Consider the following 241254-nt stretch of genomic DNA (forward strand, 5'->3'; position numbering starts at 1 on the left):
ACGTGTCTCATATTTAATGGTAAATCCCCGTCTGCCGGCGGTGCAGCACAATCGCTCCCCGTCATCTTTCAACTGTCATCTGCTGCAGTTTGTCACAATCCAGAGCGTCCCGCCGACTCTCCGGCTGACAGCTCTGAGGCCCCACTGAGGGGAATCAAGTGCATTGTGGGCTCAAGCTATGTGTGCCAACTGAACACCACGCACACGCAGACACACCGTTCACTGTGAAATATACATTTTCAAATAAAAATTGACAAAAGAAATGTAATCTCAGGGAGCCGCTGAGGCTTTTGTCGCTGGAGAAAATTAATTGTTACCCGCTCGGCGACGTGCATGTGTGACAGTTGTTGAATAGGCGAGATAATGGCTTTATCATCTCGCCATGAAACAGCCATATTGAAATAAGTGACAAGCGGTGCAACAGGAAGGGCACACGAGCTGCAGATAACAGACGGAGAGGAATCGATGGAATCGTGTTTAAAACAGCGCGAACATCATCTGACAAGACATCAATTTTCAGCGTGTTGACAAGTCTCAGAAGTAAAGAGGATTTCAGAGCAGTCAGAGACAAAAGACTCCAGTGAATTTAGCCCAGTTTATGGCCTAGTTGATGGTGGATTGGTGGAGGGAGGATGGCTGGGAGTATTGGTTTTCTCTGCCACACGACTCTAATGCATCTCATTACAGAACCAGTCCAGATGGATTTGGTTTAGAGTGAGTATCGGGTCAGAAAGAAATGCATTAGATGGACTCGGCAGCAGCCAGAGAGTCTGACTTAATTCAAAATAAACTACAACAGCTTCATTCGAGCACTTTATTTCAAGTAGTTATTGGAATTAAATTGAAATGTTTTACTAATTCTGAAAGGCTTAAACAAAGAGTATAATCAATGCATTAATATGTTGTAATCACTTCATGCATTTCAGCAACAAGGAAGTACTCTGACCCCATTATTTAGCATTTTAACTTGCACATAGTCGTTAAAGATGGAGTGTTAAAAACGGTTTAGGGGGTTTTAAGAGGTGAAAGACAAAAATTTAGTTAAAAAAACATTTAAAAAATATAAATAAAGGAATGTTTTTATGTTTTTGGTCAATTTAAACCTTCAGCTGTGCACATGATTTATTTAAAATACCGTAAAATATTACAATCTGTATATTCCTCCAATAAATCCAATTAGAACCTTAATTCCATCATGATTAATAGGTCAATTAAAGGAAAACAATAAGGACTTCAGTTACACAGTGAAGGACTTTAATGGATTTAATATTCAGACATTTATGCCTCGAATTGCAATAGATTAAGTTATTTTAAATGGACTATATGCACAGTTGGAGAGGTTTTTAAAGGGCTAATGGATTAAAATTTGAAATGGGACTTTAAAAGCACAAAATTAAAGGTTTTGGTTTCACCGTGATCGTTTGAGATGTTGGGTATTTATTGTGTATCAACTAACGATCCTGTATCTTACGACATTTTTGTGTCTCATTATACCATCGCTGTCTGTACTTTGATGGTTATTAAAGCGAACAAAGACTAAATTTAAAGACAAAGAAAAAAGGACCATGTCCTGAATAATGTGAGAACGTCAAACGTCTGCTAAGCATCATTAAAGAAAAAGGTGATTTTACTGATCTTTTCTTTGTGTTTTGCTTGATAAAATCTGAACAAAAGGCAAAGAATGTGAGCAAATAAAGAAATATAATGTGAATGGTTCATGGTTGTTATCAGGCTTTAAGAGAATAGAAGGAGCTCGCCCCGTATGAGCCGACTCACTGTGACTTGTCAGTCAAACCGTCCCAATAACACATCCGCAGCATGTCAAGGTATCAGCTCAAAGGTGTACTCTTGATGTCGGCAACATCAAACCATGACCTGGAAACACACGAGCGTCTCCGCCTCGCTGCGATTCCCCTGGAGTTCGTCTCTCCTGGGCCAAAAGATTTGACTCAGGCGTCTCAGAATCCGCCCGTGACAACATAATGAGCAAACAAGGAGATAATAGACGATGGATTTGGGGAGGATTCGGTGCTGCACACAGTCCCACCGCGCACTTCAAAGTAAAAGCACCCTATCCCTGGAGGAGTGTCTCGCTCCTTAAACACTACCTCCCCCCCTCTGGCCCTCTTCTTCCTCTCTGTTTCTGCCCCTCCAATTAAAGGTCTCTGGCCTAGTTCTTCACAATCACTCTAATGCTCTGCAGCTTCCCAGCTTATTGGGAGCCTGAATACAGATCTCCTGTATTAATTCTAAATGATCTAATTTCACATTCGATTGACCTACGCAGTTACACAAGGACATTGTTTAGCTTAGCGCGATAGCCCAGATATTTTATGCATAAAAGAATAGTGCGCGAGGTTAACGACAAGCATAACTTTTTCTTTTTTTTTTTTCATTAAATGACCTCAAGAGGAGAGAAACGATAACTCTAACTGCCAATGAAACCCTGGGGGGATGTTGCAGCTCCACTGAACAGGACTAAGGGCCCCATCGTTGCCAGAAACCATTACCCGGCGAGGACGCTCCACCGCCACGGCCTCCGCCGTGGAAATGAAATCAGTAAAATGGACGGTAACTCGATTGCCCCCTTTGTCCTCACACAGAGCGCCGCTCAGACCTTTCAGGATCTTCAGATTTTGGCGGTGATTATTAATTAGCGGCCATTACGGTGCACAACGCAACGGAGGACACGTGTTTGTACGGAGTCAACAATGCTGACACAGCAGACGTCCCACAGACAGTCAGCAGTGGAGGAAGTATTCAGATCCTTTACTTGATGCCACACTGTGAGAAAATACTCCTGCATTCAAAACCTCATTCAAGGAAAGAACGTGCTTAAAGGATGAATAGTATTGATTGTGCAGTAAAATGTTCCCAGTCAGTGTTTTATCATTTTATCTGATGTGTCTTGATTCATATTCCTGCTGCTTTATATGTACCTCTGAGGTGTAGTAGAGTAAATATGGAAGGACACGTCATCACTAGATGGCACATCCTCACATTTTCTCCACTGAGAGAGAGCCGTAGAGGGCACTTCATCACGTTTTCTCCATTATTTGGCCACCCTAGATGGGATTTGATCATGTTTTCTCCACTAGAAAGGGAATCTTAGAGGGACCTTCATCACGGTTTCTTCGCAGGAAGGGCACTTCATCACGTTGTCTCCCTTATTTGGGCACTTCCTCACATTTTCTCCCCTGGAATAGCACCCCAGAGGGCCCTCCATCATGTTTTTTTCCATTTTTACAGCGGCTTTTCGAACACGGGGGGCGCCCAAGTTCACCAGCGCTGCGTTTAGATGATAAAACCTGTCAGATATTCTACAAAACGTGGGCGCAAGGTGATAGCGAGTACTCTCTTGTTTTTCAGAGTCAGAGCGCTTCCTCTACATAAGGTCAAGACTTCTGATCATAACCTGCATACTAGTGCGTGCGTGTAAACACCCTCAGACGCACCCCTCTGACTCTGTCGGTTAGAGCTGTCAATACCGCTCATGTCGTTACATGTCTGAGTGAAACTACAGCAGAATGTTGAATGACAGGTGAGTCATATCACATACTGTAAGAATCCACATGCACTGGAAACGGAAGAAGCACGGCCTTTACGAACGCGAAGGCAAGTTGGAAGAAAGGGGGAATTTCTCCCCTTAGCCCCAAACCGCCTTCAAAAGGATTTCCATATGCAGTGTCTGTGCGGATCATGAATTAACCATGATTGCAAAATAGATCCCTTGCAGTAGCTGCGCTACATGGAATATTGGTATGTAAAATAATGCGAATGATCCCCAGAAATATGTACGCATGAATAGTTGATCTGGAGTCGGTCTGTGTTTTCTACCAGACGAATTAGCTTCAAATGTCATGAGTGGTTTGGTTAAATGAAACCCTTTCATACAAAACAAAATCCATCGTTACATTTTCATCAAATGACATTCTTCAGTGTACCCGTCCCCCCCCCCCCCCCTCTATTCCTTCACACACCGAGACACAAAACCGGCACAATAACATGTGTCCATTAATCTTGTTGAAACCAAAGCAAACAGGAATGAGCACTCTCTCAGGTCTGACAGAGGGGGGGGAGACAGAGAGACAGTGATGGCCGACACCTCGGGGACCGGATGGACTGATGGGTGAGGCGATGTGTGAGTGTTTGTGTCTGTCTGTGTGTGAATGTGTGTTGTTAATGAAAGAGTGTGGATAACTTCTTCAGTCATCTTAGTGGATGGATGGGGTGACAGCTACAGCTCTGGGAAAGGCGTGTGTGTGTGTGTGTGTGTGTGTGTGTGTGTGTGTGTGTGTGTGTGTGTGTGTGTGTGTGTGTGTGTGTGTGTGTGTGTGTGTGTGTGTGTGTGGTGTTTGACAGATATTTGCTGTGGGTGCATCTCAATACGCTCAAGTTCCTCCCTCCTTGTGTCACTGTTTCTGTTTTCTGTGAGGTAAAACAAACTTAAGATGAAGAAGAAGAAGTCTGGTGACGTCAAAAACAAAAGACCCGATCACAGAATACATTGATCGTACTTACACTACTACTAACTACCTGTGTACATGAAGCTTGATGCGTCTTATTTATCTTATTGACATCCGGAGAGTGATGATATGAAACGTCCAGCCCAGTCGCCGAAATAAAATGGTAGGTTTTCTGAAAATCAGACATGTAGAATCGTTCTGAATTAAAAATAGTTTCATATCAACTCTTTGCTCTCCGTCACAGTCTGTGCTGTTCCTCTAAACAGGCCTCTACTGCCATCTGGTGTTCAATGAGGAGTTACAGCCCATTAGCTCACATGTATTCTGTATTATTATACACAGTGTGTGTACATACACGTAGACACATGACGGAATATTAATCAGCAAATATTCTGATAATCGTTTGCATTATTTTTAAGGAAAGGTTTTTTTTCCAGCTTCTCAAATGTGAAGATTTACTGTTTTTCCTTGTAATTATTTTACTAATTCAAATGATCAGCAGATGAATACACCGTGAAAATAATCATTAGATAATAATTCAAAAGAAGCTCTGACTCAACCAAATACAACAGCAGAATCCTGCTTTTACATCAATGCATGATTGATAATAATGTAATATATACTTTTAACAGTCACAGGGTATCTTTTCTGCTTTAAATACTTTAAATGTATTTTCTTGATTATACTCACATACTGTCACATTTTCAATGCAGTACTTTGACTTGTGATGTAATATTTCCACAGTGTAGTATTAGTAAAGGAGTATAAGTACAATCAGTGATGGGATGAAACTAAGTTTATTTGCTCAAGTACTGTGTTTAACTACAATTTTGAGGTATAAATAAACTAATACATGAAGATGTCCAGCAGTAAAGTAATTAAAGCTCCACCTTTACCAGCTGCAACATTAAAGTGATGAACACATAAAAGCATTCATTATTATAATATATTTGTCTGCATAATGAGTACTTTGGGTACTTCAAGTACTTATATTTTGAAAGCTAATACTTGTGTATTTTTTGCTAAATTAACATTTTGAACGCAGGGCTATATTTGTAATCCAGTATTGTTTTTACAGTGTGGTATTAGTACTTCTACTTGAGTAAAAAGATCTGAGTACTGCTACAGAAGATGCTGCTGACTTCACCACTCGCGCATGCGCAGCGGCTCCCTCTCTCCTCTCCTCTCCTCTCCTATGACTGACCGACAGTGACCTCAGTTTCTGCAGCAGCGCACAACTTAAAAGACAGCACACGCGCCAAATAATACACCGCACGAGGAGGAGAGAGATGGCCGGTATATTCGGGAAGATCTTCGTGGGTATTTACGTGGAGATAAAACGCAGCGACGGTACGTAGACAGACACACTAACACCGCTCTCTCCATCCGGCGGGTCCGGGTGAGAGAAGCTAACGTCAACGCTCACTGCAGAGGGCTGTTTCTGCAAAGCTAACAAGCCGCTACATGCTCTTTTTTTCACCGGGTTGTCGTGCGAGTGAAGCCGTTACAACCAGCAGAGATTATATTTGTAATATCGTGTTAATGTCGACTGTCAGTCAGGTAGACTCTCGCCGGCTTTCCGGCCCCGAGGAGCGCGCTTTGGTTTGGACGGGCGGGTCCGTCCACCTGCGCGGCTGTCCGGCCAAATAAAAAAATACAAATAAAAAAATGCCACCTGCTTTTTTTTCTGGTTCCTCAGCAATCTGTCCTCCGCATCGTGGCTTAAAAAACGGATGAGATGCATGTGATCACCTGCACTGCATCATCCAGCAGTGGCCTGTGAATCATGGGCTGGCGGATGGGCTGCATGCACGGGGCCTCTCGCTTTAAAAACAGCTTTGTGCACATCAGTATTATTATTAGTAACGACACAAATGTGTGGACCAGGGCGGCCATGAGTCTAATTAACTGCCATTAAATGCAGCTCTTGAAGGTGTGAATGACAGGAGGGGAGAAGTCTTCATCATCCATCCATCACGAGCCACACCCATTAGCATCTCAGTGTTCTGATACTAGAGGAATCCTAAATGTTGTATTTCGGGCATGATGCTATGATCTGAAAATGAGACATGTTCTGGTTCATGGCTGTCTGCCTCCTGTGGAGGCTAAAGCAGCATTTATATATTTATATGTGTATATATATATATATATATATATATGTATATCTTACAACTCTACGGTCCTGTGCAGCACTTGAGCCGGTACGAGCATCTCTTTACGTCCTCTCACCTTGCAGGACGAATACACCAGGCCATGGTCACGTCACTGCACGAGGACAACGACAGCGTGACGGTGGAGTGGATCGAGAACGGAGACACCAAAGGGAAGGAGGTATGAGCTGCCTCTTAACTTCCTGTCCTGTGCACCGGGACGTCCTCTCAGCTTGGGTTTGAATAGGAACAACTTCCTGTCTCGGTGTCGAGTGTATCGTGATAAAGCAGCCCAGAACGAGCTGGAATTAACAGGAAACGTGTCGCTTTAGGCCTTTAAGGAAAGAAGTAAATAAACATCAATGTAACAGCTGATTACAAACTTGTGTACGGCAGCGTACAATATATTAAATACTGTGTACTACATGGAAAAAGTAGGCAGGTAAACACTAACAAGAAGAGAACTACACACTCTTATTTTTAGTTATGAATGTCTATAAAACTACAGTTCATCAGGAGTAAATACTGAACCTACTTTGCACCATATAAACAGACATTTTGAACATTTGTAGATGCTTGTGTGTCTCATCTGTGTTCCGTTTCTTCTTCTATAAAGAGCCGAAGTCGTGACATCACTTCCTGTCTTCTCCTCTGTTTACACTCGCTTCTTGAACTCAATGCAAAATCTCATTCAGCATTTCTTTCATCGTGTCTTTCTGAGCTTAACTTTCTCACATTCTAAGACAAACGTTTACGAGCACAGGCATAAAACTACAACTCCCATGAGAAAAACTACAAACGCAGCATCTTGGGTACTTTTGTCCATGAGACTCAAACTCTCTCTATGTCTGGAGTCCTCTCTGCTCGGACCTCTTCTGTAGCGCCGTGACATTTAGTCCACAAAGCTCTCGGGCTTCTGGGAAATGGTGTTCGTTAAAGGCAACAAGAACACTGTCCTCATCCAAACCTGATGAAGAGAGCGACTCAACGTAGTCTTTCGTTACGAATGTCGATGGGATCTTGAACGAGGTTTCCTAACTTCTGGAGCAGAACTTTGGAAGTTCTCGTTTCACTTCTTGAGAATTGCCTGATTTGTGTCTTTTGTTTCTGCCTCAGATCGATCTGGAGAGCGTCTTCGCTCTGAATGCAGATGTTGCTCCAGATGAGGAGATACCTCAGAGTCCCGAAGCTCCTCTTCCTCCCTCCAGTGTTGCCAAAACCAGCAAACTGCCCAAGGTCTGCTCCTCTCCATTATCTATCCCTCTGTCTGCATCGTTTTACTCTGCTGGGTCTAAGCTAAAGCGTGGTATTATAATCTGTTATTATTATTATTATTAATCAGCAAGTTCCTTTCTGTAAAATAATGAGTTAAAAGTTTTCTGACACATTTACGCGATGACAGATTATTAAAGAGATTAATAGATAACTGTGGTTTCAAACCTAGTGTGACGCTATTAGAGCTGCAACATGATGACAGATTTATATTTGTTGTATATTTGCTCCGGTATTTAAATGAAGGTTGAAGGTTGAAGGATACCCACTGGTGTCGGTGAACACCTCTTTACTCGAGCGGTGTTCTTGAACGTCTCTTTCTGACTCTGTTGTGGTTTCTGGTTCCGTCTCTTTGTTCCGTTTCTATTTTCAGACCAAACGGGTCACAGCGATACCTAAACCTGAGAATCCTCCACGAGAGAACAGAGGTACGTTTGATTCACATCACTCACTCTGAAGATGCTCTAAAACACTTAGTGCCCGACTGCCACAGTCTGCGTCTTAACTCACAGACGTGATGCTCGTGCTTTGTGCTCCTCAGCTGCAGCGGTGGGAACCACCCGGGCCCGTCCCAGCCAGCAGAGCCAGGCTGCAGAGCCGCCCCCCCCGGCCATCGCGCCCCAGTCTGCACTCAACCAGTCGCTGCTGCAGCAGCAGAACGGTAACACAAGAGTCCCTCCATCTGATCACACATGTCAGAGGTTCACTCCGGCCCTCCAGGCTCTGGCTTTATCATGTCTGAGGTGCATTCAGGGTGCTGGTGTGCTGTTGTTTTTCTGAGAGGACACAACCGGTGATGTCATGCTCCCGCACAGCTGCGAGGGCGTCAAAGGCTCTTTCACAGTCGCTCACTGGGTTCGGCTGCCGGACTTTGACTCAGACCACAGCGCCTGTTTGAGCTCATTAGCATACATGTACACTACTGTGGAAATAAAACACATCTACTGATTTATTACTCACAACTCTACTGTCTAAAAACCAACAGTGACTGTTTCCCTCTTGGTGTTATGAATGTAACCAAAGCCTGATGTATTTCATCTCATTCAGTCTGTGCCATAGAGCTGCATTGTTGTCCAAAACTATTAGAAACCAGCACCGTAATAAAGGTCCTGCATTCAAACTGCACGTAAAAGTATCATCAGAATGTACTACAAGTGTCAGAGTTTCACGTCACTAGATTTGCATTTTTTCGGCGTTGTGTTGGATGTTTGCTTATGGTCTGGCGCCTCGTTGCTACGTTTTTTATAGAGGTGGAGGCACAGAAACCACTCACACTTTTAGTGGTCGTGAGTGATGACGAGGGGGATCATTTTTGTGCCGCCTTTAGATGATTTAGTTGGTTAGTTGTGATCGTTTTTGCTCCTCTTTCTGTTCCAGCACGGAAAAAATCCAACTGTGTGAAGGAGGTTGAGAAACTGCAGGAGAAACGAGAGAAGAGACGACTTCAGCAACAAGAGCTCAGAGAGAAGAGGGCGCAAGTGAGGAGCACGCGCACACACACACACACGCACACACACACACACACACACACACACACACACACACACACACACACACACACACACACACACACACACACACACACACACACACACACACACACACACACACACAACGTTCACTGTGTTTTTTGGGAGTGCGTTTCATTTGACACTTTTGTTTGTTTTTGTTCCGTTTCAGGAGGTGGACGTCCAATTGCCAAACTATGAGATCATGTGTATGATCAGAGACTTCAGAGCCAGTCTGGACTACCGGCCGTTAACCAGTAACGATCTGGATCTGGTGAGTCTGGCGTGAGAATGAGATATTAATGAGAAATGAGTTCGCTGTCATCAACTAACACAAGCTTAGTCTTTAACCCCACTATGCAGTCAAACATATTCTAACTTTAAAAGCTACTCGAGAGGAAATAAAAGTGTTTAAATGTCTGAACGTACAACTTATCTTCACCGTTTGATGTTTCAGATCGATGAGTACAGGATATGTGTGTGTGTGCGTGCACGTCCACTCAATAAAAAAGGTAAAAGCAGCTTTAAACAAACAGAGTAAAGCTCCACGTTCTGTCTGAACTAACTGCAGTCGTCTTAGTAATAAATTGTTTCTGTAAATGAGGAACTGAAATCTCTCTTTAGAGCTGACGATGAAGGATTTGGACGTGATCACGATTCCCAGTAAGGACGTGGTGATGGTCCACGAGCCCAAGCAGAAGGTGGACCTGACCCGCTACCTGGAGAACCAGACCTTTAGGTTCGACTACACCTTCGACGAGAACTCCACCAACGAGATGGTCTACAGGTAACGTGTGTCGTTATTATGTAATAAATTGTGTTTTCGGGACATTAAAATGTCTCAAAACAACAGGACATTGGCTTACAATGTAACAAATGTTTACAACAAATTCAGTCATTTTAAAGGAGATAACTGTGATTCATTTAGTCGCCTGTCAGAATAACCTGTTTGTGCAGCGTCAGCGTTGTGGTTGTCGAGTCATGAATTGATTTTTGTATCCAGTCCAAGCCACATCTTTACGACGCACTTCATAGATCTCAAGTTATCAGAGAAACAAGCTGAGCAAACGTTAGCGGCTCGCAGCTCCTCCGGGACGTCCTGCAATGAAGACTACAACTCCCATGATCCCACGCTTCCTTCACAACGTCACCAATGTCTTTTGTTGTTGTTTTGATAAAAGAGAAAATGACTCGTTTGCTCTTCCTCTCTCAGGTTCACCGCTCAGCCGCTGGTTGAGACCATTTTTGAGCGAGGGATGGCGACCTGCTTCGCTTACGGACAAACAGGAAGTGGAAAAACACACGTGAGCGCCTTTTAACTTAAGAGGACTTTAGTGGTTTTAATGTTTTTCTCCTCTTCTAACTAACTCGTTTCTCCTTTCAGACGATGGGAGGCGACTTTTCAGGGAAGAACCAGGACTGCTCTAAAGGGATCTATGCACTCTCTGGTTGGTTTCTCCCATTACGTTCCTCTCTGTCGTCACTGCTGCTTAATGCATCTGACTGAATTTAAGTCTCTCTTTTTATTTCTTTCCTTGTGCAGCCAGAGATGTTTTTCTCATGATAAAGAAGCCAAATTACAAGAAGTTGGATCTTCAAATCTATGCCACATTTTTTGAGATTTACAGCGGGAAGGCAAGTGTGTTTTAAACGTGATTAGTGTTGATTTTATTTCATATGAGGACTGAGTTTGTGTTGCCTCTGAACCTTTTAATGCAAAGGTTGTGAGCCGGTATTTATGAAGAGGTTTTGAAGCCTTGAGTTCGGCATTTTGGCCGTCGCCAGCTTGTTTTTTTTTTTGCAACCAGTAAACAGGAAGTGACCATATCTGGACTGAGGAGGAGCGACGTAGAGACGTCTCTGGTAGAGACCTGTCAATCACTGTGTAGCCCCGCCCCTAAAGCATCCCCTGCTTTATGGTCTGTTTGACTCTAAATGGACCATCATTTACTAAATGAACATCATGCTGTATTGAAGAAGACTTGAAACTAGAGATTGAGACAATAAACTCATGTTTACAATGTTTACTGAGGTAATAAATCAAGAGAGAAGTAGAGTCATTTTCTCATAGATTTCTATACAACCAGAGGAGTCGCCCCCTGGTGGACACTAGAGAGAATGCAGTTACCGTTTTACAGGACACAAGTTAAATATATAGTCATTTTGTCTTGTATAGTTCCTCTTTTTATTTCTATTCTTGTTTTAGTTTTCTTCTGTGCTTATCTTCTCCTCTGGGGATCAACAAAGGCTAATCTTATATTGTTATCTTATATAAAAAGGTGTTCGATCTGCTGAACCGCAAAACCAAGTTACGGGTGCTGGAGGACGGGAAGCAGCAGGTGCAGGTGGTGGGTCTGCAGGAGAAGGAGGTGAAGTGCACCGAGGACGTCCTCAAACTCATCGAAGTGGGAAACGGCTGCAGGTTCGGACGCCATCGTTTAAATAAAACGGACACCAGGAGCAGAAGTTCCCGGTCCTCGGTGATAAGCTTTGTGTCTCTTCGTCTCCTTCAGGACCTCCGGTCAGACCTCGGCGAACGCTCACTCTTCTCGGAGCCACGCCGTCTTCCAGATCATCCTCCGCCGGCGGGGGAAGATGCACGGAAAGTTCTCCCTGATCGACCTGGCGGGCAACGAGAGAGGAGCCGACACGTCCAGCGCCGACCGCCAGACCCGCCTCGAAGGAGCCGAGATCAACAAGAGCCTGCTGGCACTAAAGGTCTCCTCAGCAGCGAAAGACATCCGGTGCATTAGTCGCTTTACTGGAACACAGCAGTCAGCTGGGCTGTGAAAGGCTGTTCAGCCTCTAAACATACTGGAGACGGAGGTTTTTAAACATCTTAACGTCTGACCGGAAATCAGATTAAATACATCATTTAATAAATATCTGAAAAAGTGGAAATTCATCCAGGAAATGAGTAAGAGTAGCGTGAACTGTTCCTCGTGTCTTTGGGTCGCGGTTCAGTGAGAACAAAGAAATGCAGAAAATGATTTTAACGTTCAACAGTTGCTCTTTGGCCATAATTCTTACTTTTCTGAGTTAAGGGTCTCAAATACTGGCATCAACCCAAATATATTAATTTAAAATGATATAAAACAGCTGAAACGAGACTATTTTCAAGTTTCTTTTGATAATTTTGATAAATATTTTACACAGTTAGTCGACTAAATGTTCCAATAATAATGTGCTGAACGTTTAGACATTGTTCCTCTACACAACCACTCATGATGTTCCTGTCTGACTCTCTCTCTCTCTCTCTCTCTCTGCCTGTCTCTCTCTCTCTGCCTGTCTGTCTCTCTGTCTCTCTCTCTCTCTGTCTCTCTCTCTCTCTCTGTCTCTCTCTCTGTCTGTCTGTCTCTCTCTCTCTCTCTCTCTCTCTGTCTCTCTCTCTCTGCCTGTCTGTCTCTCTCTCTGTCTCTCTCTGTCTCTCTCTGTCTGTCTCTCTCTCTCTCTGCCTGTCTGTCTCTCTCTCTGTCTGTCTCTCTCTCTGTCTCTCTCTCTCTCTCTCTCTCTGCCTGTCTCTCTCTCTCTGCCTGTCTGTCTCTCTCTGTCTCTCTCTGTCTCTCTCTCTCTGTCTGTCTGTCTGTCTCTCTCTCTCTGTCTCTCTCTCTCTGCCTGTCTGTCTCTCTCTCTGTCTCTCTCTGTCTCTCTCTCTCTCTCTCTCTCTCTCTCTCTCTGTCTCTCTCTCTCTCTCTCTCTCTCTCTCTCTCTGTCTGTCTGTCTGTCTCTCTCTCTCTGTCTCTCTCTCTCTGCCTGTCTGTCTCTCTCTCTGTCTCTGTCTCTCTCTGTCTCTCTCTCTCTCTCTCTCTCTCTCTCTCTCTGTCTCTCTCTCTCTCTCTCTCTCTCTCTCTCTGTCTGTCTGTCTGTCTCTCTCTCTCTGTCTCTCTCTCTCTGCCTGTCTGTCTCTCTCTCTGTCTCTCTCTCTCTCTGTCTCTCTCTCTCTCTCTCTCTCTCTCTGTCTCTCTCCCTCTCTCTCTCTCTCTGCCTGTCTGTCTGCAGGAGTGTATCCGGGCTCTGGGCAGAAACAAACCTCACACTCCGTTCAGAGCCAGCAAGTTAACTCAAGTGCTGCGAGACTCCTTCATCGGAGAAAACTCCAGAACGTGCATGGTGAGAGCAGAGCAGAGCCGTGTGCATATTATTACGAGCTCCAGTAGACGCATGAATTATTGAAAATGTGATGAATATTTCTCTCAACGTCTCCCTGCACAGATTGCAACCATCTCTCCTGGAATGGCGTCATGTGAGAACACTTTGAACACGCTGCGATACGCCAACAGGTACAACAGGTTCTCTTTTCAAAAAGATTTAAAGTACAATGAATGTCTGAACAACATGACACGATGCTCTCTCGTCTCCTCGTCTCGGTTCCTAGAGTGAAGGAGTTTGGGATCAGTCCTTCAGACATTCCCTTCTCCCAGAGCGGAGGAGGAGGGAGTCGCTCTGAGCTCTCCCCGTCTTACGAGTAAGATCGATTTTATACTACATTTCTCATCGCTTCTCTCCACAAACAGCTCACCACCATTCTGCCGTATGACATTAACCATTAACTACCACTTTCTGTTGCTCCCTGTCCACTCAGAAGTTACCTCAAGTCACTTAGAGCTATAGAAATATATTTAATATCGTCTTATTGTCAGTAAATACAATGAAAAGACCAAAACTAACATTGAATGCATCCACTAACAAGTGTTCTGAAAGCCTCTTCTTCCTCTTGACCTCTTCATCACTAGAGGAGCAAATGTGGATTCATCCGCCACTGAAAATAGTCCCCAACAAAATGCCCCATTTCCTCCAGTTTGAGACGAACACGTTGATAGTTTTGGAACCATTTCGCACCGAGATGTCTCTCTGTGAGCGGGTCAAGTGAAACATACAGAAATAAGACACTTATAATAACAATCTGAGCCCGTCAGTGGCAGAAACGAGCTCTTTTACTGGACGTACCGCTCCATTAGCGCGCAGCGTTCTCCCTAAATACTGGAGGAATTGTCACTTTTTATTCTCGTTTCTTCACTCGGATGTCTGGGACTATTTAATACATTCATACAGACACGTCACACCCTTCTAGTGGGTCGTAGGTGGTGATTGAGAGCAGTTATTGTTGCACAAGTTAATGTATTTTATATTGTTTTAGGAAAATGCTGCACCCAGTACCTTTAAAAGATAACTGTTAGTGTTCTAAGTCTTGAACGATGTCTGTGTTTGATGATGGTTAGTAGTTAGTAGAAGGGATGCCTGTTTTTTGTTTATTTTGCATCAACAGTTTTCTCCACCGTTCAGTATTTGTTGATGTTGAACTGCTTTTATTGTTCCAGGCTTTATTGCTCCTCACCCTGCATGCAGTCAGTCTGTATTGTTTGTTCCTCCCGGCACGAGTTAAGCATTTTCACCCTTCAACGCGTCTGCACACTGCACGCAGCTCCCGACCATTCTGCTAGACGAGACACCTCAGCGGTAGTTGCAACGGTCCTATTGTTGTTTTAAGGGTGAAGGAACTCACGGCGGACCCCGAAGCGGAGATGGACATCCGTCAGGGAGGACACGTCAACCAGCTGGAGGTGCTGGAGGCTCAGTGGGGAGTCGGGAGTTCTCCACAGAGAGACGACCTGAAGCTGCTCTGTGAACAGAACGTAAGACTAGAGAGACGTGATGATACTCTGACTGCTGAACCTTTAATGTGCAAACAGAAGGTTCCAGTTCATTCTTACGGGGCGTCTGAACTGCAGACCGTCTTGTCACAGTGTCTCTGACGTTAAACTGAACTCGGTCGTGTTCTCTGCAGGAGGAGGAGGTTTCCCCGCAGCTCTTCACCTTCCATGAAGCCGTCTCCCAGCTGGTGGAGATGGAGGAGCAGGTTCTGGAGGACCACCGGGCCGTTTTCCAGGTACAGCTCACGTCTAATGTCCATTTTAGTTTCAATTATGGCAGATTCTCATCCTCTTCATCAGTCTCACATTATAAAGTTCAAGCAGTACTGGAAGTGTCTAAACTGTCCTTACAGGAGTCGATCCGCTGGCTGGAGGACGAGAAGGTGTTGTTGGAGATGACGGAGGAGGTGGACTACGACGTCGAGTCGTTTGCAACTCAACTAGAACAAATCCTGGACCAGAAGATCGACATCCTCACTGAGCTGAGAGGTAAATGTTGAAGCTTCTTTCTTAGCCTGAAGCCTTAAAGTTACTGTGAGGAACTTTTATCTGGTTCTGAACAGTCTGGTCCTCAGAGACACTACCACTTTAGTCCACAGGGGGCGACAGAATCAACACTAAATGAAAGTTCCTTGTAGTAACTTTAAGTGCAGTACTTGAGTAAATGTACTTCGTTACATTCCACCTCTGCTAACCTGTGCTGTGATATCATTCTCTCTTCTTTCAGATAAAGTCAAATCTTTCCGTTCTACACTCCAGGAAGAGGAGCAAGCTAGCAAACAGATTACCCCGAAGAGGCCTCGCGCACTATAGACGCACATAAATTATATATTTCACTGTAATATTGACTCGAGGAAGATGAAGGAGGTCGAGAGCGGGTTTGGCTCAGCTGTGATTTTACGACTTTACTGTCTTCTGTGCGTTTGGTCTCTCCACCTCTTTGCTGTACAGGCTGCCGTCGCTTCCCATCATGCATCTGTCCATCTGTAACACCAGGGAGCAGACCGTCTCTGCTCACCCATCCTCCCGTGAAGTGTGTTTACAAGGTTTTTTTATGTGTGATGTGTCACAAGTGCTTCATTATAAAAAGAAAAAAGGTGAATAATTATGTTTTGAATACATTTTTATAGAGTCAAATCATAGCTTATCCTCACTTTGGCCAATTTTATAAAACAACTTTTGCCATTTTGTGCAATATTTGGAGGATTTTATTCCCGTTCGCTCCCCTTGTTTCAGCTCAGGGGTGAACGGGGCACGTTGTTTGTGTGTAAAATGAGCCACTGTGTGTTTGTGTTGATACTGTATGTAATATATGTTTGATTGAGAGAACGCTAAAAACACTAAACTAACCCTGCATCACATTAATTGACCTGATGGAGGCACTATAATCAAAGATTCCAGAGTGTCCCATAAAACAATTACTGAAACAGTAATTTTTCATTTGCCAAAATAAAGAAAGTCTACTTCTTGTTGCTGTACTTGTTTTATTCATTATTAATTTTCTGTTTCAATGGTTTGTCTGTGTTCTACAATTTAGTTGTTGCCAACAAATCCAGTTAAAAGACCAAAAGTCAGTCAATTAATTATTTCTAACTTCTACCCAGTCTGTGGCTCTCAGCCTAAATATGTTTGACGTAAAGTCTCTAAAGTATAGTGATTTCCTAGAACTACTGCACTAGTTTTTAGCAATGTTTAGGGGGAATTAGGCATTTGTTGGGGACTATTTTCAGCTGCTGATGAATACACCTGTGGTGCTCTGGCGCATTGATTCCAAAGGAGGAGCACTTTTAATTCAAGGAAAAAGATTGCAGAATAGCTCAAATAATGTCTTTCTTATTTTAATATAATTTACAAAATATATATATAATTTTATTACAAAAAATATGTCCACATACTGTGTATAAAAGGGAAATTAATATTAATACAAATTGGTAGTCCTAGTTGTAGGGTCAATATGGTCAAACATCCGGTCTGTAAGGCTCCTCCCTCTTTCTCATGATCAACCTGTAGCATCTAAGCTAGCTGTGGCTACAACCAAACCCTGCAGTACATTAAAATACTTAAAATAAATATCATCTTATTTAGAAATACTCGACATCACTTAACATTACGATCACCTGCGCAGCCATTAAACGGCCGTCTGGGTTTTGAAAACATGGCGGATGTCTAGAGGGTTTTCCCGCCTCTGCTCAAGTAGCCGTTAAGAGAGAAAACTCACCAGAAGAAGAGGTTCAGTACGTCAAACAGTGAGCATGCCGGGTAATTTACCCGCTCTGAGCCGAATTATTCGTTTTCCACTCCGTAAAGGTGTTTCCGCCGGAGACTCACCAAGCTGGTTTAGTCCGAAGAGGGGTCACTTGGTTTTGTTTTTGTTGGCCTTATTGAATACTTATTTCCAAGAAACTTATGAGCACATCTCTGGTAACCACAAGATTTTAAGTGGTGCTTTTGCATGATTCTTTGTGGAGAAACTCGGTTTTATAATCTATTAGTCGATAAAAATGCTATGAGTGTTAGTCGACTAAGTATATTAGAATATATCTACATTTTGACAGCATCAGAAGAAAAGGGACGGCCATAAAAGTGTAATAGCTATAAAGATATTTCACTCTAAACCACAAATGTCGACCAGCTGGTGGCACTGGAGGACTCCATCCCAGTATTCTTTGATGTATTTAAGTGAAAACCAAAGTGAAATCACACGAACACATGTTGAGATACCGTCCAATTGTATTTATTCCACAGAACAGACAATGGTAGGGAGAGCCGGGCAGAGGTCAGAGGTCGGCCCAATCTGCCCGGAAACATATGACACAGGAGACATGAGAAGCTTATCCTCTGTCTGAAATCATGGAGGTGTTAATCAAATACACAAGGTGCTTTTATCAGTGGTTGTCAATGTCACAAATTAAAGCTAAACATTTTCCGAATCATGTAAAAATAATTGACAGCCATCTGTATACCTGTGCTAACAAAATAATAAAAACACTGTATTTTAAAGACCCCTGTTTAGCATTTAGAAGGAGTATATTGTAACTTAATTAATGGTTTATAACACTTGATGTTTTGGAAGTTGTAAACAGTTACACATATATGACTATAGCCCATCCTATGAAGCATGTATATCAAGGAGAAATGCTTAGAAACAAAAAAACTGAACATAAAAGTTGTAATCATTGGTGAATAAATCCTGTTGTAAAGCATTTAATAACTGTTTATGTACATGTACTCATCATTTACAGGCAGGTTTATTACTGTTTATGAATGTATTTAAAAACCCATGGAGACATATACGATTATAACTATGTTATGTTATTCTATTAAGTATTGATTATTATCCAATGATGGATGCTTTATACCGTCGGTAGAGTTCATGTTGTATTAAATTAATATAGTTTCCTTATAATTGCTTTTAATAAACAGTTATTAAGTGTTTGTGATGCTTATAAATGCTAAATAACAGGGTTAAAATTGAAATACTTTTGAGCATGTCAAACCCAAATCTAAAACTGCATATATCCAAAATATATCTGAATTATTGCCACCATGTATTTTTACATTTTACTATACTGTATGTATGTCACAGACCTACACTTCCATAGTGATTTATTTCAGTGTATTTAAAATATGACAACCTGTGTGGATTTATAAATAATTATAAATCATATAGATCTTTGTACAACTTATTAATAAGGCACCCGTTATACGAGATTCATAGGTTGTGAGTAATGGCTTTATTAATGGTGTTTAAATCATTTTAGATCAGTTGAATCAAAATCCCTTTGGTGTTTAGAATGTTTGTAATTAATTAATAAATACCCATGTGGTTTCTCATATCTTCTAATGAAAGATAATCCTTCACGGCTTTTATTAATGTTAAAATGCGATCAATAAAGCGTTTTAATCATCAAGTCTGCAGTTGTAAGTCAGATGTAAATAAATAGATTTAACAAAAAGGAGTTTCACAACCTGACAGACATTTATTTTTGGCTCTTAACTTAACTATAAAGCAATACCAAATAATTTAGCTTAGCTTAAAGCATGGAAACAGGGGGAAACAGCTAGCATGTCTCCGTTCGAAAGCAACATAATCCTCGTACCAGCCCCTCTGAAGCTCATTAATGAATCTCGTTTCTTTAAATCAGTATAAAAGCTGAAGTTATCTGCAAAACTACATCTTATCCGGGACTTTGCTAGACACCCAGGCTAGCTGTTTGCCCCTGCTCCCAGTCTTTGTGCTAAGCTAAGCTAAGCTAACAGGCCATATGGAACAGACATACGAGAGTGGTGTCGATTTTCCTTTAACCATTAATAAAGCTATTCGTTCAAACATATTACCTCTTTATAAGAAGGTGCTTTACTAGAAAGTGGTAACACAAAAAAAACCTCAGTAGTAAAACTAACTGGAATGTGTATTTTAAAACTATGCTAGATAAACCTCTTTAAAACGTGGCAATAATTGTAATATTCTCAAATATAATCAGCAGCATCTTTAGATATATATTTCTTCAAACAGTGACGACATAGCGGACAACATAACTTGGTTTATTACTGTTAAGCATGAAGGTTACGCGGTTCCAGTCGGACTGGATGACATGCAACAGCTCGTTTAAGTAGAGACGCTTCGGTTTGTTACTTTTTCATGCACCCACGGCTGACTGAGAACAACCAGCCTCCAGTTATACTTCAAAGGTTCTGTAAAACACTCGAAAAACAGGTACGGCGAGTCCTATAAAACGCTCAGCGGTTGACTGTTGTAAAGAGAGACAGCAGCGTAGCTCAGATACAAATAGTTTGCACGAGGTGTGAAACACGACTGCAGGTGTGTGTGTGTGTGTGTGTGTGTGTGTGTAGCTTTGTACTGTGGATTGTGCCCCTGCTGTGATAGTGGTTTTGCCTGGCTGTGACTGGAACAATAATATTGCACTGGTAAAAAATAAGTAAAACCTTCCTGTGTTGGTCCGTAGCCTTAATGACCACCAAAGTGACAAATAAAATGCTACATATTTTATTTTTTTCAAATATATTTCACCTGAAGTTTCCAGAGTAACATCATGTTCTTTAGGTAAATAAATAATTCTCAACCATATAAGTCCTACATATACATCTGTACAGTATGTACACTGACACATCCAACAGGCTCCCGGAGAGCCTCACAATCCAGACGGACAGACATTCAACTCAGCAGCCAAACGGCTGAAAAGGGGGGAAACAATGTGTGTTTGTAGCCAAAAAACCTGGCAACCCGCTGCACAACAGAAACTTGAGTTCCATAAAATAGCTTATTTTCAACGGACTACAGCAACACGCTCGACCTCTGCTCTAAAATCATCTTTCTGTTAAAGACACTCTTCTTCCTCAGACATGGATAACATCAGAATAAAACCAAAAAATCATCAATATTCAGGTAAAGTAAGTAACGCTCACAACACTTCGCCCCTTCTTGCTAACATAAATGGTTGGGTACAGACTAAATCGGGGGTTTTCAAACCTTTTTTTTTAAAGTTACTTTAAAATATTAAGTTTCCAATTACCATCATAACACAGTCAAATCTTACCACCCAGACATTATGCACATTTTAGATTCAATGTGACTTGCACATCTAAAGGGAATCATTGATGGCCATCGCGAAAAACACATCCACAAATCTGCTTAAAAAAAAAAAAGACATTTCTTATAACTGCAGAACTTGCCAGAGAAACATCACGTGTTTGAGTTTTCTTCAGTACCGAAGTGATCCGGTGACGGTTGTCTGTACATTTCGTGGGTACAACACAGACAGGAAGTGCTAACAGCTTAGTCGGCACACTTTTAAATCGCCAAAATGTAAACATAAGAAAAATGGGGGCTCAAGTCGTAGCCTACGGCGTAACTCACTTAATCCACAGCAACGTTTTCACTTCCTGTTTACATCTTGATTCTCTTCCAAATAGAAGTAAGACAAAGAATAACAACACTCTGAAAAACCCCGGGTCTAAATATTCTCCTCTAGAACTGTTGACTGTTTGGCACATTTAACCTACACTTATTTTCATATCCTGACAAAAATGTACAGACGTGTGCGTACCTGCACATACAGCAAACCCTGAAATCAATAAACAGTGTCATGCACTACAGAGGTGTCCAGATGTAGCGACATGAGATGGTAACTACAGTATATTTCCACCGTAAACTAGTGCAAAAAACAATGAGGTTACACAGTTGATTAACTACAGTATTTAGAGAATGATTTTGGCTTTTTGTTGGTGGGTTGAAGACGTCGCCGATCACACACAGAGTGGAGACGGAGCCTCTGGTGTGGTGTGGAAGCTGGGCTTAAAAACAACAGCATAGTAACAGGAAGTGAGGCGCAACCGCTCCGCACATCCAAAAGCTTTCGTGGGTTTAAAGGAGAGGTTCACGCGTTTTCAAGTCCGTCTCAAAACTATAGATGCACGTGAGATTATTGAAACCTTTCTCCTGTTCATACTGGAAAGGAATGGGTCAAAATCCTCTATCCTGACTACGATAAATATCATAACTTAGCATGTTTTCTGGTAATTCAATAAATAATCTATTTGAACCTGTTTTTGTATAGTACTGTGTGAATACAATATTTGACAAACTGGCTATTCAAGGATCTCTTCTTATTGTGCTTCCAGTGAAAGTGATGGAGGACAAAAGCCAAAAAAAAGGATATTTGAAGTCAACGTGAGGTTAAAACAGTAAGAAAAACCAAGTGAACATCTTCTAAAGTAAGTCGTTTTAGCATGAAATCCTCTCCAAGAGAAAGGTTTTATTTTTGCTATCAACCTAATGTAAAAAAGCTAGAAGACGATAGAGGCCCAAGAGAATGGACTCAATGCAAGTCTAAACTCCCAGAAGACATTTGGCTTGAAAGAGACTGTACCGTTACTGTCTATCTTCAGCCGTACTATAATACAGGCAAAAGAGAATGAATCATTACGTTTCTACGCTGGGTTTCAAGGAGGAAGTCCAGCTAGTGTAACAATAATAAGGGATGTTGAGGTTACGAAACACAGAAGCCAGTGGAAGTATATATAATGAAAATAACATGGGGCCAAGGAGGGAGCCTTGGGGGACACCAGAGGAGACAGCAGCAGCAACAAGTGATCGTAAGTGATCCTGATTTGTGTTGTAGATGCGGTTTAAACCCAGTATTAGGCCTTACATGAACCCCTACAACACGTTGGAGTCAGAGATTATCAAAAATGTAAATGGAATGTCTTCTGGAGTCTAAAGAGTCTTTCATTACCCTTAATAGAGCCGACTCAGTACTCTGATACACCCTGAAACCTGACTGGAATTTGTCCAATATGTTGTTTTGGTCTGATTTCATGTACACTTATTTGACTAACAGCTTTGTTCTCAGTCACCAGTATGCACAGGAGGAACGACGGCAGCCAGAAACAGCTGTTTCCCTCTTCGTTCGGGCTCTTGACTTTTGTTTTTAGACAGACTTTGAACAAGAGTGAACCCATCCTTCAAAGAGCGAGGGTGGCATCAGCACTGCTCAACTATTCTGTGCACGTTTGTGTTTTTTGGATTGGAGATGTGAGGTGGCTTCTTCTTCTTCTTCTATACGAAAATATACAGTTCAGTAGACAGAAGCAGCAACGTGATGTTTTGCTCTCATGAGGGTAAACCAGTGGTTTTCTCCACGTCCACCAGTGAAAGGATCCATCCAGTCTTTTCAACATTTAACACTGAATCCCTTCCGGTCCATTCTTCAGTCCGTTTTGGTAAAAATACTGAAAAATGTACAGGTCTCTGTGAGTGAAAGCTTTGTGGAAATACTTCCTCCGTCCCTCCCAGAGTTCAGCCCGACAGGAAACGGGCTACTCAGCAGAAACACCACGTTTATCCTCCATCCGTCCAAAAGAGCAAAAAGCCGGGGGGACGCCACACAAAGTGCGTCCCAGCAGCAGCAGCACATGTGGGGAACAGAACACCACCGAGAGGCGGATCGGAGGTATTGCAAGCGGATGAATATATAAAGGGATTGTTGCTGTGGACTGTACAGAGTCTCGGTTGTTGCTTTAATGCTGCATGCCCTGTTGGTCTGCTGACTGTATCGTCTGTGGAACGCGTGTGTTGTTGGATATTAAGGCCTTGGATGGCCCCAGAGAGCCACACTGAAAGGGAAAATACTACAGAGTCTCACACAAACTGTGGAATGAAAACTAGCCTTGTGTATTTAAATACATGTAGCATATCAGTGAGAAACGAAGAAGTACCGTCACCTCTGACACCATGTATGTTTCATGAGGTCTAATCCGTCTCTCAGATGTTTAAAAGGATCAGTTAATAACCCAAACTACAAAAAAAGACACATTTTCTCAGATTTCTGTCTCAGCCTCAATGGAGGCGCATTTAAATAAGACGAAGATTCTGCTTCACGGGGCTGTACTCGAGCTAACATTAGCATGCTAACATGTATTCAGTGACAATGTTAACAGGCAGGTATAATGTTTACCATGTTTACTATCTAGGTTTAGCTTAATAACATGTGTTAATTAACAGTTGAGACTGATGGTTACGTCATTAGTTTAGCAGAAGTTTAAATTTATATTTTGAAACCACAATCGTCAACCTCATTGTGGCGCTAAAGGAACCGTCTGGTGCATCACCAAAGTCAGTACGGTTCATCACCTGGGAATCATGAATGTCTGTGTCAAATTTTAAGGCAATCCACCCAAAAGTTGAAGAGATATCTCCGTCTGGGCCAAAGTGACCACAAGAGGTAAGTGAGAAAATATGTCGTTTTGTGTGATTTGGATGAAGTGACTCTGTGTTGAGAGTCTCTGGGGAGAGTTGCTTGTGTGAGGAACTTGTTGTCGCTCGGCCGACAGCGGCACTGAAACAGAAGTGGAAGTCATCGGCCGGTGAACCCGGCCACGAAGACGATGTCTGGCTCTGCAGTTTGTCCTGAGCTCATGAGAGGGTGAATGCTTGGACAGTGTGTTTACGTGTGTTTTCAGAGAGAGGGGGGGGGGGGGGGGGGGGGGTCCCGTTGCACGAGATTAGTTTAAGGCTTTCAATATGTCATTTAATCCTTCCTTGTCATTTTTCTTTAATTAGTTAATGATGTATCCTATAAAAGTATTACTTTAAAAGAGTCATGCTACAGAATTGTCTTTTGTTCGCTGGATCCCACTTGCCCTGATTAGTCCACTCCTCCTGGAAGAGATCCCTCTCCATCCCATCAAAGAGGGTTCAACCCCGACCTCCTCCCTTTAATCTCTACAATACAAACCCTCCGTTCACTTCCTCCTCTTCTCCCAACCCTCCTCTCTGTGTCCAGTCCAGAGATCATGGTGGCTCAGGCCGGTGTCCTTTTAACGCCACAGCTCCACTTTGAACCTTATTTCGGGCCGAGTAGCCCTCCGCTGCCCTCCTTGGTGCTCCCGCTGCGACCCCAGCAGCCTGCGGCTATACTCATGCTCCTCTGGGTCGCCGCCGGCCCGACCGCCCGATCCGCTCGCTCCACCTCGCACTGGCTCTGGGTCCGCTCGGTGCGCCCCGGCTGGCTGGGGGAGACCGACCCGGCCCCTCCGGCCTGCTGAGCGGAGATGGTGCGGAAGATGTGATTGCGCTTGCGGAGGAATTCTCCTCCGGCCGCGCCAAGCCCGAAGCTGCTCTTGCGGAGGACCATGCGGGTGCTGGCGGACTTGGCGGGCCGAGACCTCTGGTTGTACTCCAGCTGGGACAGGTGGGAGGCGTAGCCGTCCGGGATGAACTGGAGGAGACATTAAGTCAGTCAGATTCGGTTTACTAACCTGTACGGGCTGCTCGCAGTGACTGAGCTCAAACACACGATCATTTATCAAACCTTTTGTTAGCCTACTGACTGATAGATTAAGTGTAATGCATTAAATATCTCAGGATTTACTCCGTACCTGACACTGCTGCTGCATCTTCTTCGTAGGCCTTCCCACGATGTAGATGTGTGAGGGAGGCAGGCCGATGGACGAGTACACGGAGATGTCCTTGGTGGAGCCGTAGGCTGCAAAGATCCTCATCTGGGCCTAATCAAAGGAGGTCGGATGTTAAAGAGACTTCAAGGATCTTTATCGGAGACGCTCGCCTCATAACTGGCCCCCGACTTACCTCGTTAATGAGGCTTTTGAGGAAGTTGGCTTTGTGCCGGAGCGGGTCGTGAACCAGCCCGTCGCAGAAGGAGACGATGCCGTGAGGGAAGTTATGCTGAGAGAGCCAGGCCACCACGCGCTGCTTCTGCATGTCAGGACGACCCGTTACGTAAACTATCAAGTAGCCCAAGTCCTGCCAGTACCTGCAAAAATAAACAACAACAACAACAACATGAATGATGCACAGCGAGTGAGTTCAGGCAGAGCGGAGCTAGAGAGGAAACACTCTAGCTGCTATGAGCGACACCTCTTACCGTATTAATCCTAATTTAATCCATTGTTCATATAGAAATGTGGGTTAGTGCAGCTTTGAAGCGATTGTTTTGTAAAGTGCACAGACGTTAACTGGGTTTGTTTCATTTTGCAACAGATTTCTGCATATGGCGGCTTTAAATGAGAAACTGGTAGCATCTTATGTTCAAGGTTTAGCTTTATTGTTATTATACACAACAGGATTGCACAATTAAATATGTATGAACACATATTCAAACACTTTAAACTAGAATAAAATATGCAACAATATAGAGCATCAAAGTAGCACTAAAGGAAACAAATAAAGAAGGAAAACATTATATTTAAAATGAAGAAACAAACATAAACACACTGTATAAGTACGTTATGAATGATTTAAAGGATGTGAAGAGCTTTATAATGTGGGTGTCTTGTAGTCCCCTCGTGACCCGAGCCAGATGTTTCACATTACACTAAACTATATGTTTATATACACACACAAATATGTACAATATCGTGTAATATGCAAGTGAAACGTGCTTCGATATTTACAACAACCAACATGCAGCGACGTTTGAGAGTTGACTGCATAATAAACGCTCCTCGATAACGTGCGTTTCTACATATTGCTGCAGAATTAAATGTGCACGACTCTCACCTCACCACGTCCACGGCTCCGGCCCGAACCTTCGGATCGCTGCCCATTATGGACACGCTGGCAGCAAAAGACCCGTCAATGCTGAACACGACAAACTCCGTTCCTCGCGGTACGATGGAGATGTAGCTGTCTGCCACCGTGTGGTCGCCCCTGAGACAGACGGATGGACGTCATTATGAAAGGAGGAGATTTAGAAGTACTTTTTCTTTACATGAAATAAAAAAATGGCTTTGCATACCTGACCACCATTTTGACAGGATAGACCCCGATACCCAGCTTCTTGCTCTCGGGGAGTAGAAAAGAGACCCGGCCGCTGCTGTTGGTGAGCTCCGTGTTGAAGAACACCCACTCTCCAGAGGGAGGCTGCGTCATGATGTGGATGTCGATCTGCAAGGAAATAACACAAAGATCTTTTCTACACTGTTTGACATCAATGATTATACAACCCATCGTTGTTGTTGTTGTTGTTGTTGTTATTGTCGTACGTACCTTCTCCCCGGTGAGGGTGACCATGTCCAGGGGGCCGTACATGAAACGTCCCATCACCATCTGAGCTCCGTCCTCCGTGAACACGGCGTCGTTCACTCGGTGGTTCGCCGTCACGTTCTGACACACAGAAGAAGACGCAGCAGGAAATCAGAACACCAGCCTCCTCCTTTATGTTGTCAGGTAACATTTACTGAGATTAGTTTAAAGGCGTCATCTCCATTTCTACAGCACAGTTTGACTCGTTCTCTTTTCTTCTTACCTCTGATTTAGCTGCCAAAATCCAAATGAGAGAAGCTCTAAATTGATCAAAACTGACACAAAAGGCCGATGCTACGCTATGATTGGCCGGTCTGCGTTTAGGGCGGGACTTAACAAAAGGTCAATAAAGTTAGTGAAGTAAAATGTACAATGTTTTCCTCTGAGTAGAAGTATAAAGTAGCATCAAATGGAAATAGTTAAGTAAAGTACAAGTACATCAATATTGTACTTAAGTATCCACCAGTGGCTGTATGAAACACTGGAGACATTACTTCTTTAAATTATGCAGTAATGGTTTTGTCTTTAAAGTAAAGATGGAAATAAAACATAATTTATTGAGTTTAAAGATTCATTGTCGACTCTGTAACTCAGATCTCCCTCTATGAAGTAATAACAGCTGATAAGGTAAAGTGTGGTGACTCCTACATCTGTGTAAGGAAAGTGTAGTTGATGTTGACTGAATCATTATGAGTAAAGAAAGAAATGATTCATCTATATTGAAGCGTTTCTGTCGGACGTGCACTTGAAGACAAAGAGGTCTCACCCTGATTTTCACGTGAGTCCTCTTGCGGAGCCACTTCTCTCGAGGTTTGGACGGAGTGAATTCAGACACTTCTTTACCGTCCAGCTCCAGAATACTGGAGTTCTCATGTCTCATCACCTGGGGGAGGATTAGTCATTTTTCCTTTAAAAAGCCCAGAACATTTCTAGCCTCTCTTTGCTTCACACTGATCTTCATACAGCTTCTGCTCTATTCAGCACTCAAGAGTTCAACCAAAGCTGATATGATGCTGCAGCGTTCTGCTACTGCTCAGTAGTTAAAGTTTCAGCTTTCATGTTGGAGCTAAAGTAGGAACTTTCTCTGCTTTCTTGGCATCTTCACCTGTATATAAAAAAAATATATTCTTTTTAAAAATAAGCATTTAAATTGCTGTTTCATCATGTCCTTATAATATTTATTGCTTTGTCCTTTTCACAAAACTCTGGATTGTAGCTGCAGCTGAATGTTCAGTATGAAGAAAAGGATGAAGAACTTTGACAAAGAGACGCATTTATAAACTACAGATGTTGGTCGAATACAATGCCTATAGAACAAAGAAATGATGTAACAAAGCAGATGTGAAGAAGAACAGCTGTGCTTTGGGATTCAAGCTAACATCAGTGTGCTAACGTGCTCACAATGACAATGCTAAGATGCTGGTATAATGTCATCCATGCATAGTTTAGCTGAGGCTGATGGGAAAGTATCTGAAAAACTACATTTTGACCTGATAACGGTGCTACATGAAAAGGTCAAAGGACCTCCAGAGTCAGCAGGGTTCATCCTCTGGAGAACATGAATGTCACTAAAGCCATCCAATAATTGTTGAGATGTTTCAGTCTGGACCACATTGGTGGATCCGCATCGGAAAAAAAAATACACTTTCAATTTGAAGATGAGATAATAACGGAAAGAACCTGTCTGAGTAAGAAGGAGACGACGTCTGTGGACTCCCAGTAGGAGGCGTGGAAGAGATGAGGCAGAGCCACCGTGGGAAACGCCGTGAGGGCATCAGGGCAGTACAAGGCGTAGTCCATCCTCTTACTGCCCCACCACCGAGAAGCAACTGCAGCCGGGAGACACGGAACAAACACAGACAAGAGTTCAGGGATCGGTGCATCCGGTGCGTCGATCTTTGTTCGCGGTGGTCCACCACTCCAGATCTACAGTCTGCTCACCCAGAGGGGAACAGTTGTTATCACAAACTGGAGGAAGTTAGAAGATTTAAAGGGTTTGCACTAGGAGGCACTAGACTCCAAACTATGAAAACAAAACGCACACAGTGAAGAGTTGTGAAGAGGTTTGGAAACGCACACTCGCAGCTCAGACTCTGTGAGAACCTTGTCACGGTTTATATCCGGTGGGTTTTGCGAAAGAAAACGTACAAGTGGTTCTCATGAAACTGAGCTTGAGAGAAGATTGCGGGTCTCGTTTTTTTGGAAACAGGACTACTGAGGAAGACTATCTGAGGGAGGAAGACGCCAGAGGAGGAAGGAAAAGAGCACAGGGAACGAGGACGGAGTTTAGCGTCCTTCCCTCACGTCCTCTCACTACAGCTCCCAGGGTACCTTTCTCTATGTTCTTCAGCAGCCCGGGCGACGGGGGGGCCGAGCTGAAGTCTGTGACGTCGGACGTGACGTCGGTGAGGTCAGAGGTCATGTCAGAGCTAACGTCCGAGCCCTGCTCAGGCTCCACGCCGTTGGGTTTGGGGAACACCCGACGGATTGTCTTTCGTGAGCGCAGGGACGAGCTCCGAGAGGCGAACCTATTGTAGGGCAGAGCCAGCTGGGACAGCAGGCCGGGCCTTTTAGAGCGGCCGCCTTCACGCTCGTGTGCTGAGTGGGCGTTTTGGAGGGGAGGAAACGAGAACGTCAACACGTAGAACTGTCAGCTCGTGGACCAAAACGTGGGTTAAGAGGTCAACTCACTCGTGGCGATGTTGGAGGCGGTGTAAGAGTCGGCCATGCCCGACACCTGGCTGGCGAGGCTGGCCTCGCTGGCCCTGCGGTTGCAGCGGAGGTGAGGGACCCCCGGTGAGGTGGGCGACGGGTACTGACCGTCCACAAGAATGTGTGAGTGGACAGAATCCGCTGCAGAGACAGAAGAGAAGAGTCAAGAGTCTTTCAAGTGCTTTACAATAAAAACATAACAGTAAGATCCAGAACTCAAGACGTTATTAAAACTGTACGATGACTTTGCAAACACACACACACACACACACACACTGTGATTTCTGCCTATTAATCAGCACCTTTATCATAACGACACACTCCTGAGTCTCAGGCTGATGAGCAGCGCACTTCGCTAATGTAATGAGGTCAAACTTCTTCATGAGAGCAGTTAACAGAACGGCGAGGCAGCCAAGTATTTTGGCAGAAGCTACAACAAGGTCCGACCGAAACGCCGGTCAGGTTGTAAACAAGTCGGCGGTTTATTTGGAAGTAAAACCGAAAGTAAGTGCATCTGAAATGTCACCAATTATCCCTTATAGCACAGAGAAATAGTGTTAGCACACGTGTGGTCCACTGTCAGATGAGCCACACAGTTAAAAATAAAGTAATTGGATTATTTTTACCGTTTGTTTTCTCTTTTAAATAAGTCTGGCTAACGTGAGGATTTGTTTTTTGACCCGTCAGACTTTTGTTTGTTCGAAGATCTCAGCAGTTAAATGAATAGATTGATATTTGGGAAAGACACTACTTTGATTACTAGTTATCTTAGCTTAGCATAACAAGGGTAAGAAAATGGAATCAGGGACTTCCTGGAGCCAAATTGTCTAAGCTGTTCCTTAAACTCGGTAAGTTATCAAAACGGATAAAACAATGGTCAAAACCAGAATAATTTATTCAGAATAATTAATTGTAATAAACACGAATTTCCCTTTAAATACCTCAAAGACTGCAGCAAAACAAACAAACACAAAAGGGAGACAAGAGGTGAAAAAGCAACAGGACTGGTAGACAAAGCTAACAGATACACACTGTCTGTGTGGAGCTGCCAGTTGAGGACGGGGACGGGGATGGAGGTCTCGTTGACGGCGCTGTCCTGGTAGCGGTGGGAAATTGCACCGACAGACTCATTCAGCAGCTGAGGGTTACTCTGCACGGTCTCCACTAGGAAGACAGAAGAAGGGAGTAAAAAAAAGAGGCACAAAAGACTCGTCTACATGTAGAATATTAAGGCGGGAAATGTCTCACCCAAGAGAGCCGAGTGTCCGTCGCCCAGAGGGAAGCGCTGGTAACGAGGGACACTGAAGGGGGGCAGCAGGTGGAACCGCTTGTCCAGGAGAGGCTCGAGGCGCGAGGCCGACGGGTCGGCCGGATGAAACAGGTTGTAAACCTGCTGGCAGGCCGGACGCAGAGCGGACACTGGAGAGGAGTAAGAAACACGAGTTAAAGAGGTTCACAAGGAGATTTAAAGAAGAGAAAACTGTGGGGTGACACATGAAACCAGTTATCAAGTTAACCCACTTTTATTCATCTCTGGTTTAAAGTTTCAAGTCTGTTGCACCTGTAGCCACACCCAGCCGTGATGTCACGGTGTACCGACACGCCCGGAGTACACTTCTACCTCACTAGAGCCAGGTGAGAAGTTAAACCACCGGAGGTCAGCAAACACAAGATGTTCAGCTGCTGTTGACTCTGGGTTTTGCTTTATTCCCGATAATTAGACAAGAAGATCGATAATCACTCTCACATCTGTACGTTAAATATGAAACAACAGCCAAAAGCCGCGCAGCTTAGCTTAGCATAAAGACAGGAAACAAGGGGAAACAGCCAGCCCGGCTTGGTCAAAAAGTTAAGAAAATCTGCCAAACAGCACCTCAAACTCTCATTAAGAAAAAACAAGTTCCAGCTGTAAACCTCTGTTAAATCACAACTCCTGCAAAGAATATTATAACTTTATTTGATCACTTTTGATGCCAAACTAACGAAGATTAGCTGTAATAATCTGCAGCTTCAGATTTCTGTTGTTTTGTTTCATTGTAGTAATTGTCTTTTTATTGTTTGGCAAATTTAGTGATTATTTATGGACCAAAATGAACCTCAAAAAAATCAAAACCGTGAGAAAACTAAGAAACAAAAAGAGAAACAAAGCACAACTATAATCCTATCTGAACGTAAATTAGTCCAGATGTTCACCCGCCAGCTGCAGGTCAGTAACCTCTCTCCTTTAAACCCCCGAAGGACACAGACTACAGTCTGATTCGTAGCCAGAAATGTTCCAGTCTTTGAGATCAGACACATGACTTCTGACCCCCGACACCTGCTGCTGGAGACGAGTCTCTCACACAGGAAGCTACAAATAACCACTTCCTGCTCATCTGGAACAAAGACAAATATTGGAAGAGACATGTTTTTAAACCTACAGCATGCTCTTAATCACGAGGAACGTCGTAATGAACCAAACTCAGACTAAAAGCTGCACAGAAAGAGGAGAAGACCTTCCTCACCATCTAACGAGGGCACCACGGTCTTCCTCAGCGCGAGCACCAGCCCCAGAGGAGAGCCGAACATGAAGAAGTCCGTCACCTCGAAGTCAAACTTTCCCAAAGAGCCTCCTTCCAGCATCGTGCTGCCGCTGGAGCGCCGCGACCCGGGCTCCCCGAGGAGCGCGCTGGAGTGAAGGCTGCAGACATTCAGACAATCACAGTCAGTGAGCTTTGAAAACAAGGACTTTAAAGAAATGAGTTGAATTGACTTGTTGATGTTTGACTTGTTTCACGACAGTTAATATGAAGGATCGCTCTGTTATATTTCTTCAAGTCATTATTTCTGACAATTTATGGACTAAATTCATCCACAATCCTCTGAAAATAAGACAAACTGTCAAGAAGAAACATACATTCATCACAGATAATACCGACTACCTTGTCATCATTAAACTTCCTTATTCTGTATATATCTACCTTATACTTCCATTTCATATTGTTGCTGTATCTTTGAACGTTACATTAGACGTGCATTCGATGAGTTGTGTGAATGTGTATTCCTCTTTTGTCGACACGTTAACTGTGTGGATGCAAGAGCTCACTGGGATCTTAACAGACAATAAACTTTGTGTTGCTACTAAAAGAAACGAGTTCAACGTTTAACTTCGACAGTCGAGCATCTTAATCTTCCTCTAGATCAGGGGTGGCCAACCCGCGGCTCTTTGCCCGGTTTCATGCGGCTCTTACGTTCATATCGAAGTTTGTATTTGTGTTTTTTTAATGTTCGTGTTCGCTTCGCTTGAGTTAAATACGGTATTTTCGTCAAACGCGCATGTGCGGCCACAGATTACGTTCCTCGTCGACCCATTTAACGCCGAGACGGACTGTTTGAAAGCCCCGCTTTAAGTAAAAATGTAAAAGTCGGACAATTTACAAATATCCGTTGTATCGCGCAAGGCGGAGCTCCTCCCCGATCCGCACGCGCACACCTCCACCAGCGTATGTGACAGCAGCAGCAGCAGCCACCCTCCCCGCCGACGAAGAAGGAGCAGCAGCACCCCTGATATAGATGTTCGCTAAAGAAAATATCCCTACGCTCTCTGAAGCTAACCGCAGACAGTGGACAGTACTTCAGTGGACAAGTGGCCGGATGCAGCTTCTGAATGAGCTGTGATAATACTAACGCGAGGTGAGCAGAGTTTAGAGAGTCAGTACGTTGCCTCAAAATGCTTATAAGACAATTTGATCAAAAACTAGACTAAAACTGTGAAGTCTGTGGGAGAGTTTTGCGTCGTCTCACCTGGACAGGAAGGCCTGGTGGTGTTTGATGGTGTCCAGCTCGTAGGTGGACGAGTCGCTGCGCTTGCGTAGGAGTTGTCTCTTGGGGTCGTCGGGCCCCGAGCAGCGGGGGATGTCGATGTTGCTGCGGCTGAGATGGCGGCTTCCTTCGAGGGACGGCGAGACGCTGTTTATGATGATACCCGGCGAGAGAAGGTCCGTGTCCTGAGAGACGGACACGGAAATGTCTCAACAACTATCGACCGGTTTGCCATGACATTTGGTACAGATATATATATATATATATATATATGTGTGTGTGTGTCCCTCAGGATGAATTGTCAGAGGGCTGAGACTGTTACCTGTACACTGATGGCGCTGCCCCGTCTGCTGCTGTTTTGGCTTTCTGACACCGTCACCGAGCTGCTGCACAGAGCATCAAACCCCAGGATTCCTCCAACACAGTCCCCGATAACACACACCTGCATTAAAGCACAACACACACATGAATCTGCTTCATCCGTACATGAATTGAGGAGAAAATATGAACCATCCAGGTTTACACACTGACCTGGCCGTTAAAAGACGCTCCCTCGAGAGACTTGACGAAGTCGCCGTACACCTGATTGGCTCGTAAGATGACCGTTGCAACGGCGTCCTGGTACTGCGGTGCGGCGGTAGCCAGCAGAGGCAGAGCAGCCAGCGGGATGTGGTCCTGACTGCTGGACAGGCAGCCCTCGTCGTAGCTGTAGGGGCTGAGACTGCAGAGCAGAGAGGAGGAGGAGGAGGAGGAGGAGGAGGAGGAGGAGGAGGAGGAGGAGGAGGAGGAGGAGGTGTTGTTATCTGTGTTTGACATCTGTGCACGCACTACAGCAGGTTATTTAAAAACAATGTTGTAATACTAAAGAGCAGCAGCTCACTTGGAGACTAGTGCGAACGCGTCGACACACACGGCGGGACAGGGGACCATCCGGATGGCGATGCGGCCCATCGCTGCCGGGTAATGAACCCCCATCACCGTCTCAAAGGCTCCACTCAGCGTGTTCAGGTCTCCCTGCTTGCTGTTCTGTTCACCTGCAAAGAACAAAGTGGCAATGCTCAACAAACTGCAGGCACATGTGAAGTCAGGTGAAGAGTTAAAAGTATCTAAGTCTGTGTTTTAGTCTCCACCACCTCCCGAGGGAAATATCCGTCTCTTTAGCTGCTAAATGCTGCTCTATGTTCACCAGCTTGTCTCTAACCTGCCGTTATGCAGCTGGAAACGACGCTACAAAAACCTGTGACTGAAGCGAAAACAGTAACGTAAACCAAAACAATGAGCTGAAAGATGCTTTGACGCTCCGTCGAGCTGAAGAAAACTGCAGATTCAGGTGACAGTTCAACCCATTTCCCATTACATAGTCACCCACGGAGCTGGAACCTAGAATTGATGTTAGCAAGTGTGACTATTATAGTGAAGTTGCAGGATTTGGTTGCAGCTGTACCAGAGCCGGTGTCCAGGATGTTGCCTCCGTGCAGGACCAGAACGAGGACGTGAGTTTTGGCCGACTGGAGACACTGCTGAGACGAACAATCCTGCAGGTAAGAGGACAGAAGGAAGGAAGGAAGGAAACCGTGTTAACAGGGAGGAAGGACAGAGCAGATTAAAGAAACAAAAGGGGAAAAGATGCTAAAAGAAGCTTATGTGATTAGTCAAGTGACAGAAAAGTAATTTAAAAAAACGATTTTCTCTATTTTAAATCATTGTAAACTAAATCTCTTTGGGTTTATAAGTGTTGGTCAAACAAAATAAAGCAATCTGAAGACAAGCTTTTCTGACATTTTAATAAAATGAAGCAATAATGAAACTATTCATTCACGGAGCGAACAAGTGTCGGCGGTAACGCTCCGTCCGGTTGCAATTCACCGAGAAGAAGACGATGTTTGATGTTGCGATCATTATTTCCAATAAGTGCTCAACAGCCGTGTTTGATTTGAGATCACACGACCCCGAAGAAACGCAGGCAAGTACACAGAGTACACAGTGTACTGATACAAGTATCTGAATTGAGACACAGCATTTGTTTTTGTAGTATTTCCTGCTGAAATTATGAATATTTAAGAGAGAGGATTGACACCGCTCTTCTGCCTGTGCGCTAAATGTGAAGCTACATCCAGCAGCCAGCTAGCTTAGCTTAGCATAAAGACAGTGTGAAAGCATGAGGGCCCTACGTTAATGGTTCAAGTGGTCCGTCTGATCTTTACTCTGGCAGCAGAAAGTGGATCCTGATTTCACTGCACTGGCAGGATGACTGAAAGCTAATGTAGGAGGAGGAGCGTTATCTAAGCTATTTAATTAAGGGAGAGAGAGAGAGAGAGAGAGAGAGAGAGAGAGAGAGAGAGAGAGACATATGAATGAAATTAGATAAAAGTGAGTAAACTGTACCTCCATCTGCCTCTCCTCATTACTCATCGCAGCGTACTCCCCGCCCGACTCCTGATACATCATTTCTGTGAAAAAGAAAAGACGATTTATTTGATCTTATTTCTCTCGGATGTGACCGTAAAAGCGTCCGGATCTAGAAACGATCACTGACCTTGTGCTTCGTCCACCTCCATCGTTCCTATCTTGTCCATCAGGTCGTTGGAGTTCCACTTGGTGATCTCTTTGGAAAACATCTCCTCGTTGTCAGAAAAGTCCTCTGTGAGAAACGCAGGTAATACAATTAATACAATTAATACAATTAATACAATTACTACAGGACACTTCTCCAGATCAACACAGTTTCTCATCCTGATGCTTCTCGTGGTTGTAAATATAGAACTTTCCTTCATTGTGTCAAACATTGGACAGAAGGTAACCGACGAGGAGGACAAACAGCTGCTGTGTGCAGCAGAGAACAGCTGTTTCTACGCGCCTCCTCCAGCTGACTTTAGAGAAAAACGTGATAAATTCAAAATATTTCCAGCCTCTTGATAGCGCTACGTTGTTATGTGAGTGCTCTGTTTATCTGGGTTTGAAACAGCCATGTTGTTATTTATGAACGATGAATGATCCTTCATTTCATAACACGTTCTCCCATCACTGCGACGATTCGTTCAGGGAGATTGCCGGTGGAATCAGCCTCCTTAGATTGAATATTAGACCTCTATAAATCACCTCACCTCTATAAACGTGATGCTCCGATACGTCCACTCTTTATCGTTTCAATGCATTAACTTAACTAAAAGAAAAGCAGCTGAACTACGGCGTTTAAATGAGAACATAAAGCAGGAACATCAGGGTAACCTTGAGGTGCTGAGAGATATAATAAGAGTAAATGATCTAATCATGTCTGCAGGCCGTAAAGCCATAACGAAGCAGGAGGCACGACCGAAATATCATTTATAGCTCGATAACAACAATAGTGCATGTTTCAAACGCTGAACAAAGCCGGTGGCTAATGTGTCGTATATTATGCGTCACGCAGAGAGCGATGATTTTTACCGTGAGCGTCAAAGAACTCGTCGTCTGTGCTGTCCTCCGAGTCTCGGGCGATGCTCTGCATCCTCCACTCTGAGATGTTCTGGTGAGAAGGACTCCCTGTGGACACACGACACACAACAGGAGGTCGTGACGTTAAAAACACAGTTTGGATGTTTAGAAGTGTGGTTGTATAGATACACAACTCCACGCTATATTTAGCATGTTTTCACCTCTTTAACTTGACGTCAAACAGACGTTTCTGAGGGAACTGAAGCTGTTATCTATGATCTCCACAAAGACACCGGACTCCTTTGACAAAAGCAGTGATTCTACCTCTCAGGAGCTGCTGCTCTACTGCTGACTCGACCGGTTTGTCTGTATTTGTTATTGTGTGACTTTGGTGAATCTGAAAGGGTTAGTTTAAGATTCACCAGAGTCACACAACAACACGAACAAACCGAGCAGCAGCTCCTGTGTCCTGAGAGGTAGAATCAGTGAGTCTGGTGTCTCTGTAGAGATCATAGAGAACAGCTTCAGTGTCTGACATCAAGGTAAAGACGTGAAAACATTCTGAATATCGCGTTCACTTAAAGTGAAACACTGACTGTGGAGAAGAACCTCATACAAACATCACGACTGTCACTTTAATCTTAAAGAAATGACGAGCGGTTTTCCCAAAGCACGAAGCGGTCCTCACCGCCTCTCTTAGACGACCTGTTGGAGGACCTAGAGGACGTTGACCACTGCTTGGTGAGCTCCCCTCGTGTCTCCAGTGAATCTCCCAGATTTCCTCCTCCTCCTCCTCCGCCTCCTTCCGCCTCCGCGGCCGACCTCGCGGCCTCCGCTCCCTGCCCCTGGTCCTGGCCGACGGAGGAGCCGTTGTTCTCGGTTCCCCCGTGGGCCATCTTCTTCGCCAGAGCCAGCTGGGTCTCCAGCTCCAGCAGCCGGATGTCCTCGATGGTCAGGCCGTACCACTCGTCCTGCCAGCACCACGCCTGCCGGTGGGCTCGCACCATCACTTTACGCAGGCCTGCAAAGGACAGCGACGAGGGATTTATTGGCATTCTAGTGAGGAACAAATCGTACTTCTGCGACATAAATCAACTTAAGTGGATTAACCTTAAGAATATATCGTTAAAACAGAATGTCTCCACAGGTAGAAATGTCAGACAAAAGGTCCTGAGCAAAGGTGTGGGTTCAGTTTCAGACGTGAAGAGAGGCTGAAGTCTGAGCTCTTCAACCACACAAACAAAGGGAACGTCGTGGCAAATAATATTCATTATTAATGATGAGTGAGTGAGAAATGTGGCCCAGACGTCTGCTTTCTAACACAGAACACTTAGACCGAGATAATGCTTCAGCAGATCTACATCTCTACCCAGACCTGCAAGAATAAACAACACAGGAAGTAAAGAAAGCGTGCAGAAGAAAGTTTAGATTAGTTTTATAAATAGAGTATTTACTAAAATCTAGTTTAATGTTTCACAAGTTTACTGCATCAATCTGCTTATTTTGTTCTTTCTTAAAGAAAGATTTATAGATAATGATTACTTTTAGTTTTGAGTACATTTAGCTCATAATACTTCTACTTACATCACATTATTTCGTCTTATAGTGTGGTTTTATTACTGTTTCTACTTTATGATGAACCACAGATGAATGAAAGCGCTCCGGTGTGGAGCACAGACGAGCAGACCGAGGAAGGTGAGTGTGAGGAATAGTAAGAGGACAGGTAAGAGCTCAGAGAAGGAGTCTGGCTCCGTGAGATAACCGGATTAATTTCCTGTTTCCCTGCTGTGATTTAAGACTGTTTACACTGAGCTCGCTCCCTCACAGCGTTTACTTCCAGGCTAATGAAGCAGCAGCTGCTCCGTCTTCTGTGGTCTAATCAACAGATCTTCACCTCCACACACACATGCTTCAACACGGCTCCTCCTGTGTTGCATCAGCTCTACTCTGATGTATTAATCTCATCTGCATTAAACCTGATAATCACATTCAAGTTCTGACAAATTGTCTTTATTGTAGAGTGCGCTGGGAGGGTCTCTCCAGCTTTATTAACGTGTCAGCGGTTATTTCCACTGGATATTAATCTAATAACCTTTCTCTGTTTGCTAAGTTTGTCTTTTATTGCCGGGTTATCCGCTTTAATAAAGACCCGCGTGGGTTCATGAGCAGCCGGTGCTCGTTGGGTTCATCAAAAGGAAAGACGACGTTTCAAATCAAATCTTCTTTGACGGATTCTTTCAACCTTTCCGTCTCGTTTAGAGGATCCAGAGATTCCTCCGGTCCTCTGCTGTTTATTGGGAAAGTATTTTTAGATATTTAATCAGGTTACGTCGTTAAGATCAAGATCAAGAATTACGCTGTAGAGAGAATATCAAATCTGTTTGAGTCATTGTTTACTTTCATTTCCATTAAAGCGATACTCCGGACCGGTGGAGGAAGGATTCACATTGATCCTTCTGTCTCTTTATGCTTATTATTATTACATTTTAGTATTGGTTTAATGGTTTTAAAACCAATACTTTTATGTTTTTTTGGGGTTATCACTCACTTTCTGACACAATCCTGACTTTTCCAACGTCTTCATTCTTTATTTATTCACTTTAATTAGATTTTAATTACTTTTTTAAATGTATTACTTATTTTCTGGAGACAAATCACGCAAAGGAAAGAAAGAACACTCTTAAGGACACACACACTCTCTCTCACACACACTCACACACACACACACACCATGCGTCATACCTACCCACGTCGTGTATGAAGCGCTCGATCTTGGACTGCATGCCCCAGTATCTGAACTCCACTTTGCAGAGCTTGTAGGCGCACATGACGGGACATTCACCGGGATCCTGGTTGATCTCCTCGATCCAGTCGTCTGACAGCGGGCCCCGCTTGGTCTTCAGCGACTGATAGAGTTTGGGGTCTTCTTCCACCAGGTACTCGTGAGGAGTGATGTAGTCCTTCACGATGTCTATGGGGTCTGCGAGGGAGCGAGCACACAAAACCATCATTAATCACATCAGACCGATGCAGGTGTGAGCAGCGGGCGTTAGCAGCCCAGATGTCACAACACCTGTCTGGGAAAAGGTGTGTGAGAGTTTTATGTAATCACTCCCTGCGGGGAATGTGTCTGCACATTTCTGCTGCACCCCCGGTGAATTTTAAGTATTCAGAGGCTCAACACGAGGACTGCCTCATTCTGCCTCGTTCTGCATCACACCGTCTGCATTTTCACCGCACATCACGCCGAGACGATGCGACTCCCGACGCTGCTTACGGCTAAACGTGCGAGTCTTTACAACGGCAGCGGCGGCGGCGGGCGTGACTTACCCACAGTCCTCTGTCTCTTTTCAGCAGAAGACATGTTGAAGACGTCCACTTGGTTTCCAGTGTCTGGTTTATAATACGTCTCGATGTCGATGGAGAACTTCTCCACAAAGGGACAGGTATACCTGAGGAACAACGCAGAAACACATGCTTAGAAGCAGCGATACGTCTTTTGGATTTTATTATTATTTCTTCTATTTTATTCCATTTGTCTCTTTTGTGTCTCTTTGTTAGTTCCTGTCACTTGTCGCTGCTTGTTTGTTGTCCCCATAATTGTGTTTTTGCTTTCTATCACATAATAAAGAAAGAGAGAAGTGGATTCTACTGTTAATATAACGGAGTCAGATAAAGTTAAATGTATCGGGGGGAAAAGAAGAAGTCTGGATTTGTGTCCCTGAAGCACCTTCCTCCATCACTTTGGCAGTTTATGGGTGAAAATAATGAAACACCTGAAGGAATACACCAAGCTGTGAACATTTGGTCTATTAATCCACACAGTAGGTCATCTGCAGGACATAAAGAGATGATTATTCAGCTGAAATTGTTCCAAATAAAGAAAAGGCTCCATCAGCAATATCAAGTGAGTGTTATTTCATCAATTCATGAATCTAGAAGTCATAAAATAAAAAACATTAACAATGTTTTACTACCAAGAGTTTAGTGTTTCTACTTTAAATAAGGCAGGCTGCCTAAAGTCACTTCATGTAATGTGTCTTTAAGTGTTTTCAGTGTCTGTTTGTTAGTGTGTGTGTGTGTGATGACTCCTCCTCCTCCTCCTCCTCCTCCTCCTCCTCCTCCTTCCTCACCGGGTCCGGGTGTAGGGGTAGGCGTTCCAGGACTCCTCCTCCACGCGGAGGGCGGCTTGAGGCAGAATGGCACAGAACCAGGACGGGATGTGTTTGCCGATGTGGTAGACCTTGTGTGTGTACTGACCCGATCCTCCGGGTCCGTCCTCGTAAGGCTTGTTCTCCAGGATCTCCACCCCGCTGCCCTCGCCACAGCTCTCCTCTCGGCTCTTTTTCTGCAAACAGACAGAAGGGAGGAGACGGAGGAGCCGCTTAGATTAACAATACAAAACAAAAGTACCGTGTTGTCTTGTTTGGTTTGGTTTCATTCTATGAATTAGAGGTTCAACCCGCCTCCAAAAAACAAAGCAAATCCCTGAATTTACATGAAATCTGTTCTTGTGCTTCTCAAGAGAAATATAAATGCTTTTCACTTAAAATCACATTTGTTTTCCTCAGACCTGAAACTTTATGATGATTAATGTTGTGAACAAGAAGGAGCTGCAAACATTAATGCAGTAAGACTTTAAACGACAAATATATAAATGACTTTTTGTTTCGGAGGTTTTCTGGAAATAATATTGTACTTTTCTGCTGCATCTTTGATTCCAGTGTTTGAGTAAAATAAATAAAAACAATCATAACGTAGTAACTGCAGCTGGGATCAGCAGATCTGTCAAACGGTAAAGATGTTGAGAATCAGCTTTATTGTGCACATACAAAGAATCTGACTTCTTTCTTAATGTACTTACACATAAAACATGGGACAAAAAGAGCTGAACAGAGAAAAGTTCAAAAAGTGTGTGTCAGTTCAAAAAGTGTGTGTGTCAGTATAAACCTCCACGCTGCATATACAGTATATAGACATCTTTATATATATATATAAAGATGTCAGCAACAGATGATATATTAAAAAACACATCTAGCTTTTATGGCAGCGGCATCAGAGGGTTGATGTGCATATTCAGATATTTGGAACCTTTCCAGTGTAAAGTGCTACATCGGCCACCATTTGCATTTTAACCTCCACGAGTGAAGCTTGACACCGACAGGTGTAGGAGCACAGCAGCATTTCTATTTGTACTGCTTAGAGAGATTCTAGTGAGTAAATCGAGATGACACTGCAAAAGTGAGCCAATGCTAGAAAAACCCAACTCATCCAGCTCTGGTTGCCCGACAAACATCCTCCCATCCTCCTCTTATCCTTCAACTTCAAATCAACCCCCCCGAGACCCTCTCGCAGCGCTGCTGTCTCTCCTCCGACTCTAGTCCGGCCATGTGGATCCCTCACGGAGCTGGATGGATGATGCAGCAGAGGCAAAGTGATGAGCTGGAGAGAAGAATAAAATGCTTCCGCACGGGGAAAAAAAAAGCAGAAGAAAGTGCTTTTCTTTTCATTCTTTCAGTCACATCCTCTTTATTCCTCCACGGCTCACTTTGCCTCGTAGTCGTCTCTCCTTCTAAACAATCAGGACTCTGTTCACTGGTTTAACGTCTGCTGATGAGTTCAGGACTCTTAGAACAGACTAACTGCGTAAAGAAGGTAAAATGTTGCTTTCCTTCTCTGATAAAAGGCAGCAGACGGTTTCAACCCAACCGATCCGGTCACACTGAGCTGAGTCTGAAGCCCGATGCTCCACAGAGGCAGACTTGGATTACAGCATCAGTTGATAAAACACACAACGTCTCCTTCAGAGGCTCTCTCTCTCAGACTGTGACCGCTAATGCTCCGTAGTTTAAAATCATCTCATTAAATCTTGAATCTGTGTTTGCAGAGGCCGCTGAGCTTTAATCTCACCGCTGAGGCGGTGGGACGACCGCGCGGTGGGATGTACTGTACGCCGCTGTCAGACGGGATGATTGAAAAGCTGTTTTATTCCTTCCATTGTAATGCGCTGCGGGTCGAGGAACAGCGCGATGCGAATGCAAATCGCGGCGATCATTATTAACAGCAAGAGTGGGGAGCTCGGGGTCAAGAATGAGAGCTCAGATTGAACACGGAGCTGTCTCTCCTGAAGACTTCAGGGAGGTGATATCAGTAATGAAGGTCAGAGGAGGCAAACAGCTGGAAAATTGCTGTAATCTAGCAGGTAATGTAATTTATGTGAGGAGCTAAGGGCCTTAAATTACCCTCCTCGTGCCGGCTGCAGCGCAGGAGAGAGGATCTGAGTAGACCGCAGTCCTCCAGGGACTTTAAGCTTTATGAATCATGAAAACAACAGATATTCCAGCTCTTTGTTGTGTAGATGGTGTGATATATATCCTCTTGTATAATATTCCAACAGTCAGAGACGAGCAAGACTGAAGATGGAGAGCCAAAGATGCAGTCGGCAGTTTTATTATATGTGGTAGTAAAACCTTCACTCAAAAACAACCGTCACGTGCAAACCACAGCGGGAGCTTTTCTAAAGCGGAGGATGCTGCGTCCGCTGCTGAAGGTTGTGTTTTCTGGTGTTTGGCTGTCATCAAAATCAGACGAACACACACACACACACACACACACACTTGTTGAGGAATGAAAGAAGCCAGCAAGACTAAAGAGTGTACAGCAGCTCTGTCAGGCTGGACCTTGGAGCTAATTGCTAACGTTAGCATGCAAACATGCACACAATGACAAATAAATCAAAGAACCAACGGACATGAATGTCAGCAACCTCCGGTTCTGAAGAGTGAAGACAAAGCTTCATGTGTTAAAGCTGCATTCTCTCTAATGTCCACCAGGGGGCGACTCCTCTGGTTGTATAGAAGTCTATGAGAAAATGACTCTACTTCTCTCTTGATTTATTACCTCAGTAAACATTGTAAACATGAGTTTATGGTCTCAATCTCTAGTTTCAAGTCTTCTTCAATACAGCATGATGTTCATTTAGTACATGATGGTCCATTTAGAGACAGACCATAAAGCAGAGGATGCTTTAGGGGCGGGGCTACACAGTGATTGACAGGCCTCATGACTTCTCACTGAGTCTACGCTCTGTGGCGGTATTTAGTGCTGACTGAGCAAAATTCGAAGGGGCAGCTTTTCATCTGAAATGAGGAGTTGAAGCTTCTATTTAGCGACAAATAGCCTAAACTGTACACACACACACACACACACACACTGCACACAACCTACTATTACTGCTTAAAGGAGTTCACTTTATGTGACAAACCCGTGGAGCTGTCCGTGGTGCTGAAGTAGCAGACGGATTTGTAATTGTGAGGTTTTCTGCCCCTCTGTAAGTTTCATCTTGGATCAATCATATTCTCTGTCCCGCCTGTTGTTAAAATGCTGAATGCTAAAGACATCTTCTACCGCTGACAGTTGTTGAGAACAGGAACTGCAGCTTCATGGTAAACATGCAGGAGAGGAAAGACTGAATATAAAGTTTACAGGTCTGTGTTTCAGAATAATCTCCTGAAACATTTAAGTTTCCTGGAAAGACTTGTGTGATTGGGTAATTATAGGGAAGAAGGAGAGTTTAATAATTTAATCAACTGTAATTCATTGTTGGGGGACCCTAGAGCGTCGATAGGCAAACATATAATTCAACTTATATAAAGAACAACATTATCAATAATAAATGTGTTATTAATTTGTACCATACAACATTAGTGATACGAGGCAATCATTGAGATGTTCTTAAATGAAAAAGACTTGAATGTAATAAAAATCAGCGACGTGACGAACAAAGATCCACACGAGGAAAGATTCAAACGAGAACTCCGACTGTTCAAGAGAAAGACGTGTGAGCTTGGTCTTCAGAAAGGCAGAAGAAGTTAAGAACAGCTGACAGGGAGAGAAAGAAAGCAGACTCATGTGACGAGCTGTGTGCAGAGACTCTGTGGAGTCATAACGGGGTCCGGCTCTGCTGAGGGTCTCGCTTCTGAGCGGCTCCTGAATTATTCATGTGACACCGCAAGGTCAGCATAAACCCGGGTTCACCCCCCTCAGGCCCACAGTCCTACCGGAGCACCAGCAGAACCGCATGCAGCCGACGTTATCACCGGCTGTTGACGCGCACGCGCACGCGCACACGCACACGCACGCGCACACGCACACGCACACGCACACGCACACGCACACGCACACGCACACGCACACACACACACACACACACACACACACACACACACACACACAAACGCTGTGCTTGCCTTTCACCTCATGCATCAAACCATCAGTTCAGTGGTTGAATAGAACAGAAATGCAACGAGGATCCACACATAGTGAGACGTTACGCTGATAAAATAATAGAAAGAATAAAGTAGGAAAGTCTCACATACATCCCATAAAGAATCAACCATCATGTGTCATGTGTTGTGTTTAAACCATGAACACAGTGATGGAGACAGCGTGGCTCACTGGTTTCTAGAGATTCTTTAAAAGTAAAAAGATCTTCAGCAACACAGGTTCACGTTATTGTGTCCACCCCGTGTGCTGAGCATGTGGTGATAACTTAAAAGTGTTGTCAAGGTAACGCCGACTGCACCATCATGTCTGTCCATCCCCCCCTCTCTCTCTCTCTCTCTCTCTCTCTCTCTCTCTCTATATATCACAAACAAATGATGCCATGCTGCAGCTGATGTCACCAGTTACCATGGTAACCAGCACTCAGCTGTGACGCTGAGGGGGGGGGGGGCTCCAGTAGTGTGTGTGTGTGTGTGTGTGTGTGTGTGTGTGTGTGATAATGTGCTTTATCAAAGCTGATATTCAGGAGGTTTTTTCTGCATACTGTTGGTCCTGTAGGTTTGTTTTCATATGATCTATATACTGTACGTTCACATTATATAAATAATAATACATCACACGTCTGTAGTTGATCCTGATTCTTTGTTCTGTTATTGTGTCACATCTGTTCTGAGCACACGACATCTGCTGCGTGTCCGTTTGCCTCCTCTGTTGTTTCTTTCCTGCTCACTGGGACTCTTTCAAAGGACGGAGGATTATGAACCGCAGCGTATTAGGACTGTTGTAGTAAAAGCTTTGTGTGTTTATGGTGTTTACACTGAATTTACGAGGAAAACAGTCCAACATTCTCTGAGATTATAAAGTCACACATCTGCGAGAAAATTGTGCAAAATCACGGCACTGAACTGAATGTTGTTGCGCCGTAAGTAGCGTTTTCTTTCATGTTCTTTGCGTTATTTTATGAACATAATGATAAAAGCAGGGAAAATATCTGTTCTCGTTCTTTGATGTTTGACTCGTTGTACGTCGTTGTACAGTACGTTATAATTACTGCACATGAAGCCAAACAACTCCTTATTGTGGGTTTATTTCCACGAACAACAAACTGAATAATCACAAGGCTTGAATCAGTCTGAGGTGACACGTACTTACTTCATCACACACAGCTAAACGCTTTCTTGTCTTTGCTTTATGGCTAAAAAGCTAATTTGAATAAAACATGTTTTTGTGTCTTCCTCGTCTTTTTTTTCCAGTGGGTGTTTTTTGGGATATGTATGTAAATGTGTGTGTGTGTGTGTGTGTGGATTTGCACAAAGTTATGAAATGAAACACGATCCACAGGCATATGGTGGCACCATCTGGTCTGCAGAGCATCGCTGGTCCCTGTGACCCGTTGACCGTGTTCTTCACTGCTACGACACGACGACACTTTAAACTCCTCACCTCCACCTTTTCCTCCCCAACATTCACGCACAAACCACAGAAAACACTTCCACTCCCCCCTGTACCTCGTTAGCAAACCCCCCCCCCCCCCCCTCACCTGGATCATGTAGAGCTGAGCGATGCGGTACTCCTCCACGCTCATCGGCATGGGGATGCGATACTCCTTGATCAGCATGGTTGTGCTTGAATTGGGGCCCCGGCTCCGTGCGTTTGTGTGTCCGGAGTGTAAAGCGGGGTCGACGCTCCTCTCGGTTTCGGCTTTGCTACCCGAGCAGCATGTTCAAACAGCCGGGACGGGAGTCATTGTTATTCACGCCTGAGAGAGGAGACAAGAAAACAGACTTTCAGCGGGACGCACGCACGAGAAACAGGTTTAAGAATATGTGGATTTCAGCTTCTAGCATTACTTACAAAGCAGAGGAGGAGTTAGCATGTTTGTCTCAAGGATTAAATCCCCCCCTCCTCGCACACAGGCCAACACTTCCTGTGTGTGTGTTTGTGTGTGTGTGTGTCCTCCAGCCCTCCTACAGATCTATTACAAGGTAATCCACTGACCTAGCACCATCCATGAAATCCCCCAGCAACCTAAATCCCAACTGTGTTTGCACACGCTGAAGAGTCAACTTCTGGTCAATGTTGCTTTCAAATGCAGCAAACGTGTTTAACTTTCCTGTTACGAGTTATTTTACAGATTATAAAACACGTTTGGAGGCAGCAGAAACACTGACTTTTCACCTTTTAGGTCAATTTGCTGAACTTGTTAGTCAAAAAGTTTCTCATTTCTACATTCAGGAGTAACAGAGCAGCATAAATATTCATCAGGAGTCTTTGTGGTTGTGTCACCTGATGAATGTGAATCTAACATTCTCTCTCTTTTAGCTCAACACTGTCAGTTCAGCCGACATCCGACCAAACGGCAGTGAAAGTGTGATCCGTCACCAGCAGACCGACAGACAGACGAGGTCAGGAGAGTCACATGACGACGGATCCTTAATCTCAGACTTAATAAGAAGGACCGTCAGTCACTCTGATGCTGTTCACACGAGAGAGAAAAGAGGAGGAGCTGACATGTCAACTGGAAAGTGTGTGTGTGTGTGTGTGTGTGTGTGTGTGTGCAGGTTGTGTCCCGCCGTCTGTCCATCTGTGCATGATTAGGTTATGCATGTTTGGTCAAGCTGCTGCAGCAGACGAGCCGTAGAGGTCAGGAGGTACAGTGTGAGGGTGAAAGTAGCCGACAACGTGCTTCATGAGCGTTTAGATTGATAAGAACATTTGGTTCACACATTCATGTTCCCCTGAGGATGAACTGTAAGAGCTTTTACGTTTTATCTGGCACCTTCAGGTCAGATATGTTCCAACCAAACACCTGCAAAAATAAGTCAAGAGGGTTTATTCATTATCGTAATAATATTGAACAATATTCAGAATATCAGAGTGATGCATTATTTGATTAAAATACGTCTATTTCTTTATTAGTCCGGTTTAAAACACAGTAAAAAACACAGAATTATAATTCTTATGAATTTAAAATTGACCACCGCTTGTTGTTTGTTAAGATGGCGTTTAGGAGTCTGTCTCCGGCTGAAACTGTTCATAAAATTACAAATTGTGAAGAAAAACACCACCGGGCCAGTTTTCCTGAATATATATAAAAAGCTTAAAAACTGAACTAGAAAGAAGGAGGATGTTGAAGATGCTGATATAAATATGTAAATTAAGTCACACTTAGAATAGTAGAGTTTCTAAATGTAAAATGTCTCAATAGCATCGTTAAAAATGTTATAACGTAAAAGGCTTTAGGTTGAAGATAGAATCTAACATCCAGAATCATCCTCTAGACCTCCTCATCAGTCTCTTTAATTCATGATGCAGTTCATAAACAACAGCTACAGCTAGTGGAACTGCAGCGCTTTGTCTCACCCACGAATTAAGATTCAGATCCAGAGGCTGCAGCGTGCGACCTTATTTACTGAGCTGTGCTCTGATATAATTACAGCGAGGAAACGGAGCGGCGTTTCTCTCTGAACCCCGTGAAGAACGAGTCCTTGACCGACAGAAGAGCTGCTATTTATAGACACACAGTAATCCCCACGAAGCAGAATGTGAGACGGAGACCGATGAGAACTGACACACAAACAGATAGACGGAGCCACGCGTGAAGACCCGGCCCGCTTCGTCTCCGTCAGCCGGGTTGAGCCGTGAGTCAGCACATCAGATACGGCAGCCGGCGTTCTCTAAACAAAGCTGCAGAATAACGAGGAGGAGGTTCTGAGCACGTACGGCCGACTCTGTTTAAGATCATTGTTTGGGTTCTGCTGGTGGGACAAAACAAGACATCTGAAAACATCTTGGACTGTTGTGAGTGGAGGAATAATTGGCAAATTAATCAATAGTGACAACAATTGTTAGTTGCAGGCACTAGATACCACATAGCGGGGAGAGGTCCGGCCAAAGAGGCGACTTTAGCCGCTTTACGGCTCACTGTTTTGGGTTTTACGGCCCTCGACATTACTGCTTTGGCTCAACTCTCACGTTTACAGAGAAGAAGCTGTAAAAAAATCCACTGTTCTCTACCTGCTCAGCAGCAAACAGCAGACAGAGACATCCAGAGACCAGCTTTTAGCAGCTAAAGAGACAGATATCTACTGTAGATATCTCCTGTAGATATCTCCCTCAGGAGGAGGTGGAGACCAAACACGGAGCTAAAAGAGAGAATATTGGACAAACACTCCAAATAAAAGTTATATGGTTTTATTTTGACTTTTCATTTTCGTTCGTTTTCAGAGTGTTTGCTAGTTTTAGTTTAGTTTCACTTTTTCAGAAAGGTTTAGTTTAAGTGTTTATATATTTATTTAGTTTTAGTTTGACGTATGTAGCTATATATATATATATACAAAATACTAAAGAAAGTCCCGAATTCCTTGTTTTGTTAAACCAACATCACATTTACTGTAGCGTCGTGTGGGCGTGGCCACATTCATCCTATTCAATATTTTAAAATACAGAACCTTGATTATAGAACAGCACAACTTTTCCACTTGGTCAAAGACTTCAAAACAAGCTTTTAATGTTCTCCAGTGTAACATGAGTGTGTGTGTGTGTGTGTGTTCCAGTACATATTGATATTAGATACCCGGTAACAACATGAGCCACAATCAGCTTTCCTTCAGTTCTCACTCTAATAAACTGAGCACTTAGCTCTGGAAGAAGAACATTAAAATACTGGCAGACAACCACATTCTTCAATTATGTGTTTCAGAACAACAATAGCACCTTTATCAACACGTGATGTAATGCTTTCCATCTCCTCTAATAACTTTGAACATGGCTCCGTTCCCTCTGGTTACTTTGGGAATGACCAGCGATGCTTCAAACCTAAACAAAGCTCTCTTGGGCTTATGGCCAATTTCCCACAAAGCAAGCAAACCACAGCATGTGGGAAATTGGCTTCCTGCCTTCCCCCGTGCACCTCTCTCCACTCTAATCCATTTAACTGATGAAGTTTGCACCTCACACTACGGCATTAGCAAGAACACACGCAGCCAATCATGCGGGAAGATTGGCCTCTATAGGAGACGGGCGGCTCAAATTGCCGCGACGCTGTGAAAACATTTTTCGTTGAAACCCAAACGGGAGATTGTCTTCATGCTGCCGCTGGGACATTTCAAACAGCCCCGTAGTCCGCTGGTTAAATTTAAAAGGCCCTCCTAATTGAGCTCACAGTGGAAAATCACAGTCAGAGAAAGTGAGCGTCTCATCCGCCCCACTCAGAGGGAGACTGGCTGCCAGCTTCGCGATGGCAGGACTGAGAAAGCCCTCTGCTAAATTGCACCGAATTTGACATCGAAGCATTCAACTCGGATGACAACAGCTCCGCTCCGTTAACCACGGCACCGCCTGCCAGCAGCTTGTTCCCGGAGGGCGACTTGCTGCTCAACCGATCCCCTTAAACTAAAAAAAAAACCCCAGCCTGCCGTCCAGCCTTTCAGACTGAACTCAACCCCTCGTGTCTTACCGGAGACACAGACTGAGGATGTCTCCGACTGAATGTCTCGTCTCTCTGGAGCTTCGATATTTACGCACATCTGTGTTCTTTGCCAGCTTGTTCTGCAGCTACCACTGCTCTAAAGAGATCATACTCGGCAGAGACGCAAACGTTGTTAATACTCATTTTACAGCAGTGGTTTAGGTGCCCTCTTAAACCTGCGATGGCAGATTTCTTTTCCACATGAGGGCAGTGGAAACAAGCTCAACACTGACTTATTGTCACTTTATAAATGAATACGGCCACATTCAGCAGATACGGAGCATGAGCATTCATACGGGGTCGTGTTTGTGTCTACTAGATGAATTTAACGCCGATGTTCTCTCTCTTTTAGTCTCTACCTGTCTGCTGATGGATCGTGTGCAGAAAGTAGATTCATCAGAGATTTGTTTTTATCGCTGCTCCCAGAAGCTATACAGAGAGCAGTGAGAGGGAACCACAGCATGAAGTTATGGGCCGTAAACAACAACAACAACAACAACAACAAGCCAAAAGAAGCAACAATGTAGACGCAGGGTTGAGGGGAAAAGCAGATTATTAAGGAACTTACTGGGAAACAGTCAAATGACTTCTTAGAGGACATTTTGTATCGTTGCATTTCAGAAACGTCTTTACTTCACACAGAAACATCGGTTTGACTCGAGCTAGTGAGCACGACGGATGGCAGCTAGCAGCTGTAACGCTAGAAAGTTAGCATGAAGAACAGCGATGCTACTATGATAAGAAGCAGCCTACGCATGAAAAAGCAGCGTGAGACGTGAGCATGAAAACACGCGCAAGCATCGAGCGATCGCGTTACGTGGAAACCCCGACGTGAGGTTTTGAAACTTCTTGTTCAATGTGTGTTGGTCATGTTTCATTTATGAGAAGCTATCAATTCCTCAGGACATATTGTCAGAATGCAGATCCAATGAGTGATCAATATCCAGAGGACCCAGCGGAGAATGTGAATATATACAGTATGAGAAACATGTAACTGAGCAGATCTAAAGAGAGAGAAGCCGACGCATCTGATCCGACGCTGACAAGGTCCCCCGACAGGATTCATCTCTGCTCTTAATACTAACACACACACACACACACACACATATAGATCTAAAACACACCACACACGGGATGAAACACGCCGGCTTGCTGAATGAACTAAGTGACGTGTTGCACACACTCGGGCGAGCCCAGAATGACAAACACACCCGAGTACATTCCTCCAGGTTTGGTGAATTCCCACGAGTCGAGTACTGTCCTGAACGTTCTGGTTCTTTATAATAATAATAATAACGAGATACTCTGATCAGCAGCAGCTGTGGTTAAACTGCACTTATCACCCTAAAACATATCTACAGGCAGAAACCTGCAAAGGATCCTGAGATTCAGACGTTATCATCGTCTCCTCTGATTGATTTAGCTTCCTGCCATCAGCCTCCACTACCCAGAGAACGTGCAGCCCATCACAACCAGCCAACATGAGCATTAAACATGTGTTCCTTCACTGCAACAACACCTTTCATCGCTCTGATCCTCACTGATCCCACACATTAAATCCACCGCTTGTCTCATTCACGTATAGTTTTCCCACCTCACTCTGCAGCCACCTGCAGATCCTCAACCTCCTCTCCTCCACCATCTAGTCTGGACCCGAGCGATCCACAATCCAACAGGCAGGCGTCCATGTTGCCGTCCTCTCTAACGTACCCGTGTTTCCGCGACAGCAGAGCCGCTGCGGTGTGTTCGGTGTGCCGGTGACAGAGAGCGGTTTACCTCGCAGCAGCAAACAGCGAAGCGCAGCCAGTCGGACCGTCCGCCGAGCGCAGGTTTCAGGGGCCATCGCAGATCCTGGTCCCACAGAGACCAGCAGCCCAGACATCCTTCCACCCCATCCCTCCTCTGCACGCCGCTCCTTGCTCTGCCGTCTGCTGTCAGCCAATCCACCGCCGGCTCCCCCCCCGCCCCCCCCCAACACCTCCTTCTGATCGGGAAGGAGCTTTTTTAAACCCTCACTGTGAAATAAGAGAACGTATCGATTCTCTCTCTTCCTCCTCTTCTTCTCTTCTTCTTCTTCCCCCGTCCACCTCTGCACTGTTTACCCCCCCCCCCCCTCTCTCGCTGTCTGCACCTCCTCAGCACTGAGGAAGCTCTGTTACCATGGAGACGCATGAGGCTGAAGCCCGATTGGTGGAGGTTGTTTGTGACGCAGCGAGTCGGATTGATCGCCTCCTCGGTGCACATCACTCTGAGTCGGCTTCTCCGCCGATGATTTTCTCCTCAATCAAGTTAGTTTTGGACAAATATACAGAGATCAGTTTCCAATGAGGAGGAGGAGAGCGCCGTCACATCCTCGTGTGCTGCTGTAAATGTCATTCTCTTGATGGGCAGAGCGACGTTCACCATTAATATAAATCTGTTTTTAATAGAATTTAACTCCTTAAGAACATCAAACCTAAATAGTGTACATTATATGAAGAATTGTTTGGTTTTCCTTTTACTTAATGATTTTACTTTGATTGATACGATCTTCATTTATTAGTTTATTTAGCCTATATTCAATAAAAAGCAAAAATAAAGATTTATCACAATTTCTTTCTTGCTGTTTGCACAAACCTTTTATAAACAGTTAAAGTCTGCTACTAGTGGGCATAACGGTTTATTAAATGTCTTCAAAGGGACGTTTTCAAATTGTTTCGTACGACAGTTAAATAAAACATAAACAGCAAATCTTCACACTGGAACCAGAGTAAATGTGGCTTTTTTGCAATAAAAAATGAGTTTGAAGGTGAAGGAACGAACATGAATCCCGTTGGTGTCCCCAGAGACGGATCCCCCGCTCTGATTGGTTATGCATCTGTCTGCATGGCGTCGTGATCATTCCCACCTTTCCTGCTGTGTATTCGGCTCACCTGCGTCGCTCGTGGAATATAAATGAGTCCACATGTGGACACCGCAGCAGCTGTTCTTCACTTAAACGACTTAAATGTAATGCTTAAGATTTTTGCATCAAGACAACAACTCTTGTACTTTACTCCATGTTGCTGTCTCAACTCGAGCCTTTATTCGTGGTGCGAAAGCTCAGAAACATCCACCTCGTTCCTCGCTGTCTTGGCATGTGATATATACGTTCTGTCGGTCCCTTTAGCAGACAGATATGAGAGTGCTATTCATCTCGTCTGACTCCAAGTGCATTCCTCAACATGTCAAAACAGTACGGAGAAACCTTCAGGACGACCATGAGTGAAGAACCGGATTCTTAGCTCTGGAGCTGTGAATCTGGAGCCGTTTCTTTTGAATGAGACCTGATGTGGAGCGAGTGAGCCCTGCGAGCGTCGGGTGAACTCTGTGACTCACACGTCTGCTTTATAAACGTCTCTTTAATTACAACCAGCCGACGCGTCTCAGCGGGTTTGAGGTTATAAATATATCCCACCTGCAGCCAGGCGGGTTCTCCGGGGGATCGAGTCGCCGCCGCTTCGTCTTCTTCGGGACATTTCAAACACATTCTCCAGCGGGAGAACTGAGCGTCCGTGTGAGGCTCAGAGGATGAAACCCCGAAAGATAGTTTTACTACGACGGATCACAAAAGGTGAACCTGCACCGAGATTAAACGCACCGACACACCGACAGACGGGGAAGTGAGGCCGAGCAGCAGAATGAGCTCTGTGCAGCAGCATCCTCAGTTTCTCTGGTTTTTATCTGCGAGCTGCAGGGACGTTCATCCTCAGAATGAAATGACTCGCTGATTGGTACTCCGCCCAACACACACACACACACACACACACACACACACACACACACACACACACACACACACACACACTTTATCTGAGCATCAGCAGAACACACCTTAACAGAATCAACCTCTGCACAACGTGAACATCTGCTACTATTACAGCTGTTGATTTGTGATCTTGTCGAGCGCATCTTTCCACACCAGAGCCTCCTGTTACTCATCCTGTTGGTATTAAACAGAGGCTACTGGTTACAGGTTACCGTGCGTCGACTCCTGTGATGTTAATGATGGGATGTCAGCGTGTGTTTTTGTTTGTATTCTCAGAGGATTTCTACAGATTTAATTTCAACGTGGTGAGATTTCAATAGTTCAAAAATAATCTCAGCTGCAGTGGTGGGAAGTTTAAGTGCATTTATGTACTTAAATACAATGTTGAGGTACTTGTATTGAGGTACTTGCATCGAGGTTGAGTGTGTCCATCTTATGCTATTTTAGTGGGAAATATTGTACTTTTTACTACATTTATCTGACAGCTGTAGCTACTCGTTACCTTTCAGTTTAAGATTTTACATTTAAAAAATCTACCGGTAAGTTTATACAATACAACATATATTACAACATAACATTTGTACAGATTTGTCTTTCCTACGTCATTAAATCTTTAAATTTAAAAAGGCACCAGCCTGGAATCATTTGGGTGCCTTGTGACCCTCTAGAGGGGCCTGACTCCCGGGTCTAGAACCTCTGGCACCACTGACTGTTTCTGAAAACACGAGATGTTGTCACTGACCTGCAGTCCATCTCCAGCGACAGTTTCCTTCCACTCCTCCTTCCTGTGAATGAGAAACAGCCGAGATGAGACTCAGTGATATCCTGCTAATGTCAAATTAACGAGGCGCGCGCAGTAACACGAGTTCAGAGCTTAACGGCGAACGCTCGGCTCTATGAAAACAGAGTGTTGCCAAAAAAAAATCTCTCACTCATGTTCCATAAAAAGCAGAAAGTTTCCTTCCTCCGTCCAGTTTGAGACGGACCGGAATAAAAGACATTGGGAAGGAACTACACCTTGCTCAGAAACCTCTTTTCCCTAATGGACGCTAAAACATGTTCAACCCACAGCTGATGTCAGAAACATCACAACAGAAAAAGAGGCAGCAAATGAGAGTGAAGGCGGCCGTGACGTGACGAGAGAGGACGAGCTATTTTTAGCTCAGGGCGGCGGTGGAGGTGGAGGGCGGGGGGGCAGAGAGCAGCGTGATGTGGTGGTGGGGCTGCTAGCAGGGGTTAGTTATGATGCTTCTCAAATTGCTCTGCTTTCCTGCGTTCGGGTAAATGGCGGCCATGCATCACTGTCTGAGGGGGGGGGGGGGGGGGGGGGGGGGCTCGGCTAATCGCCTCTCACACCGTTCATCTGGGCCTCTGGTTACTCTGGTTACTCTGCATCTATTATGGAGCTCACTGCACTTACAAACTAACATTTGAGGAATGAAGAAACTGATTTATTTCGACAGTTTCCTGCTTCTTGTTTTTATTTTATTTTTTTAAAAAAGACCGAACTTTTCTTTTTCAGTGGAAGGTTTAAAGTCACCAGCAGCTGTTTAAATAATTCCACATTTCAATCTATGATTTATACGTTTGCTCACTCGAAGGTAGCAGAACACACTGTAAACACAACATCACACAGACATATATATATATATATATATATATAACATACAAAGAACACAGGCAGACGTTAATGAATAGATCTGAAGTTAAAAGTTTAAAATCGACCAATGAGATGAAGCATTCACAGCAGTCATGATCTGCTGAACAGTGGGTTTGAATGTGAGAAGTGATGCGCTGAAGATAAATAAGAACATCGTTCTCTTCTTGTTGCTGTTCTTTCCTTTAGTACACAGAGACGAGGACGGCGTTTACCTCCTGCAGTGAAACAACCATGCGTTGCGTCGCGTCGTCTACAGACCTGACGGTCGACTCTACGATCGTTTTCCTGTCTTCAACACACAAACGTGCTTTATTCAGATATTATCTTTAGTTTATGAGACCGTCCCCAGTTATTTAACAAGATTTCACAAATGAAGTACTATTATTAAGCGTATGGACGGCAGGGAGACGTACAGCTGGAATTATGGATCCTTGATAAGTAGATAAATGCTTTTATTTTAGTCTTGACAGATTGTAATCTTGAAAAAGAATAAAATGAAGATTGTGTCATCTGTGCATTTTGACAAGCAATAGTGGTTTGTATTCCCAAATGAATGAGCAATGAATCAACTACATGTCACGATGTTTAACGACTGTTAAACGACAACGAATCAGCAGGTAAAGCACCTGTGTGTGTTCACTTCACTGTTGTACGAAACACAAAGTCACGCCCCGAAAGATGAAGCAGCTTCCTGAGGAGCTGGCCAGTAACAGGCCGACTGTCTGCAGCGTTTAACACATTTAACAGACACTCGATCGCCTCGTCTGACTCTCTGCAGGATAAACTAATTAAAGAGCATTTCCCAAAATACCAAAACTGTTCCTTCAAATGAGAGGAAAGCAGCAGAACGTGGAGATCAGAGAAGCAGCCTCGGCATCTCCTGACTGACGCCTCTTTCAACAACTCCCAATTAACTTTTACCAACATGTCGTTTCCTCCACCAGAGGGTCAGCAGGTGTTGGTAGACAGAAGCGAGGTGGGGGGGGGGGGGGGGGGGGGCTGCTGTTAATGAGATACAGACTAGGAAACAGTAGGACTGCAGAGGAAGACAGCTGGGAAGATTGAAGGCCCAATATTAATAAAAGGAAGGGGCAATTCCATTACTGCTTGGCCCGGCTCCAGGCCTCCGAGGCCGGCTAACATGCAGCCGGTGTGGCTCTGGAGACTCGGGACACACTCTCAGGCTGCAGTGACACCCGGTCCACTTTCATTTGTCCCAGAGATTAAGCATCTGTTGAGACGACGGACGCATCGCTGGATTACTCCCGTTCATGACGTCATATATAGCAGAGTCTCTGTTGAGGGGAGATGAACCGCTCGCTCACACAATCACTACAGCGATGTTACAGCTTTAAGAACATGCCGGTGCCTCAGTCCTCCTCTTTGGTCCAGCCTGAAATACGTGACATTCATTGTAGAGGATGAATCCTACTGACTTTATTTATTGATAATTGAATAATTGTTAAAGTAATTCTTCATGCAATCCTTCAGCCTCTCAAATACAGAGATGTCCTGCTTCTCTCTGTTTTATATCATATTAAGGTGAATATTTGGGTTTTGGACTGAAAAATAAAGACATTTCAAGGCTTCACCTTGGACTTTGAGGGACTATGATGGCCGTTTTTCACAATAAGGAAAATAATCATCAGCTGCAGCCGAAGGATCTCTGAGGGAAACAGACGCTCAGAGATAACTTTTAACTACCGGAGTGACGCTCTGAGTCTGAGGTAAGCGGGCTGCTCCTCCTCATCCACACCACTCAACACGTGTGTGCGTCTGAATATTTGATGAGGACACAACGCCTCGCTGGACCTGAACAAAGCCCACGGATTGTTAATTAGAGTGAGTGCTGGAGCGCCGCCAACGTGGCCAAAACGTGAAGGCTTTAGGTTCTCAGAACAATCCACGCCGGAGCAACCGGGGACATCGTGTCGGTATGGATCCACATGTAAATGTTCTAGCATGGGCACCGTGACAGACGCTGACAAAGTGAGTCTGTATACAGCTTGTTCTGTACGCAAGAAATATAAAAATACAAGTGGAAGTAAGTAGAAGTATTTCTAACCTCTTTGACGGTGTTTTAATTACATAAATTAGTGCCTGAAGCTTAAAACAATACAAAATAAATTGCTGCACGAGAATTATGAAAAATGAAACAAATTTGCAAATTTGAGGAATTGGCAAATTGTCAAAAAACAGATTCATTTCTCATTTAATTAAAAGCTTTAGTGCAAAATAATGAGATTTTGTGATTAATCTGAGTGAGTTTGTGCTTGTTATTATCCATTTAGACGACATAAATGTGTATCACCAGATCTGATTTCATTGAAAAGATGATAAATCATCATATGTAATCATCGCCCAGACTATTTACAATAAAACATGTGTAAAATACATGTTTAAAAGAATGAAAAGAGCTGTACAGTGTTGAAACTGACGAGGATCAAATGTGCAAAATATGGACTCAGGAGTGTGCAAAGGTTCACAGTATTTGGAATATGTGCACAAAGATTTGCATTCATGTAACGCATCAAGACTGAACATGTAGTGTGTATTATTATTTGATCATTTATCTAAAGTCACCATTCCCACCATGGGTCACGGTTCCTCCACTGGTGCTTCAACGAGAGACGCGGTGCATATGTGCCCGCGTGTGAAGCAGAGTGAGGAGGAGAAAGCGACAGACGGTCTATTTGTGGCGCAGTGTTTCTCCCCGACAGGCAGACAGTCGGGACTAAATACGAGCCGCGGTTCATTCACATCCCAGCGCGACACCACGGAGCGTCTTCTCCAGCCTCCCACCACACGGGCCTGGCTGTGAAGCCATGATCAGTGGGCTGGAATCCCTCTGTTTACGCTGCTAAAAATAGATTCCACACACACTGCGATGACGTGGCATCTCGTGACAAGACCCCCTCCTCTCCTCTACAGCTACCCACCACCACCACCACCCTCCCCCTCCCTCTCCCCCCCCTCCTCCCTCTTATATCCAGACTGTACCGCCGAGCGAGTCATGCCGTTATTGGTATTCAACGCTCACCCCGGCTGCATGCAACAAAATCCTTTCTGACGTATCTTTGCAGAAAGAATCCTGACATGTCTCATGAGCCGGGAGAAGACGAATTGTAAAAGGGTGAGGTGAAAGAAAAGAGAAGGAAGGGTGGATGGGTAAAAAGGGAGCAAGGGAGGAGGGTAAGGAAGAAGGAGCAACTGAAGGAGGGGGCGGCAATCAATACCATGACTCATTCTTTCTGCGGTGGCCACTTCCTAACAGCATTCATTAAAGCAAACCTAATCATTTTGGCCCGATAATCAGATTCTGCGAGGCTCCATCTTCCTTCACTCCAAACCGCACACGCACATTAAAATCATGCACACCGAGCCTGAAACAGGACCAGTACATTACGCACTGGACCTGATGGCTGTGGTGATAGCGGAGCTGCTGATATGAGACACTTAACTTCAAACAGCAGGTGGAGTCTTCGGATAACCTGCAGATTTTTAGCCACGATAGCCGCTCGGCTCTGCTGGTCGTCCACCGCTTTGGTCCAGACTGAAATATCTCAACAACTGCTGGTTGGATTATCATGAAATGTTGTACAGACATTCATGGTGCCCAAAGGTAGAACCCTAATGATTCTGACAGGAGGCTGTATGGTTGTATAGAAGTCTATGAGAAAATGACTCTACTTCTCTCTTGATTTATTACCTCAGTAAACATTGTAAACATGAGTTTATGGTCTCAATCTCTAGTTTCAAGTCTTCTTCAATACAGCATGATGTTCATTTAGTAGATGATGGTCCATTTAGAGTCAAACAGACCATAAAGCAGGGGATGATTTAGGGGCGGGGCTACACGGTGATTGACAGGTCTCTACCAGAGACGGCGTCTCTCTGTCACTTCTCCTCAGTCCAGATATGGTCACTTCCTGTTCACTGGTTGCAAAAAAGCCAAGATGGCCGTCTGTCGTTTAGGTATGAGAACACGTTGGCTACGAATGTCCATCACGTCCCAAAACTCACGGTGATTCTTTATGACTACTTATCGCACCTTAAAATACCAAAGATATTGATCATGCAAAGATATGCAACCAAGACAAAAGCTTGAGGCACCATGATCCACATATTCAATGGGCTGTCATGGAATTCGGTGCAGACATTCATAATCCCCAGATGCTGAACCCTCACGACTTTGTTTATCCCCAAAAACAAACGTTATACAAAAGTTAGCATGCTAATGTCGGCTTTTATCTTAAATGTAGTCTTGTTTTATACATGCAGCGTTAAAAAACAGCATTTGATTTGTCTACAGTTTAGATTAATAGACGTGTTTTACTTTACGTTAGCACGTCCAGGTGCTGACACCGATTATCTTTGAGGCCGAGAAACACTTTCAAGCTTTAAAGTGTTCTTTCTAAAAAGTTTTGGCTCCACTGCAGCATCCGTCTGAGTCTGAGTTACAGGCTCGGTGTGAATCCCACGTGCAGCAGCTTCAGCTCTTCAGTGTTTTCACCTTCAGCGTCTAAGAATAGCTCTGTGGACGGCTGCATGTTAGCGGTACGCACATGTGTAGCAAGGACAGGTCAACGTTTACACACAGAGAGCAAAACGGAAATAAATGAACCGTGTAAAGGTTGTGATCTAAAAGAAGAGGACCAGAAACAAATATTACTTCAGGAAATTATAATATTAAAAAGGCTTTAATTCATTTTATCCGGTGATTTCTTTCAACATTAAACACTGCTTTTTAACGCCGCATGTATAAAACAAGACTACAGCTTAAAGCTAACGTTAGCATGCTAACTTGAGTATGTAAGTATGGCTGAGTCTGATGGGAATTACTTTAGTTTTATACTTTTTATAGTTTTATCTCACTTTTAGAGCTGAAACAAATATTAATTGATTAGTCAATCGACAGATAATTAATCTGAAACTATCTTTTAAAACCCAAATGCCATTATTCTTTGTTTATTCTTGCTTCCAGCTTCTATTTGCTGCTGCTGAATTAAATATATTCACATTTTGTAACGTTGATTCGACAAAACAAGCAGTCTGCAGATGTCATGTGGGGTTTTGCGATGCTGTGACGGACACTTTGTCATTATTTACTAAACAATTGATCAAAAACAAACAAATCAATAGATTAATCGTTAGCTGCTGCCCTGCTCATTATTGCAAATGTAAGGCATGCCCAGTGTTCGGTCTAGTTCAGTGGTTTGATTACTTAGAAATGTATATAAATAAAGAATATAAATCAGGTGGGTGCTGTAGGAATCCAGTGTCGAAATCTAAATGTGAATCATTGCACGTTCTGTTACGACTTGATGGTGCACAGGGTACATAAACAGGTTAATCCAGCCATGCATTACTGAATTACAGACATTTAACGCACATGCATACTGCACTGTGCAGTATATTGGGTGTGTTACACGCAGAGAGATCACAATACATGATTGTTTTTTAAAATAGGAGAAAATGTAAATAGGATTCTGTGATTTCACTCCCAGAGGGATATGTGAGACTCTGCACAGCACACAAACAATATTATTATTCTCTTCTAACAACCGGAATCAGATGTAGAGTTAATATTGATCAGCTACAATGACGGACGCCACGAGACCACTGCAGCTCATTCAACCACTGCCACAAATAATAACGGTGGGAATAAACTAACATTTGCATCGTGTAAATTAATGAGAAATAGGAGTTAATTAGTGGCGACACCGTGTAATAAAAGGTACACAACGACGACTCACCTGCAGCTCTGAGTTTATGATCTGCAGTCCCGGTTCTTCAGCTGGATCTCCTCATGAAGGCTGAACGCAACATCGCTGTCAGTTAAAGGTGCATTATATTCTGCAGCTCACACCAGATCGTAGTGAAGACGAGCCCGATGGTGGCGTCGGTGATGGATGTTTATATTCTACAGTCCCACTGCTTGTGGCCGGATCTCATCGCTCCTCCTCCATCATCATCCACAGAACACGGCTGTCCTGTCCGTTGTGTGTATGTCTATATATCCAGGTTACCGGTTAGTTACATCAGAAGACAGGACACATCCCTATCCAGGACAACGCAGGAGAGAAGCGCCGCCCAGCGGTGCACAGGCGAACTGCAGGCGTAAAATAAAAATGTGAATCACTCTTTTGTTTAAATCTTTGTTTAAATCTTTTGCACTATTGTTTATTGTTAGTTCATTTAATATTATTATATTTCATTGTATATATTGTACATTTGATATTTGATATTTTTTACTCTGTTATTTTATTTAAAAAAATGACTTTAAATCAGTGGTGGAAGAAATACTCACATCTTTTACTTACTTACCATAATGTAGAAATAGTCTTTCACAAGTGAAAGTTCTGCATTTAAAACTTGACTTAAAAGAAAATATATTTAAAGTACCAAAAGTAAATTATTATAATAATTCCAGTTTGCTACTTTATAAATCTACTCCACCATTAGCTGTAAGCTAGCTGGCTATAGACGTTAGCTGTAAGCTAGCTAGCTAGAGCAGTTGGCTGTAAGCTAGCTAGCAGCGGACGTTAGCTAGTAAGGTTAACCGTTGGACCATTTCTGTCTGTCTGTGTTCATGTTCAGCAGCTCGGTCACTAACTGAACTCATATCTCACAAAAACTACATTTATTACCGTTATCTCTCCAGTCTATATGCTTTTTTAGTTTAGTCTTCGTTCTTGAAATTAGTCGATTCATTAGGCTGAAAAATAAAATACCACTATTTTCGGCTCTGATGCTGATTCCTCTTCGAGTCATTTCGCGCCACTTCGGTGAAACTCACTTGACTTTAGTGCAATGAATCACAGCACTATGTTTCACCATAGGAATAATAAACTAGTCAGTCATATTAATAAGAGGAAGAATACTTCTAATTATATATATTTAAAAAAGCTTCATTTTATTGTGCAACAATAACATTTTAGTTCCAGTGAAGTTCATGTCAGATAGAAAATGAAATGCATGGCAAAAGGAAGCAGTGCAAGATATTCCATGCACAAGCATCGCAAGAGGATAAAGTGTGTGTGTGTGTGTGTGTGTGTGGACTGAAAGTTTGTGCTGGTTTGGATATTACAAGTGGTTCTATTCCTGTTTATGAAACACAAAGAAAAGAAAGTGACAGGTAGGAATGAAAAGTAAACAAAAGAAAAGGCGATCAATTCAAGTAAACATAACATTTCCTTCAAGTTTGATCAATTTGGCCCATAACAAATAGAAAAAAACCCACACAATAAAAAGAAATAAACATGTAAAATATGTACAGAAACTTAAAATAAATATTTGATCTCAACAATGTCCATAAACACATGAACAAAAATGGCAGTGATATTTCCCAAGTGGATGAAATGTCTTTTTGAATCATTCACATAGCAGATTCTAAAAAATCTACACCTGAATATGGCAAGTAAAACATATCGTATTAATTATTTCTGTGACTAAAAAAGTAAACGACTTTTACAAATCTGTGCATTACTAAAAAATATACTCCCAAAAATTGCAATATCTTTCAGACATATCAAAAATATCCCAGAGTAATACGTATAAAAAAAGATGGCGTGGAGGAGTTACTGTACATAATGGTACTCATGGCACACGGAGACAATCGGTGTCATCAGCGTCTAAAACCAGGACGCTGATGTGATGGAGAAAGAGACGGACGTCGCTATGTGTTGGCGGAGGAGCGGAGGACGTGGAACCTCTTCAGAGTCATGCGGATGGATCCCAGCTCACGGTTCAGTCTCTCCAGACGGTTCTCTAAGGCCACCTGAGGAGGAACGAGGAGCGGGACATTTAAGCGGCAGCTCATTTTATTTATTTAAGAAATAAGAGAACAACGGGTGCTGCTGTGCGCAACTGTGGTTTGTTTTCAAATTAAAGCTGAATGCTGACGTCAGCATGCTGAAGATGAAAAGTCAGAGGATCAGGATTCATCCTCTGGGGAACACGAATGTCTGCACAATATTTCATGTCAATTCATCCGAAAGTTTTTGAGATATTTTAAGTGATGGATTGACTGATTGATATTATATCTATAGATCCACGCTGCTAGCATAGCTAACATTATTACATTATATATATATATAACATTTAAACATTTATTAGTTTAACAGGATTAATTTTATGTAAATCTACTAATCGGTTAATCAGCTAATCGATAAAGCTGTGTAGTGGAAATTAATTTAATAACACTATTTAAAAACAAGAAAGGAATTTGTAAATAATTATACTCGTTTGGTGTTTAAAATGTTTAAAAAATAAAAGAAAGTGAAAAGTGTCAGTAAAATAAAAATTAGTCAATTTGCAATGATTTAAAAGAAAGAAAAGCAGCAAACCCTCAAGTTTGAGAAGCTGGAACAACAATGACTTAAATAATTAATCTACGAACCATTCAGCTCCAGTTACAACACAAGGAAACGATATGAAGATAATCAATATGTGGAGTCTTACCTCGTCTAACCTGGTCTGAAGAGACACTCTCCCTCCTGATCCAGGCAGCCGGCTCAGAGCGGCCTCAATCTGAGAAAGAGAGAGAGAGAGAGAGAGAGAGAGAGAGAGAGAGAGAGAGAAGAGAAGAGAAGAGAAGAGAGAGAGAGAGAGAGAGAGATCCATATTTAATGTGGTGAATTATTGTGAAGAAGAACTACGCTGCAGATAGATATTAACATCTAAAACGAGTCTATTCCTGACTGATCACAACTTTTGTAATTCTTTTTTTAATCACCACAATAATGTTTAATGATTTGTTTGAATAGAAACTTAAACGTGATGAGCTCAGCTCGTCTTTCACACACATAATAATGAATAAAATTAAAAAACACTCACCTGCAGCTTCTCCTGCGTCAGCTCGTCGAACAGCTTCTCGGCCTCAGCCAGCGAGTGGAGTCCCGAGTCCTCACGGGAGTCCTGCGGGTCGGATCCGGCACAGACTCCCCGATCCTCCTCGTCCCAGCCCAGCTGGGGGTTCCCCTCCGGTGGGTTCACGCTGCGGGACGACTCGGTGTGCTGGAGGTCTGAAGGGAGAGAGAAGACGAGAGAGATGTAAGAGCAGACATATAAAGCACTCCAGCACAACCTCCATAGTACAGATATGAGGTTTATTTTGGATTTGCACCTCCACCGGTTCATATTCCTGGGTTTGCAGGAATGAGTCCTAAAACCCAGCAATGACTCAGCAGTTTCGCATTTTCCAGTTCCCTCGTCTCAAAGTCGATGTTTTATTTGTTTTTAATGTGTTTCTGCTCAGCCATAAGGTCCGTGGTTAACGTTTTAAAGGTTTTAATCTACGTTCCTCTTGTGAATTATAAACCTTCAGGGGCACGAATCATTCCCTCACCACTGAGGGAATCACAGCCACAAAACTGTTCAGAAATGTCATTCTGCGTCTTTTTAATTTGCTTGAATATTGTTTAACTGCTGCAGCGTTTTGCTTCGTCTGAACGTTTCAGACACATCGCCGTGTCTCTCTCTCTCTCCCTTCATGTGTGCACCCGATGAAACATGGACTTCTCCCAGACAGCTTCCTCTGCCTCAGGGATAAATCACAGGATAACCTGAAACATACACATCGCTTCAGATCGAACGGGCAATTATCAGCGCTTCCATTACACAAAACATCAGAGCGGCCATTTTGTAAATAAGAAGAAGCACAACTTGGCCGCCTGAAGAAAAAAAGAACAAAACATGTAAAAATAAATCAAATGGTTAAACCAGAAGAGAAGATCAGAGCCTCAAAGCTCCACCTTGTGACCTCCGTTGCTGTAAACATCTGTTAGATATTCTCTGGAACATCTTACCGTCCTCTCTGTCTGACGGGAAGTGGAGTCTCTTCCTGGGACTGCTGCTGTGGAATGAATGGCGTCTCTGGTCAACCTGTTCATCAGTCCTGCAGACGGAACACAATGTGATGCTGTTATTACTTCATCCAGTGTAACGTAGATAGAAGTCTTGTTTAGGAAGCTGCTGTTCTGTCTCTCTAATAAGCTTTTTAGAGCGTTTTCAAAACACAGAAAAGCCAGAAATAAAGAGGCGACTATAGTGAACAGTTAGAATGTTACGGTGGTTTCTTCTTCTTTATATCTGTTACTTCTGTCTCTCGGTGATTGTTGGAACAGTGGAATAAAGACAGTTTTTTTATATTGTTTCTGTCGGGAAAATAAATCATATTAATTGTACAAACTGTGTTGCACATTGTCTGTTACCAGGGCGTCACCCGTCCCCTGTGTACTAGAGGTAGAAGCTGTGCGTCGCTCACCTGTTGTGCATGTGTTCCTGTCTCGGCATCAGGTGACCAAAGGCAGTGGAGTAGTTCTCAGTGGGGCAGCGTTTAGGACTGGACTTAGCAGACATGGGCATGAGTAAAGTTCCTCTCTTTGCTGGAGGAGAGAGAGAGAGAGAATAGCACAGCATGAATTAAATAGTTATTATAGAAATGTTTCAGGGAGACGTTGAACTGGGAGGACGTACTGGGCGTAGTTTGGGGTTTGTTTCGATGTTCTGGAGGAGGCAGTGACGAGGACCTGTGGCCATCTGGAGACAGACTCCTCTGAGCTCTCAGCAGAGCTGCAGCTCTTTTCGCTGCTGCTCCTCTTCCTCCTCCTCCTCTTCCTCCTCTTCCTCCTCCTCTGAGCTCAGCTCTGGCCGGGACTCCTCCAGGTTTCACCGCCTCCCAGTCCGCCTGAAGCCCCGCTCGCTCCTGAATCACCTCTTTGTGTCTCCGCTCCACAAACCCGACGGTGGTTCTCTGATTGCCGACCCCTGTGGAGAGAAACCGCACCGACGTGATGAGGTCCAATTCAAAAAACTTTCAGCAAGAGGACGGAGGACAAAAATCACACACAGACGTTAGTAATCAGGGAGTCTGATCGGCCTAATTAGAATCAATCAACTTACTTTTATTATAAGAAAAGATAAGATTAACAACAAGAGGCGTCAGTAAAAAAAAGCCCAAATCAGAACTGTAAAGACACAATAAATAAGTAAACTGTAAAAATAACAAAAACTAAAATAAGATACATTCGGACTACTGAGGAAAGTGTGACGAGCATTATTATAATTAACCAAATACAATGAAACTGTCTCTGCTTTAAAGGGAACCGCTTCCTCATTTAAACGATGAAACATGTCGGGCGTGGCTGTGATTAACTGTGAGCCTCTAGAATAGTGTCCTGATTGGACGCCAGTCGCTTCACATCACAGTCGCATACTTTAAAACTGATTGCAGCCATTGTTCCCTTCTGCAGGGAGCAGCCGGCCACGTGCTCTTCATCTTCATCTGCTGTTTCACTTGCCTCAAAAAAAAGTTATATCTCAAAATCTTTGCAAATAAAACTGAATAGCTTACAAGTAGAGAAGTGTTCTTAAACTATGGGTCCTCTTTTCAACCCCCGTCGTCTCCGTTTGTGCCGTTCTAATAGAGTAGTGCGGACGCTAAACATAGCTAAACGTTTGCGTTTTGAAGTCGATCAGTGTGGATGTATTGGTAGTGTGTGAGTCATACTGAGGGTGGTGGAGCTGTTCTTACAGGGGGCCCGGCTCTCCGTGGCTCTGGTCTCCTCCAGCTGGATCAGGGCCCTCATCATGGGCGTCAGGGAGCAGGAGCTCTCCCTGCGAGCGGCCTCCCGCTGGCCCTGCTGAGGAGGCGGAGCTTGTTCACACTCCGGGGGAGACGCACACCTGCAGAACAGGGAGGTCAGTTAAATCCCCGAAAATCTCCACCAAGTTTAGTTGAGAAACATATAAATCTCACAAACATTACATCCACAACGTACCTCCAGCTCCCACCAGCTGAGGAGGAGCCCACAGAGCTTCCAGGTCCCGACGACTGCTCACTGATTGGATACTGTGACTTCCTGTGGACACTCGATTGGTTCGTTTGAGGGAACGGGGATTTTCTGCCGCCGCCGCCGCCGCCGCCGCCGTTCGGCTGCTCGGAGGGGGACTTCCTGCGGGTGACGTCTGGCTCCGCTGTGCATTTACTGGGTGACATCAGCAGGTCGGGATGGTGGAAGAGACTGTGGACGCGTGAAGAGGAAATGTAAACGTAGACGTCCGTGTCTGCAGTAAAACAGCAGCAGCTCTACAGCTCGCTCTGTCGGTCAGAGGACTAAACATGTCACACTTTTAGAGGACACAGTTTATGCCCTAGGAGGCTGAAATAAACAGCACCGACTGTAGATGCATAAGAGAGACAGATCATCAGAACATGGAGGTGCTCACCCAGCCCCGGACGGTTGTGTGTTGCTGTGGGAAGAATAACGAGCCCTGGCCTGGTTCTCGTGCTCCAGCTGCTTCACCTGAGACTCCAGTTTGGAGATTACTCTGTGTGTGGGGGGGGGGGGCAGACAATACATGGTCACAAGACTTAGAGGTACAGACAGACTCTCTGTTGACTTCTTTATGACTAATTCAACATAGTTTAAGATCCATAGATAGACGGAGAGACCGTGTTTCTATTATTTTTGTCCACCAACATTTACATCCAAATACGGAGCGCTGAGAAAAGACGACGCTGTGTGAAGTCTCCAAACACAGAAGCACTATAACCCACAGCTGACCCTTATCTCTCCCTCTGCTGTCATGATCTCCTGCAGCTTCTCTCACTCCACCATCAGACCCTGAAGCTGGAATGTTGCTGCAGATCTTTCTGCTCTGAGGTCGACTCTGTGTTCTGTTCCTCTCGACTGATGCGATGCCTGGAAGGATCCTCGCGTCACAATTAAATGAATGCATCTTTTCTTTTTTAGAGTCGGTTAAATGTAATAAATTCTCTTTTTCATCTGTTCTTAGGAATCACTGCTTTTTCTAGTTTGCTTGTGCATCGTATTCACTTCTTTCCTTGTCTCCTACTCCCTCTTTATTAAAAGGCCACTCGCAGGTCCTCTGAACCTCTCCGTCTTTTCTTTTTTCTCGTGCCGCTCCCTCCAGTTGATCTGTTTCCGTGCTGAAGCGCTCCTATGACAGACATATTGATGTTCTGCGAGCTGCAGTCCGTTATCTGTCCGTGACTCCGCTGAATCGACTGGACGCTTCATCAATGCGGAGTTCACGGAGCTGCAATCGGTGCCGATTTGCAGGCGGAGCTGAAAACCGCAGAGGAAAGTTGCTGCGTAGCGTCAGCCGATGAACGCTGTTATCTATTTCTTTGGACAGCGCAGAGAGCATCAATAGGCCTGTATTGATTAATCCTCTCCATCTGCCCGCTGTCACCCAGACTCCACTGCAGCTCTTTTACAACAAAAAGCTGTAAAGTCACATCTCAGTTATGAGACATAAACGCAGAGTTTCCTGTCGTGTGTTCAGAGTGAATCTGCGTCCAATGTTATTTAAAAACAACACCATGGTCCCTTTGTTTTACTCTCTTCGTTATAAAGATCGGCATCAAATCAAATCAAATGTTTAATTGTTAAACGTTTTTAAGAATTTAGTGATGGGATTTCATGAATCTACACACATTTAATTTACTGTTACTGTCACATAAGACTGGGAAAGTTTGCATGGCTTTGGTTTCTGTATGTTTTAAACAAACCAGATATAACGTGTCCGTTAGAGAGCTTTAGAGGTGCTGGAAGGCGTATTATCTTAACTTCTGCACCGGGGTTATTATCGTAACCTAAAGCGTAAATAAGCTGTTAACATATGAACCTAAATAAACACCATAGCATTTAAAAATGAATAAAACTAGACTGAAACATTAATTCCTGGTTGAAAAAAACGAAATAAAATTGCACATAAATTATTTTTAGTTTAAGTTTTTTATGTGTAACATATCATTACCAAATAAAGGAGAAAGTGTGAATTTATGTCAACTCTCGTGACGTTCCAGGAGATCATTGCTTCACATGATTTAAATATTGTAGTAATTACATTTCAGGTGACAAGTTTTCTTATGAGTTAATAAAGAACTCAAGCTGATTCACCAAATCAAAAGATTTAAACATGACGTCTATTACTAAGCAGTTTCCCCCTGCTTCCAGTCTTTATGCTAAGCTAAGCTAACCATCACATTACAGGCGTGGTGTTAATCCTCTCACTTAAATCTCTGCAGCTAAAGCGAATAGGAGTATTTCTCATAATGTTGAACTATAACATTTTATTAAGTGTCACAGAATGCTAACCGAGGCTAACAGTTGATTGAGCCTCTTTATATTTATAGATGTGCAGTCGTCGGATACCAGAAAAAGTATTAAACAGATTGCATAACTATCGTAACTTGATATTTTCTAGAGTAACTAGAACTGGAAATGAGAGTTAGAGCATGAAGCCGCTCACCTCTTCAGCTCTGATATCTGATCCGTGGCATCGACCAGCTTGTTCTGTGTTGACACCAGGTTGTTCTGTGGATACACAACGATGAAGGAAGACATGGTTGTCACTGCTGACATGTTTAAAATGATGATATATATATATATATATATATATATCAGTTCCAGTTAGAGATCCTTTACCTTCATTCCCTCGTGCTCCTTCACCAGAGAGTCATATTGTCCGAGCAGCTGAGGACACAAAACAAACAGACGTCCGTTATAAAGATCATCAGTTATAAAGATCATCAGTTATAAAGAACATCAGTTATAAAGATCATCAGTTATAAAGATCATCAGTTATAAAGAACATCAGTCATAAAGATCATCAGTGTTGATGACAGAGAGTTGTTCACCGATCTGACACCAGTGCTCCTTTTTCCCAACCTTAACGTCTGCATGACGTCCATCGCTGCACCTGAACCTTTGGGATCGATCTCATGTATTTGGGATGTTTTACTACAGTAGATGAGTTTGAGTTTAGGAGTCTGAAATACGTCCACAGCAGAACATTACTTTGCTCCCGTGCTGGTTCTCCTCTCCGTTTCTCTAAACTCCATCTACTGTCGGTGAGAAACCAAAACCATCCAGAATGTGTCTGTACTCTAGCTGTTGTTAATTAGATGTATGAGGCATTCTTCTATATCTGGCTTTATAAATTGGTAAAAGGCGTCCAGAGTTTAAAACCGTTCTCTGAGAAAAGCTACGTTGAGTTGATGTGAGCTAAATTCAAACACACTTCTGGTTTCACAGAACATAAACGGTAAAGTTACGTCCCGTCTGGCCAGATACTCGGTCTGAGCAGCTGCTGATCCAACTGATCTGATTGGTGCATCCTTTAATGGAAGACTCCAGAGTGGGGGGATGTTAATCTCAGACTCACATCCTGCAGCATCTTGTACTCTCTCTCCCTCCTCGCCTCCCTCTCGTCGGCCTCCCTGCAGGTTTTCTGCAGCGCCTCCTCCAGCTGACGAACGTGGGCCTTCAACCGTGCTGCCAGGGCGTCCTTCTCTTTGCCCGAGCTCTTGCTGTCTTCCAGTCGCTGCTGCAAGGACTTCACAGCAGCTCCCGCTACGGCGTACCGGTCCGGCCACTCCGCCTGACGAGGCAAAGTCAGGTCAGAAATAGGGAATATTATATAGGAGATACTGATGTACTGATTGCAGAACAGAAAATATATCAGGTCATCCGCTGCAGGTAGAACACACGGCAAGCTGCGCTGTGATAAAGTTGAGCCAACCTTGCAAAGTGAAGCGATTTGGTTCCTTTTCTGGCAGATTTATGACTTTAATCTCAGAGAATATCAAAGTTTATTCTTGTAAATTTATGACTTTAATCTCTGGGTTTCCCTCTGATTATTCCTCCTCCTCCTTTACCTACAACGGCCTTAATAAAAGGTCGCAGTAAGGGTTCCTTTGACGAGCGTCATGCGTTATATGCAGGGTTTGTTTATTGGGGTCAAACTTAAAACATCCTCAAAATCCAAAGTTTGTGTGCACTTTAAAGCCCAATAACAAGAAGCTGAAGGTCTGAAGAAATCATGACTTAATAATAGATTCAAATCTATTCATCACTTTTAAGACCATTATGAATTTAATTTAAGTCATTTATATCTCTGAATGAACGTGACGTGCCTCTAGGTTTTAGTCATTGTGTATTTTTAGATTTCCTTGCTGAAGAGCAGTACATTTAAAACAACAACAGAATACGTTTATCTCTACACACACACATAAACGTAACAGATGCTGTTTGCTATAATAAAAGAAAACACTTGTGACCAATAATGTAAACAGGAATCGGAGGACTGATACCAGTTTTTTCTCCAAAAAGCAGTTTGTTGCCTCGAGTTCTTGAATGTGACCGGTGGCCTCAGCCAGAGCTTCCTCCAGATGTTTGCACCTGTAAACAAACAGAAATCACAACAACACAGAGTTAGGAAACTAAGTGTGGCGTCTCTGAACTTTGAATATGAATCATTTGTATTCTCAAAGACGAGTCAATTGTTTAATGTGGCGATAGGTCCGTTTCTTTGTTGCTTTAACTTATCATTCATGATGTAAATGTTGATTTCACAGCGTAATGGTGATAGAAATATAACACCTGTAATCCTGGCTTTCACTTTGCAATTCTGCCTGACGACGGCTACGATCTCCTGGCGAAATTAAGTCTCAATTTACTCAAAGGCTTAGTGCTGTAACCAAAACAGGAAGTGGATAATAGCGCCGGGTCTCTAGTTACCGAAGACAATCAATGTAGGTTCTTCAGTTACTACACAGAGCAGAGGAAGTGGAAAACTATTCTGTTGTCTTTGTGACAGCGGAGCCAACAACAACACTTATAAACACTAGGAGTTCCCCTTGTTTCCTCTTTAAATTCACATTATTAAAATCAGGAATCTGCATGAATGCTTCGTGTTAAATGGCTCGACTTCTTTGTTCCTGTAACGTGTGTTACATCTGTTCATGCACGGATTCATATGTAAACATACGGAGCGGATAAGTTCAATCTAGACCGTGGAAACTCTATCAGCTGAGGAAGGCTGTGAGATGCGGCGGAAAGCTCCAGAAAGTTAGTAAGGAGCCCTTTTTCTTCTTCTTTTCTTTCCTCTAAAAACCCCGTATATCATATCGATACAAACATGGTGAAAACAAATCACGAAGGGACCATCTCGTATCTCCCCCGTCCCATATTGTCCAGAAATAATGTCGTGCACGAGTGAGTTGTAGAGCAGGAAGAGAAGCTTCTCCGTGCAGTTAAAGAAAGAAGAAGTGAAGAGATACCTCTCTGTGAGGGCCTGGTTGCTCTTCTCTAAACCACGGGGCAGATCTCGGAGTTTCAGTTTGTCTCGCAGCGTCTGAATCTCAGACTCGTAATATGCTTTCAGATCAGCAACGTGTCGAGAGTGCTTCTCTCTCAGGTTCTGCCTCAGTCTGAGGAGACAAACAGCAGAAGAAGAATGAAACGGTTGAACGTGGACGACTTCTGTGGGAGTAAACAACACAGAGTGATTGAAGTGCAAACTACTTCTTCTGATTAAAAACAGCTTTCTAAGGCTTTGCTCGGGCGGACTCCTGCTTCTATCGGTCTATAAATTACTAAGATTCTACAAAAATTCTACAAAAATTGGAAAACAAAAGGAGTCTATTTGTCCAACATGTTTCCAAGTGTCACCAATGTTCTCCGTGCTTTGTAGGAGAACAGATTTCATGTGTTTTACAGAATCAGGTCACTAAAAAAGGTTTATGTGGGACGAGATTTTAAATGAAACATGTTTTTGTTGAGATTTCACAATTTGAAGCTTTGTTTTGGCTGCTTTTACTGACGGTAACGTTCGTTCAAGGAGCGTCGGAAAGATAAAAGTCTGACGATACCGACGGTTTTTACAGCTCCTGGTTGTGATCAACGGTGTCGTTTTGGCGATTGTTTAAAGAAAACATGCTTTTCAATCCCGCCGGCGGGTTTTGGGGTCATTTTATCGTAAAGAACTTTGTAAATATGTTGAAGAAAAGTGCTGAATAAATAACACTAATATATTTAACATCAAGCAGTGTGAACAAACAGAGCAACCTGTGCATGTTACACTCACAGAGAAAGAACGACGGGATCCTCCAGTGATGACGCTCTCTCCATGTGTGGACTGGCTGCAGGACTCGGAGACGCGCCAAAGGCCGGACGAGGCTTCAGGGTGCTGGTGTGGGTGCGACTGCCCTCCTCCTCGCTGGGTAAGAGGGCGCCGGCGCCGCGTTGCTGGCTGGACGTGTGGGAGCCGGGCTGGGTCCTACCATGCAGGATAAACGGGGCGACCTGGGACGCGTTTCCCCACAAGCTCTGCACGTTAGAAGGGGAAGGCCCGGCCGCCGAAGCGCTGGAGGTGTCGGAGATGCAGTCCGTGTCTCCGGGGTTGGGACTGTCGGGGGTGACGGGGGTCCCCATTCTGGGGTAGTGGGGGGGCTGGGCGGCGAACGACGGGCTGCTGAAGTGAGAGGGAGAAGTGAAGCCGGAGGTTCGATCCGACTGCCGCTGGTTTGCTGCTGGGTCCAAAGTCAACACCTAAGAAAGCAACAACGTGGGTTAGAGCAGTGTGGGGGACCCACTTCTATTAACTATGGTGACCCAATACAGGAACGGACCATAATCTACTAAATGAACATCATGCTGTATTGAAGAAGACTTGAAACTAGAGATTGAGACCATAAACTCATGTTTACAATGTTTACTGAGGTAATAAATCAAGAGAGAAGTAGAGTCATTTTCTCATAGACTTCTATACAACCAGAGGAGTCGCCCCCTGGTGGACATTAGAGAGAATGCAGCTTTAACACATGGAGGTTGCTCTCTGAGAATAACTGGGTTAGAGGCTCAGCCCCGGAATAAACTGATCACTAATGAGAAGCGTGACGTACCTGTGGAGACGAAGGACTGGATGTGACGGAGCTTTCCCAGTCGGAGCGTTTACAATCAGATCTCTGCTTGTTGTGATAGATGTCTCTGAGAGACGGACGAGGCTCCTGAGACGGAGTCTACAAGAGACGGAGATGAGACACTCAGGACGGGAGGTTCCTCAAACAGAAGTGTGTCCAGGTACCCGTGTCCTACAGGTGTGTTTTTAGTTGTTACTCACGAGACTCAAGGACGCCTCTTGCAGGAGGAGGTAGGCGCCGCTGTCGAAGCTGTCCGGTAGAGGGTGATACAGTTCACTCTCAGTCAGATGCCAATACGTGAGGCCTACGACAGAGTGGAGAGGGAGGGGCATTTAATCTACTTAAAAATATATATATTTAAATATATCTTGTGAGAAAACATTAAGAACTTGGAGACTCTTTATCTGAGTCATGTTTAGTTTTTGAAACAGAGGAGGGATACGAAGCTGTTGCAGGAAAGTAAAAAAAAAAAAAATGTATACTAGAAAGTGGAAAAGTGAAACATTCAAAATGTTAAAATCACAAATTTGGGATTAATTCTATCGATTTAAAACCCCAATGGCAGCAGATTTGGTATGATTCCTGTAATGTTAATGTTTCATGCTCCTTTAAATATATATAAAGATTTAAAGATTTAAGATTGCAGTAGGAACCAATGTGCTGAGAGTCAGGAAGTCTGAGACACGATCTAATACATGTTGGTTGAGGTCTTTTCATGGGATGTAAAGAAACATATAAAACATTACCAGACTCATCCTTTAAATGAAAAGAGTACTTCAGATAATAAAGTGTGTCAAAGTGTGTGAGGTGATTATTGTTCCTCATGAGAAAGCCCTCAGAGATACCACAGTGCCATCTTCCTGTCACCTGTGGCAGTTGCAACATAACATGTAACGTCTTGTGTTGTGCATTCTGTCACCGCGTCAGAGTGATTTCCTCCTCGCTGTGTTCTCGTCTGAGTCGGTGAGTTGTTACCTGAGGCCTCAGACATCAGGCTGTCACTCCTCCTCAGGGGGAACGAGCTGGACGGCGGCCCGGCCGGTTGCTGCTGAAGCCGGATAGAGAAGAACAGATGAGACTCAGCAGAGCGGGAATGTCATCGGGACTAGGGCTGCAACTAACGATTATTTTAATAATCGATTAATCTGTCGATTATTTGTTCGATTAATCGATGAATCGGATAAAAAAAAAAAAACCATTAATTTCCAACCCTGAACTGACAGTGCACATTCACAGAGCAACACATCTTCACAAAGTGCACAAACAGGTTGCTTGAACATCCCTGAGCTGTTAAAGTAATTATTTAAAAAAATAAATGGACTAATATCAGGAGTGGGGTTCAGCGGGTTTACCCACGCCTCTCAGTGAAGGGTAGACACGCGCTGATCCACTCAGTGAACAGCTTTCAGGCCGATAAGCCACGCCCCCTCTCCGGCGCGATGCACGCGAATGAACACAAATACTCCCCCCGCGTTCATCGCGTTTGGTGGTCACACCAAGGTGTGTGAACACCAAACGCGGTGAAGATCGTGCAATCGTGACCAAACGCGAGGTCCCCGGCGGCGGCGGCGGCGCGAATGACGCGAATATAATACAAATCGCGTAAATCAACTTCCGGTGTTGTCATGGCAACGTTTATACGCCGGTCAGCGTCAGCTACAGAACCGGAGTCCTATTCCATTATTCCAGCTGCTGTGAACACTCAAACATCTCCGCCACTTATTGAGTGGCGTAATAATCGCCAACACAACGAATCGATAATGAAATTCGTTGCCAACTCTTTTAATAATCGATTTTTATCGATTTTATCGATTCGTTGTTGCAGCCCAAATCGGGACCACCAGAGACATTTACATCAAAACAAAACATCTCTGCAATCTGTTACCACGTGCTGAGCCGTACCTGGTCTGGAAGGTCTGAGCTCTCCGGGGGGTTCTGCTTGTGGGATTCTCTGATGCCGAGCGGCGGCTGCTCCTCGTACTCGGGGATTTGGGATGAAGCCGGTCCTGCTTTGCTCTTCTTGGACCTGAGTTTCTGCCTCTGGGCCCAGGAGGTGAAGAGCTGGCTGGTGCTGCCAACAGAGAGGAAGGTTATCGTCTTCCCACCGAGGACTCGTTCCTGCTAACCGTCGCTTAAGTCCCTTCTGAACTGAGATAAAGGGTGTTTCAGTACGCCGCTCTCATTTGATGAATTTATTTACCCATGACTTCACTGACATTTAGCAGCTAAAGAGCAGCTATATTTCACTCAGGAGTCGGTGGAGACCAAACCAGAGCTAAGAGAGAGAATATTAAACTTACATTCATCACGCGACACAAACACAAAGACTCCAAATCATTGATAACGTTCCTCTGTATGCTAGTTGTGTAAATAAGTTACTTTTTGCATCATATCAACGTAAAAGGTGATGATACTTGTTTCCCCCAAAGTGGCCCAAAAAGAAACAGTTATTGCAGATTTAATAACTCATCAAACAGAACCGTTAGCCCGATATAAAGCAGAAACTACGTGGATGGATTAACCAATTAAACAAGAACTGCACAGGGAGCTAGTCAGTCTGTGTGTCGGCCTTACCCAGAGGTTCTCTGCTGGTAGTCTAACGGGTGAGTTTCATCCACTCCCTGAGTCCTCACATGTGAAACATCCTGCTGGCCGCCAATCACATGTGTCTCTGTGTCTTCCTGGAGGTCAGGGGACCAGTGGTGCTTCTCCCTCCCATGAAAACCGTCCTCGTCCTCCCCCGGAGACCCGGCAGGTTCCAGACCCGTTTCCCAAGCGGACAGAGTGCCGTACCCGCTGCTGAGCACCGTGGTCGCCCGCTCTCCCTCCTGGTCGGTGGTCTCCGGTCTCTGGGGCGGAGGAGGATAAGAGGAGCTGAAAGGGAGAAGAAGGGCCGGGGCTGCCGGGCCGTCATTGTCACTGGCCACGTTTTTGGGGAGCCTGTAGTCGCCGGAGACGAGGGGGAACATATAGTCCTTTGAGTTTGGGGGAGTTTTGGTCACCGAAGTCGGAGAGAAATCTGTGTGTGGCTGGCGGTTCTGGAGCTGAACCAGGGCCTTAATTTCATCCTGAATCAACTGGAAAAATTAAAAAACAACGTTGTTTTACCGGATAAACAGTTATTTTATCATGATAAGACATAACTAAATGCAGTCCTACCTGTATTTGGCACTGGTATTGTTCTTGCTGAGCGAGTATTTGCCCTTGGTATTGCTTCTCAACCAGCTGAAACAGATGCAACCATCGGCCCTGTTGCAGAAATAAATGTACGTGTAATTACTCAAAGCACGACGTTAACCTACAGTAGAACAGCTGGGGCAGAGCCACGGTGAATCTTAATCACACTGACACTCCTTATCTGCCTTTGACTTGTCTTCTCATCTTCATACTGCAGAGCAAAACTGGAAACACAACATCTGGTGATCCTAAATTGAAGCATGAGCTCCCATACAGCTCACCTAATGAGCCAGCACAGTTACACACACACACACACACACACAAGACACCAGGTTACTCTGAGAAGGAGGAGACGCAGCCTTTAAACCAGGTATATTAACTTGTTAAAAATGATTATTCCAAGCAGAGTCTGGAGGAGATGTTTTACTGTTGTAGCGATTCAATGTGCTGCATTGTCCACACGTGAAGCTCTTCATCTGCCCACCGCCATGTGTGTCCACACGGACCATCTGTGTGCAGCCCGACATGTGTGAATGTATGCAGCAGAGACAGAACCATGTGCCTGGCCTACATCCTCCTCATTACACATGTACATGGAACAGAAACCTGCTTCCTCCAGAGGGGAACATATCTAATCCCCATGTCTGATTACTACTTTACCAAATCAGAAAATAACCTTTTATTCCCCTGATTCACGCTTTGTTCTCACTAACGACGGTCCTGCTCTGGAAAGAGCACCTCTCTCTCTCTCTCTCTCTCTCTCTCTCTCTCTGTTCTCTCTCTCTCTGTGCTCTCTCTCTCTGTGCTCTCTCTCTCTTTAAATGCATGTAAATACTCTGAGTGAAGAGTGTTTGTATTTCTGAGGGGAAGCAGCTGTGCACCACTGTGATTGTGACACAAACAACAATAATTCTTTAGTCATTCAATAACCTACCAAAGACTTGTTAATGATCAGAAGCGTCTTTGCTCAGGTATGTAAATTAAAAGGCAGTAATCCTGATGAACTATGCAGTGAAGTGTCTTTGGTGTTGTAGCACATCACAGTTGTCTGTTCCATGCAAATCACATCCTGTGTCTGAAAAGATCAGCTGCAGCGAGGTGCTCTGTGTGTGTGTGTGTGTGTGTGTGTGTGTGTGTGTGTGTCTTACTGTCAGGTGTGATCCACACACAAAATAAAAGTGACAGCTCAGACTTGAGGCCGCCAGCTGCAGAGCACAAGAACAACTGCCACAGCAGCTAACCTCCAACTTCACTTTCCACGTCATCAGTATTTACACTCTCACTTCCACGTTCTACAGTAACTGTCGTCTTTCTTGCTCTGTGGTGTTTTTCTCACCTCACAATCCTTCCAGATCTCCGGGTCGGTCTCTCCGCTGCTCTGGATCTCCTGCACCAAAGCTCTGAGGGTCTCCAGGGAGCTGGGGTTGATGAATGGGAGGCTCTTCCCTTGTTCAAACGCTTCATCTGTGCTCAGACACCTGCAAGAAAAGCACATCATATTAATTCAACCAGGATTAAATATCAGACTAGGACCTAGATACACTGGACTCTGGATGCCACAAAATGAAAACAATGACCAAATTAAAGCTCCAAAAGTTTTAAATTCAAATACATTTTCTGTGAAGTTCAAGGAAATTCAGAAAACCACAACACTGTTCTTTCACAGGAAATAGATTGATATTTTTAGCATTAAATTTATCACAAAGTGGGAGGACGTTTATATTGCCCTCTAGTCTACTGGTGGCCACGGTTTCATATCTTATCTCTGCACACAGAAATGACAGTTTTCCATAAACAGCAGCGTGTTTCCAGTTGCTGCACCTGATCGTGTTGCGTGCTGGTGTGATGTCCATGGGCCTGCTCTCCACAGTGCATCCTGCTGTTTGGGAGGCCGCGTGTCTGTCCTCTGAGACGGCCAGCCCCGAGGCCGATGTCCCCTCGGAGGACACCAAGGAGGTCTCACTCTCCTTACCCCCATCCCCGTCAGGACTGACATGGCCGTGGCTCAGAGCCCCCGAGCTGGACACATCCTCAGAGATACTGTCATCTGTGGACATGTTTATGGGCCCATGCAGAGGGGGTCAGTCTGACAGCTAGGAACCAAGAGAAGGAGGAAACAAGACATGTGATGAGGACTAACTACTGCACACACACGTACTGATATGCACTTCCTACACTCTCCATACACACACATCAATACTACTACTGTATTACTCGCCTATAGAGTATTCATATACTACTGTCTACACAGAACATATCAGATTTATAGCGTATGGAACATATTCATCATACCTCCAGATATTTATTCTGTATAGAACGACAAGCATTACTTGTAATCACACTCTGCACTTTATATTGTTTACTATACCTGCACTGCCTGCTATGTTCATACTGTACATATCTCAGCTTATTCATACACAGCGATAACACTGTATACACCTGGTTATATTCTAAACTGTATTTTGTTGTCTCAGAACCAGAATGACAATAAAGTTGAATACAATCTAAACTAACTGTCAAAATAAGCTTATTACACAGCTGTTATAGCTCAGAATAAGCACCCAGTCCATGCTATATTTCTGACCTTATATCTGCAGTCAACATGCAACAGTTAACAAAACATAAACAGCAATATTTAAGCTAATGTGTCATTAGCATCTACCACCCTTCCTTGTCTGTCAAGACCTGCGTTTCCTGTGTGACAGCTCGTCTGAACAGGCCATGTTTTTACTGCTAATAGCTCATTTTACCGCCACAGACAATCATCACATTCAACAAGACAGCTGTAATTAGCCATGTAGCTACATTAGCTTCTTTAGCTATGGTGTCAGACAGCCAAATAGCCACAACTGATAAGCAATTGGTTAGCTAGCTAGCTAAGTTGAGCTAAGTTGTGTTTATTACAGCTTTGTAAACACAGCTAAACAGCGCGCGGGAAATTACAACACACATGAACAGAAAAGGTAAACAATGGCGCAGATACATAAAATACATAGTTAACGTACCCGTTGACTTGTATCTTCGTTTCCTCCATATTTCTGTATGAGTAGACGAGTAACTACTGTTAGCTGGTTGCTGGTTGGCTGCTGCACTGCAGTGATCGCTGTGCTGCTGTAACGTTCACGGTCCTCGCGTCGCTATTGGTCGGGCTCTAATCAAAAATACAGCGCGGTGATTGGTCGTCACTTTCACTCTGTGTTTCTATTGGCTGTTCATGGGGGGAAAGGGGCGTACACGTCTCTTGGGACAAAAAGTGACAGAAGAAAACCTGCTGACAGTTTACATTGTTCTACCTTCTTTCTGTATTTTCCACACTGTAGTACGGATACTTTTACTTGAGTAATATATCAGAGTACTTGTTCCTCCACTGCATCTGAATAAACAAATTATTCTTGTATTCATATATTATACAAACAGTAAATTCAACGTGCAGCTAATTATGTAAAACAATTAATGACATTATGCACTTTACTGTACAGCTTTTAGCATTATCTAATGTACATCCTGTATTAAAGTATATTACTAGTATTGCACTGTGTATATTCAGTAAGAGTCCTAGTTTTCTTTTTAAAATTTGATTAATTTTTATATCTTTTTAAAGTCTATTTAAGTTATTCATATAATCTGGCCTTTTATTTGTACCTTTTAGTCACCTTCCTCAATAGTTTTTGTGATTTAAAGACTTTTATGTCCGCCATTTGATTACAATTCTCCTCTTTTTGTTAACTTAATTATGTAAAGCACCTTTAGTTGCCTGTGTATGAAATGTGTTTTATAAATAAACCTGCTTTGCAACACTGCAATTTATTTGTAACCATAAAGTACGATGCACACAGCAAACTAGAGCTGAAATGTCTGAAATGGTCTCACCTTTGACGGTTATAATATGTTTACGGTTCACAGCTTTCTTTTCTTCACACATACAGTATTTTAACTTCTGTTTCATGATGTAAAGATCATAATTCTTAAATGAGATTTTTGATGTTTTGCGTCACCACTGACCGTTTCTTTTCACTAGATAGTTTTACCATTAAATCAAATTCACATTTTATTCAAAAGGCTTTACGAAACCCATTTACACACACACACACACACACACACACACACACACACACACACACACACACACACACACACACACACACACACACACACACACACACACACACACACACACACACACACACACACAACCATGCAAGGTGCTGAACATCTGGAGCAGTCTGGAGTTCAGTATTTGTCTCAAAGAGCAGATCACATGAACCACGTCTGCAGAGAGAAGAGAACAATCCCTGCAGCATTCTTACTTCTTATTTTCACTTACAAGCAGAGTTATTCTAACACTTTGGATAAACTTATCCAAACTGGATGACGAATGTCTACAATGCACTGAACCAAACGATGACAACTGTATTGAAAATACAATTTATTACACGGAGTAATAAATACATACAAAGATGCAAGTAACAGCATTTTCCTTTTTTCTTATACCAAAACCACCCCGAACACGAATGAACCGATGCATTTGGCACATCTCTGCCCTCCCTCACTCAGCCACGTGTGTTATAAGGGTCCGAAAAACAGACCGACGTACTATCAAAAACAAGTCGTTTCCATCTACCCCTGTACAAGCCATGCACTGTCTACAATTTAACCCCCGGGCCCGTTCGCATGCATAAACCAAATGTTTTAAATATGAAGTCAAAACTAAGATCCCAAAAGTGGGGCATAAAAACACATGATACCTTTTCAGATGAACTCCAGGAACCCAAAACATGATTTAAATGAATCCTGCAGAAACCTCAGGACTCATGAATTGTGTTATCGTTTCTTTTTTTCTCTCTCTCTCTAGGAGCTTGCTTTTTCCATCCTTTGTTCTTTTACTTCCTCTTCTCAAAGGAACTGCCATGCAAGTTTTTTTTTTTTTTTTTTCATGAGACGCACACTGTTAGTTTTTTCTTGCAGGGAGGAATGTTGGTGTTCGTAGCTAAGACCTCGCGTTTCTCTCCGTCTCAGCCAAGCATTCACGCACCAACCCTCTGGCATGGATTATTCCTGTGAAGAGACACAAATACAGTTTAGAGTAACACACTTTACACAAATTCATCTGTAAATGCAGTGTGTGTTCAGATCGTTTACTTCAGTAAAAACTAAAGCCGTCAGACAAATGTAGTGTAGACAAGTGTAGTAAAAAGTACAATATGTACCTCTGAGATGTAGTACAGTAAAAAGTACAATATGTACCTCTGAGATGTAGTACAGTAAAAAGTACAATATGTACCTCTGAGATGTAGTACAGTAAAAAGTACAATATGTACCTCTGAGATGTAGTGGAGTAGAGGTATAAAGTTGAATAAAATGGAAATACTTAAGTACAAACGTGATGTACTTGTGCTTAACTTAAGTACAGTACTTGCGTAAATGTACTCAGTTGTATTTACCTCTTTTCAGTCTCTCCATTGCACTCTTACTTCCAGCATACGTGGGCCTGATCTCCTTCCCCAGCTCTTCGATGATGGCCAGCAGCTCTGCATATTTGTTCTGAGGCACTTGGCTGCCACTGGAGCCCTGATGGTACACACACAGAACACCATCAGAAGATTATACATTCTGTATATTGTTGTTTCAATGCTTATTTCCATGGATATAAATTAACTATAAAAGTATTTTGTGTACATTTACAGGTACAAAGTTCAGTAAATATCCTTACAATAAACCAGTGAGTATCCTTATAATAAACCAGTGAGTATCCTTATAATAAACCAGTGAGTATCCTTATAATAAACCAGTGAGTATCCTTATAATGAACCAGTGAATATCCTTACAATAAACCAGTGAATATCCTTATAATAAACCAGTGAATATCTTTATAATAAACCAGTGAATAACCTTATAATAAACCAGTGAATATCCTTATAATAAACCAGTGAATATCCTTATAATAAACCAGTGAATATCCTTATACTAATACAACTAATTATATCAGTGTGATGTCAGTTACCTGTGAGAATCCCAGAGATGGAGGTCCATAGTCGCTCAGAAGGGGCCTGTAGGACTGCAACGTGGCCAGGTTAGCTGCTGAGGGAGACTGGAGGCTTCCAACTGTTCACAAAATACAAGATGACACCAGTGAAGACTTACAGCACAGACACCTGCAGGATGTCGGTGCAGAAACTCGGAAAATACATGAAAAAAAACGTACAAAAGCCAAAGATTTAGCATTTTGCTGAATCAACGACCAGTCGATTAATTGTTGCAGCTATCATTTATCTATTTACTTTGTTGGCCTAAACATATTGAAAACATCCAAAAGAAAACTTTTAACTGTAGATGAAACAAATTGAATTCATTAAAAATACTGTTTTTCGAGGCAGTGGTGGAAAGTAACTAAGTACATCTACTCAAGTACTGTACATAAGTACAAGTCTGAGTAACTTCTGTTCTACTTGAGTTTCTTAAATTGTATTCTACTTTCTACTTCTACTCCACTACAAATTACTTTTTACTCTATATTAATGTGTACCTATAGCTACTTTGCAGATGAAGCCTTTAAAAACCGATAATAAAATATTCAGATTGTGAAGTAAAAGTAGCAATACTACATTGTAAAAATACTTTGTTACAAGTAAAAGTCATGGGTTTAAAAATGCAAAAGTATAAGTACAAAATATAAGTACTCACTATGTAGAATGACCCATTTCAGAATAAAATATAATATATTTTTAGATTATAAACTAGTAACGTGTTCATCACTTTAATGTTACAGCTGGTAAAGGTGGAGCTCATGTGTTGAGTAGCTTAATTCATAATAATACATCATAATTTATTTAGTTTTTGGATTATTAATCTGAATCTGTGTAGTAACTGCAGCTGTCAGATAAATGTAGTAGGATAAAAAAGTACAATATTTACCTCCAAAATACACTGAAGTATAAAAGTACCTAAAAATAGAAATACTTGGGTAAAGTACCTATACATTGTACAGTACAGTACTTAGTGAATGTACCCTACTTCCTAACGTTTCTTAAAGTAATATTTAGAAGTAAGAAGTTTTACTCGTAACAGAGTATTTTTTTTAAATAGTGGTACTGTTATTTATACTTTAATGTTTTACTTGTAACAGAGTATTTTTAAAATACTTTTTAAATAGACGTTGATACTTATTTCCACCACTGACTCGAGGCATCTTTTTGTCCTCCACCTCGCCGCTCCCCTGCTGCTTTGTTCGGCTGTAATATTCAACCTCCGACGCGAGATGTCCTCAAAGAGCCATAAAAAAATTCAGAGGCAGATCAATCAGCAGCTCCGACCGAAGGAGCATCATGGAGGAGGAAACGGAACAAGGGCTGGCTCAAGAAGACACAAAGTGATACATTTTTGTCACCGTGTAACGGCGACCGACCGTCGGGACCCGGGACCGCGGACGACCGTTGGTCGCGTGTTAAGAACCAACCGTCGTCCCAACCGTCGTCCTCCGCCGACGGTTACCGCGGACGGCGCTCTTTTCTACATTAGTAATAATGGCGGATATGAATTAGCCTAGCTCCCAGGATCTGACCCTATATATATAACTGGACAAAAAAAAAACTACAGACACGGTCTTTCTCCAGGTATTCTCCGAGACCCCGAATTTAACACTCGATTTAACGGACGGATACTTTGATTTTCCGCCATTTTTTCTCCTTACCCTGGTTCCCAGAAGTTCCCGGAATGTGCTGATGGACATTGGGTTTATAAGACATTCCCAGAGACATTGTAAATTAAAGAAATAAAAATGACCCGAAATTCAGTGAAGCGTCTGTCTCTCACTTTTTGTTTACAACAGCGGCACCGGCAAATATGGCCGTCACTTTATATTGACACCCACTGTGCTTTCTAACACTGCTACTATCCATTGCGGGGCTATCAAGAACACACAAAAAAACGGTTAAAACGTGATTTAGACGGTGAAAAACGAAGGAATTCACACGCGGTTTTCACCCGGTTTAACGCGTTTGACACGTTTTACTCCGCTTTCACCGGGAAGTCTACTTAAAAAAAAAAAAAGTAATTGTTTTAAAAGACGTTAAAAAGTAAACATGTGAAGTGTGTTTAGACTTATTTCTTCACATTTTAAAGTCTTTTACTTTTTTTTTTTTTTTTACACCACAATAACAAAAGTAATGTTTCAGAAAGTCAGATAATGAACTTTGTGTGTGTATATTTAATTTAATATTAAATCAGAATTGGTTTCGTTTTAGTTAAATATGAACGCTTTCGCTCTCGGAAGACAAAATAAGAGCCGGTTTGTAGATACCTGTCTTTGTCTGTGGGGGCGCGTCCATTGTTCCGTCTGTATATATAAATATATATAAAACTGTAGAGGTTTATTAATAACACATTAATAAAGGATCCACTCTTATTTTGGAGGCACGTGGCTGTGTTTCTGCTCTTCTTCCATTCAAATAAGCAGACAGTTAAACCTCCCAGAATGTCCCATCAGGCTCTCTTTGACCACATGGACTTGGTTTGGCCCAATCCTAGCCCGGTGTCATGACCTCTGACCCCCCGTGAGGCGGTGGGATGGCCCCTGATAGTGAGTGGATGTTAATGAGTTAACAGGCTCTGACTTTAGGACGTGTTTGGCGACAATGTGCTGCTTGTTTTCAAAGAATGTTGATGTGAAAATACAAAGTAATTAGATTAATTAAGGTATTGGCAAAACATGTTAGTAGTGGGAGAAGTACTTAGATCATTTACTGAAGTAATAGTATCAATGCAACATACAAACAATACACAGGACTCAGAACCAAGATGTACATAAAGGGATATATTAGTATATTACATATATGTATTGTAAGATTTTACTTTAAAAACATAAAATAGCATATAGTTGTTTCTTTCTATACGTTGTAGTTTTTAAATGCTTTTATTCTGAAGCATCATTTCAAAGTTAAAACTCTTTCATATAAACAAATGTGTCAAAAGAGATTAGAGAAAACACTTAAAAAAATATGTAGATTATATAAATATAACAATTTTACAATGTAGAACTTTTACTTGTAATTGAGTATTTGTGTTTTTTGCTACTTTTTCTAACAAAAGATGTGAATGTTGCTGAAGAACACTAAATTAAAAATGTTAGATGTCAAAGCGACTTGTATTTCCTAAACCTTTGGTTTTGTAAATATAGTGACTAAAGAGTTTGGTAATCTTTGGCAATAAATCAGAAGTGTTGATTTAAGAGGAATAAACCCAAATTAAAAAGACCTAATTGATGCAAGTGAGTGTTATTATTAAACATTGTCATAATTAAAATGATGCTAAGCTTCGTTATCAGCCAGTGGGACCACGTGTCTCTGTAGTACAATTAAGAGTACTACGAGGTAGAAGTATACCAAGCTTTATTGAGCATCACACTCATTCATGTACAGGTGAATATTTGTACAACTCGGTCAGTAGTGCAACTCGTGCAAAGATGGAAGAAAAAAAAAAAAAAAAAAGTCCTTCAAGTGTTTCAGCTTCAGGAGGAGCCGACGACGTGTTCGACATCTCAAAAAGACAAAATAAAGAGTTTCTATACGGCGGACATTCAAGTTAAGAGTCGATCAGGGAAAGTCTGTCACACAGCACGTTTGTTTTCATGTTTACAAAGTGTACAAAATGCACATCGGTATGATACAAAGACGTCTTCCTGTCTCACTTGTGTGAATGAATCGATGAAGAACAGAAGAGAGAACGTTATGAACATGAACTAATGCACAGGTTAACGACGACGCGTCCCATCTTTAAAGAACTAAGCAGCTATCAGGACACCCAGACTTTGGTCCGTCCCTCCCTGTGCACATCTAACGTAACGCAATACAGGACCGAGGAGGCAGCGGAGGCGGTAAACTACTGGACAGAAGCAGGCGTCCATGTTTGTTTCAATCACAACTGGGTTGAAGACATCAAAGAGACGATGTTACTGTGAAGAAAGGCGCCGTAAACAGCAGCTAACCTCAAGTTACTGAGCAGGTGGAGCTCCGTTCATGCGTTTTCAGATACTTTGTGAAACATTCTTTGTTTAGTTTTATTATTTCAAAGAGGGTCTTTGTACGAGTTTAAACCCCTGAGCAGAAGTACATTTAACAAACAGGTTTCAAAATAAAAGATTTCTCATGATTCCTTGGCTGCTGTATATCACACGTTCACTGTTTAATCAGACCAAAGGTGGTTTCCACCTGCAACACAAACCACTGAAGTAGTGTTTTAATAAAGTGGGGATGAAGGGAGCAGCACATGTTTAATGGCGCTTTAAGCACAAAGAGTCCCATCAGAGATAAAAGACACCCGAACAATCTAGATCGATAAATAAAACTACAGGTAAGAGGACAAATATGTACTTATATTTTGGGCTGAACTGTTCCTTTAATGTCCGGTATAAAGAGCAAAGACTACATAAAGAAAAGCGTTTTAAATGTTGTTTCGGGACCCTGACTGCTGATTGAAGACTGACGTTAATGTTACGATACAGACAGAGGAACAAACTGATGAAGTGTGAAATAAAAACAAACCAATCGATCAATTTGAGACTTATGATGCAAGAGGACTCTGACAATAATGATGTTTTGGATACTGATAACCAGAAAGCTCTTTGCATTAAGTTTCTACTTCAAACTAATTCTCTCTGCATCACGTCTGAGCCGATACATATATATTAATATGGGTTTGTAGTTTAGCATCAATATTTTGGAATCGGACTTTAAAAAGACTGCGTGGTCTTCGTCTCATCCACCTTTGGTCTGAACCAGGAAAAAGTCTTTGCCTCATACCAGGTGGTCCGGGACTGAAGAGCTTAAAGCACGGGACACCTCGACACGCCCTCGAGGTCTCTACTGGGTCTCCATCAAGAGGTCACAAATCGTTTCACTCTGAATGTCAGAGGACAAAACATCACCCGTCAAAATCTGTCCAGGTGAAAACAAGAGTCTCTGGAGATTTATAAAGAAAAAGAACAAACGAAAGAAGAAAAACCCTGAAATCTTTTCTCTCTGTACAAGCTTCACGTCTGAGAATCGGCTCACAGCTCGGTGCGACACCTCGGACCCTCACAGACAATGGAGAAGGGGGGGGGGTTCAGAGACTCATGAGTCCAGGTCCCTTTAGACCGGGACGTGAACTCGAGACGGGCTTTCACGCGGTCCACCCCGGGCTATGTGTTGGGTGCATGACAGAGACTTTGGGGGTGGAGCTGCTGCTGCTTCTGAAGCTCCTGCACGGCGAGCTGCTGGCTCTGGTCCGACGTCGACAGCTTGTTACTTAACGGAGACACGCAGTTCGCTGGAATGATCAGTCCTGAAAAAAAACAAAAAGGACGGGTTAAACAAACAGGAATGGGTCGGGTATTTTGGGATATTCTCTCGAGAGTTAAGAGGATCGACATCACTCTGAAGTCTGTACGTAAAGCTGGAAACATCACGGCGACGGGAGACAAGTCAAAGAATAGTCCGGCACATAAACTCATTTCTTCACTTTGGGTTTTTAACAAATTAAAACATCAAGATGCGTTTATGTTTTGTGTTGTAATGACTTATGGTGTCTGTTGCTCTTCTTTCTTTGCTCTGGAACCAAAACAAATACAAACTATCGTATCGTCCATCTCTTGTAAAATAAAGCAGATATCTGAAAGTACAAACTAAACTAAGGAATCTCATCTTCATCTATTACAGGATGCAGTTTCCTTAACTCCAACACATCTGTAAGTTTAGATCTGATGCAGCTGACTGTACATATAATCTCATAACAAAGTCACTTCTACTTTAAAGGTGAATGTCACCTGAGAGCCAGAATCTGAACCAAAAAAATACTCCCGGTGTATAAAACATAAGATTTTTGTAAATTAAAGATGATGATTGAGGTCGATCTTCTCATCCAGCGCTCTGCAACATAACAAGTGTCCCAGAATGTCAGAGCTATTCCTTCAACTCACCAACTATCCTCTGTCCATCCTCTGTTCTGAGTCGGACTATCTGCACCTTCACATTGGTTCCGCTGACCGGAGTGAGAACTTCCTCCAGCTCGTTCCACACGCTGAGCACCGAGCCGCACAGAACGTAGTACGTCCGACAGCGCAGACCCACTTCACACTGCAGACCCACCGACGCCTTCTTACAGTTCCCTCGCCTTCAAGAAACACACGGAGACGTTAACGGTGAAGCAGACGGTTATTCTATAAATGTCTCTTGAATCACTTCTTAAAACTCATTTTTTCAGTCTGGCTTTTACGTGATGTCGTCTTTTTACTGCTTTATTTCAGTATTATCTGTCCGTCAAAGCACTTTGTAAACCCTGAATTTAAATGTGCTCTATTAATAAAGTTATTATTATCATCGTCAACATATCCCACGAAAAATACCAAAACAAAGGAAAGTCTTTAGTACTTTTACTTCCCAACCCTGTTTGTGACTTTCAATCTATTTCTACAAGGGAAGTAAATCTATAATAGTAATAAAAAACGGGTCACAAATATATCATTTTAGTTGTAAAAAGGATAAAAGTATTTTCTCAAACAGCTGGCCACTGTAGTTCTTAATCAAACAGGAGAAAATAGAGCATTTGTCTGAGACTATTTTGAGCAGGATGTGTACGTGGGGTTGAGTCAACATAAACTGTGTGTGTGTGTGTGTGTGTGTGTGTGTGTGTGTCCATGATTCAGAGATCTGAAGTGCACGTACCAATAAGCATGAGAGCAGATCTTTGCTGACGACGTGTACTGATCAATCCAGTGCTGCTTGGCGTCATCTGACAAAACCTGAAAGCAAAAATAAAATGTTTCAGCACGAAAAGCATGAAGAGTTCTTCTCAAAGTAAGAAAAATAAAAAGACTGTTTTGTGACCTTTTTGAACTTCTTCTTGATGTCCGTGTACATCTCCAGTTTGACCTGTCTGCCGGTGTTCGGCCTGTAAACCAGGAACAGCCTCTTCTTAGTGTTCACCTCTTTGACCAGTATGGCCGTTTTCTTGTTGTTCCTCATCTGAAAACAAAGTACACGTCGCGCTTTATCACATGTCGCAATGCGGATCTGTTGACTCGTGACTAATCGGGCTTTGAAAACAGTTGAATCACATCTTCTGTGGCTCTGGAGGAGCTTCGTCAAGTCTGAGAAATATTCAGTTAAGGGTCTCATGACAGAAACCATCAGAGTTGCATTATGGGAAACGAAGGATCCAGCATTTTTGGACTAAAAGTCATGAAATCTCTGCTGCGCCACGTTTTACAAATCTGTCTTTTGCAAATTCCCCCAAACTTTATAGAAGTGCAAAACTACATTTCCTATGACATGGATCATATGTTATATATGTCGTGAAACCGCAAGATTTTTGGTCACTAACTAAAAGGTGGAACTGTTGCAGATCTAATTTGTAAGAGAGAGAGAGACACCATGAACCCTCTCATACCTGAACATAGAAACCATCATCTGCTCCGCTCTGATCGGCCCAAGCGTGCGTGGCTTCCTCCCACGACATCCCCCTCTCCACGCTCACCTGTGAGGAGAGACAAAGTCAGATGACGTTACTGGGATCTCACCTCATCCTCCAGAGGGGAGGGAGCTCAAAACGCCATATATATACAAATATATATGAACTTACGGTGTGGAGTTCCACGTGTCCTGATGTGGTGTAGCCCGGCGTTAGGAATTTCCTGCAGTCTACCTTCTTCACCTTCTCGTCACCGGAGCCCAGATCTAAAGAGGACAGGAGGAGATTTTAGTGCGTTTCAGATCCAACGAGGCGCTGAAACCCAACCTTCAGGGCAGACGGATGATTACGCCTCCACTCATTCTCTCAAAGCGGAAAGCACTTTGAATAATTAAACATAGTAAAATGCCTTCTGCCCCAGTTCTGCATCTGTGCGATGGAAGTGAAGGAGGACGACGGTCTTACCCAGAATGCCCATGTCATATCTGCCGCTCTTCTTGGCTTCCTGGATGACGGCTGCCAACGTGTCGGAGAAGTACTGGAACAAGGCGTTCTGCTGCTGCACCTCCATGCCCAAAATACGGTTCAGGAACTTCCCCATGTTGTTGTAGTCTGCAGCAGTGAACAGAGTATGTGGATTACGTTCACGTGGAAACTCACACTGAAGTGTACGCAACGCAGGACACGTTTAACAGTGAGAACCGCTGCCATTAGGGCGAAAACAATATTTAATAATCACCTTTGTCCAGTAACAGTGTGCCCGATCTGTCCTCCACGTTTACCAGGCCAACACCTATTAACCCACTTTGAATTTCTACAGAAGGAGAAAGTCACAGATGAGAACCATCGAATAAAGGTATTAAGGTAATAAAGGCCGTGTTGACACAGAGGTCTGCAGGGAGAACAAGTTGTACAACAAACACTAGATTGTTGGAATATTCAGTGAAAGGTAAACAACGTATAAGTCAAAGCACCTTTGAAGAAGTCTCCTTTAAAGTTAACGGGAGGCGACACCAGCGGACAGTCCAGCTTCACGATCGACTTCATCACAATTTCCAGAGCGTTCCTGCCGTACTGCAGCAGAGACAAACAGAGTGAGACACCGAACAGAGAAAGACTGACGAGAACGTCACGGAGACAAACGCTCGATGCGCTTACTTTGTTGTCAAAATTAAACCTGCTGAGGTCTCGAGTCTCTGTTGCTCTTCTGTCTCCGTGTGTGAGCGCTCCCTGTGAAGAGAAACAGATTAAAGAAATAAAGTTGATGTTTAACGTCCTTTAAGTATCTATGTTCCTGATCATACATTCGATTAAGACTCACCAGGCTTTCTAGTCTTTTGGCAACGATGGAGGCAAACCTCTGCTCTCCTGCGAGCTCCGATATGAGGAAGACGTATTCAGGAGCTGTGACCTGGTTCGACCTGTGAGTTCTCCCTGAGAACAAACAAACACAGCACAACGTTTGAACCACATGTGTTATTTAGTTATTTATTAAGTGAAAGACTTTGAGGCCTTTTCGTCTGGTGAATCTCTCTGCTGACCGAACTGCTGTATCGCTCTGTCGGCGCTCCACGGGAGCTCCAGCGTCATGTGGACTCTCCGCCGCTGGTTCTTCACCCGACGATCGGCCTGCAGGGAAATACCGGAGCTGGCAGCTTCAGAGATGATCGCTATGTTCTGGTCCAGAAGAAAATAAAGACAGTTATTGTTTATTTTCACATACAAATGTGGAATTACCAGCCGTGATTAAATATTTAATTAAGTCTGTCAGTCCAAAGTTGTAGATGAACCACAGGCAGTTATTCACTCGTTTGGCTGGTCCCAAATATTAAACTAACTCTGGTGTGTTCAGTTGGCCTCATCTGGGCGGGTGTGAAAGCTGTCAATCAAACTCTGGGGTGGACTAAACAACCGGACTGAGAAGTCCTGAAGAGCTGCTGCCAAAACAAACTGTCTGGAGTTATTCGTTTGTTGTGTGAAAGTCAAAGGATTGTTCTTTAACGGTAGAAGTCAGAGTTACACTAAACATTGTTTTGCTGCTTGATGCAAAACACAGTTTTTCATTTTCTACGTATATTCTTTAAGAGAAGACGAAGCTTGTGTCCAACTTTAATGTGTCATTTCAACATTAAAACTTTAGCTGAGTTGGAGCGCTGCTACCTTTGATTCATGTCTGCACGTTTTAGTCTCATCTTAGTCAAAGAAAACATTTGCGTTCAGTTTGAGCCGATGAAAACTCTCGTTTGTGTCGCTGTCTTAGTTTTACTCAGAGTCCTCCTGACTGTGCTCATTGTGTGCTGGAGCCGATATGTCTCGTCTTAGTCAAGTTAGTTGAAGAACATATTTAGTCGTATTTTCATTCAGAAAGTGAACCCTCGGGAACGTAAAATGGGTCAAAACTAACAAGGGATGTTATCTTTTTCTTGTTCCAGATCAAATGACCTGAACTACAGGTGTAAAAGCACCTTAAGTCCTGATCAAGTTATAAGAGAGATTAACCTCTAATAACTTCTCAGTTACAGGTTTCTCCTTTACCTTCTCTCCATCCATGAACCTCTGCTTCTCTGTGAGGTTGAGGATTTCCACCGGGACGTCCAGCTCGGAGCGAGACTCGTACGTGATGCTGCCGTCGTCGTTGCTGACCACACGACCTTTACGACCGGTCATCTGAAGCGCAGTCGAAGACACGGCGAAGGCAGTTCATTTACAGAACAAACACTGATCCAGCATTTAAAATAAATAAACACTTAATGTTTCTACCTCAGCTACGTTTTCGGGTCCTCCCAGCTCGTCGATCAGCTCGTCCAGAGTGTTGGGAGGTAGATCACCGGCTAGATCCTCGAGCTTTTCCAGCAGATCTTTCTTCATCTTCTGGGCATTTTCCACTGCGTCCTGACTCGTGAGGCAGCCATCCTGACTCTCTGCCTTGACTTATGAACAAGTAAAGACAAGGCGTTCGTTATCCCTCAAAAGGCTGAATCAGAGAGCTGTAAACTTGTATCGCTGTGTGGGGTTTTGTTGCTTACCTATAGCGGGGGTGCTGGGGGGGATAACAGTGGCAGTGAAAGCAGGCCTGGTGGAGCCCAGCCCGGAGGCTAACAAGGCACTTTGAATGGAGTCTGGATCAATACTCCTCCTCTTTTTCTTCTTCTTCTCTTTCCCTTTCTTTGGTTCCTTTCTAAAGAGCCATGGATCTAAAAACACGAGGAAGGCACAAAGGGGTTCGCCGTGAGCAGGACAAACACAAATGTTTTAATTCAACTTCCTCGACCTCCCTGTAGAAGTCTCACCGTCTTCCTCGTCGTCGTCAGACTCGTCTCTGAACGGGTTGAAGTCGTCGTCTTCGTCCCCCGAGCTGACAGACTTGAAGCTGTCGTCGCTGTCTTTGCCGGACTCTCGGTCCGAGTCCTCTGACTGGCTCTCCTCCGAGCTGGTACCCGACAGGCCGCCGTGCTTGCGATGCTTCTTCTTCTGCTTTTTTAACTCTGAACCTGAAAATAAATAAACCAACAATCAACATTTGTGAACAGCTCATAAACTTGTTGACGAGAGTGGAGACAGATGTTATTTTTAAGACAGAGCCACAGGTTATAGAATCGTCATTACCTTTCCTTTTCTTGCCCTTCTGTTCCGGCTGTGCTGCTGTTTCGGTGGGAGACGGGGTCTTCTTAGCCGAGAGGTCGATGCCGAGCAGGCTGTAAAGCTTCTGTCTGTCAGGAGCTGGAAAGTGCTTCTCAATCAGGGACTGCAGCACACCTCTACAACAACAACAAAAGCATTATAGCGACGTACATATGTGCATTATACGGTTTAAAAATCAGCTTTAGTCAGTCCGTACTTTGCAGTTGACACAAAGTCGTTGAGCTCTCCTCCTCCTTCCTCCAAGGCCTCCAGCGTTCTTGCTTCTCCAGTGGACTGAAGACCGATGACCACACACTGCAGAGGTAGTGTGGAGAACGTCAGAGAAACATGTTTCAGGAAAACATTGAGTAGCTTCTGTCTGGCAAAGCATCAACATCTAGTTTTGCAGTGCACTCCAGCAGGCTGTGCCAAAGGAAACCAATGTTCTTGCCTCGGTGTGATCAGCCTCTAATGCAGCAGCCTTTTTAACCAGTTAAAAACTAAAATCTTAACCCTACATACGGTCATATTTCACAAGTCCTCTCACCTTTCCATTTTGGACCTCCTCTCTGGCCAGCTGCACCACTCTGCGGACTTTGGAGGCGATGCAGAGGTACTTGAAGAACCGCTGGTGAGCGGACCAGAACTGGCCCCACATGGACTTCTTCATGCGCTGCTCTGCGTCCATCAGGTTCGCCGCCTGCTGGAACTTCTCACGTGCACTCACCCACTGGTGGAAGCATAAAGACATCGACTTAATGACCGAAAGAACAAATAAAAAGGAATCGCAGAAATGTGCTTGAAATGCAATTCTTTACACGTTTATGTGCTTACCAGCCTCACAGATTTGTTGTACATTTTGATGTATTGCGGAGTCAGGGGAACCTCCTCAATCTTAAAAGTCACACCTGTAAAACTCAACTGCCGGGCAATGTACATCCCTCTCAGTTTCATGTCCATGGCTACTATCTCCATGGCACCAACACCTCTGAAAATGATGGGGGGGGGGTGTACAAAGCACACGTTAGGACATTTTCCTCATAATCACCGGTCGGGCATTAAGACTTTTGTTTTGTCTCCTGCAGAAAGAGAAACGTACCTGCGCTCAACAGCTTGGATAAAGTTGCCAAATTCTCTGAAGGGGGTTTTATGGCCCCAGATGCCCAGACGATTCATGTAGGCCATATTTCGGGGTTCAGAGGCACCTTGATAGAAAAAGTACATTTTTCAGAATTTACAGCGTTTCCACAGATTCACCAGATCCAACCGAGTTTACACATCAACGAGCTAATTTCATTTTTATTGCGTCTACTAACCTGTAGCACTTGCATACACAACCCGAGCCTTGGGGAGCTTGTTCTGCAGTTCCAACACAGCCAGTCCAGTTTTTGTAGGTTTGGACGATCCGATTGGACACACGTTTTTGGCTTTGTGACACTCGTCATACACGATCTAAAAGACGTTGTGTTAAGGGAAGGATGGTCTACAAGGATCATGTTTACATCGCTTTGATGCAGGCAACACCACATGAAAACAACAACAGCAGAGTAATCACTATGTCCTGACTTCTATTCTACTAACTGATGGCTTGAAAGGATACAACTCCGTCAAAGTCCTCCCCACACCAGTGGAGAAGCTGCTGGAATCGGGTCTTGTACTTCCCTCCTGATTGGCTCTCTCCTATCAACGAAGAGTAGGTGGCGAATATCACACCTTTCTTCACACTCCCATTGTGTTTTGAGGAGATCTTCCCATATTTGAACTGAAAACATAAAACGTGTAATTGAGTCACACGTTGACATTATGAAGGCAGCGTTTTTTCATCCGTGTATCTTAACGTCTCTGACCTTGTTCAGCGAGTGAACGGAGATGTTTTTGGCCGTGATGTCCCTTAAATCCCTTTCAGCGTCGTACTTCAAGTCGTTTGAGACACTAAACCTGAACACAAGAGAACAACATTTATTTAAAGGCCACACTTTGTAATCCCCATGTTAAATGTGATGTAGAGGATTTGGGGTATTTACCAGAGAGATCTCTTCCTGCCTAAAAGGTAATTCTCGTAGATGATCCCTGCAATGGTCCGGCCTTTCCCCACACCAGCGCCGTCTCCGATTAAATAAGCAGCTCGATCACCGCTGGGGAGGAATGTCTCATGTTGCTGTGGTGCAAAAAGAAAACAAACCAACGATCAAAACGGCACCATTTTCCTTTTAAAACAAGTTGAGTCACAAAAAACAGGTTTTAAAAAGAGACACGTCAAGTATTTACCTGCAGTTTTGGCACCTGATTTTGATTTAGTCTCTTTAAAATACAAATTTAAATACATATTTATAGTCATTTGATTGATACTAGTGATAGTAGGAGTCTTGTTTTGGACATTTTATACAATATTTTGTTCGACATTTTAGTCATAGAGCACGTTTTTAAGAAACTCGGCCGCTTTACGTGACAAATTAAAATCAGTAAAAAAAGATCCTCCTTCCCTTTCATTGTGAAAACAAGTTGTCAACGGATATCTATCTTTCATAAAATCCACTCTGCTTACCTGAGCCGCATACGTTATGGCCTCCAGCTGCAGAGCCGACAGGCAGCCCCGGTCAATGACTTCCTCTGAGATGGACAGTCTGTACCACACCTCTGGAGGGTTGACACTGGACAGGGAGCTGGTCTCCACCACGGGGTCGGGATGCCGCAGGCCGATCTTCACTGCATTGGCAAACGGACTCGTCAGTGGATCGGGAGATTAACAACAGCAGGACGGATTCTGTTTGATTTGACTGAGAGCCGTTGAAGGCGATACAGTGCACTCTTGTTACAGTCGCTCAATCAGAATCATGACGAGACGTCTTACAGACCGTGGTTGTTGCCAAATAGAGAAGTGGCTTTATGAGATGAAGGAAATATAACACCGACATTGCAAACACACACAACAGTCGTACTTACATTTCATTGGCATGTACTCTGCATAAGTCTCTGCATGGCCCAGTTCGTCTTCCTCCTCCTCCTCGGGCTCATCCTCCTCTTTCATCCCGGGGATTTTCTGTCATCACAGATCGACGTAACCGTTCATACCAAACTTGCCAAAAGAGACTTTTAACGTGCCAACACACTCTGCAGCAATCAATATTATAGAACCTACCAGAGAATGCGGGAAGGTTTGCATTTTGATGTCGTCATTAATCCAGATCCTGGAATCTTTAAACACTTCCTTCTTGATCCCATTGTTCATTTCACCTGAAACGCCAACAGACACACGTTTTAATTTCAACGTATTACAATATGGCTCGACAGAAAAGTAGTCGGCTGCTGGTGATGTTGAGAACTATTATTCTCAAGCAAAAATGCCAAACGTTAACTTGATCATGCATGTTATTTATGAGGATTTGCTGCTTTTCTTTGTCTAATGCGATAGCAAGTATCAAGACTAGTGCATTTCTGAAAAATAAAGTCCCTAATTAATGTGGATGGGAGAGGATCTACAGACCTCATATGAACTTGTTCTTATTCCTCTTTTAATACCTTATAAACTGATTGAAAACCATACATCAAGAGCTTTTGGTAATCGTTAATTAAAATGTAAAAAAAAAACTGATCTAGTTGCATATTCCAATAACAATGAATGACCTGTAGCTGTTGCCGTTGCTACTGGTGGAGCAATGTTGGGTGGAGGCTTCAGCCTCATGAGCTCCATCAGGCTGTTGCCCTTTAGACCGGTGCTCTTCACATTGCCGGACCGAAGGAGGTCTTTCAGCTGAATCTGCTAAAAGAAAATATACGATCAGCAAAACAGAAAGAGATGCTTCTCTCTGTGCGGTTTACGTCCTGACCAACATACCTGATCTCTGTTAGAAGGCACTACTGTGGACGCTGACGGAGGAATAGTTGTGGTGGAGGGGCTCGAACATCCTCGCAAAGCTGAATTAGCAACATGGACCACTTTGGTGACGGTTATGGTGTGTTTGATAGGGTTTGCAACTGATTGTTTAGTCACATTAGCTCCGAGTGACGGCAACTGATTCAGCTGATTTAAGACAAACGTGGTGGTTGATGGCTGAGGTTTGTGCTGTTGGAGACATTGAGCAGAGAGTATAATTAACTTCATTACGTACCACAAAACAAAAACATCAGCTGCAACATAGCATTAAGTGTTCAATAATGAATTAAGGGAAGCCAGTGCTCTGTAATCTCACCCTGATAGTAACTATAGGGACTGGAGGATCAGTTCGAACAACTTCCACCGACTCGGTCCCAGCGCCAACATCCAGGGCACTGATGGAGATAGACTGGAAGAGGACCAACATCACAACATTAACACTAAGTTATGAGCACATGAATAAATCACGTCTCCATAAAGAACAAAGACCCTCTTACTTGCTGGGTTGTAGAGGGCTGAGCAGCATCCTGAGAATCTACATCAAACAGGCCAAAATCATTTGGACAAATGCCACTCTCACTCAGGGCAGCGAGAAGTAAATCCTGCCCAGGATCCATCTGCAGGACAAATGTAGATATACATTAATACAAAATAATGATAACACTATAACAAAAATGTTCATGGATTAATTGACGGCACAAAATACGTTGGCATATTCAAATGTATACATTGTGATAAAGAGGCTTGCAGCCTCTGAAGTGTGAAGATTTACAGCTTTAGTTCAATAACTGCGACAGTAAAGTAAAGAGAAATGTCTGGCTTCAATAGTATGTAAGCTAGAAGAAGGTTTGACTCTAAAAGCATGTTCACAAACTCATGCTATTTTAACTCTAAACTTTCCACAACATAATGTAACACTTGGTAGTTCAACATTTAACACTGAGATTACGATGCTTACTTTCCCCACATATAGTTACTTTATATCCACAATGTGCCTTTGAACAAAGCCAAAAAGACCTTAACCTAATGGGTGAACCAGACGGGACCGGCAACCATGAAGCACATACATATTAACATATTGTATAAACAAAGCCATGAGCTAAAATATGCAACTGTGCATGCTTACAAAAAGAAAACCAAGACAGAAATGTGACCCTAACCCCTTCCAAAAAAATGCATGATTAAAAATTCACAAGAGGAATATTAGGACCCACATGTACAGCGATGCTACAAACCTCAAAGCCTAGCTTCAAAATGAAAAACACACCAGTGATACATTTGTAACAGTCAGTATACAACAAACATATGTTGCTCAACTGTAACAGCTATTTCAAGTCGATGTGAGCAACATATTAAACCCATTTAGAATAGTCACCTCTGCGTGTATGTATCCTCATTCAGCACACGCCGAAGAAAAGCCAAAAACGAAACGCTAAAACGTAGCAGTGACTCGATATATTTAACATATATATATATTTAATAGTTACATCAACTCTATATCAATAGTAACGGTGGAATAATTAAAGATAGCTAAGTATCACAGCGACGTCTGCACGCCAGGTCACACTTGGTCCAAAGTGACCCAAAACAAGACACGTGTTTGCAATGCGCCGCTGTAGTGCGCACTACTTCCTGGTCCCTCGCGACTCATACAAAGCTAAACTGGCCTGGTTTGAATCAGGGTGACACGGCTTTAACCTGTGCTAACCGAGAGCTAACGTACTGAACTCAAGAAGGCACTAATTTAACGTTGGCTCACACCAAACACCGTACAACTAACTACACATGTAAATGAAGACATCGCACAACCGTTAAGCGTAATTAACGGCCATCAAAGGAAACGTGCTCACATGGTCACACGTTAGCTTTTAACGTTAAATCCGCTGCGGTCACACACGAAGATCAAGCATTTCTTACCTGATATTTTACTATTTTTAAAGTTCCTGTTTAATTTAGCTATACTTTATACATTTGCAAACAATTAAAATGGTCCGTAAAGTGCCCAAAAACAAATGTAACACAATGTCAGCAGGTTATTGACAAGTGTCTTAAATACAACTGGTTAGTTACCAGAAAGGTGCAATCTTAAATAAATCTTTATGAGTTTCATGGTAGTGTGAGTCTTTAATATTAATAAAGAATCTGTAGTCTACTACGTTAAAATAAGACAAAACACTGAGGTATGAATGTTACTTAGAATGAAACGTTTAGTCTAAAGTTAAACCTAATTTAAGTGTTGCTTATTAAACTATGTAAAAAACTATTGGTGTAATAATCTTAAACCTATATGTTTTAAATTTTCTCTGTAATTTAATTTTCATTATTATTTATTAATATTAGGTGTGTTCTTTTTTGGAGAATTAAGAAATAACTAGCTACTTATAATACTTGTGTGTGCCCATTATAATCAATATTAAGTGTATATATTTTTTAATTTTATATGTCATGTGGTCCACATGACATAAAACAATAAATAAAACAATAAAACAATAAATATATATAATAAATAAAATAATATTATTTTATTTATTAGAAATAAATAAAGTATATTATTTTATTTATTTCTAGTTTATTGTTATCGTATCAACTGTCTCACTGAGCTTTCTGTTATTATTGCCTTGCTTTTGTCTGTCAAAGCACTTTATAAACTCTGTTTTAAAGGTGCTGTATAATAAAGTTATTATTATATAGAAAATAAAACAGGTTGATCATAAGGTGCAATCCACAGCTAGCTTGTTTAGCTAGCGTGTAATGTTGCTAATAAAACGCCGTTTAACAGCACTAACATTAAGTTTACATAAGAGTACCTTTAATAACCTTAAGTCCAGCATGTCGGGTTTAGCTAACATTACGTTTACATAACACCACCTTTAATAACCTTAAGTCCAGCGTGTTTAGCTAACAATGTTGTGATGTTGTTGACGGCGCTCTGTGTCATTGCCGTTGCTAAGCTAACATTAGCATTGAGGAGTAAACGTAGTTAGCTACCACTGACACAGCCTTCAAACGACATATAATACTTACTTTAAGTATCACTGCGCAGAGACAAGTTAGTGTTTCTAATAACTGTGACGTCAGTGTTGAATAAAACGGATCCCCACGCGCTGTAATCAACTTACTTGACAGTTTCAAACGGCCACTCTCGCCGCTCTGGTTCCGTTCAGTTTGTTGTCCTCTTCGCTCCGCTGAGCTCACGCCGCCATCTTTTTTTATCAAACGCTCAAAGCCGCGTGCCGGTCACGTGACGCGTACAGGCCCCGTTTTTTTTTCGCAGTCAAACTTCTCGCCCGGTCGTCGGTGAAAAAAAAAACGGTTGGTCTCTGAGCGGCCGCGCGATGTCCCTCCGACACGATGAACCGATAAAACCGAGAAAGTTAGCATTTCTTAACACGTTTGGCGACAAACGGTAAAAACATAAGCAAGAGTCACAGCGAGCTAATACGACGTCACGTGACCCCGCGAGATCTTGATAGGAAGTGACGATGGGAAGTGTTTCTTCTTCGTGGTTCTCTTCCCTTTCCCCCCCCTTCTGCTGGAGGAAGTATTCAGATAATTTATCCCAGAGAAGTAAATACCCCCCGAAATCATATTTATAAACTCTTCCTATATTTATCTTAATCTGAAATAAAACTGACAGATACATGTAGTGGAGTAAAAAGTACAATATTCCCCTCTAAGATGTGTTAGTATAAAGTAGAATTATAAAGTAGTATAAACTAGAAATACTCAGAGAAGTACCTTGAATTTGTACTCAAGTCCTTGAGTAAATACTAAAAGAACAAGGTAATCAGTGTGCAGAATGGCCCATTGTGGGCTTTATACCTCAAATATGGTACTTTTTTACTTTTTTATTTATTTGACAGCTGACACAACAGTTACTTTGCAGATTCAGATTATTAATCCACAATATAATCAACAATAATGATGTCTAATAGTGTATTGTAATACTTCACTGTTTTTCTTTTTTTTTTTTAAATGACAGAGATTATGAATTAATGAAGTACAAGCATAACCAAACATATACACAAAAGTCACTTTTTAATACATTAAAAGTCATGATATAGAGAGACAGTACAGCTACAATACTTGGACCAACCACACACATAACTGAGGTACACTGTAATAGGCAAATAGAACCGGTACTACTACTAATAATAAGGTACATTTGTTAAGCTTATTTATGATTATGGGATGTCCCCCCCCCCCCCCCCCCCCCATATATGTGTTCATCACTTTAATGTTAAAGCTGGTACACATGTAGCCTTTATTATTTTTGATGCCTTTATTTGTAATCATAAATCACAATATATTTTTCAATAATATTTTGTATTATTAATCGTTACAAACACACTACCGCTGCCGGCCTGCAGGGGGCGACATTGCCGCGTCTCCGCCTCCTTCATTTACATGGAGAAAAAGATGGCGGAGAGGAGCTGTGGAGGGCTGCATCGGTTGAGCTGCTGGCAGTGAAACAACAACAACAACAAAAAGGGCACACATTTCACCCTAGTAGGGGGGGCCGGAGAGTAGGGAGGACACTGCCAAGATTTTAATCTCTCAACTGACAAATTCATTTCATTTTTGATCCTCGAAAACGAGAGAGAGAGAGACGGAAGCCGAGCGGGGAGCAACGAAAACAAGTCGGACATGAGCAGGGTAAGTTACAGTAGCTACATTGTTGCTAACATTAGCTTCACGTTACATGTGCCTGCTAGCTGAGGACATTAACAGTATTTATGATATCAGATTACACCGAAGACACACATTAAAGTTGTCTCTCTTTTGTTTTTTTAAGCGGTTTTAAAAGTGTAACATTTGAAGTGATTTTTTATTTGAGTGGGTTTGACCAGCAGATAATGAGCCAAGAGGCCTGTGGATTTAAAGGGACTGATGGGAGAGTTGATGTGGGTGTGTGGAGCCAGCATGGTAATCCAGTAATGGACAGTACACTTACTCAAGTACTGCACTGTTGTAATGTACCTGTACTTTACTTGAGTATATTGGTTTTATGTTACTTTTTATTTAACTTTACTATATTTGACTGAAAGCTTTAGTTACTTCAGATGACAGTTTTCCTGTCCAATAAAAAAGCACCTAGCTCCAGATGTGTTGGTGTTGAATGTTTGTGATAAACTGAAGGATGAAGTGTTCCTTTATATGTTGATGTTGAACGTTAGTGATAAACTGAAGGATGAAGTGTTCCTTTATGTGTTGATGTTGAACGTTAGTGATAAACTGAAGGATGAAGTGTTCCTTTATATGTTGAAAAAATCCTCCTAGTTTTTTTGTTTGTATGTGTGATTAAGAGCTGATTCAACTGATAAATAGGTCGACAAACATTTTGATGAATAGTTTCGGTCATATTTCAAGCAGTACATGCCAAGAATTCTCAGTTTTAAGCTTCTAAAATGTGAGGAGTTGCTGCTTTTATTACATGATAGTAAAGTGAATATCTATAGTTTGTTTGATTTGTTTGTAGTAGCTTCTGGGTCGGGCTGTATTTTCTTTATTTGCATTATTTTTCTTGATCATTTTTGATTTTATGTCTATTTCGGCAGCTCTTCACTGTTAATTATTTGTTCGATTGTTGTATTTGATTTATTTCATGGAAAATCAAAGCAAACAGCTGCACCAATTTTGGACGGAGTGTCAATAAAACCACTCTTGGCAGGAAGTGTGGACTTAATACATCTTCTTTCTCTGCATTCACAGCCAATCGGATACAACAGCCACCCAGTCATTGTCTACAGGTCACCGGTTCATAATGAAATCAAGCTGACACAGGAGGGGAGGGGCTCTCCAGGCTGCTTCCAGCAAAATGACGCCCAGAGGCAGGCAGAGTGTAAGTCAGCTCCATTGGGAGAGCAAGCGGACATCTATTTATTTCAGTATTTTGGGAGGTTATGTAACAGTGAGCAGCGAGCTTTCACTGAACCGCCAGGAATAAAATACCTTTTTCATTCCAGGCAGGAGAACAAACGGCATCAGCTCGACACCAAAAGACTCTGAAACGGATTTCCCCGAGATGGAGAGCAGCTCCAGCCAGTGTTCACCCTGCTGGTCGCCTCCGCAGCTCCACTGCGCTCAGACCTGCCTTCGTTCCCCCGCCGAACTCCCCCTGCCTCTGGGTAACAGCTTAGCTCACGCTACCCTCCACGTTGCCAACAACAACAACAACAAAAACAACAAAAACAGCAGCAGCATCGTCTCTCTCCACGGCCTCCAGCGCAGAGGCATCCGCCATAAAGTCAAAGGAAAGAAGTCCACGCTAAGAATGTAAGCACGTCCTGAATATTGATGCGTTTTTAAAGGAGGAAATCCTATCAAAGGACACGATCTGGGTCATATTTATTCATATAGTTGTAAGAATGTGTTGCACTCTGTTTTTCCACTTCAGTGCAGGCGGGAAAAACTCCCAAAACCGAAAAGTTACCGACTACTATCCAATAAGACGAAGCTCAAGAAAGAGTAAAACAGAACTTAAGGTGAGTTGATTTTCTATATATTTGTTGGGATGGTTATTAAAAGTATGATATATATTTAACAACAGCAGATGTTGTGAATGAAGCTCCTTTAACTATCCTGTTACACGAGTACAACAAGGGTTGTTTGTAGCATTAATGTTGCTACGCTAGTCTGTTTATAGTCTTTTAGAGTCACTTTATTTTAAATTTAGCTGACTTTATGACAGATTGCACATTTTGCTTCCACTAAAGTAATCAATAAAGCAACACACAAGCTTTATGATTACAACTAAATCAGGAAGGTAATCTCCCTCCATCAATATCAATATCACGTCTTTATCAGTGAAACCATTACTACGACATTTTATCTGTAAACATCTTATTAAAGCGCATTTTACGACTTTTTCACAGGACAAGAAGCTTGATAACGATTTCACCATTGCTCAATACTTTACTGTTCTGCTTTATAAAGTATTATAGTTTAATTTCCCTCTGTTTTTCATTCATTAAGGAAGCAGTAGTAAGTACTATGCAGCAGTAAATGTCGTTCCAGTGCGCTGGATTTGGTGTAAATGTGAGTGAGTGAGATCCAATCTTCTCTCTGTCAGTATCGTCGTCTCATGTTTCTTTTTCTTGTTCCCAGTGTGAAGAAAAGAAGCTCACCGATGAACTCATCACAAAGGGAATAGAAGAAGGAATGGAGGTACAAATGGTTGTTCTTTGAACGCTTGAATTAAAACAAAGATGATGAATCAGATTCACACATGGCTCCGCCCTCGTCGTGTTCACACGGTGCTTTCACTTTCATTGTGCTGCAAATTCAATCAGAGAAATGAAACTCACTCCGACTTACAGCCAAGAGTCAGAGGAATGTTTGAGTGATCACATGATTAATCACATTGATCATCAGGGCAGGAATAGATGTACTTCCTGTAGTAGGGCTTAATTAAGAGGATTAGATAACAGGAAGGCTTTGTTCTTATTGTTTTCACCGCTGATTAATGTGAAAAAGATCATCATCAAATGTGTAAAATAAACAGCTTTAGCGAACCTAAAACCTCTCACACTGTTTTATTATTCTTGTATTTATAGGTGCAGCATATAGAAGGAAAGGGGAGAGCGGTGTTTGCCACGCGGTGTTTCCAGAAGGGCGAGTACGTGGTGGAGTACCACGGAGACCTGCTGCAGATAACCGACGCCAAGACGAGGGAGGCCGAATACGCTCTGAACCCTGCCACGGGCTGCTACATGTACTACTTCCAGTACCTCAGCAAAACATACTGGTACGACTAGAATCAACGCTTCTGCAACATCTAAACATTTCGTGCTTTGTGGTTTTCTCTCAGATGCTGTCGTAAATTTAACTTTCATCCAGTTTTATTTTCTATTCTAGTAGTTTTTACGAGGAATAAGCTAAGCTAACGTTAGCATCAGCTCGTCTCTCAGGACGTCCCGCGTCCCCCGAACGTCATCAGAGAAACACAGATTTTTAATGTGAAGCTGCTTTTATTGAGTGTTTTAATCAGCTGGTCTGTGTGTTTTGGAGAGGAGGAGACCTCTGTGATTTAAAAACCTCCTGAACTACAAACACTGAAGGAATCCTAAAGACTACAATAAAGACAACAACTCCCATGATCCCACGCTGCTTCACAACATCACCAAACTGTCTTATATTGCGGCAGAAAACTTATTTTTTAAGTTTCAGCTCATGTAGAGGAGATCATTTGATGTTCTTTGAATTAAATCAATGAATAGAACTTTGAATTTAAAATCTCTGGTGTGGGATAAATAATGTTCTTATCTGAAGATACCGATTGTGTTTGTGTTTGTTTTCGACAGCGTGGACGCCACGGGAGAGACCGATCGGATGGGCCGGCTGATAAATCACAGTAAAACCGGAAACTGCCAAACCAAACTCCACGACATCGGCGGGGTGCCTCACCTCATCCTCGTGGCCTCTCGCGACATCGACGACGGCGAGGAGCTGCTCTACGACTACGGAGACCGCAGTAAGGCCTCCATCGCAGCTCACCCGTGGCTCAAACACTGATCCTCGACAAACAAGAAAACATAAAAAAAAAGAAAAAGGGAAACTCACAGCAACACTTGTGTTTCTCGTTAGCTAGTGTACAAAATGCCTTAGAAACAGAATGTGGACCCTTTTTGTTCCAATATTGAGGTGGGATGGGGGGGGGGGGGTTACGTGTTGACGGGGTACGTATCACATTTCGATTAATGTTCGTCTGCTTTGTCAGATGACATCTGTACTTTTTATTTGTGTATATGAAACATTCTGGTTGTTTTGCAGCACATTTCTTTTGTACATTTTGTATTACCTATAGACCAGTGCTTCTACAGCATGCAGGTGGTAGTTAATGCTCTGCATTTTTATACTGCGTTTTTCTTAATTAGTCGTTAGATACTTAGCAATACTTTCAAGGCCCCCCAGAGACCTTTTCTTTTTTTTTTTGGTTTGTTTTTTGGGATCAGCAAAGAACTATGAGATGCAAATTATGAAAATATTCTGTTTTGATTTCAGCCGTCGAAACTCAACACAATCTACCGTTGTTTAGTGGAAGTGTAAAAGTTTACCAAACGCATGGTTCAGTGGGTGTTGAGAACAAGTATTCATGTTGAACATACAGACTTTAAGGATGACAGGAAGTAGTCAAATTACAGTTTCTTTTTTCATGTTTTTTTTTTGTTTTTTTAAACTTATATTGTATTTTTTAATATTTAAGACATGAGTATATTCTGTTATTTCTGATAAAATAAAAGTGTATGAACGGTTATTAGAAAAATATCTACTAATATAAATAGAATTAAATGAATTAAAGTTTCTCCATATTTCGACTGGCTTTCGTGATTAACTAGTCAACGCTCTCAGCTGTCAAATCTTCACTTTAAACTCACTACACTGTCTATATTACTGCACTGTGTAAATATATTTATTATGGTTTGGTGTTGCAAATCAACGGGTGGTTTAAAGGAATAGTTTGACGTTTTTAAATATCAAAGTATCAAGCCTCCGTTTGAGCCAACACAAAAACCACATTCACAAAATGCTACATTTAAGGTAAAACGTCTCCGGTTCTATGAACAGGTGTAAACTTTTACAAGGCTTTTATCTCAGAGCTAAGACCAAATAATAACACAGTTCCAGCCTTGTAATGAACTGAAGTGTCAATAGTTTCCTCGGTCTTGTTGTTGCGTTTTCAAACTCGGCGTCATAACTCCGCTTCATTAGCATACCCTAGCATAGCTTGTAGCCTAGCATAGCTAGAAATAATCATGAGCCGCCTTAAACGCTTCCTAATAAAATATAAAGTAGCTGAGTCGTGTTTAAAACAGCCCAGTCTCGCATAACTAGCAGATTTGTTTCACCCTCCCCATTTCCAGTCTTTATGCTAAGCTAAGCTAACTGTCTAACTGCTGGCTGTGTCTCCACAGCTAACATACAGATGTGAGAGTGGTATCGATATTCTCATCTAACTCTCGGCTACAAAGTGAATAAGTGTGTTTACAAAAATGTCAAACTCTTCCTTTAACAAACTAACTAAAACAAAACAGGTCAAAGCGTCTGCTGGGAATTTCTCACATATTTAATGATTTTATTTGCACCAGCTTCAGGTGAACCGTGTCTTTGGTGAACCGTTACACTCCCACTGTGTTTATCTTTGCAGGTTTTCTACACGTCTGTTCTTCCCCCTCACAAAATATTGTTCATATTGTTCATATTGTTCCATGTGAAAGTATTTTAACAGCTGAACTGCCAACAGGTCATTTTTTTTACTTAACATTTTAGTAGGTTTTTCCATGAATTGTAGCCAGAAGAAATATACCCCCAAATTGTCACATTTATCTTGATTTGTGTTTGATTTATCCTAATCTACAAATACATTGTGAGACTAATTATTTTTGTTCTTATTTTAGCTAATTGGTAATAAGTATGTAAAGTATTTTTCAATTTACGCACCCCAAGAATCAAATTTATAGTATTTTAGCTTAAATTATTGCTCTACTTTGGTCAAATACTTTGGTACTAATTGCGAATTAGTGTGTGTGTATATATATATATATATATATATATATATATATATATATATATATATATATATATATATATATATACTACACTACAGTTGAATCACCTGGAAGTGTTTCAATCAGAATAATCAAATAATAGTCAACAAATCCCATGAATCCAAAGCTAACATGTGTTCGTCTCTCTAGATATATCACTTTGATAAACACGCACAATACCAACAGGAGATACATTCACTGCTGGTTTAGTTTTTCATGGGATTTATTAACCGTAAACTAAATATTAGGAACATCTGTTTATGTAAATACAGTAACAGGACATAATACAATATAAAATGTATAAATGTCATTATTCAATATTCATTGTTTGAATTCAGTGGTTCGGTACACGATTTTGGCTCTAGTCTTTTATGAATGAAAATATATCTTACCAGTGTCAGTCTAGCATTATAACACATTTATATGTATTTAGTTGTGCAGCACTTTCTCCTCTTATAGCTGCTGTTTGCATTATCTTAAATTATAATAGTTCTATAAATTACTAATCTTTAGCTTGGTATCATTTTTTGAGGTTCAGACTTAAAAGAATAGTTGGACGTTTTTGGAATTATGTGCGGAGATAAGAAGATCGAGATCAAGATCGTTTAAATTCAACAGCAGTTAGAAGAAGGTTAGCTTAGCTTAGCATGAAGACTGAACACAGGGGGAAACAGCTAGCCTGGCTCTGTTAATAAAAGTCACCACCTCTGAAGCTCACTAATTAATCAACATGTAATATTTTGTGTTCATTACTTTAAGGATGTTTATTTTTACTCAAAGCTCAATGCTAGCTAGCTTTATGCTAAGCTAAGCTAATTACCTCCTGTAGCTGTAGCTTCAAATTCATCCGACAGACATGAGAGGTATCGATCTTCTCGTCTCACTCTCAGTAAGAAAGAGAAAAGGTGTATTTCCCAAAATGTCAAACTATTTATTTGTCATTTGAATTTTTTTTGTTTTTTTACTTGTCATTCATCATCTCTGTAGCTGTTTAGGTTGTACAGATTCTCCATGAAAGTGTTCAAAACTCATGAAAAGGACTTCTTAAAAGTTTCCAAAATATTTACATTATTGACTTTCAGGAGTCGCTGTTTTAATGTTTTTTTAAATATCATAAATAATCAGTGTTGATACAAAGAGCCCAGTCGCATATGTGTTATAAATAAAGCACATTTCAGGAAACACATTTACATTTTGACTTTCCTCCCCCGCCGCCTCTCTAACAGTAGCATTGTGTTACATGTGTGAAATGTTTTTATTCCTACAGTTTGGATTATTCCACTTTTCTTTTAAACGTAGAAGTAATGGAATAATACCAGAAGAGGCAAAACTGACCTGTTGGCCATTTTTAGGACTTAATAGATCTTTGCTGTTGTAGCGTTGAATAAATCTTAATGCTGGGGTTTGAGGCATCAATGAATAAAGATGTAATATGCAAGTAACACCAGTTGGCATCCGATTTGTTCTTGTGTTCAAATAAATGATTACAAGTTTTTGAACGAGTACAAAAGTTGATTTATTTTCTTAATTCCAGACCATAAATCAAATCAATCATTTTGTCATTTGTGAGATAAAAAATGGTAAATTATTAAAGAGGGAATATGGATGTGTGTATATATATATATATATATATATATATATGTATGTGTCTATATGTAAATATGTGTGTATATATATGTGTGTATATATCAGTGGTGGGCCGTCAGGGCTTGCAAAGCCTTCTCTGCTGGCCTAAACAGAATCACAAAGTTATAGCTATTTTATAATTTAATATTTTTTCTTAAATACATTTAATTTTTTCTTATGTATTATAATTTATAAAAATATTTTTCCCATTATCTTATTTTCTCATTGCACAGCTACTGTGCTCCTCAGTTGCTCTGCTTCCAGTGCAGCTTGTTTTAAGTAGAGCTTTTATCCAATCAGATTTCACCTCTGTGTCTCTAGTAAGAAGAGAGGCCCCAGCCTGCAGACTCACCCAGTGCTTCCATGTGCAGTTTAAATTGAATGGGGACGATATTGTTGATTCAACCAATCAGATCTTTAGTTTGGGATTCATGGCCCCACCAGAGCAGTTTGCAGGCCTAGTTACGTCAGCTCAGAGTCCAGATGCCTCTCTGCCAGCAAGGTGCAGAGTGTGCTGTGATTGGTCAGTGGGCAGGCATGTGACTATGTGCCCGCGAAACATGATTGCTAGCAGAGCTTTGTAGCAGACAGAGTTCAAGTGGAAATATTTGAAAGACATTTTACCTAGCTTTGTTTTTTTAATATGAAATGGCGGAAGGAGGAGAAACGGATTTAGTGGCGGAGTTACTGGGAACGCTTTTCTCAAGGACGACATTTCTGAACAAACTGGACATAGTCCGACCCCACAGCTAGCAGCCCTGACCCAGCCAGGAAAAGGATTTGTATGTAGCGTCAGAAGCGTTGCACATGTTATGGCTGTGAATGTGTTTCATTTTAACTGAGCGTCGGTACTTTTGGAGAGAGTCGAGTGGATCTACAACTCACAACCGCGGCCCGCCCTTCGCCGGTCCACGGCCGAAGACCACCACCGAACGCGGTCGAAGGCGACCACCGAACTGCGGCGGAAAACGGACCACCGACCGGCCGCGGAAGACGGACAAGCGACCGGCAGCGGAAGACAACCGAACGTCGGTCGAAGACGACGACCGAACAGCGGCGGACCACGGACAACCGACAGGCGGCGGATCCGGTTGGACTTCTTACTGGAACTGATGTACTGGGATTAAACTCTTTGTCAGCATAGACAGCATTTGGTAAGTGAACTTCGTTTGTTTTCCTCTACTGTTCATTTGTCTATCGTGGCGTTTTTATGAAGTATACTAGTATTTGAATGGCTCGTGCTCGTGTGGTGGAATGCGTGGATCCGCTGCAGGTCTGCTGGATTGATTTGTTGCTTTGTTGTCATATGAATATATGCGACTGCTCTTGTGAGTTTGTCATTGTGTTACATTGATTTGGACTATATTGTCCGTTAATGACGCAGCGTCCCGTCATGCTCGTATTCATGTATCTGCACATTTTATTTCATTTGTCAAATGTTGCAGTGTTAGGTGAATATGCGGCTTTTACACGAAACAAATAATAACCCGTAGCTGTGACGTCATAATGAGGTTATTAGAAGTGGAGAACAGCACTGAAGGCCCAGGTATAAAATCCACGGCCCGCCACTGGTATATATACACAAACATGACTACACATAAAGATATATTTATGCACATTTTTATATAAATACACAGATATACTCAAGTACTGTTCTTAAGTACAATACAAATACATGTATTTGTACTTCAGTACTGCTGACCGCTAAGAAGTAAAAAACAAACAGACAAATTCCTCAAACAGGACATATTTTTATTATTGAATGTGAAGCCAGCTCGTTAAATAAAGCACTGATCCATTCATTACATCTTTTAAATATCAGTTTAATCTTTAACAAGATAAACATGTGTTTGAGCTTAGAGTGATGAGCTGGAGAACTGCAGAGTTTGAACACGTTGTCTTATTTTGACCAGTTTCCCTTTTTAGTGTCTTCATGTCTAAAATGTCCGGATCCCTTTGACTTCCAGATGAAATCTAAATATCTGAGGCTGTCTCATCGTCGTGTTCCACCTCAGAGTATAAATAAAGATAAAGAGGTTCCTCTACTATTAAACATCAGTTCAGCTTCATCAACTTTCTGTCTTTTACAACTTCTCCGCCTCAACACAATCTGAGGAACGTCTAAATGTTACTTATTACGTAACGATTTGAAAACAGAGTTTTGGAAGCATGAGTTTTTGTATAAATGATGCATAAAAGCACAAGTCAACGGGTTCACACCTTCTAGGAGGTATTTAACAAACCTAAACGTACAATATTGCTGTGAAGTAGAGAGTACAGAGCCGGGGGAGGGGCTTTAATTCAGAGAAAAAAACTCACAAATTAACAAGAAAAAAATGGGATATTTTCTGAGATTATAAAGTAATACATTTGTGTGTTATGAGAAAACATTTCAGAAAAATTGGGGGTTTTTTGGCGAGAAATGACATCACTTTGCGAGTTTGGATCGACCTCATCACACCACAGACGCTGTCGCTTTATGAAATTAATTTTTATAAAAACATATTTTAAGCATTCAGACTTTGAAGAGTCATTGTTGTGAATTGAGCGTATTTATAATAAAACTAAATATTAATTTGAGAACATTTTTCTCGTAAATGTACCACTTTAATCTAAAATAAATGTTATCAGAATACCTCCTCCCCCGGCTCCGTTTTTAATTGTTATTTATTCGTCTGTATTTATTTATATTGTTTACTTTTGATGGCCCCAATACGCCGTCATACAAATGATAAAGGTAGCTTTAAAGAAATAAATACAAATGTTTAATGTTGCATCACTTAGTGGTAAAACCTGAACATGATTCTTTATGTTTTCCAGTTCTTTAGTTTTACTTTCATCCTGCAAGAAAAATGTCTCAGTGCCAAACTTACAGGAAGATACGAATGACTTCAAAGGATAAAGCTGCTGTTATTCTATATTTCACTGATTGTCAACAAATCTCAGGAAACACCAAACATGTGTTGGATGATCTCTCGATCTCACTCGTTCCTCCTGAAGACACGAATGTTTAAAAACGCATCAAACAACAAGAAACAGGAGGGAACAGTGCTTCTGTTTGGGGACTATTTTCAGCGGCGGATGAATCCACATGTGGTGCTCAGGTCAGTATGTGTAATAGAGTAGAAATAGACTGCAGTGTGTTCATGGTGGTGAAGGGAACACGAGTCAGTAACATCATGGACTCATCGTGGTGTTTTAATGGGATTTGTTGACAACATGAAGAACATGGAATATCAGAGTTATTCTTTAAGCAAGTTCTAAATATAGACATGATAATTAAAATAGTTTCTCTTTAATAATATATAACAAACAAGGTAAAGGAGTTTAACACACTGCTTATGAGTTGTTATTCTAATATTCTGCATCTGTTTACTGAAAGAGGACGTTTATGTATTTGAACCTGCTTCGGTTCAGCTGGTGATACTGAAACATCTGTTATCATGAAACTCTAGGTCTGAATATACATATATATATATATGTATATATACATATGTATATTTATATATTTAGTGGCTCTGGACGCTGGCTATCAGTAGTAATTCACACACTGTGTCTATTGCTCTTTGACGTTAGTTTTCATCATCGTTGGAGAGAAGCGAACGTTTACTGATGGAAGCTCATTTCAACCAGAGATCAGAAGAACAAACAAGTTCTGCTAAATAATAACGACAATAACTATTATTATCATTATTAAAAATCTCAATGCGTCATCATATTTGTGACTTGGTAAATACAAACAATTAAGTTATTAAAAATCAGAATTATGAGACTTTTATTATTAGAAGCTAAGTTTACCGACATCATCTCCCAGATATGATGCCGAGGATCAGCACAACATCGGCTTCTATTAAACATATGATACTATATAATATTCATATTTAATATTATCAATATGATACATATAATTCGGTCTATTTGTGTTTATAAAATACTACAAAGACCCGTTGCTTCCGTCTCTCTGACCTCTGTTTGTTGACATGCGGAGGTTTGACTTGACAAATATGAAGATGACTGATTCACACATGATTAAGATCACAGACGATTATTCCACTAATATTATAAATTACTGGAGATCCAGATGTAATACTAGTCCTGTGTGAATAACCCTTAAATCAGAGCTATGAGTCATCGGCTCAAATGATGATTTATTATTATTATTAAAAACGTTTTTTGTGAAAACGTGTCACAGCCTTTGTCAATCACTTTTATTTGTCTTTATAATATGACATTATTATATGATTTATCATCATAGTTTTGATTTATTAAGTAAAAATTACGAGATATTAATTCAAAATAAACTGTTACTTCCTATAACCGACATGTTATCATTTGGACTCGAGTGTTTGATGTTTGTGTTTGTTCTTCCTTCTCTTGGCAGCAGTGGGCTTCCATACTTACTCACTGCACGTTGCATGATTATAAATAAAAAGCATCTTTTGTCTTTTTGATTCTATGAAACATTTTACACACAAAGCTTTGAACTCCGTCCGTGTTTCTTGAAGCTGCACAGTTTGAATCCTGTGAAAGTGCTGGTGATGAACCGACGAGCTGCTCACGTGAACCAGGAGACATTTTAAATAAACCAGAATAAAAAAGGGACACGAAAGTGATGCTTGCTCTCATTTTTGAACGCTTTCTGTTTTCTATGATCGTCTCTCATCGACCAGCAAACATTATTTTAGATCAGCAGCAGACCTTTGTGTCCCCAGCCTTCCTGCGTGTCCTCACCTTCACCCACTGAACCTCTTCATGGACCAACTTTCCCCTTTCCCTCCTACGACTTGAGTTTACTTTCTCCTCCAACATCTTCTCTAACGTTTGTTTAAAAGTCTGTATGTGCCACTGCTCACCGAGATATACAGTTTGTACGTGAAGTATTCTCAGGTGTTTAAATACATTTCTAAGGATTCTCTTCTTTGTCTCACCTGAGGAGCTTGTGCTATTTTCAGTCACTTGTTTTGGGGTTTGCAGTCCAACGACCCGGCCTCGAGTGACGGACACGGAGTGCTCAGAGTTTTTTTTGGAGTTTGTCCGGTGACCCTACATGTGCTGTAAAGCCTCCTGGGCTTGTTCCGTGTACACGTCGTCCTTCCCCGTCCACGAGCCGAGGCCGGCGTCGAACTGGCCGCCGCGCTGCGAGCTCCGCTGCTTGTCCCTCGAGAAGAAGCTAAACCTAAGAGACGAGACGAGTGGAGAGGAGACAGAGGAGACAGAGGAGACAGAGGAGACAGAGGGGACAGAGGAGACAGAGGAGACAGAGGAGACAGAGGGGACAGAGGAGACAGAGGAGACAGAGGAGACAGAGGAGACAGAGGGGACAGAGGAGACAGAGGATTTAGTGTGAAGGCCACTGATGGATGTGTCCGTGAAGTCAACACGTAGGTAGTGTGGGCAGTGAAGCAGTGTTACTGTTATTATTTCTGGCAAATTAATTGAGATTTCTTGGTATTATCACAGTAAACAAATGAGTTGATCTGCTCTTGACAATCCCACAGCTTCCTGAACGCGACAGAGAACTCTCACATGAACAGAAGTTATGTTTAAACCGGACATGAATGATCAGCAAAGTAGAGCAAAACACGATGAGGTCATTGCCTGTTATAAGTTATTCAATCACTGTTTTAGTTTAAATGATTTGTATGAGTTTAGAGCTGCAGACACGTCGTCGGTCCGGTCAGTGTTCAGGGAGAAGACGACGACAGACTACATGTTAGTTCTGACTGGCTGATTTTTATGATCCGCCATCGTCCCGTTGGACAACGATAACGAGACAGCCCCACAATCAGCCAATCAGAAGACTACAAAGGTGGGAAAAAAAGGGCTCAAAAAGCTGCACATGCAAAGGGAGGGAGGCTGTTAGCTGAAGGAGCGACGGACTCTGAAGCCAACACAATAGAGAGTCATACAAGAGATATGAGACGTCTGATTGGCTGTAAAGTGGGGTCGTCTGGGATCAAACCAGCTGCCACCATCGGCATAATGGCTGTGAAGATCCTGTTACACAAAGGTAAAGACACACAAGCACAGACAGGTAGAGGTGTAGAGGGGATGGGGGGGACGGGGGGGACGGGGGGGACCAACAGGGGGGAGACAGGGACCACATCAACCTTCGGCCTCTCATGAAAAGTTCCCATAAAACCAAAAGAAGTCGTGCTTTAAAGAAAAAAATGTTGGAATCCTTGTTCAGCACCGTGGTGATTGTGTGTGTGTGTGTGTGTGTCATGTGCTATACCTGACCTATGACCAAAGCATGCTAATCATTAACATGCACACAGAGAGCTGAAGCATCCTTCATGCAGATAAACAAGTATTGCAAACAGACCAACACAGACTGAACAGTTATTAAAGGAACTTCTGTCTGAAATCACTCCGTTACGACCACGTGACACGATCACTCCCTGTTCAGAGCTAATTATGCTGCGCTATGTCCACCTATGTCACAAATAAATATCAACAAAAAGCTATGTTGGTTAGTCAGGCAACACAACAATTGTAATAATCGATAAAAGTACTTTTCTTTAGCAGAATATAAAGTATAAATGACAAACTATTTGCAGCTTTTCTTCTGTTTTAAATCGTTGTTTGTTGTTGGTTTTGGACTCAAGAAACTAAACAAATAGTTGTTTGATTGTAAAAAGATGTCAGATTCTGTGATAATACCTTGAATCATTTACACTGTTTGTATTTGGTTATAGACATTGTATGTTGTTGGTCATTTTTGTTTTCTATCTATATATAGATATATCTATATATATCTGTATAGATATATCTATATATATATATCTATATAGATAATATCTATATAGATATATCTATATATATAATATATATACGTATCTATTCTTGGGAGAAAAAAAGATCCTATGATGGTACAAAGAACTTGACCTCAAACCTCTGACCTCTGACCTCTGAAACCAGAGTTTGACACATTTTAATTGGCTGCTGTTTTATCTCCAGTTTGTTTTTTCAGGCCAAACAAACAGGAAGCGGGTCGACTACACAGACTGATCTGTGTCCAGTTATAGAAAGTATTGTTTCCACACAACTGCTGCTGTGGTGAGATCTTAAATCTGGTGCTAATGTGATTCTTTTACGGGCGGTGACATTTTATTCAGTCGAGGTTTAAGACTCAACATGAAGTGATCTATTAAAATATAATCACAAAGCTGATGTTTCCAGCCTGAAAGAGTCCCAAACGTCTGGTACTGCTGGTGAGGTTCAACTTATATATTCCTTAAGGAGTAAAGTGTAAATGTCTGAGCATGCAGGCACTTGTTTAATAAGCCTTTCCTCAGCGCATGCAAAGCAATGAGAGTGTTTTTGACTCAAACTAATCACGAGCAGCTGTGTCTGAGTGAGATCTGTGTTTTCAACATACAGGCGTTTGATTCCTGACTCCGGCTGAGCAGAAGAACGGGAGCGAGTCCTCAGTTCAGGAGACGGAGACGAAGACGGAGTCACAATCTCATCTTCTGTCTCTTCACTGCAGAAAGAAAACAGGATTTATTATCAACAGCATGGCCGTCACCATGTGACTGACACGCATATGTGTGCCCGTGAGCACCTTTTGTAGTAGGCCAGCTCCTCCTGCAGCATGAAGACTTTGGCCTTGAGCTCGTTCCTCTCGTGGAGGACGTCCCTCAGCTCCTGCAGGGTGAACCGGGGCCGGTTGGGGTCCTTGGGGTCCAGGCCCCCCGTGTCCTCCTCGCACAGCGCCTCCTGCAGAGAGACAAATGCGTCACAAGAGTAGGAAACAACAGACAAGGAAGGAAGGAAGGAACGAAGGCGGGGAAGGAAGTGAGGATACCTTTGTAAAATATTGGAACACAGCCGGCATGTCCTCATCGCACATCGCCTCCTGGTGGCAAACGGTGAACTCTAAGTCAGACATCGGGCCTTGTTCCAATACATTTGTTCGCCCCTTCCCTCCTCCCTTCACGCTAAGACTCCGTTTTGTTTAGAATAAGACACATGCAGCTGACGGAAGTCACTCATGCACTGAGCACAAAAAAACACCATAATCCTCATGAATACGTATCCTCAGTCCAACAGAAGTCTCACTTCGTTTTACTGTTATAAACAAACCTGCGACGCCGTCTCCACATCAGACACACCAGCACTCGAGCTGAGCTTTGAGACTCGGCTGAAGTGGAAAAGTTGAGTGTGGATGAAAAACTAAACGAGACAAAAGTGTAAATGGAACCGGACGAAGTGACCGCACATGAACAATGTGAAGTAAACATCGTGCAGCGATGAGGAGACTGAAACCTTCCTCACATGAAACACACAGAAATGTTTTTCCATTGTTTGACTGGAGCTCTTTTAATGACCTCATCTCGTTCTGTTTTCTTCTTATACTGCAATATTTTAACGGCACCTCACTGAAGAAGTAGCTCCACTTCTAATAGCATAACAGCAGTGGACGGACACACGCATTCATATTCATTCATGTTTGTTCAAACTCGTGCTGCGTCGGGAGGAAAACTTGACCGTTGACGACGATGTCACAAATGCAAACGTGGTTTAAAATGACGCAATTTGATCGGAAGTTCTGGCATCAACGTACGCAGAAAATAAACAAATTCATATGCAAATACGGGACACCAAAGGAGAACACTGGAGCAGAAAACAGCGTGCACGTTCAGTTGGACTTTCAACTACCACTTCAGGATCACGGTGCTGTTAGAGGCCGAGCTGTCGAGAGGATCTAAGTTTAGAAAGGTCAGCTGGCCGACACTCTGTTAGTCCTTTAACACGCACGCCAAGCCGGGTCACGCCTTCTCTGGATCGCACTCATGTTAGTCTACCAGCGTGCTGTGTTTCTACTGATCTGGTTGTCCAGAGGTGCAGGTTTGGAGTTAAGAGTCGGGACAATCACACCACTCTGGTTTGCCAGCTAGCACGTCCGTATTACCCAAAGCAACACTGCCTCCTCATCCTCCTCCTCCTCCTCATCATCCTCGTGGCCCTCTGGGCTGAGGGAACCAGGCAGGGGGGGCGAGGAAGAGTCAAACCCGCCCAACATCGGCTCCGAGGGGTCGGGTCTGTCTGACCAGCCCTCAGCCCCCAACACCACCCCCGCAGCAGCTTTACCGCGCTGGTGGAGCAAGAGACACTTTATTATCCGGTTACAAAGAAATCCTCCTTTTTACTGACTTTGGGTCAAAGCTACGCGGCTCTTTAGGGATTTATTATATTGTATGGATTTGGAAAATGTAAGTGAACAGACCTCTTTTAAACTGGAACATATGAAGAATAATATGACTGCATTTATATTTATGAGCATATTTTAACTTCAAGGAAGAGTTTTGACATTTTTGGAAATACGCTTATTCGCTTTCTTGCAGAGAGTTAAGACACAGTCTCATGTCTGTACGCTGAATATGAAGCTAGAGCCAGGAGACGGTTAGCTTAGCTTAGCATAAAGACTGGAAACAAAGGGAAACAGCTAGCCTGGCTGTGTCCAAAGCTCATTAGTTAACACCTTATATGTAGTTTCTTGTCGTTGTGGTTTTATGGGGGACTGTGTGGTGGGAAGAGGCAGGTCTCTTCTACCTTTGGTCTTTATGCTAAGCTAAGCTAACAGTCTCCTGGCTGTAGCTTCATGCTGAACAGACATGAGAGTGGTATCGATCTTAGTCTCAGCAAGAAAGCAAAATGTTAAACAGGACAGAAAGATTGAGAGAGAGAGAAGATGAAAATAGACCAGATGTTTACCCACAATGCACTGTACTTACATTGCAAAATTATTCCATTACCGTCTACAAGTTAACACAATAATAGATTTTTCTGGGGTTTCCTGCTAAACTAATTTCAACATTGAATGCAGACTACGCCCTCTGATGGAGCTCTTCTGATGGTTTCCTGCGTTACCTCTGCAGGTGAGGGGGGCTGAGGTGCGGGTTCCTCGGGGTTCCGGGCGGGCAAGTCTCCTTGAAGTCGTTCCCTCAAGCGCGCGACTTCCTGCCGAAGGGCTCCGACTTCCTGCCCCCGCGCCTGCGCTCCAGCCTCCAGCTCCACCTTCTGCCCGATCAGCGCTTTCCCCTGAGCCTCCACCACGGAGAACTTGTGGCGCAGGTCGTGGTTGATTTTCATGAGGCGGGACTGCTGCTGCTGGAGCTGCAGGAACACACGGACACCAACAAGGCAGTCTGGGTAAATCACGGACATAGTGACAGAGTACGAGAGGACGGGAAAGAGTGACAACAGCTACAATAACACGTCTTACTGCTTCTATGTCCTCGTTCTTCAGCGTGAGCTCGCGGTCCTTGGCTCGAATCTCGTCTCTCTGCTTGTCCACCACCTCTTTGAGCTTCTTCATCACCTGCCTCTCTCTCTCCGTCATACCTGGAGACCACAGAGAGGACACACACACACACACACACACACACACACACACACACACACGTACACGCACACGCGCACACACACACACACACACACACAAAGTTTGAATTCTTCATAATCGTTTTTTATTGGGAGAGAAAGGTCTTTTAGCCGTACAGAGGGAACCCTGATTTGTGTGTAAACATGCATGTGTGTGTGTGTGTGTGTGTGTGTGTGTGTGTGTGTGTGTGTGTGTGTGTGTGTGTGTGTGTGTGTGTGTGTGTGTGTGTGTGTGTGTGTGTGTGTGTGTGTGTGTGGAGCAGGTGTGCTTGTACACTGAGGCTGGTCTGTCCACAGTGCGTCAGGGTGACTGTGTCCTCTGTGTGAAACCACGAAAGAGCCTCTGATGCAGAGACAAGACTGGCTCGCCGTCAGACACTAGAGAAGGCTTCCTTTATGTGTGTGTGTGTGTGTGTGTGTGTGTGTGTGTGTGTGTGTGTGTGTGTGTGTGTGTGTGTGTGTGTGTGTGTGTGTGTGTGTGTGTGACAGAGTGAGAGTGGGGGAGTGAGACGCGGCCTCAGTGACAGTTCTCTGCTCAACTAAAACACGAGCAGAGAACTTAATGATTTAAATCTCTCTGGTTTCGTTTGATCTCTTAAAGGAATAGTTCAACATTTTTTAGCTAAGCTACGCTAACCATCTGTCTGTCTCGAGGCTCGTGTTCACCTGTGTGTGTGTGTGTGTGAGTGTGTGTGTGTGTTGAGCACACGTCCTCACCCTCGTGCCGCTGCAGGTCCTCCTCACTCATGGGGTCTTTGTTGGACATGTTGGTGAGGAGGCTCTGGTTCTCCTCCTGCAGCTGAGCGATCTGAGTGAGCAGGTCCTGAGCTTCTCCTCTCCACACGTCCTCCACCAGCTCCAGCTCCTGTTACGATGTGGAACATTACCAAACATCAGAAAGATCACCTCATCTGAGCAAGAAGGTCTCTGAGGTCTTCAGGATGTCGTTATGCTCCACCTGTAAAATAACTGTTTCAACACTTTGTGTGTGTTTTAGCCCGAAGTACTGCACTTAAGTACACATTTGAAGTACTTTCCATGTTCTGCTACATTCTATTTCTCCTCAACTACATCTCAGAGGTACATACTGTACTACATCTCAGAACTCAGTGTTCCTTCTACTTCTTCAGCTAAATAAGCTCTTCAAAAAGTATTTTGTACTCAGACATCTCTCTCTCTCTCTCTCTCTCTCTCTCTCTCTCTCTCTCTCTCTCTCTCTCTCTCTCTCTCTCTCTCTCTCTCTCTCTCTCTCTCTCTCTCTCTCTCTCTCTCTCTCTCTCTCTCTCTCTCTCTCCAGCATTCGTTATGTTTCTCTTCTGGTTTGTTCCAGCTTCTCCTTTAATTCGTCACCGTCTGTCTGCAGAGAGAAGCTGCTCTGTCTCTCTGATCAATTTCAATGATTTAAAACACAGAAAAGCAGCAAATCATCACATTTTAGAAGCTGGAACCAAATACATGTTGACGGATTAGAACAGCTGTTGATCTGCGTCACATGTTCTGGTCGTGCGGTTCACTCGGTGACTTCTTCTGTTCTGCTGATGTTTGTTTGTTTTTGTTCTGAAGGCTGAAAATCTATAAATAGTGTCCCAAAAAACAATCAACTAACCAATAGATTATTTCAGCTTCATACAATATTTGCAAACTGTTATTTAAATATAAATATGTAAACAAATAATAAATAGTGAACAACAATCCGCCCCATGAAATGTTATATGTGTGAAAATACACACTTTAGCATTTTAATATTTACATTACATTTATTTTAGAGCTGCAATAACTAGTTGAGTGACAGACAGCTCATTTCATAATCAAATAATTTTATTTTTTTAAGCAAAAATGCTCCAAATGATCCGTTTCCTGTTTCTGAAACTTAAAGGTCTGATTCTTTTCTTGTCAGACGTGATAATAAACTGATAATAAACTGATAATAAAGATAATAGAGTTTATCTCTGCTGTGACGTCTTCCACGTGAAAACATCTGTTGTCTCAGTCGAGGCTGAATCAGCCATCACCTCCACAAACATCCGCTTCATCGCTTCATCACACTCATCACTTCATCGCTTCATCACTTCATCACTTCATCGCTTCATCACACTCATCACTTCATCACTTCATCACTTCATCGCTTCATCACACTCATGAGACTCGTGAGACTCAGTTAATCATGAACCGGTGAGCGCTCACTCACTGTCACGAGGATCTCACACATCAAGTGTTTTATAGCCGTCTGAGCTGTAATCCTGATGTAAAACCACCTCGACGTCCAACTCACCATCAAATATACTTTGGTGACTAACTGGAAACAATCACACAGACGACAAACATACGTGTGTGAAGAGTTTCCTGCTGAGTCAGGGATAAAGTTCCTGTTGTCTGTCAGAGTTAAATAAAGTAACGCAGAACATTTCTAAGACATCACAAACACGTCTTCAATGACAGGAAACAGATTCATTCTGAGGGTTGGACGGTCGGACTAAACAAGTAATTCTCACTATTGTCTAAAGTTTAAAACCCAAACAATGAATAAACAACTATATATATATATATACACACGTGTAGTATATAATTAGATACACACTCATAGGGACCATTTCACTGCATCGAGTAGTTTTACTTTTGATACTTTAATTAAGCACATCTTCCGGGTAATAATACTTTTAAGTACCATTTTCAATTCACAACTTTTACTTTTTTACATAGTACTAAAGTGGTATTCTGTACTTTTACGTACCACAACCAGTTAATGCTAAATTCAGGACTTGTACTGTTTTTTACTTACTGAAGTAACATTATAAACGGAGGACTTTTACTTGTAACAGAGTATTTGTACAGTGGTACTGGTACTTTAGCTAAAGTACAATTTTAAAAAGGTGTACTTTTACTAGTAATGGAGCTATTTTGGAACAGTGGTATTGGATACTTTTACTTCCCAATACCACTAGATATTCAGTTCAAGGCTATTTCAAGTTCAGGGCTATTCTTTAGAGTAGTCGTGGTACTTTTACTCGAGTGAATAATGTGATAACTTCCTCCTCCTCAGGTTAAATCACAGTGACTTTGAGTCCCTGCTGCATGTAGTCTGTGCGTGTATTTACTAATACTTGTTAGCAGTATATTTCCTCTAACAGTACAGCTTTAATCGGTGTGTTTTTGGGGACCTTTCGGTGCTTCTTCTCCTTCTCCAGCCGCTCCATCCGCTCCAGCCGCAGCTTGTCCAGCTCCAGCCGCAGCTCCTCGGTCTCCGGGCTGATGCAGTTGCGGCTCACCATCACCTCCAGGATCTCCAGCACGCGCACCACTTTGGGCATGAGCCGGGACAGAGCCTCGCAGCCGTACCGGTCGATGATCCGCTCGAACTCCTGGCCCACCACCGCGGCGATGTCGTACACGTCCATCACGGTGAGGTCCGCGACGTTCTTCTCCAGGACCGAGCCGGAGTCCTCCATGTCGGGGGATAGTTCCTATGATTTCGGGGGATAGTTCCTATGATTTCGGGGGATTGTTCCTATGATTATTTTTCCTCCGCCACAGCGAACTTCCTCCCACTGGAAGAAGAATTCTGCTAAGTTTAGCTAAACTCTACCGCTTTACCTTTAAAACTACAAACACATAAGACGTATAACCGCATAAAAACACAGTAACTATCGTTTATCCATCACTAACGGCTGAGTTCCGGTGGTAGTTTGATTTGTTTGGGATAAATATCGGCCGCGGCCCATTGCTGTCCTGTCCCTTCTCTTGGACATTATTGTCAAGTCCGCCATTTTGAAACGGAGAACTTCCGCCTAGACGTTTCAAAATTAAACCAATGTTGACGTTGTGAACTTTTATTTTTTTATTTTAAAGATTCAATAAAACATCTAGCAGATTAATCCAGTTAAAGATGAACTTTACATACACGAATATATATAATATACATACATATGTATATACATAATTCATATATATATTATATATACATATATAATTAGATATACACTCATAGGGACCGTTTCTTCTTCTTCCGACCTCGACAGATTCACATTATAATACAAAATATGTGGAAATATAGTCTAAATAAATCCTTGAATAAAATAGACTTAAACCAAATCCATTACATATATCTTGTGGCAAATTCTAGACTTAAACACTTTCATTTAGATTGTGCACTTATAATATTGGTGGAGCACTCTTTGGTTCATGGGCTTCTGGGCTAATAATTCAAAAAAACTTACTTAGTTTTTATATCATATTTATAGCGTTTTATGTATTTTTTATTTTCAAATGATGAAGCAGAACATAAATTGTGAATACAACGCATATACATTAAAGTGTTAATCCGAAATGGAGCATTTCACCAGTGAACAGACTACTGAAGATAATAAAACAATATAAAACCTGTGACTAATCTCCAAACATGGAGTCAACATATCAGATGTCTTACTTTTATTTTGAAGGTAATATATATCTAGTTCCGGTATCTATCTGTCTTGCCTTCCGCTAACTTGACGCAGCTCCACTTTGGTCCCGACGGGAGATCAGCGGCTACTTCCATAGTGGTGAGATTGCAGTTTGCAGTGCGCATGACATAAATAACAGACGGATGAGGTCGCTGTCACGCGGTAATACAGCATGAAGAGCCCTTCACTGGTCTGAAGGAAGTAGTGGAGTTTAAAGTACAATGTGTACCTCTGAGATGTAGTGAAGTAAAACATCTTACATCCTGTCTCATAACTCAGAGCTTTATGACCTAAACTATGTGGATCATGTGACAAATATTTAAAACCTTGCACATCATAAATCAGAGGAAACAAACCGCTGTATTCTGCCTCCGATTATTTTATGATTTTTAATAAATCAACTGGGTATACGACAACAATCAGTAACATAATATAAGCTTCGGTATGATTACTAAAATAATTTTGGACATTTAACTATCAACGTTTCTCTTCAGCCCCTATAATCTCTTATATGTACAGAGCCAGAAATAAAGCCAGATTAAAATGAGTGATTTTAAGTTATACGAGTATATTTATACTTCCAGGGATCTTTAAGTAAAATGTCAGATTCTTCTTCAGTCCGGCTTCAAGATTCCCCAGTTCCAGTTTCACCTCGTTTGAACTGCAATCAAAAAGAAAAGACTCATTTATACAAACATCTCATTAATAACATGTGACGGTGAACATCCAGCATCTTCAGCCCCTCACCGCATTCTTCAGCAGGTTTCCAGATTTGGTGAAGATGTTGGATCTCCTCGAGGCCGGTTTGATGGTTTCGGCATTGTTCTGCGGCGGCGGCGTCGTCTGGGGCAGAGACGGCGACTGAGGCCGGGAGAGGCTGGGCGAGGAAGTCTGAGGTGTTAAGTAAGTTTGGGTCGGGATTGGTGTGTAGGACTGAGGGGGTGTGTAGGTCTGAGCCAGGGTGGAAGTCTGGGTAGGGGTGTAGGTTTGAGACGGGGTAAAGGTTTGAGAAGGTGTGAAGGTTTGAGACGGGGTGTAGGTCTGTGAAGGGATAGAAGTCTGGTTCGGGGTGTAGGTTTGAGAAGGTGTGAAGGTTTGAGAAGGTGTGGAAGTCTCGGTAGGGGTGTAGGTCTGTGACGGGGTAAAGGTTTGAGAAGGTGTGAAGATTTGAGACGGGGTGAAGGTCTGTGAAGGGATGGAAGTCTCGGCCGGGGTGTAGGTCTGAGACGGGGTGTAGGTGTTGGTCGGTGTGAAGGACTGAGGCTGTGTCTGAGCCGGTGCGAAGGGATTGGTCGATGCAAAGCTCTGGGGGTTCAGGTACGGCTCCGTCGGTGAGAAGGACTGTGAGGAGTCCAGCAGGGTGGGCGGCGGCGGCGGAGGGAAGCTGTAGTCTCCGTCTCCGTCGTCAGCGGGGGCGGCAGCGGTTGCGGCAGCAGTTGCGGCAGCGGTTGCGGCAGCGGTTGTATCGTCGGCTGCAACACCGGAGGCGTCGAGCTCGTAGTGCCTCTTCCTCAGCTCCCCCAGGCGGACTCGCTCCTGCTCCAGCTGGCTCTCCAGCTGCAGCACCTTCACCTGAGAAGATCCAGAGGACACAACGACGTCAGCTGCTTTCAATCAACAGAAAATACCATCGATGGAGGAAGTATATTCAGATCCTTTACTGAAGGAAAAGTACTAGAAATACATTGTAAGTAAAAGTCCTGCATTGAAAATGTTACTTAAAGCTACTAGAAGGAACTTTTGTTTTGTGGTGATTCTGGCGCCCCCTGTGGACTAAAGTGGTAGTGTCTCTGAGCACCAGAGTCTCTTTAGAAAACCTCTCATTGTACTGCAGCCGGTCTGACAGTCTGCCCCTCTCAGTCCTGGTTCTGGTTCTCCAGACGATTAAATGTCGGGGACTTGAACGCCTCACCTGAGCTTCCATCTCCTCTGTTTTCAGTTTGATCAGAGACAAGCCGGAGAAGTCCATCGCACCTGTGAAGACATCACGGAGTTAAAGCTTTCAACCACTATTTGATGGACGGCCATTAACTTGTGCAGCACGAGACGGACTGGCAGGACTTCTCTCACCGTGGTCAGAGATCTGCAGCTGCCCGTGTTTCGTGGAGGTGACGACCACGGCCGCCATGTCGTTGACGTGACGCGAGGCCTGCTTCAGCGTGTGCAGCTTCTTGTTGCCGCGGTCGGACTTCACCTGAAACGATAGAATAAAAGGATATTTAAAGACCAGATCTGAGGAGTTTAACACCAGATCTAAGTAATTTAAGACCAGATCTGAGGAGTTTAAGATCTAAGTAGTTTAAGACCAGATCTGAGTAGTTTAAGACCAGATCTGGGTAGTTTAAGACCAGATCTGGGTAGTTTAAGACCAGATCTGAGGAGTTTAAGACCAGATCTAAGTAATTTAAGACCAGATCTGAGTAATTTAAGACCAGATCTAAGTAGTTTAAGACCAGATCTAAGTAGTTTAAGACCAGATCTGGGTAGTTTAAGACCAGATCTAGGTAGTTTAAGACCAGATCTGAGGAGTTTAAGACCAGATCTGAGTAGTTTAAGACCAGATCTAAGTAGTTTAAGACCAGATCTGGGTAGTTTAAGACCAGATCTAAGTAGTTTAAGACCAGATCTGAGGAGTTTAAGACCAGATCTGAGGAGTTTAAGACCAGATCTAAGTAATTTAAGACCAGATCTGAGTAATTTAAGACCAGATCTGAGGAGTTTAAGACCAGATCTGAGGAGTTTAAGACCAGATCTGAGTAGTTTAAGACCAGATCTAAGTAGTTTAAGACCAGATCTGGGTAGTTTAAGACCAGATCTGGGTAGTTTAAGACCAGATCTGAGGAGTTTAAGACCAGATCTGAGGAGTTTAAGACCAGATCTGAGTAGTTTAAGACCAGATCTCGTTGGTGGTACAGGTAACAACTCTTAAACATCACAACTTTTTTTGGAAGAGGCCACAAGCCATCATCATCATAGCATAAGTTTTTATGTAAAATCAGAATTTGAAAAGTCACCTGTAACAACAGCTCTCAAATAAATGCAGTGGAGTGAAAAGTACAACAAGTAAAAACATCGTTCCACAGCAACATTCGTGGTTTAAAAGCGTCACAAAGCAGCGGGAGAAGGTTTGTCGTTGGTACCTTGGAGGCAGCGACTAGTTGAGCCGTGCTCGCTGCGATCTCGTGAGAACAGGCGATGAGCTCCTCGTACGTTCCCTTTTCACCCACGACGCGGTCGGCCGAGTCTCTGACAGCAAAGAGGTGAAGCACCAGTTCATGATGCGGTTTGATATTCAGGACGTGTAAACAACACTGTGTGTGTGTGTGTGTGTGTGTGTTGGATACTTACAGCAGCTGAGTGGCGCCCCAGCCCACAGCTTTAGAGGCAGAGATGAGGCCTTCTGTCCAGCGAGAGTTTTTGGCATAAAACTCTGTGACGGACGCTGCTCCCTAAAGAAAGAACGATTATACATGCGTCAGTGAACGCAGCACTGAAGAGCCAACAGCAGAATGTCATTCTAATGCTTTGCTGTGTACCGTAGCAGCAATTCATTTATTAAAGTACATTTTTTAAGTTTTTACAAGAATGAACATTCGCTCATTATGCAATGATGAGTCTGAACTGTAGCTAGAAGTCTCTCACTAATTCCTGTGAAGCTGTGAGAGCTTGTTAAAATCTGAGATGAGCATTTTAACATTTGGTTTAACTTGTAGCTTCTATCTGGATGTTCTGATTCCTGGAAGTTTGATAAATACTCAGATCTGAAGCGGACTCACCCGGCCTCCTTCCACGATGTCTTTCTGCAGGTCAGTGGACGCCGTCACCAGCATGTGAACGGCCTGGAGAGGAAAGAACCACAGAGTTAAACAAACACACCAATGAACCACAGAAATGTGTTTTTAAAAAGAGGGGACAGACTTCTCACCTTCATCAGGTCTGAACAGGATCCCAGGATGCTGAGAGGAAACAGAAGAAAAAACAGAGTTCAGGAAAAAAAACGACGCAGAGAAGCCGAAACGACTTCACGGAGCATCCGTCTCACCTCTGGTTCACCTCCAGCTTCACGCCAGTCGTCTCTCTCCTCGCCTGATTTAGAATCTCCTGAGAAACAGACATTAAACACAGAAACGTGAGGCATCACTAGGTGTGTGTGTGTGTGTGTGTGTGTGTGTGTCAGGTGTCCTTACGTCCATTCGCAGCACGGCCTCTTCGATGGCCGTCGACGTGGCGGCCATCTCTTTGTCCACCATCGCTCCCAGCTCCTCTTTCAGAACATCCTGTCCTTTTGGACGCAGATCCTAAACATAAATAAATATAAAATATAAAAATACATTATACAGTTTAAGTACGCTCAAAAAGCCAGACTAACGAGGTAAATAATTACAAAGACTCAAAAGGCAACATACAATAAATGATAAATAAATCTCAGTTTAAAGGCCAGACTGAAAGGTTCGTCTGGAGTACGTTTACAGAGAAACCATCCTTCTCAGGTAGAAATGCGTCTCACCTGTCCCAAAGCGAGGATGCGCTGGACGGTGTAGCGCACGGCGGAGGGATCCGCTCTCTGTAAAGTGGCCTGAATCTTCAGATCCTTCAAGTACTGGAGGCAGTGATTCGCACAATCCCGGCAGCTGTCGGTCAAACCTGGAGGAGGCAAAGACACGGGAGCGTTTTACAGTTTGTGCATCGTGCGTTTATTAGTTTATATGTTTATATTCTAACAGTGTGAACGTGCGTCTCTTACGGTCGGCCTGGTCGGTGGGAGCAGAGTGAGACGTTGCTGATCCGTTCACTATCGTGTCGGCAGTGAGATGAGAGAACTGAGTGACGGCCCTCAACAAACCGCTGGCATCTACAAACAACCAGAGCAGAGATGTGACGAAGTACATTTAGTGTACTTTATACTGTACTACATCTCAGAGGTACATATTGTACTTTCTACTACATTAGTCTGACAGCTTAAGTTACTTCTCAGACGACAGTTTTTCGTCCCCTTCCTGTCCTGAATCCTTCCTCCTTCTCAGCGGAGGATCAGTAGATACACTCGTCATCTAAACACAAACTTCATGTCCGACCCTGAACACACAGCTCACCGTTCATGTTCCCCAGATAGACGACGTGGCTCTGCTGCATTTTGTCGATGGCGCTCAGAGTGATTTCAGCTCGATTCATCAAATAATCTGAAACACAAAAAGGAGATCTGGTGAGAGGAACAGTCACAATAATAGAATAAATGTCTTCATAACAAACGTTATCAGACTTTATATCAATAAAAAAGCTCTGATATCTGCGTAGAACTGCGTCATAGTGTGTTATAAATAACAAAATACATGTTTATATAGTAAAGTTATAAAGAGTTAGGTTAAGATAATTAGCACTTACTTCATTTATTGTGTATATATGTATATAAATAGGTATGATACACTGTGTCTCTGTATACATGCACAGGTCTTTACCAGGTGAGCTGATGCAGCCGACGTGTACGGGGTCGTCCAGTTTGGCCACAGCGTCCAGTATGATGCCCTCGGCCTCCACCACGGCACACTGCAGCAGGCAGAACTGCTCCTCCTGCAGCTTCCTGGAAAGCTCTCCTTCACGGCAGGCCTGATGTACCACACACACACACATATACATCAGTAACTAACGCTTCACTGTGCAGGTCGTGTGTGTGTGTGTGTGTGTGTGTGTGTGTGTGTGTGTGTGTGCGTGCAGCACCTGCTGCTGCAGCTGAGCGTGGAGGCTTCCCAGCTCCATGCTGCTCCTCTGCCTCTCCTGCTCCAGGGAGCTCTGGTGGAGCTGAGCCTGCTGCCTGAGGGAGTTCAGCTCGGCCTCCTGGTCCCTCGTGGAGCGCAGCAGCACCTCCCTCTCCGCCTGCAGCGCCGCGAGAGAGCTGCTGAGCTGGGTGCCGCTCTGAGGATCAAAAACATGAATCAATGAGTGCTTTTTTCCCCCCTTTAACTCTTGAGACGTTGTGATAAAAAGGAACTAGAAATAATTTCCCACCATTTCTTTGCTCTGCAGGGCTCCGTTTGCGCGGTTCAGCTCTGCCCGCGTGGAGTCCAGCTCTCGTCTCAGCCTGTCGATCTCCAGCTTCTGCTCCGCGTTGATGGCGAGCTTTTGGAAAGAAACGTTTGATTATGTACGGGCAAACCCTTTACACGAGACATAGAGAGGAAAAAAGAAACACAAGACACTTAAATAAGGATTTAAAGCGGTGCTTGAAATGAACAACTGAACAAATCAGTGCCGGTCCTCAGTCCGGAGTCCGTACCTGCTGCTGTAGCTGAGCTCTCAGGGCCTCCAGGTCTCGGAGGAGCCGGTCTCTCTCCTGGTCCATGGAGCCCTGGTGCTGCTGGGCCTGCTGCCTCAGCGAGGACAGCTCCGCGTCTCTCTCTCTGGCCGAGTGCAGCATCGCGTCGCGCTCCGCCTGCAGGGCCGCCAGGCTGCTGCTCGCCTGAGATCCCTCCTGAAAGAAGTCGTTAAAATCAATGAATCGAGGTTCGAGATAAGAGGACACACTTTTCTGTGGGTTGTAAGTAAAAGGGTTAGAACTGTAAAAGCCAAAAAAGGGACTTAAACTTTTGGCCTGATGGAGAGCTCTGAGTAAAGCTCTTCTTCTTGGTTTGTTTCCTGATTTCCAACACGAACACTAAGCTGTGACTCAAAGTGTGTCTTGTTGTTATTTTACCATCACTTTACTGTCCAGAGCGCCGCAGACGTGAGCCAGCTGTGCTCTTTGCTCCAGCAGCTCTGTGTTCAGGCGCTGAACCTCCTGCTGCTGCTGATTCATCTGATCGGGAGAGGAGACACCTGATCAATGCTCACCACGGCACAAGAAGAGTTCCTCTGGTGGAAACTAAAACATGATATCTGAGGTTCTCACCGTGTTTCTGGTCTGCTGTCGGAGATTTTCCAGCTCATTTTCCAGCTGCTGTTTGTTTCTCAGCCAATCGTCTTGACCGTGTTTTGCACCCGAGAGCAGCTTCACTGTTTCTGCGTTCTGCACAAACAAATAGCTTTAATAATAGAACAGTTGGACATTTTGAGATATTGGCGTATCCTCCTTTACCTTCTTCATGAGGTCGGCGTGGCTGGTGATCAGCTCTGCGTGTCTCTCTTTGAGCTGAGTGAAGCGGAGCTCCGCTGCCTGAGCTCTGGCTGGTGAAGACGATGAAGAGGAGACACAGAAAGAATCAATTCACAAAATCAAGAGGTTCAGACTTTTTCATGGAGCACAGCAACAGATTCATAAATATTGAAAATAATCTTTAGATACATTAATGCAAAATAGTTGTTTTCACTTTAACGTGTTGTATATTCCTTTGTCTGATGACAATGAATCAATGGGATGTATCATAAACATGAATCACTGATATATCTGTTAACTCACTGTCTGCCTCCTTGAACCCGATGTGAGCCCCGACGTTGGAGACATTGGCGCTCCTCAAAGCCTCCACCTCCATCCGCATGTGCTCCTTCTCCATCATGGCCATCTGTTTGTGGTTGCGCTGCTCCTCCACCTCGGCCTCCAGGCGGTTCACCTGAGCCCTCAGCTCGGTGACGCACCTCTGAGCCTGAGGAAAGAACAGGCGATCAAAACCCGGGACGTCTCGCGGCTACGTGTGCCGCACAATCTGTCCTTTACGTTTCCCAGCTCACCTCGGTCTTGAGGAGCTGCAGCTCTGGTTTGAGCACCTCCAGCTCTCTCTTCAGACTCTCGTTCTCCGTCCCTCTCTGATCCACTGAATAGTACTGCCACGGAGATAATGAAACGTCAGCCGTGAGACCAGAAAAGCAGCTGGTGAAACGTGAACGTTATACATGTTTTTTGAGTTGCGTGTACCTGCGGCATCGGTGACGCTGATCTGAACTCTGGCTGCGTCTCCACTTCCTCGTGACGCTCCTCGTTGGACATCAGCACCACCGGCTTTTTATATTCACCCAATGCAGCGGCGCGGAGGAAGTTTGGAGGAGCCTGAGGAACAAACACAATACACGGGCATGACGGACAGCGGTCGGATAGAACCAAGTACATTCACTCAAGTACGCCACTAAAGTACAGATGTGAGGTACTTTTATGCCACTTCATACTTCTACTCAACTACATCTCAGAGCTAATATATTTCTGACTCCTTAAATAATCAAACTGACTGCCTTTCACACAAAGGAAACGTACACGTGGAAACATTGAGAATACTCACATCGGGGAGGTCTGGGATCTGGATGACACTTTTAAAGAACTCCATTTCTCTGGCTCGGTCGAAGAACTGAGTGAGGCTGAAGAAAGGAAGCGAGGCGCTCACTGACGGAACCAATAAGAGGCGTGAAAGTGTGTTTGTGCCTCATGATAATACTGATAACACATACCTGACAAACAGATCACGGAACCGCTCTCGATGTCCAAGAAGAACATCCGGAGCCATTCCTAAGAACCAGAGGATATGATTAAATAAAGAATATACACAAATAATACATAATTCCTTGACGTTGACATTTCCATGTGACTCACGGCTGTGAAGTTTGAACATCAGCAGGACAGAGAAGTGGTAGAGGAAGCTGCAGTCCAGTATGAGCGGAATCAGAGGAGTCAGTCGGCACCGTCCAGCTGGAGTCGTGGATTTGGCTCCGTTGGCGTCCAGCTGACGCAGAACTTTGAACAAGAAAAACCGAAAAATCAAATGCAAATTAAAGGAGAAGTCTGGTGGCGTTCTATATCTTTATTACTGTCGACAAATCCCATAACAGGAGCGTGCATCAAAGCCTGATATAAAAACACATCAATGAACACACTGTAGTTTATTTAGACACCAAATCTGGATTCATCCGCCAGAGAAAATAGTCCCCAACAAATGCACTATTTCCTCGTTTGTTTGTTTGAAAACTACAGTGACCAGCTGTTTGAGGAGATTATTAATCTTTTTATATTTATGAGACATGTTTAAAGAGCACATCTTCAGTCGGAGAGACGGACTAACACGCGGTTGGTTTTTGGTCTTTTCAATAACAGAAATATAGAATATTACTGGCTTCATCCAACGCGTTCAAGACAGTCTTGCTATCGTATAATAAAATGAAACATGGATATGTAGAGGAACTCACCTGTGTCCTCCATCTTCAGCCCAGCGTCCCAGTAATCCATCAGTTCCTGTGTCATATCTAACCTGCAATCACATTAAAACCACATTTATGAATCGTCTTTGATGAGGAACACTGAGTCCGGGACAGTCGTGGATAGAAAACGTACAGTTTGTTCACGTCGTTTCCCGTTTCCCTCTCCAACGTCTCGTCGCTGGCCTCCAGGTTGCCCGGGATCATCTTGTGCTGTGGATTCATTTTATCATCATCATCGTTCCGAGTTCGTCTCATATCGTTGTATGAACCATAAAACCAAATATTCGTGCGTTACCTTTGCATGAAATTCCATTTTGAAGCAGAGGAACTTGGCCGACAAGGCGACAATGTGGCCGTATCGATCGTGCAAGTTTCCCTGCAACACAAATCCAAAGTTCTCATTGATACAAATCAGAAAGATGAAATGTATATTAAATAAAATGATAGTTGAAGATCGGGACTACGCCTGCATTATTTAAAAGAGCTGTAAGAGTCTAGCATTCAATATTTCACATATTATATTTATAATTTTAATTAATTTAAATATATAGTATTTATATATTTACCAGTGGGGGAAGAACTGTTTTTTTTTGTTTTCTTTTAACTATTTCATGCTGCGTTTTACTTCTACTTTCATTTCAAAAGAGACGTTTCTGTACATTAAACTACACGAGTACTGATTTATACTTAGATTAAGTTTTAAAGTTTAAAACCAAACAATCCTTTAAAGATTAAACCAGTTCTTACAACAGCGCTCCTTGTGTCATGTTGTTGTTGCATCAAAGAGACATTTAGACCAAAACCTCTCACACGGATTTCATTTATAAAACTGGAAAGAAATGATCCAATATCTGACAAAAAAAAGCTCAAACTTGAGAAAAGTCAGAAAAGTGAATCTACCAGAACTCAGTTTCTTCTTCTTCTCTCACATTAATCATCTCCCGACCCTTCAGGATTATCTGGTGACCCTTTGGAGGGGCCCGACCCTTAGGTTGGGAACCACTGGACTAAACTAGCCGACTGTGTATAAAAAAGTAGCTCTTCGGTATTATCTCAGTCATTTTACTGCATAATGAGTACTTTTACTGCTGATACTTTACATATATTTTGCTGCCAATACTTTTACTTCAGCAGGACTTTTACTTGTATTTACGGAGTTATTTCTTACAGTGTTCTTTCCTTCCACCTGTACTCACCCAGAGAATGCCCATGTCTTTCACATTTCTGCAGTATCGGTGAGAATCTCTGACAGCCTGTAGATGGAACAGAGAGGAGGGAGATTACAAAGAGAGGACAGAGAAGAAACAGATGGAGGAGGACGTCCGGGTTCAAACCCACATTCCTGTGTCCGCCTCTGAGCACTTTGTGCAGCAGGTAGCAGAACTTCCAGCTGATCATGGAGTTGCTGGACAGAGGCAGGTTGAGGGTGTAGGACCAGAAGGTGGAGGCTCCACCCTCCTTATGTGTCCCCATGATGATGTCGTCAGAGCTGTCAAGGAAACTCCAAAATACAGACGCACACACTAGATGTGAGGATTCATTTAAAAACATCAGACGTGTGTTTTTACATCTAATAAAGAAACGGTTTGGATTTTAGCAGCTAGTGGCCACCACTTCAGTCCGAATACCTCCACAACTACAGTACAGGATGGATGGCCTTGAAAGTTTGTACAGAAATTCATGTCCTCCAGAGGATGAACCTTTAAATACGTTGGTGATCCTCTGACTTTTCCCTCTTTGCTCAGAGTACAGCCTAACAGAGTAGATTACTTTATGTCATTTGTCAGTAAATAATCAAAGTTGCGTTTGAAGGTAAAAAGGATACTGCGCACATATTTCTCTTTCGGCGGTGTTTCACCGGAGACCAGAGTTTTGCTGATGCTGTGGAGCTGAAAGAAAAGAGACTCAACATCAGGCTTTTATTAAGATAAAAACTAAAACACTAGGCTGGATTTATCCCCACCAAGAGAGCGGAAGTTTCTTAAAACAAACGTATGAACACGTTTACGATATTTCCACTGAAATATTCAAAATGCTTCGCATTTGAGTTTCTGGTTGGGCGTCTTCTCAAATTAAAATAGTCACCAAGTGTTCCCTAACAAGACAACACTTTGACGAAATAAACAATACATAAAATGAAATGAACTCCACCGTTTACGCGTCATAAATAATAAAGAACCTTCTTACCTGTTGTTTACCGAACTGCTCTTTCTCGGCAGCCAAAGCTTTTTCCGTCTTATTGTCGGTTTTGTTCTTCGTTTTGCTCATGTTGTCCCTGAAAACACCGCGCACACTAAAAGTCTATGAATCCACACAGAGGTCCAGTTCCGAGTTTCAGCTCCTCGTCTGTGCTCTCGTGCCTGTTTAAAATAACAATGGGTGCTCAAGACGCTCCGCGCGCATGTCCCCAAAAGATTCCTCCTTGAGTTCACCTCTTCAAATTAAAACATCGCAGTTTTTCTAAAATCTAAGCTGCCATAGAGGTAAAGAAAGCCGTTTCTCTTGCGCGTAAAAGCTCTCCAACTGCGTAAAAACGGGCACTTTTCAAAGAAAACTCGCCAAAATCAGTGCATTATTCACAGGCAATAAAACACCAATGACATGCTTTTTACATATAAATATTTTTTTAATCAAAAAGTAGGGACCAGGTTATAAAATGTAAAAACTGCTGAGAGCCATCGAGGTGTCCTCTTGAGTCACCAGGTGAATCTGTCGGCAGTGAAACTGGAAAGACAATGAGCCACACCACTCAACAGCCCTGTAGGACTGGTTTCACGTCTCACCCACTCCACACAATACAGCCTTTAACGATCTGAAACACGCTTTAAAAAAAACACATATGTACATAAAAACAGTATGCAGTGGCACCGAAGATCAAAGGAATACAAAGCTACAAACTCTTGACACGACAGACTGTTTATCACTTCACTTCCCTGAGACACAGTTCAACCTTTAGCTGTGTGCACACAGGTTCTGTTGTAACACTGATTTTGAACAACTGACTCTGAATTAAATGCTTAACAGTTTATTACATGAAGTCACTTTAATAAATACTGAATATCAAGCTGTCCAGGTGGCTGACTTTAGGAGAGGGCAGGCTTTGGGTGGAGTGTCACTGAGTGTCTGTTGGAGGAAAACAAAATAAAGCTGTTATGTCTTAACACACCCAAACTACGAGGAGGAGCAGAACGTTTTACACCCTCGATGCCACACCTCATGAACACAAACCAGCATCGTGAGACTCCTCTACCTTGGTTGGCTGGTGCTGGTGGTGATGGTGGAGGGACGTCTGGCACCTGTGGGAGTAAAGGGGGTCGGTGGCCCCACAGCTCAGAGCAGGAACGCTGTGACTGAGGACTGAGCCGCTGTGCTCTAAACCCACCAGCCGCCTGGACTCGTCCAACAGCTGCTGCAGAGAACAGCTGGACAGCGGGTCGTCACCCTGGAGAGAGGAGGAGGGAGGACATCTTTAAATGATCAGCTAAAGGAATAGTTCAACACTGGAGTGGAATTATCCTCATTTATCTTTTTATTGGATTGAGCTGGTTAGCTTAGCTTAGCATAAAGACTGGAAACAGGGGGAAACAGCTAGCCTGGCTCTGTCTCTGTTCTTACATCGATGGAGTGTGCTGAGGAGACTCCCGGCCCGCGCTGATTGGCTGCCGGTGGAGCGGCGGCGTCACGTAAAGGTCTCGTGTTCTTCGCTCTGAGTGATGAAGGCGAGCGGCGGTCCAGACAGACGCAGCGCAACTCGTCCTGACTTGAGACACAAACGAGGACAAAACATCTGTAGATACGACAAGATTCACGTCAACACGTCTCCTCTCTATTCTGTTTAACACATGAACAAAGAGTGTGTGCCTACAGCGTCCACAGTGATCCCCTTGTTAAGCCAAAATATGAAACCCTCGACGACATCATGCATCCACTTCTGTTTGGTGTGTGTGTGTCCTCTTCACCTGTCGGGTGTCCCCTGACCGCTCCTCTCCCTCAGAGACTCTCGAGAGCTTTCCAGGTTCAACTGCAGCAGCTGCAGGTCGTTCCTCTGATTCTCACACACCTGCAGAGCACACGAGCAGATTCATTCATTTACATTTCAGAGCGTCAGATACAAACTGTCCTCCAGTTCAAGGTCACAGTGAAACAGCAGCTCTTTATTCATAATATTAATATATATAATAAGTGAATATGTGGGCGATTAAAGTCACAAGGTGGATAAATAAAATAAAAATCTGATTTCTCAACTTGAGTGATTAGAACTTTTTACGTATTTCTTATTTCACTTTGGACCGTTGGACTGATTTACAGACTTTTTATATATAACACTATATTTATTATACCATACTATAAGTCTATGTCATGTTATGCCATTAAATTCAATATTAAATTAATTCATAAATAAGCCGATGAAATAAATATATAAACACATAAACTATATACTATTAACTTTATTGACTCATTTTTATTTATATATTTAATTATATTAGATTATATCTCCATACTATACTATATATATAATGTACTATATTACAACATTTCACTTTATACTGTAGCTTAAATCCCATAATTATACTTAATATATTATGTTACATTATATTTCTATATTTACACAAAAACCTGCTGACTTTGCTGCTGATGTTAGTGATGTACTGTTGATGTTTAAAACCCTTATTGTGATATAACATGAGAAACGTGAGGACGGACACACTCTGTTGTGACTGTGGTGTGGTTGACGTGAGTCGTGACGGAGAACAGAGACGAGAGTCTGAGGAACGCTGTGGAACCAGAAAGACGCCTCAGAGCGAGCAGCCGGAACGAGGAAATGACGTCATCTCTGAACTGTAATCTAACAACTGGAGAAGTGTTTCTTTTACTGAATATTCTGTCTACTGTTGGGACTCTTTTAGTAAAGAACGTGAGACTTCACATATGAGACGGCGTACCTGTCGTAAGCAGCAGAGCTCCGACATGGCGCGGTCCTGTTTGGAGCGAGCGAGCTCCAGCAGCTCGTCTCTCCAGCGGTCTCCCTCCTCTGGTGACAGACATCAAAACGCTGCACTTATCTCAGCAGGAACGACACAAATTCAGCGACTGCACGGATCAAAATCAAGAGACTGCAGAGATAAGACTGCACACGATTCTTCAGACCAACACCACTATCTCCTCACATCATCTTCACCGCTCACACCAACTACTGCAGTGATCACTCGGTCTTGTCCTGTGACTCTTTCATTAATAATAAAATGACAAATGTTTTGTTTCCAGCTTCTCAAACGTGAGGATTTCTGCTTTGTACAGTTCTCTAGACTAGATCATTCATTTATAGCTACATCCCTGATGAGCATCTTTTATAGGGCTGAATTCTGTTGAGTTTGCGATCACTAAAATGTGTTTTGTTGATTTTTCACAGTGTTTATATCTCTTTGTTTAACCAGCAAAGGACCAAGATAGAAGCACCACGAAGAACATCAAACACAGAGGTTAAAAAACTTCAAATAAGATAAAACATACAGAGAATAATCAAGGACCACAAAACAGTATTTCCACCAAATCACTCATTAACAAACACGGGCAGCTTGCGAGAGGACTCGTCGTGCTGCAGTTTAATGTACCTGACAGAACCAGATCTCTGCGGAGCAGCTGGAGCTCCTGTTTGAGGCGGATGATCTCTTCTCTCTGAGTGCTGCTCTGTGTTACCTGCTGCTGCAGCTCCTCTGCACCCGCAGGACAGACACAAAGACAGGCCCTCAGAAACCATTACAAGCTGAATATATTAGAAAATGTTTGAAGAAGTCACCGGTGTACCGTTGAGGTGGGTGATCTCGTATCTGGACTCTCTGTGGCGGCGTTTCTTTTCCTCAGAGTCTCTCAGGAGTTCACTTTCCCGCGAGCGGCTCTCCGTCACCGTCGTCTCCAGATCTCCGAGGCGCCTCGTGAGGTCGACCACGTGACCGGAGGCCTCGGTCACATCTTTGTCCTGATGGGGGGGACAAAATAAAAGTCCCAGGATATCAGAAAGCATACAAGATACAAAACTATGATATATTTATGGAAGATACAAAGAAGTAATAGTACCTTGAGTTTGAGCATGGAGCTCAGTTCCTCCTCCCTGACCTGCAGGGAGCCGACTTGAGAGGACAAAGCCATGACGGTGGAGTTCAGACTCTGGTTCTTCTCCTAAGAGACACAACAGAAACGTAACCCTGAAGGCTGAGATACTGAGACTGTTTTCTACCACAAAGATACATATTACAAGCTTATGTTTCCCCCAAACAGACAATTCTTACTGTCAAAAAATCCCATGAAAGGACCAAAACCAACTAGCATACGAACCAGCATTGTGTGGCTTATATTCTCATTTTCGCTTATTTGTGACTGCGTGTATCAAAGTGTGCACATAGAATACTACACAGCCTTCTCCTTTAACTATCACCAAGAAGAGAATCTGATCAATGTGATAAATGTACCTCTGGTTAATCAAAACCACCAGCTCTACATCTGTCCTATCTCCACACAATACAGTGAATATGAAATGTGTATTCATGTTTTAATTGCACCTCAAAGTCTTGACATTTCTGGCTGACGTTCTGCTGCTTCTGTTCAAGCTCACAGAGCTGCTGTTGAGCTGCGCTGAGCTCCTCCTGGACCTCCTCCTTCCTGGTCTCCACCACCCACACACGTTTGGTCAGGACTCGGATCACCTCGTTGCGTTTCTGCAACTCCTCTGCACAAATAAGCACAGAAAATGATGTTCTGAACGTTGATTGATGGACAAACACGAAATAAATTAAACATATTCATGATGTATCGTTCAACATAGTTTGCAGTCTTGATGCTAAAAGCAAGAAATAGTGATGGAGGACTGGATCTGTATCAAATCAGAGAAGATATCCTTGTGTCCTCACCATCCAGACGGGCACACCTCTGCTCCAGGGAGAGCACTCTCTGGCGGTCTTCTTCCCAGGCGTGAAGCTGCTTATGATGGGAGGCCGCCATGGCGTTCAGCTCCCTGTCCCTGTCCTTCAGCTCGGCCATCAGCAGCTGGAGCTCCCTCCTCTGCCTCTGGATGGTGGAGCCACTCGGGTCGTTCACAGCGGACTTTTGCAAAGCACACAGAGAGAGAGAGAGAGACGCGTAAAGCTAACGCCACCATAACCCGGCCTGTTTATAATATTTCCTAAAAGTAGTTTGTGAGTGCACAGCTGTCTGACTCTCGTGTGTCATGGTGGAGCTTGTAAGCCTGCACATGAACTCCAAGATACATTATAAACAAGGAACCTGGAGTCCCGCGGGGCTACATTTAATCCCACCTCGGTGTCCTGCAAGCTGGGGGGACAGAGTGTGTCCGCTGGGATGCGAGGTGTACTTATCGCCCACTGTTTGTCCGTCTTGTCCATCTTGGAGCTGCTTAGGGCAGACGCTTGGCTGGCATCCAGTGAAGCGCCACCATTTTTCTGAAAAATGACATATACACACATCACAATCAGACACTTTTTATTTAGTATTCAAGAGAAATGTCACTGACCTTTTTAACTGGAGTGCTGTGCCATAACTCAGCTGAAGTATCTGAAAGTCAAAGAAGACGTTGGATGGTTGAAACCTTCTCTAATATGTTTCAAACACAGGACTTTAACGGGGTTGTTGTTTGTTTGTTTACCTTTTGACCAGAGCCAGGCTGAGGCTCTTCCACCTGATGGCGACAGTCTTTTCCCTTCGTCCATCACATCATAACAGCTACAAACTAATATTACAATTCCTTCGTGTTGTTGCTCCAGTTACCCCCCGTGTTATGTTACCTTCATTGTTGTATTGAGCTTGTTTGGGGCATCTATTGGGGGGCATGCTAGTCAGCTAGCTTAAGTTAGAAAGGCTAAAGTTAACTAAAACTCTGCAAATTAGGCTCAATAACTTGAGCGCTTGTGTAAGTTAGCTGCACGCTTCAAACCACATTTAAATATCGTTTGCTGAATATATAAATGTATGTAGAAAACTTAAACGACTAGTTAGCTAACGTTAGCTTCGTGGACAGTTTAACTTTTTAACGTAAACAAGTAAAGTGGGACTGCACGATGACGTTACGTGTGCTCGACCTCCGGTCGCCAGGGGGCACTGCTGCGCATCGGCGCTGCGCATCAGCCAGTTAACGACAACTAAAACATGTATCTAGAAAACTTAATGGCTAGCTAGCTAACGCTAGCTTCTAGGACAGTTTAACTTTTTGAACGTAAACGAGTAAAGTGGGACAACGAGGCTTGGACGATGATAATTATTTTTTTTATTCCTTGCTTAATTCGAATACTCAACCGAGAAAGGCCACAATATGCTGTTAAAAATAGATTTTATTTCTCCAATTAATAATATTTAGTCATACATACATTCTGTGCTCTTCTGCAGAAACGTCACAATAAATGTTTTTATTTTATTTATATCAGTTTATTTGGAACATTTCTATCAAACGGGTGAAGTGTCGTGTGTTCGTCCTCCGGTCGCCAGGGGGCGCTGCTGCGCGTCGGCGTTGCGCATCAGCCAGTTAACGACAACTAAAAACAAGAAGCGCCACTAGGCGTGCTCAAAGTACGCCAACTAAACCTTATATTCAATAAGGATGATTTTCTAAAAGTCAAAACTAACGTTAATAATAATAATGCGAGCGGATTCACCGACGGGACATCAATTTTAAGAGTATATTTCGCAGGGTATGTAACTCTTCTTCTGTGTCTTTATTCCGGTTGTTTTAACAGCAGTTAGCTCGTGCAGTTAACAGTGCGTTAGCTTATTTAGCTTTAGCATGCTAAGCTAAAGCCCCACTGACGGTGACAGCTGGGTGAGTCAACGGTTAACCTGATGAATGAAGCAAAATAAACTCGGGGATATATTTACAAACGAGGCACAGTTGTGCCTCCATTGTGATAGTGTCCATGGTACCTGTGATATTTAAATAAGACATTACAACACGTGTTTGTAGCTAAGCGATGTAATTAATGTAACAGCCGCATGTGTTAGCCAGCTAAAGCTAGTTCTTGTGCTGACTTCTTCTGATGCTACCAAGCCAACTGTTAGCTAGGCTAGCATGATGAGATATTGTCAGGAGCCTGGTTCACTCATGCCCACAGTAGAGTCTGATAATGACACACATGAAGACATTATTACTGCTCTTTAGGTTTAGCTGTGGAGCGGAGGCTTGAATCCTGAAGTTATATAATGGTGTTATTTACTCCAACCTACAGATTGGTGACTAATTAAAGGAAAACGTACACTATTCATCCACAATATTTTTTTAATGTATAGATAGATGGGTAGTTAGTTGGGTGAGTAGTTGGATGGGTAGGTAGATGGGTAGTTAGTTAGGTAGGTAGGTAGACAGATGGATGGGTAGATAGATAGTTATTTTATTAATCCCGCAAGGGGACATTTGTTCGCTACAGCAGCATTTATGGTACAGGTAAGCAATCAAATAGTAAAAAATAACAAATATTGAGTCCAAAAATGCACAATATATGCAATGAAATATAATATTAACTAACTAAACAGTAGTGCAAAGATTTAACCAAACAACAAACAAACAAAAAAGTGATTTATTGCAGTGGGCAGGGATATATCAAATTTATATATTTTATATATAAAAGCTTTATTTTATCAGGTGATCTTATTGAGATATTTGTACCTGAGTACAGCTGATAGAAAGAAAAGACGACCACAGCCAGACAACTGAAAGGACTTGAATCATCAGACACTAAATAGATTTTAAATATAATATTATTTCGTCCCGTGGAGAACATTGTCTTACATTTTGGTCCAAAAATCTTCCATCAGTGTTCAACTGGGTTAAGATCTGACTGGTGACTGTACAGGCTTTATTATTTTATTCACATTATATTAATACTGAAAGATTCAGTGAGCCCCGGTGCACGTTGGAAGCATCTGTCTCCACGCTTAGATTCAGGTTTTTCCTTTAATTTGTCTATACATGTACACTGTGCTTACGATACGTCTTTATTTCTGTCTTTTCTTCAGATCGTTTGTGATGGCTACTACTGAGATGGAATCTGGTTCTTTGGAAAGCAAACCAGAACACGTGATTGTTCACCGTGACCCAAAGAACCCAGTGAAGGTCCTTTACTGTGGAGGTACGGTTTATACTCTTCATTTAGTGCGGCACACTACATAAATACTAGATTTGCTGACTCGCTGCTATTAACACCACGAACACTTCACCGTGTAACTTTATCTTTACCTGCTTTTGTATACTTTCTATCTTTCTTCTATTCTCATTCTAGTTCTATATACCTCTTCTTCTTATTATTATAATATATATATTTTTTCTATCTTTGTGCTGCAACATCTGAGTTTCCCCTCCGGGGATCGTTGGAGGTTTATCTCGTCCTTACAAGTGTTTCTTGTTTGTTTCTTTGCAGTGTGCTCTCTGCCTACGGAGGTAAGTTTAAGGATATTCTGTTCTTCTCTAAAGCATCTACAAATATCTCATTTGTGATATCAGATTCAGCTTTATTGGCCAAGTACGAGAACACATACAAGGAAGTTGACTGATTTAAAGTTGCTCTCACAGTAATACAACCGTTTCCAGGAAAAATAGAATTAAGGACAACAAAGCTGACATATATCACACACATCACAGTTATGTACATGCACACAGTGTCTGTACTCTAGTCAGACTGTCTGTTTGATCCGTTCTTTACGGTATAACTGACTCTACTCTGTTGTGTCTGCAGTACTGTGAGTACATGCCCGAGCCAGCCAAGTGCAGGCAATGGCTTGAGAAGAACTTTCCAGATGTGTTTGCCAGGATGACTGTCGGTGAGTATCATTCAAGATATGAGACGAAGAGTAAATGTGTGTGTGTATTGCTACAGGAGAGTAAACACTGTGGGGTTTCTGGATGTTATGGTTAAAAAACACAATTCAACCTGCTAGAAACTTGTATTTTTGGTTACAGACGGTGATTTATTTGGGTGGTGTTCAGCACAAATCCCATTTATTTATATAAAAATGTATATTATCAAAAGTCTTAACCCAAATGTATGAATGTGTGCTGTTGAGTCTATAAATCTATTATTTGTATTCAGAGTGAGAAGCGACTTCATATCTCTTCAGGTCTAAAGGTCTGTAATGACGTCAGACTGAAATATAAATACCTCTCTGTGTACTCTGTGTACTCTGTGTACTCTGTGTACTGTGGGCTCACGGGTCAGCAGAGAGGCTGGTCTGGTACTAGAGAGAGAGAGAGAGAGAGAGAGAGAGAGAGATGGAACTCATCCAAAAGGTATGAAGCTGTGCTGCCAGGCTGGTTTTGACGTGTTCCTCTTGTCCCTCTGAACCACTGGCCCGGCAGCGAATGCACCCAATCAGGAGGTCGGCTCTGGAGAAGCTCCCCCTGTAGGCGAGGAGGAGGAGAAGAAGAAACAGAAGAGAGGTAGGGACACAAATGTTTACCTGGAATAGACTTATTATAGGATGTTGTTGTTTTAAATATACGTACATTATTCCCTGGTGTCAAAGGAATGTACTTTTCATGGTTAAACTGCCTTGTTTGAGTTGTGATTAAAGTGTATTAAAGACTCTGATCTGGTTTGTTTAAGGCGGGAGAGGACAGATCAAACAGAAAAAGAAGACTCTTCCTCAGAAAATCACAATAGCAAAAATCCCAAGAGCCAAGAAAAAATACGTCACAAGAGTGTGCGGCATGGCAACATTTGGTAAGAGGTTTCTATTGTTGTTGTTCTCACCGTTCCTCTTCATGCTTTATTCTTCTCTGATGTGGATTGTGTGTGTGTGTGTGTGTGTGTGTGTGTGTGTGTGTGTGGTTTCCTCCAGACATAGAACTTAAAGAGGCTCAGCGGTTCTTCGCCCAGAAGTTCTCTTGCGGCGCCTCGGTGACGGCGGAGGACGAAATAATCATTCAGGGAGATTTTACAGACGACATCATCGACGTCATCCAGGAGAAGTGGCCCGAGGTGAGCCGGCGGATATTCAAACGGTTCATCGCTTCAGTGCTGTTTGTTTCTCCACTCGTTTCCCTTTTCACTGGATGAGGCGGAGCTGGCTGTGAATTAGTCATTTTGTGTTGGAACCTCTCTGTAGCTGCACAGTTTGTTAATGAATGTAAGAGGAGAGGAGGGATCTGGCTCCCATTACTGAGCTCAGATCTGTCCTCACACGTGGAACTTTTAACTTTACCAAACAATAGTTGAATAATTTAGACAAAAAAACATTGTGTTTGTCTTTTGCTTTCAGCCCCAAATCTTTAAACGTGTCACCAATATACGGTTCCACTTTTTTTAAAGTGGCTCAATAACAAGAGGAAGTATCCATGTGTATTTATACTGATTATTTCTGTACTTGATTGTTTGTCTGCGTCTCTGTTTTAGGTGGACGATGAAAGCATTGATGATCTGGGAGAAGTCAAGAAGTGAAGACCAAATATGCACTTTTACTGAAACGGATGTGACCTGTAACGACGACAACAAGCTGGCCAAATGTACACATTAAGTCATTTTATACCTATTTTATTTACTGTTCATAAAAAGCTGCGGACTTGGCCACTCACTTGGCTTCTTCTTTTCTTTTTTTTTTCTCTTTTTTGTTTTAGTTATTAATAGCTGCTTTCTCTCGTTCGGTATGACGTGAATCCCTCCCAAAATGTTCTTCACTCAAGCAAAAACTGTAGGCTAATAAATTTCAGTCTCCTTCGCCTGTACGCTCTTCTTTCCAACTCTTGTTTTTCTTTTTCTTTTGTGTCTATTTTAAAAAAAAAACAAACAAAAAAGCATTAAAAAGGATTGTGAGGACGAAGTCACCTGCTTTATCTGAGTCACTTAAATGGCCGCAGGTTACTTGTTTTCCAGGTTTCCCGGCCGCATCCCCTCGAGTGAACCTTCTCCTCCGCATAATAGTTTTATAATGAAGCCGCCCTCCCCAGACAGATAACATTTACGGTTGTTTCCTCGCTCCTCTGGGTCAATACCGCTTCCCCAAAGATAACGCCCGCTGCACAGATGTTTGCATGAGCGCAAACACGGCTCCCTACCTCAGCAGTCGGCCGGTACAGAGCGTCTGTGCTGACTCTGTTCGGAGCAGCAGGTCGTTTGTTTTTACGCCGAAGATGAATCTCTCGACGTCGGACGAGTGCTGCGCCTTCGAGTCTCCCGTCCTGGACCGGGTTTTGCCTCCGATTCTGATCTTGGAGTTCATGTTCGGCCTGATGGGGAACGTGGTCGCCCTGTGGATGTTCGTCTTCCACATGGACACGTGGAAGCCCAACTCCGTGTACCTGACCCACCTGGCCGTGTCCGACTCCATCGTGCTCTTCTGCTTGCCCTTCAGGGCCGACTACTACCGCCGCGGGAAGAACTGGGTGCACGGCGACGTCTTGTGTCGCATCCTCCTCTTCCTGCTGGCGGCCAACCGCGCGGCGGGAATCTTCTTCCTCACGGCCGTGGCCGTCGACCGGTACTTCAAGATCGTCCACCCGATGAACCGGATCAACCGAATGGGTCTGGGCCACGCCCTCTGGGTCTCCCTCGGCCTCTGGGCTCTGATTTTTCTCGCCACCGGGTATCTTCTGGCCAACGAGCACTTCTACTACAACGGCAACCGGACGCAGTGCGAGAGTTTCAACATCTGCATGGGCTTCAGCCCCCTCTCCACCTGGCACAACACCTTCTACGTCACCCAGTTCTTCCTGCCCACCGCCATCGTGGCCTTCTGCACCGTGCGGATCACGTGGCAGCTCCGAGTCCGGACTCTGGACAAGAGCGGGAAGATCAAGCGGGCCGTGCAGTTCGTCTCGGCCGTGGCTCTGATTTTCATCACCTGCTTCTTTCCCAGCACGGTGTCGCGCATCGCCGTCTGGATCCTCAAGGTGTGGTACGACGAGTGCCGGTACTTTGAGAAGGCCAACCTGGCGTTCTACACGTCGGTGTGCTTCACCTACTTCAACAGCGTCCTCAACCCGGTGGTGTACTACTTCTCCAGCCCGGCCTTCAGCGGCACCTTCAACAAGCTCCTCAATAAACTGCTGAGACGGAGCAACGACAAAGATCAGACGGATTCAACTGAGGATGTTGTTGCCACTATTGATGGTAGAAGGGTTTAAATACCTGATGATGCTGTAGTGAATGCATTAGCCCCGTTAAAGGCCTGGCTGCTGATAGAATTACTATTATCCTGGTTTATAAGTGTAATATAATGTAGGAAAGAGGTTTTAGGTGCCCACCTAAAATGATAATTAGCAGCTAAGTGTTGTGTACTTGTATACATATAACACAAACCCTTGGGAGGGTTTTAATTGGAGCAATTATTTTTAATGATAAATAATTCTAGTTGCACGGTGGCCTCGTCTAATATACACTGCAAAATGCTTGTAAAGGTAACTATCAGCTGAGTGATGTGATGTGTGTTTATCCAGTTCTTTGTTCACATACGTTACATAGTCGATCTCTGACCATCTGCAACCAGGTAGAATATTATTTACACCACAAATCAGTTGAACAGCCGGAAGGAGGTTTTAAAGATTTCTGTGTCGTTTAAGTGTCGATTAACACACAAACATCCAACATCCACTGCATCGTGTACTGAGACACCATGAAGGTAAGCTGTCATCCTAAATAATGTAAGAGCAGAATATTCTTTTATCATTCTGTGTGCAGATAGATACTTTCCCAATATTTGTGTCCTGTCAAGTTTTGTTTTCGGTAAATAAATTAAATATTAGAATAAGCAACAAAAAAAAAATCACATTTTACTGTTTGTGTCGCTTTTATTGAACACATGAAACAAAAGAAGAACTTGCAGAGAATACATACATAAAATATACTGTAGTATAAAAAACGACCAAAGAGTAAAGACTTCTAAAATAACTACCAAATCAGACGAGATACAAAGTATTTCCCAACAAATAATTCTTGCTATATCGGAGGGACTCTTATTCCACCTCTACAATTAATATATTTACCCATAAGATTGATGTCTTAAGTCCTTATTTTACCTAACAATACCAAGTACTTAAAGTTGAGATACTAATTTATTTTGCTTTGTGATAATTCATTATTTTGCTTTACGGTACTATAATTATTTAGGTTTCAGTCATTATTTTGTGAAAACTCGTCATATGCTTTGCTCTACTAAGTCACTACTTTGTTTTGTAATAAATCATTATTTTATACAAAGTAAAATAACATGCAGGATCTTTTTCTTTTAGTCATATTGATTTTTTAATCAGATTCTTTTACTGGTGGATAAAGACCTTTTAATCTGTTTGTGCCGTTGTCCACTGTGTTCCGAGTCTTTTCCCCCGAAATCGTATTTTCTAATATCTTGATCCTCGGATGTCCGAGCTCAGAGCTTGGTCCGTGAAGGCAGCGTTAGTCCCAGAGGTGACGTCATGCTGGGGCTGGGCTGGGAGAAGGAAGAGCCGCAGGAAGAAAAAAAAACATGCAACTAGATAACGGTTTAAAAGAGACTCTGCACTTCAGCCACGACGTCCTCCACTGAGTCTCAGCTCAACGACAGAGACCAAGTAAGCTTCACACACATGTCCGCTTTCATGTCGCTTTAATGTCGCCATTAGAAGGGCGTACATGTTTGCATAGAGTAGAATGAGCTCATCCCAGACACAACAACAACACGGGCCAGCATCATCATCTATTGGGCATATTCACAAAGCTGCGGCTATGATTGGTACTATTTAATGGCTGCTGTCTGATTGTGTGAGGCTAAAGATTAATACGTGGTGAGCCTGAGATACAGGATGTGGATTTGACAGCTCTGGGTGTGCTTGTTTTGGTCTGGTTGCAGCTTATTGAGGTAATGTTACAGCAGACGAGGCATCTCGTGTTGCCTGCGCATTTGCATTGAGATTAGCCTGAAACACTGCAACCCTTCCATAAACTGTTGAGTCTTATCATATGCACAAAGACAAATGAAGACCATAAAGCATGTTTTTGTTGGATGGAAATCTGAGAAAATTCCGGCTAAGTTACATATTAGGGTTGGGCACCTGCTGCACTGTCAGTGGTGGAAGAAGTATTCAGATACTTTACTGAGTATTACCACACGAGAGTACTCTACAACAAGTAGTCCTGCCTTCAAAACCTAAAGAGAAAGTCAGTACCAACAAACTGTACTTCAACTGTTTCTGCTGCATTAATGTGTATGTTGTGTATGTACATCAACACATAAAGGAACACTTCATCCTTCAGTTTATCACAAACATTCAAGATCAACACATAAAGGAAACACTTCATCCTTCAGTTTATCACAAACATTCAACATCAACTCATAAAGGAACACTTCATCCTTCAGTTTATCACAAACATTCAAGATCAACACATAAAGGAAACACTTCATCCTTCAGTTTATCACAAACATTCAACATCAACTCATAAAGAAACACTTCATCCTTCAGTTTATCACAAACATTCAAGATCAAAACATAAAGGAACACTTCATCCTTCAGTTTATCACAAACATTCAACATCAACTCATAAAGGAACACTTCATCCTTCAGTTTATCACAAACATTCAAGATCAACACATAAAGGAACACTTCATCCTTCAGTTTATCACAAACATTCAACGTCGACTCATCTGGAGATACGTGGTTTTCACTGTACAGGAAGTGGATGAAAAACTGTAAAATTAGATTACTTATTACTTCTCTAAAATAAACTTTATTGTCCACAAGGGGACATTTTGCTTGGGCAGTAGTTCAGCTTAAAACAAGACAGTACAGTGTTACACCAAAGACAGTAAAAAGGTTATGTAAAAGATATGTAAAATATTGCACATCCCTGAAGAGATAAAAGATATAAATACATCGGTAATATAAAATCTGGAGAGAAGCCATGAACCCATGATTCATAAAACTCAACTGCCTTTACGTTCTATGAACTACTTTTCCTGTTGAGTAGTGTTACAGACTCTGTGACTCGAACGTAGAGGCACAAACGTGGGCTGTAGGTCACTATTGTTCTCCTGTTATTCATACTTTGATAAAACACAAATACATTTAGGAATTATGAACAAAGAAACGGGACAAATGACGAAGCAGGACCCACCTTAAGGCCCTCATCCTGTCAGATGATGATGTGCTTTTAATTAATGCAATTAACCTCAAACCGACGGGCTCACAATTTACAAGCAGCTTCTCCCTAAAGGTAATCGAAAGGTAATCAAAACCTCAGGAGAGACAAGTTAACATTCTCAAAGAATATCTGAGCTGCTGTAGACAAAGTTTAATATACTTTATCTTAGAGGGGAACACTGGACGCTTCAAAGTCTGTTCACAAAGTTGTATTTGCGTTTTTTTTGGCTGTTACATCATTTGTGGCTGAACTCTACAGGTTGTAAAATGAAAGAAAACAGAAAGAAGTGATCTCTGTACTCTGCTCACAAAATCTACGTCCAAGCTGTGGGTGACCGGGTTGCATTGTGGGTAATGTAGGCGCTGGGTTTTGACCCTGGATATAAAAGGATCCTTCTCTTTGCTCGGAGCACTAAATGTTTCACGCGCGCCTTTACCGCGTGAAACACAATATCTGTCGTGACCTAGTTGCACTCAGAGTGAACCGTGTGCTTTATGAAAAACATGGCGGCCAAACACCTCCACAGTGCGCGAGACGGGAATGAAGATCAGCGTCACTTTATCTGCTCAGACGTTTTGTCTTTTATGGCATTTAGAGAAGAGGCGTCAGCTTCACGTTTATTACAACAGCTCGGTAATAAACCGTTTAATATGTGCAGCGGCTCTCACACAGATACTGTTGTAGTTAAATGTGGAGTACGTGGTTTAACAAGTATTTCCTTCTCTTTTACTGAATCAAAGTAGATTTTTTATTCATTGATTTGTTTTGTTTTTTTATGTAAATTCACAGGTTTTAAGTAAATATATTTGTTTTTAAAATGAAAAGTATCTCTACTGTAGTTTAAACAAAAGGTGCAAAATATTGATCTGTATCTCACTTTTATATTTTTATATCTTGAATATCGTTGGGTTTTGAACAGTATGCAGATTGTGATCGCGAGTGATATTTTTGTACTATTTTCTGAAGTTTTACAGTCTAAACAATTAATAATGAATCAGGAAAGAGCAGCTTAATAATCGATGAAAACAATCATTAGTTGCCTGATGAAGATAAACGTGAGGACGCTTGCTTTAGAAGTGAACATCTGAAAGTGACAGAAACAATCAAATTCACACGATTCTTTTTCACAACATCCATGTTTGCTCCATAGAAGTTTTATTTATTAGATGTTCTGCTTACAGCTACATTACGAAGCATGACTGAATATGTGTGACAAACAATGGACAGAGATGGCAGCGAAACACGACTTATATGCTTCTACTATTCCACCAAAAATGTTTGATTTTGAAATGATTTAATGGAGTTTTTTCTTTGATGTCCAGCTGCCTTCCATCACATTGGGACTTTATGGGGTGGTGGGGAAGGCCTAGACCCCCACCTTGATCCCCAACCCTGCCGATGGACAAACAGGGAGCCATGAGTACACCGGGCAAGGTCAGCGGGCTCAAACCCCCGAGCAAGATAGTCCGTCCATCCGGGGTGCCGTCGAAGACGTCTCCGTCCTCCGGTAAGAAAGCGTTTACTCGCGTTACATTAAGGGAGGAAGTATTAGTGGACTAGTATTTCATCCCATAGTTTAAGTGCCATGACAACAACCATGGCAGCAAACGTTCCAGGTAAACAAAGCAACAAAAACACACCTTTCATTAAATAAATAAAGCATTGATTGTGATCGCAGGCGCTCCAAAGTCAGTTCCTCTGGAGAAATCCCCCGGCAGAGTGACCTCCCCGACCCAGGATGGAAGCGTGGACTTCCAGGTCGGCGAGAGGGTCTGGGTCAACGGCAACAAGCCCGGCCAAGTGCAGTTCATCGGGGGCACGCAGTTCGCCCCCGGGCAGTGGGCGGGCATCGTGCTGGACGAGCCCATCGGGAAGAACGACGGGTCGGTGTCGGGCGTCCGCTACTTCCAGTGTGAGGACGGGAGGGGGATATTCACGCGGCCCTCGAAGCTGTCCAAGACCGCGCTGCCAGAGACGGAGGCGAACGGGGGGCAGGCCAGTCCTGCACCAGAGGCCCCCGTGACAAGCGAGGCCGCACCTGCTGGCTCCACCTCAACTGGTAACAACCGATTCATCACTGACAACATGCTTATTCACTGTTTGTTCCTCGGTCACGTAAAGGCGTTTTTTTCGTCGTTCAGCTCAGGGCACCGGCATTAAGACGAGCGCTGCACTGAACCGAATGCTCACATCCAGCGAGTCGGTGTCTAACGTCTCAGACACGGAGTCCATGAAGAAGAGGAGGGAGCTGAGGCTGGGAGACCGCGTGCTGGTAAGAGTATAAAGTCATTTATTTGTCTTCTAATGCTAAAAGAAGTTTGTTCGAGTCCTATTCAGCAAACTCTTGACTGCACAAACTTGCTAATTTCAACATCTGATCATGACATCGTGCACATCTGTGAGATTTAATCACTAGCTTTAGCTTTTGGTGTGTAAAGAAGAAAGAATTCCTCCCCGCAGAGCTGGAAGTCTTTCTGTCATGGTCCAAGTGTTTTCATGATAGTGTGTTTCCTGTTTTAGTTTGAAGGTCCTCTCCTCGTGTGTGTTTCCCCTTCATGAGGTTCACCTGTCCCTCGTTGCCTTCCTCTTCTCCTTGTGTGTTTCGTCTCTCTGCTCCCCTTCTCTTTTGTCCGTTGTCTTTGTTTTCTACTTCATGGAGTTGTGTTTGCCCGTCACCTGTGTGCTGTGACCCGCCTGCATCTTGGACTCTGTAAGCCTCTGTAAATATAGAAACAAAGAACACGGTAAATGAAAATGGTTTTGACATGTTTTCCTGTGCGTAGGTCGGTGGTAACAAGGCAGGAGTCGTGCGGTTTCTGGGAGAGACAGACTTTGCAAAGGGAGGCTGGTGTGGAGTGGAACTGGATGAACCACTTGGGAAGAATGATGGCGCCGTCGCAGGGACCAGGTAAAGACATAGAGTCTGTTTTAACACTTACAACCTGTAAAGAAAAGTCACCCGTCGGTGCTGAGGGTCCGGTTTGGTGCCTGACCCGGTTTTCCTCTCAGATACTTCCAGTGCATGTCCCGGTACGGTCTGTTCGCGCCGGCCCACAAGGTGACGCGTATCGGCTTCCCGTGCACCACGCCGACCAAGGCCAAGAGCTCGCGGAGGATGTCCGCCCTCAAGAGGAGCCCCAGCGCTTCCTCCATCAGCTCGCTCAGCTCCGCCACCTCCTCCATCAGCGGCAAACCCAGCCGAGCAGGACTGGTAAGACTCTGTGCAGAGGTTCATGTTCGCCGCTCATGCAAACGCATCCCCCCCAAAACCGTCCTGCGAGTCTAAAGTTGTGTATCTGGAGTTATTTCCCTTCATTTTATCTTTGCAGCTGACGGAGACGTCCGCTCGCTACGCCCGTAAGATCTCCGGCACCACGGCGCTGCAGGAGGCCCTGAAGGAGAAGCAGCAGCACATCGAGCAGCTGCTGGCGGAGCAAGACCTGGAGAGGTGCGAGGTGGCCAAGGCTACGAGCCACGCGGGAGAGGTGCAGCAGGAGCTGGTGATACTGAGGAAAGGACGGGATCAGGTCAGACATTTGAGACTGAAAATAGATTCGAAACAACATTTTAAAGTTATCGTCTTCAGGAAAACTGCGGTCTAAATGTCTGCGATTGGATCTCGTGTGAGGTCACAGTGATGAACGTCGTTCTGTGTGTCCACAGTACGCGGTGGAGATGGAGGCAAAGTTGGATCAGCTGCGTTCGCTGGTGGAGGCAGCCGATCGGGACAAAGTGGAGCTGCTCAACCAGCTGGAGGAGGAGAAGCGGTGAGGCCTGCGACGCCACGCTGTTTATGGAGACCAACGGGCCTGATGTTGTTTTTATGTATCGCTGACTGTCTGACGTGTTCAAAGACACTCTGTGCTTTGTCTCCGTATGACTAGAAAAGTGGAAGATCTGCAGTTTAGTGTGGAGGAGGCCTGCATCACCAGAGGAGACCTGGAGGTAACATTTGGTTATATAATCTGATTCTCAATTAAACATCATTCTCTCACTCACTCCAGATATCTATCTCCCTCTTCTCAGGCTGGATTTATTCATGAAATTCATGTGAATTATTGACAAACTGGATGGAAAGTTGAAAAAAACGTATTTTACTTTAAAGCGACTGTTCGTGATGTTTAGAGTGTGTTTGTGTGAGGTTCACTGCAGTAGATGGAGCAAAGTAATGTTCTGCTGTGGACGTATTCTAGACAAATAAAAGAATCTCTGTCAGTTGAAGTGAACGTTATATTTAGAATGTTTTCACCTCTTTACCTCACCGTAAGATGTTATCTATGCTCTCTTAAAAACACTAGACTCTAGTCAATATTTGTCTTTATCTGGAGAAGAACCTCCTACAAACGCACTTCTAAACATCACTCCTGTCCCTTTAACACTTATTGAATCCAGTCAGTGCTAACGTGAACCGTGAGCCGCTCTGGTTTCTAATCATCACCTGAGTTTGATTTCTTTAGTTCTTTTCTTGCCCCGTTCATATTTGAAGTGGAACTAAATTGCTGAACGTCTGCTTTGCATTTTTCCTCTGAGCACTGATGATCCCATCAATCATTCTGTCTCAGGTCCTTTTCCTGCACGTCGTTGAATCATTCATTTGCGTCTTTCTTCCCGCTCCTCTCTCGTTTATTCATTCATGCTCGATTCACTCTCAGACTCTTCCGCCCGACCGTCCCGCCCGTCATCTCTTCATCCACTCGTCTGTTCTTGAAAGCTGTTTTCCGTCTCGCTCCTTCGGTCCTCTTCACGCGCTCTCATCTTCCTCTCTCGTCTGCATCTTCCTCACTCTTCAGAGGAAATTAGCGCCCGAATTTGACCTCCTTTTTAAGTTCTGGAATAAGAGCAAATAAAAGTGAGGAATCAGAGTCGGAATGAGATGATTTGAAGTAATGACCTCCTGACGTTCAGATTCTTCCCTTTGTTCACGACCGACTGATGTAACCGGACCCGTCGGTTGCTTTCTTACTGACCGAACCTTCTCTTTTTAAAGTCTTCTCTGTGTCCGTGGCTCGCACAGCTGGCATGTCAGTGTTGCTGGTTGGTGTTGTTCTCCTTTCTCTTCCTGCTCTTCTCTTACTAACAGACGCAGACCAGACTGGAGCATGCCCACATAAAGGAGCTCGAGCAGAGCCTGCTCTTTGAAAAGACCAAAGCTGAGAAACTCCAGAGGGATTTAGAGGACACTAGGGTAATGCTGGCAGTCCCCCAGCCCCACAGCGGGGCCCCCCCCCCCCCCCCCCCCCCCCCAACCGGGTTTGAATAATCATGACACAGAATATATTGAAGGAAGCGACAGCGTGCAAACATTATGCAAATGATCAGATTTATCTCAAGTTGCTCCCCTCATAGCTTTAACATCTCATCGGCCTCGAGCTTTTCCTAATAACCGGATCTATCGCACTGACGATGACGCATGTGTGCATGAATCTGGAAACGCTTGTGCTTTTAAAGATGCCGGACGTCATTTTTCTGATTTCTTCTGTCCCATGAAACGACCAAAACCAACAAATGTGTTGGTTTGTCTTTTTAATCAGGGTCAAGACCAAGACCAGGTCACCGTCAAGTCCGAGTCCAAAGGGAGTCGAGACTAATTCTAGACCGAGTCCAGAACAAATCATAATAGGCAATACTGTCTTTGCAATTCTAACATAGTAATAAAGGAGTTATAAACGATATTGATTTCTCTTTTAACATTAAACTAATTTAGAATTTAGGGCTTGAGGATCGTTCGTCATCTATGAACCGTGAATCTGATCCGATATTTTGATACTTTTGCTTTATGCAAATAACATGAAAGTACTCAGGAAGTCGAGGTTCTGCAGCTCCTCCTCAAACAAACGAACCGCAATAGATAAAGTTTAAACTTAGTGTTAAAACTAACGTGTTTTTACTTTTCTTGCTGTAGTGAGTGTTTGTGGCAGCAGATTTTATTTATCAGGCTGTAGAAACACACACACGACACATTAGCTGCTGGTTTTGTTTTTTCATGGGATTGTTGACGATAAGAAAAATGTGAAACGCCGCCGTCCTTTATTCTTTAACCAGAAGCTCAGAGCTTTGATTCAGAACCTTTTCTTCTGTCTCCATTAAATACAAGTGGGGTTTATTTTAGCCTGTTTCCATATTAGACGGACGATATGAGGTTTACAGGATCAGATTCAGGATTTATTTCTGCACGTTTTAAATCCACACAAAAATAGTTGTTTTCAGAATCTTATTGCTCGAAATTCAGTCTGAATAATTCAAGTGTTTGTCTGTTTCTGTCCAGATACAGTGGTGTCCTTTAGTTTAACGTTTACTTTAAACTATATTTACTATATTTGGTTTACTTAAACATCCAAACTTTACCACTAAAAACTCTAATTCTGTGTCATGTTATGAAGGCTCTTAACGTCGTCCTAAATGCTTAATTATATCATTTAGACCGACTTCTCCGCGATAACAGGAAATATAAGTGAATAACTAAGTAATTGTATAATTACTTCAGTAAGGTAATAAAATATTTGAATATTTATATCAAATAAGTACATTTTATTCTCTCTTTTTAGGGCTAAACGTATGTCAGTTTATTGACTTTGATAATAAAGTTTATTCATACAGCACCCTTCAAAATAAAGTGCTTTACATTGTTCAACAGTCCAACTATTAGAATTTACTCATATTTTATCAACTTATGTTTTTGTTGGTTTGACTAAACAAGCAAAGTGAAAATGTCCGCTTGGCTTCTGGGAAATTTAACGGCAATTCTTCACTATTTCTTCATGTATTTTAGACATAAACGATGAATGAAAAATAATTAAATTGTTCGTCAGAGCCCAGTGATATTCACAGTGACTCAACATACACCACTGTGGCTGAAAACTTAACTTTTAGTCATTTTGAACCAGTGGAATCTCGGATATAATCAGCTTAAAGTCTACACAGCCCAGATCTACCGTTTCTACGTCTGCTCTCCTCTGTCAGCGCCCCGGTCGCCTCCTCTCTGCCCTCACGTCTCCCTTCCTACGCTCTCCCGTGCAGGTGGCCACGGTGTCGGAGCGCTCCAGGATCATGGAGCTGGAGAGGGAGGTGGCCGACCTCCAGCTCCGGCTCCGGGCGTCCCTGCAGAAGGAGGACGCCGCGTCTCTGTCCCAGCAACAGATCAGCAGCCTGAAGGCCCAGGCTCAGTCTCAGGAGAAGAAGGTGACGCCACCCTCTTAGATAATGGATGATGCATCATTGGAGTCGGTGTAATCTCTATTTACAAGCCTGCTTTTAGTCCCTAGTGTAAATAGACGTGTGCACCTTTTGTATGTGTGGTTTGTTAAAGCTACTGTGATGATGATGCATAATTTATGGCTCTGCTCGGATGCTGTACGTCCTGTACCGTGTGTCCTCAAACAGATCAGCGAGCTGAGTGTCGACGTGGAGAGCAAACAGAAAGAGCTTCAGTCTGTGCAGCAGGATCAGAACTCGCTGGAGCAGCAGCTAACCAGCCTGGTAAGAAAGGAGGAAACTCACGACGTACATAATGATCACAAATAAACAGACGAGATAAAGATCCGTTCAAAAAGAGGACGACGCAGATGATGAATCTACAGCTTCAACTGTTAAAGTATTGGATTTAGGGAGTTCTTAACATGCTGCCGTTTGGAGTCCTGTGTGATGTCCGTATTTATTCCTGCTGAGCTTCTTGTGGTCTGAAAATATGCGACCGTGTCGCCCACAGAATGACATCACTGCATCCTCAATCCTGTATCGAGGGACAACATAGTTTCTCATTGATTACAGTTTTAAACCGTTTGAAACGCGTTTAACGTTGCAAACAAAACCAAAAACGTTACAAAACTACTTTGTTGGGTTTAATAAAAAGAACATCAAGGTTTGGCTTAAAATGACGAACAAACTGAAACAAAAAGGCAACAAAAATACTTGTTTAGGTTTTGTGTGTTCAGCCAAGTGTAAAACCTTTCTTTCCCTCTCAGGTTATTTTATGCACAAATTAAATAATAAGAATAAAAACAGGTGCATGGAACTGCGCCTCCTTTCCACAGTTGGCTTTGTCATTTTTGCACGTTTTACTTGTTTTTAAAATAAGGATCTTAAACATGCACCTCATTATGTGGCTTCATACATGATGTTCATACAACACTGAAGCTAAAAGCTGGAAATCTCTGCACATCTTCCAACATTGTGCAGCTAGGACAGCGAACTTCAGAAGGAAAAATAGTTGATAAATGTTCTGTTTATCAATGAATCATCAATGTTTCAGCTCTAGAAGTGAGATCTGAAAAGTGACTTTAAGGGTTCATTCAAAACCATTTCTGTGGGAACTTTACGTCTGCGAGGGTCCGATCTGTAACTGTAGCTTTGCCTTATTTGTCTAATTGTTTTCCCCTGTGAGGTGTTCAGCTCGAGGGCATCGTGAAAGCGTCCTCATTAAGAGGGTTATTCTATCCACAGACCTCGCATGTTTTCTGGGCCCGGTCATTATTAGCTCAATGAACAAGAATGTTCCTGTGAGAGTGATTAGCTCGCAGTCACGCCGACGTTTCTCCGTTTCAGAGACAAACGCTGGAGACGGCCGAGGAGGAGAGCAGGAGGACGGCGAAGACCATGCAAGGTAAACGCATCGGAAGCGTCTCAGCGGACTCTCGTGCTCATTTAGAAAGTGTGTCGCCTTATTTAAGATGATTAATGATGTGTTGTCCTCCTGTTTCCTGTCAGAGCGGGAGCAGAGTGTTGAGCAGTCAAAGAAAGACGTCCAATCGCTGAAAGAGGAGAATCGGAGCCGAGAGAAAGAGCTGCTGCAGGTACGTTTACATGAAGTCGGGTTTACGTGAAGTCGGGTTTACGTGAAGTTGGGTTTACATGAAGTCGGGTTTGCATGAAGTCGGGTTTGCATGAAGTCATTCATGCAGTCAAGACCTACATTAAAGGAGTTAAAATGCAACATACACATTAATGCAGCAGTGATATGAATCCATAAACACCAGATTTAATAATAAAACACTAACAGGGAACGTTTTACTGCACTTCCCACTGTCGTACTTCTTCCACCACTGCATGTAGTCAGTGTGTGTGTGTGTGTGTGTGTGTGTGTGTGTGTGTGTGTGTGTGTGTGTGTGTGTGTGTGTGTGTGTGTGTGTGTGTGTGTGTGTGTGTGTGTGTGTGTGTGTGTGTGTGTGTGTGTGTGTGTGTGTAGTAATACAACGCGACAGATGATGCTGGTACAACACACGTTAAAGCATCAGTGTTGCGTAACATCTTCATGTGTCCGGTCTCCTTGTTGTTGTTCAGCCTGAATGTGTCTGAATACAGTTGAAGTCACAGTCGGGGAGACGCTGCACAAACACAGCGAGCAGGCGATGAATCAGTGTGTTGTTGTGCTGATTCTCACCACGACAGCTCAGTCTGCTCCCGGCTGTCGACGGGTTTCGACACATCGTTTTGTGTTAAATCTCGGTTTCGCTGAAAAGGACACAACTGAAAACGTTGGAGTAGCCTTTCCTTCTGATAATCCTCATTAAACATTCCTCCAGTGTGCTCCCACTCTACAGCCGACTATCGTGAAGTTAAAACATTACTAACGCACACGTGCACACATTCTCATCTGTCTTCAACGCACTAGTCTTCTTCTTTGGTTAATTCAAGCGTTACAGTTTTACAGAGTCGACCAGCTGTGGCTGTTTGTCGTCACGATGTGTTCAAATACTGTTTCATCATCACAAAAAACTTGCGTAAAAGTATGAATGACTGTAGAAATACTCTGTTACACGGTAAAGTCCTGCATTTAAAACTTAAGTAAATGTACAGAAGTATTAGCATCATAGTAAAAGTACTTCTCATGCAGAATAAACCCATAATATTTATTGTATTGTAATTATTGATGCATTAATGTGTGGAGCTCATTTTGACTTTATATACTGCTGTGAAGGTTTTATTATATATTTGTTGATAATATTTTGTGTTAATCTGTAAATCAATGAGTCATTAAATGCATCAACTGACTAAAGTGGTGTAAAAAACACAGTATTTCCCTCTGAGATGTAGTGAAGTAGAAGTATAAAGGCAAAAATCGGAAATACTTCGGTAAAGTACAAGTACCTGACTTAAGTACAGTACTTCAGTAAATGTACTTTCCCCTCACTAAGAATGTTGCGTCATGTTTTAAAGTACCGTTTTTGTTTAAATGTATCATTGATGAACATAAATATTCACATATAAACACTAAATAAACTCGATTGTAATGTTTATTAGATGAGCTCGGGTGTGATTTTGGGGACGTGAATAAAGTGGTGAAACCGAGTTTCTCTACTTTAATATTCTTCAGTAGAAACTTGTGCGTTAAAGCGTTCTGCTCTCGCTTCACGGGACTCGTTGCAAATGGAAGTGAAAGTGAAGCGGCTGAGCGAGCTTCAGGCTGACTCAGCTTCCTTTTTTAGACATTTTAATGACCTCTGATGTCTATTTATAGCAACGCTGTTTTCTTAAGTGCTCATGTCTTTTTGTGACTTGAGCTTCAGTAGAATGTGAGAGTGATTGTGATGTTTTGTGTTATTGTGTAACAGAGAATCTTAATTATCCTCTTATTTGATGCTTATCTAATTGATATAATTATATGAGGGAGGAGGTCGTTCTCTCACACAATCACCCGACTATAGCTCCCCTTAGCTTAACGTAGCGTCGTAGCATCTTTCAGCTCATTGTTTTCTTTTTACTCACTGCAACTTTACTGTTTTGATTTATTTTAATGCTCTCACGAGCGTTGTTTCCTGCAGCAGCAGACAGATGTTTTCAGAGATAACATCTGGACAAAGCCGCTGTTCTCTACAGACACAGAGACTAGCTGCTGAACATAGAGCAGCTTTTAGCAGCTAAAGAGACAGATATCTGAATATTGTTGCTTTCTGGATGTGGAAATAAGCATTTCATCACCTTATGAAGCTGATATTGTAATGTTGTGTTTCCGGCTTGTTTCTGCTGCCCCCAAGTGGCCAGAAATCTGTTAATACAGCTTTAAACTGATGTTACATGAATTAAAAACTGCTACAAATATGAAAAAAGTGGATAATTCTGGAGATAAGTCAGTTTATTTGTTGTTAACTGCTTTACTGTCAGCGCGATAAGATGTCTACAACATACTGAAATAATCCCCAAAAGAGTTGAGAGAAGATCCTTTAACACGTATTGAGTGAGCTGCTCACACCGTGTGGAGTATAAATGTCTTTGATGTTTTTTTTCCAGGCTACTGCAAAGTCTGAGAGGACGTCGTCCTCGCTGGAGAAGCTGACCAATGAGAATCAGACGCTGGAGACGAAGGTGAGCAGAAGGCCTGAAGTCACCGTGTTGCTGTTTCATAACGAGGCTCCGGGCGACTCTTTAAAGCCTTTAAAGTGACTCGTTTCACAAGAAGACCCACGAAATAAAGGAGAAAAGTCATTATACTTTATTATAATTACTGTAATTACTTGGCGTCTAGACGTTCGTAGCAGACAGACGGACTGTTAAAGCATTTCCTTACAGGATTTCTGGCTTTGGAATTCTCTGGATTTCTCACATATTCTTGTTCTCCGAGCTGTTGCTCAGACCGTTCCCTCTGTGCTCCTCTGGTTCTCCTGCATTCAGCAGCTGTTTGTGAGCTCCAGATGAGAGACTGAACGTAAACGCGCTCTCTGTTTTTAGATGTGTGTGTACGTCGGTCCTCCCACGACGTTAACGTTTCTCACGCACCGTGTTTCACCGCTGCAGCATCAGCTCGCGGTACTCGACGCTGTATTTAAAGGTTAAAATGAACAACAGAAGAACATGACAAAAACAGTTTCTGCAGCTTCGCTGAAGAGAACAAGAGTTTATTCTCACGTTGTGATTTATTCAACAGAGACGCTCACATCTGCTTCTTCTCTCCGCTCAGCCGTGTCGCTGTAGGTTGTGATGTAATGTGTGTGTGTGTGTGTGTGTGTGTGTGTGTGTGTGTGTGGCTGGACACAACATTGCTTCAGTTAGTGAACGGTTGACTTGAGGTCGGCCTCTTGTCTTGTGCTGTCACACATCGGTTTTATTAATATCATTGTTATTCATTTGTATCATTTTTGAAGCCTTTGTTAGACGCTGATGATGACGAGGAAATGAGAACGAGTGAGATGCAAGAAAAACGTCTGTTTACAGCACTTCAATTGTGATGATTTGCTGCTTTTCTTCGTCTTCTATAATAGTGTATATATATAAATATATATGTTTGGAGTTGACTGGCAGATAGAGACGGAACATAAAGAAGCTGTGTGAATAAATCTGATGAAATGATCAATCTGGAAAATAATTGACAGAATAATTGATCGATAATGAAAATAATTAGTTTTCAGCCCCAGTTAGGTCATTTATGTTCAAACGCATCAGTCAAACAGTTCAGAGACGACATGAAGGACTCGAGCTGGAGACGTTTATTGTCGTCTTCCCTTAAACCACAAGGACGCCTCTTGTTTGTGTCATTCTTTAAGCAAAAGAGCCCAAAATGTGCTTGTTCAGCTCCTCAGCTGTGGTAATTAGCTGGATTTCTCCGTCTTCTTTCATAGTAAACTGATTTATTTTATTTTATTATTTAGAAACGAGGCAGAATAAACGCGTCCTTCACATGCTGTGGTTATTTTCTGGTCCTCTCCGTCTGTTTTCACTATTTCTTTGACTTTTTTTTCCACCAAGCGATTAATCGATGAATGAAAATAATTGTTTGTTTGCAGCCCGAGTTAGATTGTCTGTGTACAGCCGCTACATCACTACGACATGTATTAGATCACATATACAGTATCAGAGACTACAGCGTGGATGGCTGGTTGTTTCTGTCTGTATTTCCTGTGATTCATGTTAAACACTGAATGGAAGGAAAGTGAGGAAACAAGACTGTGAGCAGCAGAAAGCATGGATGGATGGGGGGGGGGGGGGGTCTGGGAGGAGCTTATTCTGGTCTGAGTTACATAATGGAAGTGCTCCAACTGTGTGTGTGTGTGTGTGTGTGTGTGTGTGTGTGTGTGTGTGACAGAGAGAGAGAGGCGACACGCTCTCCATTTCCCTCTCAGCCGAGCTCGGCGGGGGATGAGAGCTGATGGTTTATTGATGCTCAGCTTGTTTTAGTGTTTTAGTCCGTGTGTGTGTGTGTGTGTGTGATGCTGTAGAGAGAGGAGGAGGGGGGGGGGGGGTGTGCATAGCGACATCACTGCTGCTGTTAAACAGGTGAACATTGCTTTAACATCCGGCGGTGGTGAGCGGTGCAGGCATGGACGTAGCCGCTCTGCATCAGGGTTACTCCACCAACATCTACTCGCCTCCTCGCTACCAGGTAGGACTGTTTCTGTTTAAAGCAGGACGTGAAGCTGATCAGTGCGGCGGATTAAAGTGCGTCTTACTGAATCTCTCAGCAGGAAGAGATGCTGTTCATTTGTCTCTAATTAGCGCTCGTAAATGATTTTTATTGGTGTTTGATGTGAGATTTTGTGATGTATGTTGCGCTTGTGACCCGAGCAGATAATGTTTACATTCTGCATGTGTGTGTGTGTGTGTGTGTGTGTGTGTGTGTGTGTGTGTGTGTGTGTGTGTGTGTGTTGTTTATGTCTGCAGACTAGATCTCCCCTCGGAGCTGTAGATCATTTCTGAGGTGCTAAAAAGTCAGAAACTCGCGTGCAAAGACACCCGAAGACACGGCTGCAAACAGCAACACGCAGCAGGCGGCTGACAGCGTGAAACCGTTCATGAGTTTTTATTTCAGTTCATCTGAAGCTGCAACAAATGCATTGATTTGAAAGTAATTCGTTATTGACGACATGCTATTTTAACACGGCTGAGATCGCAGCGCTGCACGTGTCCATTCGATGATTTTCTTTTGTATCTGAATGAATCGAACGAGAAACTCAAAAGTTTGCACGAGGAGAAGCTGAAGGACGTGATGTCTTTGGAGCTTTTTATTTTTAGTTTCACGTGGATTCATTCTGCTCTTTGCTGACTCACCAAAAACACTTCAATGTGTCGTGTTGTTTTTAGGAATTAACTGCAGTTTCACTCTCGGTGACCCAGAACTGACTGCAGCTCTTCCTCTGATGTGAACGCGGTTCAATGGGATCTGATGTTGAATGTATGTTCATGGTGAACAGTAGAGCTGAAGGGGAAACATGTTTGTTCTTTATTACAGACAGTATAGAGAGTGAGATGGAACAAAGGGTCTCTGATTGGACTCGAACCAGGAACCTTCTGGGTCATCGTCGAGTTTTAACCCCTAAACTTCGGGTTTGCCTCAGTAGACAATTATTCTGATGATTGATGAGAATTGTTTAAAGAAATGTTTAAGCAACAAAGCTTTAGTAACATGAAGATGTCCTGCCTCTCTTTATCTTATACAACAAAATGTAATGTCTTTGGGTTTTGTAACTGCTTTTGGACCAGAACAGAAGACGTTTGAGGTCAAACTCATGAAACATGTTGATTTCATTCAGTGTGATTCTCTAATGTCGCAAACAAACGCATAGAAATCCTAGAAAAAGAAGACGCTTCCAAACTGTGAGAATCATCTTCAGCATCAAAGTCATCCAGTGATGGTGGTCTGTACATCCAATGCTACGCTGCAAACAGGAACTGCTCATAGAGAATTCTGCATACTTGTAATAAAAGTACATCAAAACATACCGGATGGGATTATAATCGCTCACTAGCAAGATGTTCAACTCTCCCAAACCTCCCCTGGAGCAACAAATCCAGTGCAACAATATTATAGCTGTGAATACTTTCAAAGCAAAAGAGAAAACTTAAACCTCCTGTGTGTGTGTGTGTGTGTGTGTGTGTGTGTGTGTGTGTGTGTGTGTGTGTGTGTGTGTGTGTGTGTGTGTGTGTGTGTGTGTGTGTGTGTGTGTGTGTGTGTGTGTGTGTGTGTGTGTGTGTGTGTGTGTGTGTTCCTCTTCAGCTTGAGGCTTTAAAGCAGCAGAACTCCAAATACCAGGAGGAGCTCAGTCTGTCGAAGGAGCGGAGCAGCTCAGAGAACCAGCGAATCGGAGTCCTCTGCAAGGAAATGTGAGTACTAGTGTGTTGGCTTGTGTGTCTCCTGTAAAGGTGACCACACACACACACACACACACACACACTGGTGTGGGGAATCTGTCCTGCGTTTACGAGGAAAGAACTATCACTGAACTGTCAAATGTGTCATTAAAGTGTCTCCATCTGTAGATGCTTCCACTTGAAAATAAGCCATAAATCGTTGCGTAAAGCCCATAATTAGCCGAAGGCTGCTATTGTGTGTTTATGGATATGATGGTGGAGCACAATGCGCGATACACTCTTGTGTGAAATGGCTTCCAAATGTTGTACATCCTTCATTTTTAGATCTTTAACTACAAATCATAGAGACTTTAAATGCATGTGTGTAGTTTTTGAGATTTTGGGATGTGCTTTTCCTTCTCTTTTCATATATTCTGCATTATCGCAGCGCTTTTGCTCAGAGTATTGAGTTTGCTTTGTGAGTAAAATCACCAAAGTTGCAGCAGATTGACGTCACAAAGGTTCTGAAGTAGCTGGTTAAACCTCAACGAATGACAGCAGCGCCCTTAAAGTGATACTGACACCGACACTTCATTTGATACCTTTTTTTCTTCTTCATTGCTTCAATTGTCACCACAGTCTCGTATATTCACTGATATCCAGCCCGACACGTGAGGCATGATTTCACTCTGAACCTCTGTCCTGTTTGTGCCGCTCCTTCCATCTGTGCATGATGCACGGAGCAAAGCACCACACGGCCCTTATGTGTGCTCTGTGTGATGGAAGACACGACTCGAGAGCTTTGATGGAGAGAAAATGAATGAAAACAAAATGCGTTCACACTCGTCAAACAGCGTTTTTTTGCGAAATGTCCTTTAAGACGTCTGTGAACAGCTCGATGTATTACCGACGCCTTTCATGGCTGTGTTGGCATAGAAACAAATTCATTAACATTTTAATTGGCGGCAGAGCTTTGACTGATCGCTGAGCTGAAACAGTTTTTGATGGGAGGTAAAAATACTCCAACAGCATGTTTTTATTTGACTTTGTTGTGTCTTTGGTGGATCTCCGGCCGGATGTCGAGGCCTGTTTCTAGACCGTGTGTGTGTGTGTGTGTGTGTGTGTGTGTGTGTGTGTGTGTGTACATGTATGTGGTGTCTTTACATCGTCCCGCCACACCTCCCCTGAGTCATCAGAGCCCCGAGCTGTGACGTCAAACCTCCAGATGGATCTAATTGGCTGAATTATAGTCATCACTACATGTAGCGTCCTGGAGGAGGAGCAGCAGATGGAGATGTCAACACATATCTTTAGTTTCGGTGAAACAGAAGGAGCGTCTGCGTCTCTCCGAATGCCCAATGTATTTAGTTTAAAGCTCTGTACAAAGAGGAGTCGTGTTAAACATCCGTTCTCCTCTCAACAATGTGTTCCTCCATCCTTCCTCAGTCTGCGGCTGTTATGTAATCGCTCCGTCTCTCCTCCTAGGACCGCCTGGCTCCAACATGGCGGCTGCTCTCATTGTGACATCAGAGAGAGTGTGTGTGTGTGTGTGTGTGTGTGTGTGTGTGTGTGTGTGTGTGTGTGTGTGTGGAATCAATGTGACCTTTGTGGCGTCTCAGAGAGCAGCTGTGAACAGCTCAGATGTGTGTTTTATGTTGTTTTTGGTGTCACTGGAGGTCAAATCCTGTTTGGTTTGTCTGTTAAAATCAGCTGTTAATGTCCCCAAAAATATTTAATATTAATTAATATTTGTTTTGCCGTGTTTATAAAGCCTTTATTTCACAGTCAGAATGATTCTTCACTTACAAATGATGCTGTCAAACCAAGAGTCGACAGGCTGCACTTTCACACAATGGTGCTTTGAGCTAAATGCTAACATTAGCATGCTAAAATGCTTGCAGGCGTCATGTTTACCATCTTGGTTTAGCGTGTTAGCATGCTAACATCTGCTCATTAGCAGTAAACACAAAGGACAGCTGAGGCTGATGGGATTCGGGTTAGTAACTAACATGATGAGTTGGTAAAAAGTTACGGAATTAAGGAAAGTTATGACATTTCATCCTGAAAGGGACATTTCATGGCAATCCAGCTTAAAGTTGTGGAGATATTTCTCTAAAAACATGTTAGCCTCATGGTGGCGCTAAAGGAAATATTAGGATTCATCCTCTGAGGAACGTGAATCTCTTGACCAAAAGTGTTCAAACAGACCACAAACTAATCATTTGTTCTGGTGTAGAAATGAAAGAGACGTGGAGCGTAAAACTACAGTAATGCACTGTTAAATTCTAGACGATGAATACATTTCCAAAGTATAATTGGAGAAGCGGAGCCCCAGCTGCTTCTGTTTACGCTCAGTGACGTTTCCTTTGTGTTTGTAATAAGACATATTTTTCTATCATGCCTTTAAACTCCTCTGTTGTGTTTGCGTGGACGCGATGGAGGCATGGCCGATGTAATTACACAGCAGGCAGATCAACATTTCATCCAGCTGCTGCCAGGAGAAGCTATTAGTCACACGTAGCATCTTCCTTTGACACAAATCCTGAGAATGACCTACATGGAGCCAATTTCAATTTCTCCCGCAGAAATCGCTTCGGTTCCAGCATCCAAAAATATCCAGGTTGATAAATTCCCAGACGACACAGTCTCTGGGTCTACATGTGATCATATGCTCGGGTTTATCATATCGCGTCCTGATGGTATTTCTCATGCTGTATCACTACTGCACTGCAGAGTGTATAAAGCACTGTGGGGGTTTTACGGCTGTTAAATCCTTTAAGATGTTTAAAATGGGACGATGTAGCAGCAGATACAGACCAACAGATGGCTTTTGATTCTTTGGATTATATCAATAGAAAGTGCGTTAGAGTACATTCACTCTCAGAATATAGTCCAAGCTGATGTCACTGCTTTTCAAAAATGCTCATGAAAAAGGAGCTGACCTGAATAAATCTGAAAGAAAGCATCTTTGTTTGCTCTAAAGCGGCTTTAATCAATATTTAAATATCTGTTATGTGAAAGGGCTCAACTCGTTACGAATGACAAGACTCTGCAGGCAGATGTTTTCAGCCAAACACAACATAGAAACATGCTGAACATAGTGGAGCGTTCAGCAGTTAAAGACACAGAGTCCCCTCAGGAGGAGGTGGAGACCAAACCCGGAGGTAAAAGGACTAAAGACACTGATTCATCAGGTCTGCAGGCTCCGGATGCTAACGATGCTAACGATGCTAACGATGCTGTTCCTGCTGGATGTGTAAATACGACTTTATAAGTTTCCCAATGTGGCCAAAAACTGATGTAGGTTTAAAGCCGCTATGTACTGAATTTTCCGGTGATTATAGCATCATTTAAATGACATCAGCGGCATATGTTTTGTTGTCTTGAACATCTGGATGTAAATGAATGCAGTCTGCTGTTTGTTTCAGTGCTGCAGTGTCTCTAAACACTGCCGTCTCTCTTTTTAAAGGCGCCACCGAGGGAGACAAAGTCTTTCTACAGGAATATGTTCATTTAAAGATGGTCGCAACTCTTTTTATTGGATACAAAGTTAAACTAGGTCTGTAATATACTAGTATTTTCATTATCGGTTCATTTGTCGATCATTTTCTTCAATTAATCGATGATTTGTTTCGTCTATAAAAGCCAGAATATATCTTCAAATGTCTTCGTTTTTAGTTTTCTACAGATGACTTAAACGATGCCGGATATGTTTCTTTAAATGTGTTTATAAATGATTGGACGAGTTGCTGCAGATGGAAGTGGAACCATTAAAAGGCTTTGGGGGCATTTCTCTCTTTTCATTTCACAAAGCAATGCAACTTTATCTGACCTGCTGCACAACTTCTCAGCTCATAATCAAATCGAACACTTCATATTTCATTTTTCCACACCAAGTCATTTAATTCTTCTGTGTGCATGTTTAGCAGATGCTAACACATCTGGCTGCACAGCAGATTGAAGCAGCGATGGTGACTCAGATACCTCACAGACTGTTCTGTCTTTAGGTCTAATGTCTCTTCTTTCTCCTTCCTCTCAGCGAGGAGCTGAAGCTGGCCTCCCAGAAGTCTCTTGACGAGGTACTGACCTTTTAATATTATATATATATACTGTATATATTATGAATATAACATATAAACGACTTCCTTTAGCTTCAGCCTGCTATAGATCAGAGTTTAAGTCAGAAACGGTGAATTGATTGATGGTTTTGGCGCAGCGAGGATTTACTTCCCGCTGTGACTCTTGAAGCTCAGACGGGTTTAGCTTCTATTTAAATGCTTCTATTTCTGTGTGTGTGTGTGTGTGTGTGTGTGTGTGTGTGTGTGTGTGTGTGTTTGCCTCTCAGCACAATGAGGAGCGCAACAGTCAACCGCCAGACATGAAGACCAGGTAAGACACCGGGAAACGGGTTCCTTATGTGTGTGTGTGTGTGTGTTCTCTTTACTTCTGTCATGTTCGGCCTGTTCAACGCGCTCTGATGAGCTCTCGGGCTCTGATATGTGATCGGAAAGTCACTTTAAGTTAAGTTGCACTTTAAAAATGTAAAGTTTCAAATTGACGTGTGCAGATTTAAGGACGTTTTTCATCATTATCGATACATTTCGCAACAGAAAATGTACTCAGCCTGTCCGCGTTAATAATATAATATTGGATCAATTTAATGATGTAGTGGAGTTAATTTAATCTGCTTTATATACTGTTAAATATTTAACAATGGATGAAAAAAAAAAAACGTAAAATAAAATGTATGATATTTGCCTTATTAAATAGAAATACTCAAGTGAAGTACAAGTACTAAAAAGTACAGAGTTTATTCCTGACAGTTTAACTTCTCTTCGTTGTTTCTTTGATCTTATTTTAATCCGTTTGTCTGGAAACGAGAGTATTTTTTATCGTCTCGCACGTTATCAGAGGATTAAAACATCTCACAGTGGGAGTGATGGTCGTGGATCAAAGTTGATATTTAACATCAGAGCGATGAAGTGAAGGAGCAGCTGACGGCTCTGTGGTGTCGGCCGGAGGGAGACGAAGAGGTGAAGCACAATAATTGGAGCAGAAATAATAGTTTTCTCAGGTGAACATGAAAAGACGGGAGACGTGATTCAGTGAAACGACCGGCTTCGTCTCTCAAACAGGATGTGACGGAGATGCTGGGTTGATTTAGGAGGCAGGTGGTTAAAGTCAGAGCTCCATTCATCCACTGAGATCAGTCTTTGTTGTGAATTTATTTTACATTCTTGGTTTCTCACAGTTGTGTTACTGTGTTGATGTAAAGATCCAGCGTTATTGATCTATTTAAATTGTGTTTATTCTGGGACCTGGATACAATTTACCAGAGAAGTCAGGCGGATGTTTTACAGACGGAAACTAAATATATAAAGTTATATATTTACATGCATTTATATTAAAGGTACGAGTGGGTTTATTACCACTAGTAGCGCTATAAAGCCTTGTTTGAGCAGGTTTTTGTTTGTATCTTGTGCACACACAAGGCTGCACAATACATCGATTCAGCATCAACAGAACGACGTAATGAGCGTAAAGTTGAACTGAAAACATTGTTTTTGCACGGTTCTCATTCTTCAAATTGTATTTCTGCTGAAATCTTCCAGTAAAGTCTCATGTTTTACAGTGGAAAGCTAAATATACTATATATACACTATCTATTTACATGCATTAATAATAATAAAAGTACCCTGTGGACAAACAATTGAACCACCGAGAACATAGAATAACGTCTCTAAGAGATGATTTGACTTGAGTTGACTCTGAATCGCTCCATTTGTCCGCAGAGAAACCGTCTCCAATCCGGGGACGGAGGGAGAAGTAAACCTCCAGAAATCCACCGGAGTCTTAATCTCAGACAAAGACCAGGAGCTGCAGACTCTGAGGAACGAGGTACCAGCTCGTGACTTTCTCCTCTTTTCTGTTTGAACTTGGCTCCGTGTTTTCTGACCGTTTTTGAATCCGTCGCCGCAGATCGCTGTGCTGCGAGGAGAGAACGCCGTGGCCAAGACGCTGCAGGCGGCCGTGGAGACGTTGGAGGGAGACAAAGCTAAGCTGCGGAGCCGCGTTCGCAGCCTAGAGCAAAGGCTCATGGGAACGCAGGTGTCGGAGGGAGAAGACACGGAGGCTCCGCCCTCAGGTGAGGAGACGAGGATCGGAGCGTTCACGCCGTTCTGGAGATTCTTCTTCTTTTGTCAACTGTTTTTTTCCCTCTGATGCTCGTGCAGGAGAGGCAGCTCTGGAGCAGCTGAGGCTGGAGAAGGAGTTCGCTGAGGGGCAGGTGAGACCGTCAGACCGTCAGGACGCTTCACAAAACAAACCTTCACGTCCGTATCTGTGCCCGCTGTGAAGGTGATCCGTGTCTCCGTTCGTCTCCCTCAGATCAACTTCCTGAACAGCGTGATCGTGGACCTGCAGCGGAAGAACGAGGAGCTGAAGATCAAACTGAAGAAGCTCGCGCTGGCTGAGTTCAACGGCAACGACGGGCCGGACGGGTGAGAAATAATGAAATAATAGAAATATATACAGTGATGCCTTTTCTTTGTTTTTCTGTTGTAAGTTGTACATTTGGTTTTTGGGATGCTGGTCAAATAAAACAACACACCGAGAACGACCACACTTGAGGAATAGTTTTTTTTTTGCTTTCATGCAGAGAATTAGAAAAGATTATTATCATTCTCTCATGTCTGAACGCTAAATATGAAGCTTAGCCAGTCAACGGTTAGCTTAGCTTAGCATAAAGACTGGAAACCCTTTGTCTTTGACACAAACGTATGAACCCTTCCAACACTTCATTGAACAAATGTACTAATTTCTTGGGCTTTTATTGGTCTTTTTTCTGGTGGTTTCACTGTGAAGGTGACTCTCAGCCCCAAAGCCATTTAGTTCCTTCTGATTAATGATTTTAATGATTTAAAAACACAAATATATGATTGCATTTGTTAAAGAAGGCTCAGGAACCTGCTCGTTGTAGTTTTTAATCAAACAAACGAGGAAATATTGCATTTGTTGGGGACTATTTTCAGCGGCGGATGAATCCACATTTGGTGCTCTAGTGAGTGTTTGTATGAGGGATGGAGTCAGAATAAACTACAGTGTGTTCATGGTGATGAAGGAACATGTCACACAGAGGTCTTCCTCTGCAGAGGAGGAAGATGTATCTCTCACACACACACACACACACACACACACACACACACACACACACACACACACACACACACACACACACACACACACACACACACACACAGATCACTCTTTCCTCTGTCGCACAGGTTCGTGGAAGGCGTGTCAAAGCAACAGGAGAAGAAGGCGACTCCGCGTCTGTTCTGCGATATCTGCGACTGCTTCGACCTCCACGACACGGAGGACTGTCCCACTCAGGCCCAGAGCCCCGACTCGGTGCCTCACACCGCCTACCACGGCAACGCGGCCGACGAGAGGCCCTACTGCGACATCTGCGAGGCCTTCGGTCACGCCACGGAGTCCTGCAACGACGACCAGACCTTCTAGTAGCTCCAAGAAACAAAAAAACTCTTCACCTGCATCTTAATTCCTCTCAAACACAGCTCGCCTCCCTCCAGATCTTTTCCATATTGTATTTTTATACTGTATTTATGCATATCACTGGTAGCCGCCGCCCCGGTCCAACTCCTTTCCCCTGCAGCTCTTTTCTCTAAATGCAGAACGCTCGTCCAAATATGCCGCTTCGGTGCAATATTGATGTTTATAGCGAAAAAAGGAACCCGTCCTCTGCACTCGTCGTTTTTTAATCGTTCGTTTATAAAAATAACAATAAGTGTTTTTAATTTGTTATTTAGCGGGAAAAAAAATGATGCAACTTGATGAAGCACAGTTAAAAATGGAAAATGAAGCGCCTCTCCGACTCGACATTCCTGTCTTCTGTATCGCATTCCTCCGGCCTGTACGGCTGCAAACCAATCACAGATATACTGCCATGTCAGACGCTCTACTGTTTAATGTTTAAAAGTTAAAGTCTTAAAGTCTTTCCTCCAGTCTGTCAACCTGCGACGGAGTGTTAGGGCCGCGAGAAGAGCAAGAGGCATCAAGAAATACCTTATATTTACAACAACAACAACAAAAGCAACAATAACTAATTCATAAATCAGACCAAAACGTTTAATACAGTATATAGTATATATATAGTTCAGGGTTTAGTCTGTTAAATGTGCATGTTTTATCATTTCCTGACAGTCTATAAATACTGTCCAGTTACTATTTTTACATACTATTTACGTACTATATTTAATTATATTATAATTAGTACAACTTTTCTCTAAATATTACAAATTCATTCTGAAAATGTACTTTTTTATTTTTATTTTATGACTTAATTCTCAAAATTATAATAAAATTTTTTTCCCAACATGAATTTATTTTTGACTTCTTTTAATATTACAACATTATTCCAAAATATGACAACTTTATCCTCGAAATAATACGACTTTACTCTCGAAAGGTTCAGACTTTTCTTTAAATATTCCAACCTATCATTGAAATATTGTAACTTTATGTTAAAATGATGAGTCATTTGTCTTCTTCGTGGCCCTAATACTCTGTCGTATCAACATGAATATTAATTTATGGTAAACCAGCGAAACCTAACGTGAAGTTCAGTCTCGACTTTGGAAATTTGTAGCTTCCAAAGTTTCGGGCATTTTTTTTTTCCAGAGCTTTCAACTGCATCTCACCGTCCTCCTCAGTGGAGTTCACTGCAGGGAAAAAGCCAGTAAGTGGACCTTGACTTAAAGAGGTTTTACACACAAAGATCAGTTCGTTAAAGTATATTTAGTTTTTTATGAAGTGGCTTTACAAAAATGTTATGTTTGACAAAACAATCTCACTAAAAGGTCCGTTTATTAGTTGCTCTGCAGCTTTCGTCGGCATCTTAAATTGTTGGTCTTATGGTTTAAACTTTTTTCTGAGCACTTTAAGGACTTCTGTCTCTCTGTCGGTGTAACATTTAAGATTTAAAGTTAATTTGCATGACAGCTCGATCAAAAGCTCCGGAGCAGCTACTAAATGAACACTTTTCCATAAATCATCACGCAGGTTGATATCCTCGAGGATTCGTTGTAGTTCATGATGACGTTGTTATTTATTGTCTGATCTTTCACTAACCAGTGATTTATTTTTCCTACAGGACATAAGCTAGCACTGATGTAAAGGTGTGTAGTCTGTACTAGGACTACTGTAGTGTTTTGGGCTTTTTAAGTAACAGGTTGAAAACCTACCAGATGGAAACTACAGCAGCCTCTACTAACTTAGTTTTGCACTGTCCACTTTAAAAGATTCAGCAGTAAAACAAACTTTAACTTCTAAAGAAAAGGGATTTTAATCATAAAGGTTGTGCAGATTATTCTGTGCGGTCATGTTTCATAGTGTCCTCTTTAAAGACGATGGTTCACATTTTGGGAAATACGTGTTTTCTGGCGGAGAGTTAGATGAGAAGATCGGCACCACTCGTGTGTGTACGCCGAATATGAAGCTAGTCAGAGCAGGTTAGCTTAGCTTAGCACAAAGTCTATAAACGGGAGCGAAATGGCTAGTTCTTAGCTCTTGTTGCTGCCATGCTGTTAAGTTCTATATAGTTGTAATTAAATACCTGTAAAGTCAAACTTTTTGTCATTTACATTTTTTACTTTTTTGCTAAGAATCACTAGAAAAACCAGGTGTTTGTGTTGCGACACGTTTCTAGCAACGCGTAGCGGTGTGACAGTCATCTTATACTTTTAACTCCACCAACTTTACGCAAAATAGGTGTAAAAATAAAAGTTCTATCAGGCCTTTTAGTGTCTAGCAGCGTTAAGTCTGATAAATTACCTCAAGTGATGTCACTTGAGTCAGCGTCGGTTAAAGTTTGAAAATTGAAAAAAAATAAAATCTGAAAGTTTGGAGGTAGAAAGAAGTAATAACTACTTTAGGCTAGCGACTCCAGGCTACATTAGCCACTGCTAGCGTATCGCACGCGAATCTCCTGTCGAAGTCCAGTTGCATTGTGGGTAATGTAGGCAGCAGGCACCATATATCTGGCTCTGCAGCATCGATTTCTCTGATAAATCTATGAATAATTAACAGACTGATATTAGTGTCGCCAATCATCTCATCTAACTGTCGGGAAGCAAACAAGCGTATTTCCTAAAATGTCGAACCCTTCCTTTAAATCAACCGTGTACTACAGCGACGTATATTTGACCTCTCTCCTTCTTAAGCACAATATTTGGATCATATTGAATCTTCTAGTGTAACAGTGTATTATATAATACGTGATGTGACTAACCGTTGACACGAGTCTTTGTAAATACTAATCGGAGGCTTCCTTCTGATAAATGTGTACACAGTGCCATGAGACAAACGATAGCTTTCTATGTGTACTACATTTTATTTTTCTGCCCTGTTGATAAGATCCACGTTGTATAAGGAGAAGAAGAAGAGAAAGCCCATTTGTAAAGACTTTAAAACATTGTGTACTTTTTAAGTGATGCGTCTAATTATTAGTCATGTTTTATATACGTAACTATTTCAGGCACCGTGTAGGAAATGGTTTCTAAACTATTTTACAGATGTTGACGTGGTGTAAACTGTTTTCTATGTGCTGTACACTCCTGAGCAGGCCAATAGAAATACTAAGAAACAAGCTTTGTGTTCATGTTTCCTTTTGTCGCTCTAGCAGCAGCAGCGGTGGTGGAAGAAGTACTAATACCACAATATACATACATTTATATACATATATTTATACACACACATATGAAACTTAATATAAAATAGGAAAATGTTCTTAAATTGAAAGTGGATGTGACTAACGGCAGAATAAACTTCCTGAAAGTTGGCTGTTTCTGCAACCTTATGTGTGTGTATACATACACATATATATATATATATGTGTATGTATACACACACCTCTGGTTACCACACGCTGACTCAAAACCTAGTACTTCCATAAGTACTGAGGGTGAATATTTGTACTATAACTCTTCAAACACTGAACACAAACACAAACAACTTTTGTGAATTTTATTAAGAAAACAAAACCATTGGACATGATATAAACCGAGCACTACTGATGGAATAAATAAGTCAAACCAAACCAAACATCTGTACAAAGATCTAAAGAGAAACAAAATGGTCCCAAGGAAAAAAAAAATACAAGATTTAACATCTCACAGCTCTTTTTTAGTTTTTTTAAACACAGTTATGAGCAAACTATAAGCAATCGGCTCAATCAGGTGAAAGCTACGACAGAAGTGAGATCTTTATTCTTTTCTTTTTTAAACTGAGTGTACATAATGCTTTTAATAACTGTTAATGTCGATACAATAGCATTTTAAGTTCCAGCGCTGCTGGACTGGGAATGAGGTATATGCTAATCCATCCTCTGAACCGAGACAGTTGTGTGTTTTTATTATTTATTTTCTCTCCATCCACGTGAATGCTGATTCTCTGAAATCTGATCAAGTAATTCTGCGTCGTGAAAGTACTTCTTAATAGCCCCTGTTGTCATGAAGTCATTGGTTTGAGGTGATTCAATTGATTTCACTCCATCTTCACGAGTTAATAGTGATGAAACGCAGTCTAACATGGGTGAGGATGCACATTAGAGGTCACAGGTCTGAATCTGCACTATGTATACATGCATATATATATAAATATACATGTATATAAAGTTCAAGAAAGTTGCACAAATCTGCACAAAAACCGGGCGCTCGATGCCACACGATTCAGCCGACAGACAGCACCTTGAAGGAGGATCAGAACCAATGAGCTGAAAGACTCTTCTGTCAGAGATAAGTAGTGACACACAGATGAGAAACAGTAGAAACAGACCAGCGAGGGAGAACTTTGAGTTACGACGTTTGAAGACGTTTAAAATGTCCAGAAGGTAAAAGTTCCTCTGGGTAGTGTTCAAATTCCAGTCTCCAGCTGTTTCTACAAAGGGATAGCTCGGCAGGTTTTGGGGAGGGGGGGGTTTCAAGACGCTACAGCCAGAAGATGGTATGGTTAGCTTAGCATCAAGTCGGAAACAGCTAATTAAAGGCTGACTAATAAAACATTGTGTCGCGTGTGTTTAATCTGTATAAAGACAGAACGGTAGGAGCTGTTTTCTGGGGGTTCCTTTGGACAGAGCTAGGCTAGCCTTTTCCCTTTGTTTCCAGTCTCTATGCTAAGCTAAGCTAACGACACCAGAGTGGTATCGAGAAATGTAGAACTATCCCTTCAAATAAGAAGCGTTGCAGTTGATTATAAATATTGGAAAATACTAATTAGTGATGATTATAAGGCAAACAAAACAAAACATGGCACCAAAGTTCAAATTCCTGCTTGACCTGAAACGTAGCAACTCAAGGCACAGCTTCAGGATCTACGCTACCGACGCCTGTCGTCACTACTTATCCAAGAGTTCACGTTGACCAGTACCGTCTTCTTCTTCTACGAACCACAAACTAACGTTCAAAATAAAAAACACACACATGTGAATGGAGAACTCTTCATGGATAAGACTTCCACTACAGCAGCAAAAATCTATCTGTGATCGATTGTGACATAACCATAACAGTGCATTGACCCTCCTGAGAAAAAAACCCTAAACGTTTCCTAAACAAATATAGAACATCAGACTAACAGGAGGCGGATCGGGGGGGCTGAGGTGACGTGGTCGCTTTAGGGCCCCCGCCGCTGATCTGAGACCAGCTTAGCCTCGCGGGTGTCCCGAGCTAAACCTGGGAAACGTTTTACAAACGGTCTCAGAGCAGCGGCCGGGATCGACCTCAGAACCCCAGTGTTGACTCTCTCTGGCCACAGATGCAGGTCAGGGTTTGGTGGCTGACCCCCCCACCTGGTCACAAAGGGGACTGTGCCCCACCCCCCCTCCCCACCCGGTCATAGAAGAAGTGTGGAGAACTGGAAGGAAGCACGGAGGGGGACCAGTGAATAGAGGTAATATCCATTCTCCCTCTGTGGCAGAGGAGTGTGAAGGGGGGGGGGTGGGGTACATTAGCCCTAATTTATCTAGAGTTAATGGAGGGAGGTGCAGAGGGAGGGAGGGAGGAGGAGGAGGAGGGAGGGTGAAGGAGGAACGACCCCAAACATTTAACTCTCCTCAAAGTCCTGAGACGAAGACTCCGCTTTGCTTTTCTTGGTGGGCGGGGCCTCCTCCTCTTGGTCCTACAGGGAAAATAAAGAAAACATAATAAATATTATAATAATAACAACAATACACACTTCTTTTGTGAAAGCTAGAGTACAGTTTGTACAATCTCCACTAGATCAGCTCCATTTCCACGACTGCATAAGCATCATTTAAGGACCATTTAATCCGGGTGTCTGTGTGACTATAAATATCTACACAACATTCACTGAGTGCCAGCGGGAACAGACTGCTTATGAGATATTAGTCTCTGAGATTTCTGCATCTAAACAAAGTAAATATAATATTGTTTGTGGTGCTCACATCTCTGTTTCCCAGTAATAATAACATCCTGTTTACTGCTGCTGTTCCAAACATCACACTCATTTTTCAGAAATAAAACATTGATTTAGAACAGACAGTTTAATCGTCCACTTGAACAACAGACCCGGTGGGTCGGGCGTGTGTGTGAGGTGTTGGTACCTGAGTGGCTTTGCTGTCTGAAGAGTCCTTGTCCCCCGAGGACAGACTGTCTCTCTTGGCACTCTGTGCTTTCTCTGAGGTCTCTGATGAAGGGGGGGTCTTAGCTGAGGGGGGAACATACAGTACGTTAGTAAAGAGATCACAGAGGTGACCTGTTGTCTGACACGGTAGTGACACCGTGTGGTGGTGAGCAGGTACTGCACCGTCAACCAGAGAGACTCAAATAGTTTTACATTTTCTAAACCAAACAGTTGATCAGACAGCTAATTCTGCTGCTTATCTTAAAATATTTGACAGTGCAAAAGCGTCACAACACAATATATTTAGATGGGACTCATTGAAATTTCAGAATTACAGAAAACAATTCATTGTTAGATCATAAACGCAAAAGAATCCACAGGTTCCAGCTTCTTCAACTGTGAAATCCTGCTGGTTCTCCGTCCTCTGGGATAAAATGGTGTAGTAATTCATATTGTGTTCAACCAACAGTCCAATCTGAATACAGGAACCTTTTTTCTACATTTTGTGAATCAAAAGATTCAACAAGAGAATAATCACAAGATAAATGGAGCTTTACTTTAAGTCCTATTTCCTCACATGTTGTATGTAACACGTTTTGCTGGATTGTGCCGCGTTGAAAGACGAGAGACCAGCAGGTTAAGTTTCCTTCAGGGTTTTTGGGCTTTCAGAGGAAACCAGAGAAAGAAAGTTGAAGCTGTATTTAAATAAGAGGAAGTAGATCTGTTCTCTCAGTGTGATGCTGTTGGTCCTGACTGAGGCGAGATTTAACTGGCAAAACAAAAACAGGAAGTGGCCGATCAGCTGCTGAACTACCACCGGCTAGACGTCTACTGAGAGAGAAAGTAGACCTGTGGTAACATTACATGTGCTGGTGTCTGACCACTAACAGAAAGTAGACCCGTGGTAACGTTACATGAGTGTGTGTGTGCTGGTGTCTGACCCTGCTTGCTGTCGGGGCTCTGGTCAGTCTTGGCCTCGCTGCTGTCGCGGTGAGACGTGGCGGCGGGCTCCGGGGCCGGGCTGGTGCTACAACTGTTTTCCTGTTTCACCGGAGACGAGTCGGCGATGGAGCTCTGGTTGCTGTTGTCATCTAGAAGACACAGAGAGAGAGATGGAGGCATTTTAGTTACCTTTCTTTAAATAGTTTTTGTCTATAAATCCCATGAAAAGTCTAAAACCGACACTGAATGTATACACCAACAAGTATTTTGTGTTCTCCACGTGTGCATTAATCCACCGATGAAAATAGTCCCCAACAAATGCTCATGTTTGTTGTTGCTGTTTGAGTAAATTACAGAATCTTTCTTTGAAACTATATATCAGTGTTTTTAAAGAGTTACATCTTCAGTAGGAACCAATGGGCTTTGGAGCTGAGAGCCACACATTTATGGTTTTGGTCATTTGATGGGATTTGTTGCTGATAATATGAATACAGAATGACAGCAGGCGTCCGTGTCCGTCAGGGCGTCCGTGCGTACCGTGCATGTCCATCATCCCTGGAGAGGAGCTGTTCTCTGGAGTCGTCAACTCGGAGCCGTATTTCTCATCTTTACCCTTCTTCTTATTTTTGCTCTTCTACAGCGAGAGAAAGAGAACAGTGTTGAATGTTCATTTGTCTTCAGCATGTTTCAGATGAGGTCACACAGTGTGATGAAGAGGCTGAACTCACGTCATCTGATTTGGGCTCCGTCACTGGAACCCACTTGTAGATGCGGAGGGACGTGTCTCCAACAGTCACCCACTTCTTCTCCCTGTGACAAAAACCAGCACATCACATTATTACCATTCACACTTCTGTATGAATATAACAACACAAAGCCCTCATAGTGATAGTTTAGATGTACAGGCTGCAACTCATTATTTATTCTCTTCATAGCTTCTTTAATTAACCACTTAGTTAAAATGAACATTCCATTTTCCCAGATCCAATTATAACATCCTCACATTACTTTATTGTCTCAATAAAACTCAGAGACATTACATTTAAAATGATAGAAAGCTAATTATCATCTTTTAGAGTCTGGAGCTGGTGACTGTTTTGACCTTTTTGCTAAACAAATGACTTAATATTTGTGGAAAATATTGTGATTAATGCAGCAGGAGACGTATGAGGTTAACAATAAATAGACAGGGCTCATTATGTATCTCAATACAATTACAGTACAGCAGATAAAATACTTTTAAAAGCATCACATTAGGACATTTTACAGACCAAAACGAGTAATTGGGGAAATCATAAGGGCGTAAACAGAAATGAAAATATTTGGAAGGAAGTCTTTTGGTTTATAACATTTTTCAAAAGCCTAATTTGACATCTTTAAATGTCCGTTCAATGATTTAAAGGACAAAGAAAACCAGCAAATGTTCAGATTAGAGAAGCTGGAACCAGGATTGTTCTCTTTTGTTTGTTTTTTACAGTTCACAAAATGTTTGTCAATTTAATGTTCTAATCAAGTTGAATTCTGTCAATAAAGGACGGCTAGAAATGAGAATAGCATAAATATAAAATCAAAATAGTCTGTGATTCGTGCTGTCACCATTGTGTATTACCATTATTGATTAAACTACAGATATTTTCATAATTAATCCAGTGATGTTAGTCTGTAAAATATCAGAAATAAAGAATATCCCCAATCGCGTATTAAAGTGTCTTAATTTGTTCAATCAACTGTCAGAAACGGTGAAACTTTGGCTTAAAGAAATGACAAACAATGAATCAATAAACTGTTGTATTCAGTTAATTTACTGAAAGTAAAAGTCCTGCATTGAAAATGTCCCTTAGTAAAAGTATGATTAGCTAAATGTACATGAAGTATCAAAGTAATAGCACTTATAATGTATTTAGTGTTATACTATAGGATATAATATTGTTTTATTATTATCACATTTAGCTGGTTATGTTGGTACAATACTAAACACTTCATATTCCTTTCAATGTATTGTATGTGTACTCTGAAATGTAGTGAAATTAAAGTATAAAGTAGTATATAATGGAAATACTAAAATGTACTTCTTGAGTTCATAAATACTATAACTTTTAAGCTAGTTTAGTAGCATACAGTGTTAGCTTATATTACAGCAGCAGAAAACAAAAGAATGTACAAAAGAAACACCCACAAAACAATATTTATTAAAATGTATAAAATAATATATTTGTACCCCAAAGCTTAACATTAAATTCCACTATGTCTTTTATTTTCAAATTCAGAAATAAAACCATTAAATTAACGTTATTTTCAAACCACCAACTTCTACTGACTTTGACCTGGGGACGTTTGATTAAACCGCCTGATAAAGAAAACATATAAATGCTGCCCCCCCGGGCGGGGTTACACACCTAAATCGAACATATCAATACACCTTCGACATAAAGGTGTGTATAATTGAACCGAAACGTGTGTATAAAGTGTGTTTTAGTGTTAAACGTTAGGACCGAGTCGCTACGTGTTCAGTTAGCCTACTTCCTCTCTCCCAACCCCCACCTTCCTCCTCTATCAGACCTAAAGGGCGACTCAAAGCGCTTAATTTAAAACTCCCAGACGGACTAAACTACTCCGCCGTCGTCAAATTGTTTCCAAGTCAACAGTTATTTGGAGGTTTTCTGGAGGGGGTACAAAAATAAAACCCTCCGCCGTTAGAGCTTCACGCGCAAACAAACGGCTACAAGCAATGGCTTCATGTGACTGCATCGAAATGGCTTCTGGGTTCAACCCGTTTTTAGCCGTTAAGAGAGAGAGGAAAAACGGCTACATGTTGTATGTCAGCAGCCAGACGAAAGAGCTGTGTCGGTGCACCGCACTATAGTGCGCCCCGGTGCACCTGAGCTGCAAGTACATCTGCCGTGAATCTCCCAAATTCTTTAATTTCATCCCTCACTCTCGTCTCCTTCCCTCTCTCTCCTCCCCCAACAAGCCGAAGCCTTTTTTTTCTCCTCGTTGTTAGATAACGAAGCCCTTTTTCTTTTTCCACTCTTACCATTTTCGTACTTTCTCAATAGCGGCCATAACCCTCTTGATGTCATCTTTCGCCCTGCTCCGGGTCTCCGCTCGGACCGACCTGCCCGACATTGTTGCCGCGGTTGGGTATAATATTTTTTTTTTTAAAAGCTCGCCGGCAGTTCAGACACAATGCAAACAGTACAGAGCGCACAGAGGAGCTACTGCGCCTGCGCGGACTGATAGAGCACAGTGAGAGAGAGAGGTGGAGCTGCAGCTGCAGTTCTGTCTCCCTGCTGTGTGTCTGCAGGAGAACAAAGAACTAAAAACTACTACAAGTTTGGGGTGAAACTTCAGGCTCAGATGCTTTATTTAGGTTAAAAAAATCACCCAGCCATTTAATTTTCCCAGATCCAATAATAACATCGTGAAATTACTTGCTTTGTCCCAACAAAACCAAACTAAACAAATTACTTAATATCTATCTGAATGGAAAATATTGTGATTAACGCAGCAGGAGACGTATGATGTTAACAATAAATAGACTCTAACATCCCAAAGGCTCATTATGTCTCAATACAATTGCAGCACAGCTCCAGACTTTTGGGTTGTGAACCTCCTCGTTGTTGCCACTTCATGTGATACTGAACCAAACTTGTTTTGTAAATATTAGTTCAAGCACAAAACGGCGTGTAGACTAAAGTTGTGGCCTATTGACAGCAACACTATCTTTAAATACAGTAAGCACAGCATTTGTTTATTTGCTGTAATCCTATGAAAGGTCTTTCTCTGGCCCTTGTCTTGAAGGCTTGAAGCGTGTGTTATAGTGTTATATTCTCATTGGAAAGGCCTAAATCTCACCTGTCTTCATGTGTAAGACGTCAGAAAGGATGTCACACGACCCAAATAACCGTGTTCTTTTGAGGTAATCTTCAGTCCTCGCCAGACTTCTCTTGCATTGTTTTTATTTTGAGCGCTCCTTCATCTTTCTCCAGTAGCTGTCTTGGCCTTTCCATGGCATACGGGAGAAGCTTCGGTTGGTTGCAATCTGCAACCTCACCACTAGATGCCGCCAAACTCTACACACTGGCCCTTTAAGAAACGTAAAAGTGTACTTCAGAGTTGGTTCATGAGAGTCACGTCATCTCCGTCTACCAAATGTTGTGTAATCAGAGGGATAACGGCTTCTAACCGGGATTTAATGCGTAATGGGGGAAGTTAAATATTATTATTAAATATCATATATTATGATCTAAATATAAGCTTGAGGTGTGTGGATGTAGGTGATGGAATGACCATAATAATAAAATTAACGGTAGACATTACGGGAGATATTTTTGTGATACATCGCTACTTGTATGGATTTAGAGTGGATATTTGAGCCTCCTAAACACGAAACAAAAACATAACATATAGTTATTATTTTAGGCTTTGTGACTCTGTTGACTATTTCCTGTCTATATTAAGTTGCAGCTCAGATGATTTCTGATTGAGGGAAGATGGAGAGGAAAGATGGAGGACCTTGTGAGATTTAAAACATGAGGTAAACAATTTTATAAAAATAATAATGCGAGACTTACTGGAGACTGAATATATATAAATATATATAAATAACAGAATTATACCTCAGATCTTGTTTAGCTATGAAGCCACTCTGCATCTTTCACTTCTTAGGCCTCTGATGTTGGGAAATATATATTATTATATGTGTGTTTTACAATATTGTAAAGTACATTAATAAAAACACTTCTGTCTACAACTACATTATCATGGGTATTTAATTAAATGTTTATTTTATGCTAATAAATGCTAAGTAGGGGGACTTAAAGTGTTTGACCCTTTTCTTATTAATAAAACTCATAAAACTGCATATCTGCCTGATATCTATCCAACAATAAATAAGATAAAACTTGATTTACAGTTGCAAGACAAAGTAGAAGAGTGAAAATTCAAAGATATATCATAATAGTAACAATTGTAATGATGATAATTATAATTATTATTACAATTAATAATAATAGAAAATGTGTTTCCTCATCTAAATTACAAAAGACACAAGTATAAACAATTTTACCCTAAATATTTTCACCAAAATGTAAATGAATAACAATATCTCCGACAGCACCTGAAGAGGGCACGACGTTCAGCATGGAAAAAAGCGTTCTACGTCATCTCTCCGCGACACGTCAACACGCAGCTCTCAGCTCGTAACGCATTGCAACTCGGAGAATAGTGACAATAAAACTTTCTACACAGACTGAGGATTATTCTGAAGCAGCTTTGAGGAAAGTGTAGCTGACATTGTTGCTTTATAAACTGTTATTTATTAATTTTGTGTATAATTTGATTTAAACGAAGGCTGCAGGAACACGGAGTCAGCAGATTATTTGGCATGTGCCAAAATATTTGGGTCTGATAGAATTCAGTAAACATTATTTTGTGTTCACACTAAAGACTGCAGCTTTTAGGCTCCCGTGTAGGTGTCAGGATGAATGAAGAAGGTACGTTTGTTCACGTTTCCCCCCTTTCCTCTCATATTTTGAAGGTGTAATTAAACATGAACCGTGTTGCTTGTGTCCGGTCAGAGCTGGTGGAGTATTTCAGGGCTCAGATGAGGACAGACCCGGACATGGCCTCCGCTGTGGCCGCTATCCGCACTCTGCTGGAGTTCCTCAAGAGAGACAAAGGTGTGTGTTCATTCACTCCATCATCCATGTGGGCCAGCGAGGAAGAAGGACTCAGACCCTGTAGCATCGTCAATAAGATCATCATGTAGGGATGTAGTACAGTAAACAGTACAATATGTACCTCTGAGGTGTAGTACAGTAAAAATTACAATATGTACCTCTGAGATGTGGTACAGTATAAAGTACAACATTTATCCTGTGTTCCTGGTGAACTAGGGCCTCTTGTCTGACCAGCTGTCCCCCTTCAGGTGAGACCATCCTGGGCCTGAGGGAGAGCCTGACGTCGGCCACAGACTGCCTGACCGGAGTGGACTCGTCTGTGGCCGTGTCCTCTGGAGGAGAGCTCTTCCTGCGCTTCATAAGTCTCACATCGCTGGAGCACCAGGTGAGCGGACAAGATGCAGCTTCAGCAGTTTTAGTCGGCCAAATGAAACGGGTCTGTTTTTATTACATAACGGCCTCCCCTGGAGGAAGTCCAGGCAAATGCTGAGCGATCCGAGATGAAAGGAGAACCAACGAGAGAGTTTATTTGTCTCGTGATTACGAGACAAACTGTGACTTTTGTCTCTTTCAGGATCTGTCTCGCTGTAAGAAGGTGATGGAGGAGAGAGGAGAACTTTTTCTAGAGAAGATCTCGATGTCCAGGAAGAAAGTGGCTAAACTCTGTCACACCTTCATCAAAGACGGAGCTGTAGGTGTTTTATTTTAATGTAGTATTGCTACTTTTACTCAAAGTGGGAATCCTTGAGATTTCAGTCCTGGTTGAAGGAGAATTTGTATTCAATGAAGAACTGTAATACAGTATTTAATTCTGGGAATGTCGCCACAGAAACCCAGTTCATAATACTGCAAATATATAAATATCACAATACTTTCATCAGAGGGCTCCATCACCATCCTGTTACTTCTTTTGGCAGAAGATAGTGACTTAACAAGACATTTATTTAAATTAACATCTTAGAGATTGACTGAATATTTCTTCCACGACTGCTTTATTTATTTATTAGGTTTCACTCGGAGAACGCAGACCTCTGCCTCACCACTAGATGGCACTAAATCGTACACGCTGGCCCTTTAAGGCGGTGACTGATGTTGTTAAAATGTTCCTCTCTCAGAAAATCCTCACTCACTCGTACTCCAGAGTCGTCCTCCAGGTGCTGGAGAAAGCTGCAACCGAGAAGAAACGCTTCTCTGTGTACGTGACGGAGTCACAGCCCGACTCAGCCGGGTGAGTGAACACCGACAGGAAACTGTTTTATTGTGAAGGGACAGACACACACACACACACACACTCACTCACTCACACTCATTGTTTCTTTCTCTGTGCAGGCGACAGATGGCGGACGCCCTGAGAAATCTCAACGTCCCAGTAACAGTGGTCCTGGATGCAGCTGTCGGGTAAATACATTTATCATGAAGTTAAAATCAGTGTCTTACTTTCATCAGCATGACCTTAAAGCTTTGTGTATTCTGATATCTTCCCCTCAGGTATGTGTTGGAGAAAGTAGACCTCGTTATTGTTGGAGCGGAGGGAGTCGTTGAGAGCGGAGGGATCATCAACAAGGTGAGTTTCAGTGAATCGTCCGGAGCGTTTATCACAAAACAAGCTCATCAAGTATCGATACCACTCAGTGTTTAAACACAGAAACACTACCGTTTACGACCACAGGGGGCGCCACATGTTCCCTGTAGTAGCTTTAAGTAAAAGTACAGAAGTATTATCAGCAAAATGTAATTAAAATATCAAAAGTAGAAGTTGTCAATGTGTTTTTAATATGAAACATATTTAATCATTTTAATGTTAGTTGATCAAAGTCAAGATTAGTTATTTAGTTCTAAAAGATTATTAAACTACTGGATTATTTCAACCGGTTTGTGACAGAAAACAACCTGCTTTAAAATCATAAGTGAGTGAATCTTATTATATTATGTTCATACTGGTATTTAGGATTTCTGCTAGAACATGTTTACATGCTTTAATGTCCAAAAAAGACCCTTTTCCCTTCATACTGTCTGAATATATATATATATATATATATATATATAAATATATAAAACCTCTGTATGGAACGCTCCGTGTTAGCGCCTGTCTCTTTAAGACTAGCCGATGAAAAGGTGTGGGCGGTATATTCTGACGAGTCAGCATGAGACGAAGGAGGGAGATCCAAACCCCACTGACTCGTCTTATTTCAGTTTGTGGGTTGGTAGGAACTCCAGATATCCAGATGTTTGTGCACAAGTTCTGAAAAAGTCAGTTTTTATGATACGTCCCCTTTAAAAAAAGACAGAATAAGGGATCACTGCGTTAGAGTAGAAGGGACTTAACTTTATTTAAAGAATTCACAAACAAGTTGAAATCATCTCATCAATGGCAGATTTGTGGCAGAAAATAAGACTTAATTCAACTTTTTGAGGTGTTTTTAACGTGTTCATCTACAAACATGGTGGAGTAAAAGTATAAAGTAGCACAAAATGGAAGTACTCTAGTAAAATACAAGTACCTCAAACTTGTCCTGAGTTGCTCTCCGCTACTGATCGAGACATAAACACAGAGCTGAATGTTTGACCGTTGCCGTTTACAGATCGGCACGTATCAGACGGCCGTGTGCGCCAAAGCTCACAACAAGCCCTTCTACGTGGTGGCAGAGAGCTTCAAGTTCGTCCGCCTCTATCCGCTCAACCAGCAGGACGTGCCCGACAAATTTAAGGTAAGAAACCAGACGAGAGGATTTCACGTCTGGGACTTTGTTTTTGTTCTATATTTTCTTTACGAACGTTCTCCTGGCCTCCGCAGTACAAAGCGGACACGCTGAAGACCGTGAAGAACCTGTCGGAGGAGCATCCGATGATCGACTACACGCCTCCGTCCCTCATCACCCTCCTCTTCACCGACCTGGGAGTCCTCACCCCGTCTGCCGTCAGCGACGAGCTCATCAAGCTTTATTTATAACTCAATAAAATAATTTTTATCACAAGGTAAACGCATGTCTAAAAGGTTTAATTGAATGCAACACAGCTGCTCACAGCACCTCGTCCCCCGGCGCTCCTCCTGCGCTGTGTTTGGAGTTTATTCCGCTCGTTATCTGCTCCTCAAAGTCCTCCTCGGTGATTTGACCTTTCTTCAGCCTCTTGAGGATGCGAGTGTCTTTTAAAAGCTCCTTCATGTCTTCGTCCTCCACGTCGGAGCCCTGCAGACACGGAACAAATACAATTAGGAGTCGTGAATAAATCCAAACATCTGATGGTCTCATCAGCAGATTAAAAATGAAAGAAATACCTCCTCCAGCTTCCTCTTGGCGGATCTCTTCTTCCTGCGTTCCGTCTTGGTCTTCTGTTTGGACCAGGATTTATTCTTGATGTAGTTCCTTTTAGGTAAGGGCTCCCTCACTTTCTCCTTCAGCTCTACGAGCATCTTCTGCCTCTGCTTCTCCCGGTACTTGTCCTTGTAGCGGATGGTGTCCGTGTCCAGCGTCGTCCTGGTGAAACCGGGAATCGTCTTCCCCCTCAGCTCGGGCATCTTGGGCATACGGAGGAGGGCGAAGCCGCGCGCCAAGGTGGCGAAGTTCAGATCTAGACGGAGGGAAAAAGTGCAGCGGCTGAAAGGTTAACGACTGTGCTTCGTGAAGAACTACAGAGAAGATCCAAAGTGACTTGTTTTCTAACCTTTGAGCCTGAAGAGGAGGCTGCACTCGTGTTTGGCGTAGGCCTGGACGAACGACACGAAGGCTCTCATGCCGCGGTCGAACATGGCTCGGTCCGCCAGAGACATGGCCTTCACTTTGGGCAGCACGTCCACAACCTCGCCGGTGAGGACCATCTTCTGGAGGGGACACTGAGGACACGACAAGAGACCAATTCATCGTCCTGTGATAATATAACATCTGCAGGATTATCAGCAGTATATGGACCCAACCAGGAGAAGAGCAGCCATAAGAAACGTGATGGTTTTTAGAGACGGTTTTGCAAACTCACTTTCTGGTTGATGGACAGAAAGTTGACGTAGGATTCCTCCATCGGCAGCAGGAAGACGAGGGCGTTGCCATGATTGCCGATACGAGCTGTACGTCCACATCGATGCACAAACGCACTGAGACAAAATAAAAACCACAATAAAGATTTATTTCTAGGCATTTATTTGTTCCATTAAGTATTAAAGTTAGGAAAGCAATGTCGCCGTTCACAAAGAGATCCCAATCACTTCCACACAGAAGCATCCAGCTTATTAAAACAAAGTGTGTATATACATGTATACTATACTGTGTGTGTGTATATATATATATATATAGACTAAATGTTTCTCACTCACCTGGCATTGCTGGGAGGATCGTACTGCAGCACCCAGTTAACATCGGGGATATCGATCCCTCTGGCCATGACGTCTGTGCACACCAAGATCCCGCTGCAGCATGACGGGTGAAAGCATGAGACACAACTTCTACACAAACGTTTCTTACCGATTTATTGTTGCTGCTTCGTGCACACAAACTTTTTCAGGGCCCGGAAGTCTGCAAAGATCTTGTTGCGTTTGTTCTTCATCTTGCCGTGGATGCAGTGGACGGTGACCTTCTTCACCAGAGTCTCCAGAGCGCGACCGAAGTACTCCACACAGGCACACGTACTGGTGGGGAGATAGTAACACGTCGTACAACGCGTCATACATACAACGCGTCATACAACTCGTCATACAATGCGTCGTACAACGCAACATACAACACGCCGTACAACGCTCCATACAATGCATCATACAATGGGTCATGCAACACGTCATACATACAACGCGTCATACATACAACACGTCATCTCGGTCAATGACTAAAGATCTGACAAAACAAACGTAGCGGCGAGAGACGGCACAATGTTGAGATGAAGACAGAACTCATTTTAGATTTGTTCCATATTTCTGCCTGTTTGTCGTGCAGTTTGCAGGAGTCTCAGCTGGTTTATTGCCTGAATGATTAACGGTCCGGCTGCCGGACGATCAACTGGATTTCTGTCCAGTCACATAAATGTGAGTTGTTTTATTCTTCTCGTCTGAGCAGTTTCACGGTCTGATTTCCCTCGAGGCCGCTGTCAGACGGCCCGTTATAAACGACTTGTTTGACCACATCGTCTGCAAAGCTCCATATTTTTTGTTCTCGGTATAATTGGACAAATTAACATCGACTTCCTCTTTGTGTCAAGAGTTTTGAGGACGCGTCGTCTTCTTTGTTTTAACTTTATTAGACAAACCCGATGGCTGGTTCTGTGTTGACATCACAGTTTGATTTTGCCGGATTAAAAACAGAGTCAACACAACATACAAGATTAATATAATATTCAACACACCTGAAGAAGATCAGGTGCTTCTCCTGCTTGTGTTGCTGTATAAACGCCACCAGGTTGTTGAACTTGTTCTCCGTTCTGCAAATCTGAAATGACAAAAAAAAGGTTATTTTTGTGTCATTATTTTAACTTTGGGGGCTGATTGATGTGAAACAGATCAAATGTTTAATCAGATTAATACACAAAGTCACAAGAAAAGACTTTTACTACATAATGCAGCATAACGTATAGAATAGTATAAATCTATAAGCCCCTCCCGGACTGACGTGAAGCAGTCGGTGTGAGACTCACGGTGTAGTAGTTGCAGAGTCTGGACGGTGTTTTCTGGACAGCGGCGGAGGCCGCCACGCCCTTCTCCTTCACCGTGATGCGTACCGGGTTCCTGAGGCCGGCCCTCACCAGCTTCTCCAGCTCCTGAGTCTGAGTGGCTGAAAACAAGCCCGTCCGTCTCTGTTTGGGCAGGTGACCCAAGATGGTGTTCAGACTGGAAACGCACAAAGAGTCGCTGTTAGCGGCACAAAAGGCCTAAAAGGAAGATTAAAACTCATCTGGACACGCTGAGCTCATTTCTTCTCCCGTAACAATGAAAACGTTTTTCATCACCTGGCCTCGAAACCCATGTCCAGCAGTCGGTCGGCCTCGTCCAGAACCAGAACTTCCAGACTCCTCACTGAGCTGGCCAAGTCCAGACCGTCTGCCTTCCTCCTGAACATGTCCTCCAGGCGGCCCGGTGTCGCAATCACAATGTTCGCCCTGAAACACACACACACACACACACACACACACGCACGTCATGCTCGTCCTGGTCGCCCACTGGTTTAAGACGCAGAGTTTGAGTCTGGTTGGGACCGTTGGCAGCTCTCTAGTGTGTGTTTCTAATAAAAGGACGTTTGAGACGAGCTGAGCCTGGAAAGTGGACGAGATGAGGAGACGACAGAAGGAGGCGATGACAAAAATAAAACTGGTCAAGTCGGACAATTTTCAGCAGCCTTCAAAGAATCTACAGGAAGTCACAGAAATATTCACATCCTGTTAGATCTGATCGACTTGTAGTCTTATTTAAATGTGTTTGTTAATATATATATGAAGTGTGTGTGTGTATGTGGCATTGTATTCCCTCCTTTGTTCTTTTTGTGCTACAGAAATTAGCTTTATTAACCACACAACACGTCTTTTAGATTAAACCGTCTTTGCACAACACCAGACTTACAGCCAACAATCTCGCCTTTTTAAAATTACACAGAAGTGAGGATTGTTTTTACTAAACGTGGTGTTTTAAGAGCCAATCAGCTCTTTGATCAGGCGACAGCCAGGTGTTCCCCAGCTGCCTTGAAGTTTTTTACAGGAATAGTTTGACATTTTTTGAGAGGTACACTTGTAGCACAAAGCGATAAAATAAAAAAGGTGCAGAATATCCCTTTTCAACCGTGACAGGAAATGAAGGCGAGGAGATGAATCAGACACACCTGTGAGCCGGGGGAAGGGGACAGAACTAACGAAGGCAGCACGGAGGAGGACAGACGGAGGAGGACAGACGGAGGAGTCCGGTTCATGGACGTCTAACGGAGGAAGCTGGATTATCTGGACTTCCCTTGAGCTGATCTCTGGAGCAGGTTTGGTTAAATCTTAAACTATCTCTGCTCAGATTCAGCTGTGGACTTCTCGTCTCTGGTGGAGTTGAGATAAGTCTCCTTTCCTGCATTTCTCCTTCCTCAAGTTAAAATGCATCATCGCTCATATTTAACCCTTTTTTTGACACTTACCGGCTCATCGCCTCTTTAAAAAGGTTATTGAACTAAAAGGACTTCTTATTCTGGCATCAGGACTCTTAATTTGAATTTCGGTTGATTTAGTGGACGTGATTCATTTGTATATCGATGAATCGAATGAACTCTTCCTCTAAATATCTGGGATGGATGAGAAGATTGACGCCACTGTCATGTGTGTCCGTTGATAAGAAAATGAAATCTGTTAGCTTAGCTTAGCATAAAGACTAAGTAACGCCTCACATCTCACCCTTTATCCTTGAACTTCTCCACATCGTCTATCGGGTTGGTGCCACCAATCAGCAAAATCTGCCTGAAAAACAAAACGTACAAAAAGCATTTTAATAACTAAAACCATTCGTCTGAATCTTTAGTCGGGACGACTGAGCTAACTGCTCAGATGTGGTTGAAAGCGCCGGAAGAAATCAGTTAAGATATTTAACTGTTCAAAACGGGTCAGAGTGACTTTGTACTCACGTGAACTGTGGAAACTTCTGAAGGAACATCTCTATCACTTCGCTGATCTGAAGGGCCAGTTCTCTTGTGGGCGTGATCACCAGAGCGCCGACCTGCAGAGAAGAAACACCCGTTAAAGCTTCAGCCGGGTGTTCGAATCCCCTTGTGTCCCGTATACCCCCCCCTCTACACGTTGGACAGAGTCGCTCTCAGTGGAAGATGGATGTAAATCTGGAGCGTCGCCTTCGGCCTCACCTGCATCTTCTTCAGCTTCTCTTCTCTCTTCAGCAGCAGCTCTATGATGGGAATCACGAAAGCCAGCGTCTTTCCGCTCCCGGTCACCTACAACAATGATGACAGGAAATGATGAAGAAATAGTTCCACGTGTCCTGGAACCGTTTTACAGAAGATAAGTAGCAACTAATCAATCAAAAGAGGATTAATTTAACCATCACAGTTTGAAGTAAAAATCCCCCAAAACAGCTCGTTCCAACTTCTTTAAAACACTGTGAATTATATTAAAACTGAATATCTTCGTTTTGGACTGTTGCTTGAATAAAACACTCACATTCTGACATTTTATAGACAATTCATTAAGAAAACTCATTGTTAGATTAATCTATAAGGAAAATTGGTAGCTGTAGTGCTAATACAGTGTTTTGGAGGATATATGACAACCTGGCAACCCAAAACTTATATTTATTGATGTCTTTATAACTGATCTATAGAACATTAGTAACTGATTTATTAGGTCTTATTTATAGCTCATAAACTCTTCATGTTTACTAAAAGTGGTACCAGTATGTCTGGTTTAACTGTTGTACTGTACAAATACTGTTAGAAGTAAAAGTCTTGGATTTAAAAATAGAAAAGTATGAACATCATAATACACTTAAACGGTACCAGAAGTAAGTAAGTACTCATTATGCAGAATGGAACATTTTAGATTCATATATATTATATTACTGGATTATAATTATTGATTCATGAATGTGTTTATCACATTAATGGTACAGCATGAAATGAAAATACTCAAGTTCAGTACAAGTACCTCAAAGTGGTACCTACGTAACGTTACAGTACTTCGTTACACTTACCGCCTCAGCAGCCACATCTTTGTTACTCATGAACAGCGGAATACAAGCAGACTGTAAAGAAACACAACAATAATATATCAATGACGTGTTTGATGAACAGTGGCGTTAAAGAGAAGCAGGTTTAATGAGAGGTAGTTTAACGGTGTAAAGTTACCTGCACAGGTGTCATGTGCGTGAACTTCACTTCCTCGAGCGTTTGTAGAATCCCTTCAGTGAGTTGAATCGGTAAACTGTCCCACGTCCCTTCCGTCGAGTTATCCATGCTGAGAGAGGAACACTAAACCGAGTTTAATGCTAACGCTGTTAGCCACCGCTCGGCTGCGTCTCCTCTTGCGTCTCCACGTTGTTCCGGTTTCCGGGTGCGTTGATGTTTACAACCCGGGTGGGAACTGAAGCGCCGTCAGCAGTATCGTTCCGCGTACCGATGTACTTCTATTTTTCATTTATTTTATTTTCTACTGCAGTAGATGGAAACAAATGTTACTGCTTTTTATTTTGTTTTCAAATACAACTTTGGGGTCATTTATTTCTGTTTTGTTGTAATTGTCTGATTTGATCTCATTGCAGTCTTGAATATATTTGTTGTTCTTGGTTCAACCATGTTAAGCACTTTGTAAGTGCTGTGTATATATGCATACATTTAATTATTACATTATAATTACGACTACAGTGAAATAGTCCTACATACACAATTTTACTTTTTACTTTCTCTCCTTTTTTCTTTTGCCTCATGTTTTGATGTTTTAATGGTTTTGTGTGAAGCACTTTGAATTGCCTTGTTGTTGAAATGTGCTCTACAAATAAACTCGCCTTACAGAAGTATTATTAGCAAATGTAGGACAACTCAAAGCTGCTTGTGTTGGCTTAAATCCTCCAGTAAAATTATTTAAATTGGCAATATTAGATTGTAAAACATAATTAAAATGCCTGCATTCATCTTATCAATAAGATCTTTTATTAGTTTTGAATTCATGAAGCTTGTGTGTGTGTGTTGCTGATACATCATTAACACCTCGGCACTCGTCAACAAGTCGAGTAAGATTCTTTAACCCTTTAGCAGTTTAACTCGTCATAGCAGGAAAGACAAGAGAAGCTAATTTACATTAACCGGCTCAGTTGCAGCTTTTACTGAAAGGCAACGCAGAAACTAATTTCAGGTTCTCCCCTCTGGTCATGAGCCCCACCCACTTTACAAACCACTCACCTACATGATTCAGTCAAACCTGCTTAAAAAGACATCCAAGTAAATGTACAGAATATTGGCTTTATTATGAAACCTGGGGCTTTTTCCACAGACAACCATTCTACATTTGTACAGATCCATTTTATCAGATTTAGTAGCGTGTAATCACAAAAAAGGAGACTGTGCACAGAGCAGTTTACCCGCCAGAGCTCACCGAAGATTGTTTTTAATACAAAACTGGAACATATTCAGCGACATGCAACACGTGTGATGTTGCAGCTGTGTGCTAGATGTGAAGCTACTGCCTTGGACGAAAGTTATTTTTTAACCTCGACGGGGAAATAAACAAGTAGAAGACATTTGAAAGGCCTCATCCAAACAGTTGCATGTCACAGGATATGCTCCAGGAAAAACAAACTGTTCAAAACTGTATACAATCATATAATTTAAAATCCCTAACCCAACAAAGGAACTATAGTAGAAGCAACTAAAGCACACAGCAGTCATTACGCGTCAGTCCCCCCCCCCCCCTCCATCCCCAGCCACAGACCCACCCAGCGTCAATCAACATGTAACATGTATTTCAGTATTCCTCTACACAGTTTAAAATCAAACTCTGCCTCGGCTCTTCCAGGTCTTACTAAGTGGAAGTCATCAAATTTAAAGTGTAAAAGTTAAATCAACTTGTTGAATCTTAGGCCAAGAAACCACTCGTCTGTTTCTGAACTACGTAGAGAATCGCACGGTTTCCCTGCAAAAGATGTCCACTGAAGCCCCGCCCCCCTTTCCCCCCCACCCCCCCACAGCATGGACCGCTGTGAATCAACAGACGGAGCTAGAAGCCGTACAGTTTCCCTTAAAAGATCGGCTGCAGTGTAAATCCTTCAGATAAACCCATCAGGAGTGCAATTTGTTGATTGAGAGCATGAACACAACGTACAGATATCACGTATCCGCCAGCGCATCGTCTGACTCGGCTTAGACGCTGGAAACAAAAACTCCTGCATCTCCAAACAAAACCCAACATTCTGATCTCATGTTTGTAAATGTTTTATCATTTGAGAAGGGTCCCATCTGAATCTTTGCATTCTCCTGTGGAAACTCCACACATGCCGACCAATTTATGTGCATTTCTAAGTCTTCTCATCCGACCGCTTTTACATAAAATGATGAGCCCTGCGGTCATTCACACGGGCAAAACTGGACGGGCAAGGAATTTGCACTTACTAATTATCAAACAATAGTGGGCAACAAAAATCGGTCAAACCAAAATTTAAAAAAAAGAAACTAAACTGACTATCCCAGAATCTTTTGGCCATCCGTTCCCAACAAACACTAATCACATTTATAAAGAAGGAAACAAACAGGTAACAGGAGAACAAAACATCTGAGATCCAATCATATGTAGGCTTTACTCGAATCTGCCGGTCTCGTTTCCAGAGTGTAAATAACTGTCTTGGTGTTGGGAGAAATCAGTGGAGGACACAGAGGGATCATTTCATCGCACTAAACCACTCGCCGTACTTCAAAAAATCTCTTCAGGTAGTAAATCTGTCCGAGTGTCATTGCCACCAGAACCAGAGCTTCAAAGAACGACCACAGCACCACCCTGCTGTTTGTGTTGTCGTTGACTGGAAGAGAGAGAAGATGACAGTTTAGAATTTCTATTCAAACGATTAGAATGACGTACGTGTCGTCGTTGGCTTTGGACTCACTCGCTCTGTGTATCCTCTCGCGAACCTCCATGTACTCCTGCTCGTGCTTCACAGCCGTCATAGCGACTGCCAGCTCGTTGATCATCTCCTCCAGCTTGTTTTGGTGGGCTGAAACAGGAAAACGGCATCTTAAGTAACAGGCCACGACACCGTGGATGTGCACCAAAAAAAAACATGCATGGAGGTATGCAATACATGCATAACAACTCTGCAATTGTGACTCATGTCGCAGGTGATGCTGTCCCATCACCAGAGACATTCACAGATCACACATGTTCTCACTGTGCAAATCGTCAAGCCATTCACAAACAACACAACTTCCTCTGTGTTGTAGAAATGCACATTAGTTTACACTATGGAAACAACACTGGTTAGAGAAGACTCTGTAGTGCATCACAAACTCAAAAGCCTAATGCCCTGTGCCCTACCATCCCAGCTGTCACCACCTACGAAGAGGAACAGAGGGTCCAAAATAAAGTCAAAAAGGTGAATCAAACTATTACAGAATGACACAAGATCAGCAGAATACAGACACTCTGCGTGATCTATCTGGGGGAAAAGCTGGCTGACTTATAGGAGATATGGTATTCCTTAATTTCTCTTTTGTACGCAGACATATGCTCCTTTATCTACCTTCTGTCTCCATGTCCTGGTTTTTGGGGGCCTCCCCTATGTCAATCGTGAACATGACGATCTTGGGTGTCATGGTCGACATCTTGTTGCTGAAGCAGAACTTGTAGGTCCCGTCCATGTGTGCCGCCACCGAGTATTTCCCGCTGGACTCCCTGTCGCCCTTGTAAATCTGCTTACCGTCAGGCCCCGTTATCTGAGAAGGACACACAAAAAGAGAAATTTGTGTAAAGACAACAGCTGCATGACACAAACTACAAGATGGCACTGCTGTACCATATGGCAGCAACATCTGGGTACACAAAGCTCTCAGACGAACTTAGTTCTATATACACATATATCAAATATATAATTTTGAATCTATATCTATACACACAATAGATATAGATTGTGTGTATTGTGTGTATATATATATATATATATATAATATATATATTAATATATATATATATCAAATTAAAATATATTAAATTGGATTAATATTACTGCTGCATTAATTAATGCAACTAGCTCTTAGTTGCACGTGAAATCACAACAGTCTCCACAAAACAAGTCAAAAGGTGTTATTTTGTAGACTACATAGCTAGCATAACTTAGCCGGATAATGCTAACGTTGCACTTCCTGTAGCCTTATGAATAATTAAATGAACACTGTAACGCACTTGTTAACAGAAAAAAATACCCGAATAATACTAAGATACTATACTATATAAATTAGAATATTTACTGTAGTTAATAGCCATTAACCTGGATAACTAGTTAGGTTGACGTTACGCAGAGAGACGTTAGCTGAAGCTAGCGTTAGCTAGCACAGGCCTTATGTCTCACAATCATGTTTTAAGTAATAAAACCACATTTCTCCATGTTAGGTTGTGAGTTTATTATCTCGGTGAAGTGCGCTAACCTCCACATCGATGTCCAGGAAGCCTCCTTCGGCCACCTCGAACATGAGGCCCATCTTTGTGCCGGAGTTGACCCGCTCGTAGAAGCACTCATCGGCATGGGCGTCTATGCTAACGAAGTAGCCGGACGCGGTGGAGGACAGCACGGCCAGCAGGACGACCAGCTCCGACACGGTAAACATGGTTGTTGAATTGATGTTTTATATAGCGGGGTGTCACAACAAATGTCTGGGGATGTTGTTCGGAGTGTCCTCGCTTCAGTGTATCCTATAAGAAGTGCAGGATGTTAGTCTGTAGGAGCCGCACCAGCCTCGGCTGCTGTGTACACTGCTCTCGGACTGCCACGTACAGGCTTAAACGGGAACCGATGAGGGCCAAATTTGAGAGAGTACGCGGCGCAAAATACTTGTCAAAATGAAGCTTCTTCTTCTTCTTCTTTTTTGAGGTTTATTGGCGGTTGGAAAACAATGAATTGGAGCATTACCGCCACCAACTGGTATGAAGTGTGGATCAGGATGTCTAGTACTTATAGTAATATAAAATATAAAATATAAAATATAAAATATAAAATATAAAATATAAAATATAAAAAATAAAAAGAAAGAAGAAACAGAACAAAACAACTGGCTCATATTTTCTCAATAATATTAGTTAGTCTATATTGAAATAATACTTTTGCAGAATATCCACTACATCAAACCGTACCTCCATCTCTGCTACTTTATACTTACACTCCTCTGCATCTCTGAGGGGACTATTGTACTTATTATAAAAAACTTTCCTGATTGAGATTTAGAATTAAAAAAAAGCAATCAACAAATATATTCTGATATTATTATTATTTCTCACATTTACCAGCTGCAAATAGTGATGCACATAACAATGCATCAATAATCCTAATCCAATAATATAATATGTTTTATTCTGAAATGGGCCATTCTGAAAGAACTGAACTTTTACTTGTGATACTTAAGGTATATTTTGATACCTTACTTTTTGTGTTTCAACTCTCTTTTACTAGTATTTCTACAGCAGTATCACTACTTTTACTTTAGTGATACATTAAGTACTTCTTCCACCAATGCAAAATAGTTAACATCCTAAATAAGAGTATTCCGTTTTTTGTTTTTTTTTGGAGCTTGGATATTTATTTTAACATTTAGACCACGTGATCTGTGCGGTCTCCGCGGTGGGCTGCGGAATGTTGCGTTTGTTGACGCTAGCGCGGCAAAACCTCCCTGAAACGCTACCACGGCAAAACCTCCCTGAGACGCTACCACGACAAAACCTCCCGTAGACGCAACCGCTTACCACTTACCGCTCGTGCCGCTGGAATCATAAAATACGCTAGCACTGAGCATGCGCGAAGAGAAAGTGATAGGACTCTTTAATTTGTGCCTCGGTGTTTGCCGGACTGGCTGAACTCTGTGTGCTTTATTTAAAATAAATGGCAAAGCGGCAGCGAAGAACGGCGAAAAAATCCGCGCGCCCCTCTATTTTGTCGCATGTTTGGTGACGTCCCAATAAGCGACTTTGCTGTGAAGTCTCCGAGGCCGAGGCCTAAAAGAGACTTTTTTTTTTTTTGTAACGCATACAAAAACATTTTTTTTTTTTGGTTTCCATGCCTGGATTTCGGTGCCCGTTTTAAAAACCGGGTGTGAAACCGATGAAGCACTTTTATTCTGTGATCGAAGCGGAAACGGTTTGGAAAACGTTAGCCTAGCTAATTGTAGCTAACTGCTAACTGCCAGCGAGGAAGTGAGGAGGGACGAGAAAAAGATGACATCTCGGAGGTAAGAGGACAACAATGTCTGCTAGTTATGTTAGCAGAGGAAGCTAACTCTTAACTAAACTCAGCTGTTTGTGTTTGTAAACAAGCTCTGTGTGTGTACACGGTTCTGGAAAAACAACAACAACTGAATAGCTAGTTAGCTACAGAGCGCTTCATTTATAGCACACACCGGTGAGTTAGACGTTGAGGTTAGTAAACACCGTTACTATCTGTCACTGAGTAGATCTACAGTAACGTTAGCAGTAGTTACATTATGGAGAACCAGAATCATAATATTAGGTAAATACAGCACACACTCATAATGTAAGGAAATACTAGTTCATAAGTAATAGTAATAAAGAATCAGCAGGTTTTCACACACAAGCTGTGGTAGAAATGTAACTAATACTGTATTTAAGTACAATTTCGAGGTACTTCATAGTTTTACTACTACAAATTCAGAGGTAGTCTTTTACTTTTCACTTCTCTACTTTTATTTGTGAACTTAAGTTAGTAGTTACTTCAATTCACGATGCAAAATATAATCAACAAATAAATAAAGCATTTTGTATTATTATAACGTTAGGTGAAGAAAAACGTTATTTATCTCCGCTACCCAGCAGTATAAAGTAATTAAAATCAGCTGCAACATTAAACACATTCATGCATCAATAATTATAATCCAGTCATATAATGTATACGATTATGGGATGGGCCATTCTGCACAATGAGTACTTTAAGTATATATTAATGCTAATACATCTGTACTTTTACTTAAGTAGTCTTGAATGCAGGATTTTTACTTATAATACAGTTTATACTTCAGGGAAGAGTACTTTGTCCACCACTGTCATATATATATATATATATATATATATATATATATATATATATATACACACACAGTATAAAGTAAATACAGTAGTACAACTACAAAGGAGAGACAGAATGGAAATGTTATCTAGATGCACAAACATATCATTAAAGTAAATATTAATTATTAATTCTAGATTACTAAACCTCCTCAGCACCATGAGTCGGGTGTATTGTCATGTAGGTTTTCACATACAAGGACATTTTCTGTGGTGTTTTGGTGCATAATGATAAACGCAGTAAGAGAGAATGAAGAAGCAGCAAGTACTGAAGACGTGGAAAGAGGACGCACTATTTGTACACGCAATACTGACGGGTACTATGTTCAACACAGAGGGAGACGACATGCCGTGTGAGGACAGTGATGAAGGAAACACTGGCTGAGTGTGTTGGAGGATGAGACACAGACATTATGAACAAACAGACACACACACACAGTGTTTGGGGGGAAAGAATGAGAGAGAAAAGTCTTAAGAATGTTCTGTTCAAAAGAACCGTAGTACTGAAAAAGACAGAAAAGCACACATGATATGATTCACGTTTGTTCTATGTTGTATTTGAGTTGAAAGGTGAAGTTATGGTGCAGCTGCAGTTTTTACACCCTTCAATTGTTTTCGGATGAAAAAGGAGCAACGGTGTTATTATAAAAGTGAAAGCAGCCGTGCTCGTCACACTGAGGCTGATCGCTGTTTTTCCTCTTCTCTCTTCAGGTGGTTTCACCCCAACATCACAGGTGTGGAGGCTGAAAACCTCCTGCTGACTCGAGGAGTGGACGGGAGCTTTTTAGCCCGACCCAGTAAGAGTAATCCAGGAGACTTTACCCTCTCAGTACGGTGAGTGATGCATACACTACAGGATACAGTGTGGCGCTGTGTCAGCGGTTTAAAAATACACTTTCTGGTGACAGAACCACCACTGAAGATAAGAGTGTTGTGTTTACGTTGGCTTCTCTTATTTTGAAGGTATTGTTGCCTTTAAGTGTTCATGTATGTAGATGTGGTGATTTCATGGTTTTTTATTGTTACCAATATCCGCTTTGAGTTTATTTAATAGTCTTTTTAAAACAAAGCGTAATAAGTTTCAGATCAAATCGTCCGTCATTGAGTAAATATTATAATGTAAAGGGTTTTAAAGGTGTGATTGGGGATCTAAATGTAAACAAAGAGGTCATAAAACAGGCTCTACATCTGGAACTAATACATCCAGGTGATAAATCTTTGTTTTACATCAATAACGTTTGTAAACATGCAACAAAAATGGCCCAATATGTTGCTATGATACGCTGAGGACCAGACAAATGAAATGTTTCATCCATAAGTTAGTTATTAATATTCAAACGTGTGATTGTGCACGAGGGAAAGTGTTTGTGTGATCTAATTCAGCTCCGTCTGAAGCAATGCGCCGTGTGGAACGATGGCGTGTTATCCAGAGAAGGAAGTCTTTTACTAATAAAAAGAGTTTTGTGGTTTCATCTCAGGGTCGAGTCTCACATGTTTTAAGATGACGTATCATTAACTCGGTTCAGCTGATGCAGCCAAAGTTATTTCCGTCTCGGTCTCATATTATTCGCTGCACGGTCTCTCATCGCTCCATATTTACTTCATATGGAAACAAAACAAGTCACGCTCCTCTGGGGGAGACGGAGACTCGTCCTCTGTCTCCGTCTGTCTCTCCCTCTGTCTCCCTTTGTGCTCATTCAGACTAAACCAGAAGTCGTTCAGGGCTACGTGCTGCTGAGCTTCTCCTTTTTCTATTTTCTGATCTGCTGGTGGTCACTCTATGACTCATCTCACTTTATGCCGCCAGTTTTTTTTGTTTTGTGTCACAAAAAAGCGCCTTTTTATTTTTTTCAAATCTTTCACTTCTTATAACAGAGACGGCAGCCATGTTGTTGGTGGAGACTTTGTGTTTGATTCTACATTTTGGTCATATTAATCATAACACATGAAAGGATCATGTTCTTGATCAGTCAATCTAATTGGTCTAAAATAAATGTCATGTGAAGCACAACATGATGTGGTCAAGTTGCTGTTTTTTGTCAGTTTATAACTTAAATATATTCAGTTTAAAGTCTCATAAGACAAAGAAAAGAAGCAAAACCTCACATTTGAGAAGCTGGAGCTTAGTAATGTTTGATATTTGTGTTTTGAAAAATGATTATTAGAATAGTTGCAGATAAGTTCAATCGACTAATCACTGGATGCAGTTACACAGTATTATGTTGACGGACCGTTTCCTGTCCAAACGTTATATTTATTAATAATGCTGCATTTACTGCTGTGAGAAGATACTTTACATAGTAGTTTGACTTCCCTGAATGATCGTGCTTCTTTTCTTTTTCCTTCTGCAGGCGAAATGGAGCCGTCACCCACATCAAGATCCAGAACACGGGCGACTACTACGACCTGTACGGCGGGGAGAAGTTCGCCACGCTGGCGGAGCTGGTGCAGTATTACATGGAGCATCACGGGCAGCTGAAGGAGAAGAACGGAGACGTCATCGAGCTCAAGTATCCGCTCAACTGTGCCGACCCCACCTCCGAGCGGTGAGCGGAGACCATTTTTATTCTATTAATTAACAAATGTTCAAATTTCTGTGTTGTTTTAGCTCCATCTGTTCGTGCTGCAGCTGTTACTTGAGGATGATCTGTATTTTTATTATGGGAGCAATGAAACAAAACAACTTAATATCACCCAAACTGCTGACGTAGAGACCTGTCAATCACCGTGTAGCCCCGCCCCTAAAGCATACCCTGCTTTATGGTCTGTCTGACTCTAAATGGACCATCATTTACTCAATGAATATCATGCTGTGTTGAAGACGCATGATGTAAGCAAAGACGATGCACAGACTGTTTCATGATGTGTAGAAATATTCTGACTCCGGTGTGTCTTTTTTTTCCAGATGGTTCCACGGACACTTGTCGGGCCGGGAGGCCGAGAAGCTGCTGACGGAGAAAGGGAGGAACGGCAGCTTCCTGGTGAGAGAGAGCCAGAGCCACCCCGGGGACTTCGTTCTGTCGGTCCGGACGGGAGACGACAAGACGGACGTGAGCAGTGACAGCAAACCCAAAGTCACCCATGTCATGATCCGCTGCCAGGTGAACGATCATTATCGTGTTAGAATATTAAGAAATGGAGACATTAACCCTTCTTTAGTGGCGTGATAATGATTCATACAGATGTTAAGATGAGCTACTGGATCCCTACAGGGATCCAGATGTTTTCTTTGCCTTTCCCTGGCTTAGGAGGTCATGCTGTTTCTTTAGTTTGCAACGTGACAGCCACTGATTTAAAAAAATGTTTTTATATATTTAATGTTTGGTCTTAAAGCTGCATTCTCTCTAGTGTCCACCAGGGGGCGACTCCTCTGGTTGTATAGAAGTCTATGAGAAAATGACTCTACTTCTCTCTTGATTTATTACCTCAGTAAACATTGTAAACATGAGTTTATGGTCTCAATCTCTAGTTTCAAGTCTTCTTCAATACAGCATGATGTTCATTTAGTAAATGATGGTCCATTTAGAGTCACACAGACCATAAAGCAGGGGATGCTTTAGGGCGGGGCTACACAGTGATTGACAGGTCTCTACCAGCGATTACACCGACAAATTTAACGTAGTTTAAGGCAGCAAAACATAAATATTTACAAGAGACAGAGAGAGAGGAGGTTTGAGACTTCTAAAGTACCGATGGAAGAACCGGTGACTCCGGACCGCATCAGTTCTCTGAGTTTTTACCAATTAAGAACCGGTTCCCGTTTATGCTCCATGTAGATGTCTTGTGATGGTGAGACTGTGGCCTCTGTTTATCTTTAGATGGACCTGAAGTACGACGTCGGCGGAGGGGAGAAGTTTGACTCCCTCACCGACCTGGTCGAGCACTACAAGAAGAACCCCATGGTGGAAACCCTGGGCACCGTGCTGCAGCTCAAACAGGTTCCTCTCAGGCCCGTCTCACTCATTTCTACCGTGAAGCTAAACGTTCTCCTGATAGTAACAGTGGTGACTCCTGCTCTCCTCTTGCTCCTCCTCCTCAGCCCCTGAACACTACTCGTATTAACGCTGCAGAGATCGAAAGTCGAGTGAGGGAGCTGAGCAAACTAGCGGAGGCCACAGACAAGGTCAAACAGGGCTTCTGGGAAGAATTCGAGGTGAGTGCTTCTGTTGTCCTGTGACCTCACAAACATCCTCATGTTGACTCTTACTGTATCGTATCGTCTCATTTATTATTGTATTGATGGTGTCTTATTGTTCTCATCTCTTGGTATTATATAGTTGTGAACAGCATGCTGAGATTTGACTCTCCTCTCTCTCTCTCTCTCTCTCTCTCTCTCTCTCTCTCTCTCTCTCTCTCTCTCTCTCTCTCTCTCTCTCTCTCTCTCTCTCTCTCTCTCTCTTTCTCTCTTTCCATCCAGACTTTGCAGCAACAGGAGTGCAAGCTGCTCTACAGTCGCAAAGAGGGCCAGAGAGCAGAGAACAAAAACAAGAACAGATACAAGAACATTCTGCCTTGTGAGGAGAACCCCCCCCCCCCTCAGGAGAAACGACCTTTCACTTTCACCTCAGTGGGATTTTAAAAGCCGTGTTGTTTCTGTTTCTGTTTGCAGTCGACCACACGCGCGTGGTGCTGAACGACAGGGAGCCGAGTGAGCCGGGCTCTGACTACATCAACGCCAATATCATCATGGTGGTGTCTGCTGTCGTGGTAAAGTCCCTTCATCCTCAGGGAAACACACACTTATTCTGCACCTGATGAAATCTATAAGATGTAATATTGTGTTGATTAAGTCGTTGTGTGTGTGTGTGTGTGTGTGTGCAGCCCGAGCTGGACCCAAAGTTGAACAGCACGAAGGTGAAGAAGAGCTACATCGCCACTCAGGGCTGTCTGCAGAACACCATCAGTGACTTCTGGAGGATGGTGTTTCAGGAGAACTCTCGAGTCATCGTGATGACCACCAAAGAGGTGGAGAGAGGAAAGGTGAGGTCCACACTCTGCTGAGCAGAGACTTCTCATGCAGATATACTATTTTAACATCAGGTTTTGGTTTCTATATTCCGGTCCTTTACTGCAGCGGTCTAAAGATGCTCTTTTACAAGAAAAACTCCAGAACTCAATAAGTACCACAAGTAAAAGTACAGAAGTATAATCAGCATTTGCTTAAAAGTACCAAAAGTCAAAGTACTCCTTATGCAGAACTGCTCCTTTCACAGTGTTTTATTGTAAATGTTAGTATTTCCACACTGTGGTATCAGTGCTTTTACTGAATAAAGGATCTGAACACGTGTTCCTCTTCTGCTCGTCAGACAGCAGCTTCAGAGTAAACGTTGTGTTTTTGTGTGTTTTTCAGAGTAAATGTGTGAAGTACTGGCCGGACATGTCGGCGCTGAAGGAGTACGGAGCGATGCGCGTTCGCAACGTCAAAGAGACGTCCGCACACGACTACATCCTGAGAGAACTCAAGCTGTCCAAAGTCGGACAGGTGAGATGTGTTCATGTGCAAACAATAGAAATACATTCATACATTTCTATGATTTTCATTGGTGAAGAAAAGAACATATTTTCTGTTCATCAGTTCTTATTCGGTAAGAGAAATAGAAGTAAAATCCATCCTATAGACAGTAGATGCAGATCTGGTCTGTGCTGCCTTTGTCAAGGTTTGAAAGGAGCAATAAAGTTTTGCCGTCTTGGTTCGGACGACGGAGCCTCCGTCGTGTTGTACGCTGTCGTGCACATTTTGCAAAAGATGAGAAAAATCGACCTCGCTCCCCACAAAATATGTTTTTCGGCACGTTCCCCCCAGTTCCCCCAGAGTCTAAAGGCCTTAATCCTTAAAAAAAACAACTCCGTATTCCCGTAGTTGAACTGTATTGAGTCTCTCGGCTGCATGTTGAATGTGGCTCCTCGCTGGTTTCAGGGCAACACAGAACGTACCGTCTGGCAGTACCACTTCAGGGCCTGGCCCGACCACGGCGTCCCCACCGACCCGGGCGGCGTCCTCGACTTCCTGGAGGAGGTCAACCTGAAGCAGGAGAGCATAGTGGACGCCGGGCCGATAGCAGTACACTGCAGGTACACACATACACACACACACACACACACACACACACACACGCTGGAAACAAATCCATTCGTTAGCTCACAGACGTCTCTCTTGTTCTTCAGTGCGGGGATCGGGAGGACAGGAACATTTATAGTGATCGACATCCTGATAGATGTGATCAGAGAAAAAGGTGAGTCCATGAAATGTTCACTTTGTCAACTCGAGTGTCTTTCATCTGTATTTTCTCTTTTTAATCCGTTCTTATTTCTGATCTGCTACATTATGACCATAAAACTGCAGATCTGCTGCAATTCTCACTTCTGTTAAATCAAATGATTCATCATTTCTTGCATGTATTCCTGTGTTTAATACCTCTTTTACTTGTTTGTTTCTCTCTTCCCTTTGCTCTTTAATGGCTGTTTTTAATTGTATTCATAATGTGTTTCTTTTACACATTGTCTCGATGCTTTTGGCGGTTTTTTTGTTGCTGAAACGTGCCATAAAAATAGACTTTTCTCTCCATGAATTTCCCCCAGTGGGGATCAATAAAAGCTTATCTTATCTTCGGCAGCTGGCGTACGGCTATCTATAAACCAACACAAACACGTTTTATCACCTCCACGGGCTCTCGCTGTGTTTCAGAGACTCATAATGTCGCTTGTGTTTACGTCACCGGTGTGAGATATTGTTTTTTTTCCCCCCGTGCTGCAGGGGTGGACTGCGACATCGACGTGCCGAAGACCATCCAGATGGTTCGCTCTCAGCGCTCCGGGATGGTGCAGACGGAGGCGCAGTACCGGTTCATCTACATGGCCGTGCAGCACTACATAGAAACACTGCAGAGACGCATCGAGGAGGAGCAGGTGTGCAGCGCACTCTTTTTCCCCCTTTTTTCGCTTTTATTTCCCCTCTTCCTGTCTCCTAAACTTCCCGTGTTCTCTCCTCTGCAGAAAAGTAAGATTAAAGGGCGCGAGTACACCAACATTAAGTACTCTTTGTCCGACCTGACGGGAGGAGAGCAGAGCCCTTTGCCGCCTTGTACTCCTATTCCTACTCCCACCTGCACAGAGTAAGTAAAGGGCTGCTGTTCACCTGTTCATGTCATATTAAAACCGCTTGTTAAGAAAGCCTCGTCGCTTAGTTTCTCATGAAAGTGTGTGTGTGTGTCTGTCTGTGTGTGTGCGTGTGCATGTGTGTTGGCAGGATGAGGGAGGACAGCTCCAGAGTGTATGAGAACGTGGGCCTGATGCAGCAGCAGAAGAGCTTCAGATGAGATTCACCTCTGACCCCAGTGCTCTATCAGTTCCGGGTAAATGAACTGACATGCTGCTCATTTAGAACAATATGAGGCTGTAAAACATGAGCTGGTGGTGGAAAAAAGAGAAACAAAGGCTGGACATTTGATGGAGGGGTTAAGGAGCTTTAAGTTATTATAAGAGCTGACGTTGGTAAATTCAGCATTTTGCTAACTCGTTTACCAAAAGCTATATCATAAGTTGATGATATATCAGATGTTTCCAGCTTGTTTTTTTAATCTCTTAACAACTAAGAAATAATGCAGTTCTTTATAAATTCCAAGTGCCTTTTTTATATTGGTGTTTGGACACTTCCTGCAAGACTTTCACATTAAAAGCCTACCAGGAAAAAGTGGTATTGACTACATAAGTACGTCCAGCAGCTGCTCTTGCAAAGCTCGTGCTGTTGCATGCAGTGTGCGTTCGATACGTGAAAACCTCTCGCTGTTGCACCGTGAACTGTGATCTGTGTGTCGTCTGTCCGTCTCGCCCGTCGATGTCTCGTATCCTCGGCCTCGCTGAGGATTGTGTGTCACAATAGTTTGCTGATAAAACTGTACAATAGAGAGAGGAACAATGAAACCAATCGATACAACAACAACAACAATAAAAATATGGAATAGAAATAAATAAAAGCTGTAAAAAGACGACATCACATAGAAGCCAGTCTGTAAACATGTGATTTAAAAGAGATTGATTCTGGTCGATTCTCCGAGGGGCCCTGATGAAAGATAGGGGTCATATGAGGTCAACATTTCTGTATATCTATAGATCTTGGGGTCAGTTATCAGTAAAATCAATGGAGAGAAGCCAGGAGTAGTCACAAGTTATGAGCATAGACTGTATATAAGAAGTGACGTCTCGTTGGGTTGTGGACTGACGTAGTGACGCAGAGACCTGTCAATCACTGTGTAGCCCCGCCCCTAAAGCATCCCCTGCTTTATGGTCTGTTTGACTCTAAATGGACCATCATTTACTAAATGAACATCATGCTGTATTGAAGAAGACTTGAAACTAGAGATTGAGACCATAAACTCATGTTTACAATGTTTACTGAGGTAATAAATCAAGAGAGAAGTAGAGTCATTTTCTCATAGACTTCTATACAACCAGAGGAGTCGCCCCCTGGTGGACATTAGAGAGAATGCAGCTTTAACACATGAAGCTGTGACTTCACTCGTCAGAACCGGAGGTTGCCGCCTGGTTATAAGTAGGTGTAACCAAGTCTCATATTCTGAATGTCTAAAGAATTCTCCTAAAACCAGAATAATATCAACATACCTGACAATGCTCCGTTCTGAATAAGCCGTTTACATGACGTGTATTGTCATATTTGGATGAATAGTGGAAGAAAAACAGGAATAGATCTTGTTAACGACATGTTGAAATGATCTCATAAGGTAAAGTCTGGTTCTCTCTGCAGCTGTCTTTTTTTGAGACTCGCCACTAATTGTTTTTATCTTTTTGTCTCTTCCAGGATCTCGATTCCTGAAAGTTTTTTTCGCCAGACACACCTTGACGCCTGAGACTTGACCGTAATGACATGGAACAATTGAAACACACACACACACACACACACACACACACACACACACACACACACACGTGTGAGAGAGACCAGACACCAGGGTCCTCCTGTTCTCGCTCATCTTACATGAACATTTGCCCTCTAGTTGAATTCTAAACCACTGTGATGATCATCAGAAGAGCCTTTGAGAAGCCTAACATGCTAAATCCTGCTACTAAACCACCGTTTTGTAAATCTCACCCCAACAAGGGCTGCGATCGCTCTCCTCAGAGGGGAAACCTTGCTGACCTTCTGCTCATTTTTCTGTTTTGTTTTCTGAACCAAAGGAAGGTTTAGTAGGTTTCTTTTGCAGATGGAAGAGAGGAGTTTTCTTTCAAAGGCCTGTTGCCAAAACCATCATTTCATCCACATTTCTCGGCCACTTAACGGTCTCTATTCGGCCCGTTTCAAGCGGTGGAAAACAGACCTTATTTATGGACGAGTGGGGCTAAATCCCAGTGATTATTGACTAGTTTTCACTTCGTTGTATAGAATAATGTGTCTGAATGGAGAGCTATTGGCATTGTAGTGTAACACCATATTAACTTAATTCGTAATCCTCTTCTAAACATGAATTCCTTTTTTTTTTTTGGCGCCAGAGCTGCCTTGAAGAGAAACTATAATTCAGGCTTCTTTTTGTGTTAATATTCTTTCTTCCTTCCTTTCTTTCGGGATACACAGTGTCTGTTATTAACCATTCCTGAGCTCAAGCCCAACGCCCTTATTGCTGCACTTTGTTTTATTTAGCAGCAGTTTCAGTCCAGCCTCGCTCCACCTGCTGGACTCATGAATAATCTAATCTGTGGTTCAGAGCGTTTACTCGGTGTGACGGCATATTAAGACTTCAGGTTGTCAGTCGCCACAAAAAGAAAACTTTGTTTTTTAAGTTTTTTATTTTAAAGTGCATATTACTTCTTTTTCACTACTTCTTGTCTGTTTTGTGTTTTTTTTTTTTTTTTTTAAAGACAAATGCCTTTTGTGTACCACATGAACTTCATTTTAAGAGTCACTGTTTTAAGAAGCAACTCCACATCTCTCAGCTTTGGCACTATACACTAACTAATGTTGTGCTTCTAGAGTGTTGTCCCCGTGATTGTCAGCTGGATTCAGTACACACACACACACACACACACACACACACACACACACTCTTGTATGTCTGATAATGTTAATCAAACTAAAGCAGTTAAAGGAATACGTCGACATTGTGGGAACATTTGCTTGTTTACTTTCTTGCGAAGCGTTCCACGAGACGATCGATGCCGATCTCACGAGAATCAGGTCTGCACACATGCGCGCACACACATGCACACACATTGTCGCACACATTGTCGCACACAACAGACGCTGTTCTCACCTACTGGCAGAAACAGTCGTGTAGCTGCTTTGTAATTTGGTCATAAACAGCCGAGTCTCTCGCCGTTCTTTGAATTCCCTCTGAGGAGTTTGGATTCCCTGAATCTCTTCGTCTCTTTCTTTCGCGTCTTTGTGTACATGACTCTTCTTCTTCTTCACCTTTCGGATGTTTGCTTTCTTCTTATTTTGCACCAGCAGCACGTTAGAAACGTCACAAACTCGCTCGTCATGAATCCTCAGCACACTGAGCGTTTCTATTCACGCTCAATGGGACAATTTCAATTTAACTTTAGCTTATCGTCCGCTCTGAGTGATTTCAGATGATTTCAGTGCTGCAGTGCATGTGTGAAAGCTGGTTAGCTTAGCATAAAGACTGGACACAGCTAGCCTGGCTCTGTCTAAAGCTCGCTGATTAACACAATGCCTCTCGTTTGTTCAAACTCTACAAAAGCAAAGTACAAAAATGACGAGTCGATCACATGTTATGCTAAGCTAAGCTAAGCTAATGACCTGCCAGACGTGAGGATGGTATCGATCTTTTGTGATGTCAAACCATTTCCTTTTAGCCTCATCGTCACAATCAGCTGCAGTATTTCGGGGGAAGTGCGATGTTCTGGATCATTATTTCAGAGAGAATCCACATCGCTCATTTCAAACGTGTGGCCTCAGTGTTTTCCTTTTTAGTTTTTGTGTCGAGCCTTTTCCCATCACGTCGCCTTGAGACGGTGCACTTGTTGCACCAGTGCTGACTCAGATTCTCTCCACTGAGGAAAAAGGAAAAGAAGCGTCTCTCCTCTTTGCCTCGAGGGGACCACCGCTGATTGAACGTCTTCTTTCTGTAAAATCATGAGATCATGAGATCATGAGATCAGTGGGAGGTGTTCGGGCCCAGCAGGTGTTCTCTGAAATGACTCCTCATCCGCCGACTGAGATCCTCTGTAGTTTGTTGTACTGTATGCAGTTTTTATTATCGATGAGTCTGTTCTCGCCTCATGTTTCGTGGAGTGCTTGCTTTGTGTGTGTGTGTGTGTGTGTGTGAGGATGTGTGTTTGTGTTTTTGTTGTTTTGCGAGTGAATGCTGCCTTTCTTGTTTTTTTTTTTACTCCCCAGATGATAAAAACTGCTCCTCCATCGATCATGTAAGCAATGTAGATGCATAGACGTGCCTTCTATGCATATGCCTCTGTGTGTGTGTGTGTGATAGCTATTAAAAATACAAATAAACAACAACAGTGCTCTTTAGTTCCATCGCCATTCAAGAACCTGTAACACTTAAATGTGAATTCTGAACAAAAAAAAGAAAAACCGGTGATCGCAATGCAAACAAACTATATTTTTTAACGTGTATATTGTACATGAGTACCTGGTAGAGGAGAGTGTACTTACTAAAACATATCTACTTGCCAATAAGATATACTGTCTGTATATTCCTCCAGCTTTCTCTCTGTGTGACACACGGGGAGGTTTATTGTCTGACTCTCAGTGCAGTTAACCATGTTAACTTCCTCAGCAACAATAAATGAGCGGCTCGCGCCTCATTACGACGGTGTCCTCCTGTTTCTGTGTCCGTTACACGTTTGTTTGAGTTTCTCTTTGATCGCCTTCGTTCAGGGAAAAACCAAAGTTAAGATTTACATGTTGGAGATATTTAGATTTAGATTTGTTTATTGATGCTGTGAGGGAACGTTAGTTTCTTCATTTACATATAAAAACAGTTTAAAGATGCAAAAATATAACTTGTATTATAATTATATATTGTTTATAGTTTGTGATGGATTGTGAGGGGGAGTTGTCCTAAAAACTGTCCAGGCAGCATATTAAGGGAAATAATTACAGTAATGTAACAAACTAAATACTGTACATAAAATATACTATATACATATATATATATATATGTGTATATATATATTTATGTATACTATGTTATAATATGTCCAGTCAATTCAACAAGATTTGTAAATAGAAATTAGAAAAAGGCAAAATATGATTCAGAAAACGACTGCGTTGTCTTTGAATGAATGTTGAAACATTTGAAGAAGTTTAAATACTGAAAGGAGTTGAAGTGGTGGTTAAAATGAAATTGAAGCAATAAAAGGAGTGGAAGTGGTGATTTGTAGTCGAGCCCGGTGGTGAGTTTGTGTCCGTCGGGGAAAAGTAGCTTCTGTCGTGTGTTTATATTCTCAAAGACGTCGTCCCTGATCGGTAGAGAGCGCACGCTCGAGACAAAATACATAAATACACTTTTTAGTTTTTATCTTAAAAATCTAAATCTCCACCACTGACGTAAGAGAATAGAGCATACTGCAAATATGGGTGCTGATTTTAATATAATCAGAGGGTTTTATTTTCCATTTTATTTTATGCATTTTATTAATTTCATTTTGATTGTATAATTTTTTTTGTCAAGTTTGTTTTATTTGCATTTTGTTTTTCCTGTTTTTATGTGTAAAACTCTTCGGGCTACATTTCTTGTGTGAAAGGTGCTTTAAAAATAAAGTGTATTATTATTTTGTTATCCAAAAGAGGAAGAGATGAAATCAGATGAAGACATAATAAACATTAAATGATGTACAAAGACTGGAACATGTGGGAATAAGAAGAGTTCAAAGTTCAGACAAATTGTTGTCATAATTTGAGTGAATTTACCCTTTAACACACTTAAACAAAACCTCTTATTGGTGCTAAATACAACTTACAATTCACATTGAAATCCTCTTTTCTTCTTTGAAGAGAAACTTGATTATGTTCGTGGTTTTTGTCTGTTTTATTGCCATAATTGCATTAAACCTTTAAGCACTGATCAGAGATCAGTATTAGTTTCTCCTGATCCTGTCTGCCTCACGAGACACGGTACAATGAAGCTGACATGAGCTCAGTGTTGAACGAGGATGACCTCATTTAGCAAGAAGAGCGAGAACGAGGAGTGACGTCACGGAGGAAACAAAACACAACACAAGAACGACTTCTTGTGTTGATCACGTTTACATTCTTTCTGCAAGATCGATGCTGCGGAGGGTTAGTAGTTCAGCTCTGGTGTATTATCACGTCTATTTACTGTCATCTGTAACATAACGTTGGTTTCTAGTTGAAGGAAATGTGTTAGTGAGCTGCAGTGATGGAGGATATTCAGTTAACTCTGCAGGACGACCACGAGGCATCATCATTTCCACAGGAACTCTGCGGACCTGTCGTTCTCCATCCGTCCAGCAGAGGTCCTCACAGCTTCCCACCAGTCACCTGACTCCACCGGCCACCTGCTCACCTGTTCCTCATCAGCCAATCACCCCCCACAGTCTCCACCTGAACCTTCTACCCTGAAACCTGCAGCTGCCAGTAAGCTGAAGCATCTCCATCTTCTCAATAAAAGTGTATTTAAATCACAAATCCCACGAAAGAAACATCCAGAAACCTATTTATTAAAAGGCTTTGAATGAGATATTTGATTGAGGAGATTCGTTAGTTTATCGATACTGTAAGTGAATGTGGAACAAACAAAACTAAATATTTTATAATACTATGTTTAAAGGCTTAATTCACCGAAATAACAAAAGAAACATTAAATACACATTTTAAAATGCTAAATATTCTTCAGAAAACCTCTGTTACATGTTAAAAGAAGTTAAAATAGTGAAAGAAGTTTAAATGGTGGACATATCCAAATAGATATCTAGTGATTAAACCCCTGAAATTGATTCTTTATGTTACAAATTTAAAATATATTTGTAATATTACATTTTTAATGAATGAATTTAAAACGGTATGTAATGTAAAATATTTGGAGGACAAAGTGCCAAGTGCAGTTTAAATCTTTACAAAAGTAAATAAAGCTTAACACACTCACGCACGCACACACTCACACACACGCACTAAACGTTTCACCACCTGACTCAGCTGCTGTTTGAAGGCCTCCTGCTCTCGTTGCTCCCGGGCGTCTCGGTTCCTCCAGACGCTGCCGGTTCATCGGACGGCCCTGAGGGAGGCCGCTGGACCGGCGCGCTGCCGCCACCAGAACGAGACATGCTTCAAGAGCTGGTATTTATAGCTCCGAAGCTCTTTCACAACAACTCTCTTTACCTTTTGCAGCCAGTGGTGTTTGTAAATTCTGCTGTTTATTGAAAAGTTGTCGTCGTGTTGAGTTTGACTGTGTTGTGTTTGTTCCACAGGGTTTACTACTGCGAACGATGGCGAGGAGAGGACAGAGACGGTAAATGAGATATTTAATCTGAAGGAAATGTCTTCTTTTCCATGTTTGATTTGTATCTTTTAAATTGATCTCCATCCATGCTGCATTTTTTAAAGGGCTTTTTTTGTCCACTTGGGGGCAACAGAGCAACCTGTAAACACAATACTGACATATTATCACTTTATAACGTTTTTATAACTTCATGTTAGTCTATAAAGGAACTCCACCACGGTCACATGACTTCACGTCTCCTCCACTAAGCTAAAGGAGGACGAGTGTTCGTCTCATTTATACACTTTAAGATCCACCAGAGGGGCGTTCACTGACCTATTTAATATCGTAGGGCAAAACGCTAAAATCTCTGAAGACCTTATTTGTGGAATCTAACCAAAAACACATTAAAAAATGAATTATTTCTTTGTTTTAGGACTCTACAATATCCTCTTTTTTTCTTTAGCCACTGGAGGCTTCACTAGTCGCTAAGATGCATCGTCACAAAGCTGAAAACAGGTTTGTTCTTTTCAGAGATACGAGGTGTAGGAGCCAAATGTGGTGGTGTTGTTTTCCGTGTATACGTTGGGTGGCGCTATACTATCATCCTGTGCCTGTCTATATAAGCTGTGTAAATCACTGGTGTTGGCAGGTGTTTGACCCCGGAAGGGCAAACGGTTTTTGACCGCTTTATGCGTTACAGTTTCCCGAACTGGTGTGTTTATGTCGGTGGAAACAAAGGAAAATAAACAAGCTCTCATCAAACAAACTGGTCAGTGAATATGTATGTCAAAGCTAATCTAGACGCCCCACGCTAGCGCGTCAACCAGGTCATTCCGGAGGGAACGACACCTCAGTGGCCTACAGAACAGGTCTGGGCTTCTTTAGCATTAGTCAAAAACCTGGCTCAAGGTGGATCGTTGTTTTGGAAAAAATCGGCACGTCCGGGACGCGGCCATAGAGGAATCCAGCACGAGGAGGGATGCTCGGAGCTGGTCGGGTCTCTGGCAAGGTTGGAGGACGGAGCTACGGAGCTAATGCTAACGCGGCCGTGGAGCATCTGACCACCGGATCATCGCACGGCGCCCAACGCACAGAGAGGTATGCGTAGCGCTACTCTGTTTTTAGCCATTTACATTGTGTGCACACACAACTGGACATAAACCCAACGCTTGGTTGCCGAAGCGTGCGGACAAGAACAATAGACTTTGCATTTTGACATTCTATCATGGAGAACCGCGAGGCGGTGTTGGACTATACTACCGGGACTGCTGTGTTAATTGAGGGTAAACCCAGCTCTATGTCTGGTGGTGTTGAAACGCAAAAACGTGTAGTTAAGCTCACTGCAAAGGCGCTTGCTAACAAATTAGAAACGTTGCAAAATAGTAGAAAAGCTAAGCTAAATAAAGCAAACACCATAAGAAAATCAATACAATATTTATTGTCTGGGGATGATAAAACACAGGTATCAAATGCTCTTGGAGGACTGATTAAGGTGTGTGATGAAGCAAAATGCATGCATGAATCTCTGTTGGGTTTTCTGCCTTGTGATGAGAGGGAAAAACATGTAACATGGTTTAAAGCAAAAATGCTGTCTAATGATGAATGTATTGCTGGTACAAAACTGTGGGTTTCATTCAATGAAGGTACTCTGTATGAAAATGGTAATGTTGAGGATGGTATTAATCCAAATGACAGTGTTTCTAATGTTGGTAGTAAACACTCAAGTCAAAGGAGTAATACAAGTGGTAAATCCAGTACCACGTCCTCTGCACGGATAAGGGTGGAGGCAAGTAGAGCCGCACTTATCGCTCGCGCATCAGCTTTAAAAGAAATACATGCTTTGGAGGAGCAGGAGCAACAGCTGAGGAGGAAAAGAGAGCAGCTTGATTTGGAAGCCAAACTAGCTGCTTCCAATGCTATGTTGGCAGTATATCAGGCCTCTGATTTTAAAAGTTGTTCTCAAGGACCTTCAGATGGCATGGCTTCCTATTTTGAACGGGGAAAAAGGAAAAGGGAATCTGTCAACTGCTTAAACCCTTTGGCAAAGGAATACAAACCGGAGGGAAAATCAAAGACACAAAACGACTTGACAAAATGGCCGTTACCACCTGATAAACCACGATTCCGGTACCAATTAACGACGGCTCAGTTAAAGGAGGAAGAGAGGCATTCTACAAACCACCATCAAATCAATCTAAATCCACCTGGAGACATACTTGCCATCATGCACAGGCAAAATGACATAACAGCAGCTCTAGTGCACCAGCAGCATTCATCATCTCTGCCACCACGACAAATTCCCATATTTGAAGGGGACCCTCTCCAGTACAGAGCCTTTATCAAGGCCTTTGAACAAGGAGTAGAGGAAAGGGCTGGAAGAGCAGATTGTTTATATTACTTGGAACAATTTACAGGAGGACAGCCGAGAGAGCTGGTGCGCAGCTGCCAGCATATGGCTCCGGAGCGTGGCTATGCAGTGGCTAAAGGACTTCTACAGGAACATTTTGGAAATCAGTATAAAATTGCAGCCGCATACATGGAAAAGGCATTGGCATGGCAAACGATAAAATCTGAGGATGGCAAGGCACTTCAAGCGTATGCTTTATTCTTGCGTGGCTGCTGCAATGTCATGGAGGAGCTCCAGTACATGCAGGAACTGGATATGCCTGTACACATGAGAGCCATCATAGCAAAGTTGCCATTCAAAATGAGGGATCAATGGAGGACCACAGCTCATGGCATTGTAGAGACGGCTAACCACAGAGCTCACTTCATGGATCTGGTCACATTCATTGAGCGTCGTGTCAGAATTCTTTCTGACCCTCTGTTTGGTGACATACAGGACCCATCAACCGGTGTTGCTGGGACAAGGACTTACGACAGGTGTAAATCCCAACCCAGCAACAGAGGGACGGTAAATATTGTTGCCACCGCAGTAACCTCTATGGACTGGCCTGAGGAAGCTATGGAACCAACAGCAGATACAGGGAAGGCCGTAAAGGCTGGATGCCTGTGCTGTGCCCATAATCACTCATTGGAGGAGTGCAAGCAGTTCAAGGGAATGAAGCACAAGGAAAAGCTTGACTTTCTGAAGGAACAGAGAGTTTGCTTTGCATGCTTGTGTGTTGGTCACATGAGCCGGGACTGCGAAAGGCGCTTGTCTTGCAAAGAATGTGGTAAAACTCATCCTACTGTGCTTCATATCAAAGGACAAATACCAGCTTTGGAACAGTTAAAGGAACCACCTAATGACCAGCCAACTTCAGTGAAGACATGTGGATATACAGGGGCCGGTAAGGACCGTTGTGGACTATCGATTCTCCCTGTAAAGGTGAAATCTGCAAAGGGAAATCACATTGTTCAAACGTATGCCTTCCTGGATCCTGGTAGTTCAGCCACATTCTGCTCAGAACATCTAATGCAGAAGCTGAATATTACAGGCAAAAGAACCAACTTCTTGCTACAGACAATGGGGCAGGAAGCGATTGTTCCAGCGTACACCTTGAGTGGTTTGGAGATATCTGGTCTGGACAGTGATGAATTTTATACTTTACCAGATGTTCTAACTCAGAGGAGCATGCCAGTCACTGCTGACAACATGGTGACACCTGAAGACCTCACTAACTGGCCGTATTTGTCACAAGTACACATCCCAAGCATAAAGGCAAGCGTGGACCTGTTGATTGGAACTGATGCTCCCAAGATGTTGGAACCTTGGGAGGTCATTAACAGCCGTGAAAATGGCCCGTACGCCATCAGGACAGTGCTAGGATGGGTTATTAATGGTCCGCTGAATGGAAATAGTGGTGCTTTAGGGGCAGAGATTTCCTCTGCTACGGTGAACAGGATAACTGTGTGCAAACTGGAAAAAATGCTGACCAATCAGTACAATCACGAATTCAATGAAAAGGCGGAGGAAAGGGAAATGTCCAGAGAAGATCTCAAGTTTCTGGAAACCATGGAGCGCTCATCAGTACTTCAGGATGGGAAATATTGTTTGAAGTTGCCCTTCAGGAACCAAGAGGTCTATCTGCCCAATAACTTTGCTGTGGCTAAACAAAGGATTCAGGGGTTGAGAAAAAGATTTCTTAACAATAAGCATTTACACCAGGAGTATGCAGGTTACATGAATAAACTCATCAGTAAGGCCTACGCCGAACAAGTTCCTCAGCAAGAACTGCGTTGTGGAAAAGGGAAGGTGTGGTACATCCCCCACCATAGCTTCCACTATCCGAGGAAGGGATCCCTTCAAGTGGTGTTCGACGGTGGAACCATGTTCCAAGGAGCATCGTTGAACAGCGAACTCTTGAGAGTTGGAGGAAGGTTGAGCAGAGGAGCAATGCATGATGAACCCAAACATCCACTCATCCTCGGCAAGGATCAACAGGGATCTATGCTCATTCTCAAGCATGTACACCAGAATCTGGGCCATGGTGGACGGACTCATACACTGTCCACGGTGAGGAAGAGGTTTTGGATCACCAAGGCCAATTCTGCTGTCAAAAGGATCATTGCTGAATGCAGTTTTGGTAGACGCCACAATGGAAGAGCAGAACAAAAGATGGCAGATCTTCCTATGGGTAACTCAGCTTTGCCACCTGAAGTGTTCAAGCCTCATGACCAGTATGGTAGAAGACGATGGAAGCAGATGCAGTACCTCTCAGATCTTTCTGGAAGAGATGGGTAAGAGGTACTTACCCTTGCTCCAAGAGAGGCAAAATGGAACCAGAGGAAAAAGAGTTTGGTTGCTGGAGGTATTATGGTAATCATGCATCCTTCAGCTCCTCGTGGTTCATGTCCACTTGACAAGGTTCTGAAAGTTTTATGGACAAAAATGGACTACTGTGCTCTGTGAGGTTACAGACCAAATATAACATCATTGAAAGGCCAGTCAGAAAACTCTCTTTGCTACAGGGAGTGTAAACTGATTTGTCTGTAAAGCACTTGGTCATAACTTAACATGTTTGGCTCCTTTGTTATATTTTGTTTGAATTGTTATGTCTGTCTGGGTTAACAATTAGGGGCCGGTGTGTAGGAGCCAAATGTGGTGGTGTTGTTTTCCGTGTATACGTTGGGTGGCGCTATACTATCATCCTGTGCCTGTCTATATAAGCTGTGTAAATCACTGGTGTTGGCAGGTGTTTGACCCCGGAAGGGCAAACGGTTTTTGACCGCTTTATGCGTTACAGTTTCCCGAACTGGTGTGTTTATGTCGGTGGAAACAAAGGAAAATAAACAAGCTCTCATCAAACAAACTGGTCAGTGAATATGTATGTCAAAGCTAATCTAGACGCCCCACGCTAGCGCGTCAACCAGGTCATTCCGGAGGGAACGACACCTCAGTGGCCTACAGAACAGGTCTGGGCTTCTTTAACACGAGGTTCTCACAGGACAGAGACAAACGTATGACGATCTTATAGAATATGATGCATTGATGTAGATTAAACTAGACAACCGGATATAAAGGAGTTAAAACATGCAACACACACATTAATGCAGCAGAAACTATAGATATTATAGTAAACATTTTACTGCACTATTAATACTTTACTGAATTCCTGAAACATGCTTTTATTCAAGTACATATTTTGAATGCAGCACTTTTACTTAAAGAAAATGGTCTGAGTTCTTCTCCCACCACTGATCTTTTCAACTCTACCTGGCCTCACACACACACACACACACACACACACACACACACACACACACACACAGCTGGAGGATTTATACCTCAGCAGCACTCGTCGCTGTTAATCACAGATGACTCATAAAGAGAGACAGACGTGCAGCTCAGGGTGAAGCACTGATGCATTTCATTTGTCAGATTGAGTCTGCCTGCATTTGTTGGGTGGCTGTAACAGTTATGACCTAATTTCATACACTGCACAACACTTGACATCCTATCTCATGCAGTCATTTATTCTCACAGCCTCGTCTTTATGGAAGTACACTGTCGATTCTGACCCTAAACACACAAAACCATCCAACGCAATCCTTCACAAACCTTAACTATTCTTGATTTTGATCCGAACTTTCCTGTTTCTTGAGTCAGTCACAGCACTTCACCCCTTATTTACCTTTTAAAAAAAAGAGTTCCTCTTTAAACTAAATCAAAGTGATATCTTTGCAACATAAATTTTTTAAATGTTATAAAAGATTCCTGATATATTGTCTTCATTTCAGCTGTAATGATCAACAGCTGGGGGTTGAGCATTTATTAAAGGTGCAATGTGTAAGATGTAGCCGCATGCTTTAAATACATAGGGGGCAGCATTTCACCTCGACCGCTGGGTCCAGACAAGGCAGCGACCTCCGGTGCTGCCGAGTGAAGCCGATGCTTCGTGTCTTAGAACCTGCATTCTCTCTAGTGTCCACCAGGGGGCGACTCCTCTGGTTGTATAGAAGTCTATGAGAAAATGACTCTACTTCTCTCTTGATTTATTACCTCAGTAAACATTGTAAACATGAGTTTATGGTCTCAATCTATAATATCGTAAAAATATCGTGGTTTGGGTAAAAATAACTACGAAAAAGGCGTTACTGAAGTACGTTCTTCTACTTCTTCTTCTTCTTCTTCTTCTTCTACTTTCAGTGTCTTTCTGTCAGACAGACAAAGTCCTCCGGGAGAGTTACAGGACGCCCTTTCAGACGGCGACCACTCACTCACTCACGAGACTCTCGATACTCAGGAGACTCAACACTCAGCCAAAACAGCTCCGCTAGTTGTTTTTTTATGGCACCACCAGGGACACAAGCTGATGGGTTGTGACATCCCTGCAGCGCACACACACACACACACACACACACACACACACACACACACACACACACACACACACTTACAGGCATTCAGGCATATAGAGTGAACAAGCAGCATCTGGACAATTCCTTTGAAGGACTTCATACCCAGGGTTATTAATGACATTACTGAACAGAGACATGTGTATGCAGGGCACATGCCACCCACCCACCCACCCACACACACACGCACACACACACACACACACTCGTCATTGACCTTAAGCTCTCAGCATGCGTGGTCATGAATTTGGCATTTATCCGTCATTTGTCATTAGCTATGCCTCCCTGTCTTTCCCTGGTTTTCTCTCCCGCTGGTCTTTTATCCCTCCTGTCCTTCCCTGAAAATGTGTCTCGCATGCAGTGATTACCAAATTGTCAGACAGGCTTGTTAATCTTAAAGAACATTTAAAAAAAATATTTTTGTTGAAATTCTCTGACGGCAATCAATGAGTAAAAAGCTCTGACAAAAAGATAAAGAAATAAATCCGGTGTCTGCGGCTGTCTCAGGGCTGTAACAACCATGTTCGTTGTTTACGTTCATAATGATAATATTTGGGGGAGGAGCTTCAGAGGGACGGGCTTCAGTCTTTAATTGTTCCTATATAATGAAAATGTTCCTATTAAACCATTTAAAAACAAATCGGTCATTTGTTACAAAGCTAAAAACACTTGGACCTCCGGTTCTGAAGAGTGAAGCCGATGCTTCATGTGTTAAAGCTGCATTCTCTCTAGTGTCCACCAGGGGGCGACTCCTCTGGTTGTATAGAAGTCTATGAGAAAATGACTCTACTTCTCTCTTGATTTATTACCTCAGTAAACATTGTAAACATGAGTTTATGGTCTCAATCTCTAGTTTCAAGTCTTCTTCAATACAGCATGATGTTCATTTAGTAAATGATGGTCCATTTAGAGTCACACAGACCATAAAGCAGGGGATGCTTTAGGGGCGGGGCTACACAGTGATTGACAGGTCTCTACCAGAGACGTATACGCCGTGTCTACGTCATTCCTCCTCAGTCCAGATATGGTCACTTTCGTTTACTGGTTGCAAAAAACCAAGATGGCGACGGCCAAAACGCCGAACTGGAGTCTTCAAAATGGTAGTCCACAAACCAATGAGTGACGTCACGATGACTACGTCCACTTCTGCACTAAATTGTGTACAGATGTTCATGGTTCTGACCCGGCGAATGTCAATAATCTTGATGACCCCTTAACGTAGCGCTTGTTCAATACGTTGTTTTACAACCAAATAGCTGCAAAAACTAACGACATTCCCATCAGCCTCAGCTGTGCTTTGTGTTTAGTGCTAATTAGCAACAATACCTTCTAAACATCACCATTCAAGCATGTTAGCATGCTGACGTTAGCATTTAGCTCAAAGCACCACTGTGAGTCAGTGCAGCCTCACAGAGCTGCTAGCTGTAGACTCTCATAGTCACGTTACGGGACAGTAAAAAACATATTTATTCTCTAAAGGCAGAGAGAAAAAGACTTCTCCTGTCAGAGACGAGGATGATGTATGAAGCCCGAAGCCTTCCTTCTCTCATTTGAACACTATGTTAAATTCAAGCCTCCAGCTTGTTAAAACTTAATTTACCCTCATGAGCGCGTCTACTCTGATCATCTCTGTAATTACACACTCTTTATCTTGTTGCTGTTGTGCAGTGTTTTGGGGGCAGCCCTTCGGTCGTCCTCTTCACTAACCGCTCTACAAACACAACTCTAGTTTTGTCCCCCCTCGAGGCTCTTCGGCATCATTTGAGTGCAGCCTCTTCTCACCATATCATGCTCAAGTCCATGCAGACGGGCTGGTGCTGAGGTGCTCCTCCGCTGATACGCATGCAGGTTCTTCTCTCTGGCTGTGTGTGATTAATGTGTTTTTTGCATAAACCGGCGCTTCATTATGTAAATGTGTGAGAAAAGAGTCGGACATGAAAACACCTCCAGCTAGTTGAAGTTTAATTAACAAACTGGTTCATTTGTGGTGAAAACATCTGCAGTGTGTGTGACGCAGCTGGATCCCAGGTTGAGTCCACACACACACACACACACACACACACACACACACACACACACACACACACACACACACACACACACACAAGCTTTTCACATGCACGAGTCTCTTCTTCATCCTGTTAATTTCATGGTCATAATTTCATTGTTTTGCACATCAAAAGCCTCTTTGAATACATTTTTTTTAACAATTTAATTTTGCATTCATAAGCAGTATGTAAACATTTAATAAAGGGGTTATAACACACTATAATGTAGTTATAAGCAGTTATAAGGACATTTTATATCATAACTGTTTTATTGTCATTCATTGTGTGTTTATACGGCAGCATCTTATAGATGCTACATCTGTTATAGTTGTTGATAATTAATTATAAACACTTAAATCTGCTCACAACTACATTATAGTTTTTATTATTATTAAAAGTGTTGCAGTGCAAAAACTGAATTTATGCAAAAACACAAACGATAAGAATAAAATACATTTTAAGAACTTGAAAATATGTCAAACAAAAGCAAAAAGATAAAATTATTTTAAATAAATAAAATAATAAAAATGTCAGTTATAATTTCCCAGACCATCAGTCCAAAACCCAAACATGATATATGTATTTTGACTTTTATCAGAGTATTTTTACACACTCGTACAGATATTTTTACTGAAGTTAAAGTTATTTTACCCCTGTAAAAAATGACGATGATCATTTTATTACTATCACTATCATATGTTAAGTGCTTGCAATATAAAGTATTTTCAAAAAGCACTCTGGAAATATAAATCTTTTTTTTATAATATTCTTTTATTTTGTCATACAGCATCACTTCCTGTCTTTTGGGCCTCGAGATGCATTCAATGTACCGTAACATCTGTGTCAATCAACTCAACATGTCAGACGGAGGGAAGGCCGCTCTGAAGCCTCAATGTAATTCTGAATCTTAATATTTGAATGAATATAAGTTAAATCCAGTTCTGTTGCGGTGGAGCTGGCACTCTGCTCACATCTCCTGCTTTACCAAGAGCTTGTTTTGGCACATTTTCGAGGCTGAATTAACAATGTTGTGCGAAATGTTTGGGTCGGTTAAGTGTTCAATGCGGCGTAGTTACAGAGCGGTTCACAGACGGGAGGGAAAGGGTTTAGACATTACAATGAAGGAGCCACAAGAGGGCAACAACAGACACTGCTGGACAACCTGGAGGACTGGCAGCCATCAGTTCAGCTGAACCTTTGGAGGACAGGAAGTGGTCCTCTGGGACAAACGTAGCACAGTTCAATAAATCAAAGTGGCTCCACAGACGCTCGTTTTTATTACCTGGACATGAAGACTTCACGTGTCAGCGTAGAACATGTGTGACGGGAGCGGCTCGGTTGCTCCGGGGACCGCTCCGGAATATAAAATGGCTTAAGGTTAACTCTTGGCTGTACGTTTGCTGAATAATAGAATTACGTAATCATTATGGACTCTAATTGCACAGGGCATGCAGGCCTATTGGATTTGCATTGTATTGCACATAATAAGTGCAGCTGTTTAGCTTCGGGGCAAATACGGGACCAAAAATAGATCTATTAGAAAGTATTCTCATACACGCCGCATGAATACGAGCTCCCTTTGTAGCGCGTCGTGTAAACAGAGAGGCAGCAGTGGATTCAATGTATCACACAAGAAGAGGAAGCGAGGCTTGTGATTGGTGGAGAATTCACATCGTTTACTGAAGTCAAAATGTAAAAATACTCCGTAACAAGAAAAGGAACATTCAAATACAACTAAATAAAAAGACATATCAAGTATTATTAGCAAAATATAGATAATAATATAATGAGTAAGCAAACAGTAAAGGTATAATAAATAAGTAAACTGTAAAAAACAACTAAAATACAGTATAATCAGACTGAATGTGGGTTCACATATGAGTATTAATATTAAAAGTAAAAGGACTCATTCTGCAGATTAATGTCCCCGGTGTCTGATGATTATTATTAATACTGAGGCATCAATGTTACTGTCGTAGCTGCTCCAGGTGGAGCTATTTCAATCTATTTTATGTACAGTCAGCAAGTTTAGTCCAGTGGTTCCCAACCTAGGGGTCGGGGCCCCTAAAAAGGGTCACCAGATACATCTGAGGGGTCGTCAGATTATTAATGTGAGAGAAGAAGAAGAAGAGACTAAAGACGAAGAGCTCATTTTACGCTAACAAAAATACAAAAACTCTTAGCTTTAGGTGATTATACACAAAGAAAGACACATATAGCTGTAAATATGATACTCTATTTCTGCTTATAGATCGCCTGAAATGCTACAAACTGGACCTCAAGTGGAGTACGTGAGTACATGTTCTGTTCTATTTCCCACCACGAGAAGAGTACAAGTTGTACAGATCAGTGAATGACATTTAACCTTTTTTATTTCTTCCGAAAGTTCACTTTGCCAGCAAGACTGGCATCACCATTTTGTCTTCTGCTGATGAGATGAGAGTGGATGGATTTAGTTAAACAGAGAGGGAGAGAGAGAAGGAGAGAGAGGGAGAGGGAGAGAGAGAAGGAGAGAGAGGGAAAGAGAGGTGAGAGAGAGGGAGAGAGAGAGAGAGAGAGGGAGAGAGAGAGAGAGAGGAGAGAGAGAGGGAGAGAGAGAGAGAGAGAGAGGGATAGAGAGAGGGAGGGAGAGGGAGAGAGAGAAGGAGAGAGAGGGAGAGAGAGGGAGGGAGAGAGAGAGAGAGAGGAAGAGAGAGAGAGAGAGAAGGAGAGAGGGAGAGGGAGAGAAGGAGGGAGAGAGAGAGAGGAGAGAGAGAGAAGGAGATGGAGAGCGAGAGGGAGAGCAAGAGGGAGGCGGAGCAGAGCTTTTACTCCAGTGTGTGTGTGTGTTGAGGAGGCTGGCAGTGAGGAGGAGAGCAGCACCGGAGAGGATGCTGCATGTAGAGACGGAGCTGTCACACTCTCTGTCACACTGAAGCAGCTCCAATCCCGACAGAAAGAAAATAACAACAACAAGACGTCTGTTTGAAAGCCTCAGGTAAGACCTGACGTTTATTTAAAAATGGTTATCTTTAAGAGTTTCGCTGGTATTGATTTTATGATGAAAAATTACTTTCAGGTTGGTCTGCATACATAGTCTGAATATTTCATAAATAGTCCGTAGTTCAGTAACAATAAAATGTCCTTCAATCACCAATGCTCATCAACAAATACAAAATTATAATAAATAAATAAAAGTTAAAATAATACGCTGAATCTAAAGGAATATTTATAATATTTCTTATAAGTTATAAGACTGTCTTTTAATTATTATTATTATAAACAACAATTCATTATTTAAATGTAAAAAAATGACATATTTGGCTGCAAAAAGGGATGATTTATGTGACTGTGTTCAGATATTTGTGATTTTACTGAAGATAGCTGACGTCATTTGAGTTACATTCTGTGACGCCAATTTACCTAAAATATAATCATATTTTCTACTTATTGTTATCAAATAGAGCACAACTGATACTAGATTTTTGATGGCGATACAGATATCGATATCCCAAAAATCCTGTAGTTTTATATCGGCCCTTATTTGTTATTTTATTTTTATTTCTATTTCTCTGATTTTCATGGACATTAAGTGACAAAAAATGACAACAGAAGACAAATATAAACAAGATAATCTATATGTGTGTATATATATTTTGTTCAGTATGACTTTGTTTGAGGGCATAATTTGCTTCATAGCTAAAACGTCTATATATGTATATATATATTTTAACATATTATTAAATCATTTTGATAAAGAACCCTTAGTTTTGCATAAAGTTGACACTGTTTCGAAATGATCTTCTGTCCTTAAAATGTATTGCAGTTTATCTGCCAACATACGCAGATACTGATTTATTTGTGATAAGCTTAAATCTTGCAGATATATCACTCGGGCGCTATTTGAAAAAGCTTAGCGGACTGAAGATCAGTGCCTGTTTCCATCAATACACCTGTGTTTTAGTGTCATTTAACACAACACTCAGGCTGCATAGCTTAGCTTAGCTTAGCTTAAAGACAGGAAAAATGGGGGAAACGGCTAGCTTGACTCTGTCTAAAGTTTAAAAAACATCTGCTCCTCTAACACATGATATCTCTTTTATCTAATCCGCACAGAACACGTCGTATCTTGTTTGTTTGATTCGTACAACAACTGAAGTGTTAAGGACAACAGGGTTTATGTGCGTTTTTAGATATAGGTAAAATATAATGTGTTCATTTGTTTGTTTATGAGAGCCAGCAGGTGATTAGCTTAAGGTCAACAGGAAGCTAAACTGTTAGCTTGTCTGTGGCTAAAGGTGACGGAACCTTTGGACCACAACTTATTGTTTTTGTATTTATTTTGTTAAACTTAAGAGGTGCTGGTTGGCAGATTTCGGTACTTTTCTGGACCGAGCCAGGCTAGCGGTTTCCTCCTTCTTTTCAGTATTCAAGCTAATCTAAGCTAACCAGCTACATAGTTAGCATACAAACCGGTAGCCTAAATGTGGGAGAGGTATCAATCTTCTTTGCTCACTTCCTGCAATAAAGCAAAAATAATTCACATACATAATCCTAAACAAGCCCCCTAAAACCACAACATGTCATTCCTAAACTTTGTTTTTCATCTGGATTAAACAAAGACGTTAATCAGTGACTTTTAGAGGTGGTAGTAGGTGGATTTTGCGACTTGTTCGCGCCGAGCCAGGCTAGCCCGCTTTCAGTCTTTATGCTAAGCTAAGCTAACTGTGTCCTGGCTTTAAATCTAGTACTACAGCAAGAAAGCAAATAAATGTATTTCCCAATATATCCCAACTATTTATTGAAATAAAAGAGCACAGTCTGGCATTAACTGTAACAGCGAGTGGTGCGCAGCAGAGACGAGGAGTCTTTGTCTTCGTCTTATAGACGCCGGTCGGCTCCAGAGAAACCGTCGGCGCAGACAGAGTGATGGAGCTCGCCGGCTAACATGTAGTGGCAGCAGTGAAGTCAAAGCTGATGAAGAAGAAAAGGAAGCATGCATTTTGCTCAGTGTGTGCGCGTGAAATTGATTTGCAATACTATAACGCTCACTGTTTTTTTATTTGGTCTATCATCCTCAGCCACAGACGACTTTTGTTGAGCCCCCCCTCTTCTTTCCCATGCTCCCTGTAATCCCTGCTGAATACTCCTTTTGACCCCTCAATCAGCTGCATTGACTGTATCGTGTTTGAGGTGGGTGGCGGTGGATTATACAGGCTGCTGAGCGCTCAGGTGCTGACTGATGTGGCTAATGTGCTTGAGGAGAAACGCTTCACGCCGACTCAACAGTCCCTCACTGCTGAACTCAGGGAAACTATTTCCTTCTGTGGGGTTTCTTTTTTCCCTGTGTTTGTGCTTTTTTCAGAATTGGCATTGAAGACTTAATTGTCTTGAGTGCAGCAAAACATCTTAGTTGCAAAATAACTGCAGTGTGAGGTTAGACGTGATATATTTAATATAGTGTAAAGAGTCCGTTCAGCCAAATCACAGAAAGCATCCGAGCAATTAGGATATTAGGAAAGATTCTACATCCAGTGCCAGCGTACGTTCATGAAAGCAAGGCGGAAAGTTGAAGTATGGAGTTTGGGGAGGTGAATGGATGAGAAGTACATCTGATGTTCATGCAGGAGATCATGAGTTCATGTCCCGTTAAAGACTTGCAATTAAAGTTAATCACCTTTTTCTCATATTCTTTTCTTTCAATTCTAACGAGACCTTAAAGGGAAGATTCACCACCTTTTTAATGTGGAAGTCAAATCATTGTAGATGGTAAATGTAGTTGAGTGAAGCGATAAATAATTATAGATATATTGATCAAGAAAGCTGGGTTTGCAGCTGCAAATCTAGCTGTTGATGCAGATGTTTTGGCCGTCGCCATCTTGTTTTTTTGCAGCCAGTGAACAGGAAGTGACCATATTTGGACTGAGGAGGAGTGACGTAGTGACGCCGTATGTGGCTCTGGTAGAGACCTGCCAATCACTGTGTAGCCCCGCCCCTAAAGCATCCCCTGCTTTATGGTCTGTTTGACTCTAAATGGACCATCATTTACCAAATGAACATCGTGCTGCATTGAAGAAGACTTGAACATTTGTGTTGTTTAACTGACTGTAAAGTTATCATTAGTTAAAAGTCCCTTCAAAGTGTTTTTACACCTGACTGTTGGTCAAATGAGTAATATATCTACATGTAGAAATTATTCTGTAAACAAAGGCTAACAGACTATTTATTACTTGATGACTGATGCTACAAAATGTAATATGAATTTTCTAAAAGGGTGCTCATGAGAGTGCACATAAGAGTAAAAAGAATGGTCTTCATAATCATTATAATATGTTCATGCACCCAGCACCTGGTTTCATAATTATTGGTAGATTTTGTAAAGGCACCTGTGCAGTTTAAGTGGGTGAAATTGCCTCTTTCATCATAAAAACGTTTGGGGTTTGGGGTCAAGTTGATCTAATCCATCAAAGCAATCAATTTAAATTCATGAATTTCCCATTTTCCCATTACTTCCAGTAAGGACCGTTCCCCATGAGCTCATTCAGTCGAGCGTTTAGCAATTTGAACGGTTTAAATGTACAGTAATTGACTTTTCCTCCTCCTCAGATCTGCAGCTGAGGCATTATTGTTTTCCAACACTCGGGAATACTCTCAGCACAGCGGGAACGGCAGATGTGCTGCACAAACCCGCTGTGGCCCTGAGTGTTTGATTAGCTGTATATCACAGGAACTCTTGAATTGTTCACAGTCAGAGAGGGTGAGGGCAGATGTGTGTGCGTCTGCGGAAACACAGCTGTAAACAGAAAACCACTGTGACACTATTATCTGCTGCTATGTGGGGATGTCTCCTCTGCATGACCTGGATATTCTGTCAGCGGCCTCAGGGTGTGAATGTCTGACACACAACTCCAGCAGCAATATGTTTTTGTTTTGTTTTACTCAGGCGGCAACCTCCGGTTCTGTAAAGTGAAGCCAAAGCTTCATGTGTTGAAGCTGCATTCTCTCTAGTGTCCACCAGGGGGCGACTCCTCTGGTTGTATAGAAGTCTATGAGAAAATGACTCTACTTCTCTCTTGATTTATTACCTCAGTAAACATTGTAAACATGAGTTTATGGTCTCAATCTCTAGTTTCAAGTCTTCTTCAATGATGATCATTTAGTACATTATGGTCCCATTTCAGGCTGTTCCTCATCCAGCATTGCACCATAACAGCATTGGCTTCACTCGTCAGAACTGACTCATGAAGGTTAATTGTTGCCTAAAAATGTCATTTTCAGCGTTCGGTTCTACTTACCTCCACCTTCTTGTGTCACTTCTGGTTTGAAGAAAACAAGATGGCGATGGTCAAAAGGCCAATCTTGAAAACTTGACGTCACGATTACTACGTCCATCGGTGAAAGTAAATGCCAACGACAGAGATACAATGATGTTGCTCACAGACTCTGTTTAGATGGAAGATTAAACGTTGACAAATGAGCGAGTCATATGTGACGCCTCCTCTCACAGCACATTCAGGGTGATGTCGGTCCTTCTCTGACCTCATTTCTCCTCATTACTCTATCGCTGTCTTTACTCTAGCAGCTGACGTCCTCCTCGCAAAGTCATGCAAACCCCCTCAGCCGGTCGCCTCACACACAAACAGACAGACAGAGAGACGGAGACGGATAATGAGCCTGAGGTTTGCATTCTGTTTAGTGGCTTCAGCGCTGCCTCTGGTGTGTAAACACACACAAACAGACCCACAGAATCTGTGATTTCCACTCACCATATGGATGTTGCACTCCTGCCATCCACACGCACACACACACACACACACACACATGCAGACGGCCACAAGCTGCTAATTACAACTGCCATTATATTTATTCGTCTTTTTTTATAATTATCCGCTCATGGTTTACAGAAATTTGGCAGATGACTGGTGTAATCCAAACTGATTTCTTCAAAAATGATCTTTTGTGAAAGAGATGACAGGAATTAAAAGAAGAGAGCGAGAGAAAGAGAAATGGGGGATTACTTTCAACAAATTGCAGGATTTCAGTTCGTCAGCCTTAAACCCACGAGGCCACCAGAGCGCACCAAATCCAGACGGATCCAAACAGTCATGCTATCGGCTCTGTGAGGCTGTACTTAGGCACAGTGGTGCTTTGAGCTAAGTACTGGAGTCAACAGTCTAACATGCTCACAATGACAATGCTAACATGCTGACGTTCAGCAGGTATAATACAGTGTTCATCGTGTTATCGTAGCATATTAGCATGCACAGTAGAGTACACCCGCCGTACAGCTGAGGCAGATGGGAGTTTCATTAGTTCTGCAGGTATTTGGTCGTAAACCAAAGTTTGCACACATAAAAACAGAGGATCACCAAAGTTATAAAACGTGAAACATGAATGTTTGTACCAAATTTCATAGCAATCTATCCGATAGTTGTTGAGATATTTCCGTCTGAACCGAAGTGGTGGACCGAGTTGTGTACTTAGGCAAAATGAGCTAAATGCTAAAATCAGCATGCTAATAAGCTCACAAAGAAGAAGCTAACATGCTGATATTCAGCAGCGATACTCTTAACCATGTTTAGCATTTTATTTTAGCCCGTTAGCATGCAGACATTTCCTAATTATCGCTAAACACAAAGTCATTTTGCAGATTTAATCAAAAAGAAAAAAAATTACATTTTTAAACTGATGGTGGCGCTAGAGGAAAAGTCAGAGGACCACCAAAGTTGTTATCTATCATCCTAAAGGCAACATGAACGTTTGTACGAGATTTCATGATAATACATCCAAAGGTTGTTGAGAATGCTAATCACAAAGACTATGACAACACGCTAACGTTATGCTGGAATATTCTTAACCGTGTTCAGCATCTTATTTTAGCATGTTAGCAAACATTTCCGAAATTAGAGCTCAAGATTTGGTCATAAGGACAAATACAAATCTTGACCTGATGGTGGCGCTAGAGAAAAAAACAATCGGAGGATCACCAAAGTTCTTATAAATCACCATGAAGGGATCATGAACAGTTGTGCCACACTACATGGCGATCCATCAGATAGTTGTTGAGATATTTAAAGTGAAAGTGGTGGACTGATATTCCCTCGAGCCTCACCGTGAGCCTGAGCATCTCCCTCCTGCTTTCATCCTGCGACCTACTTGCGTACGATCCGAAAGCCACCAAGTCTTTCACTCTCTCGTGTTTCGTTGTCCTCCACTACACAGACTAGAGCGCAGTCATTGCTAGAAAACTCCGTGACGTCAAAGCTTTCAGCCTCCCAATGTTGGGATTGAAGACCAGATTACTCTACGCTTGGTTTTAACCAGGAGTCTTTGTGAACGTATGCATGTGTGTTTTATGCGGGAGTTAATCATCCCCACAGAGTCATCAGACAGGGGATAAAGTAGGTGGTGATGCCTCTTTGCAGAACTAAGCTCCATAAGCTGCTTCCTCAGGAGTCTGACAAGCCTCAGTGGAGAGTGGTGCAGTGTGAGAGGAGGGTGGGGGGGGGGGGAGATGGCATGAATGGGTGATGGTGGATTGATGAGGGAAGTGACAGCTGTGGGGGAAAAAGGAGTACGGTAGAGGGATGGATGAGTGTGTTGTTCAGTTGAAATGTTCCAGTCTAATTCAGAGGGGAGCGTTTGGACTCTTTGGGGACAGTTCTGTGTACCGTAAGTAATAGTCTGGGGATGAGGTCTCCTGAAACCAGGTGCGGTGTCTTAAAACCTGCATTCTATCTAATGTCCACCAGGGGGCGACTCCTCTGGTTGTATAGAAGTCTATGAGAAAATGACTCTACTTCTCTCTTGATTTATTACCTCAGTAAACATTGTAAACATGAGTTTATGGTCTCAATCTCTAGTTTCAAGTCTTCTTCAATACAGCATGATGTTCATTTAGTAAATGATACTTTATTATTACTGATAATTATGCACAAACCTATAAAAAAAATAGAAATTTCGTTTTCACCTGAGATGACAAAAAAGATTCCCCTCATGAATTATTACCACAGAAAAGTTAGATAAAGTATTTAATGGAACATATTCTTATATTTATTAACAATGAGCACATTTTTCTTGTTCCATAAACATGAATGTGAAATATTTGAATAAAGTCGAACCAGTCTGACGGCCTCTCGGCGTTACAGGACACACAGGAGGATGACGCAATCTGAGTTTTCCTCCCTGCAGCGCTCACACACACTCTCACACACTCCGTGTGTTTGCTTGTGTGCTGCCATGAATCACCGTGTGTGTGTGTGTGTGTGTGTGTGTGTGTGTGTGTGTGTGTGTGTGTGTGTGTGGCCCTGCAGCTCTTAGTCAGCCCACATAGTCTCATGGAGCTAAAATGCCTCAGTTTCCTTTTACTTCACGTCAATTTGCAATGCTTTTCTCTGAGCCGCTGACCGTGTGTGACAGGTCCTCTCTCTGCACACGCTGTGCGTCTGTGTGTGTGTGTGTGTGTGTGTGTGTGTGTGTGTGTGTGCGTGTGTGTGCATTTTTTGCATGTCAATTTGTGCTAATGTTAATGCCAGGTTGGTGAAGGTTATAATTACAGAAGACCTACTTTACTGCACTTACTGGCAGCTGAGAAACAGAGACAGACAAACGGAGAGACAAAGAGAGAGACGGAGAGACGGACGGACAAACGGAGAGACAGACAGACAGACAGACAGACAGACAGACAGATGCAAAGTGATTTAGCTGAAGGATACAGAACAACTCCCATCACTACGTTGTCCTCATCTGACCTCGGAGAGAACGACGTGTTTCTGTGTCCGATGGATCAGCAGACGACTCTGCAGCCATGCTAGCAGCTCTGAGAGGCTGTTCTCATGCACAGAGGTGCTCGTTAGCATTTGGAGACACGTGGAAGCTGCTTGACATCCTGCTGGTGTGTTGAGACCTTTAAAGTTCTTTTTTTTGGGGGACAAAGAGAGTCGTATGATGAACAGAGTGTAGAACCCCCTCGAGGCGAATTAGTGATTTGTTATATTGGGCTGTGTGAATACATTTTACTTGACATTTTCTAATTAGCCCAAAACACAGAGAACAGCTGAGACTGATGGGGAATCTCATTAATTTTGCAGGTTATTGGTTATGAGTCATTTTGCAAAAATGTAAATGTTGTCCTGGTGATGGCGCTAGATCCAAAATCAGAGGATCAATTAAGAATTTATCCAGATAGTCAATCCATTCAATAGGTGATATATATATATATTTATCTAAAAACAACACGTCTTGCTGCTGCTGGCGCTAGAGGAAAAGTCAGGGGATGCCTAATATCATTAGGGTTCATCCCCTGGAAACCATGAATGTCTGCAGAAAATGTATATATTATCCATCCAGTAGTTGTAGAGATATTTCTCTAAAAACAACACGTTTTCCTGCTGCTGGCGCTCGAGGAAAACTCCGGTTACTGCTAATATCATTAGGGTTCATCCTCTGGAAACCATGAATGTCATGTTGAGCCACGCTGTCACCGTGGCTAAAAATACAACCGCACACACCTTTTTATTTTTTTTTTAAAGGTTCTAATGAGTTGAATCCTCCTCTAATGTATGTGAGCACTGCCGTGAGACGGGGAAACTGCTCCTCTCATTATTGTGGAGACGCACACGCACACACACACACACACATGCACACACACACACACACACGCACACACACGCGTACATGCATGTAAGTACCTCTGCTCCTCGGAGGTCGTTCCGCCTCTCGGTCAACTGCCGCAATAAAACAGGTGTAAATCAAAGCGGGCTTTGTGTGCGGACATGTGTCCTTGGCGTGACCTTCTCAAGAGATGCTCAAAGGAAACCGCATCATGCCCCACATCATGAATCCTGGACAGTCGATGGAAGATGAGTATTTGACTGTCATACAAGCCTTAAGTGATCACTGGATACAAACAAATGTACCTCTGAGATGTAGTACAGTAAAAAGTACAATATGTACCTCTGAGATGTGTTAAATGGAAATACTCAAGTATAGTAAAAGTACCTAAAATTGTTCCTGAGTAAATGTACTCCGCTGCATTGATCAGTACTACTCAGTACATACGCGAGCTGCGTTGAGCCTCATTGAGCGGCCGTGAGGTGAACAGAGGGCAGATATTGATGCAGCTGTCATGTGTAAAGTGTTTCTGTCCTCTGACTTTGAGAATCACATCGGAGTGTCGTGTCCTGCTGCAGAGCTCATTGATCCACTGTCCGGTCAATACTCAATACATACTGCATGTGTCTGTGTGTGTGTGTGTGTGTGTGTGCGTGTGTGTGTGTGTGTGCATGTGAGTGTGTGCACGTGTCTGTGAGGAAGAGAAACAGCTTTACTCTAGTTTACGATCCTTCAAATGGGGGAGAAAGTCGTATCTAAGCAATGTTTAAATACATTTACTCAAATTTGAGGTATTTGTTCTTCACGGAAGTATTTCTATTTGATGCTACTTTATACTTCTACTCTACTGCATCTCAGAGATAAATATTCAGTGGAGGAAGAAGTGTTGACATATGCTGTGTCTCAATTTGGATACTTCCGTTAGTACATGTCCATGTAGTTTACTGTGTACACTGTGTACGATGCATAATTTAGACGGTAGAAGGTAGGGTTGTCTCAAATCATCTTTTTCTTCTTCTTCTCCTCCTTCTTCCTCTTCTTCTTCTTCTTCTTCTTCTTCCCCCTATCTTCTTCACACTTTACGGGTGTATTCCTGGGGATGGAAAGGAGTGCCGTGTCAAATTTGGAGCAATTTGAACACGCTCCACTTTTGATATTAAACTATGAATAAACAAGCAAGCAGCACTCTGTTCAGCACTCTGCTTTCTGCTGCTGGATGCTGGATGCTGGATGCACCACAGACTGTGTGTAAGTGGACGTAGCTTGTTGGTTTGTGGGCTGCCGTTCTGCGCTTTTAAAGCCTACTCTGCTTTATGGTCTGTTTCAGCGGTCCCCAACCACCGGGCCGCGGACCGGTACCGGGCCGTGGGTCATTTGGTACCGGGCCGACACAGAAAGAATAAATATTATATTATTTCCGTTTTATTGATTATCAGAATCTGAAATAAGTTTTATTTTGAAAAATGTCCGGATTCTTTCCCGATTTGATCCGCCTGTGCCTCTTGACACATGTCAAGACGCTCGTCTCGGTCACGTGATACGTTACCTCAAAAATTAAGCCCGCAAGCAAACGGGTCCATGGTGCAAAAAAGGTCGAGGACCGCTGGTCTGTTTGACTCTAAATGGACCATCATGTACTAAATGAACATCATGCTGTATTGAAGAAGACTTGAAACTAGAGATTGAGACCATAAACTCATGTTTACAATGTTTACTGAGGTAATAAATCAAGAGAGAAGTAGAGTCATTTTCTCATAGACTTCTATACAACCAGAGGAGTCGCCCCCTGGTGGACACTAGAGAGAATGCAGCTTTAACACATGAAGCTTTGACTCCTCTTCTTCACTTCTCTGGAGTCAACAGGCGATGGCGATGAGAACGCTGCGAGCAGCCAAACAATCGGCCCGCTCCAAACGTTCAATATACTGGTAATTTAAAATTTGGTTAATGTAAGTAAATGATCTTCCTTCCAACACTGACTTAATTTGATTATAGTTAAAAACAAAATCTAAATCTCTTTCCTACATTTTCTTTTAACTTTCTACCAATTTGTCACGATTACATAGTCCAAGCTGTAACTGCAGTGATTTGATGCATAATGACAGTGTGTGTGTGAGTGTGACCATGTGTGTGTGTGTGTGTGTGTGTGTGTGTGTGTGTGTGTGTGTGTGTGTGTGCGCTATTTCAGTGGTGACTCACAGGCTGAAAGTGTCTGCTATTTCAGAACATTTCCTTTCTTACTGACCCCACCTTTCTGAACCCTTTAAGGCACCCACACCCACGCACACACACACACGCACACACACACACACACACACACACACACACACACACTCACAGCCGTCAATCTGTCAGGTTGCCACATTGTCCACAATGATAGCAACTCCTGACATTGACTTGCGGCGGGGACAGGACGCGGAGGAGAGAGAGGCGAAGGGGATGAGGAAGATGAAGCCCTGAGCCGTTAAGTAAGCGAGGCATTAAAACCTCCGTACTCAGCAGCCGCTGCCGGATCTCTTGTGATGCTTAAGGCTCGGACACCGCCGCATAACAGCTCCTACGTCTACGGTAGATTATTCTGACTCTATACGGGCAACTCCTGACATTGACAGGTCGTGTAGGGGGTTGGCCACCTTCAAGACCCTGAAAAATAGGACATCAAATCTGCTTACAATGGAGAGGAAATTGTGCATTAAATATTTTTCTCTGCATAACCGTCAGCAGAAAGTCTCCTCTGCAGGAGAGCCGTCCAATGAGCGAGGTGTCGTCCGTCTCAGAGGCGAGAAAGTCGAGGTCATGCTTTCCTCTTAACAATGTTCCTGTCAAAAGATAATGAGTGCGCTTCTCCGCAGTGAAAAATGTCTTCAGGCGTGCACATCGCAGACCAGACTTCAGTAACACATTACAGCTAACAGTACACAGTCAGCAGTCCGCTTCAATTAACGCCCTGTTTTCAAAAGCAGCTGCACGAGTACGTGGTGCCCGTGCACTCGGACTTGACCGGCAGATGTTTTTGGGAATTTAACGGCCAGAGGCGCGGGTACAGCCGTCGGTGTGGTTGAGCTGAAATAAATCATGGATAATCAAATTAGCTGCTCTCAGAGCTTTTAAGAGGAGTGCCTCTCCAGCCGTGGCACACTGACGGCTGAGTGGGCAGCGAAAGCAGAATAACACACTGAACTGCTCGTCACCTTATTCTGTGCAATTTTGTTCACATGAATACAAAATATACGGTACAAAATATAACTTGTTTGTAAATGAATAATGTAGATTTCTCATTTAAATAAGAGGAGCATGAAGCTATTTTAGTGGCCTTTCATCAAAACAACGCTCAGACTGAGTGAGCTCTGTGAGGCTGAACCATAGACTCATTATAACAAGTGGACGACGTCACTCGATGGTTTGTGGTCTGCAAGTTTGAAGCCTCAAGTTCGGCATTGTGGCCGTCGCCATCTTGTTTTTTTGCAACCAGTGAACAGGAAGTGACCATATTTGGACTGTGGAGGAGTGACTTAGAGACCTGTCAATCACTGTGTAGCCCCGCCCCCTAAAGCATCCCCTGCTTTATGGTCTGTGTGACTCTAAA

At 42.6% G+C, this 241254-nt stretch overlaps 16 protein-coding genes across 33 annotated transcripts; 7 read left to right on the forward strand and 9 right to left on the reverse strand.

Annotated features, from left to right (window-relative positions):
- Nucleotides 1-5755: 5755 nt before the first annotated feature.
- LOC306710215 (kinesin-like protein KIF2A) lies at nt 5756-15866 on the forward strand (the record flags this gene model as incomplete). The annotated part of the gene is made up of 21 exons (XM_079178627.1): nt 5756-5816; nt 6703-6797; nt 7733-7852; nt 8262-8316; nt 8430-8549; nt 9266-9366; nt 9569-9670; nt 9854-9908; nt 10021-10183; nt 10610-10700; nt 10781-10844; nt 10940-11031; nt 11676-11818; nt 11910-12114; nt 13396-13506; nt 13609-13676; nt 13772-13861; nt 14852-15029; nt 15182-15283; nt 15401-15536; nt 15775-15866. 21 exons carry the CDS (start codon nt 5756-5758, stop codon nt 15858-15860), a joined length of 2238 nt encoding a protein of 745 aa, XP_079034753.1. The 3' UTR covers nt 15861-15866.
- Nucleotides 15867-24412: 8546 nt separating this feature from the next.
- LOC306710440 (membrane-associated phosphatidylinositol transfer protein 2-like) lies at nt 24413-46441 on the reverse strand (the record flags this gene model as incomplete). Of its 2 annotated transcripts, XM_079179001.1 has the most annotated exons (26): nt 24413-24787; nt 24948-25076; nt 25159-25342; nt 26089-26238; nt 26327-26475; nt 26578-26694; nt 27380-27496; nt 28294-28442; nt 28945-29211; nt 29305-29466; nt 30358-30489; nt 30574-30744; nt 31830-32005; nt 33109-33311; nt 33449-33568; nt 33658-33847; nt 34007-34160; nt 34571-34661; nt 35512-35576; nt 35663-35767; nt 36553-36648; nt 37229-37561; nt 39287-39520; nt 39871-39992; nt 40674-40888; nt 46364-46441. In XM_079179001.1, 26 exons carry the CDS (start codon nt 46439-46441, stop codon nt 24413-24415), a joined length of 4284 nt encoding a protein of 1427 aa, XP_079035127.1. The 2 variants fall into 2 exon arrangements, with proteins under 2 accessions (XP_079035127.1, XP_079035128.1); XM_079179002.1 differs by lacking the exon at nt 28945-29211.
- A 16226-nt stretch (nt 46442-62667) lies between these two features.
- Nucleotides 62668-80740, reverse strand: mphosph9 (M-phase phosphoprotein 9). 4 transcript variants are annotated; one of them, XM_079178571.1, is made up of 24 exons: nt 80659-80740; nt 79475-79746; nt 78990-79131; nt 77636-77725; nt 77051-77553; nt 76379-76547; nt 75452-75521; nt 74677-74780; nt 74459-74575; nt 73642-74105; nt 72836-72985; nt 71867-71954; nt 70939-71154; nt 70200-70247; nt 70024-70088; nt 67972-68073; nt 67524-67766; nt 67277-67428; nt 66220-66510; nt 66008-66128; nt 65550-65638; nt 64579-64766; nt 64204-64272; nt 62668-63520 (listed from the first exon to the last, which is right to left on the reverse strand). In XM_079178571.1, the coding sequence occupies exons 2-24, from the start codon at nt 79708-79710 to the stop codon at nt 63419-63421; spliced, it is 3819 nt and encodes a 1272-aa protein (XP_079034697.1). In that variant the 5' UTR covers nt 79711-79746; nt 80659-80740; the 3' UTR covers nt 62668-63418. The 4 variants fall into 4 exon arrangements, with proteins under 4 accessions (XP_079034697.1, XP_079034695.1, XP_079034696.1 ...); XM_079178569.1 differs by having other exon boundaries at nt 67253-67428; XM_079178570.1 differs by having other exon boundaries at nt 75452-75524.
- A 1332-nt stretch (nt 80741-82072) lies between these two features.
- Nucleotides 82073-102043, reverse strand: sbno1 (strawberry notch homolog 1). Of its 6 annotated transcripts, XM_079179349.1 has the most exons (35): nt 101708-102043; nt 99086-99205; nt 98905-98997; nt 98550-98777; nt 98339-98471; nt 97854-97948; nt 97658-97754; nt 97260-97420; nt 96739-96872; nt 96562-96652; nt 96315-96476; nt 96031-96166; nt 95814-95919; nt 95549-95702; nt 95262-95444; nt 94932-95029; nt 94700-94851; nt 94384-94584; nt 94120-94287; nt 93854-94023; nt 93629-93760; nt 92635-92770; nt 92415-92527; nt 92252-92323; nt 92068-92167; nt 91833-91907; nt 91559-91705; nt 91265-91359; nt 91073-91159; nt 90511-90648; nt 90349-90425; nt 89604-89797; nt 83655-83755; nt 83095-83221; nt 82073-82708 (listed from the first exon to the last, which is right to left on the reverse strand). In XM_079179349.1, exons 2-35 carry the CDS (start codon nt 99203-99205, stop codon nt 82641-82643), a joined length of 4344 nt encoding a protein of 1447 aa, XP_079035475.1. In that variant the 5' UTR covers nt 101708-102043; the 3' UTR covers nt 82073-82640. The 6 variants fall into 6 exon arrangements, with proteins under 6 accessions (XP_079035475.1, XP_079035474.1, XP_079035473.1 ...); XM_079179346.1 differs by lacking the exons at nt 82073-82708; nt 83095-83221; nt 83655-83755 and adding an exon at nt 87028-88969; XM_079179344.1 differs by lacking the exons at nt 82073-82708; nt 83095-83221; nt 83655-83755 and adding an exon at nt 87028-88969 and having other exon boundaries at nt 98339-98474.
- A 975-nt stretch (nt 102044-103018) lies between these two features.
- kmt5aa (lysine methyltransferase 5Aa) lies at nt 103019-107226 on the forward strand. The gene is made up of 7 exons (XM_079178526.1): nt 103019-103244; nt 104301-104430; nt 104555-104864; nt 104986-105073; nt 105696-105755; nt 106145-106335; nt 106892-107226. Exons 1-7 carry the CDS (start codon nt 103236-103238, stop codon nt 107100-107102), a joined length of 999 nt encoding a protein of 332 aa, XP_079034652.1. The 5' UTR covers nt 103019-103235; the 3' UTR covers nt 107103-107226.
- A 6712-nt stretch (nt 107227-113938) lies between these two features.
- rilpl1 (Rab interacting lysosomal protein-like 1) lies at nt 113939-124873 on the reverse strand. Of its 5 annotated transcripts, XM_079179354.1 has the most exons (9): nt 124309-124873; nt 121868-122015; nt 120993-121111; nt 120638-120883; nt 119679-119861; nt 118572-118622; nt 118329-118483; nt 118143-118247; nt 113939-115937 (listed from the first exon to the last, which is right to left on the reverse strand). In XM_079179354.1, the coding sequence occupies exons 1-9, from the start codon at nt 124594-124596 to the stop codon at nt 115805-115807; spliced, it is 1428 nt and encodes a 475-aa protein (XP_079035480.1). In that variant the 5' UTR covers nt 124597-124873; the 3' UTR covers nt 113939-115804. The 5 variants fall into 5 exon arrangements, with proteins under 5 accessions (XP_079035480.1, XP_079035482.1, XP_079035481.1 ...); XM_079179356.1 differs by lacking the exon at nt 119679-119861; XM_079179355.1 differs by lacking the exon at nt 118572-118622.
- Nucleotides 124874-125140: 267 nt separating this feature from the next.
- Nucleotides 125141-137022, reverse strand: hip1r (huntingtin interacting protein 1 related). Its single transcript, XM_079178840.1, has 33 exons — nt 136888-137022; nt 136526-136589; nt 136039-136181; nt 135897-135953; nt 134996-135076; nt 134834-134910; nt 134689-134750; nt 134099-134239; nt 133957-134014; nt 133791-133866; nt 133433-133564; nt 133249-133341; nt 132980-133163; nt 132659-132747; nt 132473-132589; nt 132278-132379; nt 131861-132055; nt 131593-131703; nt 131305-131499; nt 131046-131193; nt 130683-130769; nt 130334-130441; nt 130097-130233; nt 129777-129887; nt 129632-129690; nt 129515-129545; nt 129366-129428; nt 128938-129038; nt 128730-128835; nt 127660-127783; nt 127502-127563; nt 126337-127161; nt 125141-126250 (listed from the first exon to the last, which is right to left on the reverse strand). The coding sequence occupies exons 1-33, from the start codon at nt 136966-136968 to the stop codon at nt 126215-126217; spliced, it is 4056 nt and encodes a 1351-aa protein (XP_079034966.1). The 5' UTR covers nt 136969-137022; the 3' UTR covers nt 125141-126214.
- Nucleotides 137023-137692: 670 nt separating this feature from the next.
- On the reverse strand, nt 137693-142752 carry ccdc62 (coiled-coil domain containing 62). Its single transcript, XM_079178841.1, has 13 exons — nt 142358-142752; nt 142226-142266; nt 142011-142154; nt 141606-141798; nt 141258-141424; nt 140776-140877; nt 140506-140677; nt 140313-140414; nt 139644-139732; nt 138660-138760; nt 138316-138460; nt 137951-138142; nt 137693-137823 (listed from the first exon to the last, which is right to left on the reverse strand). Exons 1-13 carry the CDS (start codon nt 142419-142421, stop codon nt 137761-137763), a joined length of 1575 nt encoding a protein of 524 aa, XP_079034967.1. The 5' UTR covers nt 142422-142752; the 3' UTR covers nt 137693-137760.
- A 488-nt stretch (nt 142753-143240) lies between these two features.
- Nucleotides 143241-147407, forward strand: denr (density-regulated protein). Of its 2 annotated transcripts, none has more exons than XM_079179585.1 (8): nt 143241-143396; nt 144715-144827; nt 145116-145135; nt 145431-145515; nt 146051-146131; nt 146298-146414; nt 146533-146672; nt 147087-147407. In XM_079179585.1, exons 2-8 carry the CDS (start codon nt 144725-144727, stop codon nt 147129-147131), a joined length of 591 nt encoding a protein of 196 aa, XP_079035711.1. In that variant the 5' UTR covers nt 143241-143396; nt 144715-144724; the 3' UTR covers nt 147132-147407. The 2 variants fall into 2 exon arrangements, with proteins under 2 accessions (XP_079035711.1, XP_079035710.1); XM_079179584.1 differs by having other exon boundaries at nt 145431-145514; nt 146041-146131.
- Nucleotides 147408-147820: 413 nt separating this feature from the next.
- Nucleotides 147821-148813, forward strand: LOC306710678 (hydroxycarboxylic acid receptor 3-like; the record flags this gene model as incomplete). Its single annotated transcript, XM_079179320.1, has 1 exon — nt 147821-148813. One exon carries the CDS (start codon nt 147821-147823, stop codon nt 148811-148813), a length of 993 nt encoding a protein of 330 aa, XP_079035446.1.
- A 1300-nt stretch (nt 148814-150113) lies between these two features.
- On the forward strand, nt 150114-177501 carry clip1b (CAP-GLY domain containing linker protein 1b). 2 transcript variants are annotated; one of them, XM_079179426.1, is made up of 23 exons: nt 150114-150235; nt 153125-153309; nt 153481-153861; nt 153944-154074; nt 154586-154710; nt 154812-155013; nt 155132-155329; nt 155466-155569; nt 155687-155747; nt 156883-156987; nt 158820-158981; nt 159183-159278; nt 160344-160401; nt 160506-160591; nt 163026-163100; nt 166723-166829; nt 170836-170875; nt 171142-171185; nt 172589-172694; nt 172776-172941; nt 173030-173082; nt 173184-173296; nt 174080-177501. In XM_079179426.1, the coding sequence occupies exons 2-23, from the start codon at nt 153201-153203 to the stop codon at nt 174315-174317; spliced, it is 2760 nt and encodes a 919-aa protein (XP_079035552.1). In that variant the 5' UTR covers nt 150114-150235; nt 153125-153200; the 3' UTR covers nt 174318-177501. The 2 variants fall into 2 exon arrangements, with proteins under 2 accessions (XP_079035552.1, XP_079035553.1); XM_079179427.1 differs by lacking the exon at nt 156883-156987.
- Nucleotides 177502-177825: 324 nt separating this feature from the next.
- On the reverse strand, nt 177826-184581 carry bcl7a (BAF chromatin remodeling complex subunit BCL7A). The gene is made up of 6 exons (XM_079179503.1): nt 184429-184581; nt 182123-182204; nt 181932-182028; nt 181394-181543; nt 180433-180536; nt 177826-179987 (listed from the first exon to the last, which is right to left on the reverse strand). Exons 1-6 carry the CDS (start codon nt 184518-184520, stop codon nt 179913-179915), a joined length of 600 nt encoding a protein of 199 aa, XP_079035629.1. The 5' UTR covers nt 184521-184581; the 3' UTR covers nt 177826-179912.
- A 1997-nt stretch (nt 184582-186578) lies between these two features.
- On the forward strand, nt 186579-190025 carry eif2b1 (eukaryotic translation initiation factor 2B, subunit 1 alpha; the record flags this gene model as incomplete). Its single annotated transcript, XM_079178819.1, has 9 exons — nt 186579-186889; nt 186974-187075; nt 187324-187460; nt 187650-187766; nt 188191-188303; nt 188405-188473; nt 188564-188639; nt 189658-189783; nt 189870-190025. The coding sequence occupies exons 1-9, from the start codon at nt 186877-186879 to the stop codon at nt 190023-190025; spliced, it is 909 nt and encodes a 302-aa protein (XP_079034945.1). The 5' UTR covers nt 186579-186876.
- A 70-nt stretch (nt 190026-190095) lies between these two features.
- ddx55 (DEAD (Asp-Glu-Ala-Asp) box polypeptide 55) lies at nt 190096-196043 on the reverse strand (the record flags this gene model as incomplete). Of its 2 annotated transcripts, XM_079178817.1 has the most annotated exons (14): nt 195871-196043; nt 195717-195767; nt 194875-194961; nt 194641-194732; nt 194414-194476; nt 193001-193150; nt 192689-192881; nt 192401-192483; nt 191562-191693; nt 191382-191474; nt 191048-191162; nt 190739-190907; nt 190353-190645; nt 190096-190263 (listed from the first exon to the last, which is right to left on the reverse strand). In XM_079178817.1, the coding sequence occupies exons 1-14, from the start codon at nt 195976-195978 to the stop codon at nt 190096-190098; spliced, it is 1797 nt and encodes a 598-aa protein (XP_079034943.1). In that variant the 5' UTR covers nt 195979-196043. The 2 variants fall into 2 exon arrangements, with proteins under 2 accessions (XP_079034943.1, XP_079034944.1); XM_079178818.1 differs by lacking the exon at nt 195871-196043 and having other exon boundaries at nt 194875-195008; nt 195717-195734.
- Nucleotides 196044-197492: 1449 nt separating this feature from the next.
- Nucleotides 197493-200514, reverse strand: tmed2 (transmembrane p24 trafficking protein 2). Of its 2 annotated transcripts, XM_079179450.1 has the most exons (5): nt 200149-200514; nt 199248-199440; nt 199043-199060; nt 198615-198722; nt 197493-198530 (listed from the first exon to the last, which is right to left on the reverse strand). In XM_079179450.1, the coding sequence occupies exons 1-5, from the start codon at nt 200326-200328 to the stop codon at nt 198406-198408; spliced, it is 624 nt and encodes a 207-aa protein (XP_079035576.1). In that variant the 5' UTR covers nt 200329-200514; the 3' UTR covers nt 197493-198405. The 2 variants fall into 2 exon arrangements, with proteins under 2 accessions (XP_079035576.1, XP_079035577.1); XM_079179451.1 differs by lacking the exon at nt 199043-199060 and having other exon boundaries at nt 200149-200513.
- A 1151-nt stretch (nt 200515-201665) lies between these two features.
- ptpn11a (protein tyrosine phosphatase non-receptor type 11a) lies at nt 201666-215502 on the forward strand. Its single transcript, XM_079178547.1, has 16 exons — nt 201666-201939; nt 203501-203623; nt 205141-205335; nt 205695-205890; nt 206608-206727; nt 206829-206942; nt 207207-207303; nt 207399-207496; nt 207611-207769; nt 208140-208271; nt 208707-208861; nt 208955-209022; nt 209544-209695; nt 209783-209901; nt 210036-210141; nt 211605-215502. The coding sequence occupies exons 1-15, from the start codon at nt 201926-201928 to the stop codon at nt 210103-210105; spliced, it is 1812 nt and encodes a 603-aa protein (XP_079034673.1). The 5' UTR covers nt 201666-201925; the 3' UTR covers nt 210106-210141; nt 211605-215502.
- The last annotated feature ends 25752 nt before the right edge of the window (nt 215503-241254 follow it).

Source organism: Pholis gunnellus (assembly GCF_910591455.1).
Source record: "Pholis gunnellus genome assembly, chromosome: 18".
NCBI classification, from domain to species: Eukaryota; Metazoa; Chordata; class Actinopteri; order Perciformes; family Pholidae; genus Pholis; species Pholis gunnellus.

Bases quoted from the DNA above. Each gene is read 5' to 3' on its own strand.
- tmed2 (XM_079179450.1), bottom strand. From the start codon at position 200,328: ATGTTTACCGTGTCGGAGCTGGTCGTCCTGCTGGCCGTGCTGTCCTCC. The intron at 199,441-200,148 runs GTTAGCGCACTT...TGTCCTTCTCAG, and splicing joins TCCTGGACATCGATGTGGAG to ATAACGGGGCCTGACGGTAA. The intron at 198,531-198,614 runs GTGAGTCCAAAG...TCTCTCTTCCAG, and splicing joins CGAGAGGATACACAGAGCGA to TCAACGACAACACAAACAGC.
- denr (XM_079179584.1), top strand. From the start codon at position 144,725: ATGGCTACTACTGAGATGGAATCTGGTTCTTTGGAAAGCAAACCAGAA. The intron at 146,132-146,297 runs GTAGGGACACAA...GGTTTGTTTAAG, and splicing joins GAAGAAGAAACAGAAGAGAG to GCGGGAGAGGACAGATCAAA. The intron at 146,415-146,532 runs GTAAGAGGTTTC...GGTTTCCTCCAG, and splicing joins GTGCGGCATGGCAACATTTG to ACATAGAACTTAAAGAGGCT.
- hip1r (XM_079178840.1), bottom strand. From the start codon at position 136,968: ATGAGCAAAACGAAGAACAAAACCGACAATAAGACGGAAAAAGCTTTG. The intron at 132,590-132,658 runs GTAAAGGAGGAT...TTGTTTGTGCAG, and splicing joins ACGCCGACCTCATGAAGAAG to AACGCAGAAACAGTGAAGCT. The intron at 132,056-132,277 runs GTAAAATAACAA...GACTTCTTTCAG, and splicing joins CTCTGGACAGTAAAGTGATG to GAGGGATCTCAGGCGAGCAG.
- ccdc62 (XM_079178841.1), bottom strand. From the start codon at position 142,421: ATGGACGAAGGGAAAAGACTGTCGCCATCAGGTGGAAGAGCCTCAGCC. The intron at 138,761-139,643 runs GTACGCCGTCTC...TGTGCTCTGCAG, and splicing joins AGCTCTGCTGCTTACGACAG to GTGTGTGAGAATCAGAGGAA. The intron at 137,824-137,950 runs GTAGAGGAGTCT...TTCCTCCAACAG, and splicing joins ACCAGCACCAGCCAACCAAG to ACACTCAGTGACACTCCACC.
- clip1b (XM_079179426.1), top strand. From the start codon at position 153,201: ATGGACAAACAGGGAGCCATGAGTACACCGGGCAAGGTCAGCGGGCTC. The intron at 154,711-154,811 runs GTAAAGACATAG...TTTTCCTCTCAG, and splicing joins GGCGCCGTCGCAGGGACCAG to ATACTTCCAGTGCATGTCCC. The intron at 173,083-173,183 runs GTGAGACCGTCA...CGTCTCCCTCAG, and splicing joins AGGAGTTCGCTGAGGGGCAG to ATCAACTTCCTGAACAGCGT.
- rilpl1 (XM_079179354.1), bottom strand. From the start codon at position 124,596: ATGGAGGACTCCGGCTCGGTCCTGGAGAAGAACGTCGCGGACCTCACC. The intron at 121,112-121,867 runs GTGAGGACGTGT...TGTGGTCTCCAG, and splicing joins GGACCTGCAGCGGCACGAGG to GTATGACGGAGAGAGAGAGG. The intron at 118,484-118,571 runs GTATCCTCACTT...GTCTCTCTGCAG, and splicing joins TGTTCCAATATTTTACAAAG to GAGGCGCTGTGCGAGGAGGA.
- ptpn11a (XM_079178547.1), top strand. The intron at 207,497-207,610 runs GTAAAGTCCCTT...GTGTGTGTGCAG, and splicing joins TGGTGGTGTCTGCTGTCGTG to CCCGAGCTGGACCCAAAGTT. The intron at 208,272-208,706 runs GTGAGATGTGTT...CGCTGGTTTCAG, and splicing joins AGCTGTCCAAAGTCGGACAG to GGCAACACAGAACGTACCGT.
- kmt5aa (XM_079178526.1), top strand. The intron at 104,865-104,985 runs GTAAGCACGTCC...TTTCCACTTCAG, and splicing joins AAGAAGTCCACGCTAAGAAT to TGCAGGCGGGAAAAACTCCC. The intron at 106,336-106,891 runs GTACGACTAGAA...TGTTTTCGACAG, and splicing joins TACCTCAGCAAAACATACTG to CGTGGACGCCACGGGAGAGA.
- bcl7a (XM_079179503.1), bottom strand. From the start codon at position 184,520: ATGTCGGGCAGGTCGGTCCGAGCGGAGACCCGGAGCAGGGCGAAAGAT. The intron at 182,029-182,122 runs GTGAGTTCAGCC...CTCTCGCTGTAG, and splicing joins CGGAGCCCAAATCAGATGAC to AAGAGCAAAAATAAGAAGAA. The intron at 181,544-181,931 runs GTACGCACGGAC...TGTGTCTTCTAG, and splicing joins AGGGATGATGGACATGCACG to ATGACAACAGCAACCAGAGC.
- sbno1 (XM_079179349.1), bottom strand. From the start codon at position 99,205: ATGGATCCTGGGCAGGATTTACTTCTCGCTGCCCTGAGTGAGAGTGGC. The intron at 96,873-97,259 runs GTAAGCAGAGTG...TTTGCACCACAG, and splicing joins CCATAACGTATGCGGCTCAG to CAACATGAGACATTCCTCCC. The intron at 83,222-83,654 runs GTAACTGACATC...GTGTACCATCAG, and splicing joins CATCTCTGGGATTCTCACAG to GGCTCCAGTGGCAGCCAAGT.
- mphosph9 (XM_079178568.1), bottom strand. From the start codon at position 79,710: ATGTCCACAGATGACAGTATCTCTGAGGATGTGTCCAGCTCGGGGGCT. The intron at 75,525-76,378 runs GTACGGCTCAGC...ATCCGGCTTCAG, and splicing joins GCTCAGACCTTCCAGACCAG to CAGCAACCGGCCGGGCCGCC. The intron at 67,767-67,971 runs GTGAGCACCTCC...ACGCGTCCACAG, and splicing joins ACACAACCGTCCGGGGCTGG to TCTCTTCCACCATCCCGACC.